We start from the raw sequence: 288,358 nt of genomic DNA on the forward strand, positions 1-288,358 counted from the left end.
ACTGTGATTCCTTAAAGAAGTGTCTGAGATTTGATCAAGATTTGTCCAAAATCCTAAATGAATCAGAAATTACCAGGGTCAACTATATACCATGTGGACTCCTTATTCATGTCCTCACAGTGAGATATCTGGAAGATAAAATCCTGAAAATTAGAAGGAAAAAAAGTACATTATTATTTTTTAAAGTTTTTTTTACTGTTGAATATATAGATTCTGTTTCCACCAAAGTTAGTACAAAAAAAATCTATTATCATTTATTTTCAGTCACCTCTCAATGGTACTATTGTTCCCTCCAAAACCTGAACAAAAAAACATTGCAATTAAGAGTTACTTTGACATAGACCTCAATTGAGTAAGGCCTCCTGGGGAGTTAATAGCAATGGGAAATATAATACATGCCTGTCCCTATGCAAATCGTTGTCACAATATTATTTCCCTGGTCTGTGAAATTAGATGATGGTATTCTGGAGTCTTCTTCCCTTCCTCTGCTCCTTCCTCGAGTGCTTTAATCTACATTTAGAAACCATACTTAATCTGCACAGAGAAAACCACATGTTGTTTACACATATGGTAATGTTGCAAATTACATTTACATAGAAGAGTAAAATATTCCGTTTCAAACAGCATGTTGTCAGCACAGTTGAGCTTACTTATCAGGTTTTCAGAGTCAAACATGGTCTTCTTTTGAATATATTTCTCTGATCCGATATATTTGTCAGTAAGCAGAAAGGATGGTTCAGGAGGTTAACAGATATTGCCATCTTCTAACTATTAAACCTAGAAGAAACATAATTCATTTGAATGTCATCTATATTCCTCCATGCACGCTACTCCTCTCCTTCTCTCCCTGTGTGTGTGTGTCAGCATTGTCTGTTTTGCCCAGCTGGAGCACTATCCATGACAAAAACATAGCCTTTGTCCTCAATCACCACCGCCATCTCCCTCCTGTTCCCTCCACACTGAATTTCCATAAAAAATGACAAGTCCTGCACGGAGGCTAAGACACACAGATCACATCATTAACGTTTTGATTAGCATTTCAATTCCACAAAAACATGCAGGATTGGTTATCATAAATTCATTCTGCTCGATGGCTTTGTCTTTGCGATGACAAGCCACCAGAACAAAGGGCTGAGGAGGTCAGTGGGAAGACACACTGAAAACTACTGATCAGTCAGTATTTTTGATTCACTTCGTTACCATAGAAAGTATAAACATAGTTCATGTTTATGAAATAGAGATTCAAATCTCTTGCCAACAAGAAAAAAAACTATGACACCAGCCAATCAAATTCAGTCTATGACCATTCTGGGAGATCAATATCTCATTGTTGAAAGACATGTTGCTAGGAAGTTGCAGTTCCCTAATTAAATCTCCCAATGAGATTTAGTAAATCACTTTCATCATAATGAATAACTGTGAATGGTAGCAACAATCCTTGTTTTTACAGTTTGATAAAGACAACCCTTTACAATTCTCAGAAGGCAATGATATGTACAGTTGAAGTCGGAAGTTTACATACACTTAGGTTGGAGTCATTAAAACTCGTTTGTCAACCACTCCACAAATTTCTTGTTAACAAACTATAGTTTTGGCAAACCGTTTAGGACATCTACTTTGTGCATGACACAATACATTTTTCCAACAATTGTTTACAGACAGATTAATTCACTTATAATTCACTGTTTCACAATTCCAGTGGGTCAGAAGTTTACATACACTAAGTTGACTGTGCCTTGAAACAGCTTGTAAAATTCCAGAAAATAATGTCATGGCTTTAGAAGCTTCTGATAGGCTAATTGACATGATTTGAGTCAATTGGAGGAGAACCTGTGGATGTATGTCAAGGCCTACCTTCAAACTCTGTCTCTTTACTTGACATCATGGGCAAATCAAAAGAAATCAGGCAAGACCTCAGGAAAAACAATTGTATACATACACAATTCTGGTTCATTCTTGGGATCAATTTCCAAACACCTGAAGGTACCATGTTCATCTGTATAAACAATAGTATGCAAGTATAAACACCATGGGACCACGCAGCCATCATACCACTCAGGAAGGAGACACATTCTGTTTCTTAGAGATGAACGTACTTTGGTGCGAAAAGTACAAATCAATCCCAGAACAACAGCAAAGGACCTTGTGAAGATGCTGGAGGAAAAAGGTGCAAGGTATCTATATCCACAGTAAAACGATTCCTATTTGGACATAACCTGAAAGGCTGCTCAGCAAGGAAGAAGCCACTGCTCCAAAACTGCCATAAAAATGCCAGACTACGGTTTGCAACTGCACATGGGGGCAAAGATTGTACTTTTTTGAGAAATGTCCTGTAGTCTGATAAAACAAAAATAGAACTGTTTGGCCATATTGACCATCGTTATGTTTGGAGGAAAAAGGGGGAGGCTTACAAGCCAGAAGACACCATCTCAACCGTGAAGCACGGGGGTGGCAGCATCATGTTGTGGGGGTGCTTTGCTGCAGGAGGAACTGGTACACTTTACAAAATAGATGGCAACATGAGGATGGAAAATTATGTGGATATATTGAAGCAACATCTCAAGACATCAGTCAGGAATTTAAAGTTTGGTCGCAAATGGGTCTTCCAATCCCATAGACAATTTGTGGGCAGAACTGAAAAAGCGTGTGCGAGCAAGGAGGCCTACAAACCTGACTCAGTTACACCAGCTCTGTCAGGAGGAATGGGCCAAAATTCACCCAACTTATTGTGGGAAGCTTGTGGAAGGCTAACTGAAACAGGGTAGCCTAGTGGTTAGAGCGTTGGACTAGTAACCGGAAGGTCCTAGGCCGTCATTGAAAATAAGAATTTGTTCTTTACTGATTTGCCTAGTTAAATAAAGGTTAAAAAAATGACCCAAGTTAAACAATTTAAAGGCAATGCTACCAAATACTAATTGAGTGAATGTAAACTTATGACCCACTGGGAATGTGATGAAAGAAATAAAAGCTTAAATAAATAATTCTCTCTACTATTATTCTGACATTTCACATTCTTAAAATAAATTGGTGATCCTAACTGACCTAAGACAGGGAATTTCTACTCTGATTAAATGTCAGAAATTGTGGAAAAACTGAGTTTAAATGTGGATGTAAACTTCCAACTTCAACTGTATTTAGGATTATTAATAATTTTTTACTTTACAACATCTCATCCACTCACACAAACACAATCTTTCTGATTATGGAGCCCTGCATTGTGTTTTGCCCCAAGATGGGCATCGTTCCATGATTGGCAGAGATATAACCACATTATTTGGTATCCTCGTGTGACAAGAGGACATTCAGAATAACTGCATCTCAAATGGCACCTTTCTCCCTATATAGTGCACTACTTTAGTCCTGGTCAAAATAAGTGCACTTTAAAGTGCCCTGTGTAGGGTGTCGTCTTTCAGATGGGACGTTAAACGGGTGTCCTGACTCTCCGAGGTCACTAAAGATCCCATGGCACTTATCGTAAGAGTAGGGGTGTTAACCCCAGTGTCCTGGCTAAATTCCCAATCTGGCCCTCAAACCATCACGGTCACCTAATAATCCCCAGTTTACAATTGGCTCATTCATCCCCTCCTCTCCCCTGTAACTATTCCCCAGGTCATTGTTCTCAGTCCACTTCCCTGGTAAAATAACAAATAAATAAAGAGAATAGGGTGCCATCTGGGACACAACATATAACGATAGAGGCCTGGCCAGCGACTTGTTTGGACGGTTTTAGAACAACAAGAAGCTGGGTTGTTTTGGACACTCTAATCAAATCAAATGTATTTATATAGCCCTTCGTACATCAGCTGATATCTCAAAGTGCTGTACAGAAACCCAGCCCAAAACCCCAAACAGCAAGCAATGCAGGTGTAGAAGCACCCTAGAAAGGCCAAAACCTAGGAAGAAACCTAGAGAAGAACCAGGCTATGTGGGGTGGCCAGTCCTCTTCTGGCTGTGCCAGGTGGAGATTATTTCAGAACATGGCCAAGATGTTCAAATGTTCATAAATGACCAGCATGGTCAAATAATAATAATCACAGGCAGAACAGTTGAAACTGGAGCAGCAGCACGGCCAGGTGGACTGGGGACAGCAAGGAGTCATCATGTCAGGTAGTCCTGAGGCATGGTCCTAGGGCTCAGGTCCTCCGAGAGAGACAAAGAAAGAAAGAATTAGAAAGAGTATACTTAAATTCACACAGGACATCGGATAGGACAGGAGACTGACCCTACCACCCTGACACATAAACTACTGCAGCATAAATACTGGAGGCTGAGACAGGAGGGGTCAGGAGACACTGTGGCCCCATCCGATGACACCCCCGGACAGGGCCAAACAGGAAGGATATAACCCCACCCACTTTGCCAAAGCACAGCCCCCACACCACTAGAGGGATATCTTCAACCACCAACTTACCATCCTATGACAAGGCCGAGTATAGCCCTCAAAGATCTCCGCCACAGCACAACCCAAGGGGGGGGCGCCAACCCAGACAGGAAGATCACATCAGTGACTCAACCCACTCAAGTGACGCACCCCTCCTAGGGACGGTATGAAAGAGCCCTAGTAAGCCAGTGACTCAGCCCCTGTAATAGGGTTAGAGGCAGAGAATCCCAGTGGAAAGAGGGGAACCAGCCAGGCAGAGACAGCAAGGGCGGTTCGTTGCTCCAGAGCCTTTCCGTTCACCTTCACACTCCTGAGCCAGACTACACTCAATCATATGACCCACTGAAGAGATGAGTCTTCAGTAAAGACGTAAAGGTTGAGACCGAGTTTGCGTCACTCACATGGGTAGGCAGACCATTCCATAAAAATGTAGCTCTATAGGAGAAAGCCTCTGCACCAGACCAAGCCACTTCCTGCACCAGACCATCGAGAGGCATTTACAGGTAACACAATAGAGAAGAGCTGTGGGCCTAATCATAGAGTAACATTATTCCGGCCACATGCTCTGTCCTGGAGCCACGAGCTGCTGCGACACCTCATTAAGTATGAACTAGGCACATTAAAGTTCTTGAGTAAGTCAATGAATGTTTATCTCTGACGTTATGTGATAAAGGTTATTTGAATTGAATAATACAGGTGCAATTGAATAATACAGGTGATACAGTACCTACCTCTCTTTTCCTTCTCGTTCAGTGCTCATAGGGTTTGGTTTTGTGCCAATTGCTTTTGGATTTCAGTTAAACCAGACAGATTACTTTTGGAAATGATGCTTATTCAAGTCTAGGATCAGATTCAATTTGGGGGTTTGATTTACCGTGGGCGTGTGTTTTCCCAATCCTCTAATAGTAATGGCTAAGATTTGGTGAGGGTATGATGATCCTGGATCTGAGAAAAAGGACAACTTCTACCCAGAGCTTTCCAGTCGATCACGAAGTAGAAAGACCAGTAGGATAGACAGAGGTAGAGCAACCATGACCACGCAGTTTACCATCTGTCGACTTCAGCTCTATCTGGTGGCCATACACAGGAAGTCCAGGGAAGAGTACATCTCTCACATCTCAAATCAAATTGTATTTGTCACATGCGCTGAACACAACAGGTGGAGGGAGACCTTACTGTGAAATACTTACTTACAAGCCCTTAACAAACAATGCAGTTCAAGAAATAGAGTTAATAAAATATTTATTAAATAAACTAGTTTAAAAAAATAGAATCAATCAAAAAGTAACACAATAAATGTACATAACAATAACGTGGCTATATACAGGGGGTACTGGCAGCGAGTCAATGCGCAGGGGAACGAAGTGACTATGCATCTCTCACTGACTTTAACTTATTTTTAGCCAGACTGAACATCTCAACCTGCAAGTTATTATGGCTGTCACTCTGCAATACAACCAAAAACAACACAATCATAAACATAAACACTAACATAAACACACGTGCAATATCTTCATGTTCTAATCAACAGACAACAAGTCAAGTATACATTAATTAAATATAAATCACCAACTTATTGAATTCACAGTCATCTATTTGTCCGTAACTGTACAATCATGACCTACATAAACACACTTGTCAGGGAAAAACAACAACATTTATTTACAAAGTAGAGGTGATAAAGTACCATGTTCAACACCAGAAAATGTTGATAGTTGTTTGCTACCATATTGTATAACCTTGTTCATACGAAATGTAAGCTATGACATTTTTATTGTGTCCGTTGATTTAATATTGCGGTCACCATTGCATTCCACGTGCTTTAGCATTGTCTTCCATGTGGTTTTGCCTGATGCCAGAAAGGGTTTAAACATATAAGACACTATGTTCTGAACATACTGGGCGAGATGTTAGGAAAACCACAACATTACTGTCGGGTGAATCAGGGCATCCCTTCGGGAATAGAAACAATGACAGAAAGCTTGGAAGCGCCACAATGCTTGTTGTATTCACAGACACCTCATCAACATGCTGTTACTGACATGGGCTTGGGTCAGATGTCAAGCATGTTGTATAATAGGTTTAGTGTTTCATTGTTTTTGTTTATTTACTTGCTTGTTTTTTCCATGTATGCTTATATAGTGGGGCAAAAAAGTATTTAGTCAGCCACCAATTGTGCAAGTTCTCCCACTTAAAAAGATGAGAGAGGCCTGTAATTTTCATCATAGGTACACTTCAACTATGACAGACACAATTAGAAAAAGAAATCCAGAAAATCACAATGTAGAATTTGTAATGAATTTATTTGCAAATTATGGTGGAAAATAAGTATTTGGTCAATAACAAAAGTTTATCTCAATACTTTGTTATATACCCTTTGTTGGCAATGACAGAGGTCAAACATTTTCTGTAAGTCTTCACAAGGTTTTCACACACTGTTGCTGGTATTTTGGCCCATTCCTCCATGCAGATCTTCTCTAGAGCAGTGATGTTTTGGGGCTGTTGCTGGGCAACACAGACTTTCAACTCCCTCCAAAGATTTTCTATGATGTTGAGATCTGGAGACTGGCTAGGCCACTCCAGGACCTTGAAATGCTTTTTACGAAGCCACTCCTTCGTTGCCCGGGCGGTGTGTTTGGGATCATTGTCATGCTGAAAGACCCAGCCACGTTTCATCTTCAATGCCCTTGCAGATGAAAGGAGGTTTTCACTCAAAATCTCACGATACATGGCCCCATTCATTCTTTCCTTTACACGGATCAGTCGTCCTGGTCCCTTTGCAGAAAAACAGCCCCAAAGCATGATGTTTCCACCCCCATGCTTCACAGTAGGTATGGTGTTCTTTGGATGCAACTCAGCATTCTTTGTCCTCCAAACACGACGAGTTGAGTTTTTACCAAAAAGTTATATTTTGGTTTCATCTGACCATATGACATTCTCCCAATCTTCTTCTGGATCATCCAAATGCTCTCTAGCAAACGGGCCTGGACATATACTTGCGTAAGCAGGGGGACACGTCTGGCACTGCAGGATTTGAGTCCCTGGTGGCGTAGTGTGTTACTGATGGTAGGCTTTGTTACTTTGGTCCCAGCTCTCTGCAGGTCATTCACTAGGTCCCCCCGTGTGGTTCTGGAATTTTTGCTCACGTCCTTGTGATCATTTTGACCCCACGGGTTGAGATCTTGCGTGGAGCCCCAGATCGAGGGAGATTATCAGTGGTCTTATATGTCTTCCATTTCCTAATAATTGCTCCCACAGTTGATTTCTTCAAACCAAGCTGCTTATATATTGCAGATGCAGTCTTCCCAGCCTGGTGCAGATCTACAATTTTGTTTCTGTTGTCCTTTGACAGCTCTTTGGTCTTGGCCATAGTGGAGTTTGGAATGTGACTGTTTGAGGTTGTGGACAGGTGTCTTTTATACTGATAACAAGTTCAAACAGGTGCCATTAATACAGGTAACGAGTGGAGGACAGAGGAGCCTCTTAAAGAAGAAGTTACATGTCTGTGAGAGCCAGATATCTTGCTTGTTTGTAGGTGACCAAATACTTATTTTCCACCATAATTTGCAAATCAATTCATTAAAAATCCTACAATGTGATTTTCTGGATTTTTTAAAATAATTTTGTCTGTCATAGTTAAAGTGTACCTATGATGAAAATTACAGGCCTCTCTCATCTTTTTAAGTGGGAGAACTTGCACAATTGGTGGCTGACTAAATATTTTTTTGCCCCACTACCTGAGATGGGGTTAAAGTCAGCTGACTGCTCCCAATGGCCAGGTAAGTAGGGCTCGGCCGCCTCTTTACCTTATCAGTCCTACAAACACAAGTATGAGAATCTCTGACATGGTATACTTTACCAAAGCATACTTTACCAGGATGAAATGTCAGTGTGCCTGCCAAAAGTATTCATACCCCTTGGATTTCTTCACATTTTTACAGAGTGGGATTAATAAAAAAGGTATACAGTGGAAGTCGGATGTTTACATACACTTAGGTTGTTTTTCAACCACTCTACAAATTTCTTGTTAACAAACTATAGTTTTGGCAAGTCAGTTAGGACATATACTTTGTGCATGACACAAGTAATTTTTCCAACAGTTGTTTACAGACAGATTATTTCACTTATAATTCCCTATATTACAATTCCAGTGGGTCAGAAGTTTACATACACTCAGTTGACTGTGCCTTTAAACAGCGTGGAAAATTCCAGAAAACAATGTCATGGCTTTAGACGCTTCTGATAGGCTAATTGACATAATTTGAGTCAATTGGAGAGGTACCTGTGGATAGTATTTCAAGGCCTACCTTCAAACTCAGTGCCTCTTTGGCCATAATGACCATCATTATGTTTGGAGGAAAAAGGGAGAGGCTTGCAAGCCGGGGAACACCATTCCAACTATGAAGAACGGGGGTGGCAGCATCATGTTGTGAGGGTGCTTTACTGCAGGAGGGACCATTGCACTTCACAAAATAGATGGCATCATGAGGATGGAAAATTACGTGGATATATTGAAGCAACATCAAGACATCAGTCAGGAAGTTAAAGCTTGGTTTTTATGAAAAAACAAAGTCACAGGTGGGTCTTCCAAATGGACAATGACCCCAAGCATACTTCCAAAGTTGTGGTAAAATGGCTTAAAGACAACAAAGTCAAGGTATTGGAGTGGCCATCACAAAGCCCTGACCTCAATCCTATACAAAATTTGTGGGCAGAACTGAAAAAGCGTGTGCGAGCAAGGAGACCTAGAAACCTGACTCAGTTACACCATGTAACGATTGTCCTCCTCCTCTTCTAATGAAGAGGAGTAGTAGGAAGGATCGGAGGACCAATGCACAGCGTGGTAAGTGTTCATCATGTTTATTTGCCTGTATACTAAAATACAAAATAACAATGTGAATAAACGAAACAGTCCCGTGTGGCACAAACACTGACACGGAAAATAATCACCCACAACTCAAAAGTGAAACCTGGCTACCTAAGTATGGTTCTCAATCAAGAACAACGATTGACAGCTGCCTCTGATTGAGAACCATACCAGGCCAAACACAGAAATCCCAAAACGTAGAAAAAGGAACATAGACAACCCACCCAACTCGCGTCCTGACCATACTAAAACAAAGACATAACAAAAGAACTAAAGTCAGAACGTGACATACCAACTATGTCAGGAGGAATGGGCCAAAATTTATTGTGGGAACCTTGTGGAAGGCTATCCGAAACGTTTGACCCAAGTCAAAACAATTTAAAGGCAATGCTACCAAATATTAATTAAATGTATGTAAACTTCTGACCCACTGGGAATGTGATGAAATAAATTCAATCTGAAATCAATTATTCTCTCTACTATTATTCTGACATTTCACATTCTTAAAATAGAGTGGTGATCCTAACCGACCTAATACAGGGAATTGTACTACTATTAAATGTCAGGAATTGTGAAAAACTGTGTTTAAATGTATTTGTCTAAGGTGTATGTAAACTTCCGACTTCAACTGTGTATATGTGTATATATATACAGTGCCTTGCGAAAGTATTCGGCCCCCTTGAACTTTTCGACCTTTTGCCACATTTCAGGCTTCAAACATAAAGATATAAAACTGTATTTTTTTGTGAAGAATCAACAACAAGTGGGACACAATCATGAAGTGGAACGACATTTATTGGATATTTGAAACTTTTTTAACAAATCAAAACTGAAAAATTGGGCGTGCAAAATTATTCAGCCACCTTAAGTTAATACTTTGTAACGCCACCTTTTGCTGCGATTACAGCTGTAAGTCGCTTGGGGTATGTCTCTATCAGTTTTGCACATCGAGAGACTGAAATTTTTTCCCATTCCTCCTTGCAAAACAGCTCGAGCTCAGTGAGGTTGGATGGAGAGCATTTGTGAACAGCAGTTTTCAGTTCTTTCCACAGATTCTCGATTGGATTCAGGTCTGGACTTTGACTTGGCCATTCTAACACCTGGATATGTTTATTTTTAACTTGAACATGCTTAAATATATTGTTACATATCTACCAATCACTGCCCTTATTTAAGAGGCTTTCGAAAAGCTCCCTGGTCTTTGTAGTTGAATCTGTGCTTGAAGTGAAATACTTGACTGAGGGACCTTACATATGTTGAATGTATGGGGGACAGGGGAACGGTTAGTTATAGACAAAAATCATGTCAACCCCTATATTATTTCCCACAGAGTGAGTCCATGTAACCTATTATATGATTTAAGCCAAATGTTTCTCCTGAACTAATTTAGGCTCATTTGAAGAAATTGGCTGAATACTTATGCATCGACTATTTTAGGTATCAAATTTGTATTCATATAAAAAAAAAAAATGTTTTTTATTTTTTATTCTTCCACTTTGATATTATAGAGTATTTTGAGTAGAATGTTGACCAAAAAAAAATCACAATTAAATGCATTTTAATCCCACTATGTAACACAATAAAATGTGAAGAAATCCAAGGGGTCTGAAATGACTGGGTGGTATTCTGAACGCCACTTTACCAGATAAAGCTGTAAAGCGGTATCCTATATCTCTCTGATCTGAGAGCCACTGACCGGGACTTGTTGACTTCCATAAAGCGGAGAACAGGGACGGCAGCGAACAGGATGTTGCTGGCGTTGATGGGGCACGGTGAAGGTGACAGGAAAGATGACCTTAGAGTGAGGGGGTTCTGGGTAGAGGTAGAGGTGGAGGTACAGGGCTGTCAGTCATCCTGACCTCTGACCTCCTGCCTGCCCTGGAAGGCTTATGCTCAGGATCCTTTCCACGCCTGCCCTATTCAGTGTCCTAAAACAAATAGCAGTCCATGTTCAATACGGTTGACTGGTATGGATCTTGTACAACCATTTCTATAGCGCAGTATATAGGCTTTGACTTGTATTTAAATAGTTGCTCTGCCCCTTTTATTGTACATACAGATGGTAAAATGCTCTTGGTAAGAATATGCTAAATGACTAAGGGTCCATGTAGTTTATACCTTCACTGGTTTTCTGTTACATGAGAATGGGACTACTGCTCCCAACTCCTCTGGTGCCTCCCACAAGCCACTATGGATCCTGTGCATGCTGTTGACCTTGGTATCTTTCAATATCAACACCTGTATCTTTGGTATGAATCTGGAGCAGGAACCAGCAATCATACCAGGTAAATGGCACTTCATCATGACATTATTACAACTACTTGACAGTATCTCATAAATGTTAAACAATTTCAAGGAAGGTTCAAGGCTAGACACACAAGACAAATCAACATGTGTGTGGCCAGATTATGACACTGTGACAATACAGTACCACACTCCCATTATTCTACAATGTAGAAAATAGTCAAAATAAAGAAAAACCCTTGAATGAGTAGGTGTGTACAAACTTTTGACTGGTACTGTATGTAAGCAGGTCAGCATGTAGGTCAAACGTCTCTCTCCACTCTCACTGGCTAATTGCTTCTCCAAGTCCACTCGACATGCAAGGTTGCCCTGACTCACCTTTCAGGGAACCCATCTTTGGAGAAGTATCGGTGAATGAGCAACATGGAGCACGTAGCCCTGTCAGCAGGATCGATCTATAGGCGTGTCTGAAAAAAAGGAGACCATCACTGTGAAAGTAAAAACAACCAACGCAAACCAAATGGTTAGGCCCAGGAGTTTTTCTAGACCTTGTGACCCGTCATGGAAATTTTTTCCTGGTGACGTAGTCAGGAAAACACTCCTGTCCCACTCCATACACATTCTTGACAATCTCTCTGCAGACTTACATCCACTATTTCAGCAGATAAGGGGTGGAGTTTGTTGTACTTCTTCCTGGGGTCCCTGAGGAGCTGCACCTAGCAGAGACTGGCCACGGCAAAGATAGGGTTCTGGAAGTACAGGTCCTGCTGATGGCGAGTCAAAGGCCCGATCAAGACAAAAACACGCAATTGTGTGTCAATTTACTGTACTTAGTTTTACCGTACACACACTTTAATGACAGTCAATAGGTGAACTGAAAGCAGCCATTACATAACAGAGAATAGAAGGGGAGCCCTCATTCCATAAGGTCCTCTCATTCCATAATCCAATTATGACCATCACACATTCAGGAGTAAAACAACATCACTATAATGAGATATTAGCTGTACAAACACATAGCTTCCCTTCTGATTAGCACTGATAGACAGTACATGGCACTGGTTACATCCCCTGCACTCAGCATGGTGGCAGCCATCACAGCACTATGGAGTGTAATGAATCATTAGGGTGTTGTAAATAGCTTTTTTAGTCTGCTGGGAGGACGAGTTCTGTCCACAGACAGCTGATGGAGACCTCTTCACGTCCCTACCTACCTGCCACTATGGCTATTGGCTTCCATCTTCACTGACACGCTGCCATTAGCGCCCTCCAGAGAGCCACTCTCAGCGGAGACAGAGAGGAACACACTGGGGCTGATTAGAGAGTCAAATAGCCTTAGTATCCCGTTCCACCACAGAGGTTTAATAAACCACAGATTGAACCTGATAAAAGACTAATATGGAGGGGACCACTTCTCTCTCTCTCACAGTACTAGGCCTGTGTATCTCCACCAGGTTAGTTATCCCAATGAAAGCACCGACGGAAAAAACAACAACAGTAATGTTCTCTCGATGCCCTTTATTTAGCTTGCGTTTATGTCCAGATCCAAAATGTCAAAAGGATCGTTGGGCTTTTCCTTGTGTAGGCATGGGTAAAAGACTGAATGGCACAGTTGAGTTCAGCGTTGGTTTGTTTGTCGCTGCTGGCCAGGGATTGAATCAAGTTTATTTATAGAGTGAAGCCAATTGTCCCTCTCTGCCCCCTTGATAAGCCACAAAGCCACATATGATGTAAATCTGTTGAGCATCATGAGATAAACTAATTCATCGGGGAGCCAGGAAAAAAAATGAGGATGCGTCCGAAATAGCACCTTTTTCTCTAGTGCACTACATTTGACCAGAACGGGCAAAAGAGAATAGGGTGCCATTTGGGATGCAGACTTACACTGCCTTTTTGTCTCTGCGTGACCTACTTTTCAACAATGGTGAAATCCTAGCAGGCTTGTTGCCCTATTGATATCTGAAAAGCTTTGGGTTATATGTGCTCCCTTGGAAGAATGGACAACAGTTTGATTAAGACAGTGTGGAGTCAGTTATTTGAAATAAATCCACAGCATTAGAGGCATCAGATGTTATCAAGTCCACATTTCCAAACATCGATGCCCACACATTTACATTTGAGTAATATTTTAGTAGCAGACAATATTTTTCAGATTAATTTACAGTTAGTGCAATCATCTAAAACTAGAATCCTTAAACCAAGAACTGATTTACCAAGCTAACTCAGTAAGTCAGAGACCAAAGGAATTTCCAGTTTGCCATCCCTTAACCCATTCCTATATGCTTACTGTTATGCAGGTGAATGAGGACCCAAAAGCGACTTGGCGAAAACAGAGTCTTTATTCCAGTAAATGGCAAAAGTAATACTCCTGGACAATTAAAGAAGAAAACAAAACATGAAAAAACTTAAATCCACTCGTAGTGACGAGGACAGACTGGAGACTCGACCATTGACTGCAGGTTGCCTCGGGAAGGCACCGACCGTAGCAGACTAAGACACCTGCTCACACGCAGCATCTGAAGGAGACAAGACACGACAGGGCGAGACAATGACACAGCACAGCGAACATCATACAAGGATCCGACAAGGACAGAAGCGGAAAACAAGGGGAGAAATAGGGACTCTAATCAGAGGACAAAATAGGGGACAGGTGTGAAAAGACTAAATGAGTGAGTTAGGAGAATGAGGAACAGCTGGGAGCAGGAACGGAATGATAGAGAGAGGAGAGAAAGGGAGGGGGAGAGAGAGGGATAGAAAAAGGGAACGAACCTAATAAGACCAGCAGAGGGAAACGAACAGAAGGGAAAGCATAACGACAAGACAATATAAGACAAAACATGACAGTACCCCCCCACTCACCGAGCGCCTCCTGGCGCACTCGAGGAGGAATCCTGGCGGCAACGGAGGAAATCATCAATCAGCGAACGGTCCAGCACGTCCCGAGATGGAACCCAACTCCTCTCCTCAGGACCGTAACCCTCCCAATCCACTAAGTACTGGTGACCACGTCCCCGAGAACGCATGTCCATGATCCTACGTACCTTGTAAATAGGTGCGCCCTCGACAAGGACGGGGGGAGACGAACGGGGGTGCGAAGAAAGGGCTTGACACAGGAGACATGGAAGACAGGATGGACGCGACGAAGATGTCGCGGAAGAAGCAGTCGCACGGCGACAGGATTGACGACCTGGGAGACACGGAACGGACCAATGAACCGCGGAGTCAACTTACGAGAAGCTGTCGTAAGGGGAAGGTTACGAGTGGAAAGCCACACTCTCTGGCCGCGACAATACCTAGGACTCTTAATCCTACGTTTATTGGCGGCTCTCACAGTCTGCGCCCTGTAACGGCAAAGTGCAGACCTCACCCTCCTCCAGGTGCGCTCACAACGTTGGACAAACGCCTGAGCGGAGGGAACGCTGGACTCGGCGAGCTGGGACGAGAACAGAGGAGGCTGGTAACCCAGACTACTCTGAAACGGAGATAGCCCGGTAGCAGACGAAGGAAGCGAGTTGTGAGCGTATTCTGCCCAGGGGAGCTGTTCTGCCCAAGACGCAGGGTTTCTAAAAGAAAGGCTGCGTAGTATGCGACCAATCGTCTGATTGGCCCTTTCTGCTTGACCGTTAGACTGGGGATGAAAACCGGAAGAGAGACTGACGGAAGCACCAATCAAACGACAGAACTCCCTCCAAAACTGTGACGTGAATTGCGGACCTCTGTCTGAAACGGCGTCTAACGGGAGGCCATGAATTCTGAACACATTCTCGATGATGATTTGTGCCGTCTCCTTAGCGGAAGGAAGCTTAGCGAGGGGAATGAAATGTGCCGCCTTAGAGAACCTATCGACAACCGTAAGAATCACAGTCTTCCCCGCAGACGAAGGCAGACCGGTAATGAAGTCTAAGGCGATGTGAGACCATGGTCGAGAAGGAATGGGAAGCGGTCTGAGATGACCGGCAGGAAGAGAGTTACCTGACTTAGTCTGCGCGCAGTCCGAACAAGCAGCCACGAAACGGCGCGTGTCACGCTCCTGAGTAGGCCACCAAAAGCGCTGGCGAATAGAAGCAAGAGTACCTCGAACGCCGGGATGGCCAGCTAACTTGGCAGAGTGAGCCCACTGAAGAACAGCCAGACGAGTAGAAACAGGAACGAAAAGAAGGTTACTAGGACAAGCGCGCGGCGACGCAGTGTGAGTGAGTGCTTGCTTAACCTGTCTCTCAATTCCCCAGACTGTCAACCCGACAACACGCCCATAAGGAAGAATCCCCTCGGGATCAGTAGAAGCCAAAGAAGAACTAAAGAGACGGGATAAGGCATCAGGCTTGGTGTTCTTATTACCCGGGCGATAAGAAATCACAAACTCGAAACGAGCGAAAAACAACGCCCAACGAACTTGACGTGCATTAAGTCGTTTGGCAGAACGGATGTACTCAAGGTTCTTATGGTCAGTCCAAACGACAAAAGGAACGGTCGCCCCCTCCAACCACTGTCGCCATTCGCCTAGGGCTAAGCAGATGGCGAGCAGTTCGCGGTTACCCACATCATAGTTGCGTTCCGATGGCGACAGGCGATGAGAAAAATAAGCGCAAGGATGAACCTTATCGTCAGACTGGAAGCGCTGGGATAGAATGGCTCCCACGCCCACCTCTGAAGCGTCAACCTCAACAATGAATTGTTTAGTGACGTCAGGAGTAACGAGGATAGGAGCGGACGTAAAACGCTTCTTGAGGAGATCAAAAGCTCCCTGGGCAGAACCGGACCACTTAACGCACGTCTTGACAGAAGTAAGAGCTGTGAGAGGGGCAGCAACTTGACCGAAATTACGAATGAAACGCCGATAGAAATTAGCGAAACCTAGAAAGCGCTGCAACTCGACACGTGACCTTGGAACGGGCCAATCACTGACAGCCTGGACCTTAGCGGGATCCATCTGAATGCCTTCAGCGGAAATAACAGAACCGAGAAAAGTGACGGAGGAGACATGAAAGGCGCACTTCTCAGCCTTCACGTAGAGACAATTCTCTAAAAGGCGCTGGAGTACACGTCGAACGTGCTGAACATGAATCTCGAGTGACGGTGAAAAAATCAGGATATCGTCAAGGTAGACAAAAACAAAGATGTTCAGCATGTCTCTCAGTACATCATTAACTAATGCCTGAAAAACAGCTGGAGCATTAGCGAGACCAAACGGCAGAACCCGGTACTCAAAATGCCCTAACGGAGTGTTAAACGCCGTTTTCCACTCGTCCCCCTCTCTGATGCGCACGAGATGGTAAGCATTACGAAGGTCCAACTTAGTAAAGAACCTGGCTCCCTGCAGAATCTCGAAGGCTGATGACATAAGGGGAAGCGGATAACGATTCTTAACCGTTATGTCATTCAGCCCTCGATAATCACGCAGGGGCGCAGAGTACCGTCTTTCTTCTTAACAAAAAAAAACCCCCCCGGCAGGAGAGGAAGAAGGCACTACGGTGCCGGCGTCAAGAGAAACAGACAAATAATCCTCGAGAGCCTTACGTTCGGGAGCCGACAGAGAGTATAGTCTACCCCGAGGGGGAGTGGTCCCCGGAAGGAGATCAATACTACAATCATACGACCGGTGAGGAGGAAGGGAGTTGGCTCTGGACCGACTGAAGACCGTGCGCAGATCATGATATTCCTCCGGCACTCCTGTCAAATCACCAGGTTCCTCCTGAGAAGAGGGGACAGAAGAAACAGGAGGGATAGCAGACATTAAACACTTCACATGACAAGAAACGTTCCAGGATAGGATAGAATTACTAGACCAATTAATAGAAGGATTATGACATACTAGCCAGGGATGACCCAAAACAACAGGTGTAAAAGGTGAACGAAAAATCAAAAAGGAAATAGTCTCACTGTGGTTACCAGATACTGTGAGGGTTAAAGGTAGTGTCTCATATCTGATACTGGGGAGATGACTACCATCTAAGGCAAACATAGGCGTGGGCTTCCCTAACTGTCTGAGAGGAATGTCATGTTTCCGAGCCCATGCTTCGTCCATAAAACAACCCTCAGCCCCAGAGTCTATCAAGGCACTGCATGAAGCAGCCGAACCGGTCCAGCGTAGATGGACCGACATAATAGTACAGGATCTTGATGGAGAGACCTGAGTAGTAGCGCTCACCAGTAGCCCTCCGCTTACTGATGAGCTCTGGCTTTTACTGGACATGAATTGACAAAATGTCCAGCAAATCCGCAATAGAGGCACAGGCGGTTGGTGATCCTCCGTTCCCTCTCCTTAGTCGAGATGCGAATACCTCCCAGCTGCATGGGCTCAGTCTCTGAGCCGGAGGAAGGAGATGGTTGCGATGCGGAGAGGGGAAACACCGTTAACGCGAGCTCTCTTCCACGAGCTCGGTGACGAAGATCTACCCGTCGTTCTATGCGGATGGCGAGTGCAATCAAAGAGTCCACACTGGAAGGAACCTCCCGGGAGAGAATCTCATCCTTAACCTCTGCGTGGAGTCCCTCCAGAAAACGAGCGAGCAGCGCCGGCTCGTTCCAGTCACTAGAGGCAGCAAGAGTGCAAAACTCTATAGAGTAATCCGTTATGGATCGATCACCTTGACATAGGGAAGCCAGGGCCCTAGAAGCCTCCCTACCAAAAACTGAACGATCAAAAACCCGTATCATCTCCTCTTTAAAGTTCAGGTAATTGTTAGAACAATCAGCCCTTGCCTCCCAGATAGCTGTGCCCCACTCTCGAGCCCAGCCAGTAAGGAGTGATATGACGTAAGCAACCTGAGCTCTCTCTCTTGAGTATGTGTTGGGTTGGAGAGAGAACACAATATCACACTGGGTGAGAAAGGAGCGGCACTCAGTGGGCTGCCCGGAGTAACAAGGTGGGTTATTAACCCTAGGTTCCGGAGACTCGGCAGACCAGGAAGTAGCTGGTGGCACGAGACGAAGACTCTGGAACTGTCCAGAGAGGTCGGAAACCTGAGCGGCCAGGGTCTCAACGGCATGTCGAGCAGCTGACAATTCCTGCTCGTGTCTGCCGAGCATAGCTCCCTGGATCTCGACGGCAGTGTTACGTGAATCCGTAGTCGCTGGGTCCATTCTTGGTCGGATCCTTCTGTTATGCAGGTGAATGAGGACCCAAAAGCGACTTGGCGAAAACAGTCTTTATTCCAGTAAATGGCAAAAGTAATACTCCTGGACAATTAAAGAAGAAAACAAAACATGAAAAAACTTAAATCCACTCGTAGTGACGAGGACAGACTGGAGACTCGACCATTGACTGCAGGTTGCCTCGGGAAGGCACCGACCGTAGCAGACTAAGACACCTGCTCACACGCAGCATCTGAAGGAGACAAGACACGACAGGGCGAGACAATGACACAGCACAGCGAACATCATACAAGGATCCGACAAGGACAGAAGCGGAAAACAAGGGGAGAAATAGGGACTCTAATCAGAGGACAAAATAGGGGACAGGTGTGAAAAGACTAAATGAGTGAGTTAGGAGAATGAGGAACAGCTGGGAGCAGGAACGGAACGATAGAGAGAGGAGAGAGAGGGAGGGGGAGAGAGAGGGATAGAAAAAGGGAACAAACCTAATAAGACCAGCAGGGGGAAACGAACAGAAGGGAAAGCATAATGACAAGACAATATAAGACAAAACATGACACTTACTATCTATAGTGCCCCTTGACAATTTCATTTTACCTTTATTTTACTAAAGGTTAAGAACAAATTCTTATTTTCAATGACAGCTTAGGAACAGTGGGTTAACTGCCTGTTCAGGGGTAGAATGACAGATTTTGTACCTTGCCAGCTTGGGGATTTGAACTTGCAACCTTTCGGTTACTAATCCAATGCTCTCACCACTAGGCTACCCTGCCTCCCCAATAGTATCTTCTGGCCAGTAAAACACATGGCTTGCATTATGGTTTTGGAACCATAAAGTATATTTCATAACAGTGAGAAATCATAAAAAACAGAAGTTTAAATTACTACACACCTTTATAGGTTTAGTTTGTTTTTTACATGTTACAGCGCTTGTTTACTGAAAACACAGTGGAATGTCTGTTATTTATCTATCATTGTCTCTTAACACCTGCGTGTAAACGCACGAAGGACGCCATACAAGTGTTATCGAAGAACACTGTTGGCTGTAACATTAAAACAGTGTACAGTAAGTGTATATACAGCATTTGTACTATTATTTTGATGTGATATGAAAGTAAAGGGCTTTACGTTTCTATAACCGGACCACAATTGAAAATCGATTTTTAGTTTACATGGATTATTTGGCTGTTTTGGCTTCCAGAACCAATTTGCCTCTGAACAGAACATGTAAGGTCCATGGACTATAAGGAGTAACATAGGCTCATTTGGCCATTTATTGGGCTAGACATCCCTGAGACCTGGTGTGACAACCCATAAGTCTAAAGGTTTGAATACTAACCAAGTTAAGGTGTCGTAGAAATTGCATGCAGTGTTTACATTTTGGGAAAAGTGCGTTCATTTGATGACATTTACACCACGCATCGAGAAAGTGCACTGTTCCAATCCAAAGTCCTTGCGGTTTCCCCCCTGTGGAGGTACATGACGTCACTGTAGTTGTGTCGAGAAGAAGAGAAAAGCACAGACGAAAGATTTACCCCTTAATAACACAGTTTCGATATATTTGCATGACCAAATTCTACGTTCTTACGTTTTGAATCATGTCTACTCCCGCTAGAAGACGACTTATGAGAGATTTCAAAAGGTAATGCAGTGTTTTAGCTCTGCGTTGTTTTGTATTTAGCTAGCTAACGTTATCTAACTACAGTAACGCTTGCTGGAAAGCTAGCTAGACACTTGGCTCTAGTTAGCTAACAGTACCGTTAATTTGAGGCGTGTACAGTGCAGAGTTGGCTGTAGCTAGCTAGCAATGAGCCAGTCATTAATTTAATACCTAGCCACGTTGTACTGTCTGGTACCTAGCTAGATATAACAATGTTGCTTCAGTTAGCCAGCATGCTAGAGCCATACAGATGTGCTACTAGCCAGTTAACTTGTTTTTATTCATCAACATGTGTAGCTAGCTAGCTAAATATACTTGTATTTAGCTAGCTATCTAAGTTAAAGGAGTAGTTACCAATTGTACAACATGATGTTATATGGTTCCTCACCCTGAAAGTAGTCTATGGGCCAGGATAAACTGTAGTCCATGATTTCGTTATTTAATAACTGAAGTTTGAAAGGGCATTTAACTTTGGCCACCACTAGCTGAAAGACTGAATCCTAGGAGTCGAGTGCAAGCTGAATCTTGACACTCAGAAATGTCCGTCGACACCGGGACTCTCCACGTATGTGTCATTGTTGTTAATAACAGTTGTTAATAACAGTAGGACAAATGGCAGAGAACGGGAAGCGACAACAGTGAAGTCCTGTATTGCAATACTTTGAGAAGGAAATACAAACTTTGCGAGGTCGAATTGAGGTACAGGTGCAATGCTTAACCATCTGAAAGGGACACCGTGAGACCCAAGCCGTTGCTGGCAGCATCGCAGGTGAATTGTGAATTCACATGGATGTTTTGCTATCGTTTTAACGGAAAACATATATTTTAAAATGGCAGTTTAAACTTTCAGAATTGTATCATTTGTCACATCTCTATTCCTACTCTACCTGGCTTCCTCTGCCATCAACTGTCCTTTGTGTGTAAAATAGACCAATGGAGCATTTCTTGATAAGCATTGTGACTTTGGTAAATGCTTAGTTTCAGTCTCAAACAACACCTATTTTAGACATACATTGTTCATAAGATATTTGATTAGTTAGTCTATTTGTAGTCTACGTCACACAGCAAGTATCTGGTTGGCAACATCAATATTTCCGAAGAAGAGTCGTACACTACGTATTAGAGGTCAACCGATTAATCGGAATGGCCGATTTAATTAGGGCCGATTTCAAGTCTTCATAACAATCGGAAATCGGTATTAAAAAAAAATCAACTTTATTTAATCTTTATTTAACTAGGCAAGTCAGTTAAAAACACATTCTTATTTTCAATGACGGCCTAGGAATGGTGGGTTAACTGCCTCGTTCGGGGCAGAATGACACATTTTCACCTTGTCAGCTCGGGGGATTCAATCTTGAATTATTTAAACCAAATTCAACATGTTTCATTATTTATTTGAGGCTGAAGTAATTTTATTGATGTATTATATTGAGTTAAAATAAGTGTTAATTCAGTATTGTTGTCATTTTTACAAAAAAATAAAAAATATCTGCCGATTTAATCGGTATCGGCTTTTTTGGTCCTCCAATAATCGTTATCGGCATTGAAAAATCATAATCGGTCGACCTCTACTCCATATAGACACTGCTCAAAAAAATAAAGGGAACACTTAAACAACACAATGTAACTCCAAGTCAATCACACTTCTGTGAAATCAAACTGTCCACTTAGGTTTCAACACTGATTGACAATAAATTTCACATGCTGTTGTGCAAATGGAATAGACAACAGGTGGAAATTATAGGCAATTAGCAAGACACCCCCAATAAAGGAGTGGTTCTGCAGGTGGTAACCACTTCTCAGTTCCTGTGCTTCCTGGCTGATGTTTTGGTCACTTTTGAATGCTGGCGGTACCCACACAAGTGGCTCAGGTAGTGCAGCTCATCCAGGATGGCACATCAATGCGAGCTGTGGCAAGAAGGTTTGCTGTGTGTCAGCGTAGTGTCCAGAGAATGGAGGCGCTACCAGGAGACAGGCCAGTACATCAGGAGATGTGTAGGAGGGCAACAACCCAGCAGCAGGACCGCTACCGCCGCTTTTGTGCAAGGAGGAGCAGGAGGAGCACTGCCAGAGCCCTGCAAAATGACCATCAGCAGGCCAGAAATGTGCATGTGTCTGTTCAAACTGTCAGATACAGACTCCATGAGGGGGGTATGAGGGCCCGATGTCCACAGGTGGGGGTTGTGCTTACACCTCAACACCGTGCAGGACGTTTGGCATTTGCCAGAGAACACCAAGATTGGCAAATTTGCCACTGGCGCCCTGTGCTCTTCACAGATGAAAGCAGGTTCACACTGAGCACATGTGACAGAGTCTGGAGACGCCGTGGAGAACGTTCTGCTGCCTGCAACATCCTCCAGCATGACCGGTTTGGCGGTGGGTCAGTCATGGTGTGGGGTGGCATTTCTTTGGGGGGCCGCACAGCTCTCCATGTGCTCGCCAGAGGTAGCCTGACTACCATTAGGTACCGAGATGAGATCCTCAGACCCCTTGTGAGACCATATGCTGGTGCGGCTGGCCCTGGGTTCCTCCTAATGCTAGACCTCGTGGCTGGAGTGTGTCAGCAGTTCCTGCAAGAGGAAGGCATTGATGCTATGGACTGGCCCGTCCGTTCCCCAGACCTGAATCCAATTGAGCACATCTGGGACATCATGTCTCGCTCCATCCACTAACGCCACGTTGCACCACAGACTGTCCAGGAGTTGGCGGATGCTTTAGTCCAGGTCTGGGAGGAGATCCCTCAGGAGACCATCCGCCATCTCATCAGGAGCATGCCCAGGCGTTGTAGAGAGGTCATACAGGCACATGGAGGCCACACACACTACTGAGCCTCATTTTGACTTGTTTTAAGGACATTACATCAAAGTTGGATCAGCCTGTAGTGTGGTTATCCACTTTAATTTTGAGTGTGACTCTAAATTCAGACCTCTATGGGTTGATAAATTTGATTTCCATTGATAATGTTTGCGTGATTTTTGTTATCAGCACATTCAACTATGTAAAGAAAAAAGTATTTAATAAGAATATTTCATTCATTCAGATCTAGGATGTTATTTTAGTGTTCCCTTTATTTTTTGGAGCAGTGTATATACCTTCAGTCATTTATTGGTTAAAAAACACCAATGTTTCATCATCACTAGCTTATGTAGACAAACAGTGCAATTAGTAGATTGTTTGTCTACATAACCTGGTTCAAGCATTCATGACATTACCCTGACGAAGGCACAGTGATGCCGAAACAAACGTTGGTGGTTTTTACCAAACAAATTACTTTGAGGTCATACATATGGAGTGTGCAGCTCTTTGTTTTTATAGCTTACAGTTTATTCGTAGTTAGTCAGAACATCTACAATAAATAATGTTCTCTGGGTGTGTGCCAGCTCTTGCTTTTTATTGGACTTGCAGGGAACGGTGACATGATTCAAATGGGGACTCACAATTGGTAACAGCACCATGTAGTAGCCTTTTTGTTGACACAATGATTACAGTAAATGGGGTCAGTGGTGTTCTCTGTGGAGACTTGTAGTTGGATCTACAAAAAACAGTCTCACCTGGTGCGTGAAGGTAAGCTGTTGAAGTTAGTTTTTTAAATTTATTGCGGTGCGCTTTGGAATGGTACTGTTGGATTTAGAGTTACCAGAGAACACTGGGGTTTGGTGATAATAAGCTGCAAGGAGGACCGATATTTAAGGTTGTAATAATGCCATTATGGTTTGGGTTGTTTTGTATGTTGAAGCCCACAATGGACTCTGGATTCTAGAGTGATTGTCATACATGGCTGTTGTTTTGCAAACAAGCAATACCACTTCTTTCAGTTTAATAGGATGCACACTGGTCGTTTCATTCTATTGTTTCCTCTTGGTTTTTCTGTCCTCAGACTTCAAGAAGACCCCCCAACTGGCGTGAGTGGTGCTCCATCAGAGAATAACATCATGATGTGGAATGCTGTTATTTTTGGGTGAGTGTTCTAAAGCCACCCTTGTTATTTTGCCAGCAGCATACCACTGCTGGCTTGCTTATGAAGCTAAGCAGGGTTGGTCCTGGTCAGTCCCTGGATGGGAGACCAGATGCTGCTGGAAGTGGTGTTGGAGGGCCAGTAGGAGGCACTCTTTCCTCTGGTCTAAAAAAGATGTCTCAATGCCCCAGGGCAGTGTTTGGGGACACTGCCCTGTGTAGGGTGTCGTCCTTCCGATTGGATGTTAAACTGGTGTCCTGACTTTCTGAGGTCACTAAAGATCCCATGGCACTTATCGTAAGAGTAAGGGTGTTAACCCCGGTGTCCTGGCTAAATTCCCAATCTGGCCCTCAAACCATCACGGTCACCTAATAATCCCCAGTTTACAATTGTCTCATTCATCCCACCCTCCTCTCCCCTGTAACTATTCCCCAGGTTGTTGCTGCAAATGAGAACGTGTTCTCAGTCAACTTACCTGGTAAAATAACGCATAAATATAACTATTTTAGTTATTGTGCCTGTGTGATCATCCTGGCATGGACCATGTGGATATGGGCAAATTGAGCTGTAGTTTTAGGCTACAGTCAGAGTGGGAGCCAGAGGTGTGTGTTGGCTGGGGGTTAGTTTAGATGGTGACATGTAATTGTTGAACTGTGGAGGCTATTTGCCACACAAATATTTCCAATTAACAAAATAAATGTACCTGGAATGTATTGCATAGTCATACTCATTATTTGTATTTATTAGGGTCCTTGGGGTCCAAACATGATTAAAACAACCATCACAACGTAACAGCCACATCACATATTAAACTTCTTTGTAATGCAATGTGCTATTTAATAGTCTGTATCAAAATTATATTTGTTATAAGGAGGGTGTAAAGAGCATCTCCTGGTGAACAAAAGTGAGAGCAGGTATTGATCATATCAATCAAAATAATTTAAAATGTATTACAATAATTCAGGGAGACCATCTCCAGAGCAGAGGCTAAGACAAATGTCTAATTTGCCTTCTTTAAAGGGATACTTTTGGCTTTTGGCAATGAGGCCTTTTAAGCTGACTCTGGGGAAGTGGATACTGTTATTTTGTGTCTGCTTGCAGTATGAAGGAAGCCCTTATATTCTAATATCACAGCACCAATGTTCTCTAAACAACAGCTGGGAGGGGGGGAATCTCTGCCTTTTTTTGTTGAGTGCTCCAACTCCTTTTAGCCTCAAATTAGTCCTTTTGGAAGTTTTTCTTGGTAAGCCATTCTCAACAGCCAGAGAGGCTTGTTCAAAGTCACAACAAAAGACAGACTTTTTGCCAGATGCTACAGAATCACACAATGTTCATACGGTCATCAATATCAGTGTACCACCAGTCTGAGGTACACTGTAAGTCGCTCTGGATAAGAGCGTCTGCTAAATGACTTAAATGTAAATGTCTGACGTCAATCACTATCAACAAATATGAGTTTAATACATAACATACAGCATCAAGTATGAGTTTAATAAACAAGCAAAGTGTCAATACAGGATTAAGATTGAATCATACTACACTGGCTCTGACACTTGTCGGATGTGGCAGGGCTTGAAAACTATTACGGACTACAAAGAGAAACCCAGACGTGAGCTGCCCAGTGACGTGAGCCTACCAGACGAGCTAAATGCCATTCATGCTAGCTTCGAGGCAAGCAACACTGAAGCATGCAGGAGAGCACCAGCTGTTCTGGATGACTGTGTGATAACGCTCTCGGTAGCCGATGTGAACAAAACCTTTAAACAGGTCAATATTCAGAAAGCCGCTGGGCCAGACGGATTACCAGGACGTGTACTCAAAGCATGCGCGGACCAACTGTCAAGTGTCTAAACTGACATTTTCAACCTCTTCCTGACTGAGTCTGTAATCCCTGCATGTTTCAAGTCGACCAACATAGTACCTGTGCCCAAGGAAGCGAAGGTAACCTGCCTGAACTGGCAGTGTGGTGCCAGAACAACAACCTCTCCCTCAGGTCCCCATTAACATCGACAGGGCTGTAGTGGAGCGGGTCGAGAGATTCAAGTAGAGGTCGACTGATTAATCGGCATAGCCGATTTTAATTAGGGCCGATTTTCAAGTTTTCATAACAATCGGTAATTGGCATTTTTGGACGCTGATTGTGACCAATTACATCACAATCCACGAGGAGACTGCGTGGCAGGCTGACCACCTGTTACGCGAGTGCAGCAAGGAGCCAAGGTAAGTTGCTAGGTAGCATTGTTTTTATAAGATAAGTTTAATCTTAACATAATCACTAGTTAACTTCTTGTGACTCTCAAACCCGGGAGCGTAATCATCGCCTGACACTAATTAGCATAACGCAACGGACATAAATCTTCCTAGAAAATCTTCCTATTCATGAAAATCCCAAGTGAAATATATTGGAACACCGCTTAGTCTTTTGTTAATCACCCTGTCATCTCAGATTTTATAAATATGCTTTACAGCCAAAGCTAGACAAGTATTTGTGTAAGTTTATCATAGACTAGCATAGCATTATGCCTTGCTAGCAGCAGGCAACCTTGTCACAAAAATCAGAAAAGCAATAAATTGTTTACCTTTGATGAACTTCGGATGTTTTCACTCACGAGACTCCCAGGTAGATAGCCAAAGTTCATTTTTTCCCAAAATATTATTTTTGTAGGCGAAATGGCTCCGTTTGTTCTTCACGTTTGGCTGAGAAATTGCCCGGAAATTGCAGTCACGAAAACGGCGAAATATATTCAAAATTAGCTCCATAATATCGACAGAAACATGGCAAACGTTGTTTATAATCAATCCTCAAGGTGTTTTTCTAATATCTATTCGTTTTTCCTTAGGAGCGATTGGAATAATGGCTACCTCTGTATTTTACGCGAGAATCTCTCTCGGAGCCACCATGTGACCACTTACGCAATGTGGCCGCCTACGGCTATTCTTCAACATAGATGCGTAAAACTATGTCACAATGCTGTAGACACCAAGGGGAATACGTAGAAAGCGTAAGCTCGTTGATGGCACATTCACAGCTCAATAGGGACTCATTAGAACACAGCGCTTTCAAAACCTGGGGCACTTCCGGATTGGATTTTTCTCAGGCTTTCCCTGCAACATCAGTTCTGTTATACTCACAGACAATATCTTTACAGTTTTGGAAACGTTAGTGTTTTCTATCCAAAGCTGTTAATTATATGCATATTGTAGCATCTTGTCCTGACCAAATATCCCGTTTAAAACGGGAACGTTTTCTTTCCAAAAATACTGCCCCTAGAGTCGCAACAGGTTAACTACACATGGTTGATATTACTAGTGTAACTAGCTTGTCCTGCGTTGCATATAATCAACGCAGTGCCAGTTAATTTATCATCGAATCACAGCCTACTTCGCCAAATGGGTGATGATTTAACAAAGGCGCATTTGTGAAAAAAGCACATTTGTTGCACCAATGAACATAACCATAAACATCAATGCCTTTCTTAAAATCAATACACAAGTATATATTTTTAACCCTGCATATTTAGTAAAAATAAATTCATATTAACTAGGGAAATTGTTTCTTCTCTTGCATTCAGTGCAAGCAGAGTCAGGGTATATGCAGCAGTTTGGGCCGCCTGGCTCATTGCGAACTGTGTGAAGACCATTTCTTCCTAACAAAGACCGTAATTAATTTGCCAGAATTTGACATAACATTGAAGGTTGTACAATGTAACAGCAAAATTTAGATTTAGGGTTGCCACCCATTCGATAAAATACTTAACCTCTCTGGGATCGTTCGGGACTCTAGCGTCCCACCACGCCAACAGCCAGTGAAATTACAGGGCGTCTGTGAGTATAACAGAACTCATATGGCAGGCGTAAACCTGAGACAAATCCAACCAGGAAGTGGGAAATCTGAGGTTTGTAGTTTCATTTCAGTGATTGCCTATCAAATATGACTCCAATCGCCCAAGTTATAGACTTTCCTCTGCTACCGGACGGCAAGTGGTACCGGAGCTCCAAGTCTAGGACCAAAAGTCTCCTCAACAGCTTTTACACCCAAGCCATTAGACTGCTGAACAATTCATCAAATCGCCACCGGACTATTTACATTGACCCCCCCCCTTTTGTACACTGCTGCTACTCGCTGTTCGTTTGTTACCTATGCATAGTCACTACGCCCCCACCTACATGTACAGGTTACCTCAACTAACCTGTACCCATGCGCACTGGCTCGGTACCGGTGCCCCCTGTATATAGCCTCATTATTCTTATTGTGTTACTTTTTATTTTAGTCTACTTGGTAAATAATTTATTATTTTTGAACTGCACTGTTGGTTAAGGGCTTGTAAGTAAGCATTTCGCGGCATAGTCTACACTTGTTGTATTCGGCACATGTGACATATAAAGTTCGATTTAATACATAACATATAGCATTAAGTATGAGCTTAATACATAACATACAGCATCAAGTATGCATAGTGACCAACTCTTGACGCAAATCGAACACTTGAAATCATATGTATTACATAAAAGGGAAACACATAAATATGCTAAGCATTGTGTTAATTACTCTTAACTGAAATGAACTTTATTTATCTTAAATATTCCCCATTGGGGCAATATATTTGTTTTGTTAGTCTGGGTCTAATTACTAGATATAAGCTTGTTACAGTACAAGTAATTGTTCATCTCTTTATTTGCAGGCCTGTGGGTACACCATTTGAGGATGGTAAGATAAAAAAAAATGTCTAATTCCGTTTGAGTTGGCTTACAGGAATGTAAATCATCAGTTTATCATAACACTACTGTAACCCATGAACTGGTTGAAAACAATGAACTTGGCTTTCTTACTTTTTCCAGTCATGCTAGCCAAGAGCAAAGAGAGTCTTGGTATTCCGAAGTGTGATCAGTTTGACCAGGTGCATGACTCCGCCTCCTTTAATTATGCTGTGTGGAATCTGGAGAAAGTGCTGAGTCAGCCTTCATATTCAGGCTTATATTAGTCATGTGACAGACTGTTAGCTGTGGGGTGGACCACTTTTCTTTCTCCCCTCTATAAAGGTTTAGTTTGATTAATGAGGAACGGATGTTTCTTTTTTAGTAACACTAATTGTCTTTCTCTCTCTGTAGGAACGTTTAAACTTGTGATAGAATTTTCAGAAGAGTACCCTAACAAGCCACCCACGGTTCGATTTATCTCCAAAATGTTTCACCCAAATGGTAAGAGAGTCTCTATGGACACATTCGAGATGTCCTAAATACTTGTCACGTGAACTTGGTATGAACTTTTCAGCATTTAGCTCTTTCAGCGAGTAAGCTATTCTGTGTCATGTGATTGTGTATACATCTTTCTTTGAAATTAAAACAATCCTTTTGATCTTGCAGTCTATGCAGATGGAAGTATATGTTTAGACATCCTTCAGAATCGTTGGAGCCCCACGTATGATGTGTCGTCCATTTTGACGTCTATCCAGGTAGGTTTGTAATCCTCTCCTCCATCAGTCTGACATCATGAGACTACTTTGTCTGTGTGCATTTTACAAATGCAACACAGGTTCTTTATGTAGTGTACTTAATTTATGTTTTGCAGTATGCTCTGTGTGACCTTTGTTGTAATGTAGCATTGTGTTATTTCTGCTCCTGGATATACTGTATGTAAGACTCAGACACCTCACTAAAAGTGTACTGTCGAAGAACTACACACGTTCATACCGGTACATTCAATCACAACTTCTTTTTTTTGTGTTCACAGTCCCTGTTGGATGAGCCGAATCCTAACAGTCCAGCCAACAGCCAGGCTGCACAGCTCTATCAAGAAAACAAGCGGGAGTACGAGAAGAGAGTTTCTGCCATCGTGGAGCAGAGCTGGGTCGACTCCTAACACATCTCCCCCACCCCACCCATCACTCCTATCAAATGCTTCAATCGGTCATTTACCTCATCAAGAAAATAAGCCGACATCAGAAGAACTTAAGTGCCACCAGAAAGAGAAAGTAGGGACTTTTACTTGCTTGCCAACACATTTGAAGAAAATCAATCTGATACTTGTGTTCTTGTTCCAATTTTTTATTTTTATTGCATGATGTGTAATAAGTTATTGCTAACAGAATTTGTAATATATATTTTTTGTTGGATTGATGCGGTTATTGTTTAGTTTCTACAGAATAGTTTATTTTTTAACATCTCTTGGTTTAAACCATTTGAGAGTATTTTGTCATATCGGCAAATTAGTAGAAATCCATAAAACATGACGACTTGGTTAAAATAATGTTTTTTCTGGGAAATTCTACAGTCTGTCGTGTAGCATAAATGTAAGATCAATTGACCAGCTATAAAGCAGACATCTTCTTTTGCACCCATCCTGGCAGTAGTTTCAAATTACCGCCCTGAATGGAGTCAGTATTATTGATGAGTGATCAAGGTAACTATGGCATTCTGCTTGTCGATGATTTTTTTTTTAAATAAGAAAAAAAAGACCTAAGTCAAACACAAAAGATGTCTCATGTAATGTGTTAATTGAATGAACTTTAAGTACAGTTGCACTTGTAATAAGAGGAGAATTTGTCTCATCTAGGAAAATGGACAGATAGTAGGCTGACTCCAACAAAAATCCTACTGTTTGGACCTGTAATTGAACAACACATCTGCTAAGCCTTTTTCAAATTTTGTTAGCCTTATTCTACAATTTTTACATTTATTTTTAAATTCCCTCCAATGCCCCATAATGACAAAGCGAAAACCGGTTTAGACATTTTAACAAATGTATTTAAAAGAAAACATACCTCTTTACATATGTAGTTCAGACCCTTTGCTATGAGACTCGTAATTGAGCTCAGGTGCATCCTGTTTCCATTGCTCATCCTTGAGATGTTTCTACAACTTGATTGGAGTCCACCTGTGGTAAATTCAATTGATTGGAAATTATTTGGAAAGGCACACCTGTCTGTGTAAGGTCCCACAGTTGACAGTGCATGTACGAGCAAAAAGGAATTATCCATAGAATTATCTATAGAGCTCCGAGACCGGATTGTGTCGAGGCACAGATCTGGGGCAATGGTACCAAAACATTTATGCAGCATTGAAGGTCCCCAAGAACATAGTGGCCTTGTTTGGAACCACCAAGACTCTTCCTATAAACTGAGCAACTAGGGGAGACGAGCCTTGGTCAGGGAGGTGACCAAGAACCCGATGGTCACTCTGACAGAGCTCCAGAGTTCCTATGTGGAGATGGAAGAACCTTCCAGAAGGACACCCATCTTTGCAGCACTCCACCAATCAGGCCTTTATGGTAGAGTGGCCAGACAGAAGCCACTCAGTAAAAGGCACATGACAACTCGCTTGGAGTTTGCCAAAAGGTACCTGAAGGACTCTCAGACCATGAAAAACAAGATTCTCTGGTCTGATGAAACCAAGATTCTTGGGCCTGAATGCCAAGCGCCACATCTGGAGGAAACCTGGCACATTCCCAACGGTGAGGCATGGTGGCGGCATCGTGCTGTGGGGATGTTTTTCAGTGGCAGGGACTGGGAGACTAGTCAGGATCGAGGCAAAGATGAACGAAGCAAAGTACAGAGAGATCCTTGATGAAAACCTGCTCAGGACCTCAGACTGGGGGCAAAGGTTCACCTTCCAAAAGGACAACGACCCTAAGCACACAGCCAAGACAACGCAGGAGTGGCTTTGGGACAAGTCTCTGAACGTCCTTGCGTGGCCCAGCCAGAGACGGGACTTGATCCCGATCGAACATCTCTGGAGAGACCAGAAAATAACTGCAGCGACGATCCCCATCCAACCTGACAGATCTTGAGAGGCTCTGTATCACCAAATACAGCTGTGCCAAGCTTGTTTCATACCCAATAAGACTCGAGTTTGTAATCTCTGCCAAAGGTACTTCATCAAAGTACTGAGTAAAGGGTCTGAATACTTGTAACTGTTTATTTATTTTTTATTTACAAATTTGCAAAAATGTAATCTGTTTTTGCTTTGTCATTATTGGGGTGTTGTGTGTAGATTGAGGTGGAAAAAGTCAAAGGGTCTGATTACTTTCCGAATGCACTGTATTAACGAGTACACTGTCCATATCCAACATTATTATGGAAGTAATTTTTCATATTTACTAGGGTAAATAACATCTGCTGAATATGTGTATGTGATAAATAACATTTGATTTGCAATATATATTTTTTTTACACGATGGGTCATATTGTGGCAAGTGGTTTATTTAACCTTATATGGAGAAGGGATATGTTATACATTTTTGTGAATTCACTCAATGTATACTTATATGCTGTGTAAACAAAATAAAACATTTTTCAGACTTTGAGATTTTGATTTCAGCTCTTATGTGAAGAGTGCAGCTGTGGCATGTATAATTGTTTTGTCTTTGATTGTATTATGGACTAGGGTAAATAATCCTCATCCGCTGCAACCTCTATGGGTAGTAGCAGGCAACTGGGGGAGAATCTCATTTGGGTGAAAAGACAGTCCTCTGTGACCCGGAAACCGGTAAGTGGTTGAAGAGTGTCAATAAGTTAGTAGGTAAACGGAGGAGTGTCCTCGTCTCCCCCTGAGAAAGCACGAGTATCCTACCGGAGTCCTTAGCTGAAGAATTTTGAGATCTGTCCACCCCTTTCAATGAGCGGTTTTCTCAAAGGAGAAAAGCATGCACACATTTAAAAAATGATACCCTACTTATCCTTTTATCTATAAAATGTATTGCACAACTATACTGAACAAAAATAAACACAAAACGCAACAATTTCCCAAGATCTTACTAAGTTAGTTCATATGAGGAAATCAGTCAATGAAATTAATTCATTAGGCCCTAATCTATGGATTTCACATGACTGGGAATACAGATGTTGATTAGATACCTTAAAAATGGGCCTCAGGATCTCGTCACGGTATTTCTGTGCATTCAAATTGCCATCAATAAAATGCAATTGTGTTTGTTGTCCGTAGCTTGTCTGCACATACCATAACCCCACTGTCACCATGGGGCACTGTTGACATTGGCAAACCGCTCGTCTACACAACGCCATACATGCTGTCGGCCATCTGCCCGTATCAGTTGAAACCGGGATTCATCCGTGAAGAGCACACTTCTCCAGCGTGCCAGTGGTCATGGAAGGTGAGCATTTGCCCACTGAAGTTGGTTACGACACCAAACAGCAGTCAGGTCAAGACCCTGTTAAGGACGACAAGCACCCAGATGTGCTTCCCTGAAACGGTTTCTGACAGTTTGTGCAGAGATATTTTGTGCAAACCCAGTTTCATCAGCTGTCCGGGTGGCTGGTCTCAGACGATCCAGCAGGTGAAGAAGCTGGATATGGAGGCTCTGGGCTGGCGTGGTTACACGTGGTCTGTGGTTGTGAGGCTGCTTGGACGTACTGCCAAATGATCTAAAACGACATTGGAGGCAGCTTATGGTAGAGAAAGTAACATTTAACTCTCAGGTAATAGCTCTGGTGGACATTCCTGCAGTCACAGCATGTCAATTTGCACGCTCCCTCAAAACTTGAGACATCTGTGGCATTGTGTGACAACTTCACATTTTAGAGTGGCCTTTTATTGTCCCCTGCATAAGACGCACCTATATAATGATTGTGCTGTTTAATCAGCTTCTTGATGACACACCTGTCAGGTGGATGGATTATCTTGGCAAAGGAGAAATGCTCGCTAACAGTGATGGAAACAAGTTTGAGAGAAATAAGCTGTATGTGCGTATGGAACATTTCTGGGATTTTCTATTTCAGCTCATGAAACATGGGACCAACACTTTACATGTTGTGTTTATATTTTATTAGTAGAGCAGACTGGTCTGGATCATCCCTGGCAGACAGGGGGCAGTGTTCCCCTTACTGCTCAGTGGGCAAGCACCAGCGCCATATACCAGCATAGACTTCAGAAAGCACATTGGAGCAGAAGATCTGAGGTTCTGAGAAGGAAGCAAGGCATGGAATCAAGGATAGTTCACTCTGGGATAATTAGCGAGAACTGAGGAATGTGTGAAGACCACGTGGAAAGCCCTTTTCTGTACCCCTCCCTTGATTTGAATGTGAAGTACATGGCTCTCAGAAGATTATGTAAAAATCGTTAATCATCACATGGCACATTTCTGGCCTTACAATGTTTATTCTTGCAACATGTTCTCAGCCATGGTATTCAGATAATGGCCATTGTCATGTACATTAGATATTGAACCAGGCCAATCAACTACAATTATTTTAATGTATAAAATGTTTCAGAAGTTATTGCTTATGTTACATTTGTTGTAATACCCAATTAAAAAACTATAAGTTTGCATGTTAAGAAAACAACATTTTAAAATCCTATGCATCTGGTAAAAGGAAAGTTGGACAGTAAGGTAATCCATCCATAACAGACCAGGCCCTCCAATCATCATTTCTGAAGGAGAGGGAGAGAGAGAATGGTTATTGTGCTGTGTCCTAACAGTGTTACCTTGCCTCTGTGTCTGTGATCACTGACCTGAATGAAGCGGATAGGAGAAAGTGATATGTTGGAAGGACTAGTCTAAGACATGACAAAAAGATGAGGAATTATTTTGGGATGAAATAGAATTGACCTGTTTTTTCATGATCTCATCTCTGGTTTTGAAAACAGGGGCATCCTCCACCACAATTCCTTCAGCCATTTCCTTCATTTTCTCCAGGAGGTTTGGACTGTATCTGAGAGAGCATGCAGAAACAAAAGTTAGTTACATTGCATTCCATACATTAGTTACATTGCATTCCATACATTAGATACATGATGCTATGCTAGAAGGCATTTTAGCTAAATAACATTTCAAGTACCGGTAGTCAATGTACATGAAGTGTATTATTGTTTACTCACCGACAGCCAAGAAACACGTTGTTGGCCCATACCATGGACAATGCTAGCAGCTGGTCAATGTGTGGGTCCTCAAAGTCGTTTATATTTCTGAATAGGAATTCCCTCCTGGCCTTCCATTGTTTTTCACTCTCTGAGATGCCACGATATGTATCTACAAGCGTGGCCAAATGCCTGTTTTGTTCAATGAATTCCTCGATTTCCACCTCCGCCATGTCGACAAGTAACGCACGCTTCCGTACTACAAAAATGCGTCTTGCAGAGAGGAAGGCAGGAAGCTCATGCGAAAGTCCCAGCAAAGACAGTACAGTATGAAGATCAGCTAAGACTTGTTTTTATTGTTTTTATTATTATTAAACAGTAACATGCAAAACACAAAAACCAGAACAGAGGGATTACACCGAGAAATAATATAGATATGTAGCGAATAATTTGTTTAGACGTTTTGTTTTCGTTTTAATGATTCAAAAAATAGTTTTCCAAATCAGTTTTCGGCCTTATTTTCATAAATGTTGGTTTGTGTATGAGAATGTTTCATAATAAAATAAATAGATTTATGACATACTGGAGTTCAATTGTGGAATCAGTGTAGTGAACTAATATGTCAAACTTTCAAAATTTCAATGGTGGTATGCATTTTGTTGCCAAGATATATTTTTTTACATCAGTCCAGAACACCTCACTATGTAAACAAATACACAATATGTGTTCAATAAATTCATTCACTTGTAACATCAGGTATATATTTAGAAATCAAGCTATTACATGGGTCGAGTCTATGGATAATCTTAAAGGAGAGCCAAGAGTGAGCCAAGCATGGCTCCAGTTCACATCAAATGATGAAGCCTAACTAAATATAGCATTTATAGAATATATATATATATATATATATATATATATATATATATATATATATGTGTGGAAAGAAACAACTTTAAGGTTTCAAGCAAGGAAAATGACACTGTTATAATTTAATCAATTTTGAATTTATTATCTAGTAAACCTATGCCATTCACCTCAATATCTCTTGCAATAGGAGATGTTACAAAATATGCATTATTCTTAAGTAAATATTTTATCCCCCTAGTTATAGCTTTTATAAGTGTCATTTTCCTTGCTTGAAACCTTAAAGTTGTATCTTTCCATAAATTCTCTAAGGGTAAATAGATTCCCACTAATACTAACTAATTGGCTGACAAGGATACTGTTTTTCAAGAACCAGTTACGGTAAAATAACATCTTGTTTCTATCGAATATCGACCCATTATTCCATATAAAACATTTATGAGGTGAAAAGTTGTGTTTATACAGCAAGGCCCAGCACGTCAAAGCCTGCTTGAAGATCGGCTAAAACTCCGTCTCCAGGAGAAATGCCCTTCTTCTACGGGTTTCATGGCAGATTACAACCCCAAAACGTGTATTACCGCCACCAACTGGACGGGGTTGAAAAAAACAAGGTACAAATAAAACCCATACGTGATAGAGAAAACTAACTTAATCCACCCAAAATAAAACTATCAAAAAAAACACATTGATAAAACCAAAACCTCCCACTTTTTCCTTCCTTCAAATCTCCATATCTCCCTTCTCAGGCTCCATGACCTGAGAGGGTGGTATGGTTTGTGACACGGTTTGTGACAATCCTCCATGCAACTCCACCACTGAGAAGTCAACCAGTCCCAGGAACCGTTCCGCCACATCCATAATTATATCTATTCCCCACATTGACAGTGCCATTCATCACCATAGCTATAAAGACCACCTTCTTAACCTTTAGCACATCTGGGTCCTGTGTTGAATGGCAACCCCTGTTAAAAGGGATGAAGGTTCGAATGGTGCTCATGACGAGTCACTGAAGGCCTATACACCACAATTGGACTCTTCAGGAGCACCATTCGAACCTTCATCCCTTTTAACATTCCCAAAGACATGGCTTCATGGTTCCCACCATAATTGCAACATGTCACATTTTCATCACTTTTAAAACACATGCTATGATCTTTTCCACAGGTTGAATATCTCAGCTTCTCCCTTCTGCAAACACTTGAAACATGTCTAAAAGCTTTACAATGATCAACACTGCATTGGTCTTGGAATAAATGCTCTGACTCTGTAGTTTGCACTTGAGAGACTCCACATAAAAAAAAACTAAAGAACAGATAGGCTCTTCACTTTTTATTTCTTCAACACACGATTCATCCGATGATCGTCAATCACTCCAGGAATATTTTTAATCTCTGCAACATCGACTTCCCACGAAACACCAGATATTACCCTCGAGGGGTGCCATGTTCCGAAGTGACACATCAAACTTCTCAAATCGGGTGAGACTCATCACAACCTCATACTGACCCACAGAAGAACAACAGCAAAAAGCCCACTTCTCGAAATCCTTGACCATCTCAAGCTGAACTTCGGCAAGACGGAGCTGCTCTTCCTCCCGGGGAAGGACTGCCCGTTCCATGATCTCGCCATCACGGTTGACAACTCCATTGTGTCCTCCTCCCAGAGCGCTAAGAACCTTGGCGTGATCCTGGACAACACCCTGTCGTTCTCAACTAACATCAAGGCGGTGGCCCGTTCCTGTAGGTTCATGCTCTACAACATCCGCAGAGTACAAACCTGCCTTACACAGGAAGCGGCGCAGGTCCTAATCCAGGCACTTGTCATCTCCCGTCTGGATTACTGCAACTCGCTGTTGGCTGGGCTCCCTGCCTGTGCCATTAAACCCCTTCAACTCATCCAGAACGCCGCAGCCCGTCTAGTGTTCAACCTTCCCAAGTTCTCTCACGTCACCCCGCTCCTCCGCTCTCTCCACTGGCTTCCAGTTGAAGCTCGCATCCGCTACAAGACCATGGTGCTTGCCTACGGAGCTGTGAGGGGAACGGCACCTCAGTACCTCCAGGCTCTGATCAGGCCCTACACCCAAATAAGGGCACTGCGTTCATCCACCTCTGGCCTGCTCGCCTCCCTACCACTGAGGAAGTACAGTTCCCGCTCAGCCCAGTCAAAACTGTTCGCTGCTCTGGCTCCCCAATGGTGGAACAAACTCCCTCACGACGCCAGGACAGCGGAGTCAATCACCACCTTCCGGAGACACCTGAAACCCCACCTCTTTAAGGAATACCTAGGATAGGATAAAGTAATCCTTCTCACCCCCCTTAAAATATGTAGATGCACTATTGTAAAGTGGCTGTTCCACTGGATGTCATAAGGTGAATGCACCAATTTGTAAGTCGCTCTGGATAAGAGCGTCTGCTAAATGACTTAAATGTAAATGTAAATGTAATACTTGTTGGCGATGTCATGGCGACGCAAAACTCATGCGTAGAACGGTCGTCTCGCACCAAACTGCGCATGTGCAAACGGTCAAATCAAAGGCACTCCTTCGATATAAAGTAGTTTTTTACAAAAATGAAAACGTGTCACTTTGTCACTTTTACGAGGTTGGAGTAATAATATATTTGAATAGTTAATAAATTGGCTCGAAACTAGGTTGTGCCTTTAGATTTCGAGGAAATTAACAACTAAGGAAGAATTTGTCACTTCTCTCATTGACTTCTCGACCCCGTTTAGTCTGTTTCGCAAGCGTCCCCGGAAGTTTCGCGATGTTGCGCCTCTGTGTTTAGAAACTCTTTGGTACCAGTATTTATTACAGCGCCATCCTGTGACGGAACAGAGAACAACATTTTCCAAATGTCTGCACTACTATTGATTACTGGATGATTTTGGGGGAAATAATTCAATTGACTCCCGACTCTGTGTACAAATATACCCTGCTTTATGTGCATCAGCCACCCTGTAGCCTCTGCTAATAAATATGGACCTTTTAAGCACATGATGTAACACCCTCGCCCTGACTTTGCCAAGTTGTTGGTTCAAACACAGCTTCAGCTGTTCTCACTCTATTTCAACAGATTTATCCAATTCAACTCTGCAATGCAATTAAGAAGATAATTGTGGGTTAGGGGGACACATAAGAATTGTGTGCCATTCTAATTCATAGCATTCCCAGAAAGCATGGATTTTTGAGTCATTCTTAGTTTAACACTTAAGACATGACTCTGCCATTGTGCTGTAGAATTTGTGAATTTTGTCTCTTGTATAATAAATTATAAACATTAGCATAGAATAAAGAATACATTGTTTCGGAGTACTTCTACATGAATGTGGATGCTACCATGATTATGGATAATCATGAATGAGTCGTGAATAATGACTAACCTCACACCATTACAGATGCTAACCTCACACCATTACAGATGCTAACCTCATATCATTACCAATAACAGGGGAGATTTGGCATTTTTTTGTGTGTGTGTATTTTTTGGGGGGGGGGTAGAATTGTATTGTGCTGTAAAATTTGTGAGTTTTCACTTGTATAATCAATTCTACCATGAGCATAGAATAAGAATACAATGTTTCTGAGTACTTCTACAGTAATGTGGATGCTATGGATAATCCTGAATGAGTCGTGAATAATGATGAGTAAAAAAGTTACAGCATTTGAACCGCATACCATTTTTTTTTTGCGAGGGGGTGATATTTATGCCTCTAACTTTCTCACTCACCATTATTCACAATTCATGAATGATTATCTATAATCATTGTAGCATCCACATTAATGTAGAAGTGTTCAGAAACATTAATTATATTCTTATTTACAGCAACACTGACTCCAAAATGACACAATAGATAATTGACCATTTCTATTTGGCACAACATAATCTGAAACACAAACAAAACAAACTGAAATACAGTTTTAGAAAAAAGGGTTCCAAAGGTTTTGTCGACCGACCCCATAGAGGAACCCATTTTGGTTCTAGGTAGAACTCCTTTGGGTTCCATGTAGAACCCTTTACACAGAGGGTCAGTCGACAAACTCAAAACGTTTCTTCAAAGGGTTCTCCTATGGGGACAGCCAAAGAACCCTTTTAGGTTCTAGAAAGCACCTTTTTTTTTCTAAGAGAGTTGGAATATAGGACAACATACAAAACATTTGTCTAGTTTAATACACTACAAATTAGTTTGTCCAAATACTTATGGGGGGGGGGGCAAGATACATAAAGTGCTTTAATTTCTAAACAGTCAAACAGATATGTACGGAAATACCCTCAAATAAAAGGCTGAAGTTCTGTACTGTCGCCTCGTACAATTAATTGATCTAAAATCCGAAACGCTGGAGTAGAGCACAGTTAAAAGTTTTAGTTTAACTGACCAAATAAATATGGGGGGGGGGGGGGATTGTAACTGGTATGACAATCTATACCACCTAAAGCATTTTGTTTGGACTGCGAGTCTGTGGCCTATATGCAGTATCACTCTTACATCACTCCTTTACCCATTTGCCAAAAAACATCTGATACAGTAAGAACTTATATTCTATTTTGTCACTTGACCTTAGAGAAAGAAAGCCTTTATAAATGAACATTGTGACATATCAAAAATAAATGATATCTTCCCAACCCCAAACTCAGGTTACAGGTTTACTACCAGGCTACAGGCCAAAATAAATAAAGGCCTTTTTTTTCAGAGGCAGGGTTGAATGGAAACCATCCAAGAACATACTGACACATCCTTGGCTGCCTCTTCATGTGACCAGGGCCCCCTTACAGACATGCCAGGAACAAGATCAGAGAGAAATACTTTACAATTCTGTCAGTTCTGAGGGAGACCACCCTACCTCACTCTGTCTATATGAACAGGTTGGGACAGCATCCTGACAGGTATGAATGAAACAAGACAGGGGATGAAGGTGTAATAGTGTAATAGAACATGTAGGTAGGTCTTCCCCTTCAATTGTTATGAGGAGGGTGTCACTTCACTTGACATCTTGAGAAGTCTCCCCTTCACAGTGTCAAATATTTGATATTAATTGGTCATTTTTGGTTATTCTCCGTGATCACGCTCTCCGTAGCCGACGGGAACAAGACGTTTAGACAGGTCAACATTCACAAGGCCGCAGGGGCAGACGGATTACCAGGACGTGTACTCAGAGCATGCGGGGACCAACTGGTAAGTGTCTTCACTGACATTTTCAACCTCTCCCTGACTGAGTCTGTAATACATACATATTTCAAGAAGACCACCAAAGTCCTTATGCCCAAGAAAGTGAAGGTAACCTGCCTAAATGTCTACCTCCCCGTAGCACTCACATCGGTAGCCATGAAGTGCTTTGAAAGGCTGGTCATGGCTCATATCAACATCATCATCCTGGAAACGCTAGACCCAATCCAATTCCCGTACCGCCCCAACAGATCCACAGATGACGCAATCTCAATCACACTGCCCTTTCCCACCTGGACAAAAGGAACCTATGTGAGAATGCTGTTCATTGACTAGAGCTCAGCGTTCAACACCATAGTGCCCAGAAAGCTCATCTCGAAGATAAGGACCCTGGGACTAAACACCATCTTCATCTGGATCCTGGACTTCCTGACAGGCAGCCCTCAGATGACAAGGGTAGGCAAAAACACATCTGCTGAGTTGATCCTCAACACTGGGGCCCCTCAGGGGTGCATTCTTAGTCCCCTCCTGTTCTCACTGTTCACCCATGACTGCGTGGCCAAGCACGACTCCAACACCATGATCACTGACAACGATGAGACAACCTATAGGGAGGAGGTCAGAGACCTGGCAGTTTGGTGCCATGACAACAACCTCTCCCTCAATGTGAGCAAGACAAAGGAGATGATCGTGGACTACAGGAAAAGGAGGGCCAAACACGCCCCCATTCACATCAACGGGGTGGAGCGGGTCGCCAGATCCTCAAAGAGTTCTACAGCTGCACCATCGAGAGCATCCTGACCCGTTGCATCACCACCTGGTATGGCAACTGCTCAGCATCCGATCGTAAAGCGTTCCTCTGCCACTTCTGCTTGTAGGTGTGTGTGCACTCATTAGAAGGGGGAATCCCAGTGGTTAAAATACAATGAGGTGCACACATTCCTATCTCAATCTCCATCAAACATATCTGCAATCTTGATTATGTTAAATATGGGCAGCTTACAACCCATTTGATCCCCATTCTGTTTATAGCCACATAGCACACCTTTTCACTCAGCATAAAATACACAATGATGCTGAAATAATACACTGTTCCAAGAGGCTTGGCAACACATATTTTTGATGAGTCATCTAATGTATGCTTGGTCAAGAGAAAACTGTAATTGGGAGACATGGAGACAACAGGTAGCCTTTTCAGCAGCACGCTGGGAATGAGCCAAGGAAGAAGTACCCCCACTCCAATATCACATGGGCCCTGGTCAAAAGTAGTGGAGCATATAAGGGAATAGGGAGCCATTTGGGACGCAGCCTGAGAAGGTCACTGCCTCGCAAATGGGACAAGTATGAGAGAAGTACAGGAAAACACATGATGACTTGAATTGAATACAGATGGAGATAGTAGATCTCAATCATCGGCTTCTGACTCAGGAGACAATGATTACATCTTCATACCTCGGTTTAAAACATTGCACCCTTTTAAATCACTGTTTTTTTTAAAGGCTGTACCATATCATTATACAATACTGCTGTGCTGATGATCTCTATAGGGATTTAAAGTATGAAAGGGCTGTAATGTAAAAAATCAACGGATGGCCTAGATAATTCTAGGAGTCTAAACCATAATGAAACAAATTTGAGGATCTGTCTTTCTTTCTGCAGGCGTTTCAGTCTGTCAGTCTCCCAGGTTTGTCAGGCTGCCCTAGAATAACCTCTGAACTATCAGAATTGGCATCAATTCTCCAGTCCCGACAAGCAGTTTGTTGTAATATTATCAATCAGGAGATACAGTGGCATTGATGTAGGTAGCTGACATTTGGATGCCCTGGCCTGGCCTAATCAAAAGCCTATTGGATGCCACAATCAAACCGAAAGGACATACAGTACCTTGAATGAATGAGAACCACAATTTACACTAACCACAGGCCCTTCTAATGAGAGGAGGGTTGCGTCCCATTTGGCACCATATTCCCTTTAAAATGTATATCGGGAATAGTCTGGCATTTGGGACAGACATGATATATGTTGCAGCACGGATGAATTTTCTGCTAAATAAACGATGAGTCCAGCAGACAGTAAATTAACGGTCAGTACAATCAAATACCCATGGAGAGGCATTGTGTGTTTCCTCAAGGGACTTAACCCACCTGTGGTGCGGGGCGGGCTGCTACAGCACGTTTGAATTGAATCTGTGCCAGAAAAAGCTAGTGTGTCTATCATTTCACTTGGGGGGGGGGGGTTATTGGTACACTAATACAGAACAATTAAATGCCCAGGACACTACTTATGTGAAAAAAATATTTATTTCCAAAATACCTGTTTTTTCCCCCCCAGATTTTTCAGAGGGTGCACCCTCACTTCCCGCGGTTATGTAAGATGGGTAAAGAAGAGCCTACAACGCTTGTATTTTTTTCCCTTCAGAAATGCGTGCCAAGGGTGCAAACATGTCAGAAACACAACAACAATCATTGATATAGAAAGAAATACTGCCATGCATCATTGGCTGGGTGGCCACGCGCAATTACATGAAGGTGCGTGCAATTACTACCAGATACACAGTAACCCTCACCGGAGACTAGCTGTAAAATATACTAAGGTTAAGACAATCCAATAATTCCATGCAGAGCGTTTGATGTCGAACTTTCTGTAATGGTATTCACTTCTATTCAATTTCGCTCCGGCCCAGGTCCAATGATTGTGTTTATTTTCGAACGCTTCTGCAAGGGAATTGTACAATGTCCCTTTTTGATCTTCAACCTAGACTGGTGGAGATCTGGCAAAATACAGATCACTCCTAATAGAAAGTAGTAAATGCTGTGGAATTGATGTGTGAACTAACACCATGGCTTGGAGTAGTTGAAATAGGCTATTAAAACGTTTGAAAGTAAGCCTAACGTTATTTCCACATTTCTTAAATGTCTTTCTTATTACGAAAGGAAATATGAATAGCCCATTTTTTTTTCTCGGTAAATGCCCAATTATTGAGCAGATATTACCCGATTTAACAAACCGCTTACACTAAACGGTGGGGTTCACTTTCAAACGAGTGATAGGTGAAGAATATAATTCCATTTGATTTCCATGTCAGGTTTGAGTTTTTTGGCGAAATGAACCCATCGGAAAGACATTTGAATCGGCTTTCAGTAACGGCAAAATGTAAAGTACGTCATTAATATGGCGCCAAAAGAGTTTAAAGTAGGAGCTTATTTTTGTTGTGAGGTTGCAGAACCCTCGCGCAAGAGGGAGAACATGAGCGGGCAAGAGGGGAAGCGAATGGGCAGGCGACTGGGTTTTTCCGGCAGAACGTCTCGAAACTAGCTTGCAACATTTCATTCCATGAAAATGAAGCACATATATATATTTTTTCTTCTCCCCTACTGGATCTGAAAACACACTCACGTGACAAATCGGGACCCGGGGGATATATCACATTGGACTATTTTCAAATGCGACATGGCTTTGAAAATGAGATTTGTTAGCTTACCTTGCTATACCCGGCATAGCTTTAGCTTACATTAGAACTGACTTGCTGGCTGCAGCTCGAGGCTGTCTTGCAAGCCGTTAGACAATTTTGATTTACGGATGATACTCCTAAAGTCTGCTAAAGGTAGCTAACAGTTAGCTACATTTAACTGTATTTAGCTGATAACTGCGAAGGCGGCCATCGCAGTTTTGTGTAATAATGTTATGCTGCCGGATAGACTTTTATAATGGATTAAATTAGTAAATTGCTACTTTTTATTTGGACTCTCTTGGGAGAGCATCTGATCGACGTGCTGTCACCACAGCCTCGCAGGCACGTCCTGTCACCAACGTGGATAGTCGGTGGGCTAACGTTAACTAGCTAACTAGCTAGGGTAGTTGCACTGGAATTTGACCACCGTGAAATTCACTGTCACTACATGTGGTTAACTTCAAATGATTTCGTGATTTCTCATCGTCCAGAGTCGAGGACGTTTTCGCCATCGGAAGCTGACTGCAATCAAGGTAAAAAGGTAGGTTCGATTTTGGTTTCTTCCCCCAAGAAGTACAGTAGTAGCATGTAACGTTAGCACAGGGAGAAAAAGCACACTTCCAGAGCTGGTAGTGAAATGTGTAACGTTAGTGCATGTGGGTCAGATGGTTGTGATAGCCACACAAATAGTTAACACGAGAACGTTCAACTGCAACTTATTTTCGAAAATATTAAAATGTCTGGTCCCAGTTCACAAGCAATGTTAGCAACGCCAACTACGCAGCGAGTATTATTTACAGGCGGGCGGTCATAGCTATGTTCACCGCTGTTATGAAATAATTTCGGTAGCGGGATTTTCCTGAGGTGCTCTTGCGTAACATGCTTCAGTGAAACAAATGGCTAATTAATTATTTTGTTGAATTCGAAGCAATCATTGACAACTTATGCATGAGTCGTGCAAGTGTGTGTGTCGCGAGGAGGGACCGCGTCTCGCCAACATATGGCGCTGAAAATGCACATGCTGGGCTAATGACGAGTGATCGGATATTATCTGCCCGTTGAAAAGATCAAATGAGCAGCATTTTTGGTAATAACGATTGCGCTATAAAACTGGATTTGTCTAAAGTTCCTGTCGCCATCCAGTGTCGCTCGCTTGTGGGTTTGAAATCGCACGTGAATGCCAATTGCGTTCCCAAGAAGTGGAGTGTGTATTTCGGAAGGCTAAGCACGCACCTATCTAAGAATTAGAACAAGCTTGTTAACTCTCCTCTCCCCTCCCTGGCTCTCGCGGTGCAGTTCTAACTGGAGGGGGAGTGGCTATTGTTTACCTTCAGAAACTCTGTGCTCATAGATCGGGGGGGGGGGTGCTGCACATGGCGAGTAGAGGGGACAGAGCAGAGCATCTTGACGTTCCCATTTTAAGAAACGAGAACTTGATGTTCATAATCAGATGTATTTGGGGTCAAGATATTTTCAGTGTTTTGAATTACACATTGAGACTCTCGTAAGTGCCACGCGCTGAAATCTTTGACAGTTGTGGGGGGGCTCACATTTATATTTTCAGTTCTTATTGGAAGAGGGGTTTTGGTTTGTTATGGGGGGTGCCAATGTATGTGAAGTTTACTTTACAGCACAACCTCGAATACATCCAAATGTTTATGAATTTATGGTCCTCTTTAAAAACAAACAAAAAAGTAAACATTCCTTACAAACTATTACCTCCAGTGATTTAGAGTAGTAAGACTGCACAATCCATCCTGCTCCTCTTATTGCACAAATGTAATTGAACTGGTCCCTTCATTGAATCAATTAAGTCTGAATCATGTTGGGACCCAGTTGTGACAGCTCTACCCCCACCCCCCCACCCTAAGAAACAGGAGATGAGTCATGGTGTGGGGGCATAAGAGCGCTCTCTCTCTCTCTCTCTCTCTCAATTAAATTTGCATTCAAAGGGCTTTATTTGCATGGGGAAACATGTTTACATTGCCAAAGCAATTGAAATAGATAATAAACAAAACGGAAATGAACAGTAAACATTACACTCACAAGTCTCAAAGTAATAGACATTTCAAATATTATATTATGGCTATGTACAGTGTTGTAACAATGTGAAAATAGTTGAAGTACAAAAGGGGAAATAAATAAACTGATAAATAAGTTCTATTTACAATGGAGTTTATTCTTCGATGGTTGCTCATTTGTTGTGGCAACATGTCACACATCTTGCTGCTGTGATGGCACACTGTGGTAGTAGATATGAGTTTATCAAAATTTGATTTGTGTTTCGAATTCTTTGTGGGTCTGTGTAATCTGAGGGAAATACTTTTGGTCATGTAGTGTATGTGGGCACCTGCTCGTCGAACATCTCATTCCAAATTATGGGTATTTAATATGGAGTTGGTCTCCCCCCATTTCGGCTATAACAGCCTCCACTATTCTGGGAAAGCTTTCCACTAGATATTGGAAAATTGCTTCCATTCAGCCACAAGCATTTGTTAGGTCGCACTGATGTTGGGCGATTAGGCCTGGCTCACAGTTGGCGTTCTAATTCATCCCAAATGTGTTCGATGGGGGTCAGGGCTCTGTGCAGGCCAGTCAAGTTCCTCCACATCGATCTTGAAAAACCAGTTCTGTATGGACCTTGCTTTGTCATGCTGAAACAGGGAAAGGTGGCATCCTATGATTGTGCCACGCTGAAGGTCATTGATCTCTTCAGTAAGGCAATTCTACTGCCAATGTTTGTCTATGGAGTTTGCATGGCTGTGTGCTTGATTTTTATACACCTGTAAGCAACAGGTGTGGCTGAAATAGCCGACTCCACTGATTTATACGGGGTGTCCACATACTTTTGTGTGTATATAATTTACGTGTCTAATATAGTCATACATTTGGCAGGAAGTGCATCTCTCTCTCTCGGTCAGATACTCTTACCTAGAAAAACACAGTTGATTACATGGAGGGGGGAGGTGGGGGTCGCTCGGGGGGAGTGTGTAGTAATCTATGTTACAGGTGCGTGTGTGGGCGGGCTCCTAATCTGCGTATGTGTGTGTTAGTAGCACTCTCTGATTGAAAAAAGGGGGCAAGTACCTCACATGATATGCAGTATGGTATTAGCAGCTACTCCACGGGGGTTTCATGAATGGAGTCACTGACTGCTGCTCATGTCATTTTAACATCTCTCCAACTGTACACACACACACACACACACACACACACACACACACACACACACACACACACACACACACACACACACACACACACACACACACACACACACACACACACACTCGCCTCAGTAACCTCCCCAAGCAGTGTGTGTGTGTTACTACTATGTGTCAAGGGAGGGAGATGACATCAACGCAGGGGGAAAGGAATAGGAAGGTTAAGAGTCTAGGTGGGCATTTGCACTTCAGCAAAGGAAGAGAAAGTGATTTATTTATGCTCCATTTAAAAAAACAACCCTTATTTAACCAGGCAAGTCAGTTAAGAACTCATTCTTATTTTCAATGAAGGCCTAGGAACAGTGGGTTAACTGCCTTGTTCAGTGGCAGAACGACAGATGTTTACCTTCTCAGCTCGGGGATTGGATCTTTCAACCTTTCAGTTACTAGTCAAACGCTAATCCATTGTATACGATGCGAACAGGTGACTGACGTTTCCACGACAAACTGCCGTCAACGCCAGTCACCTGTTCACCTTTTTGTTGTTGTGTGGTGCTCCAACTCCTTTTTACCTCAAATTGCTCCCTATTTTGTACATTTTTGTTCTCTCTTGGTAAGGCATTCTCGTGAATAGGGATGGTTGTCGGCTTGAACTCATTTCATCGTCCTTGGCTGTTTATCTCCTTACATGTGTAGCGGTGTGTGTGTGTTGTAGCCTGTGCGTGTGTGACCATGTACTTGCATGCTTGTTTGTGTGTAAGCGTGTGCATGCATCATGTTTATGTAAGAACGTTTGTGTGTGCTTTCATGTCTCTCTGTGTGTGTGTGTGTGTGTGTGTGTGTGTTCTCTGCTGCGGATGGCCCTGCTGTGGCCTGGAATGGATGCTCATTAACTGAGCCTGTCAAGGTCTCAGTGGGAGCCTGCTGTTCAGTGGGCAGAGGGCGGATGAAATCTCTGGAAACGCCAGGAGATGAATGTCTTTCACCCGGCCCGGTGACTCACGAATTGTTATTGAAATATAATTGCGGAGCAGGGTATGATGCAGGAGGAATGGAAAATGTAGTTTTTTCTTTTTTTTTCTCCCCTCGGCTGTGAGGCAGGACTGGAACACAAAACACACAAGCTAAACAAACCTACATGCAACACATTTCAAAAGGCTTTTTTTGGAATAACAGCTTTTCATACTTTCTTTGACACTGTGTCCTTCTGAACAAGGGAAATTATAAAGCCCAGCTCCTGTGGCAGTCAGTGGTACTGAACAAATGACACTTGTCAAACTACTGGTTCTGTCCCAAATGGTACCATATTCCCTACATAGTGCACTACTTTTGACCAGGGCCCTTTTTTATATATATATATATATATATATATAAAAGTAGTGCGCTATAAATTGATGCCATTGGGGACTCAAACTGTGTACCTGTTCAAGAAGGTAATCGGAGGCTTTGCTGATGGTGATACAGTCGGTGGTTGTCAGGTGACTTTTTCTCCCTGCCCTTTTCACCTTTCATCAAAGCCAGGTAGATTACCCAGCATCTCTAGTTTCCCGGCACATGAAAAGGCTTGAAAAACGGTCCATTTTTATGTCTGCCGGCAGTGCCTGATTACACCAGCCAGTCGCCTCTGTAAAGCAAGGCGTCTTTAAAAAGCACCAAGCTTTGGTTTGGTGTCTGTATTTACTGCTGTCCGCTAATAATCGACACAACACCAACCCTTGTACAAGGAGACACATCCAAAAAGCAGCGTTCATTCTCTGATGGAAACAAATGGTCAAGGCCACAATTTGGGAAAGAAAGGAAAACGATAAACAACAATCGGTCCCCTAGGTTTTAACTCTTTATTCACCTCAAGGTAACACAAGTGTCCAGCCAGGAAACTTAAATGGTTGGACATGCAGACATATGCTTGCTTGGGCCCCTGTTGTAAATGAGGGGTGTGTGGGGGGGGGGGGGGGGGTGAGGAGGAAGATAGACAGGGAGGTAGCCGGGCCCGTGTTAGTGTGAGTGAAGGGCAATGTGCACTCCTCCATCCCTCACTGGAGCTAATGAACTCCTGATGGCAGGGGAGGTGAGAGCAGGGGGATTAATCTCCTCTTTTCCTCCTCCAACAGCCCTCCCCTCCCTCTTCCCTTGTTTTGGCACTCAGGTCCCTTTCATTGTTTGTCAGCACTGTCGAGAGAGAGAGAGATTTGGTCCTGTCCTTCCTGTTTCCACCTCTTTATTTTTTTACCCCATAATGCAGCAGCGTCAATAAATATTGTCTTAATACCTGTGGCTGGACCAGAGCCGTGAAGGTGATGTTAAAGGAAATCCGTGATATCTTTTGTTGTTCATATAATAATAATAATAATATATGCCATTTAGCAGACGCTTTTATCCAAAGCGACTTACAGTCATGTGTGCATACATTCTACGTATGGGTGGTCCCGGGGATCGAACCCACTACCCTGGCGTTACAAGCACCATGCTCTACCAACTGAGCTACAGAAGGACATATGTTGGGCTGGTCCCCTGGGGTCACTGCTGAGGTCATTCAGTGAGGGTATGGTTGTGTCCCAACATGGCATCCTATTGGCTAGGGTCAAAATGAGTGCACCAAATAGTGATTAGTGTGCCATTTTGAAACAGCAGCAGAATCCTCATGGGAGAGTAGCCTACGACTATGCTACACAATGTAGCCATGGAAAGGCCACAGACCAAACGCACCCTCGGGAGCAGGCAGCAAGCAAAATGAGCAACAAACATATCATGGATTTAGAGGCTAAGTACACACTGCTGTGTCTCAATAGCAATAAACCACCGGTCTCATGACCAATATTTTAAGCACAAGCCCACATGCTAGTGAGTGACCAGCAAATTTTTATATTTGATATTTTATGTATGTGCTAACAAGGGAGAATATTTTGAACTGTTATGAATAGACCCTTCTGTCTTTCTACAACTGTTTGAACAGCTTGTTGGCCTGTCCAATTTGTTCAGATGTTGAAATCAAGAATGAGAATTAGTTGGCAATTCCCCAGATAATTGTTTCATGCTTATTGCACGTTTTATAATACACAGCCTAGATAGTTAGTTAGTATTAGAGGTCGACCGATTAATCGGAATGGCCGATTTAATTAGGGCCGATTTCAAGTTCTCGTAACAATCGGAAATCGGTATTTTGGGGCGCCGATTTCCGATTTATTATTATTATTTTTTTTTTTATTAAACTAGGCAAGTCAGTTAAGAACACGTTCTTATTTTCAATGACTGCCTAGGAACGGTGGGTTAACTGCCTTTTTCAGGGGCAGAACGACAGATTTTCACCTTGTCAGCTCAGGGGTTGCAATCTTGCAACCGCACAGTTAACTAGTCCAACGCTCTAACCATTGCACTCCACGAGTAGCCTGCCTGTTACGCGAATGCAGTAGAAGCCAAGGTAAATTGCTAGCTAGCATTAAACTTGAATTATAAAAAACAATCAATCATAATCACTAGTTATAACTACTGATCCAGTTTAGCAGGAAATATTAACCAGGTGAAATTGTGTAATTTCTCTAGTGTTCATTGCACGCAGAGTCAGGGTATATACAACCGTTTGGGCTGCCTGGCTCATTGCGAACTAATTTGCAAGAATTTTTAGTAATTATGACATACATTGAAGGTTGTGCAATGTAACAAGAATATTTAGACTTAGGGATGCCACCCGTTAGATAAAATACAGAACGGTTCCGTATTTCACTGAAATAATAAACATTTTGTTTTCTAAATGATAGTTTCCGGATTCGAACATTTTAATGACAAAAGGCTTGTATTTCTGTGTGTTATTATGTTATAATTAAGTCTCATTTGATAGAGCAGTCTGACTGAGCAGCAGCAGGCTCGTAAGCATTCATTCAAACAGCACTTTAGTGTGTTTTGCCAGCAGCTCTTCGCAAGCACAGCGATGTTTATTACTTCAAGCCTATCAGCCTAATGGCTGGTGTAACCAATGTGGAATGTCTAGCTAGTTAGCTGGGTGTGCGCTAATACTGTTTCAAACGTCACTCGCTTTTAGATTTGGAGTAGTTATTCCCCTTGCTCTGCAAGGGCCGCGGCTTTTGTGGAGCGATGGGTAACGATGCTTTGCGTGTGGCTGATGTGTTCCTGGTTTGAGCCCAGGTTGGGGCGAGGAGGGGAACGGAAGCCATACTGTTACACTGGCAATACTATAGTGCCTACAAGAACATCCAATAGTCAAAGCTATATGAAATACAAATGGTATAGAGAGAAATACTCCTATAAATACTATATTAATAGTATAATAATCGGTATCGGTGTTGAACAATCATAATATAAGTCGCTCTGGATAAGAGCGTCTGCTAAATGACTTAAATGTAAATGTAAATAATGGCCGACCTCTAGTTACTGTAACAGTATTTTGGCTAAAATGTAGCTAGCGGTAGAGCAGTGCTGCACGCAACAAACTGAGCAGACATTTTCCAGATTGATACTCCTGTTTTAGTAGTGTCTGCTCTGCACGCAGTTTGAGGAGTTGAGACATAAAAAGGGTAACTTCTCTATTTCAGTAAAATAATGTTTGTCTTTCAGTGTCCATATGATCGATTTCGGTGGACAGATTATCAAATACAAATGAGTTGAAACCGTGTGTGTGTGTGTGTGTGTGTGTGTGTGTGTGTGTGTGGAAAGGAAGGTGCACAATCGCAGCCGAAGGAGACGAGACCAAAAAGACAACATGACAAGAAGCAGACATAAACGCTCATGAAAATACCAACTTGATTCTGCCTCCCGAGTGGCGCAGTGGACTAAGGCACTGCATCGCAGTGTTAGCTGTACTACTAGAGAGCCTGGTTTGAGTCCAGGCTCCGTCGCAGCCAGCCGCGACCGGGAGACCCATGGGGCGGCGCACATTTGGCCCAGCGCAGTCCGGGTTAGGGGAGGGTTTGGCCGGCAGGGATGTTCCTGTCCCATCGCACACTCCTGTGGAGGGCCAGGCGCAATGCACGCTGACGAATACAACAGGCGTTGGTAGACCTTACAGTGAAATGCTTGCTCACGAGCCCCTAACCAACAGTGCAGTTAAAAAAAGAAATACAGACAAGGAGAAAGGTAATTTTAAAGAGCAACAGTAAAAAACAACTATATATATATATATATACAGGGGGATGCTGGTACAGAGTCGATGTGCTGCGGCACTGGTGAGTTGAGGTAGTATATGTACATGTAGGTAGAGTTATTAAAGTGACTATGCATAGATGACCACAGAACGTGTGTGTGTGTGTGTGTGGGGGGGGGGGGGGGGGAGAATGCAAATAGTCTGGATAGCCGTTTGACTAGATGGTCGCCAGGTGTACTGTGTTTCCTCCGACACATTGGTGCGGCTGGCTTCCGGGTTAAGTGGACGTTGTGTCAAGAAGCAGTGTGGCTTGGCCGGGTTGTGTTTCGGAGGACGCACGGCTCTCGACCTTCGCCTCTCCCGTAACGGGAGTTGCAGCGATGAGACAAGACTGTAACTACCAATTTGGATACCACGAGATTGGGGAGGAAAAATGATTTATAATAAAGTAACTTGATTCCTGCGATCTAGGCATTTGGAAAGTAATTCAGACCACTTTACTTTTTTCACATTTACATGTTACATTACAGCCTTATTCTAAAAAAGGATAAAATGCAAATCCCCAGCAATCTACACACTACCAAATAATGATGAAGCGAAAACAGGTATTTTGATTTTTTTTGTGCAAATGTGTTAAAAACAGATGCCTTATTTACATAAGCATTCCGACTCTTTGTTATGAGACTCGAAATTGAGCTCTGTTGCATCCTGTTTCCATTGGTCATCCTTAAGATGTTTCTACAACTTGATTGAAGTCCACCTGTGATAAATTCAATTGATTGGACATGATTTGGAAAGGCGCACACCTGTCTATACAAGGTCCCACCGTTGACAGTGCATGTACAAGCAAAAACTAAGGCATGAGGTCGAATGAATTGTCTCTAGAGCTTCGAGACAGAATTCTGTCGAGGCACAGATCTGGGGAAGGGTACCAAAAAATTTCTACAGCGTTGAATGTCCCCAAGAACAGTGGCCTCCATCATTCTTAAATGGAATAAGTTTGGAACCACCAAGACTCTTCCTAGAGCTGGCCGCCTGGCCAAACTGAGCAATCGGGGGGAAGGGCATTATTCCGGGAGGTGACCAAGAACCCGATGGTCACTCTGACTCAGCTCCAGAGTTCCTCTGTGGAGATGGGAGAACCTTCCAGAAAAACAACCTTCCAGAAGGACAACCATCTCAGCAGCACTCCACCAATCAGGCCTTTATGGTAGAGTGGCCAGACGGAAGCCACTCCTCAGTAAAAGCCACATGACAGCCCGCTTGGAGTTTGCCAAAAGGCACCTAAGGACTCTGACCATAAGAAACAAGATTCTGACAAGGTCTGATTGAACTCTTTGGCCTGAATGCCAAATATAACGTCTGTAGGAAACCTGGCACCATCCCTACGTTGAAACATGGTGGTGGCAGCATCATGCCTTGGGGATGTGTTTCAGTGGCATGGCCTGGGAGACTAGTCAGGATCGAGGGAAAGATGAACGGAGCAAAATACAGAGGGATCCTTGATGAAAACCTGCTCCAGAGCGCTCAAGACCTCAAACTGGGGGTGAACGTTCACCTTCCAACAGGACAACAACCCTAAGTACACAGCCAAGACAACGCAGGAGTGGCTTCGAGACAAGTCTCTGAATGTCCTTGAGTGGCCCAGCCAGAGCTTGGACTTGAACCCGATCGAACATCTCTGGAGAGACTAGAAAATAGCTGTGCAGCAACGCTCTCCATCCAACCTGACAGAATTTGAGAGGATCTGCAGAGAAGAAGGGGAGAAACTCCACAAATACAGGTGTGCCAAGCTTGTAGCGTCATACCCAAGAAGACTTGAGGCTGTAATCGCTGCCACAGATGCTTCAGCAAAGTACTGAGTAAAGGGTCTGAATACTTATGTAAATGTGATATTTTTATAAATTAGCTAAAGTTTTTGCTTTGTCTTTATGGGGTATTGTTTGTAGATCGATGGAGGTGGGGGGTGAAAAAAATGATTTAAGAAATGTTATGAGATGTAACGTAACAATGTGGTAAAAGTTCAGGGGTCTGAATACTTTCTGAAGGCACTGGATCGCGCAAAAACAAATTCAAATGAATATGCTGGCAGGGAGCTCTTGTACCGTCTCGGTTCCTCTTCTGCCGTGTGTACCAGTAATAGTTAGTGCATTTTCTTGTTCTAAGACTTCTTATTTTGTGTGTGTGTGTTCCCCCCCCATACGACAGGTGTGCTGGATGCTCTCTGAATGAGACCCTCATCCCCCTCTCCCTTAGGCTTTTTTTCCTCCTAGGTTTTTGTTGGTGTGTGGAGAGATGAGGGTTTTTAGATATGATCTAGAATTGATCTTTAATTCATATTCGTGTGCGCACCTTGAGCACTGTATGTGTGACTATATGCTTTTGTGTGTTATTTTTTTAGTTTGTTGCCTTTCTCTCTGTGTGTTCTAGCTGGGGTAAAGACTCCATGACTCCGCACAGCTGTGCCTATGATCATGTCATTCAGAGCCATAGCTGCCTCATTCAGAGGCTCGCACAGCATCACAACCCCTGCTGGGCTACAGGGTGGTTTACGCCACAACTACTACGAACACACGGCTCTCTTCCTCTCCTCTGACATGCACACGCTCTCTCTCTCTCTCTCTCTCAACCTCTGCCATCCCTCTCTCACACTCGCTTTCTCTCTGCTAGAACTCCCCATCTGTCCTCACTACACCCCTCTCCTTCTCCAAAAATAGCCGACTTGCCGTTTCGTTGCGTTCCGGGGAGGCAGAGGCGGGCGGGGGATCTGTCTCCCAGGGGTACTGCAGTGATGCACTGCTCCCTCTTCGCCTGCCTTGTTGCTGCCTTGTTTTGTACACACAGCATTAACACTGCACAATGCACCCAACACTCGTGTTGCATACACCCTCCTCTCCCCTCCCCTCTGCTTTTTCCATAGAGGGAGAGAGGAGGAAAAGGACTGTCAATAAAATAAGAACGAGGGAGAGTGGAGCTTGGTTGCCTGGCTCTCTGGCAGTTTTGCCAGTGGCTCTTTTTACACATTGGCATCTTGTTTAAACCAGCCTAATGACACTGCTGCATCTCCCCTTCATACACACACACACACACACACTGGCTGTCACAAACCAGCCTCAGAAACAGTCAGCCCCAGAGAGATGTTTATGAAGCAATTTAAATGCAGGGATTCTTCATCAAACAGCCTGACCTACTGGATTCTGAACAAATGCTTGGTCATTCTGTGCGTGTGTATGTGTGGTAATTGCAGATTGGTGCCTGTTATTAATGACCTATCAGCTGCCTGACTGTTAGTGCTGTAAATGCCAAGGCATCCTCTCCCTCTATCCTGGGACCTGAAAGTGGCTTGTTGATAGGCAGGCAGGGCAGGCAGACTGGGCAGGGCAGGCAGACTGGGCAGGGCAGGCAGACTGGGCAGGCAGGCAGACTGGGCAGACTGGGCAGGCAGGACAGGCGGGCAGTAACTGTATCCATTTCAGAGGGTCTGTGTCAGAATTAGCCATCTAATGGGCTTGGCAGTCAACTCTCAGCACTCTGAAAGACCACACACACACACACACACACACACACACACACACACACACACGGAAATGACCGGGCAGCCCCCTTTGGCACTGGCAGACAGTTTTGGGATGCAGCCTTTTTAGCCTGCGGCCTCTCCATCCATGCAGCGCAGTCATCACACAGCCCTCCCCAGTGAGTGAGTCAGAGGTGTGTGTGTGTGTGAGGGTCTGGAGAGTGGGCGGCTCTGTGCCACACACACCACCGGGGCAGCAGAGCTAAGGGCCACAGCCCTGTGTGGTGACTCCATGGAGGGACTCTGTGTCGTGGGAAGGACCCGGCGTTGTTTTGGCCCGTCTGCTCTCCTCTCTGTGTAGCAAGAGCAGGCATGAGTACACAATACTACCACTTCTACTCCCATTACCACTACGGATGGAGTGGCACTGCCAGTTTTGCTATGCCGTGCCGCCATTCAGAAGTTGGTGATTTGAGGCATGCGGGAAAAGGGGGGTGTTGTGGGGTCACAGGGCAGTAATGTAATCCATCTTGGCCACTGTGCAAGGCATGGTATGCCAACGAGTTCTCCAGCTGCACCATCGAGAGCATCCTGACCGGTTGCATCACCGCCTGGTATGGCAACTGCTCGACATCTGACCGTAAGGCGCTACAGAGGCTAGTGCGAACGGCCCAGTACATCACTGGGGCCAAGCTTCCTGCAATCTAGGACCTGTATAATAGGCGGTCTCAGAGGAAAGCCCATAAAATTCTCAGACTCCAGTCACCCAAGTCATGGACTGTTCTCCCTGCAACCACACAGCAAGCGGTACCTGAGCACTAAATCTAGGTCCATAACAGATTCTACCCCCAAGCCATAAGACTGCGGAACAATTAATCAAATTGCCACAGGACTATTACATTGCCCCCCCTCCATTTGTTTTTACACTGCTGCAACTCGCTGTTTATTATCTATGCATTGTCACTTCACCCTTACCTACATGTACAAATGACCTTTAACCTGTACCCCCGCACCCTGACTCGTTACCGGTACCCCCTGTAAATAGCCTATATACATTTTTAAAAATGTATTTGTTAAATATTTTCTTAACCAACAGTGCAGTTCAAGAAGAGTTAAGGGCTTGTTAAGTAAAGCATTTCACGGTAGTCTACACTTGTTGTAGTCGCAGTGTGTGACAAATACAGTTTGATTTAGATCTCTCTGTGCTGTGGAGCACTTCGTTTGTTTTATGGTGCGAAGTCGTCACCAAGGGGACTCCTCCTGCAGGACTGTTCCTCCATTCCTACAGTACAGCACCTCTGGGGGAATCCTGCTCTGCATTTTAAGAGTTTTAACTGAAAATGGATCTCACACTGGATAAAAAAAAAAAAAAAATGTTGAAGTGGAAAATGCATTCTTTATACATCTGTTATTCCTCTTTGGCACCTAGCACAGACTTCTTCCTCTCCATGGCCATGGAAATGTCTCAATCTTAACAAGGATTTTGTTTGATGGAGAAAAATATGGGGGGGGGGGGTGAGAGGGAAAATCACACAGGTTTTCTTCCCCGTTGAGGAGCTGTCGGTCAGACGCGCCAGTGTTTTCCCCCTCTGATGTGGAGGGGAGGCCATGAGTCGCTGTCTTCAACCTACAGAATGAAACATGACTCCCACCACCCACTTTTATTGCTTTCTCTAAGTCTTTGATATGGCACTGAGGGTAAAACAATAAAGGAAAAACGACACATCCCTGAGGGATACCTCGGTCACTGAACCTCCAGCGAAGCCAGACAGAGGAAGTCCGTTATGTACTCACCACTACGTAGCAAGTTATTCTAAAGCACAGGGAGTATGAGAGGCAGCTCTATTTGGAAGTCTAAATGTCACTAGTAAAGTTTACGGCAGGCTGAGCAAGGCAACAGGAAGAGCCCAATATAAGAGGGAAAAGCCCTGTTTTATGGCCACATAAATCTGCGCTCAGTCATTGAAGGCCATAACCCGCTTTTTCCTCTAGTAGTCTTTTGCTGGCTCACTGTACTCTTTCTGTGGATTGATGGGGGAATCAGACATGCATATCTACAGAGCAGATATCCTCATAAAGTCTCGCCCTTCCCCTGTGTTATAACCACCGCTCTGTCTCTCGCGTGCTCTCTCTCTCTGCTGCTTTCTCTCTGCTCATCTCTGCTTCTTTTTCTCTCTCTAGTTCAGCTTCTCACTCACTCACTCACTCACTCACTCACTCACTCACTCACTCACTCACTCACTCACTCACTCACTCACTCACTCACTCACTCACTCACTCTGTGGTCTAGTTTGACTCTAGCAGTATAGTAACTGTAGCCTGTACTGTGATTGCTGCTGTATACTGATGTCTCTGTATTTGATTCTTCTCTTCCCTAACAGATGGAGAGTGAGAAGAAGAGAAGAAAATACTCCACCAGCAGCAATGACTCGGACACCACTGACAGTGAGCTGAAACTTATGTAGTTAGAGATGATTAAAAAGGTCTGGAGAGTGGGGGGGATACCGGGGGGGGTACCGGGGGGAGGTTAATGGAGAGCTAGAAGGGTGGGATTGTCACCATTGGAGACAAATTAGTTAGGAGTGAGTCATGAAAGCTGTACTCTGACTAAACGGGAGAGTTTAGGACAGGGCCGACGCGCTCTGCAGCCAAACGCCAAACAAACAGGCGGAATAAACTACAGAGCAGCTTGGCAGAACATTCTCAGCGGCAGGACCCATCACTAGTCTGGCCTCGGTTCTGTCCCTAATGGCACCCTATGAGCCCTGGTCGAAAGTAGTGCTCTGTAGGGAATAAGATGCCATTTGCAACACTGCCGATGCCTGGAACAGTCAGTAGCCTGGCCTCCTCTCTACTACTCTGACAATCTGCTGCTTGTCATCTTGTTTTCTCCGCTCGCTGCATCCCTGACTCTTTGTAGTGGCCTGGGCTCCGATCGAAGACCCAGGCAGTGTCTAGATGTTTACACCTGCATCACCACAACGGCTACTTCCATTAACTGACTGACTGACTGACTGACTGATCACTGTGAGCCACAATGTTGGTGGCCAAGTGATGGACATATGTATGCTTGTGAAGAAGTAGGATGAAATTACCACAAGTCTCTGATCTAAGGTCAGATGAGCTTTTAAACATTTTTTTCTTCAATTTGATTAATTCATGATTGGGGGAGGAAATCTGATCTGAGATGTGTGCCTACGGGCAACTCCCACCGCTGGACCAGTGGCCTTAGCTCTGGGCCATGTGCCGGGGGCTACGCCGCTTGATGCTCCCTAAACCAGTGCTTATGAGTCCCGGTAACACGCCAGTGGTCCCGGGCTAGCCTGCATCTGTTCCACATGGGTTTGGGTTATCATGTTTCTAATTGAAGGATCCCAATGATCATTTTTGTCCCTGTGCTACACCCCTGGGGCTTGTCATTAAAACAGGCCTTGATGGGTAGCTCTGATTTGCGGTAGCTCTGCAATGTGTGGAGGTACCACATCACAGCCATATCATGTGGACTACTCATAGCCATCCCAACACACACACACACACACTGAGATTGCATCATGACGTGGCTCCGAAGTCCCTCCTGGTAGTTGGAACAGCACACATTTAAAATAACAACCTGTCACCGTGTACAAATGGAAATGTCAGTTATTGAGGAGATTAGTGTCTCTCCCTTCTCTCCTGTGTTGCTGCAAGGGACTTTGTGGCTGGCTGAGGTGTGATCTTGGTCTATAAATACAAGGACTTGATGACGACCACCTCTCGCCACCTGCCTGCTCGTCTTGACTCGTGGACACACACACGCCGTCACACAGTACAGCCGAGCGGAGGATTCATTCTAGGCTTTTGACTTAAACCCACTCATCACAGAGTGACTCTGAAGACTGGATTGACGAGGTCTGCCTCCAGCCCTGTTTAACACCATCCCTAGATATTGGCTGCTTTCCAAACGGCACCCTATCCCGTTATGCACTTGGGCCCTTAGGGCTCTGGTCAAAAGTAATGCACTATAGGGCATTTGGGACGTTACCCACCACTAGCATGTTGGCTATGGAGGGATTAGGAATATGTTTATCACAAATCAAGTTTCTTCTGATGGCTTAAATGTCTTCTGTTTGGTTAATTACCATTCGGTTCTGGGGTGATGTGGAGGGAAACAAGAATGGACTAGTTGGTGGGAACTGATTATCATTTCACCCGTAGGCTATCAAATGTAAATCATATATATGACCTAAAATACAGTAATATCAGTACTTCTATTCCTTCTAGTAAGTGATACTGACTCGTTGTTGAAAGGTTCTTCAACCCATTAGTGGCTACGACCTTGTGCCTCTCTGTTCTCAGTCTTCTCTGCTTGTATCACCATCTCTATCCATCCACCTGTCAGTTGTTACTGAACCTAATTATGATATCAAGGCAAGTCAGTCAGACTTTCGGAGCTCATAAGTTGTGCTCAGTGATTTGAAAATGGCAGCCTCCTGTCTCTTCTGACTGTAAGTCACTCTGGATAAGTTAAATGGATGCTCGATGACCAACATGTAAATCTGAACCGTAACTGTTACCGTGTCGTTGTTTGCAGGTCAAGTGACCTCCTGGTCCAGGTCCTCCAAGAACACTGGGACCAGCAGCACCTGGGTCAGACAGGAGCACAAGAAACCGTCTGAGGTAAGTCACTGCCAACTCAATGCTATACACAACTCACTGGTGAGTCTCAAATGGCACCTTATTTCCTTTATAGTGCACTTCTTCTTTTCTCCAGGGTCAGAAATAGTGCACTATATAGGGAATAATGAGCCCTGGTGAATAGTGTGCCACTTGGGATGCAGACACGGACTAATAATAAATAATACATGGGATTTAAAGTGCCTTTTTAAGAAATCCAAGGCGATTTGTACAGCAATAGAGTAAAAAACAAAACCAGGATAAAACTATAGAATTAAAAAGAAATAAAAGCTACAGGGTTTTTTTTCTGGATCAAAAATATGCTTAGGTGGTGTCTGGGGGCGTGGCAATGGGCGTGGTCGGCCTGTTTCATGGATGAATTTTCGAGGCCCTCATCTTGGCGGTGTGGAGTGTTGCATTTTTAAAGCACATTTTCTGCAATATCACGTATTCTGCGATGGAGCTGAGAATCTATTTCATGCATTTGTCTTATGCTGTGTTTTGCTCAAACGTAACAAAATCAATACTGCAAAATTAATTGTTTTTGATAATTTTTAAATCTCCCTGAGTATAGACAGACAGATATTTTACACCCTGAGGTGGCCCGCCCAAGGATTTCAATGGCAGAAAAATCCTTGGCTACTTAGCTTAAGCTAAAGCTGCGTAAGGGCTGAGGGGAAAGCCAGACTGAACTAGTCGGTTTTTAGTCAATCACTCAATCACACTTATTATCACACTTATTTATTAAGCCCTTTTTGCACCAGCGGTTGTCAAAATGCTTATATAAAAACCCAGGATGGGTCAAGGGATACTGTGGCCCTGTTCAGGGTTGCGACTGGCAGGGGGCAGAGAGTTGCAGAGTTTGGGGGCAGCAGCGCTGAAAGCCCAGACCCCATGGTGTGCAGTCTTGTTTTTTGGGGAGGGTGAGTAGTCCAGCAGGTCAGAGGTATGAGGGGCAAGGCCATGGAGTGCCTTGTAGGATCTTGTAGGTAATGTGGAATTTGACAGGGAGCCAGTGAAGGTGGTGGGGCTGATGTGTTCCCAGGGTTTGATGTATGTGTTGACCCTGGCAGTAGAGTTCTGGATTTACTGAAGCTTATATAGGGCTTTGCCCGGACACCCCGAATAGGACTCCAATGCAGTAGTCCAGACATGATGTAACAAAGGCATGTATGTGGGTCTCCACTACCTGGTCCGTGAGGGATGGCCAGAGTCGGGAGATGTTGATGAGGTGGTAGAAGGCTTATTTTGGTGATTGACTTGATGTGTGACTCGAAGGAGAGAGGGGTCCAGAATGACACCCATGTTTCAGACCTCTGTTGATGGGCAGATGGAGCAGCCGTCAATCGACATCATGACTCTCCTCAAGAAAGTGTGTCTTGGGAGCCATCAGCATGACCTCGGTTTTATTGCTGTTGAGTTTGAGTAGTTTGGATGTCATCCAGTTTTTGGTATCCTGGAGACTGGGGTGAGAGGTGGGTTTAGTTTGGGTGTCATCCACATAGCAGTGGAAGTTGAGAACATTGCAGCGGATGATGTGGCCCAGGGGAAGCATGTATATGATGAACAGCAGGGGTCCAAGCACAGAACCCTGAGGCAGGGGGTTTGGAGTCTCCAAAGGACAAGTACTGTTTCCGGTAGCCGGGTAGGACTGGAACCAGTTGAGTGGCGTTCGGACCATATCCATGCGGTTGTGGAGGATGCAGAAGCTGTCAAAAGCAGCAGAGGTAGAGTAGGATAAGGATATTGAAGTGGCGAGAGTCGGCTCTAATTAGGAGGTTGTTGGACATTTTTACCAGTGCAGTCTCTGTGCTGTGCTTGGACCGGAACCCTGAGTTGAAGAGGTTCATGCATGTCATGGCTGGTAATTGTTCAAGTTATCGGGGTCCAGTCCTTGTTTCTTTAGGGGGGGGGATATAACTGCAGCTGCTGGTAAATGGAATATATTTTTTGACTGAAAAAGGTCCAGAAACATATTGCACACCTCAAGAGAGCCATTGATGGAGGAGTAATCCAGGGGCTGGAGTAGTCTGATAGTTGAGAAAAGGGTTCCAGGATTGCCTTGGCCGTTATTGAAGAGGTTGTAATATCCTGATTTTGCCTGGGAGAGAGCATCCTTTTAGTCCTTGACATGCTCTCTGTAAGCCTCTAAGTGAACTGTGAGACCAGATTCTTTATAAACCCTCTCCAGTTGTCGGCCAGTGGACTTCAAACAACACAGCTCAGGGGTAAACCCTCGGGGGACAGATAAGGATAAGGAGACAGTCCTAGTTTCCAGATGGGCAACGGCGTCCAAGCTGGAGGAGAGGAGCGTGTCATAGTGAGACACGAGCTCCACGGCAGAGGACGGAAGAGGATCGGGGCTGTTGTGTTTTTGAGGCGTGTTTCCTAGGACTGATGTGCTGACAGTTTTATTGTTCCTGTATGTAATGTTCCGTTTTTGCCGCAACTTGGAAAGATACAGGCCACGCAGGTTGGAGGGTGTTAAAGCCTGTCGGTCCAGAACATGGCCTTTTGTCAATGTGTTGAAACCTGTACATGCTGTGTAATGTTGAAACGGTCCAGGAGAGACAGGAACTTGGCAGAAAAGCCACTATTGTTGGAGTTGACATGGATGTTGAAGTCACCCAACAGTAGGGTAGAAGGTGACATGGCGCAGACTGACATGAGGACCTCTGAGAGTAACACAGAGGAGTGTTTTGGGAGGGCTGGAGATGAGCACAACTTCCTGAGGTTGAGGACCAGCCATGCGAAATGCCAGACGTTCAAAAGATGTGGCATTCGGTATGGGAAGCACTTTGAAGTCTGTACGATGAATAACAGCAAGCTCCCCGCCCGACCGACCCACAGAGCGAGGTTTTTGTAGGTACACACAGCCTGGTGGAGTAGCTTGATTAAGCACCAGAAAGTAATTTGGCTGCTGCCAGGTTTTTGTTAAGCACATCACGTCGATATCTTTATCCATGATGGCATCATAAACCAACAGTCATTTGTTATTGGAGAGCGCGAATGTTGAACAGCGCAAACGAGTTGTATTGGGTAGGAGAGGAGGAGGCATGGTGAACAGAGCTGTCCACAGCTTAGATTTGCACCAGGGCAGTTCACGGTACAGTTCATTTGACTCACTGTGTGTATTTCCTGCGTGGTGTGTGTATTTCCTGCGTGGTGTGTGTATTTCCTGTGTGGTGTGTGTATTTCCTGCGTGGTGTGTGTATTTCCTGCGTGAGCACTATGGCAGTAGCCAGTAGCCATTTTTAAAAATATATTTTTTATTTATTTATTTTTTAACATTTAACTAGGCAAGTCAGTTAAGAACAAATTCTTATTTTCAATAAGAATTTGTGTTAACTGCCTGCAAAACAGTGGGTTTAACTGCCTGTTCAGGGGCAGAACGACAGAATTGTCCCACTGTTAACAGCTCGGGGATTTGAACTTGCAACCTTCCAGTTACTAGTCCAACGCTTTAGCCACTAGGCTACCCTGCCGTCCTAGGCATCCCGACGCACAATCCCTAGGTCGTGGCGCGCCCGTAGGGAAAACGGGGCTTTAATCCGGGTAGACAAAGTGGTAGAGTTCGGCAAGGAGTACCTTATCCGTGTCATGATGGCATCCCCATCCAGGCATGGGGCAGGCCAGTGAAAGGTCCTGGGGTACAGTAGATCCCCCCCCCCACAGCAGAGGAGCCAAGGCAGTAGTAGTAGAATCCACATCACTGTACAAAAACCCACCGATAGCTCCAGGCAAGCTAGTTAGCATCCAGTTGGCTAGTGTCCAAATAACTTGGTTAAGTGGTAGGAATGCAGAAAACGTGTGGGATCTACCTGTATAGTTATCCGAGGAAGGCAACTCTGCTGGTAGACAACGCGCAAAACAAAGGTTTAGTTGGTAGTAGTCAGGTAAACAGACCGGATGGCTTTTTACAAACTAACGCTCAGCAAGCAAGACTCCGCAGGCATCAAAAGGTGGAACTGGTAGGCAACAAATCCTGTTAAGCAAAAATCACAATGATCAACACTAAGTAGCAAACAATATCGCAGTTTCAAGAGGATAAGCGGTAGCCAAAGCATGTCAGCGTACTCTCCCGGAAATGGCTGACTGACCTACTGACTGACTGACTGGTGATTAGGTTGTTGGAGTCCCATGAGGTAATGATAATGTGACTGATTGATTGCTGATTTGTGTTGTGAGCCTGTTGCTGTAGTGGTGGTGGGATAATGGTTGATGATGTCCTCATGAGTTTACTGGTGTTTATGGTGTGGTGGGTCCATTAAGGTAATGATAATCCACTGAGGATAATGACCGTATGATAATGACAGTACAATAATGCAGTGTTTGTTCCTACAGTAGATGGCCTTGTGAGCTGTGCATTGTGGGATGTGTTGGAATCTGTACACCATGTGTGCATCCCAAATGGAACCATAAACCCTATATGGTGCGTTATGTTTCACCGAAGCCCGATGAGTGAAAAGGATGCCAGTTGGGATGTAAGCCCATGACGTACCTGGGTGGTCCTTTGCAGTAGGCCTTGCTTTTTTAGAAGAATGTCCGCCACTTCATATTTTGGTTTAAAAACTAACAATTTGACTAAACCAAGTGAATCCAGTGATGATGTGATTATGGGTTTGCTGGCTAATTATCAGGTTGGGTGCCCATAGGTCCATGGAAGGTAGGCACTTATGGGATTTTAAATGACCGGCCCACATAGGACTCCAGTCAGAAGTAGTGAACTATGTAGGGTATAGAGTGCCATTTGGGACTAAGCCCTCGATAGAAAGATGCGCAGGAACCTCCTAACAAGCAGTACCTACGTTTCCTTCCAGATGATATGTTAAGAAGCGCTCTCTCGCCACAGGGTAGGCTGCTGAAATGAAAACCACTCTCAGTAATTACAAGGTTCTCCTGCAGCCAAAGCTGAGCCCTTGTTAGCCTACTTTTTGCATCAGATGTTTGGCTTGGGAAGTGTGGAGGATGGTATGGGAAGTAGGCCCTAACTACACTTGCACTAGTCTGTTATAAGAAGGAAGGAGACTTTTGAGCTCCATAATTTTAAGTATATGAAAAATATACAAAACCTTTAAAAAAAAAAATCAAACTACAACAGTAGACTATATTTGTGCCATCTGTTATGCTGCCATGTTATTATGCAAGGATCTTGTCATTGTTTCGGAGGGATTTGATTTGAAGTGTCATTCCTTAGACTAGTCTGAGAGCAAGGACACTGTACCAGTCGTGTGTTCACTGGCTTTGACAATTCAAAATCAGGGCTTTAGCGAGATCCCTTTGTTGTGTCTCTGGAGGATGCTGTGACAGTTGTCAACACGTTACCAACATCGGCAAGGGCACATAGAGCCTTTCCTCGGGCTCTAACAGTTCTACAGACTGAACAAAAACAAATGTTTTTATTCATATGGCTCGTGTTCATTTGTGATTCTTTGGGGAACTTTGCTTGTTAACCGCTTGATAAATAGCTGCTGGCTAAAATATGGAAATGTAATGACAATGTTGTCCTCCTGTGTGTGTGTGTGTGTGTGTGTGTGTGTGTGTGTGTCATGATTGAGTACATTTAAATGACCAGGTTCTAATGTATTGTAATGCTAAATAAAGGATTGTTTGTCTTGAATGAGGTCCATAGGTGTGAATGTGTTTAGTTAGTTTAGCATTATGTAGATTTGATTAGCGCTCAGTTCAGTTTCCATGTGCTTCCTAGCCAGTATTTTCAATACCTACGTACTCAGTACTTTCAATACTAACATGCTCAAGAATGACTAATATTAGGAAACAAGATCTCTCCCACTCTACACCCAGAGGAAGGAAGTTGCCTTTGCAGAGCATGCAGGTGTGAAACTCGCTCACACAGGGGAAGGGATGGGTGGGGTGTCCGAGTCTCCGACAGTCGCCCAGCTGCTGGAGCTCATTAAGGCGGGTAGAAACAGCTGTGCAGATCCACGGCAACCAGATGCAAACAGCTGCAGGAATGCGTAGATAGGGGTGCCCTGTCCCGCCCCCGAGTGAGCGGCTGCCAGCGGCTGCCAGTGCCAGGCCCCAGTGAATGGCTGAGTGGCCTGCCTAGCTGGTTGGATGTCACTGGTCCGCATGTCGACACCAACCGGAAGAGAAACGGGCTCCAAGATCCCCGCCAGCCTCCCTATTAAAATATCAATGTAGGCACTGTGGTCTGGTGCCAGGTAGAGGAATCCTTGCTGCTGCATAGAAACCTTCTGAAATCATCAACCGATGCCAAGAAGACTAGAGATGGACGAGGAGCCTGGATTCTCTGTTCTCAGGCGCAGGCAAGCCAAGCCCCACTCACTGGTAAAATGGAGATGCTTATCCGAGTGCACGCATCCAATCGCGCAGTGTGTTTTGTTCTTCGGTCATGCGTAACACCTCTATTTTACTCTGCAGTTTTCCGTGATCTTCATGGCAACATATTTGATGGTTGGATACCTGGGTGGGGTAGGCAGCTCCGGCTGGGCTTTTTGGTGCTGGGAGGGAAATGGAGAAAGAGTTCTGGCACATTAAGTGTCACAAACAGCTTCTTCAAAAGCGGCAGTCTAGGTTTGACCCGGGACCTGGTATCTGTAGGGGAAAAGCGGCCTAATGTTTGCTCCCTCCTGGTACTGCTGGCTCTGCATGCCTAATTGATCCAGAAGAGGCTCAACTCTTTGTTTCTCTCTGATAAGTGCAAATCATTCTCCCTCAGCCAATTCTGCATTGTTGCTGCACTGGCCACTCTCAAGGACATTGTGGACATTCAAGGGGCCAGAGTTTTCCTTAATCTCTGTTTTATTGAAAGTTTATGGAAGGAACTTTTTGATAGAGCAACTGAATCTTAGCCAGAAAAGCAAAAAGGGAAGACATTTAAGTTGACATTGGATGTCTGCAGCATCTTGCCGTGTATTTTCATAGCTTACATTTAGGATACAGTCAACCCAACTATGGCCTCGTGTATTTGACATGCCAAACCTTCCTTTATGTCAGTGATGTTCTGTTTGTCTGCATCCCCTGGGTTTGTCCTCCGGGTTTGCCTTGTTAGCAGCACATTCACCACTCTCTCAAACGGCTAACTCTCGCTAGTAACGCCGTGGGCCAGCGACGCGTGAAAGGAACTAGCCCGGCTCGGAGTCGGGCACCGCAGACCGACGGCAAGTGGCTATACAAGAAGTGAACTATAGACTCCGCTGACAGACTATCGTGGGTTTGCGAGATGCCGGACATGGCCAACGAAAAACCAAACTCTCTGAGAATGTAACTGGTAAATAAGCACTTATAGGCTATGCCAGCCAGGTGGCTAGCTGCCAGCAGACCTCTATTAGCATTGCGGTAGCTAACACTAATGAAGTCTAAAGGCCCAGGGTAGGGTTTACTTAGCTAACATGGAATTGTTTTAAGATGGTTAATATCAAGGATCATTTAGCGATTTTTATTTTGAAATTGGGATTACTGCTATTAGACCATAGAAATGCATTGAATAACATATCGATCTGTTGAAAAATGGAATCAAAAGGAGGTAAGTTTTGAAGTGTCTGTCCTATATCTGAGAGAATGCTCAGAAAAAAGAGAATGTTTTGCCGTGGAATGATCCGTATACCTTTTTGACGTGGTAATGCCCCATACATTTTTCAGCCCGGTACATGGTTACCTTCAGACGAGTCCGGTGATAGTTGTGGGGTTTGCACAGCAAAAAACCATCGTGTTCGTGGAAGTCTGATCTTTCCATATTAGTTTGTAGACTAAACCTTTCAGACACTACAGACATTTTTGTGAGAATACCATTTAAACAAAACGTAATAACAAACATTTTTATTTATTTGGATGTCTTCTGGTCTGAGGCCGACGTGGTGGATTGAGAGGCAGCCACAACGTTCTCTAGCTTAAACAGATGTTCTGTTACCTTTTGTTGATGTACTGTTTTGTCATTTGTTTTATGTGCCTTAATGTGTTTGGACCCCAGGAAAAGTAGCTGCTACTGTGGCAGCAGCTGATGGGCATCCCTAATACATTCAAATAGATTTTGATGGGGATTTATAAAATGTATTATGCTAATTAGATTTCCACCGGGGCACGGACATCGAGTTTAGGGGGAGGGCTGTGGTTAGTGTGACGAAGTAAGAAGCTAACGTTAAATTGACACAGTCCTCCGCAGGAGCAAAATATAGGCTACTAAGTTCATCATAACTTTGCTTTACGGAGGGTACTAGTGAGACAAAGTGGTGTGGCAACTGAATCTTAGCCAGAAAAGCAAAAAGGGAAGACATTTAAGTTGACATTGGATGTCTGCAGCATCTTGCCGTGTATTTTCATAGCTTACATTTAGGATACAGTCAACCCAACTATGGCCTCGTGTATTTGACATGCCAAACTTTTCAGAACAGTTGAGTTGGCCGACCTTCACGTCACTGACGCTTGATATTGGGTTAAATGCAGGAGTTTTAGTAGAGGGTGAATGCCGTTTACACACCTTTTATTTGTGGTGAGGCTGAGGCAGGCTGCAATGCAGAGGAGACACGGAGGAAGCGGTTACAACTCAAGCAAGCAGATTAGAGGGGTTAGTACAGTGGTTCCCAAACCTGGGGTCAGGGACCCATGTGGGGTCCCTTGAGAAAATCTGTACAGTTCTAAAAATGTCATACGTTTTCGTTTATATCGATAGTTGTTCGTCTGCAGCATCTCACTGCTGGCTTGTCTATGAAGCTAAGTAGGCTTGGTCCTGGTCGGTTCCTGGATGAGAGCCCAGACACTGCTGGAAGTGGTGTTGGAGGGCCAGTATGAGGCACTCTTTTCCCACTGGTCAAAAAAAATGTAATAATAAAATATCCCAGGGCAATGATTGGGGACATTGCTCTGTGTAGGGTGCTGTCGTTCAGGTGGGATGTTAAACGGGAGTCCTGACTCTCTGGTCACTAAAGATCCCATGGCACTTATCATAAGAGTAGGGTGTTAACCCTGGGGTCCTGGCTAAATTCCCAATCTGGCCCCCATACCTAAACATCCCCAGCTTCCAATTGGCTAATTCACCCCCCCCCCCCCTCTCACTTAAAAGGTAGATTCAACTTGGTCCAACCATCTATAGGCAGAATAGTTTGTTTTTGTTCCATTTAAGTAGGTATTCTTCCCCTCATTTCAAGCAGGTTAGTGTTTTTTTTGGTTATGAATCTTGTTCTGGAGGCACAAAGTCATAAATTAGATTTTAAACCCAACCTTGATATTTGCATAAATGGGCTCATTTCAGAAGTGGATTGTTTTAGAAATGACACTGAAACTCAACCCCCCCCCCGAGTGCTTTTGGGGGATCGGCGACATGCCCACCCTCTCCACCATCGAATTTATTTTGAAAACAAATGTGAGCAGGTCAACTCTTACTTAAAAAGAAAAAAAATTATACTCCAAAATGCATGAAAATGTAAATGTGTTGACACCGTCTGAAATATAACTGATGCGATGTAGGGAGATGAGCAGCAAAGTGTTGGCTGTGTGCTCGTGGCTCTCGTTTGCTACAAATATACTTGTAATTTGTCACTCTGACTTTTAAATTATTATTATTTTTTTTTAGGGAGTGAGTGCATTTCATTACATTTACATTTAAGTCATTTAGCAGACATAAAAATGGTGACCCAGAATTAGAATAACTCCTGGATATGTTAGGGAGGCGAGCAGGCCAGAGGTGGATGAACGCAGTGCCCTTGTTTGGGTGCACGCAGACATAAAATGGTACCCAAGGTCTTAATTGCCAAAATCTCGCACTATCCCCTTAAAAGCGCAAAAAATAATAATAATAATAATTAAGTGAGGGTGCCGCTGCTAAATGAATATAGGGTAAACACTGGTGACTGGCTTTTCTGTCCGACAGTACATGCTCTTCTGTGGTTCTGTAAAGGATATAGCTATAGCCTAGCTGATCTCTCAGCTCACTCGCTCGCACACACACATCACATCCACCCTGAGCCAGGGGTTATCCAGTGAGCCAGAGGAAATCCTCCCTGCCTCTCCAGAGGGAATAACCTCACCTTGGGAACGGGAAAAGGCGGACTCTCCTCATCTCAGGGACGGTTCAGCGCACACCGCAACCCAACCTGGCGAACATGCTGTCCCAGCGGTCCCTTCTTTTTCTGACTGTCTGTCTCCCTGCCCCGGCATATACTATGTTCCATGTCCAAGAGCTTGCTGTGGTTCACACACAGAAGTGAAGTTATTGGAAGAACATCAGGCAGTGAAGCTTCCCAGTTGGAGTTTGTCTTGGGAAAGAGGGAATTTTATTTTCTCTTTTTTCGCTGTCTCACACTCTCTCTCTGGTTGTATATGACATGATCAAATGCTGGTTTTGCCGGCCATGTGTAGCAGAGGGTCCTGGCCTTGGTCTCTTCCTCTGTTGGGTACTGACACCAAGACGGCCCTGGTGCCTGGGCCTGCAGCTCCGTGATAAGGTCAGATGTGTCCAGCGACTGAGGATCAACTCTCAACCGCTGCTCTGGAACGGCAGGGCTCTAATCGTCTCTGGAATGGCCAGGGAGGGGGAGCTGGGGGGCTGGGTATGCTGCCTGCTCTGTGGCATGTGGAGCTTCCAGAGTTGTCAATTTTATTTGAAATCTGTTGATTCCAGGAAGGTAACAAATTCAAAACAGGGTTTTATATGGTTAGTGTTCCATTACAAAGATAACATATTTGTCTCTCTCTTTTTTGTTGTTGTTTTAAAACATGATACAGTAAACCCTCAGTAACTCTTCAACATCTCAAATGGCGAGACTGACTAGCTACCAAATGGACAGACATCATTAGTGTGTTTTTTGTCGGGAGCAACACGGTCTAATTAGTCAGGCAATGTCCACATTATTCTGACATATTTTAGAATGTAAAAATTATGTGAATGTCATTGTTTAATGCCATTGTATAGGCCTATATACATTTACATTACATTTAAGTCATTTAGCAGACGCTCTTATCCAGAGCGACTTACAAATTGGTGCATTCACCTTATGACATCCAGTGGAACAACCACTTTACAATAGTGCATCTAAATATTTTAAGGGGGGAGGGGGTGAGAAGGATTATTTTATCCTATCCTAGGTATTCCTTAAAGAGGTGGGGTTTCAGGTGTCTCTGGAATATATTCCTGTTGTGGTAATGCATACTTTATTGCATACATTTTGGAGGGGGGGGGGTGGTTTTCTTCTATAGGCTATTACAAGAATAAAATGTAGGTCCTTAGAAAATTCCTTGAAAGACCTTGAATTTGACTTGCCAATGTCGGTATGAACCATATTTAGGCTACTTGCTCGGCCCACAAAGGAAAGCGAGAATCACCTGCTGTTGAAATTATGCGTGCATAGTTTGATGTCCTGTCATATCTTGACCCGGGCCCGTATGTATTTTTTCCATTTGTGCCAGTAGCTTTAAGTTGTCACTGGCTAATTGACCTGAATATGGAGACCTGCGGTGCACGTAGGGCCTACTTGTCTACCGCTTTGTGTAGCTGTTAGGGATGGGGGGCACTTTTCCGCGAGAAGACAAACAACACACAAGCTCTGCCACCTTCCACCGCAGATGTGTAGGCCTACATAAAAGCCTCTTTCACTCACGCCGCCAAACTTACCCTAGTAAAACTGACTATCCTACCAATCCTCTACTTTGGTGACGTCATCTACAAAATGGCTTCCAATAATCTACTCAGCAAACTGGATGCAGTTTATCACAGTGCCATCCGTTTTGTTACTAAAGCACCTTATACCACCCACTACTGCGACCTGTATGCTCTAGTCGGCTGGTCCTCGCTACATATTCGGCGCCAGACCCACTGGCTCCAGGTCATCTACAAGTCCATGCTAGGTAAAGCTCCGCCTTATCTCAGCTCACTGGTCACCATAGCAGCACCCACCCGTAGCACGTGCTCCAGCAGGTGTATCTCACTGACCATCCCTAAAGCCAACACCTCATTTGGCCGCCTTTCCTTCCAGTTCTCTGCTGTCTGTGAATGGAAAGAATTGCAAAAATCGCTGAAGTTGGAGACTTTTATCTCCCTCACCAACTTCAAACATCTGCTATCTGAGCAGCTGACCGAACGCTGCAGCTGTACATAGTCCATCTGTAAATAGCCCACCCAATTTACCTAATCCCCATACTGTTTTATTTATTTACTTTTCTGCTCTTTTGCACACCAATATCTCTACCTGCACATGACCATTTGAGCATTTATCACTCCAGTGTTAATCTGCTAAATTGTAATTATTTGCCTACGTCCTCATGCCTTTTGCACACAATGTATATAGACTTTTTTTTCTTTTTTTTTTCTACTGTGTTATTGACTTGTTTATTGTTTACTCTATGTGTAACTTTGTTGTTGTCTGTTCACACTGCTATGCTTTATCTTGGCCAGGTTGCAGTTGTAAATGAAAACTTGTTCTCAACTAGCCTACCTGGTTAAATAAAGGTGAAATAAATAAAATAAATGTGGAAGTGCGACATCGGCGGATGCGATGGATTGAGACGCATCCAAAGCTAGATGTCTCACGTGCCCGCCCCACCACCGATATCACTAGAGCGACAAGGACATCCCGGCCCGCCACGGGAATCACTAGAGCGTGGGAGAAGGACATCCCGGCCCGCCACGGGAATCACTAGAGCGTGGGAGAAGGACATCCCGGCCCGCCACGGGAATCCCTAGAGCGCGGGACACTAGAGCGTGGGAATCACTAGAGTGTGGGACAAGGACATCCTGGCCGGCCAAACCCTCCCCTAAACCGGACAACGCTGGGCCAATTGTGCGCTGCTGCATGGGTGTCACGGTCGGCTGCGACAGCCCTGGATCGAACCCGGATCTGTAGTGACACTTCTAGCCCTGCGAACCAGTACCTTAGACCACTGCGCCACTCAGGAGGCAACGTCGTCTATTGATTTTGAGAATCTCAATTCTGTGTGTCAGCACAGCCGATGTCCCCTTATAGTGCGAGGGCACCGTGGCTGCTCCACTTACTCATTCCTAATGGCAACAATGTCCATTACAGGCTAGAACGCTTATGCAAGGAGATACTGGTAGTGTCCAGGTTTCCTTCATAGCTTACAGCTGAAGCTTACATCAATTCACTATGCTAGTAACTTGTTTGGGATAATAGGCAAACCATGATACAAAATATTGCTGATTTCAAAGTTGATTGTCACTAGAGTTGCAAAGGGTCGGAAACTTTATTCTGGAAATTTTCCGGAAGTTTTCCATGGGAAGTTGAGCCCTGGAATTTGGGGAATTTTGCTTAAAGTTAACCTTTTTTGTTGGTTACACACAAGGCAATTCTAGGTCTTGTGGCATATTTTGGTTAAACTATCCCCAATTCAATGGAATAGCAACCCTCTGCATGCACAGTGCATTCTTCCATCACATATGCAGTGCACTCTTCCATCATGTACAGCTGATTCTCAAGATCTTGCACACTAATGAGATGCTATTGAGCACTACTACACTGTCTGAGCCAAGGACTACATGCTTTCTGGTAAGGTTTGATTACAATACTGGGTGGGGCGAATATATTTTATGACATTATTATTTTTTGTTGACTAGTAAATAGTAGGCTACAGCAAAGTGTGTTTAAATAATTTCTAACTTGTTAACAATTTCTGCTAGTAGTTTTTGCTACCATGTGGGTTTAGCTTGCTTGAGCCTGCTAACTGAGTGTTAATTCCCCTGATTACGTGCATATTTCATTTTAAAACATTCATCTTACAAAGGAGTTGTTTAATCTAACTGCTTAACTATTTATCTGTACATGAAATTGTTTTTATTTGAATTAAAATAAAAAATCTTTACAGGAAATGCCACGGGCACTATCTGATATGTGGAGACATTTCACTGGAGCTAAAATGGGGAAAGAAAAGCTGTGTACATTTGCAAATACTGTGCCAAATCATATGTGAAGAATGCAACAAAGATACAGAATAATCTGGCCAAGTGCATAAAGTTCCCTCAGCGCTCACAACAACCAATTTCTGACAAAAGTCCCTCTACTTCTATTCAAGGTGAAAATGATGAATCTGACACGTTTTCGATAGCAACAGTTCATGGTCCTCGTGGAATCAGAAGTTTTTTTGAATCAATGGAGGAAATGCTGATTTAATGTCTTGCTCGAGCTGTGTATGTGACTGGTTCACCTCTGCTCACAGGAAGTGTGTATCAGAAGAGATTTCTGAATGTTCTTCGCCCAGCATACACCCCTCCAACCAGACATGTTTATCTACTCATTTGCTGGATGCGGAGTTCAAGTGGAGGTCAAGCAAATCATAGAGAAACCAGACTGTATTGCAATTATCTCTGATGGGTGGTTGAATGTTTGTGGACAAGGAATAATTAACTACATCACCCCTCAACCAGTATCCTACAAGAGCACAGATGCAGTGGACAACAGACACACTAGTCTACATTATAGATGAGCTGAAGGCAGTCATCAATGACCTTGTACCACAGAAGGTATTTACACTTGTGACAGACAATGCTGCGAACATGAAGGCTGTTTGGTGTAAAGTGGAGGGTCCTACCCTCACATCACACCCATTGGCTGTGCTGCTCATGCATTGAATCTGCTCCTCACGGACATCATGGCACTGAAAAGAATTGATACACTCTGCAAGAGAGCCAAGGAAATAGTTAGGTATTTGAAGGGTCAACAAGTTATAGCAGCAATCTATCTCACCAAGCAAAGTGAGAAGAATAAGAGCATCACATTGAAGCTGCCCAGCAACACCCGTTGGGGTGGTGTTGTCATCATGTTTGACAGTCTCCTGGAAGGGAAGGAGTCTCCAAGAAATGGCCATATCACAGTCTGCTGATGTGGACAGCCCCATCAAGAGGATCCTCCTGGATGATGTATTTTGGGAGAGAGTGGTAAGCAGCCTGAAACTCCTGAAACCTATAGCAGTAGCCATTGCACGGATTGGGGCAGACAATGACATCCAGTCTAAAGTTCAGACTCTGCTTGTAGATGTAAGAGAAGAAATCCGTACTGCCCTGCCCACTTCACTGTTGCTCCAAGCAGAGGAAACTGCAGTTCTGAAATGCATCTAAAAGCGTGAAGACTTCTGCCTGAAGCTCATACACGCTACAGTGTACATGTTGGACCCCAAATGTGCTGGCAAGCGCATCCTGTCTGGTGCAGAGATCAAGGCCTATGGTGTCATCACTACAGTGTCTCGCCACCTTGGCCTGGATGAGGGCAAGGTTCTTGGCAGTCTGGTGAAGTACACTTCCAAGCAAGGGCTTTGGGATGGAGATGCAATATGGCAGTCGTGCCAACATATCTCATCAGCCACCTGGTGGAAGGGACTTTGTGGATCTGAGGCTCTTACCCCTGTTGCCTCCATCATCCTCCAAATCCCATCAACATCAGTCGCCTCAGAGCGCAACTGGTCCTTGTTTGGGAACACACACCAAAGCACGCAACAGGCTGACCAATACAAGGGTTGAAAAGTTGGTGGCCAACCAGGCAAATTTGAGGCTTTTTGATCCTGCCAATGATCCATCCTCAAGGTTGGAAAGTGACAGTGCAGATGAGGCCTCAGTCTGATGTTCAAGAGGTGGACATTGAGGAGGTCCAGGGAGAAGACATGGAAGCCTGAGAGGAAGACAACCAAAGCTTTAGTTTCTAGACTGTCATTTTACAGATGTATGTTGAAAACGTTTTTGGGAGATTCGATGGATCATTGGGGTTAATGTAATATTCCTTTTTATTGTTCAGTGAAAACATCCCACGTGAAGATTCAACTCAATCATTTAAAGTTAAATTTGTAATAAATGTTTTTTTCTATTGGAAGGATTTAATCATTTGCAATTATGTCTGCTTATGATAAGGTAAAATGTTTATGTTTCTGGCTCTATATGATGTGGTAAATATATCCAATGCAAAAAAACAAACATTTTAAATGGTATTAATATTAATTAGCATATTTCAGTTAATTCCCATGGAAAGTTTCCACCTCTGAATATTCTCCAAAATGTGCAACTCTAATTGCCACCAAAAATATTATTCATTAATTTCATCTCCCCCGCCTCACGTCTCTCCCAGTCAAGATCATCTTTGCTCGAGCACCGAACTGTGTGTGTGTGAGAATGTCATTGGTCTTAAAGAGATTGCGCACACTTTAATATATACATATATATATAATGTGTGTGTGTGTGTGTTTCTTCTATGGAAATGTTGTTGAACAGTACAATAAAGTAGGGAATGTCTGTAGCCCCATGACATGAGCCAAAACAAGCTCAATAACTCAATACTCTTGAATATGCATTCACCTGTATTTGCCCCCCGGGGTATTCAGTATTGTCATACTAAACCTGGTTTCTGTATCAAAGTCCAAATTCTGGTATTTGTGGGGATGTGAAATAGTTTCAGGGAGGGTTGGACTGGACAGTGAACTACAACTGAAGTGATGGGCTGTTCAAATTAACATGGTATAGGCCAATATGGATCATCTATGGAAGCATCCATTCAAGACATTTGCTGCCATTTGAGTTTCTATCCAAACTTTATTTATTACATTTTCTAAATGGGTTTTGTTGCCCAATTAAAGGTCAATACACTCCATGTAAAATTATTCATAGGCTAACTATAAGCCTTTCACAACCATAAGACCCACTAATAATTTAATGATTTTTATCAAAATAAAACGTCCCTTTTTCAGGACCCTGTCTTTCAAAGGTAATTCGTAAAAATACGAAACTTCACATATCTTCATATGACAGATTTTGATGTATTTTTTATGACCGATTTGGAAAATAAATAAATATTTTCTTATATATACACACACACAGTGGGGCAAAAAAGTATTTAGTCAGCCACCAATTGTGCAAGTTCTCCCACTTAAAAATATGAGAGAGGCCTGTAATTTTAATCATAGGTACACTTCAACTATGACAGACAAAATGAGAAGGAAAAAAAATCCAGAAAATCACGTTGTAGGATTTTTTAATGAATTTATTGCAAATTATGGTGGAAAAATAAGTATTTGGTCAATAACAAAAGTTTATCTCAATACTTTGTTATATACCCTTTGTTGGCAATTCACAAGGTTTTCACACACTGTTGCTGGTATTTTGGCCTATTCATCCATGCAGATCTCCTCTAGAGCAGTGATGTTTTGGGGCTGTTGCTGGGCAACATGGACTTTCAACTCCCTCCAAAGATTTTCTATGGGGTTGAGATCTGGAGACTGGCTAGGCCACTCCAGGACCTTGAAATGCTTCTTACGAAGCCACTCCTTTGTTGTTTAGGATCATTGTCATGCTGAAAGACCCAGCCACGTTTCATTTTCAATGCCCTTGCTGATGGAAGGAGGTTTTCACTCAAAATGTCACGATACATGGCCCCATTCATTCTTTCCCTTACACGGATCAGTCGTCCTGGTCCCTTTGCAGAAAAACAGCCCCAAAGCATGATGTTTCCACCCCCATGGTTCACAGTAGGTATGGTGTTCTTTGGATGCAACTCAGCATTCTTTGTCCTCCAAACACGACAAGTTGAGTTTTTACCAAAAAGTTATATTTTGGTTTCATCTGACCATATGACATTCTCCCAATCTTCTTCTGGATCATCCAAATGCTCTCTAGCAAACTTCAGACGTGCCTGGACATGTACTGGCTTAAGCAGGGGGACACGTCTGGCACTGCAGGATTTGAGTCCCTGGCGGCGTAGTGTGTTACTGATGGTAGGCGTTGTTACTTTGGTCCCAGCTCTCTGCAGGTCATTCACTAGGTCCCCCCCGTGTGGTTCTGGGTTCCATTTCCTAATAATTACTCCCACAGTTGATTTCTTCAAACCAAGCTGCTTACCTATTGCAGATTCAGTCTTCCTAGCCTGGTGCAGGTCTACAATTTTGTTTTTGGTGTCCTTCGACAGCTCTTTACAGGCCTCTCATCTTTTTAAGTGGGAGAACTTGCACAAATGGTGGCTGACTAAATACTTTTTTGCCCCACTGTGTGTGTGTGTGTTTAATTTTTTTTCTTTATTTTCTGTTATTTTCAAATGCAAATAGCGATTCTCAACCTCTTCCCCAAAAACAAGCAGTTATATTTTGTTGTTGAGTGTCAGGGGGAGGGGCTTGGTGTCTGCGAGTGGGAAGGTGCATGCAGGACAGAAGGGGTGAAGGAGACTAAAAAGACGGCGCCTTGTCCACAACCATCCTATTCATGATCTCTCTTGGTCTCAAAGTAATGGCTTCATGTGTAGTTCCAGTGAAGAGAGGGGAGATGCCTGGTGCTGATGTGGTCTGTGGAGATGCTGCTGTGTCGTTTGATCTGAGTGGGCTGGGGAGTAGTGGCCAGCCGCTCACGGTTTGGACCCCATTGGATGCGTCCCAGATGGCAACCTCTTCTCTCTATAGTGCTCTACTTTTGATCAAAGCCCTATCGGCCCTGGTCAAATGTTTTGTACTACACGTGGGATAGGGGGCCATTTGGGAAGCAGGTTTCTGTCTGTAGACGGCCAGTCTGGTGTGTTTTGGCAGATGGCAGCAGCATTGTGCCAGCCTGGTTTAGACGGGTGTAGAGTTTGGCATTGAGACTGGTGTGGAGGTGAAGGTGACCAACCTTGTTGACAGACCTGTCTGGATTCAGCTGAGAGATGGGGGATGGAGGAACGCTCTTGAAGTGTGTGTGTGTGTGGGATAGAGGAAAGGGTGTGTGTGGTTGGTTGGGGAGGTGTTAAATTTATCTCCAGTGTGTTTCATGACCCCTGCTGTGCCTCTCCCTGCTGTGCCTCTCTCTCTCACTGGGCCGTGAGTCACTAGGCTAATGCGGTGAGTGTAAATGGTGAGACACACCCCCCACCCTAAACTCCTCCAGACCGTCAAAAACACCAATCATTAAAGCCACGCGGGCGCTAAAATTAGCCGCGGACATCTGTCATGACGCTGAAGGAGGTAGTCATGGCTCCTAGTGCTAATTTGTTGTTGTTGCTCGCTCGCTCGCCTCACTCACTCAATTGAAGGGCTTTTTTGGCATGGGAAACGTATGTTAACATTGTGAAGTTGATAATAAACAAAAGTGAAATAAACAAATGTACAGTAAACATTACACTCACAGAAGTTCCAAAATAATAAAGGCATTTCAAATGTCATGTCAAACAGTGTTTTTTTTTAAAAACGATGTGCGAATAGGTAAAGTGCAAAAGGGTGCCCTTGTGGCAACAGGGTCACACATCTTGCTGCTGTGATGGCACACTGTAGTATTTCACCCAGTAGATATGGAAGTTTATCGAAATTGGGTTTGTTTTTTAATTCTTTGTGAATCTGTGTAATCTGATGGAAATATGTGCCTCTATGGTCATACATTTTGGCAGGAAGTGCAGCTCAGTTTCCACCTCATTTTGTGGGCAGTGTGCACATAGCCTGTCTTCTCTTGAACTGTCTGTGTCTCTCTCTTTCTCTGCGTCTCCCTCGCTCTCCAGCCTCCTGTAGTGTAGCCTTAAGTCAACATGAGCCTTTTTGAAATGTACGACACTTTTCAGAATTCAGTTAAATCCGTTGAAGTTGTCAGTTTGTTTTTCGCTCTGCTTAAGTCATTTTTTTTTTCTCATCCTAAATGGCCTTGAGACTTGATGCGGGCAGCAGCACTGTAGCAGCAGCAGTTTCATGCTCATCACTTTCATTGGTGGTTGGTGACGTTTAAGATAAGGCAGGAGAATGTTTTTTTAAATGTATTTTTTAAATGAGCACGGCCTTCTATTACAGCATATTGGATGACTGTCATTCATATTCCATTCACCCAGTTCAATGTAACATCGATAGGTTTAGGCTACTACATGATACTCAAATGTTCCCTATCCCCATCATGAGGTTGCTACAACCTAGCCTATGAATGGACGTTTACAATGTAGGTGCACAGGTCGAGAGAACAATTCAAGTAATCAAGGTGACATGAGTATTTGTGTCTGCAATAGTCCTTTTGTGGGGGGAAAAAACAAGTTCTGATTGGCTGAGCCTGGCTCCCAGGTGGATGGGCCGATGAGGGCACAGTCATAGGCCCACCCATGACTGCGCCCCTTCCCAGGCATTTGAAATTAATAGATTTGGGCCTAATTAATTTATTTAGATTGACTGATTTCTGTAACTCAGTCAAATCTTTGAAATTGTTGCATGTTGAGTTCATTTTATTCTTCAGTATAATTGATCTAGGGTGTAATCATTAGTCCAACTGTTGAAAACGAGAGTTTTCTATTGGACAAATTCAGTATGTGAACACCTGTACGTCCAATGTCTCATTCCAAAATCATGGGCATTAATATGGAGTTGGTCTCCCTTTTGCTGCTATAACAGCCTCCTCTCTTCTGGGAAGGCTTTCCACTAGATGTTGGAGCATTGCTGCTGGGACTTGCTTCCATTCAACCACGAGCATTCGTGATGTCGGGCACTGATGCTGGGCGATTAAGCTTGGCTCGCAGTCGGCGTTCCAATTAATCCCAAAGGTGTTCGATGGGGTTGAGGTCAGAGCTCTATGCAGGCCAGTCAAGTTCTTCCACACCGATCTCGACAAACCATTTCTGTATGGACCTCTCTTTGTGCCCAAGGGTATAGTCATGCTGAAACAGGAAAGGGTCTTCCCCAAACTGTTTCCACAAAGTTGAACACACATAATCATCTAGAATGTATGCTGTAGTGTTAAAATATCCTTTTACTGGAACTAAGGGGGTTAGCCCAGAGCATTATTTATCCTCCACCAAACTTTACAGCAGGCACTATGCATTGGAGGAGGTAGTGTTCTGGCATTTACCAAACCCAGATTTGTATATCGGACAGCCAGATGGTGAAACGTGATTCATCACTCCAGAGAATGCGTTTCCACTGCTCCAGAGTCCAATGGCGGCAAGTTTTACACCACTCCAGCCGACGCTTGACATTGTGCATTGTGATCTTAGGCTTGGCTGCTCTGCCATGAAAACTCATTTCGTGAAGCTCCCGACTAACAGTTCTTGTGCTGATGTTGGTTCCAGTGGCAGTTTGGCATTCTGTAGTGAGTGTTGCAACTGAGGAGAGACGATTTTTACACGCTACATGCTTCAGCACTCGGCGGTCCCGCTCTGTGAGCTTGTGTGGCCTACCACTTCGAGGCTGAGCCGTTGTTGTTCCAAGACGTTTCTACTTCACAATAACAGCACTTACAGTTGACCGGGGCAGCTCTAATAGGGCAGACATTTTATAAACTGACTTGTTGGAAAGGTGGCATCCTATGTTGGTGCCACGTTGAAAGTCACTGAGCTCTTCAGTAAGTCCATTGTACTGCCAATGTGTGTCTGTGGAGATTGCATGACTGTGTGCTCTATTTCATACACCTGTCCGCAACGGCTGTGGCTGAAATAGCCAAATCCACTTATTTGAAGGGGTGTCCACTAGAAGTCGACCGATTAATCGTAATGGCCGATTTAATTCGGGCCGGTTTACATAATTGGAAATCGGTCATATTGGACGCAGATAAAAAAAAATATATATTTATATACATTTTATATATTTTTTACACCTTTTATTTAATCTTTATTTAACTAGGCAAGTCAGTTATGAACACATTCTTATTTTCAATGACGGCCTAGGAACAGTGGGTTAACTGCCTCGTTCAGGGGCAGAATTACAGATTTTCACCTTGTCAGCTCAGTGACTCAATTTTGCAACCTTACGGTTAACTAGCCCAAAGCTCTAACCACCTGCCTCACAAGGAGCCCGCCTGTTACACGAATGCAGTAAGAAGCCAAGGTAAATTGTTAGCTAGCATTCAATTTATTCAATCCTAATCCCTAGTTATAACAACACATGGTTGATGATATTCCTAGATTATCTAGCGTGTCCTGCGTTGCATATAATCGATGCATTTGCGAAAAAGGACTGTCGTTGCTCCAACGTGTACCTAACCATAAACACCAATGCCTTTCTTAAAATCAATACACAGAAGTATATATTTTTAAACCTGCATATTTAGCCAAAAGAAATCCAGGTTAGCAGGCAATATTAACCAGGTGAAATTGTGTCACTTCTCTTGCTTTCATTGCTCGCAGATTCAGGGTATATACAACAGTTTGGGCTGCCTGGCTCATTGCGAACTAATTTGCAAGAATTTTACGTAATTATGACATACATTGAAGGTTGTGCAATGTAACAAGAATATTTAGACTTAGGGATGCCACCGGTTAGATAAAATACTGAACGGTTCCGTATTTCACTGAAAGAATAAACGTTTTGTTTTCAAGATGATAGTTTCCGGATTTGACCACGTTAATGACCTAAGGCTCTCATTTCTGTGTGTTTATGTTATAATTAAGTCTATGATTTGATAGAGCAGTCTGACTGAGCGACGGTAGGCACCAGCAGGCTCATAAGCATTCATTCAAACAGCACTTTCATGCGTTTTGCCAGCAGCTCTGCTGTTCAAGCCTATCAACTCCCAAGATTAGGCTGGTGTAATGATGTGATGTTAGCGGGGTGCGTACTAATAGCGTTTCAAACGTCACTCGCTCTGAGACTTGGAGTGGTTGTTCCCCTTGCTCTGCATGGGTAACGCTGCTTCGAGGGTGGCTGTTGTCGCTGTGTTCCTGGTTTGAGCCCAGGTAGGAGCGAGGAGAGGGTCTGAAGCTATACTGTTACACTGGCAATACTAAAGTGCCTATAAGAACATCCAATAGTCAAAGGTATATGAAATACAAATGGTATAGAGAGAAATAGTCCTATAATTACTACAACCTAAAACTTCTTAAGTGGGAATATTGAAGACTCATGTTAAAAGGAACCACCAGCTTTCATATGTTCTCATGTTCTGAGCAAGGAACTTAAACGCTAGCTTTCTTACATAGCACATACTGCACTTTTAATTTCTTAGTTTTTGCATTATTTAAACCAAATTGAACATGTTTCATTATTTATTTGAGGCTAAATTGATTTTATTGATGTATTATGTTATGTTAAAATAAGTGTTCATTCAGTATTGTTATAATGACAATTACCACAAATACATGCGGAAAATATCGGCCGATTTTTAATCGGTATCGGCTTTTTTGGTCCCCAATAATCATAATCGGTCGACCTCTAGTGTCCACATACACTATATATACAAAAGTATGTTTCTCCCTGTTACGTTTGCTTCTGTTTTTAAGAAACATTTTAACACAATTGGCAGAATGAATACACCCCTGATCACATGCAAACACAGTTCACTTTCATAGCATGATAATTTTGCTTGTTGTATAATTTCTTCTCGCATCTACACGCTCTCCTCCTCTCACCTTTTTCCCTTCGCTTGTGGACTTCAGTGCACAACACATCAGCTGTCTGTGACCAGGTGAAAAACCTTTCCAAGCCAAACCTTCATTTCATATCCACTAACTGCTACATACACAGCCTACATCGTTGCCACCATATTCACTAATGTCATAGCAGACATAACTACTAGAACAAACTAGTTTGTAAACGCATTACAATCATGCAGTACAGTGTACAGTCAGCAAGCAGTTTAGCAGTTACACCGTCGGGCCCCGGTGGCAATAAATTAATACATCCGAAAGCTTAGCTTGACTTGTAAGAGTTTGTGTTGGATAGCCTTAGCCAGCTAGCTAACATAGCGTCCCTGTCTGTTTGAGCCAGGTGTTTTAAGTAGGCTAAACTAGCGAATAATTTTGCATGCCCAATTTTTCAGTTTTTGATTTGTTAAAAAAGTTTGAAATATCCAATAAATGTCATTCCACTTCATGATTGTGTCCCACTTGTTGTTGATTCTTCACAAAAAAAATACAGTTTTATATCTTTATGTTTGAAGCCTGAAATGTGGCAAAAGGTCGCAAAGTTCAAGGGGGCCGAATACTTTCGCAAGGCACTGTGTATATATATAAAAAAAATTATACTTATTCTTTTACCGCAAATGCAAATTTCCTCAAAACAATAACAAAATGCGCCTGGGAATGGCCAGTCACCTTTTGCGGATCTCCGCTTCGAGAGAGGCCAGTTTGTGTGTCGCTTTTCATTCAAGTATGCGTATGTTTCTGCAGATGGTGTTCTCCAGTCTGTTTCTGCAGTTGGTGTTCTCCAGTCTGTTTCTGCTCTCTTGACCACTCCTTATGGACTTGTCATGCAAAAAAAATGGTTTGGCTTGACAATGACTATGGAGTAGGTAAAAGCACACACCGATATGGGACCAGGCTACAAAAGTAGTGCATTACATAGGGTGCCATTGGGGACACGGCCTTCCATCTTGGTGCGGCTTGGTCAGGTGTGCATTTAGCCACTTTCCCATTCCATACCGTCTCTATTCTCAATTCACATCTACCTTCTTAATGTAGATGATTATAAAGGTGAGCGAGACCAGGTGAGTCAGTCAAACCTGCACACATTCCTGTTGCAGTGAGGCAGATTTACATTAGTGAGGTGAACAGTGTTCTGCTCTGCAGATCTCTTTCTCTCTCTCTGTCTCTCTGTCTCTCTCTGTGTGTGTAGTGTGATTTGTAATCCCTCTCGGCCTGTCATCCCCTCCTTCCCCATGTCATCACTTAAGCACTAGATTGGAGGTAATGAGAACCCTGCTCGCTACAAAACATAACTCATATCCATCCTGGGTTTACATCCTCACTCCGCTACAGAGAGGTGTGTGTGTTTTTACCTGATGATGCTGACGTAAGTAGCTGTGGGTCATTGAGGTGCCCTATCCCTGACTGTTACTGCTGTGTACAGGACGAGTGCTGGGAACGACACTGTCCTCCTGTCATCATTATCATAGCCGCTTGACAAGCCCCTGCCTGGGAGTCGCTCATCCTCAACACTAAACACACATACATCATCTCATATGTATATACTGTATTCTATACTATTCTACTGTATCTTAGTCCGCTCCGCCCTGACACCGCTCATCCATATGTATATACTGTATTCTATACTATTCTACTGTATCTTAGTCCGCTCCGCCCTGACACCGCTCATCCATATGTATATACTGTATTCTATACTATTCTACTGTATCTTAGTCCGCTCCGCCCTGACACCGCTCATCCATATGTATATACTGTATTCTATACTATTCTACTGTATCTTAGTCCGCTCCGCCCTGACACCGCTCATCCATATGTGTATAGTCTTAATTCATTCCTACTTTATGTGTGTATTGGGGATATGTTGTACTTTGTTAGATATTACTTGTTAGATATTACTGCACTAGGAACACAAGCATTTCGCTACACCCGCAATAACATCTGCTAGTCACGTATGTGACCAATAACACTTTATTTGATTTCCACAACACACTGTTTGATATAAGAAAGGGGAATAAAGGGAGAGGGGAAAGCGAGGAAACGGGTGGAAGTAGAGATTTGGGGCAAATGGGGAGGGAGGGCGAGGGGTGGGGTGAAATAAGAGATGGATGGGGTAAAGGGGGAGGGAGAGGAGTGGACATTAAAACCAGGGACCTTGTAATTCTGTTTCCCTGACATTAATTAGCTGTGGTTGGGTTGTATAAACACGGCAGTAAAAATGAATCACTGACACACCCTCTCCTCTCCTGCTGGGTGTTGGAGAGCGAACAGGAGATCATCCTGACTGTCCTCCCCCAGTTCTGCTCTGTTGAAGGGGAGGAGGGTTCATCTTGGCCTCGGCTCACTGTCACACACACACACACACACACACACACACACACACACACACACACACACACACACACACACACACACACACACACACACACACACACACACACTTTCTCTTTGCTCTCTCTGTCCCACACACACACTTTCCGTCCCCCACACACTGTCTCACACACACTTGCTACATTGCATTATTTATTTGCGCTGGCAGACACCCTGGTCGACCAAGGCGACTTTCACCCGGCTGTCTGCCTGGGTTTTACATATGGCCTTTTCATATACAGCCTAGCACTTACTGGGGCTGCTGCGTTCGCTTTCTCAGCTTCTCCACATTAATCTCAGGAAGAGAGAGCGCTCTTCTAGATAAAGGCTTGCATCCCAAATGGCACCTTTTTCCCCGTATAGTGCACTACCTTTTGACTAGAGCCCTATGGGCCCCGATCAAAAGCTGTGCACTAAAAAGGGAATAGGGGGCCATTTGGGACTCAACCAGAGAAATGTATCTTTCCTGCCCTCTGGTCATAAAGGTCAACTCCCCTGTGACCTAACCATTACTCCCTCTCTATCTACTCCCTTCCTCTTCATTTTGCTTTCTCCAGTCTCTCTTTCAGCTGTCTTTCAACTCTCTCGCTCCCGCTCTGAGACACTTATCCTCCCTCCTCCTGTTTATCAACTCCCAGTATCCCTCCCCCTGTTTCTGAAGTAAGAAGAAAATACCTATGCATGTTATATCTATGTGCTAGTGAGAGCATCAGCAGAGGAATGGAGGATAACGGAGAGGGGGAGGGAAGATGGAGGGAGGGAAGTAAGGATGTAGGAAGGGATAGGTACAGGCAGCTAACAAGTAAAGCAGGGGATAAGCAGGGGCTTCTTAAGGAATGATAACGCGTATAATGAAGTGGGTGTCAGAGCTCATCTGCCAGCCTGGTTGGATAATGCTCTGCATGGCATGGTGGGCCCGTGCCTGATGTCCTCGAGGAAGGTTGGTGTAGGTTTGGGGATCAGTGCCTCTTATGGGACTGATCACACCAGTGTTGCTCCGCAGGCCCCCGCCAGGGCACAGGCTTGAGACCCACTGGGTTCATCCCAAATGGGACCTTATTCTCTTTTTGTAGCACTACTTTAGCACTACTTTTGACCAGGGCCCTATGGGTAGTGCACTGTAAAGGGAATATGGTGCCATTTGGGACACTGCCCTCACCTCACACTGGGCTCTGAGGCACAGAGCATCCTGAGGCCCAGCTCTTTCTTTTCTTTCATGTTTCCTATGAAATCTGACAAAGTTGTTGGTCTGCCGGTGGCCTTTTGTCAATGTTGAAATTGAAATCGCCCGTTTTATGTAGGCTTTTCATACACAGACTGTAGTGTTAGTTGTAGCGGTTATTTGACCTGGGCTACCGGATATCAACACCACTGCCACCTGCAACAGTACAACAGTGATTGCCATGTGACTTCGGCTTGCTTTGTTCTGACAATATAAGTCTCTAAAGGACTGCCCTTTCATACAACGTGAAGCTTTTTCCTCAAATGGCACCCTATTCCCTTTATAGTGCACTACCCATAGGGCCCTGGTCAAAAGTAGTGCACTATAAAGAGAATAGGGTGCCATTTGGGATGCACCCAGCGACACACTTACAATGGAGATTCCCCGTTGACGATGCATTTTGAGTTTGAGATCTGCTGTACCGACGCAAATGATTGGTATGATGATAATTTGACTGTGACTGAAACTCTTTCTGTTGTGTTTTTCCACGTGTCAATTTGAGTGAAATCCTGTTTCTCTGGCCGTCTTCTTTCAGGTGTTCTTTATAGCGTTCGTTGTAAAGTAGTGCTGAGCGATTAACTGAATGAAATAATCGTTTTTTTGTTATTAAACAACTAATTGACTGATGTCGATTCAGTTACTTAAACCGTTTCTCTCTAGAGCGAAATCGAATCCTTCATGAGAGAAATTAAGTCTAGAACTATGTGGGATACTGGTTTGAAGGGAAATGTCATTTTCATTAAGCAACTAATCAACCTAGTTCAGAGCAGAAACGTGATAATTAACTACAATTACAATCCATCGTGCCTCTTCTCTTTCCGGCTCGGACAGAGATGGACACACTTACACCCTGCTACGTTAGGTTACATATAGACCGCATGAAAGAGGAATGTACACAACACAATGAGGAGAGGGCTTAGAGAAGGTTTGTGAAAGTATGCCGTATCTACTTTGAAGAACTAATAAAATGATTCAGACAGATCTGCAGCGTAGGCTATTTAGGCAGACGAGCTAAATAGGATGACTAAAGACAGTACAGTATGGGGAGCACAGAGATGACGTTAGATGGTCTGGCTGGCAGACTCCTACTGACTGAGCAGAGATGAGATAATGAAAGATAATACAGTAAGTGATATTCACAAATATTTGATTTCATAGTCATTTCCAATTTTCTATTGATGTCTACCCAATGTGAACCTGACAGAGACAATGGAATATTTTCAATGTTTTGGCAATTGACTGTTCACTATTTTTGGCTTTGGAATTTCCATTAAAAAGCTGTAAAATATTTTCTATAATTTCCTTTAAAAATATTTTTTAAACAAACCGAAACAGAACCAATCTCAAACACTAATCACTCAGTACTATTTTAAAGGCTCTTTCACCTGTGCTACTTTACACCCCCTTCGACAATACTTAGTTTGCCAAGTGATGTCAATGCGTCTTCTTTTTTTTTTGTGCTCACAATATCACCCTAAATGGGCTGCCCCCCCCCCCCCCCCCCCCCCCCCCCAGCCTGAGTGATGGTAATGTTTAGGTTGCAATGTTTTTAGCCTGAAACCTGTCATGTTTTCTCAAATTCAAACTGCTATACAGATGCAAATGATTGTCATCATAATCATTTGACTCAAACGCTCTCGCTTTGCGTTGTGAATGGTGTCCGTATGACTCCTCTGTCTGTGTGTGTTTCTGGTCAGGTGTTCCGGACGGACTTCATCACGGCCATGAAGCTGCCAGACTCAGCCCAGCTGGGCCCTGATGACTTCTACGTGCTGTCTGACCCCTGGAGACAGGAGTGGGAGAAGGGGGTCCAGGTCCCCGCCAGCGTAGACGCCATCCCAGAACCTGTTGTCAGGTAGGGAGGATGCTGACTGTTTGAGGGCTCTATTAAAATCACCTGATTCTATTATGTTTTTCTAGGGTTCTGATTTGTTAGGTTTTCGCATTCAAACCCCCCCCCAACAAATTTCAATAGATTAACAATGCTTTATACACATCAGGAGACTACTTTTGAGCTTTAGGGAAAATGTGAGACGAATTCCATTGCACACCTAGCAAGAGGCTGTTGTTTAGTGATTTGTTTTTGTAACGCACATGTGATGTTAGAGTTTGCAAAACAAAACTAGCCACTGGATGCAAATAATCATATCATTCTGCAAGGTAAGCTCAGGCTACTTTGTATGTCACATTTAATTGAGAAGGTTTTTGGGAACACCTTTCCATCTACCAGAATATTTTTCATGAGCCTCATTGCTGATGATGACACAAAGTGCCAGCTGCCCGTTTGCCTATTCAGAAAGTTGCAGGAATCACGAATCGCATTCTGTTCGTGTCTTATGATAGACCAGGGCAAATTTTAAAGAAATATTCACTTCATTTAGTTTATTCCCCACTAAGTTCAATACATGTTTTGAATATTGTTGAATTCCATTCTTGTGATTCTGTCCACGTTTTTAGGGCCCTACTGTTTGAATGCTTTCACTGCTCTGAGAGGACACACACACACACACACAGACCTGTGTGGTTAGCTTCACCATCTCCCACAGACAGACCACACACACACAGACCTGTGTGCTTAGCTTCACCATCTCCCACAGACAGACCACACACACAGACCTGTGTGCTTAGCTTCACCATCTCCCACAGACAGACCACACACACAGACCTGTGTGCTTAGCTTCACCATCTCCCACAGACAGACCACACACACAGACCTGTGTGCTTAGCTTCACCATCTCCTACAGACAGACAGACCCCCCCCCCCCCCCCACGCACACACACACACACCCCATCCTCCACCTCACACATTTGACAGGTTTTACTGGAAGTGATCACAGCAGCACCATGTAGGGTCACACACCAACCAGGGTTCATAGGGTCACACACCAACCAGGGTTCATAGGGTCACACACCAACCAGGGTTCATAGGGTCACACACCAACCAGGGTTCATAGGATCACACACCAACCAGGGTTCATAGGATCACACACCAACCAGGGATCATAGGATCTGGGAACACGGAGATGTTGGTCGGAGTTCGTCAGATGGGGGGGGGGGGGACTACACAGACTGGGTTGTAGGCTTATTCATCTCCCAGAGGGAGGATGGGGCGCACACACACACACATGCGGAGACACGCACCTACACAGAGACTCACGGAGTGAGGCAGAGGTAAAGTGGGGGGTAGAGAAGGTACACCAAAGGGACTGGGTCACAGGGAAACACCAACAAACCTCAGTGCTTTACTCTCTGTCTGCCCATGCAGGAAACACAATGTGCAAAGATGGATTGGATAGATAAGCTGTGTGTAGAGCTGGATAGATAGCCTAGTGGTTAGAGCGTTGGGCCAGTAACCGAAAGGATCAAATCCCCGAGCTGACAAGGTAAAAAACGGTCTTTCTGCCCCTGAACAAGGCAGTTAACCCACTGTTCCCATCATTGTAAATAAGAATTTGTTCTAAACGGACTTACTTTGTTAAATAAAAATGAATTAAAAAAGGTACAAATTAGGAGAGAAACAGATAAGGCTAACTAGATAAATGGATGGATAGATTCACAAATGAGCATGTGCTTGCATTGATTGATTTAGAATGTGGGAAGATGCAGGGCTAGAGGGTTGAAGGTAGATAATAAGTTAGTTGACTGCACTTAAAAATAATGACCTCTTCCAAACATTGTGGAAAGGAAAAGCTGCAGGGCCTGTCGGTCTCAGCTAGCCTCTCTCGGGCTCGCAGTCCCCCTCTTCTCGTCCACTGTGCGGCCCTCGCTCGGTCTGTACGAGCTCACTGTGCCGTCGTGGTTTCCGAGAAACACTTAATGGTCGAAGAGAAAGACAGAGATGGCTCGGTCCCTGTGTTTGTGCTCCTTTTCAAAGAGCGAGAGAGACCCCCCCCCCCCCCCCCACTCCCTTGGCCAAGTGGAAGTAATTAGCCGTTGCATAACAGTCTCATTCGGCAGACAGAGAATGACGAATTGGCACGGTATCTTTAGCCTCAGTCCCCATTGAAACGCAGGGGAAGAAATCATTACATGTACAAGAACCTTCTTTTCTCCTAATAAGAAAAGGCTTGACGCAGCAGCAGCAAAGGCAAAAATGGTTTTAATCTGTTGACTGTGGTGGCGGCGAACTGGAAACCATCATACTTCGAAAGACTTTTGGTTTGGCCTGAGGGGAAGAGGAGAGGAAAACCAAACAGTAGCTGAGAAAAAGGGCGAGCGAGTGCATGACTTGGTGGCTCAGTGGGGAGATAAAATACGTTTGGGGTTCAGAGGTCAAGAGAGCCGAGGAGCAGGGCCTTGGCCTAGGAAACGAGCATTGCTTCCCCAGGGAACAACCTCCTCTCAGTCCTAGGCTACATCCCAAATGGCACCATATTCGGTGTAGTGCACTAACTGTGGCCAGAGCCTTTGATCAGCTCAAGGCAGCATCCTTTCCCAGCAGACCAGGCTTAAAGTCACAGTACACTATTTTATGTCCACTTCAACAACTGGAAACTCCCCAAACTCCTTCAATGATGATGATTGACATTATAAAGAGACAGGCTTTCTGCCAAGGATGAGCATGGGTCAAGGAGGTTTTAAGAACCCACTATGCTGTACCACATCATTACCAAACTGACTGGTTCTGCCTGGCCTGGGTCACTGGGTTCAGGATTGACTGAGCTTGGCTTGTTGCTCTCTGTCCTGGCTCTGCTTGGCTTGGTAATGGTAACTCTGACCGCAGTCTGCCTGCTGTCTGTCTAATCCCAGTGCCTGGGCCGGCAGGCCTGCAGTTTCCAGAGCAAACCTGGGTTCAATACTATTTGAAAACATGAAAAATAGTTTGTTTGCTTTAGTCAGCCTGGAGTGCCGGGGGTGGGGTCCATATGCGTCAGGAAGTTCAATCAAGCCCCGCTAAAGTATTAGAAGTAGTTTTGAATAGTATTTGTCCTCTTCTCCAGAGCTGCTGTGCAGACCAGGCTTTGTTAGAGTCCAGTCATGCTGTTGTAAGCTCTCTCACCAGGGTGGCTGGATGGAGGGGCGCCATCACTTCTAGGCCTATACTCTCCTGTTAACAATGTCACAGGGATGCCCTCTCCTTTCATTTTCTTATCTATGGCTTGGAGAACTCTGGCTCAATCCCACATCCACCCCTTGCCCCTACCCCCTATGCACTGAAAATAAGGGATCATTTTAAGCAATACGAAGGTAAATATGCTCAGGTTTGGATTCTCTGGTCACCTTTTCTATGCGCCAGTAACCCATCAGTGGATTGGTAGACCTCGCTGAAGTGGTACACCACCTATTGAGTTGAAGACTGGTTTAGTAAAACGGGAGATGAAATCCATGCGAGCTGGGCTTGGAATCGTAAGCACATAGATCACTGAAAGTAGGAAATTAAGTCATTTGTATTACATCCTAAAGCACAACATTCTCCAAATGATGTATGTGTGTGTATAAACTGTCCCCAGTTTATGTGTGTGTGGGGAGGGTGCTTGTGTGTGTGTCTTACAGTAGTGATCTCTTGGGTTGTATGCGTTTGTGCGTTCAGTTGCGTGTGCGGGTGTGTGTGTTATTTCTCCCTTGGGTGGTGCAGCTGGATCTCTTTGCAAGGAAACGCAGTCTTCCCACCAAAAGCAGTGTGCATGCCACAGCTATGAATCCACCCTACAGACATACACACTCACCCTCCACACCAGTACTTGTGGTTGGACCCGTGTGACGGATTAAAGCTGTGTGCTATGCATCGTGGGCTGAGCAACATCTGGGGCATTAAAGGGTTCCCTACGAACTCCCATCTGCCTGCCCTCTCTCCTGTGCCTGCATGTGTGTTTCTATGGGAGCTCATTGTGCCTCTGTGTACATGTATGTATCGCGTATTGTGCACCCTGCCACCTCAGACATACAGACCGCTTTAGGGGGAAAGCTCTAGTTGTTGATCATCCCACATGAAACAACAGGCAGCTCCGTTGTTATCAGTTCCGCTGCTGCCCTGTGGTACATGTCTCTGTGGTGTTTTTCTTTGTGGTTTGGTGAGGGGCCCCTCATGCCAATAGCTGTGGCCACTGCGGGCTGTGCAGGTGGCAGCAGGACCTTCTGAGTCTGTGTCCCAATTATCAACCTATTCCATATATAGTGCACTGCTTTTGACTAGACCCTTGTGGGCCCTATAAAGGGAATAGGATACTCTTTGGGACACAATCTCTGCTCTGTTTCGCCTGGGTGACTCATCCTCACTCACTTCCCACTCCTTCTCACAAATGACGCTATTTCCTGCTCATCAGGGACCAGGAGACTGTTGGTTCAGCAGCATCTCTGGTAGGGAGAAGGAGACTAGAAGACACATGCTCAGAAGTACACACGACACACATGCTAGCTAGCAAGCCAAACAATCCACAGCGGGTGTTAGCAAAACGGACAAAGCCTATACAACTGTCTCACCTAGGGATCCCCCGATATCGATATCCAATATTTTCCTAGCCCCCCCCAAAAAATGATATTTACATTTGTTGATGCTTTTTAAGCATTCTAGTACAGTTAAATAGTCACACATGGACGCAGCGGTCTAAGGCACTGCATCTCAGTGCAAGAGGCGTCACTACAGTCCCTGGTTCGAATCCAGGCTGTATCACATCCGTTCGTGATTGGGAGTCCCATATGGCGGTGCACAATTAGCCTAGCGTTGTCAGAGTTTGGCTGGGGTAGGCGGTCATTGTAATAAAGAATTTGTTCTGAACTGACTTGCCTAGTTAAATAAAGGTGTCACACACACACATACCACACCACCGACCCCCAAAACTTTTTGTTTTTGTTTCCATTAACGTGTGTCCCCATTACCAGTAAAACATCATCTAAACCTATTTCTTTCACCTACTTGCTGTGCTGTTTCGTTGTTCATTTGTTCAGTCGTTTCATTCTCAACCAGGATTACATCACACATGTCAAGCAGTAAAGTTTCAGCTCTGTCTGTCCGTGGCCTTTCTTCCTCGGCGCGCACTGTTGCCGTGTCCGTTTCCATCTTGTCCAGCTGCGTATGTAACATTTCACGTTAACCTTGTTTCGTGTCTGCATTGAAGTAGCGGTCCTTGTACCTAGCATCGAGCCTGGTGGCGACACAGTAAAGAGGCTCAGAGAGAATGTCACCAGCTCACTTGTTCACAGCCTCAAGTACTTTTGTAAGTTTTAATCCCGCGGTCTGTGTCGGCAGTTTTGTTGAGCAGGCGTTTCAATTCCACGACGGAGGATATCACATCCAGCCTGTTGTTCAAACGGCGCCAGGAGTGTGTTCAAGTTTCCACGTTTCAAACATGTTCTCAAAAGCCTTTTGAAATGGCAGCGGTATGAGAACCAGCACATTCTGGAACAATAGGGCTTTCCTCAGTACGAAATCCTCGTCCACCCACTGTGTGGTCAGACTCGGCATGCTCATGGGGCTGACGTCGCTGGTCCAAATGTCAGTCGTGACATTAATAGCAGTGACGCCCATAGCTAGTAGCTCATAGATGTACGTTTCAACAATACTGTGTAACTCCAGTAGGGCAACATCTGAAAAATTGTGTGTACCGGGGCTCGACCAGCTCCAAGCAATTTTTAAAATTTATTTGAACCCCCTATTCACCCCATTTTCGTGGTAGCCGGCGCCAAGTGATTTAAAATGTTGTACATCTGTTCCAAAGTATTCCCACACATAACAAAGAGATATACAGTACCAGTCAAGTTTGGACACACCTACTCATTCCAGGGTTTTTCTTTATTTTTTACTATTTTCTACATTGTAGAATAATAGTGACGACATCAAAACTATGAAATAACACACATGGAATCATGTAGTAACCAAAAAAGTATTAAACAAATCAAAATATATTTTATATTTGAGATTCTTCAAAGTATCCACCCTTTGCCTTGATGACAGCTTTGCACACTCTTGGCATTCTTTGTGGGAACTCCTTCTAGACTGTTGGAAAAGCATTCCAGGTGAAGCTGGTTGAGAGAATGCCAAGAGTGTGCAAAGCTGTCATCAAGGCAAAGGGTTATTACGTTTGTAGAAATACAAAACTTTCAATCATTCAATAGTATGTCACCACTATACTTCCCATTCCGACCTTACATGTATCCATCGCAGTGCTGTTCTATACCTTTGATGTACAGTTCTAGGTCATTGTGCATATACCATATGTAGGTCATATGAACTTCATCCACAACGATTCTGACCATTTTTGATTTGTTTAGGATTGTGGCCAACACATCTCTCCCAGGCTTCTCCAACACATCTCTCCCAGGCTTCCCCAACACATCTCTCCCAGGCTTCAGAAGACGTGGTCGCATGCACCCTCCCGTATAGGGCGCTTGTCTTCCACCACACACTGCTCTGGGACCCTGTTGCTTTGCGGGTTTTGTCATCTGTCCACTAAAGTCTTTAGCCGGAAGACGACTGTCAGAAATTGAGGTTGTTTTCCGAGCTTTTTGAAGACTAGAACTAGCTAGCTGGTAAATTAGACTTTTCCCCAGAGCCCGTTGGCGAGACCGCCAATCCATCTTCCTCTCGCACGAAGGCTCGAAAATGCTCCAATTTAGTCCTGTTTGAATTAAATCTCTAAGCTGGTCATTACTATGTGGCAGTGTCGTCTCTCCATCTCCTTTTCAGAAAGCTCCATCGGAGAATTTCTCCCCACAGTTTTAGTCTAGGTGGGCAAGCTAGCTATCTATCTTTAGCTTGGCTTATTTACAAGGAAGCGTGGGGGGGTGTTGCACATGCACATATCGTGCATATGAGAAACAATCAAAGTTTGCTCAAATTCTGAGCGAATATCGAATTTTACACAGTGGGTCACAGCTCCTTTCGTTGTGTAGTCTCATCAACTAAACTTGTTCTGTGTGCGATTTTTAAATAATCGGTTCAAGAACATTCATCTGGTGTAATAGAAGCAATTATTGTTACCATCATGATTGTCTTAAAAAAAGTTTGATTTACATGAAGATTGCCATTTTCCTTTTCACTATAATGGGGGATCCTACAGTGCCTGCAGTACCGCGGTCGGCCTTGAACTGATTGGCTTCAGTAAGAGGGTGCAGTCCTTCTCCCCTGGTTTAGACTTAGGCATACTGGAAATATAACACTTACAGTGGGAGGAAAAAGTATGTGAACCCGTTGGAATTACCTGGATTTCTACATAAATTAATCATAAAATTTGAAGACATTAAGTCACAACAATAGACACACACTTAAACTAAACTAATAACACACAAACAATTGTGATTTTTCATGTCTTTATTGAACACACTGTATTCACAGTGCAGGTTGGAAAAAGTATGTGAACCTTTGGATTTATTAACAGGTTGACCCTCCTTTGGTAGCAGAAACCTCAACCAAATGTTTTCTTTAGTTGTGGATCAGACCTGCATAACGGTCAGGAGGAATTTTGGACCATTACTCTTTACAAAACTGTTTCGTTCCACAATATTCTTGGGATGTCTGGTGCGAACCGCTCTCTTGAGATCCTGTGGCATGACCTCAATCCGGTTGAGGTCAGGACTGACTGGGCCACTCCAAAGGCATATTTTCTTCTATTGAAGCCATTCTGTTGTTGATTTACTTCTGTCTTTTGGGTTGTTGTCCTGTTGCATCACCTGGCTTCAATTGACAGACCGATAGGCTTACATTCTCCTGCAAAATGTCTTGATAAACTTGGGAATTCATTTTTCTGTCTGAGAGAGCAGCTGTCTAGGACCTGAGGCAGCAAAGCAGCCCCAAACCATGATGCTCCCTCCACCATACTTTACAGTTGGGATGAGGTTTTGATCTTGGTGTGCTGTGCCTTTTTTTCCTCCACATATAGTGTTGTGTGTTCCTTCCAAACAACTAGACTTTAGTTTCATCTATCCACAGAATATTTTTACAGTAGCGGTGTGGAACATCCAGGTGCTCTTTTGCAAACTTCAGACGTGCAGCAATGTTTTTCTTGGACAGCAGTGGCTTCTTCCATGTCCTCCAAATGAACACCATTCTTCTTGTTTAGTGTTTTACGTATTGTAGACTCGTCAACAGAGATGTTCGCAAGTCTTTTGCTGACACTCTAGGATTCTTCTTAACCTCATTGAGCATTCTGCGCTGTGCTCTTGCAGTCATCTTTGCAGGACGGCCACTCCCAGGGAGAGTAGCAACAGGGCTGAACTTTCTCCATTTATAGACAATTTGTCTTACTGTGGACTTTATCTTAGAAATACTTTTGTAACCTTTTCCAGATTTATGCAAGGCAACAATTCTTAATCTTGGGTCTTCTGAGAACTATTTTGTTTGAGGCATGGTTCACATTAGACAATGCTTCTTGTGAATAGCAAACTCACATTTTGTGAGGGATCTTTTATAGGGCAAGGCAGCTCTAACCAACATCTCCAATCTTGTCTCATTGATTGGACTCCAGGTTAGCTGACTCCTGACTTCAATGGAGAAGTCAGTAGCCTAGGGGTTCATGTACTTTTCCCAACCTACACTGTGAATGTTTAAATAATGTATTCAATAGACAAGAAAAATACAATTATTTGTGTTATTAGTTAACACTGAGTTTTTCTATTGTTGTGACTTAGATGAAGATCAGATCAAATTTGATGTCACATTTATGCAGACATCCAGGTAATTCCAAAGGGTTCACATACTTTTTCTATACTGAAAAAATCTCACTCACTCCCTACACTTCCTCATCCAGCAAAACATAGCTGGCAACGGGAAGCCATTCTCTTTAATGACCTCATCAGGGATGCCAAAGCACCCTGGCCAGTCACTCTTGCCTCCCCGCTTTAAGGAGAGTAAATGCTGTTTACGAGGGCTGTGTTACCCAGCAGACCCCAACGTCTCAGCTCTCTTTTAAAGAACCAGCCACCCAACACTACCATGCTCTGCTTTCCAGTGTTTCGTTTAGCCTCGCCTTCTCTTCTCTTTATTCTCTCCTCCATCCTCCCATTCTCCTCTCCTCCTTCACTCAAGGTTTGGTGTTGTTTTTTGGCGTAGTCGTGTTTCTTCGTTTTGCTGTGTTGTCCACTAGTTTGTTTTGGATGACCTTGTTCTAAGCGACCGACCCGCCTCGCTGTGTCTTTGGATAGAGGGAGATAGATTAGAGGGCGAGGGATGACAGAGGAAAGGCAATTACACCTTCCTCTCAGAGAAATGAAGTGAAGGACTGAACCACATCCCAGACAGACAAAACGAGTGCCACACAGCAGCCTTCCTTGAGTTGTTGCAGCTCTATGGTCTGAAAGTGGCATCAATTCCTCTTCCTTGTCTCCCTTCACCTTGCGTCACTCGCTGTTGAATGCGGAACAAGGGAGAGTTTGTTGTTTTGAAAGTCTATTGAAAAAGTTTGGTTACTTGCAAGCTACCTAGTTTGGTTACTTGCTAGCTAACAACCGCAAAGCGGTTGGCATCAGTTGCTGGGACCGCCACTATCTGTCCAGTGATCCTGCCGATCTGAGGAGCTGCTTGGCGTAGCAGCTAGCCTCGCTGCCTATCAAGCTAGCAGGGTTTTTTTTTTGAGGGCTTAAACACAGCCCACGACGCCTGGCTGGGACCGCAGATTGCCCTGGGCTTGTGGCTCTCTAGATGTCTTCTGTTGTTTCCAGTCTACCCTGCGACGTGCCCTGTCTGGAACTATGAGGAGTAACAGCGTAACCTATGTTGCTACCATGACAAAGCTCAAAGCCGACGGGAATAACGTTGGCGACAATGGTGTCTCTTTCACAGGTGAGGGATCTTTTAAACTAACAAAGATAGTTATACAAGCAGTTGTTAAAAACAAGAATATAGCTTCAAGCGTTGTCCAAATACGGATGGAGTCAACTAATAACAGAACGGACGACTTGACCAGAGACCTGAAGAACAGTTTGCAGTTCTCCCAGGCTCAGCTTGACTAGTTTAATTGCGTACTTTCGCTACGACGGGCTTGTAAATTCGCTCTGGCTTTCTACGCCAATTTCAGTGCACTCTCGTCTGAGTGTGCCAGAGCTCATAATACCTGACGGATTTACGAACGCTAAACACGTTTTGAATATGGCCGGTGTCAGTAAACGCTGGCAAAAGAGAGTAAATTGTTGCCAGCAGCACAGTCGCAGTCACCAACACTCTGGATAACATAGCATCCTAACCAGCTCTGCTAGGGCAAGTAAAATGGTCAGTGAGCTGTACTCTAATTTGTGTATGGAAGTAGCTCGCAAGGTAGCCAACATTAGCCAGTTTGCTTGGCTGCTTGACTGTTGTTTTTAGAACAAAACGCTCAGATCATCCCTTAAAGAATTGGATGGGGCTTAAGCGGGTGTGAACGATGCTGAATGGAAGTAGACAGAGCTCTCCTATAGGTACCAAAACATTCAAAGGCCATTTTTCTCAAAAGTGAGGTTACAAGTTTATCAACTAACTTTCAAAGCAGAATTACTTTCCCATTGTTCCTCAAATATAGTATATGATATACCGTTTTGTCGCTCTGTGTTTCTAATTTTATCCAATGTAAAAATAAAAATAAAATGTCAAATTCTGCGACATAAGACCGAAATCAAGGCGGTCGGTCATAAATGACTTGGTGTTACCTTCGATTGTGAACTGTCATGGTCAAAACATATAGATTCAATGGTTGTAAAGATGGGGGAGATGTCTGTCCGTAATAAAGATGTGTCAAAACAGCAGAGCATAACACTCCACAAAGCAAGGCCTGCTGCAGGCTCTAGTTTTATATTCTCCTGATTATTGTCCAGTCATAAGGTCAAGTGCTGCAAAGAAAGACCTAGTTAAGCTGCAGCTGCCTAGAATAGTGCGGCACGTTTTGCTCTTCATTTGTAATCAGAGGGCTAATATTAATACCATGCATGCCAGTCTCTCTTGGCGTCACTTCTTGTTTTCAAAAGAAACATTGTGTTGGAAATTCGAAATAGTTTGCATAGTCAACTTACACACCGATTTACACCACCAGACTTGCCACCAGGGGTCTTTTCAGTCCCCAGGTCCAGAACAAAGTCCAGGAATTATAGAGCCATGAGTGCATGGAACTCCCATCTTTTATATAGCGCAAGTGAACAGCAAACCTGGTTTCAAAAACAAATAAAGCAACACCTCATGGCACAATGTCTCTCCCCCATGTGACCTACTTGTTGTGTGTATGTATTGACATGTATGCAGTGACGACCCCGTCATTCAGAGCCCCACCTGTTTTGAGCCACACGTAGCTAACAAACGTGTCACATATCGGTTTGAAAACAATGTAAAAAAAATATATATATATATATTTTTTTTACATTGTTTTCAAACCGATATGTGACACGTTTGTTAGCTACGTGTGGCCCAAAATGCAGGTGTTTCAGCCAAGCTCAGCGCTTTCTGTGGTGGTGGGGCAGCCAGCGGAAAATACAGAGAGTAGGGGTTGGTAATGTTCTTTTAGTTGCGCCGTGATTGGCTCAGTGTTCTGTCACTCATGGGGACATTACGTCACTGCCAAATCTAAAGGTAGAGCTCAAAAATTCAACACCCTTGGGTGCTGCCATAGAGTTACATTAGAAGTGCCCACCCAAGAAGGCTCAAGGTTATTGGCCACAGATAAAATTACGCCAAATCACGTTATATCTATCCAGTAGCTTTGATTGGACTGATTAATGTCAACATCATGCTTTCAAAATCTTAGCTAGCAGTCATCATCGTGAATCAAGTCGACAATCTACTGGCAAATCCTTTTTAATCCTTGTCATTTGAAGAGAAATAATGAAGAGAAATTTATAGATAAAATGTATCGGTGCTCATTGGACATCAACATTACCCAACAAGTTGGAAATTGCAAATTCAACATGAATGGTTTGGAAGGAATCCGTGGCGAACTGCAAGCATTGCAAAGCAATCACTAGGTTGCTATTCAGTGTAGTGTGTTCTGGGGACCACAAAAGGGTCTCTTTTTTTTCTTCTCCCCCAATCTTAAAATGATAAACATTCAACATGGTCCATGCTGTCAATCCACCATGATTTCTGCCGCACTCAAAACAACTGTTAACTCGGAACTTGGAAATCTGACTTCACTGAGTTCAAGACAACTGGGAACTCGGTAGAAAACGAGCTCAGTCTGGCAAAATACATTTTGAACGGTCATCAAACTCGGAATTGTAAGTCGGGAACTCGGGCCACTTTCTTGAGCTACGACCTGAAGATCACTGACGTCGTGATTCAACGTTGTTTTTTCCCCGAGTTCCTAGCAGTGGTAAGGTGTTGGGACTCTGCTGTTGGGACGTGCTAATGTTTTTACATTTATGTCAATTGTAAAGTATTTTGTTTGTAATGCATTTTTTGTTATATGTCGGACCCCAGTAAGACTAGCTGTCGCCATTGGCATCGGCCAATGGGGATCCTAATAAATCAACCTGCATTGATGACTATTCTCCTTCATTGATGACTTCTGCTTCATTGATGACTAATTCTACTTCATTGATGACTTCTGCTTCATTGATGACTTCTACTTCATTGATGACTTCTGCTTCATTGATGACTTCTGCTTCATTGATGACTTCTGCTTCATTGATGACTTCTGCTTATTCAATGTAAAAAAAAAAGAAAAGAAAAAGATAAATGCTCATCTGTTATTCACTATTGACAACATCACTAACTTTTGAATTACATTTTCATTTTTTTTGTGAGCTCAATGCGCTGTTTCTCAAGAGATCGATCAAGTGTGAACTGTGCGACGAGGTTTGGCGTTGAAAACATGGTAATTAACTACAGTGACCAATACCCGTTGTGAGCCTACGGACAATGAGAGAGACCGAAGATGCGCGATTGAGAGGGATAGAGAGCTGTACCTTCAAGTTACAGTATCTCTTCCTGAAAAACGCAATTAATAGTTGGTATTCAGCAGTTATAAAAGTATGCTTTTACTTTGAACTACAAAAATAGTGATTTTGTCAGACCGCATAGGAAGCAGCTCTATAGAGATGGGATGACAACTTGGGATGAAATAGTTAAGTCATCAAATAAAATAAATGTTGTATACAGAACTGAAGTAATGTGAATAAATTGTTTAAGATGGCTTTGCAGAAATCGATCTGCCATTTCCTGGTTGCTAAAATTCAGTTAGTGACAAAGGAAGCAAGTATAGTGTAGAGAATCATTGTACCATCTAAACCGCTGTGAAACATATTTTCCATAATCAAAAAATATTGTATTTTCAGCTGTTTGAAGCTAATGCACATAGAACAGATATACAGCTCCTTAAACTTGGTTTCAATGACCGACATATCTATAACTCACATTTCTATGTAAATTTGGTCAGGTTGCTAAAAAAGTTACATATCTCTTTAATAAGTGATAAGCAGTAAGGGCATGTATTCAATGTTTTATTCTGTTACAGCATTCATCCCACATAATGCATAGTGCATTTAATGAAAAAAAAAGAAATAATCTAAATCGGAAACCATGATCATTTTATGTCATCGAACTGAAAACGAACCGACCTCAAACAGCACTAATCGCTCAGCATTATTGTTCATACAGTACCGTAGCCTAGATCCTCAAAATAGAAAAGTACTTCTGCACTGAGTAAGGTCTTTTTGTTAATCTCAAAGGGTTCAGTTGCTGAACCCCCAAAACAACACATTTTAAACCGGTGTGGTGGGCTGGCTGGATGCTGGTGGGCTGGCTGCCTGGAAGTGTCTCAGACAGGGAGAGGAATGCAGGAAGAGGGGGCAGAGACTGCTGGTGGGACCCCCCCCCCCCTCCACCCCAACCCCTCTTACTACAGGCCAGGTGTTGGTTAGCACTTTACTGTATTGCAGAGTGGCGTGCGTGTGTGCGCGTTCACACGCTACAGAGTGCTGTGCCACAGCTGCATAGGAAGAGGTTAGGGTGGGGGAACCAAAAACACATACCAAGCAACGTGACGACGCTGCATGTGGGTTAGTTACTGTGCCCCATTATAAGTGGGGTATTGAGAACGTCTGACTGTGACTGAACCCCAGGCAGCTCATGAGATGAGGCTAATAGAGAAAGCAGTGAGGAGAGGGGCAGACCTGGGTTCAAATACAATTTAAAATCTTTCAAATACTTCCATTTTGCTCTTGCCTGCCTGGACTGCCAGATTGGCAGGGATTGCAGTTTTGGGATTATTCTAAGAGTCCATTAAACCAGGCAAGCTCAATCAAGCACTGAGAAAGTATTATAAATGATTTCCAGCAGTATTTGAACCCAGGTCTAGAAAGGGGTCATGCTGCTACAGTGTGCTCTACTGTATCATTATACTGAATAACTAAACAAACCAGATTCATAGAAATGGATGATAAGGCAGTTGGAAACGTGGCGGATCGGATGACACAGTTGGGTCTGTGACCACCTGCTCCGCCATGCTGCTTCTGACCGCTGTGTTATGAGCAGTGTGGGGTAACGAAAGTATTCACACCACTTGACTTTTTCCGCATTTGGTTGTGTTACAAATTGAGATTAAAATGTATACTTTTTTTAATCGACACAAAATACGAAAATATCAAAGTAGAATTTGTTTTAAAAATGTTTTTTTTATTTTTATTATGAAAAATAAAACCCTAATCTTCTTAAGTATTAAACCGCCTGAGTCAATACATGGTAGAATCACCTTTGGCAGCGTTTACAGCGGTGCGTCTTTCTGGGTAAATCTCTAAGATCTTTGCATACCTGGATTGTACAACATTTGGCCATTTTATTATTTTGAAACTCTTCAAGCTCATTGCTAGACAGTCATTTTCAAGTCTTGCCATATATTTTCAAGCTGATTTTAAGTCCGAACTGTAATTGGGCCACCTAGGAACATTCAATGTCGTCTTGGTAAGCAACTCCAATGTATATGTGGCCTTGTGTTTTAGGTTATTGACCTGCTGAAAAGTGAATTCATCTCCCAGTGTCTGTTAGAAAGCAGACTGAAACAGGTTTTCCTCTAGGATTTTGCCTGTGCTGAGCTCTATTCCATTTCTTTTCATCCTAAAAAAAACTCCCTTGTCCTTGCTGATGACAAGCATACCATAATATGATGCAGCCACCACCATGCTTGAAAATATGAAGAGTGATGCTCAGTGTTGTTGGATTTGCCCCAAACATAATGCTTTATTTTCAAGACAAAAAGTCAATTTCTTTGCCACATTTTATTGCTGTTACTTTCCTTATTGCAAACAGGATGCATGTTTCTGAATATATTTTATTCTGTACAGATTTCCTTCTTTTCACTCTGTCATGTAGGCTAGTATTGTGGAGTAACTATAATGTTGTTGATCCATCCTCAGTTTTCTCCTATCACAGCCATTAAACTGTAACTGTTTTAAAATCACCATTTGCCTCATCGTGAAATCCCTGAGCGGTTTCCTTCCTCTCCGTCAACTGCGTTAGGAAGGACACCTGTCTTCGTAGTGACCGGGTGTATTAATACACCATCCAAATTGTAATGAATAACTTCACCATGCTCTAAGGGATATTCAGTGTCTGTTGCTTTTTATTTTTACCCATCTACCAATAGGTGTCCTTCTTTGCGAGGCGTTGGAAAACCTCCCTGGTCTTTGTGGTTGAATCTTTGCGTGAAACTCGCTACTTAACTGAGGGACCTTACAGATAATTGTATGTTTGGGGTTCAGAGTTCGGGTTGTCATTTAAAAATCATCTTAACCCCTATTATTTCACAGTGAGTCCATGCAACTTAATATGTGACTTGTTAAGCCATTTTTACTCCTGAACATATTTAGCCTCGATAAAACAAAGGTGTTGAATACTTATTGACTCAAGACATTTCAGCTTTTAATTTCTTATTCATTTGTAAACATTTCTGAAAACAAAACTCTGCTTTGACACACGTGGGAAAGGGGGGGTGAATACTCTCTGAAGACATTGTATGTGCATCACATTTGATTTCTGCCTGCCCCCCTCTCTCCCTTGTGCTGGCTCGCTGGTGGTGTATTCATTACACTGATTCTGAATTTGTCCAATAGAAACTCACGTTTCAGTTGCAAATCATTCTAGTTTTGCAACTGTTTGGACTAATGATTATGCCCCTGCTCTTTCTCTTCGCTAATGATGCGAGTGTGTGTTCAGTCTTCGGTCTGTAGAATATCCTAGCCTATTCATTGATGGTGGGCCCTACTTAACTGAAGTTGCGAGACATTGCAAAGCCAAGACATTGCGAGATGCAGCTTAAGATTGCCGATAGATAGGCCTAGTGCACTCTTCTGACTGTCTGGTGGCCGACCTGTGCCCCTCCCCTCTCTCTCCGTCCCTCGCTAGCTCACTATGAAAGATACAAGTGTTTGGTCTCAGAAGTATGGCAACTCATCAGTCTTCTCCGTTCCCAAAATAGTCGATTTCCTAGTGGACACGGGGAGTCGACGTGCAAGGAGTCGGGGAGTCGACGTGCAAGGAGTCGAGGAATCAATTATTTTGGAGTCGAGGAATCAATTATTTTGGAGTCGAGGAATCAATTATTTTGGAGTCGAGGAATCAATTATTTTGGAGTCGAGGAATCAATTATTTTGGAGTCGAGGAATCAATTATTTTGGAGTCGAGGAATCAATTATTTTGGAGTCGAGGAATCAATTATTTTGGAGTCGACTCTCCACCACTTCGTCACCATCCATTAAAAGTTGGGAAAATGGCAGAGAACGGCAAGCGACAGCAGCGAAGTCCTGCATGGTAATAGTTTGAAAAGTTAAATGAGAAGGAAATGCAGACCTTGAGAGGTGGAATTGAGGTACAGGTGCAATGCTTAACCATCTGAAAGGGACACCGTGAGACCCAAGCTGTTTCTGGCAGCAGCACAGCTGCATTGTAAATTCACATGGAATTGAATGAATTTTTCTTATTTGTTTTAACGGAAAAGCGAGTAAAAAGAAATGGCAGTTTAAACGTCAACACGTCTCTTCAGTCCTCACCACCTGTGCTCCCCAGGGATTTGACCAGTTGTTAACGTGTTCACAATGACGCAATTAAGGAGGACAGCCTCTTGCGAGTTTAGATATTCCCACCAGAAACTCCCATGCAAAGGCCCTTTACTATGACGAAATGAAAAGAGCTCAGTGTATTTGGTGCTCCCTGTTAGTTAACATTCACGATCGGCATATGTTTTCCAGCACCGACTGAGATACTTTTCTCTCCTTCTAAACCCGGAGCCTAAAGCATTATTGACAGGACCTCCACTGGTTCAAGACGCTCACAAATGGCACCTTATTCCCCTTCTAGTGTCGTACTTTTGACCAGGGAACATAGGGGCCCGGTACTCATTTTGAGTGCCTGTATTTAACCAATATTCTATATGAGGTGCCAGTACTCAAACGGTAGAAAATTCCAGGTTGCAGTACTTTTGTACCCGGCCCAATTCAATAACTCCACTCTTTTATGCCATACATTTTCATCAACTTTCTGCTTGTGTGGAGATGATTGATGGAGACTGGTGGATGAATGCAATGCCTGGCTGTTGTTATGGTGCTTTACCTGGGAGAGAGCAATAATGGGGAAACGGCTTCTTGAGAACTGCTCTTTCTTTGTTAGATCACCATCTCTACCAGGAAGCTGTAACATGTAGCCTAATCACTTATACAAACAGGCAGGCGCGTGCACACACACACATGGAAACACAGCACACACACACACTCCAATTTGTGAATAATGTCCATACATGTAATGAGGACTCGGGCTCTCAGAACATGAGCAATAGCTTGCTTTCTCTTGCTATCACTAGACAACTACACGCAAATGTGCAGGTGCATTGACTAGAAACTTGTGGTACATAAGTACTGACACACTTTCATTTTCATAAACACCCTGTACACACACACACACACACACACACACACACACACACACACACACACACACACACACACACACACACACACACACACACACACACACACACACACACACACACACACACACACACACACACACACACACACACACACACACACACACACACACACACACACACACCATGCAGTGCTGATAGATAAAACCACTCAACATGCTTTTCAACGCCTTGCATTCCCTTATTTTCTTCCACCTGTTTGATTGAATATGAATGGTGGAAAATATATAAATGAGCTGTACAGCTGCTGTACACAGAAATGAATGTGTGTCCTGCAATATGGATTTGGAACTGGCAGAAAACAATGGAGGCGTTTCCCCTTTCTCTCTCTCTCTCCCTCGCTCCATCCTTCTCTTTCTCACTTCTCTTGCTCTCTTGCGGACTGATGTTGCATAATCATTTATGTAAAGAGGTATTCGTTCTTCCTCTAGAGGGTTTGTGTCTTCAACACACACTAACCTGCGCTAGCTAGCTAGCAGCCTGACTGTTAGCATACGTGTAGCCTGTTTAGCAGCTAGCTTGACGCTTCCCTCCCTCCTCTTTAGCCTCCTAATCAAGGGGACAAACACAGGGACGCTAGCTCTCTGCTGAATTTCTTCACACTGCAGTGTTTTAGCAACAAAAAAGGAGGGGGGGCGGACTAAAGGGAGGAGGTGGATGCAAACACTGAGGGAGCTGTGAGACCTGAAGCAAGGTCCTGGCGCGGTGCCAGTCCTGCTCTGGGCAGCAGCAGCCTCTCAGCCTTCCCTTCCCTGTCTCCTGGCTCGCAACTGACTCAGTGGAAAATGTGAATGAAAACATTCCCCAAGCCCCTAACACAAATCACTTTTCTCCCTACCCCACTCCACCCCTCAAAACCCCCCCAAGCGGGATTATTATGTTCCTTTTTTTGGGGAGTGGGAAGGGGGCTTGCGATTTAGTGTTTTTCTGTGTAGGGTAACTGCCAGAGTTTTGGGAAGAAGAAGAGAAAACAAATGGGGACAAAAACAGATAAAAGGCTAGTAGGAGGCGCAGTAAAACGTAAAACCCTAGCCGGCTAGACTGATTCTTCTTGTTGTGAGAGTGACTCTGTAGTAAGGAGGCACAGGAATATGGCTCTTAAGGCTCAGCCATATCCATGACAACACGCTTGGCATTCCTGGGCAGACCGCATTGGCATCTGAAGGAATCACAAAATGGCAGCACACAAAAAGACTCAGTCGGGGCTCCGGTTAACCCTCTGTGTGCCACGCCTGACGACTTCGGAGAAAGAGACACTGTTATCTGCTTTTGTCTAGTGCTTGATTTAAAATAAAAAATGATCCCCACATTCTGATTCGGTTTAGGCTAGTTGTCATTTTGCGAGAGGCTAAATTGTTTGTTCTCAAAGTGACTATCCAGCAATAACATCTAAAGTGCAGAGTCATTTTTATACATATCCTGGTTCCTCATAGAATGAATAAAATTACAAATTTCTCTTGACCCCCTCAATTCATTCTGTTATCAGTGCAAGCTATTTCACTAGAGGTATGAGTGCCAAATGGCACCCTACTCCCTACATACTGCACTACAGTTGACCAGAGCCCTATGGGTCTAGGGCTTTCATCCATTGTGTCACTGGAACATTTGAAAGTCATATCTGACTGCGAGGGTTGCTATGACTCGCGTTAAACACTGTGCCGTTTGTCTATCTCGACGGGGACTTTACTCTCCCGGGGGAAGATGCTGATGCATAACAGTATCTTTCTGATGATTTCAGTTTCTCTGTCTCTATCTGTCTGGGTCTTCCGTCTCTATCTTCCTCTCCTGCATAGGTCAGGTCAATGTTGCGGATAGTTTAAAAAACACACACACACACTAGTGATGCGCGGGTTGAATCATAACCGTGGTCCCAGCGGTTACATCTGCTGGAGGGACGGGTTTATGGTCATTAAATATCGTGTGGCTGAAGGACAGGTGAGTGGTGGTCTGATTGTATAAAGAGAAGCAAAATCTTAAATTCCTTAATGTATAATTGTGCAATTTTATATAGGCTACATTGAGGTTTTTATTTTTGGCTGTCTGGTATGACTGCGTAAGCCTTGTAGATGTTTTTGCAAAGGTAAAAATAATAATACAAATTTAAAAAATCACATTTACGTAAGTATTCAGACCCTTTTACTCAGTACTTTGTTGAAGCACCTTTGGCAGCGATTACAGCCTTGAGTCTTCTTGGGTATGACGCTATTAGCTTGGCACACCTGTATTTGGGGAGTTTCTCCCATTCTTCTCTGCAGATCCTCTGAAGCTCTGTCAGGTTGGATGGGGACCGTCACTGTACAGCTATTTGCAGGTCTCTCCAGAGATGTTAGATCTGGATCAAGTCCGGGCTCTGGCCCTGCCACTCAAGGACATTCGGAGACACCAGAACAGAGAATCTTGTTTCTCATGATCTGAGAGTTCTTTAGGTGCCGTTTGGCAAACTCAAAGCTGGCTTTCATGTGCTTTTTACTGAGGAGTGGCTTCTGTCTGGCCACTCTACCATAAAGGCTTGATTGGTGGAGTGCTGCAGAGAGGGTTTTCCTTCTGGAAGGTTCTCCCATCTCCACAGAGAAACTCGAGCTCTGTCAGAGTGACCATCGGGTTCTTGGTCACCTCCCTGACCAAGGCCCTTCTCCCATGTATGTATGAAGTGCCTACATGTATCGACTTTCACATTGAGTGCTTTCGTTTATACGCTTTCTGCAAATGAATTGAATATCGCCAAATGCATCATTAAAAACATATAACGTACATTCTGGGGTAAAAATGATGTGAACCCTTTGGCGTTACCTGGATTTCTGCATAAATTGGTCATCAAATTCGATCTGATCTTCATCCAAGTCACAACAATAGACAAACAGTACGCTTAAACTAATAACACACAAATTATTGTATTTTCTTTGTCTATATTGAATACATCATTTAAACATTCACAGTGTATGTTGGGAAAAGTACGTGAACCCTTAATGACTTGGAGTCAGGAGTCAGCTAACCTGGAGTCGAATCAATGAGATGAGATTGGAGATGTTGGTTAGAGCTGCCATGCCCTATTAAAAACCTTCACAAAAAAAGAAGCATTGCCTGATGTGAACCATGCCTTGAACAAAATAGTTCTCAGAAGACCCAAGATTAAGAATTGTTGCCTTGCATAAATCTGGAAAAGGTTACAAAAGTATTTCTAAGATAAAGTCCACAGTAAGACAAATTGTCTATAAATGGACAAGTTCAGCACTGTTGTTACTCTCCCTGGGAGTGGCCATCCTGCAAAGATGACTGCAAGAGCACAGAGCAGAATGCTCAAGGAGGTTAAGAAGAATCCTATAGTGCCAGCTAAATACTTACAGAAATCTCTGGAACATGCGAACATCTCTTGACGAGTCTACAATGCCTAAAACACTAAACAAGAAGAATGGTGTTCATGGGAGGACACCACGGAAGAAGCCACTGCTGTCCAAAAGAAACCCCATTGCGGCACGTCTGAAGTTTGCAGAAGTGCACCTGGGTTTTCCACAGCGCTACTGGCAAATTCTGTGGACAAATGAAACTACAGTTGTTGTTTGGAAGGAACACATAACACTGTGTCGAGGGGGGAAAACGGCACAGCACACCAACATCAAAACCTCATCCCAACTGTAAAGTATGGTGGAGGGAACATCATGATGTGGGGCTGCTTTGCTGCATCAGGGCCTTGACAGCTTGCTATCATTGACAGAAAAACTTGGGAATTCATTTATCAAGATATTTTGCAGGAGAATATTAGACTATCTGTCTGCCAATTGAAGCTCAACAGATGTTGGGTGATGCAACAGGGCAACAACCCGAAACGCATAAGTAAATCAACAACAGAATGGCTTGAACAGAAGAAAATACGCCTTCTGAAGTGGCCCAGTCAGTCCTGACCTCAACACAGTTGAGAGGTCATGCCACAGCATCAAGAGCAGTTTACACCAGACATCCCAAGAATATTGCTGAACTGGAACAGTTTTGTAAAGAGGAATGAGGAATTCCTTCTGACTGTTGTGCAGGTCTGATCCACAACTACAGAAAACGTTTGGTTGAGGTTATTGCTGCCAAAGGAGGGTCAACCTGTTATTAAATCCAAGGGTTCCCACATTTTTTCCCCACCATGCACTGTGAATGTTTACACGGTGTGTTCAAAAAAAAGACATGAAAACATATAATTGCTTGTGTGTGTTTTTAGTTTAAGCAGACTGTGTTTTGTCTATTGTTGTGACCTAGATGAAGATCAGATAAAATATATTGACCAATTTATGCAGAAATCCAGGTATTTCCAAAGGGTTCACATACTTTTTCTTGCCACTGTAGATGACCAATGTTCCCTGGTAGTGCGACGAATAGGGCTACAGCCTTAACCCCTGCAGAATGAAGCATTCACACCAGATGTAGGACAAATGTGGACTTTGGAACAGAAGTGGATACATTCTAATTGATTTCTTTCTGCTTCTTGAGAGAATGCAATGCTCAGTTAGATACCATCTGTAGAGGTGCTGTCTTCATCATAAAAGCTGATCATATTTCAAGCACATAAAATATGCATCGAAGCCGAACTGAAATCTTATCAGAAACACGTTGGGTCGTTTTCACACATTTCTTTACTTACAACCAGTCAAACTAATGTCATTTAGACATTTTCCACAGAAAATCTTTCCTTTTTTTTGTGTTGCTTTGTTGTATTTTCTCGCCAATACCGAAGTGTCTTTCCTCCGTGAACTGGGTTGAAGCATTCATTCTATCCATCTTTTACATTATTCTGTTGTGTAAGGGTTTATTCAGTCTTCTAGGGCAACATGTCATGACAGAGAAGAAGCTACCTAATAATATACATGTTGACTTAACACACAGCCGACCAAAATGTCTGAAATTATAAACAGAAACGTATCTACATCAGGCACCCTCTGTCAATAAATTGGTCTGCCATCTTTGACTGTAGCCGACAACACATTTTCTATATTTGCAGGTTGGAGTCTGGTGCGGGCCTCAGATTTTCACTTCATCACATATAGTCGGGTGGTTGCTGGTTGTGGATGGGTTATTAGCAATTGCAAACAGTTGACCCTTGCACCAGAAACACACACACAGACATCTAAGCCAGTCCCAGACATGGGTGCCCCTGCCTTTGTCACTCCAGGGTAGGAAGCCCCGCAGAAGCCTGGCCTGATTGTTCCGGTTGGCTGCTCTGTGGATGTAGGTGGGGGTGGGAATGGGGTCATCTGAGGATGAGGGGCAGGGGTGGGCACAGTGGAACACCTCATACGTCCTGGCAGAGTTGGCACAAGAGATTGGGAAAGAGGCATGAAAAGATGGAGATGGGGGGCTGTATTATGAGACCGAAGCAGAGATTCCCCACAGTGTTTTACTGCAACATTTCAATGTACCATTGTGCTGTTGTAGTTCAGTCTCTTAACATTGTCTAGCACTAGGGTGAAAACTGTGAGTGGGAGTCTCCACTTTTTCCATTTCCTAACAAACACCAACGCGCACCTGTAAATGACTAGCTTAAGATAGATCTACTGTGTTTTCCCTTCCTCTGACAGAACAGAAACAGAACAGAAACGGAACAGAAACATGAGCCGGTGTTCCCATGCCTGCTGGTGGCCTTGTCTGTCCATCTCTGCCCCCACCGGGTGGAATAAAGCACTGTGTTGTTTCTGTCCCTCTGGGAAATGTCATCCACATCAGAGGTGGGGGGGAGAACATGTTATCCAGGAAGATGATAAATCAGTGGGTGGTGTTTTGGTCTGAGTCCCAAATGGCACCCTATTCCCTACTTAGCGCCGTTTGGGACGTGGTCCTTTTGCACTTGCTGTGGTGTGAAGTACATTTACTGTCTGTTAAACGCGGCGACACGCTTGCAACCTTCTGGTCATGACATTAGCTCTCCTCATGTCTTCAACCCACATCCCACCCCTGGTGAAGGTTGCTGCTCTCACTGTGCTGAGAACTGCCCTCACTGTGCTGAGAACTGCCCTCGAGGTAGACGTCTAGGATCAGGTTACCCAACACCGAAACTAAACCACAACCATGAGGGGATGATCACATACATACAGTTTGGACACATCTACTCATTCCATGGTTTTAATTGTATTTTTAGTGTTTTCTACATTGTAGAATAATAGTGAAGACATCAAAATGATGAAATAACACATGCAATCATGTATTAACCAAAAGAGTGTTAAACAAATCAAAATGTATTTGAGATTCTTAAAAGTAGCCACCCTTTGCCTTGATGACAGCTTTGCCCACTCTTGGCATTCTCTCAACCTGCTTCACCTGGAATGCTTTTCCAACAGTCTTGAAGGAGTTCCCACATCTGCTGAGCACTTCTTGGCTGCTTTTCCTTCACTCTGCAGTCCAACTCATCTCAAACCATCTCAATTGGGTTGAGGTCGGGTGATTATGAAGGCCAGGTCATCTGATGCAGCACTCCATCGCTCTCCTTCTTGGTCAAATAGCCCTGTGTTGGGTCATTGTCCTGTTGAGAAAAAAATTATAGTCCCAGTAAGTCCAAACCAGATGGGATGGCATATCGCTGCAGAATGCTGTGGTAGACATGCTGGTTAAGTGTGCCTTGAATTCTAAATAAATCACAGATGGTGTCACCAGCAAAGCACCATCACACTACCTCCTCCATGCTTCACGGTGGGAACCACACATGCAGAGATCATCTGTTCAGCTACTCTGCTTCTCACAAAGACACAGCGGAAGGAACCAAAAATGTCAAATTTGAACTCATCAGACCAAAGGACAGATTTCCACCGTTCTAATGTCCATTGCTCGTGTTTCTTGGCCCAAGCAAGTCTCTTCTACTTATTGGTGTCCTTTTAGTAGTTATTTCTTTGCAACAATTTGACAATGAAGGCTAGATTAACACATTCTCCTCTGAACAGTTGAAGTTGAGATGTCTGTTACATGAACTCTGTGAAGCATTTATTTGGGCTGCAATTTCTGAGGTTGGTAACTAATGAACTGATCCTCTGCAGCACAGTCTACTCTGGGTCATCCTATCCTGTGGTGGTCGTCATGAGAGCCAGTTTCATCATAGCGCTTGATGGTTTTTGCAACTGCACTTGAAGAAACTTTCAAAGTTCTTGAAATTTTCCACATTGACTGGCCTTCATGTCTTAAAGTAATGTTGGACTGTCGTTTCTCTGCTTATTTGAGCTGTTCTTGCCATAATGTGGACTTGGTCTATTACCAAATAGGGCTATCTTCTGTATACCACGCCTACCTTGTCACAACACAACTGATTGGTTCAAACACATTAAGAAGGAAAGAAATTCCACAACTTAACTTTTTAAAAAGGCACACCTGTTATTTGAAATGCATTCCAGGTGACGACTCCATGAAGCTGGTTGAGAGAATGCCAAGAGTGTGCAAATCTGTCAAGGCAAATCTGTCAAGGCTACTTTGAACAATCTCAAGTATAAAATATATTTTGATTTGTTTAAAGCTTTTGGTTACTACATGATTCCATATGTGTTATTTCATAGTTTTGATGTCTTCACTATTGTTCTACAATGTAGAAAGTAGTAAAAATAAGGAGAAACCCTTGAATGAGTAGGTGTGTCCAAACTTTTGACTGGTACTGTACATTATAAATATCAAACCCTGTATCACTGGTTAGGGGAGACTTCTATCTCCCTGAAGTTTGAACCAAAGCCCTGTCCAAACACGTTTTAAAATATGCCATTCCTTCCTTTTAGAAATCTTCTCATCTGTTATGACATTGGTTAAGAGTTGTGGAAGCTATGCTGTGTGAGAACCTATCCAATCCTTTCTACATCAGTGATCATCTCAAGGAAGGATGCAACTTCAGAAGTTTTCCAAACAAGGCCGTAGTTGTGTGGGGCAGGAAGAGAAAATGAGAGCTGACAGTGTAGCACCCGAAATGTTCCTGTGGGTTGCAGACCGGCTGATGGAGTCAGCTCTCTCTGCTCTGGCCCGGCAACATGCTCGCCCACTTTCTCGTCCCCGGCCAGACCCAGCCATGACTGGGCAGGTTCGGCTCCCGGGCCCGACGCGTCTGCCACCTGATTGGCTTAGTGGGGGTGCTGGCCAGAGGGGGTCACAAAGGTCTGCTTTGTGCGCCTGCTGCCTGAGATGCTGCGGCCCCTCTATTTTCTCTCCACACTAGCCCTCTCTGATTCTATCTCCCGTTCTCCCTCTTCACTCACTAGCACTCCTAACACACTGCCCCTCTTTTGTACAGTAGCTTGCTCTCTCTCTCGGAGCCTCGCACAGTAGCCGCAAGATACACACACACACACACACACACACACACACACACACACACACACACACACACACACACACACACACACACACACACACACACACACACACACACACACACACACACACACACACACACACACACACACACACACACACACTCCAGATCCCCCAAGGCCAGTCAGTGTGCAATAAAACCCAAAGCCACATCCCCTCTGGGTCTGGGGTGGCGTGAAGGGAAGCATGTACTGGTGTTCGGTTGGAGGAGTTGAGAGTCTGAAGCCCTTTTGTTGTGTAAGTCAGGCCCCCCCGCTCCAGATACATATTCCACAGGGCAAAGAAGGATCAAAGCTGCCTCTGCTGTAAAGCCAGGACTCAAAGGAGAGCGAGGGAATATCCAAATATTTTTAGTTTCCCCACTTCTGTCTTGGGCACTTACCTTCCTTAGACAGGAGTGATGGTAACTTGGAACCTAGGATTTAGTCAATAATATAGCAATGATAGAGCTCTGATAGCCTTAGGCCATAATAATGTATAATATATGCTACTTAGCAAAAACTCTTATCCTTACGTGACTTCCATTTACAGTGAGGGCATACATTTCAGTACATGTGATCACTGCGGGAGTTGAACCCACAACCTTGTTGTTGCTAGCGCCACACTCTTACCAACTAGACCATTGTTTCCCAACCCTGGTCCTTGAGTACCTTCAACGGTATACATTTCTATTGCAACCCTGGACAGACGCACCTGATTCAACTTGCCCACTAAATCGTCAAGCCCTCAATGAGCTGAATGAAGTGTGTTTCGTTCAGGGCTACAACAACAAACCAAAAAAACGTGTACTGTTGGGAAACGCTGAACTCGACCACGTGACCCCAGGCCAGCATGCATTTGTCTGCCAGTGACCCCATGTAAGGATTGCGCAACAACAAAATAACAACCGTCACTACAGCTCCCTTCGTAGTCAGCTTTATTGAAGACTGATTTCCAGTTAACTGAAGATGGGTAGCTAGGACACATTTGCCCCTCTAATTTTACTGTCTGTCCCCTCATATCTAGAGTTAGATCTGTCTGGATTTGTTGTTTCATCATCTCTGTTGACCTGAGTCATCTCGCCCTCCTGCCCACATCGCTGTGACTCCACCCAGTCTGGCAGCCCAGAACAATTCTTCCCTCCTCTTCTCTTTCGCTCTGTCCTCTCTTACTGTCTCGCTGTTTTCGCTCTGGCCTCTCTTACTGTCTCGCTGTTTTCTCTCTGGCCTCTCTTACTGTCTCGCTGTTTTCTCTCTGGCCTCTCTTACTGTCTCGCTGTTTTCTCTCTGGCCTCTCTTACTGTCTCGCTGTTTTCTCTCTGGCCTCTCTTACTGTCTCGCTGTTTTCTCTCTGGCCTCTCTTACTGTCTCGCTGTTTTCTCTCTGGCCTCTCTTACTGTCTCGCTGTTTAATCTCTCTGGCCTCTCTTACTGTCTCGCTGTTTAATCTCTCTTTGTTATCTCTTACTGTCTGTCTCTATTTTCTATGTACTCTCCCATCCCTCCCTCCCTCTCGTTCGCTCATTGTTTATGTAGCCTGTGTTCAGGACATGTGACCCTGGCCAGAGAGAACACACCGTTCTCTCACCTCGCCCCTGTGGTTTCCCTCCACTTTCACAAGATATCTACAGTCAGTCACTGTACATACAGTGGGGCAAAAAAGTATTTAGTCAGCCACCAATTGTGCAAGTTCTCCCACTTAAAAAGATGAGTGGCCTGTAATCTTCATCATAGATACACTTCAACTATGACAGACAAAATGAGAAATTCCAGAAAATCACATTGTAGGATTTTTAATGAATTTATTTGCAAATTATGGTGGTAAATAAGTATTTGGTCACCTACAAACAAGCAAGATTCCTGGCTCTCACAGACCTGTAACTTCTTCTTTAAGAGGCTCCTCTGTCCACCACTCGTTACCTGTATTAATGGCACCTGTTTGAACTTGTTATCAGTATAAAAGACACATGTCCACAACCTCAAACAGCCACACTCCAAACTCCACTATGGCCAAGAACAAAGAGCTGTCAAAGGACACTAGAAACAAAATTGTAGACCTGCACCGGCTGGGAAGACTGAATCTGCAATAGGTAAGCAGCTTGGTTTGGAGAAATCAACTGTGGGAGCAATTATTAGGAAATGGAAGACATACAAGACCACTGATAATCTCCCTCGATCTGGGACTCCACACAAGATCTCACCCCGTGGGGTCAAAATGATCACAAGAACGGTGAGCAAAAATCCCAGAACCACACGGGGGGACCTAGTGAATGACCTGCAGAGAGCTGGGACCAAAGTAACAAAGCCTACCATCAGTAACACACTACGCCCGCCAGGGACTCAAATCCTGCAGTGCCAGACGTGTCCCCCTGCTTAAGCCAGTACATGTCCAGGCACATCTGAAGTTTGCTAGAGAGCATTTGGATGATCCAGAAGAAGATTGGGAGAATGTCATATGGTCAGATGAAACCAAAATAGAACTTTTTGGTAAAAACTCAACTTGTCGTGTTTGGAGGACAAAGAATGATGAGTTGCATCCAAAGAACACCATACCTACACCATACCCATGTGGAGCATGGGGGTGGAAACATCATGCTTTGGGGCTGTTTTTCTGCAAAGGGACCAGGATGACTGATCCGTGTAAAGGAAAGAATGAATGGGGACATGTATCGTGAGATTTTGAGGGAACCTCCTTCCATCAGCAAGGGCATTGAAGATGAAACGTGGCTGGGTCTTTCAGCATGACAATGATTCCAAACACACCACCTGGGCAACGGAGGAGTGGCTTCGTAAGAAGCATTTCAAGGTCCTGGAGTGGCCTAGCCAGTCTCCAGATCTCAACCCCATAGAAAATCTTTGGAGGGAGTTGAAAGTCCATGTTGCCCAGCAACAGCCCCAAAACATCACTGCTCTAGAGTAGATCTGCATGGTGGAATTGGCCAAAATACCAGCAACAGTGTGTGAAAACCTTGTGAAGACTTACAGAAAACGTTTGACCTCTGTCATTGCCAACAAAGAGTATTTAACAAAGTATTGAGAAACTTTTGTTATTGACCAAATACTTATTTTTCCACCATAATTTGCAAATAAATACATTAAAAATCCTACAATGTGATTTTCTGGATTTTTTTCCCTTCTCATTTTGTCTGTAATAGTTGAAGTGTACCTATGATGAAAATGTCAGGCCTCATCTTTTTAAGTGGGAGAACTTGCACAATTGTTGGCTGACTAAATACCTTTTTTGCCCCACTGTAGATACACTACGCTGGAAATGATAGACAGAGGAGCATTAGGTTAGCCACCTTCTGTCTGCGTCTCTGCAAACTCCACGATGTGAATCTCTCTGATCACCACTTCAGACAATCCACTCTTCCTGTAGCTCTGAACACCTTTTAGGCTCGCTCATCTTGCCTGGGGAGTTAATTACAGTTATTGAAGCTGGGGGGGTGCAACGGACAGTAGAAGGGGATTATCTAATGAAAAGATAACCAATGTAATAAGGCACAACAACTCTGTATGAAAATGTACGGAATGATTCTCTTCCCCCGCGTGCGAATGTAAGCCACTCACATTTGATATTTTCCTGTTTTTTAAAAATATTTTTAGATGGAGATCATAGTGTCTGTGGTGGCGGAGGGATGGAGGCAACAGGCTGCTAGCAGCAGTAAGGCAGCTGTAGGGGGATTTCTCAGGCCTCGCACTATTTGCATGATTTTTACATCAGATGTGTCGGCCAGGGAAGTGGAGGAAGTGTTGGGAGCGAAGTGTCTGTGCGTCCCAAATGGCAACCTATTCCCTATAATGTGCACCACTTTTGACTTAGCACCGCGAGGAATACGATGCCATTTTGGGACACGCAGCGTGCCTGTGTATAAACAGCCTGTACGCTACCCACCCTCCGACGCAGTGAGGCAGGAGCCATGGTGATGTTGAGGATATGACCTGTTTCAGATTAGAGACCGACTCTGTCATTATCACATCGCTTCCCACTCACTCAAAGGTCACGATTTGAGTGCAGGTGGAGGAGATGACGAGGTGCGAGTGTGTGTATCCATCCGTGTGTGTTTTTGTTTCTTTGCGCACTGATAGGACTGGAAAACCCTAAGTTGTGTACCGGTCTGGGAACAAGCGGTGATGTGTGTGGTAACTGGGCGGGAAAAAATAGTCCGGCCCAGGAAATAATTCAAGTAAACCCATTTGACCCCAGTCTTGCAATGTTGATAAGTAAAGCGCTGCGTGTGTACAGCCATTCCCAAAATCAGAATGCAATGTTCCCATTCCACACAAGCATACTAATGATTAGCATTCACAATATATTAGTCCCCAACAACTCGTGTTAAAACCAAACAAACCCGAAGTAGATCACAGTGACAACAAATGTAAATCATTTGTTCAGTTAGTTGTCAATTAATTCCCTCCATTGAACTCCAGTGGAGAAAAACATAGATTTGACTCTGTGTGTGAGAGCGAGAGATCCTTACAGAAATGTTTACGCTTATGGGCTCCCCTCCCAGTGGGTCAAGTGGCGTTCCCTGACCCCATTTCCCATGGCATAGTAAGAAGGGCATGAGGCGCCGTGGGGAGGGAGGAGAGTGACACGCTGCTCAGACAGAGAAGATGATGACTCCAGCTATGCCCCTCCCCAATGGCCTAGGGCTGCCTGTGCGCTGCTGACATACCCCCATGTCTGGGCAGACCGACACAACACAGGGCCTGTGTATGGAACAGAGGGCTGTACTGTAGGAATGTCAGGATGACACGCTATGCTCCCAAAGAACACCCTGTTCCCTGTGTAGTGCACTACTTTTGACCAGAACCCTGGTGGGGCCCTGATCAAACGATTCCTTGACTGGCTCATAAGTCCAAAAGGAAATGTTTATTTCCTTCACTGTACGTGTTTCAGTCAGTTAATGAAATAGAAATGGAGTAAAAGTTAAAACGGTGTGTTTTCTCTCTCTCTCTCTCTCTCTCTCTCTCTCTCTCTCTCTCTCTCTCTCTCTCTCTCTGTCTCTCTCTGTCTCTCTGTCTCTCTGTCTCTCTGTCTCTCTGTCTCTCTGTCTCTCTGTGTGTGTGTGTTGACAGGATGCTACCGGAGGTGGGGCGTATCCCGTTCTACTGGCCTGTGCAGGGCCAAGGCCGGGGATGTGTACTGGGCCTGGGGCTGAGCCAGAGGGACATGAAGACCACCGATGAGCCCCACAGTCGCTATGACCTGGATGACATGGACGTGTCCTGGCTGGAGCTGGTCAACCAGGAGTTTAGGGAACTGGGTGAGAGACTTCTTCGGAGTCCTATCCCGGCACCCTTTATAGTTGCACTACTTTTGAGCAGGGTCCATAGGGCTCTGGTCAAATGTAGGGCACTATGTAAGGGAATAGGGTTCCATTTGGAATGAGAACCTTCAAATCAACCTCAACAGGACTTCATTAGCCTATCGATTTTGTTGCGTCTGTTTAGTTTGAGCATTTAGTCTAGAATGTGATGCAAAAGCTCGTAAAACAACTCACTCACACACTGACTGGGCTACTGTGGATAAGCATTTTACCAGCTATTGTATGACCATCCTGCAGTATGACCGTACTATTGTACCTCTACTCCATTGTGAAAACTTGCGTCCTCAAAAATATCAACTGCAGACACATTTTAAAGGAGAAAACGCATCTCATAGAGTGATGGTCTGCCATTCACCATTTCGGACGCAAGCCAGGGCCTGTGGCCAGGGAGGGTTGGTAGTGCTGGTCAGAGAGGTTTGTTCTTTCAATGTTCGGTCGGCGCCGTATGTTTCATTGCTTGACTGCCGACATTTTCTCCCGTTTCTCGATGTAGAATCGAGGTTTTGCAAATTACGGGCTGGCACTCTGTTCAGAGGTGCTAAGTACTCTCGGCTGTTCAACGCTACCGGTGTGTCCATGCCTTAACACTTCACCCTAACACACACAGTCCTCCTCTCCACAACTCCACTACTCCTCATCACTCTTTTATTGTGGAGTAGTGACATTGGAGAGAGGAGTTTTGGGGGTCAGAAGTGTGCGCCTCCCTGCACTCTGTCCACACAGAGGGATATTCCCACTGTTGAGCCCAGTCTCTATCAACTGCTCTCTGGCTGGCTACTGTAGCTGACCCTGAAGCTCGCTCTCTCTCTACATCACAGACCCAGTTTATTTACAATCTGATCTTGTGCTCATAGATAAGAAATATAATTGCATTTTTAAATCCCTCAGGCCCGGGGTTATTTACTCTGCTTTTTAAATAGTTTTTCCTCAAATGGGTTGCTTCTCATAACCCCAATGTCTAGACCAAACAAGCACTTGCTTGTTGCCGGGTTACAGTATAATGCCATATCGCAACACCGATAGGCTGATACAGCATGCTCCATCTTTTATTTTGATCTCTCTCTCGCTTTACCAACATGCCTCACTCCATTTCTCTTTCTCTCGCTCTCTCTCTTTTCCCCACATGAAGTTATGTACTTACACGCCCGCGTTCCCACTGAAACGTTTGTTCCTCGAGCCTCTCCCTATTTACAAGATGTAAATGTCACTGGCTCCGAAGTGAATGGTTAACTAAACTCCGCTTCTTCCTGGTTTGCTTTTAAAAACAACTCTTTAATCACTGATCACTGAACACTGTACAGTATGTAACCCATGGGAGGCCTTTTCCCAGTACTTATAAAACATGGTCTGACACATGGCCGTTTGCTTTCGGGCTGTGGCTGTTGGAATTTGGCAAGAATCCGAAGAAGTACAAGACCAATTTATAGCCGGGGTTTAATAGTACAAAATGTTCTGCAAATGAAAGACAAACACAGTTGAGTTAAACACAAAGCACGTGCCAATCCAGTTACTTGAGTCCGATATGAATTCCCATAGGTGACGGCCGAGCCTGAGCCATGTGACTAACTGTGACCCTCTGCTCCATCTCTCCCAAACGTATGACTCCTTCCCCTCCCTCAGCGCTGCCGGAGCTGGACGAGCTGACCATGGAGCGTGTTCTGGTGGAGCTGGAGAGCCAGTGTGAGGAGAACATGCAGCAGGCCATAGAGACGGAGGAGGGTCTGGGCATCGAGTACGATGAGGACGTGGTGTGCGACGTGTGCCGGTCCCCCGAAGGAGAAGACGGCAACGAGATGGTCTTCTGTGACAAGTGCAACATCTGCGTACATCAGGTGCAGATCAGGGTTGGGTGGAGGTGGGATAGAGGAGGGGACAATTAAAAGTTGTAGGGATATTAAGATTTGTCTTTTGAAAGAGGGTGTACGTGTTTAGTGAGCGTTAAGTCTGTTTGGGCAGTGTTACGGGTGTTTTTGGGGGTCAGGATGCGATTGGGGGGGGGGGGGGGGGGGGTTGTAGTTCTTTTGGATCATGGAAAGATTTACATAAAGATCAAAGGTGGTCATTTAGGTTTGTTTATAGTTGTGGGGAGAAACTGGATACTCTACTCGTTTCTTTCTTTGACTACTTACCTCCAACTGTCAGATCATACAGAAACTCTCCCTGTTAATGGAATTCTGGGTATTTGACGACTATAAACAGCAAGAAAAACACATCCCAGAAATAGAAACATCAACTTCATGTTTTTAGTTTTTTAGACTGGAGTTTTTTGTTTGTTTGGGTGGAATGGTGTTAATTGGTTTGACAATCCCCTGACAGTTATACAGCTGATACAGCTCTATCAACCTCCTCCTTTCACCACTGTTTTGACATGTTTGAAAATAGTCCCTCTCCATCTCCTCCCAATCCCTCTCTCTCCATCTCATCTTTCCCTCTCCTCTCCCTCTCCTCCATCTCCACCACCGCCTCCCTCCCTCTCTCACTCTCCTCCCCCATCCCTTTCCCTTTCTCCATCTCATCTTTCCCTCTCCTCTCCCTCTCCTCCATCTCCACCACCGTCTTTCCCTTTCCCCCACCCCTCCTCGCCTCCCTCCCTCTCTCACTCTCCTCCCCCATCCCTCTGTCTCTCCCCAGGCGTGTTATGGGATCCTGAAGGTCCCACAGGGGAACTGGCTGTGCCGAACCTGCGCCCTGGGGGTGCAACCCAAATGTCTGCTGTGCCCCAAAAGAGGCGGAGCCCTGAAGCCCACCCGCAGTGGAACCAAGTGGGTCCACGTCAGCTGTGCCTTATGGATCCCCGAGGTGAGCCCACTGGGCACACACACCTGCACAGACCCACACACACATACACACATGCACATACGCATACATATTCATACTCACCTCCACATTATACACATGTACACACACATTTATAGACCTTCAATATATGCAATCATATTAATGATTAATATATATGCAAATGCACACGCTCCCACTCCTAAACAAGACAAGCACACACACCTTGAGCATCAACATTACTGGGACAGTAAGACAAACATGTGGTTATGCTAAGGCCCGCTGCTCAAAGCGGCGTGAAGCACTTAGGTCCCTGTTAATGAAGTGCCTTTTGGTGTCCTGAACCCTTTTAGCAATAATTGTATTCTGTCACATTGATTGGACTAATTCTTATCGTTGTTCTTGTTTGTTTTACTTCCCTCACCAACGTCTTTGAATGGAAATGAATTTGCGTCCTGCTCTCTTTTCTCTCTCTCTCTCTCTCTCTCTCTCTCTCTCTCTCTCTTCTCTCTCTCTCTCTCTGCACTAAAGACACAGGCAGGGAGGGGTAGTTAATAAGAAGCTGTGGCGGAGATGGGAATTTCACGGGCGTCAGGGGGCTTTCAGCTTTGAGAGGGTCCGGCATCAGCTGAGGGTGTATCTCTCTCACTTAGTCTTCAAATGCAACCCTCCAAACCCCCTCCGCCCCGTTCTATACCTCTCTCCAAACCCCCTCCGCCCCGTTCTATACCTCTCTCCAAACCCCCTCCGCCCCGTTCTATACCTCTCTCCAAACCCCCTCCGCCCGTTCTATACCTCTCTCCAAACCCCTCCGCCCCGTTCTATACCTCTCTCCAAACCCCTCCGCCCGTTCTATACCTCTCTCCAAACCCCCTCCGCCCCGTTCTATACCTCTCTCCAAACCCCCTCCGCCCCGTTCTATACCTCTCTCCAAACCCCTCCGCCCCGTTCTATACCTCTCTCCAAACCCCCTCCCCCTCCGCCCCGTTCTATACCTCTCTCTGCAACACTCCCCCTCCGCCCCGTTCTATACCTCTCTCTGCAACACTCCAAACCCCTCCGCCCCGTTCTATACCTCTCTGCAACACTCCAAACCCCCTCCGCCCCTATTCCAAAATAAGGCCAACCTCAATTTTCCACCTTTTCCTTCAGGCTTTTGATTTCCTCCTCATTTCCAGTTGTCACTTTTAAATGAAAGCTTTTAATTTCCTTTTGGTAATGTGAACTAATTGGAGCCGGAATAAGGGGAAGGAGCGATTTTTGAAAAGTAACAAGCGCGTGCGCACACACACACACACACACACACACACACCGAGAGAAAGACACTTGGAAAGAGACCCAGTCCTCCATCTTGAGAGTTGAAGACTCTTGGATATCCTAATCAAGAGAGGACAAAAGCTAGGGAGGGGAAGGAAGATGGTGATGCCTGCATAGAGCGAGAGCATAGCCCTCCACTCTGTGTGAAAGGCCTGGTTCAATGGCTGCAATCAGAATGGGGGAGGATTCACGCAGCATTTCATGGACTATCAGGGAGAGGAGGGGATGGAGGAAGTCCGGATTGTCTGCCAGTTATTAGGGCCTGGGCATGAAGGATGAGGCCTTTACAGAAATACTCTTTTCAGAGAGAGGAATATGAATGTGGGGGAATGAATGTCGGAAGCTGGGCGGAAGGAAAGATCCTTTCAAGGGATGACACTGGGCTCTAGGAATATAGACTTCGCAGAGAATGTGACATTCGGTGAAAGAACTACTTACAATCTCAGTCTGTATTAATGTCTGTGAAGCAAAGTGCTTGATGAGCATCTGTCAAAACTGTTCTGTGTGTATTCATGTCTTGTAAGACACATCTGTTTTGACTGTGTGTGTGTGTGTGTGTTATCTAGGTGAGTATAGGCTGCCCGGAGAAGATGGAGCCCATTACCAAGGTGTCCCACATCCCCTCCAGCCGCTGGGCCCTGTTCTGCAGCCTGTGTCGAGAACACACAGGCACCTGCATACAGGTGAGCCACACACATTAACAGAAAACACCACTTTACTGCACCCAGTACACACAATCGTATCACCAGACCGATGCATTTCTACACAACATTCTATGCGCGCACACACGCAGTAAGCCCCCCTTTTCATATTAGCATTTCCGTGCACCTGCGGGTGTTAAAGATGCCATGAAGGTGTGATAAGGAGTTCTTCATTTGAATTTAATTTAAGTTTCTCTTTAGCAGCACATACTTGACCCACCATCTATTTTCGGTCTTATGTTTAAAAAACAAACATGTAAATGGTGTTTTTTTGCATTGGATAAAAGTACAGACTCAGAGCTTCAAAATGGCATATCAGATACTGTAGTTAGAGGAAACATGGGGATGTAATACGGTTTTAAAAGTCGATACATTTATAATCCCATTTAGGAGAAAAAAGCATTCAAACATTTTGCTGTGGCTTTCACACTTGCGCTACATGAGTCCTTGGGAAATGTAGGTTTTTAGAAACGTAACACTTTAACCAAATTCCCCAAAATGATTTTTGTTCTCACCCCTTTAGGCAAACCATTTACAGTATTAAATTGCCTGTTCTTGTATAATAAAGATCACCTTTCACATTGAACAGCTACAGTGCTGCTCTTTGTTTACACCCATGTAGCATCGTTCTGAGGCTCTAGACCCACCCATCTCTTAAAGAATTCACAATAGAACACATGTGATTGTGGCCATGTGCTGAAGCAGTGAGGTAATGCTTAAAAAACAAATGAAGAAAAGTGCTAAAGGCGGTAGCCTAAATTTAGGAAAACGTCAAACACCACAAGGTAAAAACAATATTTAGACCTAGGCCTATATCATAAGATTCTTTCAGTAACTTTGGTTCAGGTTAAGATATGAACAAACAAATCTAGCCTGAAAGCATACTGTACATTCAGAAAGTATTCATACCCCTTGACTTTTTCCACGTTTTGTTACGTTACAGCCTTATTCTAAAATGGATTAAATAAATAAAAATAAGCCCTCCTCAATCTACACACAATACCCCATAATGACAAAGTGAAAAACTGTTTTTTAGAAAGGTTTGCAAATGTATTAAAAATAAAAAGGCATTCAGAGCCTTTGATATGAGACTTGAAATTGAGCTCAGGTGCATCCTGTTCCCATTGATCATCCTTGAGATGTTTCTACAACTTGATTGGAGACCACCTGTGGTAATTCAATTAATTAGACATGATTTGGAAAGGCACACACCTGCCTATATAAGGTCCCACAGTTGACAGTGAATGTCAGAGCACAAACCAAGCCATGAGGTCGAAGGAATTGTCTGTAGAGCTGTGAGACAGGATTGTGTCTAAGCACAGATCTGGGGAAGGGTACCAAAACATTTCTTCTGCAGCATTGAAGGTCCCCAAGAACACAGTGGCCTCCATCATTCTTAAATGGAAGAATTTTGGAAGCACCAAGACTCTTCCTAGAGCTGGCCAAACTGAGCAATCGGGGGAGAAGTGCCTTGGTCAAGGAGGTGACCAAAAACCCAATGGTCACTCTCACAGAGCTCCAGAGTTCTTCTGTGGAGATGATTGTACTTCTGGAAGGTTCTCCCATCTCAGCAGCACTCCACCAATCAGGCCTTTATGGTAGATTGGCCAGACAGAAACCACTCCTCAGTAAAAGGGACATTACAGCCTGCTTGGAGTTTGCCAAAAGGCCCTAACGGACTCGGACCATGTGAAACAAGATTCTCTGGTCTGATGAAACCAAGATTCTTTGGCCTGAATGCCAAGCGTCAAGTCTGGAGGAAACCTGGCACCATCCCTACAGCGAAGCATGGTGGTAGCAGCAGAATGCTGTGGGGATGTTTATCAGTGGCAGGGACTGGGAGACTAGTCAGGATCGAGGGAGAGATGAACGGAGCAAAGTCCAAAGAGATCCTTGATGAAAACCTGCTCCAGAGTGCTCAGGTCCTCAGACTGGGGCAAAGGTTCACCTTCCAAGAGGGCAACAACCCTAAGCACACAGCCAAGACAATGCAGGAGTGGCTTCGGGACAAGTCTCTGAATGTCCTTGGGTGGCCCGGCCAGAGCCCGGACTTGAACCCGATCAAACGGCTCTGGAGAGGCCTGAAAATAGCTGTGCAGCGACGCTCCCCATCCAACCTGACAGAGCTTGAGAGGATCTGCAGAGAAGAATAGGAGCAACTCCCCAAATCCAGGTGTGCCAAGCTTGTAGCGTCATACCCGAGAAGACTCGAGGCTGTAATCGCTGCCAAAGGTGCTTCAACAAAGTACAGCGTAAAGGGTCTGAATACTTATATAAATGTAATATTTCAGTTTATTTAGAATACATTTGCAAAAATAAAATAAAAATCAGTTTTTGCTTTGTCTTTATGGGGTATTGTGTGTAGATTGATTTTTTTCATTTGTAGAATAAGGCTGTAACGTAATGTGGGAAAAGTCAATGAGTTTGAATACTTTCAGAATGTACTGTATCTGTCCTGCCCTTTGACAGGACAAGGAGGAAGGACATCAACAGTGCACAGCAGCTGAAACCTAGTGACATCTGAGTGAAAGCTCCTTGGCCACAACAACACCAGGCTCCAGACAATTAAAGCTATAAAGGAGGAAAGCAGATAAAAATAGACAGGAGATTAAAACCTTGCATACCAGCAATAGTATTCATTGACTCCCAAACAATAAGCTCGCAGTACAAAGACTCTTATGGTCCTTCTGTAGCTCAGTTGGTAGAGCACTAACGCCAGGGTAATCCCGGGACAATAACGTAGAATGTATGCACACATGACTGTAAGTCGCTTTGGATAAAAGCGTCTGCTAAATGGCATATATTATTATTATTATATTATTATGGGTTTAAACATGATTTAATTAATGCCCATACAGCTTGTTATTTCCTGTTGACTGCTACAGCTGTATTAAAATGCCCTGTGCTTAATCTGCTTCCATTCCAATAATGGCAATGAAGACAACTAGCTAGATTTAGCAAACATTTAGCTTCGTAGTTACCAACTGGATAGATGTAAATGGTATTAATCTAGCTATCTAGTTGAACATGCAAAAAAAAACAGTAGCTAGCTATTTAGCTATCATTTCATCGTGGCTATCTAGCTAGCCAACTTAACATGTCCCTATAACGCAACATGCGGTTTGATTAGCTTGCTAATTGCGTTCGCACCGCAGTGGCTATTTTTCAGTAGCTAGCTAGTTAAACATGAATGACAAACTGGCAAAATGAAAAAGATTATCATAATCCTCAATTAAAATTAACAGCAGAATGCAACTGGCCAGCTCAGCTAGCCATGTAAACAATGGCTCGTTGCGGGACGAAGCAAACTAGAATGGTCCCTGTATGCAACCGTCTAGCTAACTAGCTAGCCATGTAGCGAACAATATCTAGCAACGAAAACAACGTTTTGATACAATTGAGATACGTTATTATCTTGCCATTTTAATTGTAGACTATTACTGGTGTATGGATTATGATGGTTCGCGGAAGACAAATCCCCAGATAGCAAGCTGGGCCCGTTTTGACGCCAAACAGCTGTAATGGCTACACTAACTAACCACACGTGTGTGTGTGTATTCAATGAACTGCTGTCTGACAAATTATGAATGATGTTTTATTGGAGGATTATTATCTTCAAATACTCACTTAAAAAAAGTAGCTCATCAAAAATGACTTGGTCCCAAATGGCACCCTATCCCCTACATAACACACTATATAGTGCACTATATATGTCCAGGAAGGGTACAGTGAAGCAGCAGAGCTCGTACTGTATCTTTATCCACTATCCACCAGACTGTGTGATATATTTGGACCGAAAATAACTACTTCCATTTAATGTTTAGCGGACTGACAATGGGAGTCAGTGTGGGGAGCTGGTATTGAGGGCATAACCAAGCAGCAGGGTAAAGAGATGAGGAATAGTGGTTTCCAGTTCTGGCTTATCTCTCTCGCCTCATCATGGCAGACAAAGCCGTATGGGCTCTCAACCCTCAGGAGGGAGACAGCCACTGAGACAAGTGGAATACTCTACTGTGATGAAGAGGGAAAGCATGGAAAGGGAGAGTCAGAGCCACAAGTTCTCTGCTTCAGTGATGGGAGTGCGTTGGGCCTCTGGAGAACAGCGAGGGAGAGGGAGGGATAAAGAGAGAGAATGGGCACAGGAGAGGGCCAGAGTGACAAGTGGGCTGTGATATCTTCTGTGCGTTGGGCCTCTGTAGACAGAGCGAAAGAAAGGGAGGGAGGGAGAAGAGCCAGTTCCCAGGCAGCCACAGGGACACCCTGGCTTTGTCCCACATGGCACCCTATTCCCTACATAGTGCAGTATTTTACCAGAGCCGTATGGGTGTCCCTGTGGGCCCCGGTCAAAAGTAGTGCACTAGATAGGGAATAGGGTACCGTTCGGGACGCAGACCCTGAGCTGAGCAGGCCTGTCATTGTCATCCCAGGCCCTTAGAGAATGTGGGCCTCTTGTTCTGCTGCTCTCTGATGGCATGGAAAACACTGCTATAACCCATCCTCCCCTCGTCCCCACATGAGACCTCTCCCAGAGGCAGTCTTTGGTGAGGTCTGAAATGGATAGGCCTGAGGAAAGGCAACAACAGAGGTTTGATTTTTAGACTGCGGTTGTAATGTAGGGAGGCACGGACAGATCTGGGTTCCCTTGTTGTTCTCTGTGGCTTCTGATACTTATAGGAACCAAGATTTTATGTTGATCGTGTTGCCCACAGGCCAGGAGATAGCGGAGCTCCTGCTTGTCTGGGGTAGACAGTATAGAGGCAGGCCGAGGAAATTTAGCTGAACACTAATTTCTCTGAACACTATCTCTGTCACACATATTTCTCTTTGTGGTGGCAGAGGAAGGAGTTGTGACAGTATTGTGAAGCAGTCATTACCATGTTTGTGTGAAGATGACATCGTCAAACTATATTGTTTCCCCTACAGATTGCGGGACTGTGTACCCGTCTTCTGTATGCGTGTTTAACAACTCTGAAGCGGTGTTTGACGTGACACTCATATTGAAACGTATCTTTCCTTTACTCCCTTGTGCTTCCTCTCCTCCTCACCTCCCTCCCCAGTGCTCCATGCCGTCCTGCATTGTGGCCTTCCATGTGACCTGCGCCTTTGACCATGGCCTTGAGATGCGCACCATCCTGGCAGAGAACGATGAAGTGCGCTTCAAATCCTACTGCCTGGAGCACAGTAGCACTACCGCCCCCGGCAACAGTAACAACGCCATGGCCGGCAACAGTAACCACACCAACAGCGCTGGTGCCAGCAGCAAACCAGACTGGGCTGGACACGGCAACGACCACAGAGTCTCCGTAACTGCGCCGGACCACCACCAAGTGACCAGCGAGCGGCCGCCGGCAGAGCGTCCAGACCGGGACCAGATAGAGCGGGAGAAGGCTAGCCAGCGCAAACAGAAGCTACAGGAGCTGGAGGACGAGTTCTACCGCCTGGTGGACCCCAAAGACGTGGCGGAGAGCCTGGGCCTGCCGGACGCCCACGTGGATTTTCTGTACCAGTTCTGGAAGCTGAGGAGGAAGTCCAACTTCAACCGTCCTCTGGTGACGTTGAAGAGAGACGAGGTCGATAACCTGGCGCAGCAGGAGCAGGACGTGCTGTACCGACGTCTCAAACTGTTCACACACCTACGCCAGGACCTGGAGAGGGTGAGTGGCTGGCACAGGGAAGGTGGGGACAATGTGTGCGTAATGTGAGTGCGTGTGTGTCGTTTGTTGTTATAATGACGTGTATGTGTGTTGGTCTGTCTGTCTGTCCAGCTATATGGCTTACACAAGCCTGCGTCATCCATTGGGCAGATGGTGAAAGGGCTACATTTGCAATGTAGTCATTTAGCAGACAATCTTATCCAGAGCAACTTACAGTTGTGCGTCCATCTTAGGATAGCTAGGTGAGACAATCACTTGTCACAGTTATAGTAAGTCCATTTTACCTCAGTAAAATAGCAATCAGCAAAGTCTGCTTGTAATAAAAACAATATTTTCCGTAGAGATACTTTACATCTGTGGTCTGTTAGGCTTTCTGAACGATGTTTCAGTAACACTCACACCAACTCTGTCCATAATGTAGTTTGAATGAGACCAGGGGTAGCCTGCCCTGTGCTATCTGCTCAGGATGCCCCGTGCAGCCTCCCCGAGGAAAACAATCAGGGGCTACGTCAGACAAGGCTCCAGTAAAGTATGTTGTATAGAGTGGAGAGAGGTAGGCAGCTAACTAGGTCCAAATGGCCGATTTAATTACCAGGATGGAGAGGGAGGCTGAGCAGAGCAGACAGACTCAGTGGTCCCCTGAGACACAAACGGGCACATACACGTACACATACAACACACACACCGTGCGCACAGACACACCACAAACGCACGCACATACACACACACCGCGCGCACACCCTCTGTGGTAAAGGCCCACTAATAACCTCAAACGGCAGATCGATGTGTCCAGAGCTCCTCTTTCATTTGGGCCCGCCACTTAGCCACGGGGCCTTTAGATTAAGTGATGTCCGTGTTTGTCACGCAGTTGCTGCCGATCCCATTTCCCTTCTATAGACCTCCCCCCTGAGTCCTGCCACTGCAGGAACATGCGTGGGCCGGGACTTATCGGGTTATCGCAGCTCTCTATGTGCTGCAATACACAACGCTGTCAATGTGCTTGAGTCCCCCCCCCCCCACGCCACAGTACAGAGAATAACAAAAACATGCGAAGGTACTATTTTATTTATCCATTAGTCTTAATTGAGTGGTGTTGGTGGTTATAATTAAGTTTGGGGACAAGGGTCGGGTCCATAGGGGAATTGTGCGGGTGGCTCTGTCAAGGGAGGGTTAACAGGCTATTGGAAATACATTTCTATCCTCTTAACCTGAATCATTGGAGTAGTGGAGGATTGGGTTTCTGGGTTGCAAATCCCAATTGGAACTCCTATTCCCTTAATCATGAGCTACTTTTGATTGACCGTATGAGCCCTGGTCAAAAGTAGTGCACTATCAAGGGAATTGGATGCCATTTGGGATTCTTCCCTGCTGCTGCTAATCGGACGGCCACCCCTCCAACTGTTCTCTATCCCCTGATCACCCTGTTTGTTGTCCCCCACGATGAAATCGGTGAGAAGACTGTGGATCTGTTTCCGTACGCTCATACGTTAGATATCGCAGACGGCACTGGCTCGGTTTTGACGAAGCTTGGGTGAATGACGCGTCTTGCCATATGCAGCCTCGGCACTCGGCAGTCCCGTTCTGTGAACTTGTGTGGCCTACCACTTCGCGGCTGAGCCGTTGTTGCTCCTAGACGTTTCCTTTTCTCCATCACAGCACTTAGTTGACTGGGGCAGCTTTCGCAGGACAAATATTTGATGCCCTGAGTTGTTGGAAAGATGGCGTCCTATGACGTTGCCACGTTGAATGTCACTGAGCTCTTCATTAAGACCAGTGTTTACCGCCGATGTTTGTCTATGGAGATTGCATGGCTGTGTGCTTGATTTATACACCTGTCATCAGCGGGTGTGGCTGAAATAGCTGAATCCACTAATTTGAAGGGGTGTCCACATACTTTTTTGTAGACAAAGGTCTCTCAACACAATATTTTCCAGGCAAGTACCTTAAACAACATGGCCGCTATTGTCAAATAAACATTCACGTGGGCATGGTCTTGCATATAAATCCGTCAAGGTTATTCATTTGGTATACATGATGAAAACACTGTCAAGACTCAACAAATCCATGAACATTCATATCGACCATACAGTGGCGCTATTACAAACTCATTTTTATATCTCTTGATCTGTTTGACTCAGAGTAATGAAATTTGGCACACATGCTCAGGGATATGAGTATTTAACCCACACAATATCCCAGACACAACTCGCCTAATGTTGATGAAACTTGGGTGAATGGTGCGTCTTGCCATATAGATCTGACATTTGCAAAATGACACTGATTGGCCCAAGGGGGGCGCTGCGTCATTCGTGGGGGGGGGGGTGACATGTTGACTGTTACCTTGTTTTAACAGTGGTGGCTTGAGGGCTGGGGAAGGCCGAGTTAATAATACACCCCTCAGCAAGAGACGATGGTTGAGCTGAGCAGGGAGTGGGGAGTGTTTAAGTAGACCGGTTTCCTCCCTGCCTTCCCAGTGGCGTGGCAGCCGGGCGGACGCTTGGCAAGGAGCTCTTTTTTTTAATTTGCCACGCTCACTGGTTAAATGAGCCAGCCAAGGAGAGGTGAGAGTTGAGTGACTTCAGGGGCTGTGATTTCTGTGTTTGCTGTCTGGATTAAACAGCCATGCTGTTACTACTGCTGAGTGGTCCTCCAGGCAGGTTCATTGATTCTGTAAGCCCAAGAATTCAAACATTCAGAGCATTGTGTCTTGATAATGAGCTGATTTTTAAATAGAGATTAAAAGGTGTTTTCAGGTGAATGCGGAGCTGTCTACCTTAGTGTTCAGTTCTCCCATAGTGAAATATCTGATGTAGGCCTAGTACCTAGTGTAATAGGCCAGCTTTAATCAAATTTGCAGAGCGATATTTAGGCTATGTTGTGTATTTCATAGTCAGCTAACTAGTCTGCACTCACGTCTTCGTATACCTAGTTCCAATTCATTTGAACGTAGGTAAAAAATAATATGAATTTAATTGAGCCCTTCAGTCCTATATTGTGCTTTTTGGTTGCTGTTATCACCAACTGAATTTTGCTCTGTCCGGACTACCAGATGTTGTCTGCCCACTGACTCAACATGGCACTTGTACCTATTACCTTATGGTGCATCTGGGACGGCAGGTAGCCTAGTGGTTAGAGCGTTAGGCCAGTAACCCGAAAAGGTTGCTGGATCGAATCCCCGAGCTGACAAGGTAAAAAATCTGTCGTTCTGCCCGAGCAAGGCAGTTAACCCACTGTTCCCCGGGCCCTGAGCAAGGCAGTTAACCCACTGTTCCCCGGGCCCTGAGCAAGGCAGTTAACCCACTGTTCCCCGGGCCCTGAGCAAGGCAGTTAACCCACTGTTCCCCGGGCGCCAAAGACTTGGATGTTGATTAAGGCAGACCCCTGCACCTCTCTGATTCAGAGGGGTTGGGTTAAATGCGGAAGACAGTTGAATGCATTCAGTTGTACAACTGACTAAGTATCCCCCTTTCCTGTTCCTTTCCTTCCCCATAGGGGCACTTCTCAGTGGGTTCCTATAGAGTAGATTGCCTGTGGACAGGTGTTTGTCCCCTTCGATCAAAGAAGTATGAATTGTGACTGCGAGTTAAAGGAAAATTCCACCCAATAACGATTTGTTTCATTAGTCCATTGTTGACATAGTCCCAAAGTGTTTTGCTTGTCAGCAATCAAGTTTAAGATGCCTCACTTTAACAATACAGAAATCATTCCCATATGATGCATTTTGATTAATATGATGCAAAATGCGACTTTTGTGTTTTTAAAGTTGGGTATCTTGAAAACGTGATTGCTGACAAGCAAAACATTTTGGGACTATGTCAACAATGGGCTAATGAAAGAAATACCGAAAGATAGAATTTGGGTGGAATTTTCCTTTTTTAAGGGCTAATTAGCAAATTTCTGGTCTGTTTCTGTCATGTTACACTCCCACAATATGTTATGAAAGGGACCACTCATTCGTTAGCAACGTGCATAGCAACAAGACCCGCTGGAGACAGAGCAGTAGAAAAGAACATCAACGTGAACACCGTTTTTATAGATTGATGTCTGTCTCTAGTGATGAGGATGTATTTCATTTAGCACCTACACTTAGAACAGCCTCAATTTGTTGGGGTATGGACTACAAGGTATCGAGCGTTACACGGGGATGCTGGCCATTGTTGATACCAATGCTTCCTACAGTTCTGTCAAGTTGGCTGGATGTCCTTTGGGTGGTGGACCATTCTTGATAAACAAGGGAAATTGTTGAGCGTGAAAACCTCAGCAGCGTTGCAGTTCTTGACACTCAAGCCGGGGCACCTACTGCCATACCCTGTTCAAAGGCACTTAAATATTTTGTCTTGCCCATTTACCCTCTGAATGGCACACATACACAATCCATGTCTCAATTGTGTCAAGGCCAGGGCTCTGGCAGTCATGAAACTTGGTCAGCCGGTCATTGTCAAGCAAATAACTGTCGGTCTCACGGTAATTTACTGTTAATTAACATGAACAAATGTAGCATCTCCTTGCTTCCACGCATAGCCTACAAGCCACGTCTACATTTGAAAAAGTCTAATAAATCCATGTAATATAGCCTACACCTAATTTTAGCCTGTAGCCTAAATCCATTATGTATTTTGGACAGGTCTAAAGAAGCATGATATGAAGAAAATGTAGTCTATTTCAGAAGAACAGAATTGCATACTCTGAGTTGTCTTTATGTTAGGCCCTGATATGGCCATGCCATATTGCTGTTGTCTACACTTGTTTATTTAGCAGAAAACATTTGCTTAGAATTCCATGGCATTATTTTTTATTATTTTATAGACAAAATTGAACATAGCTTAATTAAATGGCAAGGTTATTTTCTCCAAACGATTTCAAAGGAAGTGCACACACGTGGCTATTCTGTGTTGAGTGTTTGACAAAGATACTGGTCCTCCTATATGCTTAATTTAGCATTATTTATGCAACGTTAGTTGTGATACAAACTTGCATGAAAGGCATGAGCTCTGCTTTGTTTCTTGTGCAAGCCGCACGCACACACTTCATCAGTCTCTCATTCACAATTTAACAAGCACTTGATAATATTACCACCAGGCCTCAAATTTCCCGCTGGCATCCCCCTTGTGTGGCTGTATTGCACCCTAAAAATCCATTCCTTTTGCGGCGAAATCCGCCGTTGTGCCCTTGGGCTGAATATAATCATTATAATTCCCTTCTCCGAAGCACCTCTCACTCACATAGATCTCTCAGATATCTCAATTCTTATTAGCCAATGCCCGTCATGTGATCGGGTCCTTCTCACAGGCATTTCAGCTTAGAAGTAGGCCAGAAGTGTATAACGACAGACACATCGGGGATGCAACCGTGTGCTTCCCTCTTATTGAATTCCAAGGCGCATATTTCAAATGTTAGAACTGTTCACATTTAGCCTACTTTTTGACAACTCTAGTCAAGGCTTAAAAATCCTTCTTTAACACTACAACCGCTGGGCCTCGATGGACTGCAACATTCTGAATCCCCCCTACAAACGAATGAGCAGTCATTCTGACTGCAACATTCTGAATCCCCCCTACAAACGAATGAGCAGTCATTCTGACTGCAACATTCTGAATCACCCCTACAAATGAATGAGCAGTCATTCTGACTGCAACATTCTAACCGTGTAATTGATATATTTAATATATGCTGTTGCAAAACTAATAATTTGTTTGTCTGTTTGAAGGCCTTGGGTAACATTAGAATACGATTTGTATTTTATTTCAAATAACACAATAGCACTTTTAGTAACAGCCTTATTCTGAAATGGATTAAATAAAACAAATGTTTCTTCAATCTACACACACTACCCATAATGACAAAGCAAAAACAGGTTTTTAGACATTTTGGCATATGTACAATATTACAAATAAACTGAAATACCTTATTTACATACAGTTGAAGTCAGAAGTTTACATACATCTTAGCCAAATACATTGAAACTCTGTTTTTCACAGTTCCTGACATTTAATCCTCGTAACAATTCCCTGTTTTAGGTCAGTTAGGATCACCCTTTTATTTTAAGAATGTGAAATGTCAATTATAGTAGTTATTTATTTCAGCTTTTATTTCTTCCATCACATTCCCAGTGGGTCAAAGTTTACATACACTCAATTAGTATTTGGTAGCATTGCTTTTACATTGTTTAACTTGTGTCAAATGTTTTGGGTAGCCTTCCACAAGTTTCCCACAATAAGTTGGGTGAATTTTGGCCCATTCCTCCTGACAGAGCTGGTGTAACTGAGTTAGGTTTTATAGGCCTCCTTGCTGGGCTTTGATGGCCACTCCAATACCTTGACTTTGTTGTCCTTAAGCCATTTTGCCACAGCGTTGGAAGTATGCTTGGGGTCATTGTCCATTTGGAAGACCTGTTTGCGGGAAGCTTTAAATTCCTGACTGATTGAGATGTTGTTTCAATATATCCACATCCCCCCCCCCCACCATCCATTTTGAAGTGCACCAGTCCCTCCTCCAGCAAAGCAAACCCACAACATGATGCTGCCACCCCTGTGCTTCACGTTTGGGATGGTGTTCACCGGCTTGCAAGCCTCCCCCTTTTTCCTCCAAACATGACGATGGTCATTATGGCCAAACAGTTCTATTTTTGTTTCATCAGACCAGAGGACATTTCCCCAAAAAGTACGATCTTTGTCTCCATGTGCAGTTGCAAATCGTAGTCTGGCTTTTTTATGGCGGTTTTGGAGCAGTGGCTTTTTCCTTGCTGAGTGGCCTTTCAGGTTATGTCGATATTGGACTCGTTTTACTGTGGATATAGATAATTTTGTACCCGTTTCCTCCAGCATCTTCACAAGGTCCTTTGCTGTTGTTCTGGGATTGATTTGCACTTTTCACATCAAAGTACGTTCATCTCTAGGAGACAGAACGCGTCTCCTTCCTGAGTGGTATGATGGCTGCGTGGTCCCATGGTGGTTATACTTGTGTACTATTGTTTGTACAGATGAATGTGGTACATTCAGGTGTTTGTAAATTGCTCCCAGGGCATGTGGAGGTCTACTATTTTTTTTGAGATCTTAATTTCTTTTAATTTTTCCCATGATGTCAAGCAAAGAGGCACCGAGTTTGAAGGTAGGCCTTGAAATACATCCACAGTTACACCTCAAATTGACTCAAATTATGTCAATTAGCCTATCAGAAAGACATGACATCATTTCTTGGAATTTGTAAATTTATGACCCACTGGAATTGTGATACAGTGCATTATAAGTGAAATAATCTGTCTGTAAACAATTGTTGGAGAAATGACTTGTCATGCACAAAGTAGATGTCCTATTCGACTTTCCACAGATTTCTTGTTAACAAACGATAGTTTTGGCGTGGTTGAAAAAACACGTTTTAATGACTCCAACCTAAGTGTATGTAAACTTCCGACTTCAAGTGTAGGTATTCAGACCCTTTGCATTGAGACTCGAATTTGAGCTCAGATGCATCCTGTTTCCATTGATAATCCTTTGTTTTTACAACTTGAACTCCACCTGTGGTAAATTCGATTGATTGGACACGATTTGGGAAGGCACAAACTGATCTATTTATAAGGTCCCACAGTTGACAGTGCATGTCGGAGAGAAAAAACAAACGATGATGTCGAAGGATTTGTCTGTAGACAGGATTGTGTCGTGGCATACAGTGGGGAGAACAAGTATTTGATACACTGCCAATTTTGCAGGTTTTCCTACTTACAAAGCATTTAGAGGTCTGTAATTTTTATCATATGTACACTTCAACTGTGAGACAGAATCTACAACAAAAATCCCAAAAATCACATTGTATGATTTTTCAGTAATTCATTTGCATTTTATTGCATGACATAAATATTTGATCACCTACCAACCAGTAAGAATTCCGGCTCTCACAGACCTGTTAGTTTTTCTTTAAGAAGCCCTCCTGTTCTCCACTCATTACCTGTATTAACTGCACCTGTTTGAACTCGTTACCTGTATAAAAGACACCTGTCCACACACTCAATCAAACAGACTCCAACCTCTCCACAATGGCCAAGACCAGAGAGCTGTGTAAGGACATCAGAAATAAAATTGTAGACCTGCATAAGGCTGGGATGGGCTACAGGACAATAGGCAAGCAGCTTGGTGAGAAGGCAACAACTGTTGGTGCAATTATTAGAAAATGGAAGAAGTTCAAGATGACGGTCAATCACCCTCGGTCTGGGGCTCCATGCAAGATCTCACCTCGTGGGGCATCAATGATCATGAGGAAGGTGAGGTATCAGCCCAGAACTACACGGCAGGACCTGGTCAATGACCTGAAGAGAGCTGGGACCACAGTCTCAAAGAAAACTATTAGTAATACACTACGCCGTCATGGATTAAAATCTTGCAGCGAAACGCAATGTCCCCCTGCTCAAGCCAGCGCCTGTCCAGGCCCGTCTGAAGTTTGCCAATCTGGATGATCCAGAGGAAGAATGGGAGAAGGTCATGTGGTCTAATGAGACAAAAATAGAGCTTTTTGGTCTAAACTCCACTCGCTGTGTTTGGAGGAAGAAGCAGGATGAGTACAACCCCAAGAACACCATCCCAACCGTGAAGCATGGAGGTGGAATCATAATTCTTTGGGGATGCTTTTCTGCAAAGGGGACAGGACGACTGCACCGTATTGAGGGGAGGATGGATGGGGCCATGTATCACGAGATCTTGGCCAACAACCTCCTTCCCTCAGTAAGAGCATTGAAGATGGATCGTGGCTGGGTCTTCCACAGTCAGGGCACCTAAGGAGTGGCTCCGTAAGAAGCATCTCAAGGTCCTGGAGTGGCCTAGCCAGTCTCCAGACCTGAACCCAATAGAAAATCTTTGGAGGGAGCTGAAAGTCCGTATTGCCCAGCGACAGCCCTGAAACCTGAAGGATCTGGGGAAGGTCTGTAATGGAGGAGTGGGCCAAAATCCCTGCTGCAGTGTGTGCAACCCTGGTCAAGAACTTCAGGAAACGTATGATTTCAATATTTGGTACAGAATCCTGTTTGCAATTACAAAGTTCTGCTTTTCTGAAATATCAAATACTTATGTCATGCAATAAAATGCAAATGAAATGCTAATTAATTACTTAAGAATCATACAATGTGATTTTCTGGATTTTTGTTTTAGATTCCATCTCTCACAGTTGAAGTGTACCTACGAGAAAAATGACAGACTTCTACATGCTTTGTAAGTCGGAAACACTGGCGATTTTGCAGGTTATCAAATACTTGTTCTCCCCACTGGTATATATATATATATATATTTGTATGTATGTATAAACAGACCGTCATGACCGTGTTATTATGGATGTAGTACATTACATTGCAAATGACCTCCACTCAAGTTGCACAGGCAATTTTAATCTGCGTGCTGGACTGTAGCCTTATGGCGTATTTGTACTGTACTAGTTTATAGGCTTAACGCATTGATTGCCTGGATAACCTTCTACTGATCTCCTCCAGCCTCTCTCTCTGTTGTCTGGCTTTGTTCTCTCTTGGTGGACGTCAAACATATCACTTGTTGTTCCATCAGAAAGTCCCAGTGACAGCCCCAAAGGCTCTATTTATCTTACCGCTAAGGCCAGTGAGTCCTGGGAAACTGATAGTGGGGGGGAAATCATTGAGTTTGAAGTGTCAGCCAGGCACTGATCAGGTGTATTGATTCTTTGATCTTCTATTGGCACCTTATTGGTAGGAGGGTTTATAGTATACATCCCATCTCGGTGATATTTACTGTCATGAAGGAGGAGGACATTCAATCCAGAATATTATATGTTGTTTGATTTGAGACTCTTTCTCTGACTAGAAGTGTATTTTTAGCTTGTCAGTATGGTAGATATCAAGGGAAGCTGTTGACATGTCAGTGTGTTTCAGTGAACTGGCACTGGCTTCTTGTTTCTTCTCTATTTGTTGCTACCATTCTAGCCTGGTCCCAGATCTGTTTGTGCTTTTGCCTACTTCATTGTCAAGCCAAACATGTTTGCATGACAATTCCATAAGGGGTTGACGAGAGAGCAGAAGCAGACTGGCACCCAGGCTACCACACCTCCACTTTCATTGATATTTACTATCAAGGAGATACTATGCTGAAGATCATTTGTGGTTCATTTGAGACCTTTTCTCTTACTTGAAATGTTTAGCCTATGAATGGGTACCATAAACGGAAGACAGTTTATGGTGGTACAGTAGGTATCTCTCTCTGCTGCCAGGGAGACGGGCGCATTCCAATCATCTCTGATTTACTGGCGCAAAAAAAAATCCCTCCATCTCCCAACCCCAGCCTTTTCCCTTCCTCCTCTCCCTCCACCACCTCCCAGTCGTTGTTCAGAGGAACCTCTGCGGACGGAAGATTCCGGGCTAATGTTGGGGCGGATTATCTCTCCCTCTCCTTTGAAGTTCTCTTGAGTGGAACGAATCGTACTGCGATGTCCCTAATGCACTGTTGAGCTTTTGCCGCTGCTCTCCAATCCCCCACCCAGCCCCCGTTGCTCCAACTCTCCTTCCCTGGCCCACTCCCGAAACCTCAGCCCCTATCCCCGCCCCGCCCCCCTGACGTCCCATCACCCCCATCCCTCTACCAATCAGGGTCGCTTATGTCGGAGATATGTGTGGCATGATGATTGGGTAGCGAATTCTCGCTGTTGTTTTTTTTGTTGCTTCAGAACAGGATGTCTAACGCTGGTGCTGCGTCCATCCCTGTGTGTGTGGCTGGAGAGGTGAAGTGATGGGTGAGGGATTGTGAAAGCGAGGCCGTTGAGACTATGTTGAGGGAGATGGCCCAAAGCTGAGCCTAAGACTCAGGGAGTGTCCATGCAGGGCTGTGGTCGGGGTTCCAGTCGATTAGCCACGCAGGCTTTGGGTCTGCAGCTGGGCTATACTGCTGGGCTATACTGCCGGGTTAGGTTCAGTACATACACTGGGGCTGCATGAGAGAGAGGGCTTGTTAGGATTACCCCAGCGCACAGAAAGAGAAAGAGATGGCTAGAGAATCGGAGGGGGGGGGGGGTGTAGTAGAGGGGGTGGCTTACCAGACACACAGACTGTCCGCGGGGAGGGAGAAGTCCTCCTCCTTTTCCATGAGAAAAGTACAGAGAGAATGAGGGTGTACAACTTGATATGATAATGGACATAGATGCCTCGATGCACCAGCCATTCCAGAACACCTTCTGACACACATTCCCTCTGGATACTCCATGCAAGGTTCCCTCCCTCTCTTCCTCCCTTGTGTTCCATTGCTGGGTGGCACTGAGCCCTCTCTGCTCTGCCGTGTCCTCTCTCTGCCTTGGCATTCTTGACTGTACACCCAGCCCAGCAGGTCACCTGCCCCGGCCATAGAGGAGCCAATCGGAAAGAACACTTGTGAAATGTTTGCGAGAGAGGAACAGGGTGTGTCGCGGCAAAAAGTACAGCCAGGGCAGCACAGGGGCTCAGGGAAAGCAGAGCAGAGCAGGACTAGGGGTTCGGCCGGTACGGTCAGGTACACTGTGTGCCATGGTGAGGAGCGTCAGCAGAGTTGTTCTTGGCTGCACTTTACAATTTCACAGAGCCAGTCTGTCCTGCCCCCCCCCCTCCCCGTCTACAGTACTTTGCAGAGGAAAGGAAGCTTGTGTTGCTACGGCGGGGGGGGGGGGGAGAGAGCTAGGGCTATTGGAAAAGTGAGAGAGGATATGAATGAAATGTGACTTGACTCGCCCTCGCTATGTATTTTCCCCCACCATGATTCTACAGAATTTGTCGATTTTTGTTTTTGATGTGCGTACCCACCCCCACCCCACCACCACTGTCGCACAATGTTCCTGGTGTTGCGCAATTAGAGAGGGGTTCACCGGGAGGACAGAGGCACAGAAAGAACGAGTTGTGCTTTTACCCCTGAGAGGGGGACAGAAGTTGGCTCTGGCTGCTCTCTGTGCCGGCTCCGCCTCTAACACACACATACACTGTCTGTAGCTGCAGGGGGGTCTCTTGCTGCGGGCCAGACAGGCCGGGTCACACAGCAGACAGGCCCGCCCTACTGAACGGGTTTCAAACTGGCTCCCTCTACTGCCTCCCAGGCCTACTGTACTACAGACTCTCACTTTTCCTTCCAGGCCTCTACAAGCCTGACTCACTCAGCCTCACTGCCTCATTTATCAATCATGCGTAGGCACAAATCTGTGTGTAAACCATGCGTGGGATCATTTCCATGCGAAGTGTGAGATTTATCAATATCAATGTTTGCTTGAGTGTGTAAATGTACACACAGCCATGACCATGGGTATGCACAGTGCCAAGTGGTGGAATAAGGGAATTGCTTGTCAAGCATATAATGGGGAAAAAATAAACACAACATTAGGAACACTTTCCTAATATTGAGTTTACACCCCCTTTTGCCCTCCGAAACAGCCTCAATTCGTTGAGGTGTCGAAAGTGTTCGACAGGAATGCTGGCCCATGTTGACTCCAAAGCTTCCCACAGTTGTGTCAAGTTGGTTGGATGTCCTTTGGGCGGTGGACCATTCTTGATACACATGGGAAACTGTTGAGCGTGAAAAACCCAGCAGCGTTGCAGTTCTTGACACAAACCGGTGCACCTGTCACCTACTACTAATAGAATATACGTACACTCCTTTTAGATGGCAACCCCCCCCCCGGTTGCTAAATTAACAATTGCGTGAAGCGCGTGCACAACATTTGGTGAAGAGGCTGGTTCTGACTGGGGACAACATTTGGTGAAGAGGCTGGTTCTGACTGGGGACAACATTTGGTGAAGAGGCTGGTTCTGACTGGGGACAACATTTGATGAAGAGTCTGGAGCTGACTGGGGACAACATTTGGTGAAGAGGCTGGTTCGGACTGGGGACAACATTTGGTGAAGAGGCTGGTTCTGACTGGGGACAACATTTGGTGAAGAGGCTGGTTCTGACTGGGGACAACATTTGGTGAAGAGGCTGGTTCTGACTGGGGACAACATTTGGTGAAGAGGCTGGTTCTGCAAACAAGTTGCTTGTTACTCCTCGGCCTGAAGTCCTGGAATAAAACTATCAGGATCTGCTTGAAGCTCATTGTCTCTTTTGTACTTGTACACGATTTGTGTTGGTAAAAGGCATGAACTTGGCATTGCTTTGCCTGCTTCTGACTTATTCACCCTACTTTACTAGCAATTGGCAAGCTGTATTTAAATGAAAAGGGAAAACGAATAGCTGAGCTTATCCGTCTGATTTATAAAAAATGCCATGAGCTAGCAAACGAGCTAGATTGAAACTGCTGGGGGAAAAGTTAGGTAACGTTACTTAACCCCCAACATCAGTCTGAGTTCAACACCTTAGCTAGCTAAGTGGACTGTAGCTAGTTGTCTAGAAAATAACAACTATATATTTACTAGCTATAATAAACTACTTCGTTCCCCTGCCTGTTTATTGATGCGAAGGTGACTGAAAAGTTGGCAGATACATGCCCCTCTTTATTTCACTGCAGGTTGGCTGTTGTTTTTGGTATAATTTGGCTGAATAGGCTTGTGCACATTTACATGAGTGTTTCATTAGTTAACTAAGTTACTGACTGACTAGGATCATAGTTATTCATTATTTTGGTGGTGTTGCATTTCATATGAAGAGAGGGGCCCCAGGCCTCTACAAGACTGGCTTACTGTACTGCTTCATTCTGTCTTCCAGGTCTCAATAAGACTGGCTTACTGTACTGCTTCATTCTCTCTTCCAGGTCTCTAAGACTGGCTTACTGTACTGCTTCATTCTGTCTTTCAGGTCTCTATAAGACTGGCTTACTGTACTGCTTCATTCTGTCTTTCGGGTCTCTATAAGACTGGCTTACTGTACTGCTTCATTCTGTCTTCTAGGTCTCTATAAGACTGGCTTACTGTACTGCTTCATTCTGTCTTCTAGGTCTCTATAAGACTGGCTTACTGTACTGCTTCATTCTGTCTTCCAGGTCTCTATAAGACTGGCTTACTGTACTGCTTCATTCTCTCTTCCAGGTCTCTATAAGACTGGCTTACTGTACTGCTTCATTCTGTCTTCCAGGTCTCTAAGACTGGCTTACTGTACTGCTTCATTCTGTCTTCTAGGTCTCTATAAGACTGGCTTACTGTACTGCTTCATTCTCTCTTCCAAGTCTCTATAAGACTGACTTGACTCTCTTTACAGAGACCTCTCTAAGACTGGCTTGCTGTGTTACAGAGTACTATGCATCTGCCTCCCAGTCTAAGGCTGTGTTCAAATACCCATACTAACATACTGTACACTGGAAACAGACGGTATCCTTTCAGTTGAGCTTACTAGCGCTACGCCTGTCTACAGGAAGTTGATTCTGTAGCTAGCTTGTTAGTATAACAAATTACTATCTAGGCAGTTTGTTGTTTGTAAATTCAATCTGGAGTGCTAGAGTGTGCTCTGGGTGTTCTTAAATTGAGAGTGTTGTCAGATTGACCATTTGTAAATTCTGAGCGTTTTCCCCTCTTGGAGCGTTCAGAGAGTAGGTTGAGCGTTCTGACAATCACAACGCCAGTGCAGTCAAGCACCCAAGCTTACTGGCTAGTGAATTTATGTCCATTGTGAACTCACAATGACTATACCACTTAGCTAAGACTGATGTGACTATCAAGTCAATAAACATTGGGTAATTAGTTAGATAGCATATAGTTAATATACTGGCAAGTTTAATGTATTTGTAGCCAACTAATGAGGTAGCTAGCTAACATACCGGTAGTACCTACTGCTGTAATGATATGCGGTTTGTAAGCATACCATAGCCAACACATTGTCAGCCAACATAATGTGTAGAGTAAATAATTGAAAGTCATTACTTAATTACATTGCTCAACATTTTCTTTACATTTGTCATAATTAGTTTAAGCAATTAATTTGTATCACCTCTCGTGGGACATTGGCTGCATATTTTCCGCCATTTTCTTCAAATCTGAAAACTTTGAAGTCATGCCCATTTCCTGACGAATTGCATTACAGAAATAGTTTCCACTGCGTGTACACTTTGTATTTTGGCAAATGTAGTACGACATCTGGGAACTTTTGGCATACTAACTGTATCCATACTATTACCAATAAGCATACTACATACTCAATTTACGTCACAAATAGCACTGTTAGTGCTGTTAGTATGATTATTCGAACACCGCTTAAGTCTGGAGTAGGCCTAGCCTATATTCAGGACAATCATCCAGCAGCCCAAACCAACTTCCCTTTAGTCCCAGTCCTTATAAGACCCTCTCTTCCCACACCTATGCCTTACATGGCACACTACATAATAGGGCTGCACAATTCATCCAAATTGCATGTGCAATATCCATATCGCAAGAGAGAAACAAGCACGTTTAGCATACATTTTTTAAATACTGAACAAAAAATATAAAAACTCATTCTGCGCCCTTTCCCAATCATGTGAGGTGCATAGATTAGGGCCAAGTTTATTTATTTCAATTGACCGGTTTCCTTCTATGGACTAAATCAGTCGAACTTTTGAAATTGTTGCATGTTTCGTTTATATTTTTGTTCTCCCTCTCTCCTCTTGCGACTGCTTCCCACACACACCCTCTCTCACTCGGGCAGCGCAGTTCCTCCTCCTTGCTGTTACATCCACTATAAGTTTACATGCTGTTCTGTTAGGTCAAATGCTGTTAATACATCGGTCAAAACAACAACGATGCTGCTTTCCACTTTACTTCTTAATATAAATCATTCTATTTTTATGATTCCAGAAGTTCACTTAACTGTTTTGAACTACAGGTAACTGCCAAAATAAAGAAAACGCCACCATAAAGTGTCTTAATTAATAGTGTGTTATGAGCTGGCAGAACAGCTTCAATGCAACATGGCATAGATTCTACAAGTGTCTAGAACTCTATTGGAGGGATGGGACACCATTCTTCTACAAGAAATTCCACCATTTGGTATTTTGTAAATGTGGCTGGAACTCTGTCTCAGGCGTCACTCCAGAATCTCCCATAAGTGTTGAATTGGGTTGAGATCTGGTGACTGAGACACACACACACACACACACACACACACACACACACACACACACACACACACACACACACACACACACACACACACACACACACACACACACACACACACACACACACAACCTACTATGCCCCTTTGAGACCAAAGCATGTCAAAGTCACTGAGATCTCTTCTAGCCATGGTAGCCAAAATAATGGCAACTGGGCATTTTTGTACCCTAAGCATGATGGGATGCTAATTGTTTAATTAACTTAGGACCAACACCTTTGTGGAAGCACCTGCTTCCAATATACTTTCTATCCCTCATCTACTGACGTGTTTCTTTTATTTTGGCATTTACCTGTATATCGCAATAGCAATATTTTTGGTAACAAAATGTTTTTGTGGGCCGTATTGTGCATCCCTACTACATAGTACGGCTTAAATGGCATATACCATACTACGAGTGAAGGGGAACTTTCATGGCCCACCCACAGCCCCAACGACACCTTGGTACGCACCATCTCATCTTCACAGCCCCCGTGTTGTCTAACCTACCTAGCCCAGTCCATTCTGCGTCTGCCACACTGAGTCTGTCTCTCTCTGATGCATACGAGTCTGACTCGCCAGTCTGAACTGTGCAGTGCTTTATTTTCCCTGACTTTCTGCCATAGTCCTGAGCTGAACGCCGAAGGCCAGGCGACAGACCGCGGCGGGGCCCTTTATCTCAGTTAAGTGTCTCATCGTCCTGAATCCCATTGTGTTTCAATGCCAGCTGGTCAGCCTATTCAATGACACCCACCGATCCCGAGTGGCTTCTGCCTCCCTCTTTCTGCCTCGCAGGCTGCATCCCAAATAGCACCATATTCCCTATATCAGTGCACTACTTTTGATGCAGTAGCCTCAGTCTCCCTCGTTCTTCCTTTCTCTTTCCCTCTTCAGAGTGGCAGCAGTGTGAGCAGCTCACATCACACAAAGACCCCTCTGATATCAGCCTGCTTGATGGATGAAAAAAATATGAGGCGGGGGGAGACATCAATATTTATACCTGCTGGCCCAATGTATAATTTTGCGTGCCGTATATTCTTTCACACCCGGCGAAAGCGTGGCCGGGGATTCCAGGGTGGTCAGATAAATAATTCAAGTTGCAAAACCTTGAATTCAAAATTACTTTGATAAGACAGTGAGACCAGAGCTGAGACGTTGTCGAAACTTCACCCGGAATGGCTCCCTTGACTCACACATACGTACACACACAACGTGTGAGGCCTGTAAAGCAGCTCATCTTCTCTGAAGCTTTGTGACTGTGTATGGATGACCCACGTTGTCTCCGCACTACAGGACGTTCCCCATTCCTGAGGTTTGTGCACAGTGTCTATCGGTCCACCGCCTGAGGCAGCCCAAGGTTGGCCGTGTTTGCCCGGGCCCTCCTACAAACACTAACTCAGTTACACTTGAATGGGGGGGTACATGAATAAGTAATGAGAGCGATGTAAGCGCCCCGAAGTTGACCCAGCCGTTTAATATTTTACAGTGTGGGTTCTGAGACAATGCTTGCACGCCACTAAACGAGCTCAACTGTGAAATGGGACTGCACTGCACTCAACACAAATGGTAGTCCACTCCTCCCCACGCTTAAGTTGAATTGAATAATTTCTCTGGGGGGGGGGTGTTGAGGTACTTGGATCAGACTTAAAAAGCTAGTCCGCTTAACGTTCAGCTATGTCCTGAATATGAAATGGTACTTAATTTGCCCCTCTCTTCTTGGCTTGGCACATAATGTCTTGTGAGGTTTAGGACTTTTAAAAGCCTGTATGTCAGAGTTCCCCGACTGGAACCCTGCTGCACGCAGAGATTCCTGGGTAAGTAGGGTAAAAGGCTTACCTGCCTAAATCCCAAAATATCCCTTTAAAGAAAGAACATGTAGCTTTGTAATTCTTGGAAACTGGAGGATCTGAAACATGTATGTTATATCATGTTCATATCCATGTCTTCTCTAAGTCGACGTAACTGAACACGCTCCTCCATAACTTTGCTGTTAGCGTGGCAACGTGTTGTTTACCTCCCTGCATTGTCTCCTAGTCAGGTTGGATAACATCTAAACCTCCATCACAAAATACTCTACTGACAGAGCACACAGCAAACCCACACATTAGCAGCCTTGGAGAGATAAGAGCCTATTAGCTTTTGTCTGAAATATAAACAGACTTGAGCCAGCATTCCAAATGGTTCCCTATTTAGTGCACTACCAGAGTGCCATTTGGGATGTGTCCATTAACTAAAGCAGCCGCAGGTGTGTGTGTGTGTGTGTGTGTGTGCGCGCGTGCGTGCGTGCCTGTGTCTTCATTTTTCTTCTGGGACCTAATTGTGGAATCACTGTCCGCACTGTATGAAGACAGGGTTTGGTTGAAGAAAAGGTGGGATAAATAATTTGGTACCTGTGTGTAGAAATGGAGAGATCTAATGGGGGAGTGTGATCCAGGGATAAGCTTTTACATAAACAGTCTTGCTTGGTTTGTTTGATGAAATGATTGCAACAGTTTCATGTCTTATCTTCACTCTGTTTGGATTAAGTTTAGGAAGGTTGCTAACAAACATTTCTCACAGCATAACTAGTACAGTAATCGCATTCTGAAACATGTATGTTATATCATGTTCATATCCATGTCTTCTCTAAGTCGACGCAACTGAACACGCTCCTCCATAAATTGGCTGTTAGCGTGGCAACGTGTTGTCTACCTCCCTGCATCGTCTCCCAGTCAGGTTGGATAGCATCTAAACCTCCATCACAAAATACTCTATCTTAACTTGGGATTTAGAGCAAAACACATGGGTTAACTGTTGGAATCATTGAAATAGAATGTATATTCTAATTATATAGTTAGAATATAATAGTGGACACTTTTAATACAGTGTTGTTTGACAACGACTGAAAATGCCAGGGAGGAATTATTGTGACATGGTAGGAACTGAAGTGTTGATAGGTGTTTCCTAGGGGATCCTATAATCTTTGCCAACATTGAATGTTTTCTCTTAGCTACTTCATGTAGCTAACATGTTCTTGCTTTGCGTATTCCTCTTTCATTTAGAAGATACTGTTGCACAAACAACATGCTGATTTAGGTCTACACCATCACTGGTGTTATCAGGCTGTATAGCTAATTACGCTTGCTCTGACTCAGTACATGTATTAGCTAGCGATTAGCATTAGCGGCTAACAATCAGCAGCTAACAAGATTTAGGAACCACTTGCTAAGAAAAGACAAACTAGCTGTTTGCAGACGTAAGAAACACAAGCTAATAATAGAATGCTGGTAGATGTATATAAGAAGCGAAGTGACAACGGCATCGTTATCATCAAAATGGTTGCATATTTGACCATGCAGACTGAACGCAAGTGTCTCGTGGTCGAGGAACAACAAATGCGCTCCTTGATTGACAGGAGCCGGGGCTCGGTCTGCGTGGAAAGCGGCATGGAGAGATATTACTCAAGAGGCGAAGTAAACTATACAAATGGACGTTACACACTGCGTATCACATCAAACAAACCAAACATTCAAATAGCATTATAGAAAGTAAAGTAAAAACACAAACCGGTCCGTGCATCAATACCGATATATAGTCAAATACGGTATATCGCCCAGGCCAAGTAGCGCTGCCTTTGCAAAGAGTAAGCCACACACAGTTCAGCCCATAGGTAGCTTACTTTGCAGATGACCAATTTGGACAACAGTAATGGTAACAAGCATTATCCCAGAGATATGAGCTACTATCATTATTATTCTCATTGGGACTGATTATTTAGATATTGCCGCCAGCCACTCGCTCATGATTCTATTCATTTAAACAGCTAACCACCGTATATGGACTTCTCACTTACCCCCTGACTAGTAGCAATAAAAATGCTCAATTCAACTTTAACACGTAGCTGTGTGAAGCCTCTCTCCTGCTGGATTATTGCTTTCTACTATAAGAGTATTGCTGATTTTTAGCTTCATCTTTGGTCAAGGGAGTGTGGAGCAGAACCTCCTTGCTGTGCTCTCAAAGGGAAGGATGCTAACAGGCTTACAGAGATGCTGACGGGCTGTGCTCCTATTGTGGAGGATGCTAACAGGCTAATGGGCTGTGCTCCTATTGTGGAGGATGCTAACAGGCTAATGGGCTGTGCTCCAATAGTGGAGGATGCTAACAGGCTAATGGGTTGTGCTCCTATTGTGGAGGATGCTAACAGGCTAATGGGCTGTGCTCCAATAGTGGAGGATGCTAACAGGCTGATTGATGGGCTGTGCTCCCATTGTGGAGGATGCTAACAGGCTAATGGGCTGTGCTCCAATAGTGGAAGATGCTAACAGGCTGATGGGCTGTGCTCCCATTGTGGAGGATGCTAACAGGCTAATGGGCTGTGCTCCAATAGTGTAGGATGCTAATGGGCTGTGCTCCAATAGTGGAGGATGCTAATGGGCTGTGCTCCTATTGTGGAGGATGCTAACAGGCTGATGGGCTGTGCTCCTATTGTGGAGGATGCTAACAGGCTAATGGGCTGTGCTCCAATAGTGGAGGATGCTAACAGGCTGATTGATGGGCTGTGCTCCCATTGTGGAGGATGCTAACAGGCTAATGGGCTGTGCTCCAATAGTGGAGGATGCTAACAGGCTGATGGGCTGTGCTCCCATTGTGGAGGATGCTAACAGGCTAATGGGCTGTGCTCCAATAGTGTAGGATGCTAATGGGCTGTGCTCCAATAGTGGAGGATGCTAATGGGCTGTGCTCCTATTGTGGAGGATGCTAACAGGCTGATGGGCTGTGCTCCTATTGTGGAGGATGCTAACAGGCTAATGGGCTGTGCTCCAATAGTGGAGGATGCTAATGGGCTGTGCTCCAATAGTGGAGGATGCTAACAGGCTAATGGGCTGTGCTCCAATAGTGGAGGATGCTAATGGGCTGTGCTCCTATTGTGGAGGATGCTAACAGGCTGATGGGCCGTACACTCCACAGAGCTGGGCTTTACAGAAGAGTGTCTAGAAAAAAACCATTGCTTAAAGAAAGAAATAAGCAAACACGTTTGGCATTTGCCCAAAGGCATGTGGGAGACACCCCAAACATATGGAAGAAGGTACTCTGGTCAGATGAGACTAAAACATAGCTTTTTGGCCAATCAGGAAAGTGTTATGTCTGGCGCAAACCCAACACCTCTCATCACCCCGAGAATACTATGTTTTTCATAGGCAGGGACTGGGAAACTGGTCAGAATTGAAAGAATGATGGACGGCGCTAAATACAGGGAAGTTCTTGAGGGAAACCTGTTTCAGTCTTCCAGAGATTTGAGACTGGTACGGAGGTTCACCTTCCAGCAGGACAATGACCCTAAGCATTCTGCTAAAGCAACACTTGAGTGGTTTAAGGGGAAACATTTACATGTCTTGGAATGGCCTAGTCAAAGCCCAGATCTCAATCCAATTGAGAATCTGTGGTATGACTTAAAGATTGTTGTCCCCCAGCAGAACCCATCCAACTTGAAGGATCTAGAGCAGTTTTGCCTTGAAGAATGGACAAAAATCCCAGTGGCTAGATGTGCCAAGCTGATGGAGATATTCCCCAAGAGACTTGCAGCTGTAATTGCTGCAAAAGGTGGCTCTACAAAGTATTGACTTTGGGGGGTGAATAGTTATGCACGCTCAAGTTTTCCATTTTTTTTGTCTTATTTCTTGCTTGTTTCACAATAAAAAAAAAGTGGTAGGCATGTTGTGTAAATCAAATTATACAACCCCCCCCCCCCCAAAAAAACAATTCTAGTTTGTAAGGCAACAACATAGGAAAAATGCCATGGGGGTGAATACTTTCGCAAGCCACTATACATCGAATACATGGTTTCCAGGTGTTTTATGCCATTCCATTTGCTCCGTTCCAGCCATTATTACAAGCCGGCCTCCCCTGGTGAAGCGGTACCCACCCCCCGCCACATCATGTGTCTGGTATTTTCTCAACTTCCCACAGTCTCTGATACTGTAGAAGCATGATGCAATAGCCTGAAAAACACATGCTCAATACATCATCAAAATGGGAGAGGAGTCACAACTTTAATCTCCCACTCCTGTTTTTGTTTGTGCACACAAAGCATTTTGACTGAGTAATATCAACTCTCCACTCCTGAGAGGCTTAACAAAACAGTTAGCTAGTTTCATAGCCAGAGTTTTTTGTAAATTTTCACATCTGTCATGACATATGTGCTTTGCTGCTGCTTTCACTTTAATTAATTCCAAAAACGACCTTGGTGAGTGCTTAGAAAAGCAGTCTGTTGATGATCAAATTGCACCCTATTCCCTATATGGTGCACTATATAGGGGATAGGGTTAAATTTGGGACTGTCTGTGACTAGGTCAACCAATCAGAAGAGAACAGAGCAGAACAGTATTACTCTGTTTATTAAATGGATACTTGGGGATTTTGGCATTTCTCAGGGAGATCTCCAGACATATACCGGCCCTGTGGGTCTTCTCTGACACAGCAGTCAAAAAGTTCTGAGCCCTGATTGCATGAGGATGTCTCCCTGGGCTTGGGTGTAGTGTCAGTGCGTGATTAACAGGAGCTAATAAATTCTCCTCCTGGCTTGACTCTCTTCAGGGAGGAGGAATCTGGTAGGGAGGATCTCCTGATGGCTGTAAGCAGCATGGCACACTACAGAGTTGGCCTCTCTCACAAAATCTGCTCACCCACTACCGTATCCAGCTGCAACAGCTTGGGCTGTCTGTCTGACCCACTTTTAAGCTCGCCCTCCCTCGTTCTCTCTGTCCCTCTCCCTCCCTCTTTCCTACCCTGTGTGTTGTGTGTCTTTTGATATGCGGTGCTTTGGTTTTTGGCAGGTGTTGACGAGTCACAGTATCTCTCTCGCTGTATAATATAATATATATTAGATGCCTTTTGCGGGTCCAAGAAGTTGGACCTGGGGCTTTCCCATCAGGACCCGATATGCATAAATACATTTTAGAAACCAAGAATCGCGCTCAGAACGGACCCGTGGACAACTGCACCAGTTCCTTATAGACCTTGTCAGCAGCAGGAAAGTCAATTGTCAAGCTACTTTCTTAACCGGAGCTGATAAAGAGCCGAGGTAGAGAGAGGTGGGAGGGAGAGGCCGCAACCAACCAAGCTGGCTTGCGCTATAGTAGACATATAGCTGCCATAGCGTTGCCATAGCTAGGTTATATACCATCCAATATGATTACTTACAATCTGTCTTGACTGCATCAAACTGGGAGAAGCTAGTTAAGTTGGCTAGCTGGCTGGCTAGGATAATTGAGGCTGGATGCGCATTCTCGTCCTACACAATTACAAACAACTGCATTCAGAATATATAGTAGCCTATCCCTTTAACTTTAAATTCCATCATTTTAATTCCATCTCCCATTGATGAGATACTTTTGGTCATGTAGTGTATGTGGACACGAGCTCGTCGAACATCTCATTCCAAATTATGGGTATTTAATATGGAGCTGGGTCCCCCTTTGCTGCGATAACAGCCTCCAGTCTTCTGGTAAGGCTTGAACATGTGGGGACTTGCTTCCATTCAACCACGAGAATTAGTGAGGTCAGGCACTGATGGGCAGTTAGGCCTGGCTCGCAGTCGACGTTTCAATTCATCCCAAAGGTGTTCGATGAGGTTGAGGTCTGGGCTCTGTGCAGGCCATTCAAGTTCTTTCACACCAATCTCAACAAACCTTTTCTATATGGAACTCGCTTTGTGCACGGGGGCATTAAAAGGCCTTCCCCAAACTGTTGCCACAAAGTTGGAAGCACAGAATCATCTAGAATGTCATTGTAGCGTTTTAAGATGCCCCTTCGCTGGAACTAAGGGGCCTAGCCTGAACCATGACTAACAGCCATAGTCCATTATTCCCCTTCCTCCTCCACTTGGGGCAGGTAGCGTTCTCCTGGCATCCGCCAAACCCAGATTCGTCTGTCGGACTGCCAGATGGTGAAGTGCGATTCATCATTCCAGAGAACGTGTTTCCACTGCTCCAAACACCAACTGCAGCGAGCTTTACACCACTCCAGCAGACTCTTGGCATTGCGCATGGTGATCTTAGGCTTGTATGCGGCTGCTTGGCCATGGAAATCCATTTCATGAAGCTCCCGATGAACAGTTCTTGTGCTGACGTTGCTACCAGAGGCAGTTTGTAACTCGGTCGTGAGTGTTGCAACCGAGGACAGATTATTTTTTACGTGCTTCAGCACTCTGCCAATACCATTCTGTGAGCTTGTTTGGCCTACCACTTTGTGGCTGAGCTGTTGTTGCTCCTAGACGTTTCCACTTCATAATAACAGCATTTACAGTTGACTAGGGCAGCTCTAGCAGGGAAGAAATTTGATGTACTGACTTGTTGGAAAAGTGGCATCCTATGACCGTGCCACATTGAAAGTCACTGAGCTCTTCAGTAAGGCCATTCGACAGCCAATGTTTGTCTATGGAGATTGCATGGCTCTGTGCTCAATTTTATACACCTGTCAGCAACGGGTGGGGCTGAAATAGCCAAATCCAGTCATTTGAAGGGGTGTCCACATTCTTTTGTATATATAGTTTTAATCCTAACTTTAGCCACATTGGGGAGGCTCTATGATGACTTCTGATTGACCGACAACAACAAGCTACACACGCCACTCTCGTTGAAAAGCAAAGACCAGCAGCACAAACTACACAATTTCTCTCTCTCTACTTCAACAGGTGCTTTCAAATATGAATGGGTCCTTCCAAACAAGTCTGTTTTAAAATTACACATACCCGTGACAATCAGATCTGACCCAGACCGTGACATTATTTTGAATTCTGGATCTGGACCCACTCTGGTCCCAGATAGAGTCTTGGGTATTCGGGTACAGGTGGATCCTTAAAGACTTCTTTTTTAAATATTTTACGCCATTTAGCAGACACTTTTATCCAAAGCGACTTAACAGTGATAAGGGCATACATTTTACGTGTTGGTAGCCCCGGCAATCAAACCCACAATCCTGGGGGTGAAAGCGCCATGCTCTACCAACTGAGCCATACAGGATCTCTCTCCCTCCCTCTCTGTCTGTTTGTCTTTCTCTCTCCCACTGCGTCTTTCTCCTGTCCTGTTCAGAGAACTAGCAGCAGAGTAGGTTGAGTGTGAGCGGGAGAGCTTGTCCGTCTGTCTGTCTATGCCAGAGACCCACGTTGCGACGCTGTACTCGCCTCTGTCTGCTTTAGCACTCGGGCTCAGTAGCGCAATGGACTGGGCCGAACCAGAACGTGCTATTGTCTAGTGAATGAGCTTCTATTTCATATGAATGTCAGCTAGTGTTTTGCCGTCGGACCTGAACGGATAATGAAGTCCTCCACGTCCCCACATTCACCTAGTTTGCACTGACACTCTGCTCTAGCCCCTTTTGACACGCTTTCCTGAGAGGGATATGTCACACTAATTAAAGTAGTCTGCTATATCCATGTAGTCTGCCGGTGGGGAGATGCTGTTGCTCTCCCTCTCCAGGGTGTTGCTCAGTGATATTGTTACAGTCACCAATGTACCCGTGTATCCCTCTACTCATTAGTTGTGTATCAGCTTCACTCTTTTATTAACTGTAAAGCCCTACAGAGAGTCAGTGGTGAGGGCTGCATCCCATATCGCAATATTATTTTGGATTGTATTATATCTGTACTTTGATTCCAAGCGTCGATTTGTTTTGTTTTTTAAATGTCAGAATTTCTTCCTAGGTAGCGTCAGCTCGCACTAATCGGCTGTATCTGCGGCAAAACTCTGGTATTTTTTCATCCAATAGCATGTTCTCCATCTATTTAACCCTTGTGTAGTCTTAACATTCTGTATACTCCCCTTGTCCAAAGGGTCAAAAATAACCCACCTTCACTAAACCCCTGAAATGAAGCAGCTTCATTGAATTTTAAACCCCAAATCTATTTTGCATGAAGAAACATCACACACCTTGAATATCTGGGTTTTCCCTCTTCACAGTGCAGAAAGACTGCGTTTAATTAGTGGACACCACTCGTTTTTATTACAACATACCTGTCAGAATAGTTTTCTTTACTCAAGTAGAGGTTTATTATTATTATGGATAAAGGTACTGCATAGGTGTAAACATCTATTATTTTAGCATGAGATAGCTAAGAAAGTAGCAGAAATGTGCAGAAAGTAGTTATGAATGCATTTTATTGAAGGAAAACGATAACAGTCTTGAACTTTCTTGGAAACATAGTGATATATTCTTATACTGTACAATGAGGGATTCAACTACAAAATACTGGTCTTCTCCCATGCACGGACTTTGCAGATGTATTTCTCACATGTGCAGCACATAGCATTTGTTTTGCAGTCCTTCTTTGGGAGGCAGAATTGGCATCTCCTCCTCTTGCCTGCCCCAGCTGCAGCCTCCGGTGTATCAGGACAAGATTCAGCCCCCTGTACAGCTTTCACAAGCGCTGCAGAGGCTGCTGTGTGGACGAGGCGCTCCCTTCTTTGAATGTGTGAGGTTACAAGTGCTTTTCCCAGCTGCTCCAGGAACACCCTCCTCTTGCATCAGGCATCCAGGTTGGGTTGATCTTGTTCCCTATCACCAAAGCATTGTATGAGGACACATCAATGATGTTATGGAAGATGACCAGGGGTCAGCGGACAGCGTTAAATTCCAGTCACCTTGTCCAGGTCGTCCACACCTCCTTTGTTGTAGTTGTAGTACAGGATGATGGCTGGCTTCCTGTCCTCATGATCACTTTTCTCAGCCATTTTGTGCAGTGTGCTCAGGAGGACCATGTTCTTGTTCCTCTTTAGGAGGTAGAGTGGGGGTGAAGGCAAACTTTGATGAGAAAGCCTCCCAAGGCTTGTTATTTCTAACTGTGCCAACCATGGTGATCTTCCTCTTCGGGAGCTGCTGGCTGAGTTCATAAAAGGTGAAGAAATTGTCACACGTGACATTGTTCCCCCTCAGTCCATCTGTCACATCAAGCTCAACCCGCATCCCCTGGTTCTTCTCTGGGCCTCCACTGGTCGGCTTGCTTGTATAGACCTGCATCTTCCAAAAGGTAGCTGGATTGTGCGTCACAGGCCACCCATATATTGATGCCGTACTTTGCTGGCTTGCTGGGCATATAATGCCGGAAAGGACAGCGACGTTTTGACAAAAAGAGATTGCTATCAGTAATTAGTATCAGTGTCACAGAAAACAATCACATAAATCAATGATATTACAGTAACACATAATACAATTAACAGTGAAAATCACTTACATTACAGATATTAAAATAAAAACCAGTTTCTCATCCACTGTTAATTCAGGCCCAGGGTTGTAGAGGTATGGCTCCACCCACTTCTCCCAGACCTCAGTTATGGTCTCTGAATGGAACCAGTTGCTCATCCACAGTTACTTCAGGCCCAGGGTTGTAGAGGTATGACAGACGCTCCACCCACTGTTCCTTCAGGCCCAGGGTTGTAGAGGTATGACAGACGCTCCACCCACTGTTCCTTCAGGCCCAGGGTTGTAGAGGTATGACAGACGCTCCACCCACTGTTCCTTCTGGCCTAGGGTTGTAGAGGTATGACAGACGCTCCACCCACTGTTCCTTCTGGCCCAGGGTTGTAGAGGTACGGTAGACGCTCCATCCACTCTTCCTTCAGGCCCAGGGTTGTAGAGGTATGACAGACGCTCCACCCACTGTTCCTTCAGGCCCAGGGTTGTAGAGGTATGACAGACGCTCCATCCACTCTTCCTTCAGGCCCAGGGTTGTAGAGGTACGGTAGACGCTCCACCCACTGTTCCTTCAGGCCCAGGGTTGTAGAGGTATGACAGACGCTCCACCCACTGTTCCTTCTGGCCCAGGGTTGTAGAGGTACGGTAGACGATGATTCATCGTGCTCTGGGTTGTAATTTTTCCCCATCTTCTTCCATCCACTTGTTTTATCTGGAAAGAATCAGGCCCAGGGTTGCTTAGAGGTGGGGGGGACTGACAGCACCTTTAACCTCCGACTACGTTCCCCATTAGTAAACAATGCATTCAATAAATGGTGGTTTTGTCCGTTTTTTGTCTCTGAACTTGAGTCATGTGTGGGGTCGAGGAGGGGAGATGCTGCGTTCTGAGTTCAAACCGTAGTTTGCTATTTTAATTTCTCATTGTGTGTGTGTGTGTGTGTGTGGTTTTTGTGGTGTGTAAATGATTTTATAACTGCCCGGGTCAAAAATGTCCCTCCGACAATCTTTGTACCCTGGTGGTGTACAGCTTACATGGAAATATGAACACGTTTCACTTCTTCTAATGTTAGGGTCACTCTAGCAAAAGTCATCCAATTTCAAGTTGGAAATATATACTTTAGGGGGTTTTCTCTGTTAAACATATCAGCAGGTCATTTTTGACCCTTAAGACAACACAAGGGTTAAATAGTGAGTCCACATTTGTTCCGCACTTTTATTTCCATGACTGATCAGAACACATGTTCTCATCTTCCTTTGCCTCTGCAGCAGACATGTAGTGAGCAATATATCAGGACCTCAAATACCAATACAATCGCAGTATAGAATCGCAATCCAGATCGTATCTGCACTTAATTATCATGGTAAAATCCCTGGAACTTCCCAGCACCTGTTCCTTACGTAGTGCACTACTTTTGACAATACACTATACAGGGAATAAGGTGCCATTTGGGATGCAGCCGAGGTGTTCTCGCCTCTCCCTCTCTGGGGCTCTGGCCAGCTCTTCTAGTCACTGTCTGTAACTCTAGGATCAGTGGTGGGAGTGTCTGATGCACACGGTGCACCTTCAGCCTGGGGCAGCCGCATTTCCACGCCACGGCCCATGCCTGGTTGTCAGGGGAGTGGCGTCGGTGCCGTGCATGTGAGCACGCAGACCCGTTTCACGCCGCGGTCCCCGAGACCTGGACCGCGAGCGGTCACCCGACGCATCTGCTGTCATCGTGCCCTAATTAAGTCAACAGGTGTCTGGGAGAGGAGTGGAGCGGCTGGGCCCTGTTCAGTCCACTTATTACACCACCAATACTCACTCTATCCTCGCTGTCTCTCTGTGCTACAGAGTCGGGGAGGAGGGGAGATGGTGTGTGTGTGTGTGTGTGTGTGTGTGTGTGTGTGTGTGTGTGTGTGTGTGTGTGTGTGTGTGTGTGTGTGTGTGTGTGTGTGTGTGTGTGTGTGTGTGTGTGTGTGTGTGTGTGTGTGTGTGTGTGTGTGTGTGTGTGTGTGTGTGTGTGTGTGTGTGTGTGTGTGTGTGTGTGTGCGATTGGGGAAGTGATCAGAGCGAGAGGGAAGAAACTGAGAGACATCTGTTTACTATGGTATGGGAGCAGTTGGCCCTGCTCGGCACAGTAAATACACCACTAAGGCCTCTGTGTACGGAGGGAGAGAGGGAGCGAGGGGGATGGATAGAGGAGGGAACAGATAAGGATGTAGAGAGGGAGAAAGAGGAGAATAGAAAGTAGGTGAAAAGCTGTTTGCTCTGCGTGTGCTATGGAAGAGGAGTGGCCCCTTAGCAGTTATCTGTACTCCTATCCCGGAGCCGAAGGACAACATGAGGGAGGGAGGTAGAGATAGGGGATAGTATGGATTGGAGAAATTGCTAAAGATGCGAGAGGTTAATAGGGTGTGTCCCAACTGGCCCCCTGTTCCCTATATTGTGCACTCTGGTCCCAGGTCAAAAGTAGTGCACTATAAAGGGAATAAGGTTCCATCTGGGACGCAGGCACAGATTAAAGCGGGAGGGAAGTGCCTGCCCCCCCCAACCCCATTTGAAGGTCTTCCGTTCCTCATCCCCCCTCAACTTGTTGTTGAAAACAGCCCTCCCACCACCACTCGTAATCTAACACAGATACTGAACATTGTGTCCCACACGAAAATCTATTTTTATCCTACTTAGAAGTAATAGAATACTTAGGATAGCTGGCCACCAGACAACTTAATAAGCAAACTAGCAGCAAGCGATACCAAACATTAGGCCTTTGGTTATCTCCTCCCACACAGCGGCAGTGTGCTGGCCGTGTCTCCTCTGTTAACCGTTTGTTAACGTAATATCTCCATCAGCCGGAATACATTGGGACACTATTAATGTTTTGTTCCTGCTGAACAGTAATGTTTGTTCTCCAGTGTGTGTGTGTTTCTCAACAGAAATGGATGCTGTAGTAGTGCTGCTATTCTATTGTTCTTCATGGACACTGTTTGCACTCTCCTGTTGGCTGGTGTGATATACCGTGTCATTGAGAGATGCCAGTTGAGTCCTTGGTGATGCCAGATCAGATGTGTGCCCTTTTTTGTTGTGCGCTGTTGTGTGCGCGTTCATGCGTTGTCTATGCGCGTGTGCTGTCTGCGTCCGTGTGCGAGACAGGCGGGCGGGACGGCGAGAACAGATCTGTCCTTTGTGGCGTGTCTCGGCTCCTCAGCGCCCGTCGTGCTGTACCATCTGAGTGACAGAGCGGACGCCTCGCACAGCCTGGCTGGCAGACAAAGACGGCATTTTCTTTCTAACTGCGCAGTACTTTTCATCCTCTGTCATTACGCTCCGTCCGTCTGTCGGTGTCCCTCCGTCTTGTCTGTGTCTTTTTCTCTCACTCCCTCACACTCCCTCACACTCTCTCTTTCTCTCTTTTTCTGTCTCTGTCTCTCTGTCTCTCTGTGTCTCTCTCTGTGTCTCTCTCTGTGTCTCTCTCTGTGTCTCTCTCTGTGTCTCTCTCTGTGTCTCTCTCTGTGTCTCTCTCTGTGTCTCTCTCTGTGTCTCTCTCTGTGTCTCTCTCTGTGTCTCTCTCTGTGTCTCTCTCTGTGTCTCTCTCTGTGTCTCTCTCTGTGTCTCTCTCTGTGTCTCTCTCTGTGTCTCTCTCTGTGTCTCTCTCTGTCTCTCTCTGTGTCTCTCTCTGTGTCTCTCTCTGTGTCTCTCTCTGTGTCTCTCTCTCTGTCTCTCTCTGTGTCTCTCTCTGTGTCTCTCTCTCTGTCTCTCTGTCTCTCTCTGTGTCTCTCTCTGTGTCTCTCTCTGTGTCTCTCTCTGTGTCTCTCTCTGTGTCTCTCTCTGTGTCTCTCTCTGTGTCTCTCTCTGTGTCTCTCTCTCTGTCTCTCTCTCTGTCTCTCTCTCTGTCTCTCTCTCTGTCTCTCTCTCTGTCTCTGTCTCTGTCTCTCTCTCTGTCTCTCTCTCTCTCTCTGTCTCTCTCTCTATGTCTCTCTCTCTGTGTCTCTCTATGTCTCTCTGTCTCTCTATGTCTCTCTCTCTGTGTCTCTCTGTCTGTGTCTCTCTGTCTCTCTCTCTCTCTCTGTCTCTCTGTCTGTGTCTCTGTCTCTCTCTCTGTCTCTGTCTCTGTCTCTCTATCTCTGTCTCTGTCTCTCTGTCTCTCTATCTCTGTCTCTCTATCTCTGTCTCTCTATCTCTGTCTCTCTATCTCTGTCTCTCTATCTCTGTCTCTCTATCTCTGTCTCTCTATCTCTGTCTCTCTATCTCTGTCTCTCTATCTCTGTCTCTCTCTCTCTCCCCTCTTGCCCCTCTTGCCATCATCACTGTGACTAATCCTTAGTCACACACTCTCATTGATAAAGATGCACACTTAAATGTGCTGGAGAAGGGGGAAAAACACTCTCACACAGATGTGCTTTGACACAGGACACACTGGGAGCCCTCAGATGTGTGTGTGTGTGTATCCTGTTCCTGGCTGTGAGCCAGCCTCTCTCTGTTTTACTGGGGACTACTCCAGAGTGGGTTGGCTATGACCTAACCCGGCAGCTTCCCGAGGGGCTAGTCGCTCCAGCTCTCCACACAACACACACACACACACCGCTACTCCTTCGACAGCCACATTGTCTCACTGCCAAACCAGAGCCCCATAAACACACATGAAAACATATGAAAGTGATTGGGGGGTGATGATGCTGCTAAGAGAATTAGTCTAGCTGGAGTTCCTATCCCTGACTGCTGTCTGGTTACACCTCGACCCTTCTACCCCGCGTCTGGGAGGTTGAGACGGAGAGAGACGGAGAGAGGGAAGCTGGGTGGTTTCAATGGGGCCTTTCTCTCTGCTATAGATCCAACCTGGTTATTATAATGGATTCAGAGGACTGTTTGACGTGTGTCTCGGTCTCTGGGTGTGACGTGTGTCTCTCTGTCTCTGGGTGTGACGTGTGTCTCTCTGTCTCTGGGTGTGACGTGTGTCTCTCTGTCTCTGGGTGTGACGTGTGTGTCTCTCTGTCTCTGGGTGAGACGTGTGTCTCTCTGTCTCTGGGTGAGACGTGTGTCTCTCTGTCTCTGGGTGAGACGTGTGTCTCTCTGTCTCTGGGTGAGACGTGTGACTCTCTGTCTCTGGGTGTGAGACGTGTGACTCTCTGTCTCTGGGTGTGACGTGTGTCTCTCTGTCTCTGGGTGTGACGTGTGTCTCTCTGTCTCTGGGTGTGACGTGTGTCTCTCTGTCTCTGGGTGTGACGTGTGTCTCGGTCTCTGGTTGTGACGTGTGTCTCTCTGTCTCTGGGTGAGACGTGTGTCTCTCTGTCTCTGGGTGAGACGTGTGTCTCTCTGTCTCTGGGTGTGAGACGTGTGTCTCTCTGTCTCTGGGTGTGACGTGTGTCTCTCTGTCTCTGGGTGTGACGTGTGTCTCTCTGTCTCTGGGTGTGACCTGTGTGTCTCTCTGTCTCTGGGTGTGACCTGTGTGTCTCTCTGTCTCTGGGTGTGACCTGTGTGTCTCTCTGTCTCTGGGTGTGACCTGTGTGTCTCTCTGTCTCTGGGTGTGACCTGTGTGTCTCTCTGTCTCTGGGTGTGACCTGTGTGTCTCTCTGTCTCTGGGTGAGACGTGTGTCTCTCTGTCTCTGGGTGTGAGACGTGTGTCTCTCTGTCTCTGGGTGTGACCTGTGTGTCTCTCTGTCTCTGGGTGAGACGTGTGTCTCTCTGTCTCTGGGGGTGAGACGTGTGTCTCTCTGTCTCTGGGTGTGACCTGTGTGTCTCTCTGTCTCTGGGTGTGACCTGTGTGTCTCTCTGTCTCTGGGTGTGACCTGTGTGTCTCTCTGTCTCTGGGTGTGACCTGTGTGTCTCTCTGTCTCTGGGTGTGACCTGTGTGTCTCTCTGTCTCTGGGTGTGACCTGTGTGTCTCTCTGTCTCTGGGTGTGACCTGTGTGTCTCTCTGTCTCTGGGTGTGACGTGTGTCTCTCTGTCTCTGGGTGTGACCTGTGTGTCTCTCTGTCTCTGGGTGTGACCTGTGTGTCTCTCTGTCTCTGGGTGTGACCTGTGTGTCTCTCTGTCTCTGGGTGTGACCTGTGTGTCTCTCTGTCTCTGGGTGTGACCTGTGTGTCTCTCTGTCTCTGGGTGTGACCTGTGTGTCTCTCTGTCTCTGGGTGTGACCTGTGTGTCTCTCTGTCTCTGGGTGTGTCTCTGTGTCTCTCTGTCTCTGGGTGAGACGTGTGTCTCTCTGTCTCTGGGTGAGACGTGTGTCTCTCTGTCTCTGGGTGTGACGTGTGTCTCTCTGTCTCTGGGTGTGACGTGTGTCTCTCTGTCTCTGGGTGTGACGTGTGTCTCTCTGTCTCTGGGTGTGACGTGTGTCTCTCTGTCTCTGGGTGTGACGTGTGTCTCTCTGTCTCTGGGTGTGACGTGTCTCTCTGTCTCTGGGTGTGACCTGTGTCCCTGTGTCTCTCTGTCTCTGGGTGAGACGTGTGTCTCTCTGTCTCTGGGTGTGACGTGTGTCTCTCTGTCTCTGGGTGTGACGTGTGTCTCTCTGTCTCTGGGTGTGACCTGTGTGTCTCTCTGTCTCTGGGTGTGACCTGTGTGTCTCTCTGTCTCTGGGTGTGACCTGTGTGTCTCTCTGTCTCTGGGTGTGACGTGTGTCTCTCTGTCTCTGGGTGTGACGTGTGTCTCTCTGTCTCTGGGTGTGACGTGTGTCTCTCTGTCTCTGGGTGTGACTGTGTGTCTCTCTGTCTCTGGGTGTGACCTGTGTGTCTCTCTGTCTCTGGGTGTGACGTGTGTCTCTCTGTCTCTGGGTGTGACGTGTGTCTCTCTGTCTCTGGGTGTGACGTGTGTCTCTCTGTCTCTGGGTGTGACGTGTGTCTCTCTGTCTCTGGGTGAGACGTGTGTCTCTCTGTCTCTGGGTGAGACGTGTGTCTCTCTGTCTCTGGGTGAGACGTGTGTCTCTCTGTCTCTGGGTGAGACGTGTGTCTCTCTGTCTCTGGGTGAGACGTGTGTCTCTCTGTCTCTGGGTGAGACGTGTGTCTCTCTGTCTCTGGGTGAGACGTGTGTCTCTCTGTCTCTGGGTGTGAGACGTGTGTCTCTCTGTCTCTGGGTGTGAGACGTGTGTCTCTCTGTCTCTGGGTGTGAGACGTGTGTCTCTCTGTCTCTGGGGGTGAGACGTGTGTCTCTCTGTCTCTGGGGGTGAGACGTGTGTCTCTCTGTCTCTGGGGGTGAGACGTGTGTGTCTCTGTCTCTGGGTGTGAGACGTGTGTCTCTCTGTCTCTGGGTGTGACCTGTGTGTCTCTCTGTCTCTGGGTGTGACCTGTGTGTCTCTCTGTCTCTGGGTGTGGCAGGTGAGGAACCTGTGCTACATGGTCACGCGGCGGGAGAAGATGAAGAGTTCCCTGTGTGACCTCCAGGAGAAGATTTTCCACCTGCAGATCCAGCTGCTGGAGGAGGACCTAGCTGGAGGTGAGTGGCACAAACACACCCGCACACATACGATCAGAGAGACCAAACACAAGCCACCAGCTGCAGTGTAGAGTTGTGTTTGACAGAAGCAGACATACATACAGTATTACACTGCTGTGACTTCCTTCCTGTTATAACCTCAGCGGGTGAATTCAGGACAGCAGTATGTGGCCCTGTTCTAATACTTTCAAAATGCACCCTTATCTCCTTGTTCAATATTTTAAACATGCATCCTTCCCTCCTTGAGGTAATATGGGAATGGGATGAAGCCCGTGGTCATGATTTAGGGAAAACTTCAGGTTTCCATTCCATTCCCATGTGACTTCAAGGAGGGAGGGAGGGAGGGAGGGAGGGAGGGAGGGAGGGAGGGAGGGAGGGAGGGTGGGAGGGAGGGAGGGAGGGAGGGATGCACGTGTAAAGTATTTGAACCGAGCCCGTCCCAGCTTTGCAGAGGCAGATGGGCAGGGCCCTCCCTGAGTTAGTGCCTGCATGGACTGCTGCTCTTCAGCTTAGGCTGCGTTCAGCCCTCAAAGCCCAGTGACTCTGTCTCGTGGATTCACTCTAAGGACGAGATGGTAGACACAAAGCAATATGCCATCACTGTGGAAGCTGAGATCATCCAGACACTGGCCTGCGTCCCCATTGGCACCCTATTCCCCACATAGTATACTACTTTTGACCAGGGCCCATAGGGCTCTGGGCAAAAGTAGTGCACTACCTAGGGCATAAGGGTGCCATTTGGGACGCGAGCAGTGTTATGCGCTCTAGCTATACTCGGCGTTGGTTGGCTGTCCGTCTGCTGTGCGTGTGGAACATGGGAATAGCCCCGTGTTCTGTGTTGGGAGTCTAGCCGTGACGTGGGGAACATGGGAATAGCCCCGTGTTCTGTGTTGGGAGTCTAGCCGTGACGTGGGGAACATGGGAATAGCCCCGTGTTCTGTGTTGGGAGTCTAGCCGTGACGTGGGGAAAGAGAACCAGTCTTCTCTCCCTTCGTGGCAGGCTAACTGATGGTTATTGTGAGCTGGCAGGGGAGGGAGGGAGAGAGATTCATAGAGAAGAAGAGGGAGAGAGTACCTGACCACTGTGACAGACCCAGACTTAAGGAAAGCTTCTGACTACGTACAGACTCAGTGAGCAGAGCCTTGCTATTGAGAAAGGCCGTCGTAGGCAGACCTGGCTCTCAAGAGAAGACCGGCTATGTGCACACTGCCCACAAAATGAGGTGGGAACTGAGCTGCACTTCCTGCTGAATGTATGACCATATTAGTGATACATATTTCCCTCAGATTACACAGATCCACAAGGAATTCAAAAAACAAACCCAATTTTGATAAACTCCCATATCTATTGGGTGAAATACCAGTGTGCATCACAGCAGCAAGATGTGTGACCTGTTGGCACAACAAAAGGGCAACCAGTGAAGAACAAACACCATTGTAAATACAACCTGTATTTGTTTATTTATTTTCCCTTTTGTACTTCAACTATTTGCACATCGTTACAACACTGTACATTGACATAATATGACATGCTGTCTTTTATTCTTTTGGAACTTCTGTGAGTGTGATGTTTACTGTTCATTTTTGTTTATTTCACTTTTGTTTATTATCTACTTCAATTGCTTTGGCAACGTTACCATGTTTCCCCATGCAAATAAAGCCCTGAAATTGAAATTGAATTGAGAGAGCGAGACGTGGAGGCAAAGAGAGGGATACGAGAGAGGTCGCCCAGTCATTATGATACTGACAGCCCCATCTTTCTCCATCTGAGCGAGCAGGGTGCAGGCAGAGGGCCCGGTCTTCTGCGTCCCAAATGGCGCCCTACTCCCTTCCTAGTGTGTGCAACTTTTGACCAGGGCCCACGGGTGCCCTGGTGAAAAGTAGTGCTCCACATAGGGTGCCATTTGGGCCGCAAGCCACTGAAAGCAGTGTGTTCTATCTGTCCCCTCCCCCGGCTGTGTGTCGGACCCTCATTTCCATGTGTGAATAGATATGGCTGCTTAGCGCCGGGCAGCCAACACAGGCCCCTGATAGCGCTGAGAAGTGCAGTTGGGAGGTCCTACTACACATCAGTGGGCTTTGGAGGCTCAGGAATGATGAACACTGCAAATTGAGTACCGGCTGGAGAGACTCTCAAAACTACCCAGGCTAACACACACACACACACACACACACACACACACACACACACACACACACACACACACACACACACACACACACACACACACACACACACACACACACACACACACACACACACACACGGCCAAGCGTGCCACACGGACATAGGTTAAAAGGACACACACGAGCAAGGACTCTCACAACCGCACACACATACACGCTTCCTTTTCCACACACAGACAGATCCCACTCCAACACACACCTGAACTAACATAGCCAATTCCTCTTTCAAATGTTAATATGCACATAAATTCCCACCCAAACCCCACCCCTCCCCTTTTCCAAGACACACACACTTCTTTCTCTGGTTTCTCCTTAAGACTCTAGAGAATCCTGGCTAGTTATTCTGTAACAGGGTGGCTCGTTTCCCATTCCTTCAGACACACAGGGGAAACCCTCAGACTCTTTGCCCTGGGCCCTTTACTTGGCCAAGTTGAGTAGTGTGTAAAGACTATTGTCACGCCTGTGAGGGGTTACTATGGGACCAGTACTGGGGCCAGAGGGAGGACATGGACACTGCAGGTTGACTACCACTACACCACAACTACTCACATGACTGGGGGCTGTGATGGAGTCAGGGAAAGTCCCAAATGGCACCCTGTTCCCTATGGGCCCTGGTCAAAACTGTTGCGTTATAGAGAGCATAGGGTGCATATTTGGAATGCAGATTTTTTATCTGTCTAGGGATATCCTACATTCAAGTCTAGCCTTAAAGGTTCCTTTCTACTGGCTTACCTTCCTGTAGACGTGTGTGGAGGGGACTCTGGACTGAGCTCTTTGTCTTCTAGAGAGAGAAGGGGAGGAAGTTGTAGAGGGAGCAGGAGAGGAAGTTGTAGAGGGAGCAGGAGAGCGAAGGAGAGGAAGTTGTAGAGGGAGCAGGAGAGGGAGCAGGAGAGGAAGCGGTAGAGGGAGCGGTAGAGGGAGCGGTAGAGGGAGCGGTAGAGGGAGCGGTAGAGGGAGCGGTAGAGGGAGCGGTAGAGGGAGCAGGAGAGGAAGCGGTAGAGGGAGCAGGAGAGGAAGCGGTAGAGGGCGCAGGAGAGGAAGCGGTAGAGGGCGCAGGAGAGGAAGCGGTAGAGGGCGCAGGAGAGGAAGCGGTAGAGGGCGCAGGAGAGGAAGCGGTAGAGGGCGCAGGAGAGGAAGCGGTAGAGGGCGCAGGAGAGGAAGCGGTAGAGGGCGCAGGAGAGGAAGCGGTAGAGGGCGCAGGAGAGGAAGCGGTAGAGGGCGCAGGAGAGGAAGCGGTAGAGGGCGCAGGAGAGGAAGCTTTCTCCAGAGCGAGGAGAGGAGAGGGTAGAGGGCGCAGGGAGGAAGCGGTAGGCGCAGGAGAGGAAGCGGTAGAGGGCGCAGGAGAGGAAGCGGTAGAGGGCGCAGGAGAGGAAGCGGTAGAGGGCGCAGGAGAGGAAGCGGTAGAGGGCGCAGGAGAGGAAGCGGAAGGGCAGGAGAGGAAGCGGTCAGAGGGCGCAGGGAGAGGAAGCGGTAGAGGGCGCAGGAGAGGAAGCGGTAGAGGGCACAGGAGAGGAAGCGGTAGAGGGCACAGGAGAGGAAGCGGTAGAGGGCACAGGAGAGAGAAGGAGAGGAAGCGGTAGAGGGAGCATGAGAGAGAAGGAGAGGAGGCGGTAGAGGGAGCATGAGAGAGAAGGAGAGGAAGCGGTAGAGGGAGCATGAGAGAGAAGGAGAGGAAGCTGTAGAGGGAGCGGTAGAGGGAGCATGAGAGAGAAGGAGAGGAAGCGGTAGAGGGAGCATGAGAGAGAAGGTAGAGGAAGCGGTAGAGGGAGCAGGAGAGGAAGCGGTAGAGGGAGCAGGAGAGGAAGCGGTAGAGGGCGCAGGAGAGGAAGCGGTAGAGGGCGCAGGAGAGGAAGCGGTAGAGGGCGCAGGAGAGGAAGCGGTAGAGGGCGCAGGAGAGGAAGCGGTAGAGGGCGCAGGAGAGAGAAGGAGAGGAAGCTGTAGAGGGAGCAGGAGAGAGAAGGAGAGGAAGCGGTAGAGGGAGCATGAGAGAGAAGGAGAGGAAGCGGTAGAGGGAGCATGAGAGAGAAGGAGAGGAAGCGGTAGAGGGAGCATGAGAGAGAAGGAGAGGAGGCGGTAGAGGGAGCATGAGAGAGAAGGAGAGGAAGCGGTAGAGGGAGCATGAGAGAGAAGGAGAGGAAGCTGTAGAGGGAGCGGTAGAGGGAGCATGAGAGAGAAGGAGAGGAAGCGGTAGAGGGAGCATGAGAGAGAAGGTAGAGGAAGCGGTAGAGGAAGCGGTAGAGGGAGCAGGAGAGGAAGCGGTAGAGGGCGCAGGAGAGGAAGCGGTAGAGGGCGCAGGAGAGGAAGCGGTAGAGGGCGCAGGAGAGGAAGCGGTAGAGGGCGCAGGAGAGGAAGCGGTAGAGGGCGCAGGAGAGGAAGCGGTAGAGGGCGCAGGAGAGAGAAGGAGAGGAAGCTGTAGAGGGAGCAGGAGAGAGAAGGAGAGGAAGCGGTAGAGGGAGCATGAGAGAGAAGGAGAGGAAGCGGTAGAGGGAGCATGAGAGAGAAGGAGAGGAAGCGGTAGAGGGAGCATGAGAGAGAAGGAGAGGAAGCGGTAGAGGGCGCAGGAGAGGAAGTGGTAGAGGGAGCAGGGGAGAGAAGGAGAGGAAGTGGTAGAGGGAGCAGGAGAGGAAGTGGTAGAGGGAGCAGGAGAGGAAGTGGTAGAGGGAGCAGGAGAGGAAGTGGTAGAGGGAGCAGGAGAGGAAGTGGTAGAGGGCGCGGTAGAGGAAGTGGTAGAGGGCGCGGTAGAGGGAGCAGGAGAGGAAGCGGTAGAGGGAGCGGTAGAGGGCGCAGGAGAGGAAGCGGTAGAGGGCGCAGGAGAGGAAGCGGTAGAGGGCGCAGGAGAGGAAGCGGTAGAGGGCGCAGGAGAGGAAGCGGTAGAGGGCGCAGGAGAGAGAAGGAGAGGAAGCGGTAGAGGGAGCATGAGAGAGAAGGAGAGGAAGCGGTAGAGGGAGCGGTAGAGGGTGCAGGAGAGGAAGCGGTAGAGGGTGCAGGAGAGGAAGCGGTAGAGGGCGCAGGAGAGGAAAGGAGAGGAAGCGGTAGAGGGAGCATGAGAGGAAGCGGTAGAGGGCGCAGGAGAGGAAGCGGTAGAGGGCGCAGGAGAGGAAGCGGTAGAGGGCGCAGGAGAGGAAAGGAGAGGAAGCGGTAGAGGGAGCATGAGAGGAAGCGGTAGAGGGCGCAGGAGAGGAAGCGGTAGAGGGCGCAGGAGAGGAAGCGGTAGAGGGCGCAGGAGAGGAAGCGGTAGAGGGCGCAGGAGGAAGCGGTAGAGGGCGGAGAGGAAGCGGTAGAGGGCGCAGGAGAGGAAGCGGTAGAGGGCGCAGGAGAGGAAGCGGTAGAGGGCGCAGGAGAGGAAGCGGTAGAGGGCGCAGGAGAGGAAGCGGTAGAGGGCGCAGGAGAGGAAGCGGTAGAGGGCGCAGGAGAGGAAGCGGTAGAGGGCGCAGGAGAGGAAGCGGTAGAGGGCGCAGGAGAGGAAGCGGTAGAGGGCGCAGGAGAGGAAGCGGTAGAGGGCGCAGGAGAGGAAGCGGTAGAGGGAGCAGGAGAGAGAAGCGGTAGAGGGAGCATGAGAGAGAAGGAGAGGAAGCGGTAGAGGGAGCATGAGAGAGAAGGAGAGGAAGCGGTAGAGGGAGCATGAGAGGAAGTGGTAGAGGGAGCAGGGGAGAGAAGGAGAGGAAGTGGTAGAGGGAGCAGGAGAGGAAGTGGTAGAGGGAGCAGGAGAGGAAGTGGTAGAGGGAGCAGGAGAGGAAGTGGTAGAGGGAGCAGGAGAGGGAGCGGGAGAGGGAGCGGGAGAGGGAGCGGGAGAGGAAGCGGTAGAGGGAGCAGGAGAGGAAGCGGTAGAGGGCGCAGGAGAGGAAGCGGTAGAGGGCGCAGGAGAGGAAGCGGTAGAGGGCGCAGGAGAGAGAAGGAGGGGAAGCGGTAGAGGGCGCAGGAGAGAGAAGGAGAGGAAGCGGTAGAGGGAGCATGAGAGAGAAGGAGAGGAAGCGGTAGAGGGAGCATGAGAGAGAAGGAGAGGAAGCGGTAGAGGGAGCATGAGAGAGAAGGAGAGGAAGCGGTAGAGGGAGCATGAGAGAGAAGGAGAGGAAGCGGTAGAGGGAGCATGAGAGAGAAGGAGAGGAAGCGGTAGAGGGAGCGGGAGAGAGAAGGAGAGGAAGCGGTAGAGGGCGCGGGAGAGGAAGCGGTAGAGGGCGCGGGAGAGGAAGCGGTAGAGGAAGCGGTAGAGGGCGCAGGAGAGGAAGCGGTAGAGGGCGCAGGAGAGGAAGCGGTAGAGGGCGCAGGAGAGGAAGCGGTAGAGGGCGCAGGAGAGGAAGCGGTAGAGGGCGCAGGAGAGGAAGCGGTAGAGGGCGCAGGAGAGGAAGCGGTAGAGGGCGCAGGAGAGGAAGCGGTAGAGGGCGCAGGAGAGGAAGCGGTAGAGGGCGCAGGAGAGGAAGCGGTAGAGGGCGCAGGAGAGGAAGCGGTAGAGGGCGCAGGAGAGGAAGCGGTAGAGGGCGCAGGAGAGGAAGCGGTAGAGGGCGCAGGAGAGGAAGCGGTAGAGGGAGCATGAGAGGGAAGGAGAGGAAGCGGTAGAGGGAGCATGAGAGAGAAGGAGAGGAAGCGGTAGAGGGAGCATGAGAGAGAAGGAGAGGAAGCGGTAGAGGGAGCATGCGAGAGGAAGCGGTAGAGGGAGCATGCGAGAGGAAGCGGTAGAGGGAGTGTAAAGAAACTCTGGTGTTGTGCTAATGAGCGCAGGTAAGAAGTGGGGCACGGTGCAACAAAGACAGGAGAGGAAGCGGTAGAGGGCGCTTACACACTCTCTATTTCACACACACACACACACACACACACACACACACACACACACACACACACACACACACACACACACACACACACACACACACACACACACACACACACACACACACACACACACACACACACACACACACACCGCAGCTGAGTGCTCCCAGAAAGAGGAAATTGACCACACACTTCAAAAAGATGAATCCCTTGGAGTCACTGCACCTAACTGACAACGCCTGAAAATGTAAGTGAGAGGGGGAGTGAGAGGGGGAAAGAGGGAGAAGTGTGAGAGGGGGGAAAGAGGGAGAAGTGTGAGAGGGGGGAAAGAGGGAGAAGTGTGAGAGGGGGAAAGAGGGAGAAGTGTGAGAGGGGGGAAAGAGGGAGAAGTGGGAGATGTGAGGGGGAAAGAGGGAGAAGTGGGAGGGGGGAAGAGGGAGAAGTGGGAGGGGGGAAGAGGGAGAAGTGAGAGGGGGAAGAGGGAGAAGTGAGAGGGGGGAAGAGGGAGAAGTGAGAGGGGGGGAAGAGGGAGAAGTGAGAGGGAGGGAAGAGGGAGAAGTGAGAGAGGGGAGGGAGTGAGAGGGAGAAGAGGGAGAGTGAGAGGGGAGGGAAGAGGGAGAAGTGAGAGGGGAGGGAAGAGGGAGAAGTGAGAGGGGAGGGAAGAGGGAGAAGTGAGAGGGGAGGGAAGAGGGAGAAGTGAGAGGGGAGGGAAGAGGGAGAAGTGAGAGGGGAGGGAAGAGGGAGAAGTGTGAGAGGGGAGGGAAGAGGGAGAAGTGTGAGAGGGGGGGAGAGGGAGAAGTGTGAGAGGGGGGGAGAGGAGAGGGGAGGGAAGAGGGAGAAGTGAGAGGGGGGGAAGAGGGAGAAGTGAGAGGGGAGGGAAGGGGAGAAGGAGAGGGGAGGGAAGAGGGAGAAGTGAGAGGGAGGGAAGAGGGAGAAGTGAGAGGGGAGGGAAGAGGGAGAAGTGAGAGGGGAGGGAAGAGGGAGAAGTGAGGGAGGGAAGAGGGAGGTGAGAGGGGAGGGAAGAGGGAGGAGGGAGAGGGGAGGGAGGGGAGAGGGAGAAGTGTGAGAGGGGGGGAGAGGGAGAAGTGAGAGGGGGAGAGGGAAGGGGAGGGAAGAGAGAGAAGTGAGAGGGAGGGAAGAGGGAGAAGTGATTGGGGGAAGAGGGAGAAGTGAGAGGGGAGGGAAGAGGGAGAAGTGAGAGGGGGAGGGAAGAGGGAGAAGTGTGAGAGGGGGGGAAAGAGGGAGAAGTGTGAGGGGGGAAAAGAGGGAGAAGTGTGATTGGGGGAAGAGGGAGAAGTGTGAGGGGGGAAGAGGGAGAAGTGTGAGGGGGGGGAAGAGGGAGAAGTGTGAGGGGGGAAAGAGGGAGAAGTGTGAGGGGGGAAAGAGGGAGAAGTGTGAGGGGGGAAAGAGGGAGAAGTGTGAGAGGGGGGGGGAAGAGGGAGAAGTGTGAGGGGGGAAAGAGGGAGAAGTGTGAGGGGGAAAGAGGGAGAAGTGAAGAGGGGGAGAAGTGTGAGGGGTGAAGAGGGGGAGAAGTGTGAGGGGTGAAGAGAGGGAGAAGTGTGAGGGGTGAAGAGAGGGAGAAGTGTGAGGGGTGAAGAGAGGGAGAAGTGTGAGGGGTGAAGAGAGGGAGAAGTGTGAGGGGTGAAGAGAGGGAGAAGTGTGAGGGGTGAAGAGAGGGAGAAGTGAGAGGGGGAGGAAGAAGTGTGAGGGGTGAAGAGAGGGAGAAGTGTGAGGGGGGGAAAGAGGGAGAAGTGTGAGGGGGGAGAGGGAAAGGGAGGGGGGGAAAGAGAAAAAAACAACTGATCTGACTACAACGTTTCCAAATGTCTCTCCAAGTTGGTCCGTTGCAGAAAATTAGTTTTTTTTTTTTTTCGACAGCACACATATTCACAAAAATAGCTAACACATCACTCATACATATGACCTTCTATCCTACACACACTTACCGGCAGTGTTCAGGCACGCACACACCCACACAACAGATTTGTTGAAAACCACATGTATACTCACACACACACACACACCCAGGGTAGCCTCCGTGTGAAACACAACCCTCCTCCATCAAGGGGAAGCGTGATGGAGGGAGACCCTCACTGCCCCCACAACTCGGCCTCTATTATAACCAGCATGAGAGGAAGTCAGGCGTGCACACCACCCGCTCCACTGTTGGTCTAAGCAGCGGGAGCGTGTTAAAACATGTCCCCCAACAATAAGTGTGGAAGGGGGGCGCCAACCCAACCGCACAGCTCATGGGCCGGTTCCTCAGCGTTGTCTCTCCCTCTGTGTTATGCGTCTCTCTGTGTGGGTCCAAAGAGATGCTGGCGCAGATGTACAGTACCAGTCAACAGTTTTGACACACCTACTTGAACAAGGGTTTTTCTTTGTTTTCTACGTTGTGGAATAATAGCGACATATGGAACCATGTAGTAACCAACAGAAACAAAAAACGTTAAACAAATCTAAATATATTTTATATTTGAGATTCTTCAAAGTAGCCACCTTTTGCCTTGATGACAGCTTTGCACAGTCTTGGCATTCTCTCAACCAGCTTCATGAGGTAGTCGCCTGGAATGCATTTCAATTAATGGGGAATTTGTTTTGTGTATTTCATTTCCTCTACATTATTGTATGACTCCTTTGAGCCAATTAGTTATGTTGTAACAAGGTAAGGGTGGTAATACAGAAGACAGCCCTATTTGGTAAAATACCACATCCACATTATGGCAATAACAGCTCAAATAAGCAAAGAGAAACAACAGTCCATCATTACTTTAAGACATGAAGGTCAGTCAAACCGGAAAATGGCAAGAACTTTGGAAGTTTCTTCTAAGTGCAGTCGAAAAACCATCAAGCGCTATGATGAAACTGGCTCTCATGACGACCACCACAGGAAAGGATGACCCAGAGTTACTGTGCTGCAGAGGATCAGTTCATTAGTTACCAACCTCAGAAATCGCAGGTCAAATAAATGCGACACAGATTTCAAGTAACAGACATATCGCAACATCATTGTTCAGAGGAGACTGTGTGAATCAGCCTCCATGGTCAAATTGCTGCAAAGAAACCACTTACTAAAGGACACCAATAAGAAGACGACTTGCTTGAGCCAAGAAACACAAGCAATATACATTAGACCAGTGGAGATCTGTCCTTTTTGTCTGATGAGTCCAAATGTTAGATGTTTGGTTCCAGCCGCCATGTCTTTGTGAGACACAGAGTGGCTACTTTGAAGAATACAGTATAACATTTGTTTAACACTTTTTTTGGTTACTACATGATTCCATATGTGTTATGTCATAGTTTTGATGTATTCACTATTATTCTACAATCTAGAAAATAGTAAAAATAAAGAAATTATTGAATGAGTAGCTGTCTAATTATTTTAACTGGTACTGTGTATTTACTGTAAGTGTGCTTGTTTGTGAGCGTATTTGTAGTTGTGAGTGTGGGTGGGTGGGTTTCCTGTGCCTCATGGTCCCCAATGACTATATTCAAGAGCTGTGAATAGAGGATGGTGAAGGTTTTGACTGTGAGGGAGTTCTTTGGTCTGAGCTTTTTTGAGAAGTGGGACAGTTTCTCAGTTTGGTCATGGTTCATTTCTCTCATCACAACGATTAGTCCAGCTGGTGGGGTAAAAGGTGACATTCTGGGGTCAGATTGCTCAGTTTCTCAGTGTAAGGTTCACTCTGACTGGGGGAGAGGGAAACTTAACCAGGAGGGAGACAAGGAGCCTCTGTGTACTGTTCACTGCTTAGTACTGACCCCGAATTTAGTTTAGGATAATGAAATCAAACATTGACTGCTACAGAGCCTCCTCAGTATTTGACTGTGTTTACATTATGCATATGTATTTAACTGCTACACAGCATGTGTTCCAAATGGCACCCTATTCCCTATATAGTGCACTACCTTTGACTGCAGCCCTGCAGAATATAGGGAATAGGCTGCCATTTGGGGCACACACGGTATGTCCCCAAGGGCGCACACGGTATGTCCCCAAGGGCGCACACGGTATGTCCCCAAGGGCGCACACGGTATGTCCCCAAGGGCGCACACACGGTATGTCCCCAAGGGCGCACACACGGTATGTCTCCAAGGGCGCACACACGGTATGTCTCCAAGGGCGCACACACGGTATGTCTCCAAGGGCGCACACACGGTATGTCTCCAAGGGCGCACACACGGTATGTCTCCAAGGGCGCACACACGGTATGTCTCCAAGGGCGCACACACGGTATGTCTCCAAGGGCGCACACACGGTATGTCTCCAAGGGCGCACACACGGTATGTCCCCAAGGGCGCACACACGGTATGTCCCCAAGGGCGCACACGGTATGTCCCCAAGGGCGCACACGGTATGTCCCCAAGGGCGCACACGGTATGTCCCCAAGGGCGCACACGGTATGTCCCCAAGGGCGCACACACGGTATGTCCCCAAGGGCGCACACACGGTATGTCCCCAAGGGCGCACACACGGTATGTCCCCAAGGGCGCACACACGGTATGTCCCCAAGGGCGCACACACGGTATGTCCCCAAGGGCGCACACACGGTATGTCCCCAAGGGCGCACACACGGTATGTCCCCAAGGGCGCACACGGTATGTCCCCAAGGGCGCACACGGTATGTCCCCAAGGGCGCACACGGTATGTCCCCAAGGGCGCACACGGTATGTCCCCAAGGGCGCACACGGTATGTCCCCAAGGGCGCACACGGTATGTCCCCAAGGGCGGTATGCAGGGCGCACACGGTATGTCCCCAAGGGCGCACACACGGTATGTCCCCAAGGGCGCACACACGGTATGTCCCAAGGGCGCACACACGGTATGTCTCCAAGGGCGCACACACGGTATGTCTCCAAGGGCACAGCCAATCAGTTTAAAAACACCAGTAGTTCATCCAGCACATGGGAAAAAATATCCCGGTCTTGACCTGCCTCTCCCTGACTTCATGCTTGGCTGGCCCCACTGCAATGTTGCTCTCTTTCCTCTGCAGAGAAAACCATGAAGGGCCATAAGGGGAGACAGAACGGGGTGAAGGAGAAGGGGAAGGAGCGGAGGAAAAGCAGCCCGGAGAAGAAGAAAGAGAGGTGGAAGCCTGACAACGGCTCCCTCCTCAAACAGCTAGGTAGGTCTGACACACCACGGGGGTTTGTGTTTGCGCTGCGAGTTTCCAGTCGAGTCGATGACGTGTATGACACCCACTCCCCCCTGAGTTGCTATCACACTTCCCCCGACTTGTCCAGGCTCGCACCATCTAGATCTGGGTGCTGATTCTACACCCTTCTTCTGAAGTGTGCACTTGCACACACTCCCTGTCATGGATTTAACAATGTTGGAGAGCCAATGCCTACACCAATCCAAAGCATTGAAATCCATTACTGGGAGTGTGCAAGTGCACACTTTGGGCGAAGTGTGGTGAATCAGGATGCAGCCTCGGTCTCCTCTGTGGATACCATCTCTGGAGAATGTGTCTGTGCTGAGCGATTAGTACATTTTGAGGTTGTTTCGAACAGAATAAAATCATTTTAATGTAAGTCCCATGATGTTAGTGATGCCCATTATTGCTTATCACATATTAACCATCATTTATTCACATGACTTTATTACATCAAATATTTCATTTATGTATATATCTTTTATTTTTTGGTGACTTTATTATTTAATTCTAAGTCATTTGATCTCATCTCTACAGAGCTGCTGCCTGGGGAAAAAAACACTATTTTAGTAGTTCTTCAAAGTAAATAAGGCATACTTTTATGCCTGCTGAATACCAACTATCAATCACTAAGTTAATGTATTTTCAGGTAGAGATACCTCCCGACGCAACAGCTGCTCTCTATATCACCTCACGATCGCATGTTCTTCTGTTTCCTGAGTAGCAGACCTAAAAGAAACAAAGCCCGGACAAGTAGATGCGCAATGGATTGTGGTCATTGTAGTTAGTTTAGCACATAAACTGTTGTAATTGTGTCAAATATTATCCTGTTGGAAACTACAACTCCCTACTTACTACATTGCACAGTTCAGGCTGGATCGGATTTATATCTAAGGAAACTGCAATGTGCACATTAAGCTTAGAAGAAAAACCAAATTAAATGGAATACAAATAATTGAATCGACGTCGGTCAATTAGTAAAAACATAAAATAATAATAACCGACATTTCGGTTAATCGCTCGGCACTAATCAGTATCCAAACTCTCCAGATCATGATGAAGATGCTTACATTATCAACATTCAGGAGGAAACGTCTTCCCGCGGTTACACATACTCAACTAGAAGCATCCTTCATCCCCAGACAATCTGTAGAACCATTAACAGGGAATCGACTAGGAAACTGTTAGCCACTGTTGACATCTGTGGTTGTCCTGCAATATTTCACTTTCTGTGTCAATACCGATCTTTTAGCGGACAGGACTACGACGGTGATGTGAGGCGAGTGGCTTGGCCCCTTTATTGGAGCTGAGAAGCGACATATGGACAGGGCTGGAGGAGCCTTCATGTCCCCGGCCTTGGTGACGGTACCAAAGCAGAATCGTATCCCACGTGTGTCCACAGAGCCCTCGGCTCTCTTCAGAGCTCCCGTAGGACCGGTGCCTCCCAATGCCCGTCCTTATACTCCACTCTCATCTTTTCGTTGTGTTACCCACTCCAAAACCAGTGAGCAGGTGGACCTGGTGGTGAACTTGCACGTGGGAATCTATTGTTTACATTATAAGCAGTGCAGTATAGCACTACGGTGGTGCAGACACACACTTCAGGGTCCACCTATAGTACGCCACACAGCCACGATAGACAGTTTTGTGTGTGACGGGCCTTTTTGCGGGCGACTGAGGACGGTGTGTGTTTTGAGTCCATCTGCTCTCTGTCAGACTGCTCAGTAGTGCTCTGACGACTCACAGGGCTGACTGCATGTTGGTATACACTCCAACTCTACCTTTAAGCACTTAACCCCAAGCGTGTGTGTGTTTCTCAACAGAAATGGATGCTGTAGTAGTGCTGCTATTCTATTGTTCTTCTTGGACACTGTTTGCACTCTCCTGTTGGCTGGTGTGATATACCGTGTCATTGAGAGATGCCAGTTGAGTCCTTGGTGATGCCAGATCAGATTTGGCCAGGCAGAGAGTTACTGAGAGGAGTTGCAACTATAGCCATGGAAATGCATCTGTTTGCATGGCTTGGTGCAGGTGTAGCTTCTCAGGTGTACATAAAAAAAAAAAAAACGTCAATATTATTTTCCGGGTAGAAGGGGTAGAGGTTAATCCTCATGGTGTGGGCCCAGTGTCCCTGTCCGCCACCTTGCTTTTCTGAGCGCTGTGGGTGAGGTGCGTGGTGTTGCGTGCCCCCCTACTAAGGCAGAGCTGCTCTCTTAAATCCCCAGGCTTTAGCGTGTGTGACCTTCCCTCAAGGAACAGGATAACCCGGGGGGTCAGAGGGTAAGGGAGAGCATCTCCAGATAAGGCAGTGGGACAGAGGCTGGTAGAGGTGCAAATAGCACCCCTTTCTCTATATAGTGCACTAGTTTTGACCAGAGCCCTTTGGGAATAGGGTGCCCATTGGGACGTGGACGGATACGGGCATCTGGCCCACGTGATAAGCATGTTGTAACGTGACCCCTGGGTGGCAGACAGAGTGGAGTAGAGTACCTCTGAGTGTTGCCGTGGTGAAATAGACTGCAAGACCTTCTGGGTGTTGATATTGAGAGGGCTGGATAATTACTAACTCAGACTGATACTTTGGGCATCATTTTAACACTTCATTTGTGTTTCCGCCTCTAAGTTCTTCAGGCATGGAGTTTACAGTGCTCTCCGTCGCTGACTAGCACTGCTCACTCCCCTCTCTTTCCCTCGCTCCGTGCGTATGCGGGGTTGTCAGGGCGACAGTTGGCACCTGAGAACAATTGGCACACTGTAGCGGGGCCTGCACAAACACAAGTCTGGCTCTGCCCCAGCCAGCGCATTCCTGGCTCTTTCTAGCCTAGCTCAGCCTCCCTCCCTCCTGTCTATCCTGCCTATCCTATCCTAGCCTTGCTTAGCCTCCCTCCCTCATGTCTAGTCTAGCTTAGCCTACCTCCCTCCCTGGCCCTACTTAGCGTAGCTTAGCCTGGTCTGGCCCTGTCCCAGCCAGTGCATTCCTAGCCCTACCGGGCCTCACCTAGCCTAGCGTGGGCTGCTACCATACCGCAGCAGCCTAGGCCCCGGGGCTGCTTTCACCGGGTCCACGGAACAGAGCCAGGAGAAGGGCTGCAGCCAGCAGACATGCGCAGCGGGGTGGGTTGGAGATGAAGAGGAGAGGTGGAGCAGAGTGGGTCACGACCAGCCCCCGCCCTCCCTTCTCTTTTCCAACTCTGCTCCCTCCCTCCCTTTCTGTTCCCCCCTCCCTGCCTTCTCCCTTCTCTCTGTTCCACCACCTCTCATTCCCTCCTCCCCTCTCGAGTCTCCTGTCTCCAGCAGAGGCGCTGGTGCTGTTGCTGCGTCATGGAAACGTCTGGCCAGGGGATGCTGATCCAATCACAGCAGCTCCTCCTGACCTCCTGGTGGGCACAGTGCCTTATGGACTGAAGGGGGAGGGGGGGGGGGTGACTGGGTAGAGGATGCATCCCAAATAGCACCCTAGTACCTATTTAGTGCACTACTGTGCCATTTCGGATGGACCCAGTGCCTTTCCAATAGGATTAATCCGTTGCCGGATGAATGACGACGCCGATGCATTGTCCAACAAAAACACCCAAACCGTCTGTCTTTTTACATAAGCAACTCGTCGGAGAATACTTGACTTTAGTTGTACTTTTGATGGACAAAAAAAAAGGACAATGATGTCGATCATAGACGCATGAACACAGATGAAATCGTTGGAGTGTGGCCATAGCCTTAGAGAGGGGAGGGGCTAACAGGAAGATTTACCAGGTGATGACTCGGTCAGGAATGTTGAGGGTTGTGTTGGTGTGACCGCCTGGGCCCTATGTGGTCTAGAGGAATCCGGTGCAGTTGAAGGTAGTGGGGAGGTAAGATGTGCTGACGAGCATCTCCGTTTGCGGGGAGAAGTACACTTGTTTTCCAATCTTCTCTCCCTCCGTCCCCACACCCCTACCTCGTGTCTCTGTGGTAAGATGTTGACATGCCCAGCAGAGAGCGTCTCTCAAGTTGATCCTCCCTGCCTCCTCTCCTCCCTCCCTGCCTCCTCTCCTCCCTCCCTGCCTCCTCTCCTCGGTTGTGTTCCTCCCATACTTCAATGGGGGCTGTGGTGGAATTAGCCCTCTGTTAATGACTGTGATTTAAAAATGCTATTCTAAGTAGGAGCTTCATCTCATTAAACAGGCAGGATGGGTGTGTGGAGCTGGAGCCAATTGCACCACTGCTAATACTCTGTCCCTATGCCAGCCAGCACCTTACTCATCACCTGAGGAGATAGACACCACTCCACACCAGACAGAGAGACACACATTTAAGGAGGTTATTGTAGCTCATTGAAACAACACCACACCTATAGGGTTTAACTGTATTTTCAGCAGGTCTACCTTTTTTAAAAGAGGTGTGTGTGAACAGTGGCTCATGATGTTTTGGGTTGACAGGAACCCAGTGTGTTCCTGGTTTAGGGGCAGGGTTCGGGGGAGTGGAGAGTGTTACCCAGCGTACTGTCCCCTGATGCATCTCCCAGACCGTGGGAGAGGGACTTCATGGGATTGGAATACGGGTGGTGGATGGAGTTCTGTCTCTAGGTGTGTTCTGAATAACGCCCTATCCCCGGCCTATGTAATGCAACCCTACGGGCCCTGGTCAAAAGTAGTGCACTACTTAAGGAATAGGGTCCCATTTGCGACACCGCCTGGCACCAGTGTGTTTCCCTCCCCCTCTCCGCCTCCTCTCTATTTCCTGTGAGAATCGGTGTTCCCGAGCTGCAGCGCGGCTCTGGCAGCCAACTCTGGACCTTAATGACAGACAAGGAGCCATGCAAATCTCCTAATTATATACACACACAGCATGCATTGTCTCTAAAAGCTGCGTTTGACAGTGAACGTCCCTGTTGGTGGTGGTGACAAAGCACAGACAGACCGACGCAGAACGGGGCTAATGCATTGTTTAAAGTCGCACAGGAAGTGGGGTAGATAGGGGGTTTGAGTCCCAAATGTGCCCTTTTCCCTATGTACTGCCCTACTTTTGACCTGGGCCCATAGGGGGCTGGTTAAAAGTAGTGCACCATATAGGGAATATGTTGATATTTGGGACGCACACCCTACCGCCTGTTAAATGATTGATTCGTTGAAGGAAAGTCTGGTCAGGTTTAGCATCACGACTCCGACCACAAATCCCCCGTACTGTACTTTGTCACCCAGACCTACGCTGTGTCTTCCTATGTTTTACAGGTTTGTTCCAGACTTCCTCCCGGAAGGCTTTATGTTTTGGACGGAACAGTTGATCCTACTATCCATCCGCAGACATGCATGAGATTTCAGAATCGTCTGTATAACAAGGGCGTCAAACTCTATTCCTGGGAGTGCCGTGTGCCTGCAGGTTTTCAGTCCTCCCTTGTTACTTAAGTGATTATTTAAGGTCAAGGATTCCTCAAGAACTCCCATTTACCTGGTTCTCTAGGTCTTCATTGGGCACGAATTGAAAGGAAATAACATGGCCCTCCTGGAGTTGAGTTTGACGCTCTAGACTGGTCCTCTATGGTCCTCTCACCTGTCCATCTCTTCCCCCCAGGTTTCCCCAAGACCTTCCCTCTGGACAACTCGCTGTTTGACAGCTGGCTGGCCCAGTCGGTGCAGATCACAGCTGACGACATGCTGAGCCAGTGGGCCCTGGATGCCGGGCAGCACCGTGACAAGACGGCCAGCTTGCTGTCTGACCAGCTGCTGCAGGGAGAGGAGAGCCTGCTCAGCCTTATGATGGACCACTCCATGAAGTCCACCTGGAAAACGCCTCAGCTGGGCCGCAAGACCCGGGGCAAGCCCAGAGCCCGGGCCCAACACTCCCCCGCCGCAGCAACCACCCCGCCTTCTGCCACCGCGGTCAGTCCCACTGCTGCTGCCACCGCCTCCTCCACAGCCACAGCCAAGGGGACTCTGCTGGCAGATGACAGGCCAGGCCACGGGGCCCGTAGAGGGGAGAGGTCCCGGGGCTCCAAGGCCCTCCACCACCACCACCACCACCCCCAGACCAGGAGCACTGAGGCACCACTGGACCCGCCGCCGCAGCCGCCCACCTCCAAAATGGACTCCTGTCACATCTCGGAGGAGCGCGGCCCCTGGGACAGCCTCACTGGTACAGGGGCAGCGTCTGCCCCCACACCGCCCCCTCTGGCCTCCTGCTCCCCCCCACAGCCCTGCATTAGTCCCGGGACAGTGCCTGAGGGGAGGTCAGGGGGGGGTCTCGGTCACCGCACGGCCCTGCGCCTCCGTCTGCCCCGGCAGGGTAAGTCCCGGGGGAAGGGCGGGGGTGGAGGGGGGAAGGAGGTGGCAGAGCGTCCCCTGGATAGGGAGAGAGAGAGAGACCCCCACCCAGTGAAGGAGACGTTGTCGCTGCTGGACCCCGAGACGGATGGCTACTTCTCTGACGTCGAGCAGAGCGACTCGGACACGCACTCCAGCGGCCGCAAGCTCCGCCTGGCCCAGTTGCATTCTGGGAGCGAGGACCTGCTGAGGAGGAGCGTGCTAGCGTTGTAGAAAAAAAAACTGAGACGCTCTCACACACACACACACACCATCGTCCAGAAGACACAGTGATTTCTCAGACTGACCGGAGCGCCATCCCAGCTCCCGCTACCACGGCTACTGTCTGTCTGTCTGTCTGTCCGTCTGTGCTTTTGATATTATACATGCCGTTATTTTCTCTCTAGATCGCTTTAATGAACCAAATCTCTGTACTTCACTAGTCCTAAATCAGTCTCTCTGCTCTGTTCTGGGGATTTGAACGTAGCTGTTAGTCAGATAGCTACATACACAACGAGACCCTAGATGTTAGTAGTGCTTGTTAAAGTAACAAATGCTGTATGATGACGTAAGAAGACAAAGAGGAAATGGATTTTGGACAATGTTACATTTGAGGTTTTATTTTGAAGTATAGCATGGCGGTGACCCATGTCATCAACCCTTCCTAGTGGTGTGGTCAGTGGTGACTAGCCGCTAGCATTGGGGCGAATACTTTGTGGGCATTATAAGCTGGTTCAGACGAATCTCTTCCTTTCTCTTGCCGTAAGATGGATCCCGCGAGGCGATTCCTGGGATCTGATGTTTTTAAAAAGCCTTTCAGTTCAGCATCATTCTGAGAAATGTACAGAAAATATCAAACGAATATTAGCCTTTTTAAAGCACAAATAGCTAACGGGAACTGTAACACAAACATTGCGGCATAAACACGCACACTCTTTCAGACATGCACACCAGACACATTACACACACACACGCACACGCACACGCATACTCACACACGCACACACACACACGCATACTCACACATACTCTAAACGACTCTGTCTGCATCCAGCCGTTGTAGAAACACACTGGTTGATAATTACGTCAGCTCTTCACTGACTCCTCCCTCATCTTCCGTTTGGGCCTGAATCATTGGAGAAACAGTATTTTATCGTGTGCCTTCTGTCGCTCCCCCAAAATAAGTTTATCAATCACTTCTAGAATCAGATTTGTAACAATCAAAAAAGGAACATCTGTTGTATTGTCCATCAAGCGTACTGAAACAGAGGGCTTCTCGGACCTTAATTGTAGTGCCTAAAAAAGACATGTAAATGCAGCTCTTGCCATTTAATCAACCCAACCGCATGCAAAGCCACACAGTTCTACCATATTTGTGCAAAGTGCTGCCCCAACAAAGCAACTTCTGGAGTCGTTGTTGCTCCAGTCAGACGAATCGTATAGTCAGCTACATCACAGAGTTCTGGATTCTGACTACTTTTTTGAGTTCTTTGTAAATTTATGTTTTTTTTTTTTTTCCGTCTCAGAGAGTTGTATTTTGTACTAAAAGCGGTCCACAGTATTTTCTCAGGGTTTAAAAAAAAATATATTAAAAAAAAAATGTTTTTGAAGGCGACTAAGAAGGGTTGAAAATGTATTGAAATCAAAGTTAATCCGTAAATATATAATACCATATACAGCCTTTTCTACATATGATGGGTATGTCTAGAAAAGGTTCCTTTGGCAATGCTCACTGTTTAAACTCTGACTACTACTGTGCTGAGAGCTTTTCTCATGTCTCAGTCAGTACACTACTACTAACCCACCTGGCTGTCTCCTGAGTTGATAATGCCAAAGAACAGTGTGTATAACAGATAGGGCACCATGCACTTACTCTGACTGCGTCCCAAAATGGCACCCTATTCCCTGCTTAGTGCATAAGGTGTCATTTGTGACGCAGCCTCACCTGGGAGTTGTGCATTGCTCAGGCCTGCGCTGGCATGGTGTGACTCTGCCTTTTTAAAGGGGGGGTGGCGGCGTCCTGACACCCACCACCACTATTCCACCCTGGACTCTCCCATTGTGTTACAGGTGTGTTACTTACTGGCCCTCTGTGCCACTGACCTACTCTGGATGGAGTTGAATGCTGCTGAACCGTGTGTGGATGGGCGGCTGATGGCTGAGCCCGCTGACAACCCCCAGCGCTGGTATAACAGGGTCGTAATGTAGAAGATGACTCGTTTTGTATGTTTGTTTTCCTGTCCCAGAGGGGACACAAGGATTCAGGATGAAACTTCCTAAAGCAGCGTATTGGTCAGGTGACACTGTCTGTCTACAGCCAGTCTGGCTCCTTCCTTTCCATCCACCGCAGACCATTACAACCATAGAAACAGAATGAGTAGCACATTCTATTCATTCCTATTCTACAATCACATCATAATACCAGAAGAGCAACAATGCTCATCGTTGTCTGCAGATAGGTCGTTGGGGTGGGTGAGTGTGGTTAGCAGTGTAGCAAACCCTCAGAATCCACCCCACCACCTAACCCTTTATGTGTTGCTAAGACAATGAAATGGAAACTTGGTTTCAATATTCAATATATACACAGATTTAGACTAGGCTGTGTTTTAGATGGGACCCTTCATATACGGCCCCCAACGTAGTAGAAAACAGGTTGTTATTATTATTATTGGAGAGGGGCGTCTATGCCCTCTTCCTCCGCTTTTCAGAAACCGTAGGCTGGAATTCTAGTGAGGTATTTCGGTCCAGCAGGCAGCAGGTGACAGCACTTTTCATGCAGACGTATGGATGGATGGTATTATCCTACAGAGTGCGGATGGATGGTATTATCCTACAGAGTGCGGATGGGTGGTATTATCCTACAGAGTGCAGATGGGTGGTATTATCCTACAGAGTGCGGATGGGGGGTATTATCCTACAGAGTGCGGATGGGGGTATTATCCTACAGAGTGCGGATGGGGGTATTATCCTACAGAGTGCGGATGGGGGTATTATCCTACAGAGTGCGGATGGGGGTATTATCCTACAGAGTGCGGATGGGGGTATTATCCTACAGAGTGCGGATGGGGGTATTATCCTACAGAGTGCGGATGGGGGTATTATCCTACAGAGTGCGGATGGGGGTATTATCCTACAGAGTGCGGATGGGGGTATTATCCTACAGAGTGCGGATGGGTGGTATTATCCTACAGAGTGCGGATGGGGGGTATTATCCTACAGAGTGCGGATGGGGGTATTATCCTACAGAGTGCGGATGGGGGTATTATCCTACAGAGTGCGGATGGGGGTATTATCCTACAGAGTGCGGATGGGGGTATTATCCTACAGAGTGCGGATGGGGGTATTATCCTACAGAGTGCGGATGGGGGTATTATCCTACAGAGTGCGGATGGGGGGTATTATCCTACAGAGTGCGGATGGGGGGTATTATCCTACAGAGTGCGGATGGGGGGTATTATCCTACAGAGTGCGGATGGATGGATGGTATTATGATTATCCTCCCCAAGCAGGGTTTCTTTGTCCCATTCCTGACGACCCACCTGGTTTGCATGTTTTATTCCAGCCCTACACTAACGGCCATTATTCTGCTAATCAAATTGATGATCAGTTGAATAGGTTGCGTTAGTGCTGGGCTGGAACAGAACGTGCATGCAGACGGCGGGTTCCCCTGGAATTGGGTTGAGAAATGCTGCTTTGGCGTTTGCTGTGGATGAATGTCCTCGTGCTGTCACCGTACCACCCAGCTGCTGCGCGACAAAGCCGTCGGCACACTAACAGAACACAACGGCGACGTCATGGGAAAGGATCTCCTCCTCTGTGTTAGTTGCAGTTCCCTTAGGGAACTGGTTCACGGCTGTAGTCGTTTGACTGCCGTTTACCGATGTTTGTTTATTTTTATGCACCAACAACAATGTAGAATACTGTACTAGAAACCCTTTTTGTTTCCGTGTTAAAAGCCTTCGCAAGCTGTTTTTGTAACGCTTCAGCCGCGGCTCATATAACTAGAATGCTGACTCATAATCAGACCGACTGCTTCCTTACTAGCGCTTCTCCGACCGTCGACTGACTGCTTCCATACTGGGAAGTAATGGTTCCAATCCAACACCCGCCCCGCAGACCAGTGCTCTGTCTCACTTCCCTCCCCTTCTTCAGTGTTTCCGACGGCCCGCCTCAGCTCCTTCAGAGTTTTGAAGCACGGGCGGGTCAAAGGAAGAAGCTTTAAGGACAAATAATGACGTGCATGTGTTGTGTAATGGAGAGAGCGTTTGTCACTGCTGCCTCTCTGGGCAGAAGAGGGAGAGAGGGAAACACTGGTGGAGGGAGAGAGAGAGAGAGAGAGAGGGAAACACTGGTGGAGGGAGAGAGAGAGAGGACAGTTTGTTCTTTCCTCTTAGTGTTTGCACCCTGTCCACAGTGAACTTAACAGACAGGGAATCTAAACAACAACCCTCCCTCTCTCTCCCTCACTCTCTCTGTCCCTCCCTCTCTCTCTCTGTCCCTCCCTCTCTCTCTCCCTCCCTCTCTCTCTCTGTCCCTCCATCCCTCTCTCTGTCCCTCCATCCCTCTCTGTCCCTCCATCCCTCTCTCTGTCCCTCCCCCTCTCTCTGTCCCTCCCCTCTCTCTGTCCCTCCCCTCTCTCTGTCCCTCCCCCTCTCTCTGTCCCTCCCCCTCTCTCTGTCCCTCCCTCTCTCTCTGTCCCTCCCTCTCTCTCTGTCCCTCCCTCTCTCTCTCTGTGTCCCTCCCTCTCTCTCTCTCTCTCTGTCCCTCCCTCTCTGTCTTCACCCCTCTCTGTCCCTCTCTCTCTGTCCCTTTCTCTCTCTCCCCCTCTCTGTCCCTCCCTCTCTCTCTGTCCCTCCCTCTCTGTCCCTCCCTCTCTCTCTGTCCCTTTCTCTCTGTCCCTCCCTCTCTCTCTGTCCCTCCCTCTCTGTCTTCACCCCTCTCTGTCCCTCTCTCTCTGTCCCTTTCTCTCTCTCCCTCTCTCTGTCCCTCCCTCTCTCTCTGTCCCTCCCTCTCTGTCCCTCCCTCTCTGTCCCTCCCTCTCTCTCTGTCCCTCCCTCTCTCTCTGTCCCTCTCTCTCTGTCCCTCCCTCTCTCTCTGTCCCTCCCTCTCTCTCCGTCTCCCTCTCTCTCCGTCTCCCTCTCTCTGTCCCTCCCTCTGTGGGGCTCACAAACATAAAGAGCAAACACTTCTCTGTTTTCACTGGAGCTGGGATTATTTACTTTCTCTGGTTTTGTTTTATATGCAGAACCAGAGAGAAGTTTATTTGATAGGTGGGAACTGCATAGCCAGTAGTGAGTGTGTTTGTTTTAGTGTCTGTCCGAGTCGATGCTTGTGTGTGCGTGCATGTTTGTCTGTGTCTGTCGAGTCACGAGTGTGTGTGTGTGTGTGTTGGCTAATTGAAGTTAAAATGGTCAGGCCGGCTCCCCAGTGGGCTGATCAGTGTGCAGCTGAAGCCTGGGAGAGACCTTTTGTTCTCTCACTTCCTCCATGGAGAACACTCACAGAAACTAACCGCTGCTCTCTGGCAACACAGCGTCTGTATCTCAAATGGCATCCTATTCCCTATTATAGTACCTACGGCCCTGGTCAAAGGTAGTGCACTATGAAGGGAAAAGGGTGCCATTTAGGATGTACTCGAGCTATTTATGACCAGCAGGGTCACAGAATGTGTTCCTCTCATTAAATTCAATAGCATTTCAAAATGTTCAAGTTCCACAGTTCAAACAACTTGCTCCCATGTTTGTTTGCGACTTTCGTTCCGTGACTTGTATGAATCCACTTCCAGGAGAGAAGGTTTATCCATGACCATCGCTGCTTCTCCTAAGGTCGGACTAATTTACCGGTTGTGTCTCTGCAACAGAGCCGAGCTCTGATGCTTAGCAGGTTTTGTTTTTTGTAGTTGATCTGGCATCACTTTGCTGCCTCCAAATTCAGGCTACATCACAAACGGTGCCCACTTCCCTATATAGTGCGCTACTTTTGACCAGGGCCCCATAGGGCTGTGGTCAAAAGTAGTGCACTATGTAGGGAATGGGGTGCCTTTTCTGACGTTGACTTACACCGGCACTAATTGGTCTTTTGACCAATCACATCAGATCTTTTTTCAGATCTGATTGGTCAGAAGACCAATTAGTGAAAAAAATATATCAGAATCGGGCTGCCTGTAAACGCAGCCAATATGCCTGTCCTGTATCTCCTAATGGTCACATGCATCATTTTGATAGGAGTACGTGATCTCTCTGATCAAAGCAGACTCTGACATGGTTCCTCCTCCCTCTACCACTTGGCTGTCTTATTTGTTCTTAAAAGGCGCTGAAATCTCTGCTGCCGTATTCAATTCAATTCCACACCCAATTAGGCTCGATCTGCATCAGTTCTACAATACGATAATATGAATGTTGCAGGAGTTTATCCTTCTGTATTCTTTGTTTCAAAGAATGTTGTGCCATTTGTTAATAGCAAAGAGAAATATTGAACATATATTAAAAAGAAGAGCTATTTTAAATTATTTTTTGGCTTTTTTTGCAATATTTATTTTCTTGTATTAGAGTCTTTGTAGGAAGAAAAACAAAAAATGTATTTTTCATTAGTGCAAAAAACTATTTTTTTCCTTTTTGTACACTTTCAATGTTAAGCAAAACGTTAAAAAGCAATATGATGATGTTCCATGTGACTGTATCTGCATGCTGTTTGTGTTGCCTTAAAGACGGCTGCGTCCACTATGACCCCCCCTCCTCCCCTCCTCCCCCCGGCACTATGGTGTGGTTGACCAGTGTAGTCAATAAAGCAGTGCTTTCTGTGTACCCATGCTCTGGACGTCTCTCTGTTCAGTTCACCATCCCAGGAGCTCATTTTTGAGGGGTGATCTGGGATTCAAATGACAACAAATCTACTCCGCCACTTGTTTTGGTGAACAGTTGAGGGATGGGGTACCACAGTTGAGGGATGGGGTACGACAGTTGAGGGATGAGGTACGACAGTTGAGGGATGGGGTACGACAGTTGAGGGATGGGGTACGACAGTTGAGGGATGGGGTACGACAGTTGAGGGATGGGGTACGACAGTTGAGGGATGGGGTACGACAGTTGAGGGATGGGGTACGACAGTTGAGGGATGGGGTACGACAGTTGAGGGATGGGGTACGACAGTTGAGGGATGGGGTACCACAGTTGAGGGATGGGGTACCACAGTTGAGGGATGGGGTACCACAGTTGAGGGATGGGGTACCACAGTTGAGGGATGGGGTACGACAGTTGAACTAAGCTCATTTCTAAGTGATGTTCTTAAAGAATCAATGGCTGTTAATCATTGAATTAAAAGTTTTAAAAAATGGATGTACTAATCCCAGATTGCCTCTTTCGATTCAGTTAGACGGTGTTGAATCAATCTGGGTCTCTACAGACGGACCCAGAGGTAACTAGGCTAGATACTCCTTTTTACATGTACTGTAGGTTGAGAGATAAAGGGACAGTAAAAGGTGACGCTTGTGCCATCAAACCCTTGAAAGTTATCCAGAAGGTCGCAGCCTGGATTTAAACCTCCCCAAGTTCTCCCATGTCACCCTGCTCCTCCGCCTACTCCATCAGCTTCCAGCCTGGATTTAAACCTCCCCAAGTTCTCCCATGTCACCCTGCTCCTCCGCCTACTCCATCAGCTTCCAGCCTGGATTTAAACCTCCCCAAGTTATCCCATGTCACCTCGCTCCTCCGCCTACTCCATCAGCTTCCAGCCTGGATTTAAACCTCCCCAAGTTCTCCCATGTCACCCTGCTCCTCCGCCTACTCCATCAGCTTCCAGCCTGGATTTAAACCTCCCCAAGTTCTCCCATGTCACCTCGCTCCTCCGCCTACTCCATCAGCTTCCAGCCTGGATTTAAACCTCCCCAAGTTCTCCCATGTCACCCTGCTCCTCCGCCTACTCCATCAGCTTCCAGCCTGGATTTAAACCTCCCCAAGTTATCCCATGTCACCTCGCTCCTCCGCCTACTCCATCAGCTTCCAGCCTGGATTTAAACCTCCCCAAGTTCTCCCATGTCACCCTGCTCCTCCGCCTACTCCATCAGCTTCCAGCCTGGATTTAAACCTCCCCAAGTTCTCCCATGTCACCTCGCTCCTCCGCCTACTCCATCAGCTTCCAGCCTGGATTTAAACCTCCCCAAGTTCTCCCATGTCACCCTGCTCCTCCGCCTACTCCATCAGCTTCCAGCCTGGATTTAAACCTCCCAAAGTTCTCCCATGTCACCCTGCTCCTCCGCCTACTCCATCAGCTTCCAGCCTGGATTTAAACCTCCCCAAGTTCTCCCATGTCACCTCGCTCCTCCGCCTACTCAATCAGCTTCCAGCCTGGATTTAAACCTCCCCAAGTTCTCCCATGTCACCTCGCTCCTCCGCCTACTCCATCAGCTTCCAGTTGAAGCTCGCATCCCCTGGTGTTTGCCTGCGGACCTGCAAGGGGAATGCCCCTCCCTACCTTCAGGCTAAGCTCAATCCCTACTCCCCAAGCCGGGCACAATCCACACAACTCTGGTTTTGTGGCCCTCCAACCTCTACAGGGGTCACCTCTGCCCAGTTAAAGCTTTTCTCTGTCCTAGCTGCCCCCCTTCCCCCAGTGGTGGAACAAGCTTCCCCTTAGCATCAGGACAGCAGGGTCTCTGCCAACCTTCCTAAAACTTCTGAAACCTCTTCAAAAACGATCTTAAACCCCAAGTCACCCCTTCCCCCTTCACCTAGCTATCTTAAGAGGAATGTACTAATTGTAAAACGCTCTATTATATATGAAACATCCCAAGTTGTAGCTGAAGGTGATGAACAAGTTGCTATTAACACATTCATCTTCAGGCGAACAACCATAGTATCCTTATACAGCTAGTTCCTCTGTGTTTGATAGGCACATGGTACAGTATTGAGCTATGTCAACCGTTAACATTTCCAGGTAACATCAAAACCAAAAACATTGGGTCCTTTTAAAGACTTGACGAAGCAGAGAGAATCTTTCTAACAAAATGTTCATGGACTGCTGCCGTGTTCCTGTCTAATGTGCACCACTTATAGACACTTTTACAACTCATTTCCCAGGACATCCAGTAAGCAGAATAACTGGGTAGGAAACATTTTCATCCCAAATGGCACCCTATTCCCTGTGCACTCCTTTTAACCAGACCCCTATGTGCCACTGCACTATATAGGGAATAGGGTGCCATTTGGGACGGACCCAAAGGGTAGTTTATCCAAATCATCCTTAAAGTATCCGAAATCGTCTGTTCCCCTCCTCAAATGCCGAATGTTAAGAGCGTGACCTTCAGTGTTCTCTGGGAAGAATTAGGGTCTCCCGCTGCTCTTAAAAGAAGCAAGCGTTGACTTTGTGGAGGACTTGTTTAAAGTGTCCTACCCACCAGCCCGCAGGAAATGAAAGCGAGTTTATTGTTGTTCATGGCTTTGGGTCCAGGGCACTTTGCTGTGAGTGACGTACTGTATTACTTCCCCAGTGAATATCCACCGGCAGGACAGTGCTGTCCATCAAATCTACATTTAGAAAACTAGTAGTAGAGCAGCTATATTGGGGGTAAACTTGTGTGTGAATTGAAAAGACCAATTTAAAAGTTGGTTGATTTTAAAAAGTAGTGGTATCTTGATAGTCGCACAAAAGCGTAAGGCCACCATTTAAATATTTTTTTGATTTTTAAATAATTATTTGATACCATCACTGCTGGACTCATTGCTACCTCTTAGCTATGTCTGTCTATATGAAGAAACAGTTGGTAAATGTGATATGATTATGTCACTGTAATGTGGACAGTTGCCATGTTGGTGAATAATCCCCCATGACCTCTTCTGACTGGTCTGTAACTTTCTGTCCAATACAGAAACAGATTGCAGTTGAGTCATCCTGCCACACGAGGGGGCAGCTGTCATTTTGTCTCCTGCAGGTGGACAGCTGGGAAAAAAACTCACTTCTGAGGGGCATTAGTTGCCAATTTATGTCAATGCTACGGCTGGGCATCCCTTAACATGGCGGTGAGGGAGGGAGGGAGGGGCTGCTACCATGATGTCCACATCAACCGGCCTGACTTTATGGCCCAGCATATTAAACCGTTTTGGAGGAGATGAGGCAACTAGAGAACACTGTTCTGCCAGAGCGGATCTGCAGAGTGGAAGCCGGACAGGAGGAGTTGACAGTGAAACACTCAACGAGTGACCTCTTGTGGCCATATTAAATTACATCAAAATTGATTACTCACTAGGCTACAGTAACAGTACACGATTGAGGACAATTACAATCTTGTCCTAATTTTGAGTGGAGCTCTATTGACGATCACAAATCCGATACTGGATCTATATTGTTAACCCAAACTAACACTTTCAAAGATGGCTGTCCCTGTAGACTTAAGTCAGTGTTTATTAAGCTGTAGAGTAGTAGATTAACAGGTCGTTCCACAAAGAGTGCCTTTTGAGTCCATTTTATATTTACGGGTTCAAGCAGTTGAAACACTACTTGTTGGCGTTCATTATTCTGGTTCTCCACACATTCTGTGGGGGGAAAAAATGCTACTTCCTGTGAGATGGCAAGGCCTAGAAGGGTGCAACTTGGCATGATGGTAAAGGCCCACGAGCCTCAGCCTCTCATGTGATGCCGTTTGGCCAGATGGTGATGCTATAACAAGCAATTTAAAGCAAACTTTGAAAGGTCATGTCCCTCACCCCGTCATGAAATTCGGTACATAGATCCCTCTCCTCACAGGAAACAAATTTGCCTCATGAACCCATAAGGTCTGCCAAGATGGATCTTCTGCTATTAAACATTTTGTGAAAAGCACTTAAAACAGTACTATTCTGTCACTGAATGACCGATCTACACAAAACTTAACATAGAGCATCTGTGGACCAAGGTCTCTAACCACATAATTTTCCAGGTTAGCATCTCAAACAACATGGCCACTACATATGAATAACCACTCACGTGGGCGTGGTCGAGCACACAAACGCATATAAATCACACACAGATATAACAACAGTAGATACACGTGTTCCAAACGGTGTCAAGACTCAACATATGCAAGTACTTTCAGATCGATCACACGCTGGCGCTATAACTGGCGCTATAACTGGCACATGTTTATATCTCTTGATCGGTTTGACTCCGAGTGATTACATTTGGCACACATGTTCGATGATGTGTCGAGCTAACCTGGAGAGTGTCTTTCATTTTGGCCTTTTGGTGGCGATGTTAGACATAAAAATAAATCCTACATTGGTTTGTAGCGGCCATCTTGGTTGAGCAAGAACATTGGAAGATATTGTGTTTAAAGACATGCATCGGTAGGTTAAACATACCTAATTAGGTCCAGCGGTTCTGAAAAAGACGTTTAAAGTAGTCCACATCATAACATATTTAATGAAGTGCCCTTTAATATAGACCACATAGAGGATTCTGTTTTTTTGTACAGGAATAAAGACTTGCTTCAGTGCCAAAATTCAGCATTCTGATTTGTCCCTCCATGACATCTAGGAAAATGTTAATCCACTTAACCCAAAGAAGCCCTAGTTATTTTTGGGCTTTGACAAAGTCATTTCTGAAGATGATCATTTATGTTATGAGCGATTCATTTACGTCTGTCCCTCATTTTAAGGTCCAACCCTGTTACGTGAACTGAACTCTCATTTTATTATGGTGACCCTATTCCTTTTTACATACGAAATAAATATTGAACATTAATAGTAAAATCAATGTCAGTAAAATCAGTTTGAAGGAAACAGGAAACCACACACTGCTCTTGACAGTATCACTGATCTTTAATTAGCTTATGTATCGGCCTCACGGCCTCCGTCAGAGCTTTTGTGAGTAAAACCAGTGGAAAAGCAGGTTTAACTAGTTCTACTCTTTTTGGCTATTTTCTGGTGTTTTGCGAAGATGGAGCCGGAGGGTAGGGCTGGATGGAGCCGGAGGGTAGGGCTGGATGGAGCCGGAGGGTAGGGCTGGATGGAGCCGGAGGGTAGGGCTGGATGGAGCCGGAGGGTAGGGCTGGATGGAGCCGCAGGGTAGGGCTGCCATCTTATCGGCTCTTAACCAACTGTGCTACTTGTTTGTTTTCTCGCATTGTTTGTAACTTGTTTTGTACATAATGTTGCTGCTACCGTCTCTTGTGATCGAAAAGAGCTTCTGGACATCAGAACTGGGATTACTCACCTCAAATTAGACAGAGTTTTTCGTCAACAAGTTGGGCGCGCAAAGGATATACTACGGATACCCGACCAGGCCCAGATCCCCTTGATTTGCTGGAAAAGGAAGCGTAGGTGTTGCGGAAAGAGATCAGGATGCCTTGTGAGGATCAGGCGAAGAGTGGCGATCTGCCCTTGCCTTCCGTTCTGCTAGCTAACGTTCAATCACTGGTAAGTAATTGGGACGAACTGAAAGCACTTATATCCTACCAATTGGACATTTGAAAACTGTAATATCTTATGTTTCACAGAGTCATGGCTGAACGACGACATTAAGAACATACAGCTGGCGGGTTATACACTATCGGCAGGATAGAACAGCAGCCTCTGGTAAGACACAGGTGGGGCCCTATGTATATTTGTAAACAATAGCTGGTGCACAATATCTAAGGAAGTCTCAGGGTAGTGTGGTCTATAGAGATAGAGATACTCTTATCTACCTAGAGAGTTTTGATCTGTATTTTTCGTAGCTGTCTACATACTACCACAGACTGAGGCTGGCATTAAAACCACACAGCTGTATTCCACCACACGCAAACAGGAAAACGTTCATCCAGAGGCGGCGCTCCTAGTGGCCGGGGACTTTAATGCAGGGAAACTTAAATCAGTTTTACCTCATTTCTATCAACATGTTAAATGTGCAACCAGAGGGAAAACAATTCTAGACCACCTTTACTCCACACACAGAGACCCGTGCAAAGCTCTCTCTCGCCCTCCATTTGGCAAATCTGACCATAACTCTATTCTCCCGATTCCTGTTTACAAGCAAAAATGAGAGCAGGAAGCACCAGTGACACGGTCCAAAAAAAATGTGGTCAGATGACGCAGATGCTAAACTACAGGACTGTTTTGCTAATACAGACTGGAACAAGTTCCGGGATTCATTGTTCATCTCAGTCATGTCTGAGTTACTCAGTTACAACACATCAGTCACTGGCTTTATCAATAAGTGCATCGAGGACATCGTCCCCACAGTGACTGTACGTACATACAGTTGAAGTTGGAAGTTTACATGCACTTAGGTTGTCATTAAAACTCATTTTTCAACCACTCCACAGATTTCTTGTTAACAAACTATAGTTTTGACAAGTCATATAGGACATCTACATTGTGCATGACACAAGTAATTTATCCAAAAATTGTTTACAGACAGATTATTTCACTTATAATTCACAATTCCAGTGGGTCAGAAATGTACATACACTAAGTTGAATGTGCCTTTTAAACAGCTTGGAAAAATTCCAGAAAATGATGTCATGGCGTTAGAAGCTTCTGATAGTCTAATTGACATAATTTGAGTCAATTGGAGGTGGACCTGTGGATGTATTTCAAGGCCTACCTTTCAAACTCAGTGCCTCTTTGCTTGACATCATTGGAAAATCAAAAGAAATCAGCCAAGACCTTAGGGAAAAAAATGGTTCAACCTTGGGAGCAATTTCCAAAAGCCTGAACCACATTCATCTGTACAAACAATAGTATGCAAGTATTAACATCATGGGACCACACAACCGTCATACCGCTCAGGAAGGAGACGCGTTCTGTCTCCTAGAGATGAACGTACTTTGGTGCGAAAAGTCCAAATCAAATCATCAAATTGTATTTGTCACATACACATGGTTAGCAGATGTTAATGCAAGTGTAGCGAAATGCTTGTGCTTCTAGTTCCGACAATGCCGTAATAACCAACAAGTAATCTAACTACAATTCCAAAACTACTACCTTATACACACAAGTGTAAGGGGATAAAGAATATGTACATAAAGATATATGAATGGGTGATGGTACAGAGCGGCATAGGCAAGATACAGTAGATGGTATCGAGTACAGTATATACATATGAGATGAGTATGTAAACAAAGTGGCATAGTTAAATTGGCTAGTGATACATGTATTACATAAGGATGCAGTAGATGATATAGAGTACAGTATATACGTATACATATGAGATTAAAAATGTAGGGTATGTAACAATTATATTAGGTAGCATTGTTTAAAGTGGCTAGTGATATATTTTACATCATTTTCCATCAATTCCCATTATTAAAGTGGCTGGAGTTGAGTCAGTGTGTTGGCAGCAGCCACTCAATGTTAGTGGTGGCTGTTTAACAGTCTGATGGCCTTGATAGAAGCTGTTTTTCAGTCTCTCGGTCCCAGCTTTGATGCACCTGTACTGACCTCGCCTTCTGGATGATAGCGGGGTGAACAGGCAGTGGCTCGGGTGGTTGTTGTCCTTGATGATCTTTATGGCCTTCCTGTGACATCGGGTGGTGGTAGGTGTCCTGGAGGGCAGGTAGTTTGCCCCCGGTGATGCGTTGTGCAGACCTCACTACCCTCTGGAGAGCCTTACGGTTGTGGGCGGAGAAGTTGCCGTACCAGGCGGTGATACAGTCCGCCAGGATGCTCTCGATTGTGCATCTGTAGAAGTTTGTGAGTGCTTTTGGTGACAAGCTGAATTTCTTCAGCCTCCTGAGTTTGAAGAGGCGCTGCAGCGCCTTCTTCACGATGCTGTCTGTGTGGGTGGACCAATTCAGTTTGTCTGTGATGTGTACGCCGAGGAACTTAAAACTTACTACCCTCTCCACTACTGATCCATCGATGTGGATAGGGGGGGTGTTCCCTCTGCTGTTTCCTGAAGTCCACAATCATCTCTTTAGTTTTGTTGACGTTGAGTGTGAGGTTATTTTCCTGACACCACACTCCAAGGGCCCTCACCTCCTCCCTGTAGGCCGTCTCGTCGTTGTTGGTAATCAAGCCTACCACTGTTGTGTCGTCCGCAAACTTGATGATTGAGTTGGAGGCGTGCGTGGCCACACAGTCGTGGGTGAACGGGGAGTACAGGAGAGGGCTCAGAACGCACCCTTGTGGGGCCCCAGTGTTGAGGATCAGCGGGGTGGAGATGTTGTTGCCTACCCTCACCACCTGGGGGCGGCCCGTCAGGAAGTCCAGTACCCAGTTGCACAGGGCGGGGTCGAGACCCAGGGTCTCGAGCTTGATGACGAGCTTGGAGGGTACTATGGTGTTAAATGCCGAGCTGTAGTCGATGAACAGCATTCTCACATAGGTATTCCTCTTGTCCAGATGGGTTAGGGCAGTGTGCAGTGTGGTTGAGATTGCATCGTCTGTGGACCTATTCGGGCGGTAAACAAATTGGAGTGGGTCTAGGGTGTCAGGTAGGGTGGAGGTGATATGGTCCTTGACTAGTCTCTCAAAGTATTTCATGATGACGGAAGTGAGTGCTACGGGGCGGTAGTCGTTTAGCTCAGTTACCTTAGCTGTCTTGGGAACAGGAACAATGGTGGCCCTCTTGAAGCATGTGGGAACAGCAGACTGGGATAGGGATTGATTGAATATGTCCGTAAACACACCAGCCAGCTGGTCTGCGCATGCTCTGAGGGCGTGGCTGGGGATGCTGTCTGGGCCTGCAGCCTTGCGAGGGTTAACACGTTTAAATGTTTTCCTCACGTCGGCTGCAGTGAAGGAGAGTCCGCATGTTTTGGTTGTGGGCCGTGTCAGTGACACTGTATTGTCCTCAAAGCGGGCAAAAAAGTTATTTAGTCTGCCTGGGAGCAAGACATCCTGGTCCGTGACGGGGCTGGTTTTCTTTTTGTAATCCGTGATTGACTGTAGACCCTGCCACATACCTTTTGTGTCTCGTTAACCATGAAGCATACGCCCCTGCCCTTCTTCTTACCAGAAAGATGTTTGTTTCTGTCGGCGCGATGCGTGGAGAAACCAGCTGGCTGCACCGACTCCGATAGCGTCTCTCCAGTGAGCCATGTTTCCGTGAAGCAAAGAACGTTAGTCTCTGATGTCCCTCTGGAATGCTACCCTTGCTCGGATTTCATCAACCTTGTTGTCAAGAGACTGAACTTTGGCGAGAAGTATGCTAGGGAGTGGTGCACGATGTGCCCGTCTCCGGAGTCTGACCAGAAGACCGCTTCGTTTCCCTCTTTTACGAAGTCGTTTTTTTGGGTTGCCGGCTGGGATCCAATTCCGTTGTCCTGGGTGAAAGGCAGAACACAGGATCCGCTTCGCGAAAGTCATATTCTTGGTCGTACTGATGGTGAGTTGACGCTGCTCTTATATTCAGTAGTTCTTCTCGACTGTATGTAATGAAACCTAAGATGACCTGGGGTAAATCAGGGTAAATCAATCCCAGAACAACAGCAAAGGACCTTATGAAGATGCTGGAGAAAACTGGTGCAAAAGCATCTATATCCACAGTAAAACGAGTCCTATATCGACATAACCTGAAAGGCCGCTCAGCAAGGACGAAGCCACTGCTCCAAAACCTCCATAAAAAAAGCCAGACTACAGTTTGCAACTGCACATGGGGACAAATATTGTATTTTTTGGAGAAATGTTCTCTGGTCTGATGAAACAAAAATAGAACTACTTGCAAGCCGAAGAACACTATCCCAACCGTGAAGCACAGGGGTGGCAGCATCATGTTGTGGGGTTGCTTTGCTGCAGGAGGGACTGGTGCACTTCACAAAATAGATGGCATCATGAGACAGGACAATTATGTTGATATATTGAAGCGAAATCAGTCGGGAGATAAAGCTTGGTCGCAAATGGTTCTTCCAAATGGACCCCAAGCATACATCCAAAGTTGTGGCAAAATGGCTTAAGAACAACAAAGTCAAGGTATTGGAGTGACCATCACAAAGCCCTGACCTCAATCCTATAGACAATTTGTGGGCAGAACTGAAAAAGTGCGTGCGAGCAAGGAGGCCTACAAACCTGACTCAGTTACACCAACTCTGTCAGGGTGATGGGCCAAAATTCACCCAACTTATTGTGGGAAGCTTGTGGAAGGCTATCCGAAACGTTTGACCCAAGTTAAACTATTTTGAAGGCAATGCTACCAAATACTAATTGAGTGTATGTAAACTTCTGACCCACTGGGAATGTGATGAAATTGAATAAAATCTGAAATTAATAATTCTCTCTGGTATTATTCTGACATTTCACATTCTTGAAATAAAGTGGTGATCCTAATTTTTACTAGGATTAAATGTCAGGTATTGTGAAAAACAGAGTTTAAATGTATTTGGCTAAGGTGTATGTAAACTTCTGACTTCAACTGTACATTCATATTATTAAGTTGTTTTGTGACAGAATGTTATTAGGTGAAATTAAGTTAACATTTTTACACTTGTAAAAGTTAATGAATTGGTGGAAAGACCTTTAACAATGAACAACAGTGTCTCTTCTTCTCAGGTTATTATCAGGGGAGGGTGTTTCAGCCGGTTGCATTATCCTCTGCCATAGCCGGGGGGCTTTCTCCTTCTTTTTGGCTCGTTTTGAAGTGTGTCTGGGCTGACAGAGCTCCGAGTCCCCCTCCACGATCACTGACTCCACTGTTTAAGTTTGTATATTTAGGGGCTGTGTCCTCTGGGAGTGCGTGCGTGTGTGTTGTGTGAAAGAGAGAAAAAGCAGGCAGCATTGTTCCCGAGCACCATCGCAGCTCTAAGTTCCCTTCTCTCTTATTACATTTTTTAAAAGTCATTCTCTCCCGCTCCAGTCAGACAGCATTGCTCCAAGTCTGTAAACATTTCATGTCTAGTTTTTGTTACTGTGGGGCAAAATCAGTGCCGCCCCTGGAGTGAATTAAGTTTTGTCTCTCTGGTTACGGCTCCCAGTTTTCAAATGGGTCCTGGCTTCAGCACATACTTCAGCACAAGGTGTACAAAACCTAGGAAGTGGAAGATTGGATCCCAGCCAAAAGGGTCCACTGTTGTTTTTCTACACAGAAAATAGGTGCTGTGTTTTGTGTGCGTGCACGCATGTACTTTTCACCTAATGTAAAGTTGTAAAAGTCTGAACTTGATTCTATCATTATGTTTCATTGCTAGGCAAGAAGACGTGTCTTTATGTGCGTCGTAAAGACTTGGTCCGGCCTCTGTCTTTGTAGTGTTGGCCCCTTATGCCAACATTCACTGCCAGCCTTCACTGAAATACAGGGAAGCACAGTAGCCTTTCCCATCAAGAAATAAGTATAGTATGTGCAAACTCACAAATCTCTTGAAATACAGGTTATAGTTATGATTATCAGTTATTCAAGACAATAGGCTTTTTGATCCAATATGTTCTCCTACTTTTGCCTCAGCAAATGGTTAGGCTCAAGTCAAATCAAAGGTATTTGATAATGCCACAAAATGAAAGTCATACCCACACTGTCAAATGTATCAATTGTTTTGGGACAATGCAGCACTTAATTTCGCTCAATAAACCACAAGCTCATCATTACATTCCCAAACAGAATTGACTTGTCATCATTCACACGAGTGTCATCTTCACGTTTGGACACCATTTAATGCACTTCCTCTAACATTCCAGTCACTTGTGTTTGTGTCTGGTTTGTTGAACTGGGAACAAGGGACACATGCCAGAATTGCCTGTTATCTTCTCACCCATCAACTAGAACCAGATCAATCAGCTACTGAAACTGTGTGTGTGTGTGTGTGTGTGTGTGTGTGTGTGTGTGTGTGTGTGTGTGTGTGTGTGTGTGTGTGTGTGTGCACAGACTGAATCCAAACTCAAGAGTACAGTATAGAGGCACACATGAGATCAATCAAATGATTCCCCAGACAGCAAAGCATGTCTGGCACTAAATGGTCATCATCTCACTGGTGAGGTCATCCTACGTTATACATTACATTACATTTAAGTCATTTAGCAGACGCTCTTATCCAGAGCGACTTACACTTATATAACATATAGAAGTAAAGTTGTAAGTAGGTACATATATACAGCATTCGTCAGCACAAGGAAAAAGAGGAAAACATTTCAAAGGTGTATTAAAGAAATATAGCTAATGTGTCTTTTACGTTCAACCATTAATGATGAGTCATGTATTCATGGGTTTCAAAAACTGTCATGGACAGTTTTTCGTAAGTTCATTAGAGATGACCTTTTATCCAATATAATTTGGTAATAAAACAGAGTGAATTGTGGAGGACAGATGGTGCTCTCTTCTCATTGTTGTTAGTATGAAAGTTGTTTTAATGCTGATTTGATCAGAAATGGGACAGAGGTAATGCCATCAGCAATTGGAAATCACTTTATATCCTGTGCTGTCACCGTGAAGACAGCATCACAACAGCCACACTACGCTCCACAACAGAGCAGAGGTCGGTGGGAATGCTTTTGGTCTTTGTATAATGATTTATCACATTTTAAATCATCCATTCCTATCCAGTTAACATTTAACATTTAAGTAATTTAGCAGACGCTCTTATCCAGAGCGACTTACAAATTGGTGCATTCACCTTATGACATCCAGTAGAACAGTCACTTTACAATAGTGCATCTAAATCTTAAAGGGGGGGGGGGGGTGAGAAGGATTACTTATCCTATCCTAGGTCCTTTACATGTCATTCTGTAATAATGACAGAAACATTGTAATCACTAGTTTGCACACATACAAGGTTATGTACACAAAGTCATGTGTATAGAGATGGTAGAGCTGGTTTGTGAAGACAATGAAGTTATAATTGTGTTCTGTTTAATCTTCAAATCAAACCTTTCAACATCATTTAACCATCGACAGCTGAGCCATTCTCAGTTGGTTCTGGAAGTGGACAACATTGCCCACAGTCTTGCCTGGCCAGAGGAAGCAACTGATCCATTCCCAGACCAGAGATCATCCTCTCTGCGTACAGGTGGGACCGAGGCCAGCCACACACTTGAGCGGTGTAACACAGAAGTAGACCATCAGGGGATTCTGCATCAGACCAGCCAAAGGAGGAAAGACCACCAGGGTTCCCATTAAGGAGAGCCAGAAGTGTGGAGGACTTCCATCTCCCAGCCCCAAAACTGTCCAACCCTGTGAGGGGGCAGTGGGGTTGTGGTGGTGCCGCTGTGAGTGGAACTGTGGAGGGGGCAGGGCTGAGAGGGACAGATGTGCCCAGAATCAAATCCAATTTTATTGGTCACATACACATGGTTAGCAGATGTTATTGCGAGTGTTGCGAAATGCTTGTGCCTCTTAGTTCCGAAAGTGCAGCAATATCTAACATGTAATCTAACAATTCCACAACAACTACCTAATACACACAAATCTAAGTAAAGGAATGGAATAAGAATATATACTGTACATATAAATATATGGATGAGCAATGACAGAGCGACATAGGCAAGATGCAGTACATGGTATTTAAAATACAGTATATACATATGAGATGAGTGATGCAAGATATGTAAACATTAACAAAGGCCAGAGGCGATGTGGGAAGTGTGGCCTCATGGTCCTGATGCTAGTCCTGGCTGTTTTCTCCTGTCAGTGGGAGTCTGCATGGTCAACATTGTTAAAGGGGAATGTTGTAAGCTGGATGAGAAGGACACATACTCGATTGATGAATTCATTTGAAAAGAAAATGGAAATCACTGTGTACTGCATATGTTTAAAGAGTGAGATTATGGGACAATATACTCTTCTCAGTCAATACAGTTCCTCGGGGTAAAAAAAAAAACAACTGATCTGAACCACATATTATTGAGTGTCTCAAATGTCACAATGGCTCTGGTCAAATGTTGTGCACTATATAAGGAATAAGGGTGCTATTTGGGACGGATACATCAAGTCAGTAGAAAAATAATATGTCCTGGTCTGGTGGTATACATTGGAAATATTGGAGACATATTTGCGAACATTACAAACAATTTAAATGTAATCTGTTTCTCCTTCTCAAAGTCCGCATCCGCCAATTAAAATTGTTGACGTATTTGCACGTGATAGAACGCTATGTTCCATATCCTGGCGTACTTAGTGGTTGTCACTAGTTTACCACCGCCACAAAGTCTAAATTATCGTAAAAATGCATACTTTTTGTTGTTGCTTTTTGGTCGCAATGTAAGGTTGGGCATAAGGTTAGCAGTGTGGTTACCATTAAGGTTCGGTGGTTTAAAATCTGATTTAAAAAATATATAAATTGTAGAAATAGGCACGGGGTTTAGCCATAATTATGACTTTGTGGCTGTGGTAACTAGCGACAACTATACTCAGACCAATGCTAAAAAAGACAGCTGAATGTGATTATTTTAGTGATAATGCTCGAGAAGACTGTGTTTGGAGGATATATTGGCACGGGTGTTGTTAGGCCCAAGACGAAGTCGACACACTCCGGTTTCGAGGGCATTATCACTTTACATATTTTCATTAAACACGTTATTTTGATTAATTTATTCATACTATATTTCATCCTTCCACAAGATATAGTCCCGACACAACTATAGGGTTGCTACCCAAGCTGGCTGGTCGTTCTATCGGTTCGGTTGCCAGAGACCCAGGCTAAGTGTTTTTGTTCTGTATCTATAGACGCGACCCAGTCATTCCTTTTAAATGTTATATTGCCATACCGGCTGGCAACGTTCTTATCCTTTGCTTGCCAACCTCGGCGAATTTACAGTCAAGTCAAACAGAATAACCAGAATAGCCAGAATAACAACAAATTAGCTTAGTTTACATTTGTTTAAGATGTTTTCTTGTGACATTTGAGATCAAGTCTAGGTTCAGATGCTTTTCATAGTGGAGATCAAGTTTATCAATTGCCTGGCTGGGCTGACGACAATGTATTGCCAGTCAGACAGAACAGAGGAAACATGCAAATTTGGAATAGATACCGATTGGAATGCGGTTTTGACCAATCAGGATTAAGACCCACCCAGTTTATAATGCCAATTATGGTAATAGCTAGAAGGGATACCGATACTGTCAAATTGACGTCATATTCTCGTTCACTACCAGAGTTTGCGTCATGGATAGAAGGGATACCGATTTTGTCATAGTCCTGTTCACTACGAGTTTGCGTTTTACACATCGTCGAGTTCTACAGCAGACTGGACTTGATTTCTACAGGATCGCTAGCTAGCAGAACTATTGGGGTACTTTCTACGGAGCACATTTACATTACTACATGGGCTCCAGAGTGATGGAGTGGTCTAAGGCACTCCATCTCAAATGCAAGTCGTCACTACAGTACCTAATTCGAATCCAGGTTGTATCGTATCCGGTCGTGATTGGGAGTCCCATAGGGCGGCGCACAATTGGCCCAGCGTCGTCCAAGTTTCGCCGGGATAGGCTGTCATTGTAAAGAATAATTTGTTCGTAATTGACTTGCCTAGTTAAATAAAGGTTCAATAAAAAAATATATTTATTTGTGTTATCAGCTAGTAATTTTGCCCTTGTGGAACTTAAGAGGACAGTGGTTAGAGGTCCATGTAGAGTTTGAGTAGTTTTTCTGTTCTACTTGATTATTATTGCACCAACCTGGTGTCCCAGCTCTACCAGTCCGTGATGTAAAGAATGGAAAATTGTCTTATTCTTTCTTTTCATATACTAACTGGCCACCAGACTACAGAAACTACAGCAATGGAACTGAAGTAAAGGAATAGCAATAACTATAACGCTAGCAATAGGAATATGGCATGAGAGATGCCAAAAAGAAAGTCATTGGTTGCTTAGATTTCATTTATTCTTATTTTTTCTATTAAAAACACAAAATACAGCAAATATGGGGAATTTTAAAAAGAGTGGAACCCTCACTCTCCTAACATAAAGTTGAACCCTATCCTCTCCCTTCCACTGTCTCCTCTCCCTTTTTTCTCTGTCTCCTCTCCTCTCCTTTTTTTCTCTGTCTCCTCTCCCTTTTTTTCTCTGTCTCCTCTCCCTTTTTTTCTCTGTCTCCTCTCCCTTTTTTTCTCTGTCTTCTCTCCCTTTTTTTCTCTGTCTCCTCTCCCTTTTTTTCTCTGTCTCCTCTCCCTTTTTTTCTCTGTCTCCTCTCCCTTTTTTTCTCTGTCTCCTTTTTCTCTGTCTCCTCTCCCTTTTTCTCTGTCTTCTCTCCTGTCTTTTTTTTCTCTGTCTTCTCTCCCTTTTTTTCTCTGTCTTCTCTCCCTTTTTTTCTCTGTCTTCTCTCCCTTTTTTTCTGTCTCCTCTCCCTTTTTTTCTCTGTCTCCTCTCCCTTTTTTCTCTACCGTCTCCTCTCCCTTTTTTCTCTACCGTCTCCTCTCCCTTTTTTCTCTACCGTCTCCTCTCCCTTTTTTCTCTACCGTCTCCTCTCCCTTTTTTTCTCCACTGTCTCCTCTCCTCTCCCTTTTTTTATCTTCCGTCTAACCTTCCTCCCTACTGTCTCCTTTCCATTTTCTCTTCTGTCTACTGTCTCCTCTCCTAGATGTGTTTGCCATTGTTTTGTATGTTCGGATGTGTTTTGATATTTAGATGCGTGTGTGTGTTAATGCTCACTGATGTTCCTTTGTTTGAGTTTTTAAAAACTTTACCTTGTTCCCAGTGTCTGGGTTTTTGTGAGTTTTTTCTCCTCTGCCTCATGTTCTGTGAGAGACGAACCACACCAAAAAATGCAATTTTGAGAAAAATATTGTAGAACGGAAATGTTAAATGTACCGTAGATAACCACAGAAAACAATCTTCATTATGATTGTATTCTGGAATAATCTCAATCTCATTAGGGGTAGGCAGACCCAGTGGAGGGGGGAGGAGCTAGGGCTAGACACACCCAGGGGACAAGCTAGGGGTCCTCAGCCACAGTCCAGGATCAGCAGCATGTCCAGGTAGGTGTAGGGCCAGGCATGTCCAGGAGTTATTAGATGTAGAAAAGGACAAAAGAAGGGGGCTACTGGGAGCATACTTATGTACATCAGATAAGACACAGTACAGTACACCAGATGAGACAAGCTGACCATGGACCCTAGGCAAATAAAAACTATTGCAGCATAAACACTAGAGACTGGGACAGGGGGATCGAGAGATGATGTGGCCCGCCCAATGCCACCACTGAGTGCTACAAGCCAGGGCCTCCCCCATAATAGTCAGTGGTATGGTTCATCAGTCCAGTGCAATGGGACCTGATGCTTCTCTGCTTGGCTCTCAGCTTTAAGGAATTAGGGAACTAGCGTCCTGTCCAGGGGGGTGGGGGACAGGCTACTTGTACATCAAGTTGCCTTATACGTGACAGAAAGAGGAGATATACTTCTGTCCATATGGGCCGTTCATGCTCAGACGAGGATTATTTGTCGAAGGCGTAGGTACATAACGTCACTTACAAGACTGAAACCAAGTCTGACTCTCTCACATAAGAGGAACTCTGTAGGAGAAAGCCCTGTATCTGTCTGTTTTCTTGGATATTTGGGGAACAAGGAGTCCTGCATCTTGTGGTTCTCTTCCCTTTCTAACACATACCCTCCTCAACCTCTCACCTCTCCCTTCCTGAACGACATCCCCTCCTCACAACATCAGTCAATCATAATCACCTTTACTGTGCCTCTTTGTAAAACATTAGCAAACGTACCATTTGTGTTTCCCTCTTACTATCACTCGCGTGTTTATCCTTGCCATGGTGGCAGGCGTACAGTACGTTCTCCTACCGAACACCAGGAAGGTTGTTCCATCATGGGGAACATGACTTCCCGATGCAAGTTTTCACGATGCGAGATCTGAGGTGTTAAACAAATGACAAGTTAGAATAGCAGTTACTCTATAGCTAATCTAAATTTGATGAATAACACACACGTCTGTCTACTATCTAACGTTAGTCAACGGAGTTAGCTATTTTACTAGGTAACGACCTAGATTAATATCACTTCTTGATTAAATTCGAACTCAGCCTTCTGTCCAGATGCTGTATCCTTTTTGTTTAAAATACATGTGGTCCTTGTCTTCTGTTTATAATGGTTTAGATGGTCTTCAAAAGCTTGTAGGCTAGTAAAATACTGAAGACCAGCAGTGTTAACCACCATCATTGTAAATGAGTCATTACAAAATTCCTGAGACAACTCAAGCTACGAGTGGAGCAGACGGGACTATGACGCCATTTTAACACAATCGGTACCCTTTCTAGCCCAGACCGAAAGGTCTATTTCCGGCAATAAATTATGTTTCAGCCAATTACAACTGTTGACGTGGCAGAAACCTTTTTCATAAACCACACCGCAGCGGAATAACGTTCAACTCGATTATATCGAGGCGGAGTTGAGTTTGGACGCTGAAGTTGCTAGCAACAACGAGCCACCATCAGTCGGTTTTTGTACAAATAAAAAAATAAACATACATGTACCTCTTTGTCATATACAAGTGCCCTCTTCCGCGTGCTTCTGAAATGTATACTTTTAATAACATATTTTAGCGAATACAACGTAAAGTGAGATTCAATTAGTTCCGGGATCCTTGGGACAGCCCCACCGTAAACCCTTACCTACCCTAACCATTTAAATTGTCAACTTCCATTATGACAGCCCAGAAAACGAAGGTGTCATTTCTAGTGACAGTCAAGCGACCGAGCCACTCCAAAATAACTGTTGGTTACGGACCACTGTTATCCTGTTATTCATTGCAAACATTTATTACAATTTATGATGCAAACAGAGTCTCTCTCTTATCGGAACAGCTCATGGAATACGAGAGATTAAAGAGACGCAAAGGGACAGAACAAAAAAAAGTATTATGCGCCATTCAATTATGGTTCTGAAGAAAAACAACACGTTTTGAGAAAAGCACTTAATTTTAACATTGTAATTTGGCATTTCCCCCCTCGTGTTGTACTTCTGTAGATGGTCATTCAAAATCAAAGAACAAGGCATGCATAAGTTTTTTTTCTATAAAGCACATTGATCAAGGAAACCGCGTATAAAATAAAAAAAAATCTATGGTGGGCATGTACATTCTTTCTTATAGGTTTTCATATGCCTATCCATTCCCACTCATGGACTATTCCTCATATCTTACTTGGTCAATATATTCATCCTGTTCGTATCTGCTCAGGGAACTCATCAGTAAAATGGCTTTATAACATTGACAACTACTAGATGTTACATGAAACCAACCACTTTTTACTGCATGTTATTTTCAATCATTTAATTCAGTTAAATATCTTTCTGATCTTGTCTGCTAGCTAACAATTTCAACTTCGAACCTCAGACTCAAAGAGATGGTTATATAGCCAATAGTTACTTTCCTTTTCCTTCTTCTGAATTAAAATGTACCTTCCCATTGTGGTCCATGGTCCTTTCTACCATCTTGTCACACCATGCCTGAGGACCACGAGAGGTCCATGCTACATACAACCCGTTGGCCTACCTACACTCATGTCCTGGAGCCTGGGAATAGTCATTGCAGTGTTGATGAAATGTGATCTGCCATTAAGTGACATCTTAAGGAATGTAACTTTTCCCCCAATACATTAATGTAGATCAATGCAGGGCTCTGTATTATAAGAGTATGACAGAGCCACAGAAGGGCGAGTACGGTGGTCTACATTTCTTTCTATGTTTACTGAAATAATGTAAAAAAATATAGGATAAAGAAACAAATGAACAAAACATGATTAAACACGAGTCACATCTGCATGTTTTCTTTCAAGTTTAAAAAAATATGTATTGCGACGTGTACAACTACTCAGCTCTGTCTCACTGCTCAAAATGTGACGGAAGGGTACGGTGGGCCTATACCATTAGATGAATTTACAGATTTAGAGTTAGAATGCATTTACCACACCAACAGATGTCACGGGGGGAGGCAAAAAGATTGAAACAAAATAGAAAAGATTCATCAGTTAGAATTTTTTTTCAACGGTTCTGCAGAATCAATGCTATGTTAATTCTCTTAGAAAAAGAGAGTAAAGGAAGAAAAAAAAGCCACAAAAAATGTTCCGGAGACCAATAAAAGTCTATTGGGTTCAAGTTGTACTGTTTTTTTTCTGATAGTGGAGGCAGACTTTATAAACCAAACATGGGACTGAGTGTGGTGGCGGTGGTGGTAGAAGTGGGGAGTCTCCCTGTCGCGCCTCCTCCTGCCGGGGTTCTAGTCGATGTACTGGGAGAGCCAGCGGAAGCCCTCCCCGTAGCCCTGCCTCTTCAGCACGCTGCACATGAACAACTCCAGTGGTCTCGTGTTCAACTCCTTCATGGGAATGTTGCCCTGGAGACCAGACAAACAACATCAGGGAACATCATTCCAATGCATGGTTGTTCTAACCACCTGTGGCTCTGCTTTTGTTCTTCCTTTGTTTTAAAAATCATATCTATGTTAGAGGTAGGCTGTTCAACAGGATATTGCTTTGGTTACTGCTAGGGCCAAGAGTTCCCCAACATGACCTAACAGGGTGAAACTCTTGTGATTTGTTGGCGTCGCACAGTAGTATCAGTAGATGTGGGTTAGTGCAGTGATCTCCTCACCTTGCCCGTTGTCTGTCCATACAATCCAAACAGCTCACGCAGTCTCTCCTCGCTGATGGCTTCGTGTCTGTCAATCTTGTTGCCAAGGACCAGGATCGGCACGTTTCCAATGGTCTCATCTGTCATTAGTGCCTGTGTGTACCACAGGGCGGAGATGTCTGGTTAGTTATCACATTAATCCACACCAAACATGTCATGATGTAAGACATGATCTACCCATGAAACTTTTAGCAGGTACGACTTTGGAAACGGTAAAGAAACCATTCTTTCGTCGCACATATCCAAAGAAATGAGTACAAAACTGATGAACTGCTTATGAAAAGGCCATTTGTTTGGATAGAACATGTACGGTGGGTTTTTAAGTTGAAATCGCTTTCAGCCCCATTTATCTTATTCATGGGACCTTTTCAATGTCGTTGTGAAATTCATGATTACGCACATCAAGTTCTGTTTTGGACTCGGCCAATCTCGGGATGTCCAAGCAATCCACGAGGAAGACGATGCCGTTGATGGCGGGGAGGTAGTTTTTCCACACTCTGCGAGCTGTTTGAAAACGTGCACAAAGCAAAATAAATTAGTGCAGTACAGTTTTGCAGATCGACGTTCTCTCACACAGACAGTCAGGCACACATACATACCTTGTGCATGGCCTCCAAGGTCAAAGGTGGTGAAGGTCATGCCAGCAATCGTCAGCTCTTCCGAGGCTGGTGGGTAAAATGGGTCATAGTTACATTGGAAAACTACTACACAAGCTCAGTCAACTGGGTAACCATCAAATAGGTAGGACAAGAGAAAGTAGCCAGCGCTAGCTTTTTATGAACATCTGAGGGGCAGTGTTCATTTTGTCACTCTTGGATTTAGTCGTCTTAGTCATTTTTGTCACATTTTTGTCATTTGAATTATGATTTGGTGTTCGTTGTCAAAATGACGAAAACAGCGCGCCATTTTAGTAAACTCAATGCCCTTTCATTTTGGTCACATTACATGTGTATTGCCTCAATGACCGAGAGTAAACATAAATCACTGACTTCCATAGCCTTGTCCTAACAATATTTTTCTGCATAACATCAGATTCTCTTCCCAACAGCAGAAATATGACAAACATAAGAAAAATCTGGCCATGTAAATTCCTATTTTAGCCTACATAGATATTGCACATTACATACAAAACACACAGACAGACAAGAGAGAGGAGCAATCACCAGATGGCAAAGTATTGTGTGACTGGTTAGCTATGGGGAAGCAAGAGAGTCGCCTACGTAATGTGTCTAATCGGAGGCTGAGTGGAGCATGTCTGCCCATATTCATCGCTTGCTCCCCAGCCGATGTAGGCTGTGGAACAGCTGAACAGAACTGCGAAGCACATCTGTGCTGCTAAAATCAAAATAATTGTACTCATCACTGAAAAGCTCTTAATCTCTCAGAAAAACTCTTGTCCAGTCCACTTAGTAGTCAGATTTTAGTCACAGAGAAGTTAGTCTCGTCTCAGTCAACTGATAGGAAAAAATCATTTTAATTTATATTTTTGTCAGTCTATTTATTTAGTCAGTTAGTCTAGTCAATTAGCACAAATTATATTTTTTTTAAATTGGCGTCGAACAAATATTTTAGTCACTATTTTTGTTGATGAAATTATCACTGAGGAGAAGATCATACTTGGGATTGATTGTTGAACTTTTAGGCATGTTCATAAGCAACTGTCTGTTTCCTTAGCTCTCGATGGGTACGTTTATAGGAAAATTACACAAATGTGACTATAAAAGATTTACTCACTTGGATGTAAAGTTGGCACATGCTGTCCCAATCTGTCATCTTTGAGCATGTGCAGTAGCGTTGTCTTGCCAGCATTGTCCAGTCCAAGAAATACTAACTTGCCCGATTTCTTGTACAGTCCTAAAATATAATAAATGTATCAAACAAATATTTCAGAAATGTCTTTGTACATTGAAAGTGAAGCTGCGACTTCCTATCACCTTGCCCTGTCAATAATTGTTGACTTTCCTTTGCCTAACAATGTATTCACAATGAAACCAAATCATTGGAAACTCTTCTCAGCAACAAAATAAGTCAAACTTGAAAGTGTTGAAGTAACAAGTTTAGACTTGCTGTCAGGTATGCATAACCTATAGTGAACAAGCTTTGTCATTTCTATCCGAGTGAGCTGAGGCCTAGCCGTCATCATTACTCCACACCATTGGAACATCAGCACTACCTGTTTAACAAGTTAAGCAGGAGTGTCACCACGCCTCTCAGGGATGAGAGCTAGCTAGTGTCACAGAAACTAGAGGGCTCTGGAGAGGGAGGCTAAAGCGAGCTGTAGCAGCAGCCTCTTGTTTGTGTTTCACTGTAGCTTGGCAGTGGGCACGCACACTGTCAAACACCTAGGCCTTGTCCTATACTACTCAAAATCAGTTACCACGTTCAACCACAAGAGGGACAAGATGGATTTACAGGAACGACAGACAGTACCACACTCGTTGGCATTCTTTAGAACAGGTGGCGATTGGGAAAACCAAGAAATAAACAGAAAAGGTATCAGTACTGAGTAGCTTAAGAACCATCTTCCTATACAAGCCATTCAGAGGACAGTATTGAAAGTGTAATAGGTGAATTTTAGATAGTACTTACCTAGAAACTGCAGTACGCTACTGAAACCACTATAAATCCAATCAAATATGAAGGACATATCCGGAGCTGGTGAATCCTGTAAGACCGCAAGAACAGAGGCTATGAACAACAGGCATGTAAGAACAGAGGCTATAAACAACAGGCATGCAAGAACAGAGGCTACGAACAACAGGCATGCAAGAACAGAGGCTACGATCAACAGGCATGCAAGAACAGAGGCTACGAACAACAGGCATGCAAGAACAGAGGCTACGAACAACAGGCATGCAAGAACAGAGGCTACGAACAACAGGCATGCAAGAACAGAGGCTACGAACAACAGGCATGCAAGAACAGAGGCTACGAACAACAGGCATGCAAGAACAGAGGCTACGAACAACAGGCATGCAAGAACAGAGGCTACGAACAACAGGCATGCAAGAACAGAGGCTACGAACAACAGGCATGCAAGAACAGAGGCTACGAACAACAGGCATGCAAGAACAGAGGCTATAAACAACAGGCATGCAAGAACAGAGGCTATAAACAACAGGCATGCAAGAACAGAGGCTATGAACAACAGGCATGCAAGAACAGAGGCTATGAACAACAGGCATGCAAGAACAGAGGCTATGAACAACAGGCATGCAAGAACAGAGGCTATGAACAACAGGCATGCAAGAACAGAGGCTATGAACAACAGGCATGCAAGAACAGAGGCTATGAACAACAGGCATGTGAGAACAGTACATGTTAAAACGTTTGATTATTTACTTGGCCCTGATCTTCCTTAGACACAAAAAATATTAAGATCTAGGCCTACTGGAAGCTAGAACACAAGAGCAGTTTCCCCAATCAACCCCAAATAAGGAGCCATTTTAGATCAACAATAAAAAAATAGTTGGTGCTTTCAAGACAACTGGGAACTCTGGAAAAATACAAGGTCAAATCATGACATCAGTGATCTTGGTCGGAAAGCTCCACAGAGGCTTGAGTTCCCAAGTTGGAATTCCGAGTTAGATAACCGTTAACTACTTTCCCCCCCCAGTCTGAGCTTGTTTTATTCAGAGTTCCCAGTTGTCTTGAAAGCACTGAAGTTGGAAACCTCAGAGTTGTTTTGAATGCGGCATGACCCAACAGTGAAGAGATAAGGCTATTAGTTATCCCGGATTCCAAAACTGTTGATCAACAATCTATCAGTCATGGGCACCTTCCTAATATTGAGTTGCGCCCCTTTTGCCCTCAGAACAGCCTCGAGTCATTGAGCATTGACACTACAAGGTGTCGAAAGCGTTACACAGAGGCATGCTGGCCCATGTTGACTCCAATGTGTCCCATAGTTGTCAAGTTTGGATGGTGAACCATTCTTGATACACATGGAAAACTGTTGAGCTTGAAACCCAGCAGTGGTTCAGTTCATGATACACACAAACCGGTGCGCCTGGCACCTACCACCATACCACGTTCAAAAAGCACTTTAATCCGTCTTGCCCATTCAGTCTCTGAATGGCACACATACACAATCCATATCTCAATTGTAACACAACTTAAAAATCCTTTAATCATCTGCTCCCCTTTATCTACACTGACTGAAGTGGATTTAACATGTGAAATTAATAAGCGATGATATCGTTCACCTTGTCAATCTGTCATGGAAAGAGCATGTCTTCCTAATGTTTCGTATACTCAGTGTATAAGACACCATTATTATAATGCATTTAAACGTAACATATTACAGAAAGGGGGAGTGGCCATATACAGTTGAAGTCGGAAGTTTACATATACCTTAGCCAAATACATTTAAACTCAGTTTAAACTCTAGTAAAAATTCCCTGTCTAGGTAAGTTAGGAGCACCACTTTATTTTAAGAATGTGACATGTCAAAATAATAGGAGAGAATATAATTTATTTCAGCTTTTATTTCTTTAATCACATTCCCAGTGGGTCAGAAGTTTACAGATTTAATTAGTATTTGGTAGCATTGCCTTTAAATGGTTTAACTTAGGTCAAATGTTTTGTGTTGCCTTCCACAAGCTTACCACAATAAGTGGGGTGAATTTTGGCCCATTCCTCCTGACAGAGCTGGTGTAACTGAGTCAGGTTTGTAGGCCTCCTTGCTCGCACACACTTTTTCAGTTCTGCCCACAAATTTTCTATAGGATTGAGGTCAGGGCTTTGTGATGGCCACTCCAATACCTTGACTTTGTTGTCCTTAAGCCATTTTGCCACAACTTTGGAAGTCTGCTTGGGGTCATTGTCCATCTTGAAGACCCATTTGCGACCAAGCTTTAACTGATTTCTTGAGATGTTGCTTCAATATATCCACATAATTTTCCTGCCTCTTGATGCCATCTATTTTGTGAAGTGCACCAAATCCTCCTGCAGCAAAGCACCCCCACAACATGATGCTGCCACCCCTGTGCTTCCCGGTTGGGATGGTGTTCTTCGGTTTGCAAGCCTCCCCCTTTCTCCTCCAAACATAACAATGGTCATTATGGCCAAACAGTTCCATTTTATGTTTCATCAGACCAGAGGACATTTCTCCAAAAAGTATGTATCTTTGTCCCCATGTGTAGTTGCAAACCGTAGTCTGGCTTTTTTAAATGGCGGTTGTGGAGCAGTGGCCTCTTCCTTGATGAGCGGCCTTTCAGGTTATGTCGATATAAGACTTGTTTTACTGTGTATATAGATACTTTTGTACCGGTTTCCTCCAGCATCTTCACAAGGTCCTTTGCTGTTGTTCTGGGATTGATTTGCACTTTTCACATCAAAGTACGTTCATCTCTAGGAGACCGAACACGTCTCCTTCCTGGGTGGTATGACAGCTGCGTGGTCCCATGATGTTTATACTTGCGTACTATTGTTTGTACAGATGAATGTGGTACCTTCAGACACTTTGAAATTGCTCCCAAGGATGAACCAGACTACTGGAGGTCTACATTGTTTTTTCTGATGTCTTGGCTGATTTCTTTTTATTTTCCCATGATGTCAAGCAAAGAGGCACTGAGTTTGAAGGTAGGCCTTGAAATACATCCACAGGTACACCTCCAATTGACTCAAATTATGTCAATTAGCCTATCAGATGAAATGTTCATTTCTCTACCATAAGATGCCTCTGTCAGTTTAGAGAATTTGTCAATACGATCAACTGGCCTCAGACCACGCAAACCCAGGCACTTTTGCAGGGAAAAACTCATTCTGATTGTCCGGGCCTGGCTCCCAAGTGGGTGGGTCTACGCCCTCTCATGCCCCTGCCCAGTCATGTAAAATCCATAGATTAATTGTAAATTGTGTTTATATTTTTGTTCAGTATATAACTTGTATATTTAAAAAAATAAAGTATGTGGACACCTGCTCATCCAACATCTCATTCCAAAACCATGGCATTATTATGGGGTTTGGCTTTCCACTAGATGTTGGAACATTGCTGCAGGGACTTGCTTCCATTCAGCCACAAGAGCATTATTGAGGTTGGGCTAGTCGGCCTGGATCGCAGTCGGTGTTCCAATTCATCCAAAAGGTGTTCGATGGGAATGAGCTCAGGGCTCTGTGCTGGCCAGTCAAGTTATTCCACATAGATCGACAAACCATTTCTGTATGGACCTTGCTTTGTGCACGGGGCATTGTCATGCTGAAACAGCAAAGGACATTCCCCAAACGGTTGCCACAAAGTGTCACATTAAGATTTCTCGTCACTGGAACTAAGGGGCCTAGACCGAACCATGGAAAACATCCCCAGATCATTATTCCTCCGCCACCAAACTTTACAGTTGGCACTATGGATTGGGACAGGTAGCTTTCTTCTGGCATCCGAACAAACCCAGATTTGTCAGTCAGACTGCCAGATAGCGGATGGCCATTGTTGCTCCTTGACGTTCCCACTCCACAATAATAGCACTTACATTTGACGGTGACAGCTCTAGCAGGGCACAAATTTGATGAACTGACTTTTTGGAAAGGTGGCATCCTATGCCACGTTGATAGTCACTGAACTCTTCAGTAAGGCCATTCTACTGTCAGCAACAGGTTTCATTCAAATAGCCAAATCCACTACTTTGAAGGGGTGTCCACAAAAATGAAAACATACTTGCGTATAAAGGCCTTTTACAAAAAGTCCCACGGTTACCTAACATAATTAAAAACTTTAAGCATACAAGTTACCACACCCGGTCTTAGGGATTGCCAACTATGGAAATTCCTCCATCGAGTTAGGTAAATCAGCTTTTAATTTCCTTCACCTTATTTAAAATGTTCTTAAATTTGATGTTTCGGTGCAATTCAAAAAGATAATTGAGGACTTTATTATTGATGAATGTGTTTATGACCATGTTGTTCTTTCTACTTGCATTTTGTATTTACATTTTGATGTGTGTATTTTCTGTCATTTATGTCATTCAGGACTCATCCACAAGAGACCGTAGTGTCAGTATGACTCCCTGATAAACTAAAGGTGAAATAAAATATGGTATCTGAGTGAGTAACAAAATCTAAATCTGGAACCAGGGGAAGCATCAGTGACAGAGGCAAAGTAATTTGGCATAATTAGTCTATTAGCCTATATTTGTGTTTCCAAAAGTAGACCAACAACCATCCTAGAATCAAGGTCCTACAAGACTTTAGAATCCCTGCAATCCGAGTTCAGCATGTGGAACGCGGTGCGTGTCACATCGTCGCAAGGAGAGTCTCATCTGAAGGATTTAGCAACATGTGATAAGAACAATTACAATCAATGGCAACCCTCAGGAAGTATAATCTTGTTCCAGTGAGATTCAATGGACAGAAGTACAGGCAGTTCAGACCAATGTTCACAGTCTCTTTCCTAACAGCCAAGACACGTGCTCATGAACATGGCCTCAACGACACTGACTCAGAGCCTGATGATGTGGACCATGGGCCTTGTAAATGGATAATCCCAATCAGGTTTAGTTAGCTAACATTAGCCTATTGTACTTTCCATTAAAAAAATACATGCAAGATACAAACCTAATGTTCTGCCATAATCATTCTAGCATGGAAAGGCTGCACAGGGAACCTTTTAAACTTTGACTAAACTAACAAACCAATGGCCATCTATGTGCATGCAGCTTCAGTAATGCAAAATAAAATGCCATTCAGTCAAAAAGGTAGGCTCCCAACACCTCTACATAAATACCTCCAGTGAGCACTGAGCAGGAGATTTATATATATATTTTTTAAAGGTCAAAATGGACACGCCTACTCAAGGGTTTTTATTTTTTAAACTAATTTTCCACATTGTACAATAATAGTGAAGACACCCTAACTATATAATAACATTGAATCACGTAGTCAGCAAAAAAAGAGGAAGAGTTAAATCAAAATATATTTGAGATTCTACAAAGTAGCCACCCTTTGCCTTGATGACAGCTTTGCACACTCTTGCCAATTTCTCAACCAGCTTCATGAGGTAGTCACCTGGAATGCATTTAAATTAACAGGTGTGCCTTGTTAAAAGTACATTTGTGGAATTTATTTACTTCTTAATGCGTTTGAGCCCTTCAGTTGTGTTGTGACACGGTAGGTAGGGGTGGTATACAGAACTGTTGGCTCAAACGAATAGTTTTGAAGTCGTCACTATTATTCCACAATGTAGAAAACAGTCAAAAATAAAGAAAAACCCTTGAATGAGTAGGTGTCCAAACGTTTGACTGGTACTGTATATTTGAAATAAAAAGAGGCCTGAGCTGGTAATTTTACTGTGACTTTTGTCTCAGACTCAACTGTCTCCCCGTCTAGCGTGCACCACAATGCGCCCGGCAGGCTGCCTGACCTGTGACCAGTTATACAACGTGCAAACAGCTCCAGGGCTAAAGTATATGGGAGCCAAAGGTCAAGACCATGCAAATACAACTGAACTACACATCAGCAGGAGCTCTCCCCTTTGCCCTGGCTGCTGCTGACACACTGTGGGTTGGAGGATGTGTGTGTGACGTGATCCAGTGGAAGCAAAAGATCTACTGGCAATTTCTGAACTGGAGTGCCTGTGTAAACACAGTCAAGTAAATACCCTACTCTAGAACAGTTTAGCAGGGAAGCCAGGATATTTGGTAGAGATGTACCACACCGGCTTCTAGTATTTTCCAACTATCAAAGCAAGAGAGCAGAGCCCTACGCTAAACAACCTCTGATTTATCATACCAGTCTGATTTTACATGATTACGTCAATGGATGCTCAAAAAAGTCACAGCAGTAGTCGTCATGGAGATAGTATTCTATGGTGTTATATATTCAACTTCATTCTGTTAATTCCCCTGAACATCAATCCTTTTAAACATGTGATTGATCAATATAGGCCCAAAACTAATATTTACAGCATCTAGCCTAGCCAAAAGAAAAATCAGAAGTAGTGACACCTCTGCAAAATGTTTTATGATATTTCAATATTAAGGCCAGAGGGCATTGAGGTGCAGGAACAGAAGTGTACTAAGATTATAGAAAAAAATATACTTCCAGTAGGACATCAGACTACCTGACAGATCTATTTGCCAGGCCAGCTGGCTCGTGTTCTCACCTTTTTCCTAGAGACTCTTAAATAGGAGAACGTGTATTCAACTCAAACATAACCTACAGGTTATGACAGCTAGAGATAACTTACAAACACTGATCAATCAAGTCACTGTTTTCAGCTCAAAGCTTTCTATCCCTAACAGAAGTTGAGGTGAGAGCAGATTGCTCTAGAAAAGCCATAGCTACTATATACGTGGGGGAAAGAAAGTACAATCAATAAATCCAGATTATGAAACAGGTTTTTGGGATGCTGATTGCCATAACTCCAGCACAGGGTTATGGCACCACAATCTCAGCATTCTCCAGGTTCCATTTATCAATGCACACCCAATGTCCCAATTCCCAGCCAGTCAATTTATAAACTTCATCTCCCCTGGAAAAAAAGCATTGAGACAATATTTCTCTATGCTACTAGGCTAACACGTGGGTTGTCTTAACCTTGCTGTCTGCTTCTCTGACCTGTGGAACAAAGTTGCAGTTTTTTTTGACAGCTTCTCTGGCCAGGCGAATTCATTTAGCAGGATAATTTTTTAAAACTTTTATTTTACTAAGGCAAGTCAGTTAAGAACAAATTCTTACTTACAATGACAGCCTACCGGGGAACAGTGGGTTAAGTGCCTTGTTCAGGGACAGAACGACAGATCCTTACCTTGTCAGCTCAGGGATTCGATCTAGCAGCCTTTCGGGTTACTGGCCCAACGCTCAAACCACTAGGCTACCTGCCGCCCCAGACATATTTCATTATAAATAAACTAAAGCGCACATATCTTGCCGTCATTTCGGCTGCTTGAGGTGATTGTGTTAGCTTTAGTTGGCAAGCTAGCAAAGGAGAAGTAGCTAGCCTGCATAGCTACATGTTAATGATTTGTTTACTATAACAACAATTGCAAATACAATGGATAGAATGAACGACCAGCCCATAGATAATTTTCCTGACATAGTCAGCTAATGTGCGTGAGCGCATCCATGGGGCAGAAGTCAGGGTGTTGTGATTCTCAGTGGCTAGATTGCTAGCAAGAATGACAAGAAACTGCCATTTGGGGAATCATAAGTGGCTCGTTTCATCTCTTTCTTGATGCCATGTCTTGTTTTGACAGATTATGTCAATGCTAATAGGGCCCCAAATTCACTAGCTAGCCAACCATCTACTGTAAGTATTTATTTGAGAGGAAACAAGTGCTCATTGTGCAAATGTATTTATATTTTATTGAAACTATTGGAGACAAAATATAGCTTACACGTGGTAAACAATCTAAGCCAACCCTGTCTGTTTTGCACCATAGTTGTGGACGAGTTAGTTGTTGATAAACAACCAACCCATCTATTTGGCTAGCAACTTGAGAATCTGTAAACTAACGACTGGCTTTTGCCCAGACTATTTTGTATGGTGGAAGGATAAAATAAAATGAATTTACTAAATATAATAATCTTTTTCATATTAACGATTTTCACCCTCCAGACATTATTTCCTAACGGACTTAATGATGAAATGCCTATGTATGTAATGTTGTGAATTTCAACATGAATGATGTACCTATTGAAGATTACTCTGTTTTTCGTACGATGACTCAATGACTCAATGGCCGCTGCCACCCTAATCTGGTGGTCCCAGCGCGCACGACCCACGTGGAGTTCCAGGTCTCCGGTAGCCTCTGGAACTGCCGATCTGCAGCCAACAAGGCAGAGTTCATCTCAGCCTATGCCTCCCTCCAGTCCCTCGACTTCTTGGCACTGACAGAAACATGGATCACCACAGATAACACTGCTACTCCTACTGCTCTCTCTTCGTCCGCCCACGTGTTCTCGCACACCCCGAGAGCTTCTGGTCAGCGGGGTGGTGGCATAGGGATCCTTATCTCTCCCATGTGGTCATTCTCTCTTTCTCCCCTTACCCATCTGTCTATCGCCTCCTTTGAATTTCATGCTGTCACAGTTACCAGCCCTTTCAAGCTTAACATCCTTATCATTTATCGCCCTCCAGGTCCCCTCGGAGAGTTCATCAATGAGCTTGATGCCTTGATAAGCTCCTTTCCTGAGGACGGCTCACCTCTCACAGTTCTGGGCGACTTTAACCTCCCCACGTCTACCTTTGACTCATTCCTCTCTGCCTCCTTTCCACTCCTCTCCTCTTTTGACCTCACCCTCTCACCTTCCCCCCTACTCACAAGGCAGGCAATACGCCGACCTCATCTTTACTAGATGCTGTTCTTCCACTAACCTCATTGCAACTCCCCTCCAAGTCTCCGACCACTACCTTGTATCCTTTTCCCTCTCGCTCTCATCCAACACTTCCCACACTGCCCCTACTCGGATGGTATCGCGCCGTCCCAACCTTCGCTCTCTCTCCCCGCTACTCTCTCCTCTTCCATCCTATCATCTCTTCCCTCTGCTCAAACCTTCTCCAACCTATCTCCTGATTCTGCCTCCTCAACCCTCCTCTCCTCCCTTTCTGCATCCTTTGACTCTCTATGTCCCCTATCTTCCAGGCCGGCTCGGTCCTCCCCTCCCGCTCCGTGGCTTGACGACTCAATGCGAGCTCACAGAACAGGGCTCCGGAAGGCCGAGCGGAAATGGAGGAAAACTCGCCTCCCTGCGGACCTGGCATCCTTTCACTCCCTCCTCTCTACATTTTCCTCCTCTGTCTCTGCTGCTAAAGCCACTTTCTACCACTCTTAATTCCAAGCATCTGCCTCTAACCCTAGGAAGCTCTTTGCCACATTCTCCTCCCTCCTGAATCCTCCTCCCCCCCCCCTCCTCCCTCTCTGCAGATGACTTCGTCAACCATTTTGAAAAGAAGATCGACGACATCCGATCCTCGTTTGCTAAGTCAAACAACACCGCTGGTTCTGCTCACACTGCCCTACCCTGTGCTCTGACCTCTTTCTCCCCTCTCTCTCCAGATGAAATCTCGCGTCTTGTGACGGCCGGCCGCCCAACAACCTGCCCGCTCGACCCTATCCCCTCCTCTCTTCTCCAGACCATTTCCGGAGACCTTCTCCCTTACCTCACCTCGCTCATCAACTTATCCCTGACCGCTGGCTACGTCCCTTCCGTCTTCAAGAGAGCGAGAGTTGCACCCCTTCTGAAAAAACCTACACTCGATCCCTCCGATGTCAACAACTACAGACCAGTATCCCTTCTTTCTTTTCTCTCCAAAACTCTTGAACGTGCCGTCCTTGGTCAGCTCTCCCGCTATCTCTCTCAGAATGACCTTCTTGATCCAAATCAGTCAGGTTTCAAGACTAGTCATTCAACTGAGACTGCTCTTCTCTGTATCACGGAGGCGCTCCGCACCGCTAAAGCTAACTCTCTCTCCTCTGCTCTCATCCTTCTAGACCTATCGGCTGCCTTCGATACTGTGAACCATCAGATCCTCCTCTCCACCCTCTCCGAGTTGGGCATCTCCGGCGCGGCCCACGCTTGGATTGCGTCCTACCTGACAGGTCGCTCCTACCAGGTGGCGTGGCGAGAATCTGTCTCCTCACCACGCGCTCTCACCACTGGTGTCCCCCAGGGCTCTGTTCTAGGCCCTCTCCTATTCTCGCTATACACCAAGTCACTTGGCTCTGTCATAACCTCACATGGTCTCTCCTATCATTGCTATGCAGACGACACACAATTAATCTTCTCCTTTCCCCCTTCTGATGACCAGGTGGCGAATCGCATCTCTGCATGTCTGGCAGACATATCAGTGTGGATGACGGATCACCACCTCAAGCTGAACTTCGGCAAGACGGAGCTGCTCTTCCTCCCGGGGAAGGACTGCCCGTTCCATGATCTCGCCATCACGGTTGACAACTCCATTGTGTCCTCCTCCCAGAGCGCTAAGAACCTTGGCGTGATCCTGGACAACAAACTGTCGTTCTCAACTAATATCAAGGCGGTGGCCCGTTCCTGTAGGTTCATGCTCTACAACATCCGCAGAGTACGACCCTGCCTCACACAGGAAGCGGCGCAGGTCCTAATCCAGGCACTTGTCATCTCCCGTCTGGATTACTGCAACTCGCTGTTGGCTGGGCTCCCTGCCTGTGCCATTAAACCCTACAACTCATCCAGAACGCCGCAGCCCGTCTAGTGTTCAACCTTCCCAAGTTCTCTCACGTCACCCCGCTCCTCCGCTCTCTCCACTGGCTTCCAGTTGAAGCTCGCATCCGCTACAAGACCATGGTGCTTGCCTACGGAGCTGTGAGGGGAACGGCACCTCAGTACCTCCAGGCTCTGATCAGGCCCTACACCCAAATAAGGGCACTGCGTTCATCCACCTCTGGCCTGCTCGCCTCCCTACCACTGAGGAAGTACAGTTCCCGCTCAGCTCAGTCAAAACTGTTCGCTGCTCTGGCTCCCCAATGGTGGAACAAACTCCCTCACGACGCCAGGACAGCGGAGTCAATCACCACCTTCCGGAGACACCTGAAACCCCACCTCTTTAAGGAATACCTAGGATAGGATAAAGTAATCCTTCTCACCCCCCCCCCTTAAAATATTTAGATGCACTATTGTAAAGTGGTTGTTCCACTGGATGTCATAAGGTGAATGCACCAATTTGTAAGTCGCTCTGGATAAGAGCGTCTGCTAAATGACTTAAATGTAAATGAAATGTAATGTAATGACTTGTGAAAACTTGCGATGTCCTCATTGTGGTTTTACAGACGTGTTTCATACACCTTATTTATACACTTCTGTAATATAAATGAAATGCATATTGTTATATTTGGTAGCACTTATTCGTTTTTCCTTTGCCTCCAACCCCCTTCGATGTGTGGAACGGATGTGGGTGGGACTAGGTCTACATAAGGGTACAAATTACAAAAAAATTCACAAAAGCTCATCGTATGGTGGAAGGATAAAATAAAACTAATGTTTTTCATATAAACATTAAATCTTTGAACATGTTGGCAAGCGTTTTATAAAAGCAATAAGGCCCTCGAACACAGGAATTATCAAAAATAACACCCCCTAAGGGCTCTTTACACGGCCCTTGGCTTCACCTCAGGCCTAAAAACAGCCTTTAGTCAGGAGTTATTCACACGATAATTCCCATATTCTCATGCCTTAATGCTTAAATATAATCTGTATCAATATAATCTGAAATGCTTAACAGTCATGGTTATAATCAGAAGACAAAAGACAATTGCACAGTGTCAGACACTAAATATATTAATCTCAAATGCCCACTAATCAATAGTAGTTGTCATAACATTGTTGATCTCACTCCTATCTAATCAATTAAATCATGTACTGTAATTTCCGGACTATAAGCCGCTACTTTATTCCCACGCTTTGAACCTCGCGGTTTATACAATGACGCGGATAATTTATGGATTTTTCCCGCTTTCACAAGATTCACGCCACCAAAAAAACTGAGCACCGTCACATAATGTGACGTAAATCGAGCGCGCTGAAACTTCCCATCATTCTGATTACGGTAGTAATTTTGTCACCCTCTTTATGGCAAAGACACGGAGAAATGCATATGATGCAGCTTTCAAGTTGAAGGCGATCGATCTGGCTGTTGGAAAAGGAAATAGAGCTGCTGCACGGGAGCTTGGCCTTAATGAGTCGATGATAAGACGTTGGAAAGCAGCGTGAGGAACTGACTCAGTGCAAAAAGACAACAGCTTTCAGAGGGAAGAAAAGCAGATGGCCCAAAGTATTTGCAGCCACTCCACATCAGTGTAAATCGTGCATTTAAGGTGGCGCCCCTTGTTCAGTGGGAGGCTTGGATGACAAGTGGGGAGAAATCCTTCACTAAAACGGGCCGCATGTGAAGAGCAACTTATGGTCAAGTCTGCCAGAGGGTCCTGACAGCGTGGAGCATTTTCAAAAAATCCACTATCATCAACGGGTTTCGAAAGGCTGGACTGCTGCATGTTGAAGGGGCAGCATGAGCTCAGCGGGGTATTTGCCTCCGGATGAAAGTGACGAGAGCAACAATGAAAACGATCCAACATCGGATGAAGCAATTCTGAGGCTATTCAACTCAGACACCGAAGGAGATGGCTTCAGTGGTTTCAGTGCACAGGAGGAGGAAGATAGTGACCAATTACTTTCTTGGTAGGCCACTGTTTAATTTTTGTTACAAGCCGTGTTTCGTTTAAAGGCTGTGTAAAGTTCATTTGTTTCAATGTACAGGTAGGCACCTGCGGCTTATAGACATGTGCGGCTTATTTATGCACAAAATACATATTTTTTAATAATTCAGTGGGTGCGGTTTATATTCAGGAGCGCTTAATAGTCCAGCAATTACGGTAATCAATCATCATTTAGAAGTAGGGGGGGGGGGGTCAATATATGGCCAATAGAATTCAACATGGAGGAGAATCTGGGGTTATTTGACTGATTTAGTTATTTATAGTTTGGTGACTAACATTACTAGGAGAGGATATTTGTTAAGGTATCAACGTGTCAGACTTCAAATTAAAATACACATTTTGGCTAAAGGGAATTGGGTTCAACATTGCATAGGTACCGCACACCTCACAAGAATTCACCAACTCGCACACCTCACAAGAATTCACCAACTCACACACCTCAAAGGAATCTTATGTCACCAATACATATAGAGTTTGATTGTATTGACTCCAAAAAAAATTACATTTCAGCTCGAAGGTGATCATAGCTATCAGATTTTTACGGCCTCTTGTGATGCTCCATTATCCGCTACTGGATATGTCCTGTTTGAATGTAGGAAATGTTTTATTATGAAAACGAATCCCTTTTTTGTTCAATGAAGTAAGGCAACAATGTGTATACACCACCAGGTGTAGACACGTTTAGCCGAATCGAGAACGAAGATACTGTAGTATAGCCAAGTTAAGGTTGGTCGAAAGTTGTGTTATGCCGAACAGTAACCTACTTACCAATGCTGTAACAGCATCACATTATCCCGTTACAATCCGCTAACTACCTGACATTAAGGCATGTGTTTAATTGATGGTGCAAAATCACCATGATGAATAATATAGCAACGACCACTATGACCAGTTGGCTAGCTAACGTTTGGAAGCAAAGCTAAACGGATAGCGAGCTGTGAAAGTCACAAATTTTATTATTACGTTTAGCTGGCAGCGGAGGAGGAGTTGGTTTTATTCTCATTTAGCTAACTGGTTAACATTAAAATCAAGCTAACGACAACGTTGACATACACACGTAAGTTGCCATAGCGATTGGTTGGCCCTCCAGCTAGCTAAGTGGATTTGAATTCATAGATACGTGTCATTTTCAAAGTTAGCTACAGACATTAGCATCGAGCTAGTAGTGGGAGGGAGAAAACTAAAGTTAGCTGTATTGCGTTAACAGTGAAGCGGTTTGTTACAACTAGAGAACATTTCTCAAGATAGTAAATCACATACTACTAATGGGCCTAATTTAAGGTTACCACATATTTCAAATTAAGACAAAACGTTAGCTAACTAACGTTAGCCGTAAACTACACACTTTGTTTTAGGCTTCCTGCTCAAATGACGTTAGCGTAAAGCTAACGTTAACAAGCAGTGTTGCCGTACGTTCAAATAAACTCACTGGCGCAAACGACATATTTGAAATAATTAATGCGAAACACTTACCCGTTAGCTATCTAAGTGTATATCAATTGACTAAATATGTTTTCTCTTAAAATCATGAAAATCGGCCTTCTGGTGAAATGAGAGTCCGCAATTCGCGTCTTCCTCTATACCTTCGTGTTTTGTTACAGAGCCACGACACAGCAATGGCTGTCCTCAGACCTTGCCGCTTCCTGTTTATGTTTCACAATCATCTTTCCGGTAGGAGAACAACAATATTAATAAAGTTCGTGCTCTCCTGTAATGAGGTGTTAACATTTCAATACTCATGTTCATCAGGCCATATTGTACAAACAATCTGACGGGGCAGTTTGTATGTCCACATTTCTGATCTGAACAAGAACGACTTCCAGTCCAAAATCTTAATCTCCAGCAAAAATCGCGCTGGAGATAAGTATTTATTAAAACGTTAAGCATTAGTCTGGTTTTATATAAACTCATTTTATTTGTAAAAGCCAGTCTGTCGCCGTGTATTGAACTGATCCCATGTTTTTGGACTCAAACATCAAAGGAAGCGAAGGCAGTACAAAATTGTGAGCGTTTCACTGTTTCCAGTACTGTCGAAATCAACTATGCACAGGAAGTGCCACGTGTACCAACTGCGCATGCTTGAAGAGATTTGACGTTGTGCCTGCTGGGTGGGACTAGAATGGGTACAGTTTATGTCATAATTGACTTTTAATATAATTTACACTGCAGGTTTGGATAATTAATCGTAACAGGTTCTGAGAATTAGGTTAAGGTTATGTTAAGGGTTGGCTAAAATGCAACACAAATTATTTTGGACATAATCTGTACCCCATCTAGCCAATATCTACTGGGTGATCCCAACTTCCTGTGCAAGAAGATAAGTGATTTCAGTGGCCTCACATGATTGTCTTGACAAGTCCTACACCCGTAGTTGAACGGGGAACGGCCCAATCATGGGCCTGTGATAGCTAACAAGTGGGCTAGCTAATTAACTTTTTGTTTTACTTGAAAGCCTGTGTGGTGAAGTCGCTCCGTTACCCAAACATCTAACGTTACCCTGCTAGCTAAACAGCCAACTTAACCAAGTAAGACGCAGTTAGCTATTCGTCAACCAAGCATTTCTGCAGTATATTTGATTACGGTTGGTGTCTATTTCATAATGTCAAGTACAGATTTTAGTTCTCAGAATGGGGCAGGAGGACCGCCCTACGCAAACGGTGAGTACTTTCTCCACGGGTTAACTATCTTTTGGCTTTCTACCTAGCTAAAATAACGTTAACTAGCTAATAAGATAAGATTTTATCCGACCTTATCTGACTTGGCTTGTTAGCAAGATGGCCAGATTACAACATTAGCTTGCTGCCTTGGTAATAATGCTAGCCATGAATGATGGCTGCTAGTAGTGGGTTAATTTAATGTTGCTCTTATCGAGACACAACCATATGTTCATATAGATAGCGACGTTATTTGGATAGCTTTAAGTTAGCGTTTTGATTCCCCAACTACGACCGGTAGCTAACATTTATCTGGCTCAGAATAGTTGAGACAAGTCAGATATATTTGCTAACTAGCTAACGTTAGCTAGCTTAACTTGGTTGTCCTCTAGAGACACATTTCAGTTAGTTGGCAATTCGAGATCAAATTGTATTTTTCACATGCTTCGTAAACATACCTGTGTATACCAATGGTGTATATAGACCCTCGATTGCTTGTACTACGTATTGGCCAATAAGAGGCTTTGAAGCCACCTGTCGGCCATATTGGCACTCCTCAGAAAAGCAGTCCTCCATACGAATGAATAGACTTCTACAGTATTTCGTTTAAATGTTTGTAGATGTATCTTTTAACTTATCGTAGCGAAATTAATGTTCCATTTTCAACCATAAACTGCCTCCAATGTCGTTTTAGATTTAATCCATAGCTTATGGCTTATAAAATGTATTTCAGTTGACTGATTTCCTTATCAACTGTAGCTCAGTAAAAATGTTGCATTTGTCATTATTCAATATACAATGTTGATCCATCCTCAGTTTTCTCCTGTCACGGCCATTCAACTCTAACTTACTATTAGCCTCATGGTGAAATTCTTGAGTGTTTTCCTTCCTCTCCGGCAACTGAGTTCGGAGGGATGCTTGTGTCTTTGTAGTGACTGTATTGAAACAAAATCCAAAGTGTAATTAACTTAACCATGCTCAAACCTCACTGGTCTTTGTGGTTGAATCTGTGTTTGAAATTCACTGCTCTGAGTGACCTTACAGATAAATGTATATGTGGGGTACAGAGATGAGTTAGTTATTCAACACTTGTTGCACATAGACTGAGTCCATGCAACTTAAGTGACTTGTTACACATTTTCACTCCTGAATTTATTTAGGCTTGCCATAAAGGGTTGAACACTTATTAAGACATTTTAGATTTACATTTTAAATTGTAAAATTAAACACAATTCCACTGAATTGGGTGTTATGTGTAGGCCAGTGACAGCACATCTCAATTTAATCCATTTTCAATTTAGGCTGCAACAAAATGAAAAGTCAGTGTGTGAACTTAATGAACTTAATGAAAGCACTTTGTTGTGCTAGCTAAACATTTGACTATGAGCTAGCACTGGCATTCTGGAGACTGGATTAAATTAAGTAATCTTGCTGGGTAGTCAGCTAGCTGTGGCCATCTGGCAAGTATCAACAAGGGCTTTCTGCAAAATGGCAACATTAGCACAGCTAGCTAGAGAATATCAGAATCTAGACCATAGACTAAGCAACCCACATGGGCATGCATTGCCAAACAATGCTACTGCCACCTTCTGGCTTGGAGTATTTAACAAGTCTGAGTGGCTGACGACTTTAAGGTCTTTGCTGTGTGAACATGCAATTCTGATTTCTGACGCTGTTCAGAGGTGCTAAGTGTTGTCGAATGTTTGACAATCCTACTGGTGTATGAGCTATTACGATTAAACTCCCTAGGCTAATCTGGCTTTGTTTTTTCCTTATCTCTGCATTTTGTTGGTGTAATTTCATTATTCCAATATGTTTTCATTAATTGTATTCACTTAATCTATTATGAGAGTTTGCAAGATTCTTATTTGCATAAAAGACAGAGACCAGTCTTATCAAAAATAGGTAATAGTATTTATTCTCGGAGGGTGCTGCCATGTAACCACGAACAACAGTTTATATACAAAATATGACGTCACAGGTCATAAAATATTCTTTCTCCCAACGGTTCAAAAGTTCATTTGAGAACTTAAGGTTTTCATCCATCACCCTTCAGCAGACAGTTCCAGCTATTGGAAAACCTAAGAAAATCCACAATGCCTCATCTGGACATTCCAGTGCTAAATTGAGTCGGTTCAACCATAGGTTAAATACCCTTTATGCTTACTTTTAAAAAAACACTTCCAATCTTCTCCAACCTGGCTGGAATTATATTGATTTAATGCCATTACCCCAGTGTTATATGCTCCACAATCCCTCACTAATGAATTTATATTCTTAATCAGATATAATAAAAGAGTATAAGTTTACTTAGTTAGTTCTATTTGAAATGGAGATATTGTTTAGTCATTTATTAATAAAATTCCTAACAGCATACGAGGCAATTAAATGGCTGAACTCCAACATTGGTCTTTCAACTCTGATCAAACCAAGATGCTTCAAACATCCATCTTACCAAAAGAAGGCATTCCGCATGTTCACTAAATTCCTGTCCTATGTTGGTAGCAAAAGCTAGCACTCAAGTGTTAAAGTTCATGCCAAAGTGGATTTAATCTCTGCTTAATTCATCTAACTTTGCTTACTGTTTCCACTTTAAAACGATAGACCTTCGTTGCTGTACAGGATCTACTTCCTGTGACTCCTATTCTTTCCCGTTGTGCTCATTTGCCTGGTCTTACTCTTTAATTGGTTGAGCAGTTGTACTCTGCCCATGCCAGGTTCACTGTTATTGGAGGAAGCCCTCAACATGACAGCTGTGGCCTGCCGTTAGCTTCATTTTGGCCATTTCCCCAGAGCTGCTTAGAAATGCTGGGATTATGGGTTTATGGGTGTTCACAACTGTTTTCCTTATTTTGGAGGCCTGGAGTCTATTTAAATCCTAGTTTCCCTTGCTGAATTTAGCCTAATACTAATGCTGCTGTTCCCAAAGTTATCTAGCCTATATCTTCAGAGAAACAAACGGTTGTAGGCAATCAGTAGTGCCATGCAGTTCATAGTGTAGTAATGAAACATTGGTTGTAGAGTGAGATTTTCTTCATCAGCGTTAACTGGCATGCAAATGGGGCAGTGGGCTATTATTGATGTAGTTTGTTTTTGCATGTCCTGAGGGTGGAGATTTCACTTAAGGACCAATGGAATAGTCTATAATGTGCAGACTCTGCCCACCCTAAGCACTGTGCCATGCAAAATTAACCTCCATGGTTTGAATGCAGATTATAGGGACATTCACATGGGATGTCAGAGTATGGTGCTTGTCTATAAGTGAAACTGGCTTGGAGTCATCTAACCTCATAATTTTCCTCTCTTCCAGGTCCCTCTCAGAATCCAGTAGCGCTGCAGCCACCGGGACCGGGTTACATGGCCCACCAGACTCCATACAACCCAATGCAAGCCAAGGGCCCTATGCCGCCCGGCCCTGGACTCTATAACTCCGGTCCCTACCAGCCCATCCCACCAGTCAGCTCTAACCAGGCCCTTCCAAGTCAACCCATGTTAAAAAGGCCTCCTATGGGACCTCAACATTCCATGACCCCACCTCAGTCTGCCAGCCCTAACCCAGGCTCCAGGATTCCCCCAGCGCATGCCACCCCTCCACCTGTGTCTGCTAACAACTACCAGCACACCCCAGCCTGGCAGTATGGGGGGACTCCACCGATGGGAGCTCCTCCATCAATGGGGGCACCGCCTCCTATGGCCATGCCTCCCCTTCGTCCTGTGGGTAATCACATGACCTCCTCGACCAGCCTGGCAACCCCCCAGGCCTCCTCGGCAGAGTACCGCGCAACGCCTCCTGTCTTCCATAATGCCATGCAACCCCTGGGTCCTCCCACCTCGCTCCAGGGATACACCCAGCAAGGTAAACCAGTGCTGGAGGGAGCATTACAAAGGCTGCATGATTAAGTGTTAGATATTCCACAGCTGTTTGTTTCCACAATGAAGAACACTTTGTTGAAAACATGAGATATCATTATGATCTTATGAAATGTTATCGTTGTTTTGTCTGTGTAATGACACTCCCCGGTGGTGGTTCAGCCAAAGATTTTTTTAGAACTAACCCAAGACAGACCACGGCATGTCGTTTCCAGTGGGGGAAAAAACGCAATCATAGTGGCAGAACAAGTAAGGAGTTGGGCGGAGCCAAGCACGAGCTAGCAAGATCCTATTGGCACTTTCTAGCATGGCATGTCCAGTAACTATTTACCCTTGCACTCCTAAACCACATTTTTAAAAAATATTTAAAAAATGGCAAAGGGTGAAGTCTACAAAACTTAGTTCACTCCGTTCGTAACAGATTCTAGTTTGGTGAATAGCGCTCTATTGAGATGAAATGTTCTATCGATGAGCAGAATGTCGCCTGAAGTCAATCTCACTCCATCTTCTCCCACTGTCGGCCACTGGGCTTCCCCTCAGCCATATTTTGTGGGTAGTGGAAATGCCTGCCCGGATGCTTCAGATTTGCACATCCGGTGAAACATCTGGCTCCTTGTTCTGTGGTCGAGCTAACTGATGTTGAAAGTGGACATTGCCCCCTCCTGCTCCCGTTCCCACACGAACAGATCAGTTTGGCAACACCTATCTCCTTGGCAGACACTCTACTCAGAAATACTTGTTCACAGGCCAAATTAGTTTTAGTAACTTCTGGTGAAGTTATTTGAAATCTATCATTTCCAGAGTTCTGAGTTTAGTCACCACTTACCCCCACCACTGTAGCGGTATTTGTGGTGTGTGGCTTATTTTTGGTCAGAAGCCATCAGTGATTCATGAGCAAAGCCATTATTGCATTATACAACATTGTGGTCTAAGAAATATCACATTATCTGGCTGACATAACAGCCTTCCTGACTTCTGATTTAACAATAACTCTAATCTGTCCAGTTTACTGTTTTCATTCAAGTTGATTTGATTGAGTATTTATTCATACTTGCCATCTCTGAATGACAGATCTTTGATATTGGAAGCAACATCAGATTGCTCTTATTTGGAATGCCCCAGTGTAGTCTCTGTAGTCACCTAGCGGTGTCTTCCAGTTCATTGACATTAGCTAGCTCTGGGTCAGCCTCATCAGCTGTCGTCAGACCTGATACCTCCAGTGAAGGGTTATAATTAGAGGTTGACTGATTAATCGGAATGGCCACTTTAATTAGGGCCGATTTCAATATATCAATCATAATCACTAGTTGATGATATTACTAGTTTATCTAGCGTGTCCTGCGTTGCATATAATCGATGCGGCACGTATTCACAAAAAAGGACTGTCGTTGCTCCAACGTGTGTACCCAACCATAAACCTCAATGCCTTTCTTAAAATCAATACACAGAATTATATATTTTTAACCCTGCATATTTAGCTAAAATAAATCCAGGTTAGCAGGCAATATTAACCAGGTGAAATAATCACTTCTCTTGCATGCAATGAACGCAGTCAGGGTATATGCAACAGTTTGGACTGCCTAATTTGCCAGAATTTTCCGTAATTATGTCATAACATTGAAGGTTGTGCAATGTAACAGAAATATTTAGACTTAAGGATGCCACCCGTTAGATAAAATACGGAACGGTTCCGTATTTCACTAAAATAATAAACGTCTTGTTTTCGAGATGATAGTTTCCGGATTCGACCATATTAATGACCTAAGGCTCGTATTTCTGTGTCAGGTTATAACTAAGTCTATGATTTGATAGAGCAGTCTGACTGAGCGATGGTAGGCACCAGCAGGCTCGTAAGCATTCATTCAAACAGCACTTTCGTGCGTTTTGCCAGCAGCGCTTCGCAATGCTTCAAGCATTGAGCTGTTTATGACTTCAAGCCTATCAACTCCCGAGATTAGGCTGGTGTAACCGATGTGAAATGGCTAGCTAGTTAGCAGGGTGCGTGCTAATAGGGTTTCAAATGTCACTCGCTCTGAGACTTGGGAGTGGTTGTTCCCCTTGCTCTGCATAGGTAATGCTGCTTCGATGGTGGCTGTTGTCGATGTGTTCCTGGTTTGAGCCCAGGTAGGGGAGAGGGAAGGAAGCTATACTGTTACACTGGCAATACAAAAGTGCCTATAAGAACATCCAATAGTCAAAGGTATATGAAATACAAATGGTATAGAGCGAAATAGTCCTATAATAACTACAACCTAAAACTTCTTAAGTGGGAATATTGAAGACTCATGTTAAAAGGAACCACCAGCTTTCATATGTTCTCATGTTCTGAGCAAGGAACTTAAACGTTAGCTTTCTTACATGACACATATTGAACTTCTGTAGCTCAGTTGGTAGAGTATGGCGCTTGTAACGCCAGGGTAGTGGGTTCGATTCCCAGGACCACCCATACGTAGAATGTATGCACACATGACTGTAAGTCGCTTTGGATAAAAGCGTCCGCTAAATGGCATATATATATATTTTTTTTAACTTTTACTTTCTTCTCTAACACTTTGTTTTTGCATTATTTAAACCAAATTGAATGTGTTTCATTGTTTGATGATAAATTGAGATTATTTATGTATTATATTGAGTTAAAATAAGTGTTCATTCAGTATTGTTGTAATTGTCATTATCACAAATGCATGTAAAAGAAAAATCGTCCGATTTAATCGGTATCGGCTTTTTTGGTCCCCCAATAATCGGTATCGGCTTTTTTGGTCCTCCAATAATCGGTACCGGCGTTGAAAATCATAATTGGTCGACCTCTAGTTACAATGCTACTTGTCACGGGACGTTTTCCCTCTTATGCACGGTAGTTCTCATATACCCCCATGTCTTATAGGTTACATTGTCATGATGTATAGTTGCCAATTTTGTCTAAGGGTATGTAATAGGTTAGCCTTGACATTTACATTACATTTAAGTCATTTAGCAGACGCTCTTATCCAGAGTGACTTACAAATTGGTGCATTCACCTTATGACATCCAGTGGGACAGTCACTTAACAATAGTGCATCTAAAACTTAGGGGGGGTGGGGTGAGAGGGATTACTTAACCTATCCTAGGTATTCCTTAAAGAGGTGGGGTTTCAGGTGTCTCCGGAAGGTGGTGATTGACTCCGCTGTCCTGGCGTCGTGAGGGAGTTTGTTCCACCATTGGGGGGCCAGGGCAGCGAACAGTTTTGACTGGGCTGAGCGGGAGCTGTACTTCCTCAGTGGTAGGGAGGCGAGCAGGCCAGAGGTGGATGAACGCAGTGCCCTTGTTTGGGTGTAGGGCCTGATCAGAGCCTGGAGGTACTGAGGTGCCGTTCCCCTCACAGCTCCGTAGGCAAGCACCATGGTCTTGTAGCGGATGCGAGCTTCAACTGGAAGCCAGTGGAGAGAACGGAGGAGCGGGGTGACGTGAGAGAACTTGGGAAGGTTGAACACCAGACGGGCTGCGGCGTTCTGGATGAGTTGAAGGGGTTTAATGGCACAGGCAGGGAGCCCAGCCAACAGCGAGTTGCAGTAATCCAGACGGGAGATGACAAGTGCCTGGATTAGGACCTGCGCCGCTTCCTGTGTGAGGCAGGGTCGTACTCTGCGGATGTTGTAGAGCATGAACCTACAGGAACGGGCCACCGCCTTGATGTTAGTTGAGAACGACAGGGTGTTGTCCAGGATCACGCCAAGGTTCTTGGCGCTCTGGGAGGAGGACACAATGGAGTTGTCAACCGTGATGGCGAGATCATGGAACGGGCAGTCCTTCCCCGGGAGGAAGAGCAGCTCCGTCTTGCCGAGGTTCAGCTTGAGGTGGTGATCCGTCATCCACACTGATATGTCTGCCAGACATGCAGAGATGCGATTCGCCACCTGGTCATCAGAAGGGGGAAAGGAGAAGATTAATTGTGTGTCGTCTGCATAGCAATGATAAGAGAGACCATGTGAGGTTATGACAGAGCCAAGTGACTTGGTGTATAGCGAGAATAGGAGAGGGCCAAGAACAGAGCCCTGGGGACACCAGTGGTGAGAGCGCGTGGTGAGGAGACAGATTCTCGCCACGCCACCTGGTAGGAGCGACCTGTCAGGTAGGACGCAATCCAAGCGTGGGCCGCGCCGGAGATGCCCAACTCGGAGAGGGTGGAGAGGAGGATCTGATGGTTCACAGTATCGAAGGCAGCCGATAGATCTAGAAGGATGAGAGCAGAGGAGAGAGAGTTAGCTTTAGCAGTGCGGAGCGCCTCCGTGATACAGAGGAGAGCAGTCTCAGTTGAATGACTAGTCTTGAAACCTGACTGATTTGGATCAAGAAGGTCATTCAGAGAGAGATAGCGGGAGAGCTGGCCAAGGACGGCACGTTCAAGAGTTTTGGAGAGAAAAGAAAGAAGGGATACTGGTCTGTAATTGTTGACATCGGAGGGATCGAGTGTAGGTTTTAACCACAGCCATTGTGCCACAGCCAGGTTGATGTCTGGGTTGGCAGCACAATACTATGTAGGTGCCATTGATGTAATATCCCAAAATGTCAACCAAACAATTGTACAAGGTTTTAGTTGATGGGTGTTGTGATAGGATACTGTGTAAGAGATATGTGTAGCTAAATGTTGTTGTCCAGGCTCTGCCCCTCTTCTGATGAACCCCATGGCGGCTCCTCACTCATACCAGCCAGGTATGAGAACACCTTACGGCGGCCCCCCACCCTCTGTGAGACCCACCCCACCCACTACTGGACCCCCCATGGGCAATGCCACCCCTCCCCTTGGCCCCAAAACTGATGGTAAGGAAATATCAGTTTTGATACTGCATGAAAGGTCTGAGTAGGAGTGCTCATCTGTGATCAGTTTAGCCTTTTAATGAATAAGAGGGGAACCTGATCCTAGTTTGTTTACCTTACTTGTTGAATTATCCACATATGTACTGTAGTTTGTTGTTCAGTAGTTGTACAATAATTGTATAAATATTTATTTTTTTCCTCTGGGGTGGTGGGGTCTAATGTGGGGTTTCTCAGTAGTGGAACTAGCTCCCAACAGCCACCCCCTTTGGGTCTCATTGCCTTCTCTGTCTTCCCACCATGCCAGCTCAGTGTGGGAGTGATGCTAGTTATGCTTCCCACACTGAGTACGAGAACCAGGAGAATGACTTTGAGTGTCCAGGTGTGGTTCCGTCGCTGTCCGTGTGTTGTGTACCCTGTGCAGTTTTGATGACTATCACATTTGATCCATTGTCTTCTATCAGATTTGTTAACATGGTTTCGTAAGGAACAGAAGGCCTCGAACTTCCATGGTTATTTCAGATATCACCTGTTTACATCTGACACTATTTCCAAGTTTGTCTGTCTGTCTGTCCGTCCGCCCCCCCCCCCTCCCATGTGTCCAATTTATCACGTTGTCTTACTGTCTGTTATTTTGACTGTGAATCGGGTACCTTGAATGCATAATTCATATGTTCTCAACCCTTTGGCAATGAAACAAAGTACAACTGACCTGAAACATAACACAAACATGTATGCTAAATTACTAAGTTTTTGCAAATGTACAGATTGTGGCTTTTAAGTGCTTACACAAGTATTAGTGTTTTGTTTGTTTTAATGCATCTTTATTCTGACCCCTAAATGTTATGTTTGCATTGTAACAGGACACATGCCCACACCTGGTAATGGTGCTCAAGTCCCCAACAGCTTTGATCACTTGGAGATGGGCCCTAAAATGGGTCAGTCCTCCACTACATTATAGAAAATCAGAAATGAATAACTAATGTAACTTTATAGTCCCCTAGATTTACTGCTAGCAACACTAAGAACTGACAAGAGTACTGTTTTGGTGCTTGTCCCTATAGCTGGCCCACTCCCACCCCAGCAGCCAGGCCCCCCTACTCGACACATGGGTCTATCCTACCCCTCTCTACCCCCGGGGTACCAGAACACCTCGGCACTCCCTACTGCCGCCACCATGCAACATCCTGTGCAGCCCTCAACACAGCCTTACAGCCATCCTCAGCCATACCAGCAGGTAAGTGACCAGACTCCCATCTCTATGCTTTGCCAAGTCTTGGATTTTGTTTGACAGTGTTTGAACTACTTTGCAGATATGAAACAGACAATCACAATATCAGTAATAAAAAAATACCAAAATCCCAGTTTATGCCTCAACCAACTTTAAGTGATGTTAAAAATAGAACTTATCTATTTCATGATGTACGTACTGTAAGGCATTGTTGGGAGAATAGGTGGATGCAGTTATAGCAATAATTTGTGTACTACTATCCATCTATTGTTGTAAATTATAGCTGGCCTGGCATTCAACCCCACTGGTGATCCATGCAATGCAAAAACTGAAACTTGTTTAAATGTTGCATTAAACCTATAGTGACGATTTGATTGTTTGGAGTTACTAAATACCTTTTTGATTAGGGCCGCAGAGTATTATGTACATCTGCAAGCATAGCAGCAACGGCTGGACATATCTCTTTAGTTTCAATATATTAAAGTGCTGTATACAGTATCCAATAAGTGGACATTACAAAGGGCTGTATTTCCAATAAAACAATGGGCAGTTTGGGACAGTTGCTCTTTCTTTTAACAAATAGGCTATGTCTAACCTGCAAATTCACTTTATTTTTATTTTTATGTCTGCCCTGATTGAGTTTGACTCACCTGAGCTAGTGTATCTTTTTAGTAAGCTGAAAACCCTGCGCCTAACACTAGCTGCTGGGAGGATGTCATGTCATTGGAGGTGTGACTGACCTTTTCCCCTCACCTTTTTTCAGTGGCTACAGCTAGAGGCAGGTGTCATTTGGTTAGCTAGAAAGAAATGTACATGGCTTTACCAGGTAGCTATGCTGAGCTTGAATGAATGTGAACTGTGGATAACAGATCTCTTAGTTGTCAATCAAATGTATTCGACATCAATTAAATGAGAGGGCAAGCAAGTTTCCCATTCAGTTGTCAAAAGGTGGGTTGGTACAAGCATGCATTGGCAGGCAAGCTGCAGAAGGACGAGCATGATTTTATTCCACAATGTTTAAGTGCAATTTGAACAGCCAACTATTTTATTTAGGATTTTTTTTTTTTAAGTTTGAGAGGGTTTATCTTATGTTCCTTATCTCGCTCTGGCTAGCATTAGTTGTTGATCTTGTTGATGTGCATAGGCAACTGAGGGGAGGAGAGCTTAACTTTTCATGGTGGTTTGATCAATAGGACTGTGAGGACTCCTGTGGTATTTACATATGTGCAGAAATCCATTCTGGTGTATTTTGTGGCTTTTGACAAATGCGTTCTGATCTAAAATTGCGTTGTTGCTACTGCCTGTAATCACAGTCCAGTTCAAAATGATTGATGGAAGGCACGGGTTGCAAATGGCTTATTTGCATATATGCCTATTGAATCTCTGATTGGCTATGGCGCACCGGTCCGCGTCGACTCCAGTTCTGATCAAGACGGATGGTTTCATTAGGTTTATTTACTGCAGTGTCTATTAATTGTCCAAATGCACAGCTGCTTTCCCACTCTATTGCTATTTTCACAAATGCCTTACTTACTATATGTCATTCCCAAACATTCTATACATTTGTGAAAATGACCATATCGAAGTGCTAAGATTTAAATAAATAAAAAATGTAAAAAATTATCCTTGGGGTATATGAATTTATTTTAATATTTCATTTACATTACATTTACATTTAAGTCATTTAGCAGACGCTCTTATCCAGAGCGACTTACAAATTGGTGCATTCACCTTATGACATCCAGTGGAACAGCCACTTTACAATAGTGCATCTAAATCTTTTAAGGGGGGGGGGTGAGAAGGATTACTTTATCCTATCCTAGGTATTCCTTAAAGAGGTGGGGTTTCAGGTGTCTCCGGAAGGTGGTGATTGACTCCGCTGTCCTGGCGTCGTGAGGGAGTTTGTTCCACCATTGGGGAGCCAGGGCAGCGAACAGTTTTGACTGGGCTGAGCGGGAACTGTACTTCCTCAGTGGTAGGGAGGCGAGCAGGCCAGAGGTGGATGAACGCAGTGCCCTTATTTGGGTGTAGGGCCTGATCAGAGCCTGGAGGTACTGAGGTGCCGTTCCCCTCACAGCTCCGTAGGCAAGCACCATGGTCTTGTAGCGGATGCGAGCTTCAACTGGAAGCCAGTGGAGAGAGCGGAGGAGCGGGGTGACGTGAGAGAACTTGGGAAGGTTGAACACTAGACGGGCTGCGGCGTTCTGGATGAGTTGTAGGGGTTTAATGGCACAGGCAGGGAGCCCAGCCAACAGCGAGTTGCAGTAATCCAGACGGGAGATGACAAGTGCCTGGATTAGGACCTGCGCCGCTTCCTGTGTGAGGCAGGGTCGTACTCTGCGGATGTTGTAAAGCATGAACCTACAGGAACGGGCCACCGCCTTGATGTTAGTTGAGAACGACAGGGTGTTGTCCAGGATCACGCCAAGGTTCTTGGCGCTCTGGGAGGAGGACACAATGGAGTTGTCAACCGTGATGGCGAGATCATGGAACGGGCAGTCCTTCCCCGGGAGGAAGAGCAGCTCCGTCTTGCCGAAGTTCAGCTTGAGGTGGTGATCCGTCATCCACACTGATATGTCTGCCAGAGATGCGATTCGCCACCTGGTCATCAGAAGGGGGAAAGGAGAAGATTAATTGTGTGTCGTCTGCATAGCAATGATAGGAGAGACCATGTGAGGTTATGACAGAGCCAAGTAACTTGGTGTATAGCGAGAATAGGAGAGGGCCTAGAACAGAGCCCTGGGGGACACCAGTGGTGAGAGCGCGTATTTCATGATGCTAAAATGCTGTCAGTTCCACAGTTCATAGCTGAGCCTTCTGTATGATATTCAGTCAGAGCTTAGCGTATGTCTGACTATTGAACACATTTTTAAAATTAACTCTGTTGAAAAAAGACATGCATAGATTTAAATATTGAAACTGACCAGGGATGCACCACAAGTGCACTAATTTTTGATCAGACCTTCAAGCGTGCACCCAAGTTAAGTGCTGCCCTCGTTCATTGTATTCACCGGTTAACTGTCCTAATTTCCCTCCCCAGCACTCTGCAGGTCCAGCCCAACTGAGCCCCTCCTTGTCTTGTTTGAGTCTGCAGTCTCAGACCCCAGAGTCCCTGAGGGTTGTCAACCTGCTGCAGGAGAGGAACCTGCTCCCTCTGGGCCCAGTCACCCCTCCTACGCCCTGCCTGCCCCAGGACCTGCAGAAAATCAACTGCCACCCAGAGTGCGTAGTAGTTTGTCTGGCTTTGTTTCTCAACATCAACCCTCCCACCACAATGTTGAATATTTTGTGTTAATGTGCTTGAACTTGGCCCTATATGTAAATAATATGTACTGGTTGTGCATCTCCCTCTCACTACAGGGTCTTCCGCAGTACCCTGACCAGCATCCCCCAGACCCAGTCGCTGTTAAACAAAGCCAAGCTCCCACTCGGCTTGCTCCTCCACCCCTTCAAAGATCTCTCGGTAAGACGTTGCCCAATCACTCCATGCAAAACATGCCCAACCTTCAGTATAATCAATCCTACTTCTGGTGAAAGATCAAAGGATACATATAGCCTAGAATAATTGTCTTCAATCTACACATCTGTGATCATGTCTGAATTGTAATTAGATTTTTTTTTTTTTTTTTAGATTAGTGTGGAACTTGGCATTGATGATAAGTCTATGACAATCTTGTTGTTTCTCTGTGCACTGCAGCAACTAGTTGTATTATAAGTTAAATTATTCAAGAGCCGATGGGTGCATATACAGTATTTCATTTAAATGTATGTACTAATCCCAGATTGCCCCTTAATTGTTTTGTTTTGTCTGTGCACTGCAGCAACTGCCTGTGGTCACCTCCAGCACTATAGTGAGGTGTCGCTCCTGCAGGACGTACATCAACCCCTTTGTGACCTTCCTGGACCAGAGGAGATGGAAGTGTAACCTGTGTTACCGGGTCAACGACGGTGAGGACCACAGCCACCAAGCTCCTCTCAAATGACACCCTATACCCCATATATGGCACTTCCTTTGACCAGATCCAATGTTCATTATTTAAAAACTAAAATTAGGTTCCAAGTGAAGTTGGGTTGGTCTGAAGCTGAAAAAAGGAAGGGAAATTCACACGAGCACCACAAGGACTAACTTCACCCATGCTCTATCAAGGTTTTCAAGCACACCGCTTTGACCTAAATGTCCAGGATATCGTTAACCTGCCGATATTAGTGCTGATGGACAAGCCTGGTGCTGCTCTTTTCTGACTGAAGATAACCTTTGTCTTTGTTTGGTTTAGTTCCAGAGGAGTTCATGTACAACCCAGTCAGCAGATCGTATGGCGAGCCACACAAAAGACCTGAGGTCCAGAATGCTACCCTCGAGTTCATTGCACCATCAGAATACATGGTAAATTCACATGTGTAGTCTTTCAAGATTGTCTATATTCTGCCTGAAAATATTTCTTATCTATGTGGAATGTTGCCCCCTTTAATCTGCTAATAAAATGCAGATGTGAGCTAGGTGCTGCTGTGTTCGTGAAGTGATTCCATCAGACTTTATGATGCTCTTAAGTTTTAAATCATTTGCTGCAGTTTTTCTAGGAAACGTTTACGTGTTTTTGTCTGCGTGTTTGTCTATGTATTGACGTGGTGAAACCTGTCATACTCAGCTGAGACCCCCCCAGCCTGCTGTTTACCTCATCGTGCTGGATGTATCCCACAATGCCGTGGAAACAGGATACCTAGATGTCGTCTGTCAGTCACTGCTAGAGAACATCAATGCGTATGTATGATCAACGTCACCACTGAGACACTAACAAAAAAGCTGATGAGGCCTTTGCAGCATGGTCCATTTTCTTATGTTCTGGGCTTCATAAACTAACATTGTCCGGAAGTTTTAGTCAACTTGCTAGCTTTAGTGTTTCGTCTCCAATAACCCCAAAACAATGTAGCTTTAACAAAAAAAATTGTGTCCTGTGACTGTCTGCTGAACATGTCCTTCTGAATGCCTGTGTGTTCCAGGCTCCCTGGGGACTCGAGGACAAAGATTGGCTTCATCACATTTGACAGCACCATCCACTTCTACAACCTCCAGGAGGGCCTGTCCCAACCACAGATGCTCATAGTCTCTGACATCGAAGGTGAGAGAGAAAAATAGAGAAGTTTGTGAACATGGGCCGGAGCTCTTTAAATTGCGTTGTGTGGGGTCTGTTCAATTTTTGCTCAGTCTTGTAAGAAAAAAACTGAGGCGCAAGCGTTTACAAGCTTCATCTGTAGAATAATTCACCGTCTAGAAGTGATCAAATACTGAAAAAATAGTCTAATGGACTTCTGTGCTGTCTTTCCTCCAGATATATTTTTACCGACACCAGACAGCCTTTTAGTGAACCTCAATGAATGCAAGGAGGTAAGGAGCTAATATTCCCCAGAGACTGGCTAATGTAAAACGAAAAGGTTGTGACTCAAATCTGTCTAACAACTCACCACATTGCCTGAATTAATCAAGACACACTCGCATTGGGTAACTTAGTTTTGCCTAAGCCTCTCTTTAGCTCTGTTTTGCATTTCAAAACTTTATGTAAATGTGTTATTTATTTTTGCAGCTGGTGCAGGATTTGTTGAGGAGCTTGCCCCAGATGTTTGGCAAGACCATGGAGACCCAGTGTGCTCTGGGCCCGGCCCTGCAGGCAGCGTTCAAGCTGCTATCGGCCACCGGAGGGCGTGTGTCCGTCTTCCAGACACAGCTGCCCAGTCTGGGTGTGGGGGCCCTCAAGTCCAGAGAGGACCCCAACCAGAGGGCTTCTGCCAAGGTAGAGACTAGAGAGACCGGTTCACACTGGTTTATTCATTCTGTATCTGAAATGGCACCCTAAAATGTCCCATATGTAGGGAATACTGTGCCATTTGGGATGCACACACATTTCTAGTTGTATAACATGTTGTATGCCTGTTGTCCAGTGATGGTTGAAACATGATAGGTTTTAAGGAACGTGTTCTGCATACTATACCCACTTATTTTTTTATTTTTTTTAAACTACTGTCTGTGATGCTCGTTGTGTGGTGATTCCCCAGGATATCCAGCACCTTTCTCCTGCCACAGACTTCTATAAGAAGCTGGCCCTGGACTGTTCAGGACAGCAGGTGGCTGTGGATCTGTTCCTACTGAGCTCCCAGTACTGTGACCTGGCCTCTTTAGGTGAGTGGCGCCTTCAGCCGCATACACCTGCACTACAATGTGTGATTGTTTACGAAGTCACCTTATTCCACAAGCAAGCAGTGCCCTGTGCAGGTCTCTGTATGTTACAGTATGCGTATGTTACTGTATGTGTCTTGTTGGTGGCAAATCAAATTTCCCCTTGTGTATAGAACATCATACCTTGGCTGGATTCATGTGTAATCTCTCAATCTTCCCTCTCCTCCCGTCAGGTTGCATATCCAGGTACTCAGCGGGAAGTGTGTACTACTACCCCTCCTACCACCAGCAGCACAATCCAGCCGGAGTAGAGTGCTTCCAGAAGGATCTCAAGAGGTACCTCACCCGCAAGATCGGCTTCGAGGCTGTCATGAGGATACGCTGCTCTAAAGGTGACTTTTTTTTTCACTGTTGTGGTTTTATTGTATTATGTGAAAGCTTTAATTGTCTGAAACAAATTTCTCTTCGGGGAAAATGCATCTTATTTCATCTGAAATCTGTGTAAATTATTTGCTGATCATCTCAATGCTCATTGATGGAGGATAATATTAACCCTGTGAACTTGAGTCTGTCCCTGCTCCAGTAGATTACTTTATCTGGGAGGATGAACTTGGAATGAATTCAACTCAAAGCCCTTAACCTCCATGTAGGCTTGTCCATCCACACGTTCCATGGGAACTTCTTTGTGCGCTCCACGGACCTGCTGTCTCTGCCCAACGTGAACCCGGATGCAGGCTTCGCTGTGCAGATGTCCATTGAAGAGAACCTGGTGGACATGCAGTCTGTCTCCTTCCAGGCTGCTTTGCTCTACACGTCCAGCAAAGGTATACTGTCTGGAGCTGCTGGGGTTTACCAAAAAGTTTCATTTTTCTGTGGGATTTACTTGGTTGAGACTCATTGTATATGTCCCAAATATCACACTATTCCATGCATAGTTCCCTACTTTTTACCAGGACTTAAAAGGCTCTGGCTATAAAATAAAAATAAGTGCACTATATAGAGAAGTTCCATTTGGGACTCGGATTCCATGTTTGTAAACGTGAGCCATGAAAGGGTGAGATGGAACACTTTTTAAACTGAATACCAAATTGTAAACATGCTCTTTCTGAAGTGCAATTGAGTTAATACTTTTTGTTTCCATTGTAATGCTGAAACAGTAACTTGTTGCTTGGTGTTGTATTTCTACAGGAGAGCGACGAATCCGAGTCCACACCATGTGTTTGCCTGTTGTAAACTCCCTATCCGACATCTTTGCTGGGGCTGATGTCCAGGCCATCACTTGCTTGCTGGCTAGCATGGGTAGGTAGTTTGTTGGTATTTGTGTGGTTATTAAAGCATGTTTATTACCATCACGGTGATGTCCTTAGTGTGTTCCATCATCCTGTGATCGTTAATGTCTCATAGTGAGAGCAGGATTGTCATCCTCACCCTACCATAGCTGCCTAATTTGCATGGACAGATGGTTGTAAGTGATATCAGATAGTTGCCTGGTTACCGTGACCTTTGTGGGATCCAAGTGGCTACATGAAACTGACTGGACTAATCTTCATATAGTGTGTTGATGGCGGTTTTACCCAGGTCTATTCCTTCACTGATGAAATGTTAGTCTTCTAAAGAGAACCTACTGTAATAATATTATACCATTATTATTGATTGTTTACCCTAATATAAAGTAACAAATTATTTAACCCAACGGTTTCTCTTTTGTAAATGAAGGCCATGACTACAAACATGTACTGTACTTTCATGTAACTTGTGAATCACAATCCCTGAGACAAAAACGTAGCTGAGGTTTGAATTTGGTTCTTTTTTCCTGATGTGTGTCCTCTCGCTCTCCAGCTGTGGATCGCTCTGTGACGGCCAGTTTGAGTGACGCCAGGGACGCGATGACCAACGCATCCATCGACTCTCTGACGTCCTTCCGCACCTCTGTACTCACCATCCAGCAGCCTGGTCTCCTGGCCCCCGCCTGTCTCAGACTGTTCCCCCTCTACATCCTCGCCCTGCTCAAACAGGTATGCTATCCACCCACTCCCTCCCTGGCTAGTCCCCTGGCAGTCTACAGCTTCGTCTCAAATGGTACCCTGTTCCCATGGGCACTAGTCAAAAGCAGTGCACCATTGGCCTCCCGAGTGGCGCAGTGGTCTAAGGCACTGCATTGCATGTAGTGCTGCAGCCTTTACTCCAGACCCGGGTTCATTTCCCAGGCTGTGCCTCAACCGGCCTGAGTCGGTAGGACGGTCATAGGACGGTGCAGAGTTGGCCCAGTGTTGTCCGGGTTTGGCCGGTGGATCTTTACTTGGCTCTAGCGACTCATTGTGGCGGGCCGGGTGCCTGCGTGCTGACCCCGGTCGCCAGTTGAACAGTGTTTCCTCCGACACAGTGCAGCTGGCTTCCGGGATAAGCTGGCGGGTGTTAAGGAACGCGGTTGGGTGGGTTATGTTTTGGAGGACTCATGATGCTACCTTCGCCTTTGACGAGTTGCAGCGATGAGACGATTGAAAAAGGAGGTGAAATGCCCCCAAAAAGCAGTGCACCTTTTAAGAGGATATGATGCCATTTGGGACGGAACCTACCTCTCACCAAACAGGCTATGGAACATAAACCAGCTTCAAGACACCATAAGAAATCTAGTCATATCAACTGATAATGTAAGACCCAGCTACTGCGATTTGTTTCTCCTTCATGCTTTGCTCATATGTCGTTTTTGTTGTCTGATCCACAGAAAGCCTTCCGAACGGGTACAAGCACCAGGCTGGACGACCGTGTGTTTGCCATGTGTCAGCTGAAGTACCAGCCCCTGGCCTACGTCATGCTGATGATCCACCCAGCGCTGTACCGTGTGGACGATCTGACTGACGAGGTCAGGGCTAGGGGAAACCCAGATTTTCACTCAGATAGATAATGCCAATAATGAGAAGCTATATTTTCTATAGTTTATACAATGTTATATTTTGAGCATGTCTTAAATTATATAATGCATACACTACATGGCCAAAAGTATGTGGACACGTGCTCGTTGAGCATCTCATTCCAAAATCATTGGCATTAATAGGGAGTTGTTCCCCCCCCCCCCCCCTATAACAGATGTTGGGACATTGCTGCAGGTGCTTGCTTCCATTCTGAGGTCAGGGCCCTGTGCAGGCCAGTGAAGTTCTTCCACATCGATCTCGACAAACAATTTGTATATGAACCTCACTTTGTGCATGGGGGCATTGTCATGCTGAAACAGGAAAGGGCCTTCCCCAAACTGTTGTCACAAAGTTGGAAGCACATATTCATCTACAATGTCATTGTATGCTACAGCAGGGTTAATATTTCCTATCCATTAAACTAAACAGCCTGAACCATGAAACAGCTCTAGACCGTTATTCCTCCTCCACCAAACTTGACAGTTGGCACTGCATTGGGGCAGGTAGCGTTCCTCTGGCATCCGTCAAACCCAGATTAGTCCGTTGGACTGCCAGACAGTGAAGCGTGATTTGTCACTCCAGGGAACTCCGCTCCAGAATCCAATGGCGGTGAGATTTACACCACTCCAGCCGGCACTTGGCATTGTGCATAGTCATATTAGGTTTGTATGCAGCTGCTCTGCCATGGAAACCCATTTCATGAAGCTCCTGACAAGCAGTTAATGTGCTGATGTTGCTTCCAGAGGCAGTTTGGAACTCGTAGTGAGTGTTGCAACCAAGGACAGGTTTTACAAGCTTCAGTACTCTGCGATCCCGTTCTGTGAGCTTGTGGCCTTAAATGCTGACCAGACCGGACACGTCGCATGCGTGAGCGTCGCAAATTACATTAAGAAAGCCATGTTATTCAATTATTGCACCGACACTGCTAGCGCCCACCAACAAGCGTCTGCGACACCAAGGGCTAAAATTGAACTCATTCCTATATCTGATGCAGATCGCGCTGAAAGTCCTGCCTCTCCCATCTCATTGGTTTATAGAAGCAGGTACCCACTTGCCATCTCATTGGTTATACCCACGTGGGTGACTGAAAGACAAACTGTTTTGCCTGTAGTTGTGGTAATACAATGAAAGTTTAGATGCGATCACCATATAAGTTAAACGATGAAAAAGCCTGGAAGGAGGAGAGATGACTAGAAACAAAGAGCGTCTGCTAAATGACTTCAATGTAATGTAAATGTATGCACGAAGGCTCACGCGCAGCTGGTTTGGGTTCTGTGTCACGCTTCGCGGCTGAGCCTCTTGTTGCTCTTAGACGTTTCCAATTCACAATAACAGCACCTAGTTGACCGGGGCAGCTTTAGCAAGGCATAAATTTGACGAACTGACTTGTTGGAAGGGTGGCATCCTATGATGGTGCCACGTTAAGTCACTGACCTCTTCATTAAGGTCATTCTACTGCCAATGTTAGTCTATGGAGATTGTCTGGCTGTGTGCTGGATTTTTATACAGCCGACTCCACTATTTGAAGGGGTGTCCACATTTGTTTGTCTATCCATGGTTCTGCTTCCATCTGACATGTGGATATATTGTACGTTTCCCCTTTAAACTTTTATTTTATTAGCTTCTCCCCTCTTCTTCTCCCACCACAGGGAGCCCTGAACGTCAGTGAGCGCACCATCCCCCAGCCCAGAGTCCAGCAGTTGTCTGTGGAGAAGCTGAGCAGAGATGGGGCCTTCCTCATGGACGCTGGCTCGGTTAGTATGACCATGATGCATTTATTTGTTATGGACAGGTGCAATTCAAACATTGACATATGAATAATCCAGTCTGCATCACACCATCATGCTTTAGCTTGCCCTCATTTACATTTTTATTTTTTAGGAATGTCATTTGAACAACCTAAAATAGACATGCAACCATATCTACAGTGGATTTTTCTGGAGAAACGGACCGATGGATAAAATAAACACAATCTTGACTGACTTCTCCTTTGTCCTAACAGGTGATCTATCTCTGGATTGGAAGAAACTGCAACCCCAACTTCCTCACGCAAGTCCTGGGGCTCCCAAACTACGCTGCTGTGCCCCTGAACATGGTAAGGAACCCAAACACCTGCTCCCATTTTTCACTCTCTTAGCCCAGCTCTGCTCCTGTCAAGGTTCTGTAGCTCAGTTGGTAGAGCATGGCGCTTGTAACGCCAGGGTAGTGGGTTCGATTCCCGGGACCACCCATACGTAGAATGTATCCACACATGACTGTAAGTCGCTTTGGATAAAAGCGTCCGCTAAATGGCATATATTAAAGGTTCTGTATCGCTCACCAGGACCTCTGTGTATTTACATGTGGTAGTATCATATATATATTAGTAGTGCATCTCATTTAAAACGGCACAACAGATTTCCTGAAAGGGGTGCCATAAAGATATTTCATTATAATGGTGTTGAATCTCCCAGAACATGCTCCCAGAGTTGGACACTGCAGAGTCCCAGAGAACCAGAGCGTTCGTTGGCTGGCTGAGGGAACAGAGGCCCTTCTTCCCCATCCTGCATGTCATCAGGTAGGCATTAGGAACAGTACCAGTGCTCTGGTCTAGTAAAGCCACACCAGAGTTCAGAGGCCATGGCTGCATTCCAAATTGCACCCTATTCCACTTAGAGTTCACTACTTTTGACCAGGGCTGTTGAGCTCTAGTCAAAAGTAGTGCACACTATGGGGAATAAGGGTGAAATTTGGTTGCATACAATGTCTGATTTCCTTGGGTAAACAAAGGTCAAAATAGAATGCGTAGTATTTAGATCTGGTTGAACTTATTGACATGGTTGACAGCCTACGGAGTTTTGCGCTGTCAACCGGCTCAGGTCAATTCTGCAAGAGACGGTGTGTTATTGTTGCGGATCCAATCTTCCTTTTCTGTTCCCGTTCAGGGATGAGAGTCCACTGAAAGCCAGCTTCTTGCAGAACATGATAGAGGACCGGACAGAGTCTGCCTTGTCTTACTATGAGTTTTTACTCCACATCCAACAGCAAGTCTCCAAGTAAACCCAGCATATTGAGTCAGTTCTGGGAACATCATTGTGGGAAACTGTCAGGGACTGCTTGCTGCCTCTCACAGGATCTTCGGTTGTGGCTCACCATTTTTGTGTGTATCATTGCCTTTCCTGAAGATTTCCCCCAGCTGCAGACTTTCAAACGAATCAAACTTTGTGTGGTAAACAGAACAAGGACAGAGGTGACTAAGCGAGGTCTGATTTCGCTGCTGGTTTGACTATTTTCAAGCTGGGACAACTTGTCGAAACCAGGGAACTCATGATACGGTATGTACGTCAATGATTGAGGACATCAGTGTTTATTCTCGAAGAACAAGGTTTTCTTAGATCTTTTCATATACAGTTCTGGCTATGGATGTCAAGTCTTTTGATCAAAAGCATAGTTGTATTTGCTAATAAAATAATAGAAGTATCATGCTAAAGGCAATGTTGGAGTATCGCCTGCCCTTAAGGACTTATTATTGGATGTCACCTTGATTGAGCGTAAGAATAATATCTCAGCTACAATAATAATGATCTACTGATTTTAGTTGTGAAGGACAGATGTGTACTTTATTTTGGTTCTTGTGTCGAACAAATCTAGGATTAATGCAAAGGCAGAAATGTAGACGTTTGAAGGCGAACTAACCTTGTTATAATTTGCTGCCTTTTGAATGTTGATGAAACAATGCAATGCTGTCATCTCTTGGGTCTGGTCTGTCCTTCTCTCAACCTTTATTTCCTGTCTATCTTCTCTCTCACTTGTCATGGACATGCGACACCTCTGAAGACGTTGCTTTGTTAAATATGAGAATCCAGATCTGATTAAATCCTCTAATTGCCTTCGATGGGACATTTTTATTATTAAACCTCTGTTTAAATACAAACGCTATATATGAAATATTTTAATATAATAGGATATGGGACATTCTTGAATACAGACATAAAGCCATTGTGATCTTTTAATCATGCTTATTGATACTTGTGTATTGAAAAGACTACATTATGGTAAAGAATTGTTGATTTTAGTATGAACATATTAAAGTGACATGACGCTAATAAAATGTTCGGAACTTTTTAAACTTAATTGTGGTTTGTCATGAATGAGCAGAGTACGATTAACATGGATGTTGTCTCAAATGGTATACCTTTTCAAATTCCACTGTCGTAACATAGTTAGTGTGAAAAGGAATACGAACATATCAGAATGTTTTCTGATACAAAGAGAATATATCTTAGAAGTAATGACGAATAAATAGTGACTGTAAAGGTGTCACTCTTATTGTACTTAACTGCAGGAAAGGTATGAATTGTTGACGTTTATACATTTGACAATGCCAGAGGATGTTGCTGTTCTGGTCTCTCGTTCTATGGTTTTAAGATATTATTTGTTCTTGTGGAAGTTTCCAGAATTAAACAATAGTCATATAAAATGTTTGCGTGTTTTATTCCTAATAGATGTTGAAGTAGTTTGCCTGAGAAACGGCAGGTAGACTAGTGGTTAAGAACGTAAAGGTTGCGAGATCGGGTCTGACGAGGTAACATTCTGTCTTTCTGTCCCTGAACAAGGCAGTTAACCCACAGTTCCTAGGCCTTCATTATAAATAAGAATTTGTATTAACTGACTTGCCTAGTGAAATAAAAGAGGGATCAATTGATAGAGTACCTACTTAAAATATTTCCTTTTGACTGACTGATTGCATGAGTTCGAATTGATTGATTTTCACTTGAAGGGGAATCATGGATCTCGATACTGGAATACTTTTATAACCAACCATTGATTTGGCCGCCATCCCCGGCAGCCGTGATTATTTGGCTAAACTGACCTCAACAATTTACCATGCATTGTCAATGGGGTTTCTAAACCAACCCGGCTGTAATAATTCTGGAAACTGGTTAATTTTGTGGCTAGTCGGATTTCCCCATGGAACACTGTAAACCGAAAGGTGTGTGTTTCCTCGCCCAGCACCGGTCACTGAGTTAGCAAGCTGAAGTTGGCTAGTGAGTCACAAATGTACGTTCAGCCTATTCATTATGATTGGCCTTAAAGTAAATTAATCAGCATGGCTTAACATAGCACTGTTGGCGGTATAAACACAACTATTTCGCTACACCCGCTAAACATGTGTATGTAACATTTATTTGATTTCGTTTTTGACCTCGACATTCTTGCTGGATAGACACTTTGATAGCTAACATGCTAGCGCTGCTAACTAGCTAATGGCGCTAGCTAAACTCCTATGTTAGGCTGGACACATTGCATTTTAAATGTTTTTTTTTCTAATAAAACGTGTTTCATTGCATCCGCGGTGGAGCCAAGTTTCATATTTCCCAGCTGCCTGTCGTAGTTAAAGTAATCACGAAAAAGCAGGCCTTAATTTAGGGCATTTTATCACCCTGCCAGCTCCTATTAGTTCTACTGAGCACTGTGGTACCAACTCGCCTTCCGAACGTTCGTGTAATGTGTCCAGCCTAACAGGAGTTCAGCTAGCGCCGTTAGCATTAGCTAGTTAGCAGCGCTAGCTATCAGTGTCTCCAGCAAGAAAGTACAACAAATGGAACAATGGTAGTTTCGCTATAGTTGGCAATTGAGACCTTCTCACGTTAAGTTAAAATGTAAACAACGAATTACTCATGTTACTCTTGAGGTCGTCCCATTGTTTACTATAGGGAAATATAGGTATGGCTGTCTTTGCCATATCTCGCGATGTGTGCGTTTTTTTGTCTTTTCGGACACCATATTAATCATTATCTTTCTAATTATGTAAGGCTGGGTATTGTATCTCGTCAAACGCTAGACCAGAAATAGTCAGTTGTCATTTTTTCCCCTACTTCCTCGCTATGCAGACAAGCACAATTGGTTCCACTGGGGTGCAGATGTTTCCTTTATACACGAGTTATTTTTCAGTTTCGTCCTAAGAACAGATTGTAGTGTTAAAATAAAAATGGATACTTTTTTGGTGCCATTTAGGCTAAATGGGAATCTAAGCTTCACTCCAGTCAAAACGGGCTCTGCGAACGCTCGATTCCATTCGTTTGATATGGGCTCGTGCTAGTTTTAGCTTTAGCCAACGTTCTAAAGCCGTTTTCAGCCTTGGGTGAATTTTGACTCGTTGTTTTGTCCAGCCGACCTATGCGGATGTTTATCTAAATCCCAAGAGCAGCAGACCGGTGAGTCAACTTTTCTTTCCAACTTTAATCATCTGTAAAGTTGTTTTACATGCAATCATGCTCGCTAGCTATATTTTGACACGTCTACACCTGCTTCACCGGCAATGACGGGTGATGCAGGTAATTATCACATGCATACTCTCCCTCAATTGGGGCTCTATTCAATCACATCCGCATAGCGGTTGTTTTGGTTGTGTCTGAGGTGGAACTGTATTAAAGCTGTCAAATTAACAAGCGGCTCCTGGCGTTATACCTAAAACGCACATTGCCGTTGGCGTCAGGGAGTCGCATGAACAGAAATCTCATGCAGCCCTGTTTACAAGTTAGAACAGTGGAATTTGAGATGTAATCTACACCTCGATTAGGCTGATATAAATCCTCATTTAGTTTAATTTTTTATTTGAGCGTCATATTTATATATAACCTACACTTTCGTTTACGGTGTAGATTCGTGACAATGATCAAGAGCCGCTGCTTGCCGATTTGATAGATCCAACATCCGACACCGATAAAACATAAGCAATGTTGGTGTCAGTTAACGCTTGATCTGATTGAATCTAGGCCTTATACTCATTCACTCTGTTTACTTGTATGATTATTGTCAGTTAAGAAAAGTATGCCTCTTTTAGATCTGCCACCCCCAGTAGTTCAGCTGTAGTCACAGCAGTCCTCAGCTGTGGTATTTAATTTACCGGCTGCACCAATTCTTACTTCACTGGCCTTGAAGGGAGAAACTTTTGAGGATTCCCAACTGGATACAGGTAATTCAGAATCGTATTACATGCTTATATGCTCAATCCCACCAACCGATGTGCACACAAACATGTTGAGCTGTATACTTACTGCCACTTTCTGCGTCCTTTTCAGATCTGCAATGCACTCCACTGCAAGACAGCCTCACCCAGAAGTGCATACACTGGGCCTATCAAGACTGACAAAGCAGAGATGGGTGGGTGACAAGGAAACTTAAAACGCAACATGCACACATAATCCCCAATGTAAATACATTGTAGTTTATTTTATGTATGCTCCATTTTATTTGAGGAAAATGTCTGCAATAAAGTTTGTTCAGTTAAGCAATGTCTTTGGTTTATTGTATATTTCTCCGTATTAAATGTGACCAATAGAAAGTCTGCAGACCTGCAACCCTCGAATGTGTGCAGGTTTTGCCATCTGAGCCTGAAACTTAGAGATGGGAAGAGTCCAGTTTAAAGGTTTATCGTTAACTGACACAATTTATAATGAATACATATGTGACCAACAGTTACTGTATCATGATTTAGTGTTTTAATTACTCAGCAAGTAGTGCCTCAAGGTAGGATTGAACCGTTTCTCAAAAGAAGCAGAACAGGCCAAATAAGGTGACCGAAAAACCGCAAGAGGTGCATATTACTTCGCCCAGCAGCATTCATTGAGCGAGCAAGCTAAAGTTAGCAAGTCACAGAAATGTACGTTCCAGTGGCAGTCAGTGCCGTTTTTAAGATGAGGGAGGACAAATGTTCTTGTTTTTTTTAAGCATGGCGTTATTTCTATTACAGGATATTGGACTGTCATTCATATTCCATTCACCCAGTTCAATGTAATGGCAATAGGTTTAGGCTACTACATGATACTCAAATGTTCCTATACTCATGTCCTATACCCATCAACCTAACCTATAAATGACAGTTTATAACAGGTGCACACAGGTCGAGAGACATTTAAGGTGACAGACGGTGACATTCAATAATGCTTTGCACACACATACCTGTATCTAGCTGAAATAGGGTGTAATCATTAGTCCAACAGTTGCAAACAGTAGTTTTTATTGGACAAATTCGGGTATATTTATCCCTGTTTTGTTACATTTGATTATTTTTAAGAAATGTTTTCAACAGAATCGGCAGAGTGAATACTACACTGATCACGCGTAAACACAGTTCACTTTCATAGCAGCCACATTGTATTCCTTTTCGCATCTATGCGCTCACCTCTTCCCTTGTGGATTTCAATGCACAACACATCAGCTGTATGTGACCAGGCAAAAAACACCTTTCCAAGCCAAACCGCTACACACAGCCTACATCGTTGTCACCATATTAGCAACATCATAGTCAGCATAGCTAATAGAACTAACGCGTTTGAAAACCCGCTACAATCCTGTATTAATGGTGGCCCCGGTGGCAATAAATTAGTAAAACCGAAAGCTTACCTTGACTTGGAAGAGTTCCAGACTTGTGTTGGAAAGTCAGTCAGCTAGCTAACAGCATGTTTCCGGTTTCAAATACTAAATGTTAAGTGAATGTGAATATTTAGGTGGTTTAAATTAGGCTAAGGTTCCTACTAACCTAATTTGACAGTGACAAATTCTTGCCTGTCCATTTATTCTAGAACTAAGGATGACTGAGTATGAGGAATGTTTTCGATAATGTACATTTCATGCATATACATTTAAACAAAGAACATCACATTTATTATCTCCATTTATTGAGTATGGAGACAAATGGCAAAGGTTTCTCAGGCAGTGTCTCAGGCATTATTTGATCAATATAAATAGTGTGTAACCTACCAATGAATGTATATAGAGGAGTGCCGGGTGGGAGGCACAATGTTAGTCCAGAAATTTCAGTTTTACCTTATATGCCAAAAGCCTGAGCCTCTGATGGAGACAGAACTGTCATCAACGTATGCTTCAGTATTCCCCCTCTCTCTAGGAGCATTCCTGTGCCCTGGTTACCAATGTAGCCAACCGTAGAGAAATAGAAATGCCTAAGCAGTATGCAATCTTAAAATTGTGCGGTCCAGTGAAACTATACGGCAAAAGCCTGGGCTCCTGACCTGGACAATATAATTCTAATCACTGCATGCTATAATAGAAAAAACAATCAGTTTTTCACCTTGTCAAACTGATTTATATATTGTATTCAGTCTTCGAGATGCTTTAACAAGCATGTGTATCTGTACTTGGTGCTCTTCAGCTCTAAAATGCATTTGGCAAAACCACAAAGAAAAAACAGGTCTCAATGTCTAAGAGTGAGTGAGTGAATTAGCTGAGCCTATGCATGCTGTATAGCACTTAGTTGATCTCTGGAAAAAAGGAGAGGAGAGCTGAATTACATCTTGGGAGACAAAAAGTTAGGCAATAATTCATCACAGCAAAGGATTGTAGCATATGCGCTCGGAATGAACATCCTGACAGTCTAAAAAAAATGACGGCTACTAGTAGAATGAGAGGCATGGTAATCTGCATCCTGCTCCAACTATGCCTATTGACAGGGATAGTGTAGCATTTATTTGTCAGCATGAATCAAAATAGTAAATCTTTTATTTAACCTTTATTTAACTTGGCAAGTCGGTTAAGAATAAATTCTTATTTACAATGACGGCCTACCAAAAATCAAAAGGCTTCCTGCAGTGACGGGGGCTGGGATTAAGAATACAAATAAATGAAATAAAAAATATAATGACAAGAGACAACACTACATAAAGCGAGACCTAAGATAACAAAGCATGGCAGCAACACATGACAACATGGCAGCAGCACAAAATATGGTACAAACATTATTGGGCACAGATAACAGCACAAAGGGCAAGGTAGAGACAATAATACATCATGCAAAGAAGCCACAACTGTCAGTAAGAGTGTCCATGATTGAGTCTTTGAATGAAGAGAATGAGATAAAACTGTCCATTTTGAGTCTGTTGCAGCTCGTTCCAGTCGCTAGCTGCAGTGAACCTAAAAAAGGAGCGTCCCAGGGATATGTGTGCTTTGGGGACCTTTAACAGAATGTGACTGGCAGAACGGGTGTTGTATGTGGAGGATGAGGGCTGCAGTCGATCTCAGATAGATAGGGAGGGCGGGGGGGGCTAAGAGGGTTTTATAAATAAGCATCAACCAGTGTGTCTTGCGACGGGTATGCAGAGATGACCAGTTTACTGAGGATATAGAGTGCAGTGATGTGTCCTATAAGGAACATTGATGGCAAATCTTATGGCCGAATGGTAAAGAACATCTAGCCGCTCCAGTGCACCCTTACCTGACGATCTATAATTTATGTCTCCGTAATCTAGCATGTGTTGGATGATCATCTGAATCAGGGTTAGTTTGGCAGCTGGGGTGAAAGAGGAACGATTACGATAGAGGAAACTAAGCCTAGATTTAACTTTAGCCTGCAGCTTTGATATGAGCTGAGTGAAGGACAGTGTACCGTCTAGCCATACTCCCAAGTACTTGTATGAGATGATTACCTTGAGCTCTAAACCCTCAGAGGCTGTAATCACACTGGTGGGGATAGGGGCATTCTTCTTACAAGAGTTTGTTCACAGTTAAAGCAAGAGGAAGCTTGTTGGACACTAATAAAGCTTTGGTGTAGAAGATTTAACACAAAATCTGGGGAGGGGCCAGATGAGTATAAGACTGTGTCATCTGCATATACATGGATGAGAGAGCTTCCTACAGCCTGAGCAATGTTGTTGATGTAAATTGAGAAGAGTGTGGGGCCTAGGATCGTGCCTTGCGGTACACCCTTGGTGACAGGCAGTGGCTGAGACGGCAGATGTTCTGACTTTATACACTGCACCTTTGAGAGAGGTAGTTAGCAAACCCCTCAGAGACACCAATACTCCTTAGCCAGCCCACAAGAATGGAATGGTCTACCGTATCAAAAGCTTTGGCAAAGTCAATAAAAATAGCAGCACAACATTGTTTAGAATCAAGGGTAATGGTGACATCGTTGAGGACCTTCAAGGTTGCAGTGACACATCCATAACCTGAGCGGAAAACAGATTGCATACCGAGAGAATACTATAGACATCAAGAAAGCCAGTCAGTTGATTATTTTGAAGTTATTCCAACACTTGATAAACAGGGCAAAATAGAAATAGGCTTATAACAGTTAGGATCAGCTTGATCTCCCCTTTAAATAAAGGACAAACCGTGGCTGCCTTCCAAGCAATGGGAACCTCCCCAGAGAGGAGAGACAGGTTAAAAAGGTCAGCGATAGGCTTGGTGATTATAGGGGCAGTAACCTTAAAGAAGAAAGGGTCTAAACCATCTAACCCAGATGTTTTTTGGGGGTCAAGTTTAAGAGGCTCCTTTAGCACCTCTGACTCAGTGACCACCTGCAGGAAGAAACTTTGTAGCGGGGCAGGGGAAAAAGAGGTTTGGAGCATTGGGGCTAGTCGCATTAGAAGGGGTGGGAGATGTGGAAATGTTGGACGGGCAATGAGGCATGGCTGAATCAAATAGGAATCCTGACTTAATGAAGTGGTGATTTAAAAGCTCAGCCATGTGCTTCTTGTCAGTAACAACTACATCAACTTTAAGGGACATGGGCAGCTGAGAGCAGGGTTTATTCTCTTCTCACAAAACATTACTGATGAAAAAAAGTAAGAAGTTTCTTCGTAATATCTTATGTGGCATTGACATTAGGGACGTGCTTGAAACCAATAAATAAGCAGGGATGTGACGGGGATGATAGGATTTGGTTATGTTGTTATTGTTCACACATTACAGCCATCAGACTAACTATATGAAAACCAACAATGGATAACCAAGGAAAGTGCAATAAAAACTTAAGAAAACAAGAGCTTGAAGTGATGGTGGAGGAAATAGCAACCAGGAAAAGGTTGCTGTTGGGGACACTCCAACTGTGGGGTCACTGCAGAGACCAAAAAGAGCGGATTGGTGAGAGTGGCCGAGTCTGTCTCTGCCGTCGGGGGTACGGCAAGGGACAGTGACACCGTAAAAAAAGTGGTCCGGCATCAAGTCGGTTGCTAAGAAGAAGGAAGCTGATAGACCATTCATGTGGACCAGCTGGAGGAGAAGGTGTCATTCATGATAGGTGAGACTGGTGGGGACTGTGCGACCGGTAAGTTAGGTAGCTACGTTAGCTAGCTAATGCGTAACGACATTATAGCCAACATAGCTAACGACCTTAACGTTAGCCAAGTTCTTCTTTGCAAATTGACGAGATAGAGCTAGCTATTTAACACAAATATTTCAATATATTTTTAATTACTAGCTATCTAGATAATGCGTGTTTAATTTGTTTTCTTGCTGTATATAAGTATCTGGTAGCCAACTGTGTATGTGGCGCAAGAAAACATTCATGGTTACAAAGGTATCCATTCGGCTCAAGACAAAGGTTTAGCTGTCCTAAAGTTAAGTGCATTTCCAATAAGAAATCCTAAAACATTATTTTCAAGAATTCCATTTCATCTTACCTTTTTTCTTAGGAATATTTTTTTTGTTTAAATTAAGAACATATCCAAGGGCTTTATTGTGGAATAGCAACTTGGCTTAACTTTCTTCATAAGTCTATAGTTAAGGAAAAAATGGCAGTTAAGGTTTTGTGAATCCGGCCCCAGGTCTTTAACCATTTTCCAGAACTTCTTGGGGTTAGACCCACAGAGAGAGAACTGCTCCTTACAGTAACTAACATGGGCCTTCCGGTTAGCCTGAGGGCACTTATTTCTCATTTGCCTGAACCAGAGCCAGTCAGCCTGAGTATGCATGTGCCAAGCCTTTCGCCAAATGCAATTCTTGAGGTGGAGTAACCAGGGGCTGAACCTCTTTTTAATTGCCATTTTCTTTATGGGGGCGTGTTGGTTAACATCACTGAGAATATCAAATAAGAAGTTCCAAGCGTCTTCGACAGAGGGGATCAAGCTGATTCTATACCAATTTACAGAGGCCAGATCATGAAGGAAGTCTTGCTCATTAAAGTTTTTCAGCAAGCGTTTATGACAAATCAGGACAGGTCGTTTCACTGAGCAGCCATTACGAACACAGGCTGTAACACAGAGATCATTAAGGTCATTACAGAAAACACTAGACTATTACCCATCAGGATTATTTGTGAGGATAATATCAAGGAGAGTAGCCTTTTCTGGGTGTTTGGAGTCATACCTTGTGGGATTGGTAATCCCATTGTATTAGGACTTGGTTAGGTAGTTTAAGCATGTTCCAGTTTAGGTCACATAGCAGGACAAATTCAGACTTATTGTAAGGAGCCAGGAGAGAGCTTAGGCCAGGTAGGGTACAGGCCGTGCTGATGGAAGACGATAACACCCAGCAACAGCCGACGAAGAGCTATTTGAAAGTTTAATGCTTAAAACCAGAAATCAAATTGTTTGGGGACAGACTTGGTGGAGACAACTGAGCACTGAAGGTGATCCTTGTTAATGATTGCCACTCCCCCACCTTTGTAAGATCTGTCTTGCCGAAAAAGGTTATAACCAGAAAGGTTAACAACAGTATTCAAAACACTCTTTCTTAACCACATCTCAGTAATAACCAACACATTTGGATTGGAGCTGTGAACCCACACTTTCAATTAATCAATTTTAGGTAATAAGCTTCTAGTGTTAACTTGCAGAAAACCCAGGCTTTTACAAGAGCAGAAATCAGTGAAACCGATATCAGAGCACAACTCAGAATTGGGGCCAGCAACGGTAGATGGGCCAGGGTGCACATGCACTTTTCCAGATATCATCAACAGTAATCAAGGCACGGCATATGATGGGGTGTTGATTTATGACATTTAAATGTGCATTAGATGACAACAAGATCATATTATACAGCAATTTCATCAGGTGACAACTATACAAAGTCGGTGAGAGGTGGTTAGAATAGGATGGGAGGCCAAAAGTCTGTGTAACCAATAGAGAGTCAGAGTCCCGAGTGTGGAACAAACCTAGTCTGTCCCACGGTTGGGTAAACAAGAACGTTCATAGTCAACAAAGCATGCAGGAGTCATGAGGCAAATAGCAAAATGCACAAGAAAAAATATATAACTACTTGGGGCTAGCCATTGTAAGTCACTCGCCCCAACAGTGCCTGTGTGTTGGAGGTGAGTGAAAGCTCGGGAGACAGGGGGAGTGTGGTGGGGGTACCTGAACCAGACATGGGGAGACAACCAGGGCAGACGGTAAACAGATTGCCGGATGAAATCCAAGCAGCAGTGCAGCAGGCAATAGCAGTAGGTGTCACCCACTTGGGAGAAGCTTTTATTTTTGGAGGCAGATTTCTTGTAGAAAATCAGATTGTCTCTGAACAGCAGGAGGGGGCTTCAAGGCCTCTGGATTTGGGTGGGATAGCCTGCCATTTGCTGGGCTCAAAGACTTATAAACCTTCACATCTGAGTGCTAATTGAAGTTATATCTGGTCTGTCTCAGTTCCAGGTTGGATGGTGTCCTTGGTAGTATTAATCCTTCCAGGTAATTCTGTCCAAAATTAGGTCGTAGGTTTCGAGTTTTGATCTGGAGTGAAGGTTATGCTGTGGAGGGTAGCATCCTGTATTTGTCCCTGCTGAAAAATCCAAGTTTATCTAATTCCAAATCTATCTTTTTGTATAAAAAAACACGTTGAAAAATGTGAGAGCTCACATGCATCTGTCTCTCGCTCTCTCTCCCATGAGGAAGGGAGAGAGAAGGGAGAGAGAGAGATGGCTGTACAGTATTAGCTGATGACTGTATTAGCTTTACAATACTTGGCCTATAGATTTTTTAAATGTTTTAAATTATTACTTGGAATAATGATAGCTAAAGCTCCATGTCCCAGAATTACATGCTAGTACTAGTGATAAAGCTGTCTGCTGTTAGATACTGTTAGATATATTGTTAGATACTACTGCGTTGTTAGATACTACTGCACTGTTGGAGCTAGGAACACAAGCATTTCGCTACACCCGCAATAACATCTGCTAAATTTGTGTATGTGACCAATAAAATTAGATTTGCTCCTGCTAGCAAGCAACAGGTCTAATTGTTGTAGCTAGCTACATTGCTAACGTTTCTGCGTTCTAAGTTGGGAGTTATTTTACAGCTTGCATTGATGGTATCAAATTTCTATAACTAAATAGATTACAAATATAAAAAGACAGAAATCACCAGGTGTGTTTATATACCTTAGGCACAGAGAACATGATTGGCAGATGTGATATGGAGATGATAGTAATCTGGATAGCACACACATTTTGATTGGTTTACTATTTAGTACTTCATAGAGTTTGCCTGTCCAGCTAGCGAGTGTCTCTAGCACAAATGCAAGCGGAGCAATCAAGGAGGGAATGAGAGTTTTCATGCGAGGCAAACTGGTTGCGGACTTCTAGGGGTTCAATGCGAGTGGTTTTCTCCATTGGTTTGAATGGGTAGTTGAGTAGGGCGAGACTTCAAAGAGTCAAGCCCTTCAAAACAGACAAACTGATGCGTAAAAAAACGCAGAAACTCAGTCAACCAATTGAAAACATAGAACTGCGTTTTTACCTTATAATTTCTACTCACCACACCACTGTATTTGACATGTGTTTTAGTTTGAGCGCACCCTTGTAGGCCTATTGAGGTCTGGTGTAGTCCAGGGTCAAACATTTATCGGTCACTGTTAGCCCAGTGAATGTATTGAAAGAGGACCCAGTGAATGTAGAGAAAGAGGCCATGGATGGCCACGGAGAGAAGAAAGAGCTATGAACCCATACTGTATTTGACTTATTATTATTTTTTAAATGCATGTCTTAGCATCAACATTTTGTGTGTGTTGTTTTTTGGGGTCAGAGCAAGATGAATGCTGTTTTGAGTAAAATATAACATGTTGAATGGGTCCTTATGGTTGTAACGTTAGTTGTATTGACAAAACACAATATGGGTTAAGGTTATGACCAAACCCTAACATTATCCTAAAAGTATTGAGGAATCATCTTAGGTAATTGCAGATTTTGGCCAATAGGTGTCCTCCTAAGTGAATATATTGTATGTGATGGGAACAAGACCTGGGTTTTGAAATGTTATCCAGGGTTGCATACAATTCATGTGTATGTAAATCACACCTGGGTCCAAATTGTATTGTTTTCTTTGAAATACATTAGGTGGACTTGATCTACAGATGTGAATGTTTTATAGTTCCTGTGTTAGTGTTTTTTTTTTTTTGGAAAGGTAGGTGGCCACTTAACTAACAGTTTAGCAGTTGAGTCAGTTGTCTGTATGTGAGTGAAAAGAAATGCTAATCTCAATGATATTGTTTTAGAGTTGATATAACATATGTGCACAGTGATTCTGAATTATAATGTAAAACGCCGACAAAACCAAAGCTAAAAGGAATAGATGATGCAAATGGCTGATTTTGTTTTCAAAATCCATCAACCAATTGCACATTTCTGAAATTCCTGTTTATTCAATTTGGGAGATTTTTTAAGAATGTCTCATGTTTATTGTGTTGTGAACTGATTAGGTAACACACTGTACGAACATTGTCTGGATGATGGCTTGTCTCTCTGCGATAATCAAAGTGTGAGGGTGTCAGTCAAGGACCTCAAAATCATTTCACTTTGCTATAATACAAGGATCCGTGAACATCTTGATATGAATTGACTTTAGTGTTTGCTAGACTTATGTAGTCAACTTCCCTAAAAGTGCATTCCTCAATTGAAAATTAGGTTGAAACTTCTCACCGAACCTGAGATTGAATGATGAAGATACATCTGTTATTGGTTTGACATGTGCAAAGTCTACACTGGGAAAAAAGCAAGAACTTACAGACATTTTGCCATTTTTCATTACATTCTTGAATTGATTAAGTATTCTAAATGTGACATTAACTACATTCCATTAAGGTTGCACAATTCATGGTCATATGGCAAAGTAACAGGATTTTTCAAAAACCATGGTAATTCATTATCCTGGAAATCGATTAAAAAATTGGGAATTTATACTTGTAAAAGTATGTATTTTTGTTGATTCTTTATCTTTTTGTCCATGTTGTCGATGAGTTTCTAGTGGATAGACCATGATGAAAAAACATAAAATCATCAATGTTGTGATGCAACTCTTCAAATTTTACAATTACCACACTCAGCCCCAAAACACAGATACAGTGGGGTCTGGAATTATTGACACCTTTGATAAAGATGGCAACAGTAGATGGGCCAGAGTGTACATGCACATTTCCAGATATCATCAGCAGTAATACAATCAGGGCATGGCAGAGGACCAGGAGAGCTCTGCAGTGTTGATTTTTTATGACATTCAAATGTGCATCAGATGGCAACAAGATCATATTGTACAGAAATTTAATCAGGTAACATGAATACAAAGCCAGCAAGAGGTGGTTAGAATAGGATGGGAGGCCAAGAGTTTGTGTAATCAATAGAGAGTCAGAGTCCTGAGTGTGGGAACAACAGTCTGTCCCACGGTTGGGAAAAAAAGAAAGTTCATAGTCAACAAAGCATGCGAGAGTCATGAGGCAAATAGCATAAAGCACAAGAAAAATATATAACGACTTGGGGCTAGCCATTGTAAGTTCAAAAAGTCACTCGCCCCAACAAAATAACTTGAGAGAGGAGCTCTCTGAGTCCAGTAGGCTATAAAGGTATGAGATAAAATAAATAAATAGTAGGCCTATACTAGTTAATTAAAGAATTTCTGAGTAAGCTCACATAATAAGCTTCACAAGTTAATTAGCCTACCTAAAATTCAGATCAGTCCAAAGTCTTTGCTGTGTGTATAAGTGCGTGTGTACTGGAGGGGAGAGAAAGCCCGGGAGAGAGGGGGGAGTGTGGCGGGGGTACCTGTCCCAGACAGGGGGAGACAGGCCAGGGCAGGTGGTGAACAGATCGCCAGATGGAATCCTAGCAGAGGTCAACGATAGTAGGTGTCACACCCGTTCGGGAGAAGCTTTTTTTTCGAGGCAGATTCCTTGTAGAAAATCCCAGCCATCTAGCTATCAAGTGTCTGTCGACTGTTTGTTTTTTTCACGTGCAAAAGGTGGTTGTTAGCTATCTATATCTCTTCAGTTATGGCAAATGTTCCTTTACGATGTCCTCTTATTGAGGTAATTTACAATGATCAGTTCTAGCACGTTGTCGCTGTTATATCAGTTCTAGCGCTTTGTCGCTGTTATATCAGTTCTAGCGCCGTTGTTGTTGTTATATCAGTTCTAGCGCGTTAATATGTTTTATATGGGGGAAAAGTATGACGTAGGTTACCTTCAGCATTTGTACAAATTATGCCACTGACAGGTGACGATTGCTGGCCGGATACTTGCCAACATGTGTCTGACTGTTCCATTCATAGGAATGCTCACAGAGAGGGCATGTCTGCATGATGCTGATGAGAGCTCCCTTGCTGGTCTTCACTATGTTGCATGTTCGGCTGCAAATCTCTCGAACAACTGCAGCAGGTCATTTTATGAGGTGGTGTTGACTGGGAAAGGCCTTTGACAGGGTGTTATAATAGACAGCCAAGTGGTAAATTGCAATAAGGAGTCATCATGCCAGGTAGTCCTGAGGCATGGTCCTAGGGTGGGTAGAGAGAGAGAGAGAACTTTAAAAAATACTCCAGATATAGCAGACTGACCCTAGCCCCCCGACACATAAACTACTGCAGCATAAATACTGAGGCTGAGAGAGGAGGGGTCAGGAGTCATTGTGGCCCCATCCAATGATACCACCAGACAGGGCCAAACAGGCAGGATATAACCCCACCCACTTTGCCAAAGCACAGCCCCCACACCACTAGAGACAAGGCTGAGTATAGCCCACAAAGATCTCCGCCACGGCACAACCCAAGGGGGCGCCAACCCAGGCAGGAAGACCACGTCAGTGACACGACCCACTCAAGTGACGCACCCCTCCTATGGACGGCATGGAAGAGCAACAGTAAGCCAGTGACTCAGCCCCTGTAATAGGGTTAGAGGCAGAGAATCCCAGTGGAGAGAGGGGAACCGGCCAGGCAGAGACAGCAAGGGTGGTTCGTCGCTCTAGTTCCTTTCCGTTCACCTTCACACCCCTGGGTCAGACTACACTCAATCATAGGACCTACTGAAGAGATGATTCTTCAATAAAGACTTAAAGGTCGAGACCGAGTCAGCGTCTCTCACATGGATAGGCAGACCATTCCATAAAAATGGAGCTCTGTAGACAAAAGCCCTGCCTCCAGCTGTTTGCTTAGAAATTCTAGGGACAATAAGGAGGCATGCGTCTTGTGACCATAGGTATGTACGGCAGGACCAAATCAGAAAGATGGGTAGGAGCAAGCCCATGTAATGCTTCGTAGGTTAGCAGTAAAACCTTGAAATCAGCCCTAGCCTTAACAGAAAGCCAGTGAAGAGAGTCTTGCAGTGGAGTAAAATGATCAAAGTTTTTGTTTCAAGTCAAGATTCTAGCAGTTAGTGCTTTGTCCGGGTACTTTGTATGTTCTTCAAAAGAAAGATCATGGTCCAGAGTAACGCCGATGTCCTTCAGTTTTATTTGAGACGACTGTACAACCATCAAGATGAATTGTCAGATCCAACAGAATATCTTTGTTTCTTGGGACCTAGAACTAGAATCTCTTTTGTCCGAGTTTAAAAGCGCCACTCCACATTTCATTCTAAATGCCTAATACTTGCAAAATAATAAATGCAAACTCTTTGCAGGACAAGGATTGCCCTGACTTTCAAGAATGCCTTAATAGCTTTGCCTTGCTTTTCTGGTTGGCTAGCAAGTTTCACCATCCAATTTCAGATCTTGAGCTCACCAGTTTGAAGTCTTAAACCGGGAAATTAGTGACCTCTGGTTGGTTCAGCCATCCCATCGAAAAAATGTACATGAAAATAATGCTTAAAATAAGTGATAAAGCTAACACAGGCTTAATCTGGTTAATACATTTAGCTCTATTAGATTGTAACAGTAATTTAACATTACGATTATGAATTATGAAGCCTTTGTGCTTTTTACAAATGACATACATTCTTCAAAATTCACAAAAAGTGATGTTAGCTGATGAAGATTATCTCAGAGAACAAAATTTATAAAATATAAACCCGTGTTTCCTTCATACCTTATTTTTGGCGTTTATCCAAACACCCTACAAAAAATGCCATTCATTTTCCCAATAAGTTTTTTCCAACGAACCATGATAGGAGTTAGTGCCTACAATAAACCGCCATCACTATTTCTCTATATTTGAGTGCAAGTTTCACCATAGCAAAATGATGGCACATGAGAATGATTAAAATATGGCTAAAAAAACTTGGGCACAGGAACGCGCCCTCAATGTGCCTGGACAGATTCTGGGTGGAGTTGACCCTACTGCTTCACCGCTTCTTTCTGATAGGCTATAGCCCGCCCCTGGAGGATTCAGACCCGCCATTTTCCTGCAAGCCTCCAGTCCATTGGAGCCAGCAGGGGGAGGTGAAGTAGAAAAGAGCACAGACTTATTCAGTGGGAACTAAAGAGAGAGGGGGGAGTCAGTTAGTGCGAGAGAACGAGAGAGAAGGGGAGTTAGTTAGTGCGAGAGAACGAGAGAGGGGGAGTCAGTTAGTGCGAGAGAAAGCGAGAGAGGGGGAGTCAGTTAGTGCGAGAGAAAGACTTTGTTAGGAGAGAGAGCTCATTCGGAATTGGCAAGAGGTAAAAACTCTTAAGTTTGTATCCAATATAATATACAACCAAACTTCAATTTTACGCTCACTTATCGTGGATGTGGGCTACATATCACCCTGGGATTTAGCTACAAGAGTAACGTTCCTGCCGTCTCATTTTTCTCGTCTTTATTTTGTGTCATGTGGCAGAACTGTGGAAGCTACAGAGGACAATAGCGATTCCACAGAGGATTTGAAACATTTGTTCTATATCTTAATACAGAAGTGCGAAGATGTCTGGGCAAAGCATTACGGACAGGATAACCGCAGCTCAACACAGTGTTACCGGATCTGCGGTGGCAAAAACTGTGTGCAAGGCGACTACGCATGAAATTATGGGGCCGAAAAAGAAACATTTAGATTGTAAGTATCAATATGTCGGCGAGTTGCCACAATGTTGCGTTTGATCAAGCGTATGTATTCGTTAGAAATTGTTTGGACTGGCTGAGGCCTACGAACAAAAACTGACCCGTAGGCTATAATCAAGTAGTTCTTGTCTGATGTTCGCCTACCTATGAAACGATGCGAGATCATCTAGAAATGTTCTACAATTACCCTAAATTCGAGTCAGATGTCATGTTGTCAATTTTCAATTGAAATTAGCCTTGGCACGTGCTTGCCATGTAAACAATGAGATTAACTGGATTACAATCACGTCATAGCCTATAGGCTACCATTTATTGTAACGTTTTAAACTTATCAAGAAATGGTTTGACTTCCAAGGATGATGGTTCTAATTTTAATTATATATATAATGCAATTATTTAATATAAATATGAACTGCTCTAATTTGTTTATGCTGGCTTCTATCTCTTTCCAATAGCGATTTTACTTGCTTACAGGCAATTTACTGTCCACTGAGTGTGCCTACATGATCGTATGCTCTGCGAACCTAGACGTTATCAGAGGGTTTCTCCTCCCAGTTTTTTTTGGCTGACTCTGTTCTTTAATCGTTCAATGGGGAACCTCGACAGAAACGTAACTTTTAGTGTCATTACCCGCAAGATGGTCTGACTAGGCATGTAAAATAATACCCTATTCACTTCCTGACATTTGACCATAGTTGAGTCAGTTTTTCATTCAGTCAGTTTTTACCCTTTTTGGGCCTATGGATAAGACCCAGCTATCACAGTGAGGAGTGATGTTTGCCTATTAGGGATCAGGGGACCATTAGACCATGATGTTGGGAATAAAGCGGGGACACAGGTTCACACCTCCTACTCTTGTGATAAGTACCATGGGATCTTTGTGACCAGACCACAGTGCGCCACGCCTTATACCACACCCATGTTATATGGTTCATGATCATTGTGAAATCAACGTGCATGCACATAATACACAATAAAATAAACACTGAATCAGGAAAGTAACTTGGGAAGCAATTACTGAAATTAGATATCAATACAACCATGTGTTGGTATATTTTATGAGCAATGTATGTGTCGGAGAACGATCTACATAAAGGCATGGAAGTGATTTCTCATTAAATATTTTCTATTGAAGCATGTCATGAGTGTGCTCAGAGTACTGCAGTGATGTTTTTGCTCTATTTAAATTCCTTAATACAACAGGCTATCTACTCAGGTTTTTCAGGTTCATCCTTCTGAATCCAACCAAAATTTGACTTTGCTTTATGCAAACCCCTCCAAGACACACTTATACAGTGCATTCACTAAGTATTCAGACCCCTTGACATTTTCCAAATTGTTACATTACAGCTTTGTTCTAAAATGGATTATATAAACATGTTTCCTCATCAATCTACACACAATAGCCCATAATGACAAAGCAAAAACAGGGTTTTAGAAATGTAATACATTTTAGAATAAGTCTAATGTATCAAAATGTGGAAAAGGGGAAGGGGTCTGAATACACTCAGTGTACAAAACAGGAGCACCTACCTAATATTGAGTTGCTCCCCCTTTTGCCTTCAGAATAGCATCTAGGATTTGATACCAGCAACCCTCCAGTTGCCAGCTCACTTCCTGTCAGATTTCTCCTGTTAGACCTAGGATTTGAACTGGCAACCCTACCTGCCGCCCCATAAATCCATGGCTCCCCAAATACACCAGAGCAGACCCAGTTAGACTGCTGAACAACTAGTCAAATGGCCTTCTGGATTGTTTACATTGACCCCCACCACCAACTCACCTGATTTTTACACTGCTGATATTCGCTGTTTATTATTTATGCATAGTTACTTTTTAAAATTTTTACAAATGACCTCGACTAACATGTATCCCCTCACATTGACTTGGTACTGGTAGCCCCTGTGCATAGCCTCATTATTGTTGTGTACATTTGTTACTTTTTTATTAGATTTTTTAAAAATGGAAGAAAAATAATAACTTTTGTTTATTTAATAGTTAATACAATTTCTTGAACTGCATTGTTGGTTAAGGGCTTTAAGTAAGAATTTCACGGTAAGGTCTCCACCTGTTGTATTCAGAGCATGTGACAAATGAAAAAGTATTTGATTCGAGATAAAAACCAGGATCAGACCCACCTCCAGACCAGGATTCGAAAGCGCAGGGTCTTATAACCCGTAATTACCCTAATTCACAGTGGCGGTGGTGCATAAATATGGCGTCCTCCATGCACTTACCAGAATTTCCTCCTTTACTAATTTCGCTGTATTGTTCATGGCTCTCTCTTACTCTATACATAAAAAATAAAAATAAAATTAAGTTGCTAATAGCACAGTATACATGATCCCAATTTCAGCCATAACATGCTGGCAATTTGAAAAACTGAAAGTAGACTGCTGATATATTGATGCATTGAACCATGTTGCACACCTAAGCGTCATAACTCTGTGGATTGTGCTAAAACAATCACGTCATATCTGAATCCCGACATCTCCATGTACCTTCGCCATTGAAAAATCAAGTGAACTTCATCTTAAAGGTCCTCATCCTGTCCACACCTTTTACTGTGTTAAAACAATATGGGTCCTCAACGTACCACCGCTGCATGTGCTTTGCAGACATACCTAGGTTCTGGTCTGTCTTTTTTGGGGGGGATACCTGGGAAGTTGGTGGGCTGCTGTTATATGTTGCAGATCTATGTGATAAGTATTTTCCAAGGAGAACTAGTTCATCAGAACACAACCACTTGTAATGTTGCAAGGAGTGTAGCTGGTGAAAGAAAAGGCACAAGCAGGTCCCAATGCAGTGAAGTCTTTTCCTTTCCAACAAACTGACGTTGTGACACACAAAAATAACACCTACAAAAGAGTGCATCAAGTCTTGTTCGTGAAAAACTGAAGGTATCAAGTATTTATGGCCAGCCGATTTTAGTCGGCAGCAGAACAGTTTTCTGTTACAGTGACTATTTGCAATTACAATAGCAAGCCTTCTCAATGGCTGAACAGGTTTTAAGTTGGCATTAGCATTACCCATTTCGACTGTATCCTGGTTTATGGTGGTGGTAAAATTTGTTCACTCAGTCTAGGGTGGTTTTTCATCTAGTCTATTCCGTTTCTTCCTGGTGTTTGCCCTTGCCGTGTCGGGTTACTCCCGTTTAATGGGTTTTAATTCTGGGTCATTCTCAGCACCCTAGCATCAGTGCTGAAGCAGATTGACTGCAGGCATCGCCACATCAATATCTGTTCACACCATGCTGCTTATTTGCATACGTTTCGGTGACTAGAGACTGAAACCAATTTCCTGCTGGGCACTATTTTTAGCATTGGCTCTGTAATAAGAAATGTCATGTGTGGTGTTTGACGGGGGTTTTTGAAGGGCATGTCTGAAACTCGAAGCTAAGAGTGTGTAGAGGCCATCATACCTCACTGACTTCTGTCCCTAGAAGGCTTCTTGATTGGCTTCTTGATAAGGAGGCTGCTGGGGAGGGCCTCAAGGCTCCTTTTGTAGTCTGGGGGTGGCAGGAGCGGAGCAGGAATGTCACAAAGGTTGGAGGTACTTCAGGAGGGCCGGCAGCACTTGGAGTTGGCGTTTTCTCAGACCGAAATAGCAGTGGTGTCTAGCTCCCCTCCGGTCTGATTTGTACGCTAGATATGGCCCCTTTCTCTTTGCTCCTTTGATTTGGGTTGGGTTTCCTGACCAGTGTCCGCATTCTTTAACAAGGCCCGTTAAATAAACTCCACCAAACAACTTTGAGACTTAACAGTTACCAGAGAGGGGGGAAAAATGGTGTCAAACTGTAGTCTTTTCCACATTATGAGCCTGCTCTTGTTTTCTGATCTGCTTTGGTTAAGAGCAGGTGCAAAATTTGCTCCAAGATGACTGCTCTTGCAATTTTAGAAATATAGAGCTATCACTTTAGTATCCAGTTTGTTGTTATGGGTGCAACTTACCCAACTCAATACTGCACCCATCTATTTACAGAGAGCGGAAAAGACTGCCATTTTATTGCATGTTAGTGACTTTATGGTTAAATTGCTTTCACGCTAACCCATTTCTGCCCAACCCAAAGTGCAAGGGTCAATCGCGAGTGTAGTCTATTTGATGCTTTCGGGACTTTTCAACCACTGTAAATGGAACATTTTATCTTGTCATTGTGTCACTAAATTTTTTTTGCATCCCAAAACAGGATGTGTGATCATAATGAGGTATTGAAGTATAGTTCTCAACTTCCCACATCACCTGCCACGTGATATGATGGCTACATTTGGTGAACAATAAAGTCATTATTTTATTTTTTAAAGTCTGCGATGAGGACCTTTGTACTTGACTATAACGTCACCTTCCTTCATTGAGTCAGCATGTCTGGACTTCCATTTGGAATTGTTCCCCTTTTGATTGCATCCTTTGTATTTGTTTGTGCAAAGGTCTTTACAATTAGGCAAACATGATGGATGAGAGTTGCACCTTGTTTATTTCCAGAAGGAATTTACTTTGAAGTCTTAATTTCTTATTCGAGCTCAGGCATACAACTCTCAATACATGCCCTAAACCAAAGTAATCACACAGGAGGGAGTAGATAATGATAGTCCCTCAGCGACAGTAGCTGGGTGGGTGGCGTGGTCACCTGACAGTACCTCAGTTGTCCAAATGATCTGGACACAGATCTAGGGTCAGCACACCTCCTTTTGTGAAGGAAACCTCAACACTGACTTTCCTTTTTTCACTGACTTTCCTTTCCATTTCTCTCATATGAAAATGCAAATACCAGGTATCCATGTTGTATTGTAGCTACATTACTAAAAAAGGTTGTCCGATTATTGTGTGTGTAGGTGAGACTGAGACTAGGAAGCTTGAGTTTACCTGATCTTGTTACTTTGATTATAATGTAAGCCTACAATATCTGTTGTACAAAACACTTGTATATTTTTTTCCTGGACCTATTTGCATCACAATAGAGGTTAGCTGCATGGGACACAGTGTTATGTCACTTGAACACTCAACCATCTCCTACTTAAAGCCCTGAGCAGGAGTGTATTTCAGTTAGATAATTAACCAGAAATGTAAAAGGTAATTTTAGAACGATGTTAAGTTGAGGACATCTCTCCTCTCTGTGCATGTAGTAATACTGATTACTGAGCAAGCATGTTCTATAGGATCCAAACTTAATCTGGGAGTTTGACTTGTGAGTCAATCCTGCAACATGATGCTCCCTAGAATCTGCTGAGGGTTTAGGGGCATGATTCATGTAGGTTTAAAACCTCAGCAGTGTGTAGAGTGGAACCCTCTCACTTCAGTGCCCCATAGCTCTTTTTCTTGTTTGTGGTCTGTATATGAAATGGATACAATCAACTGGTGACCATAATATTCTCCCTGCTGAGCAAGGAAGCACGTTTAGAATTCTATGCGTTTTGAGTTGACATTGCATGTTGAGTAAGCCTACATGGATTCAAAATGTGGACAAGGAGGATTGGTACTGGTTGAATTGGGCCCACTTTTAGCTTAGCTAGTAACTGTGTGAAGGTGCCATGAAGCATTGCTGCGGGAAGATGTTTTGGTGGGAAGCCGCTACAGACGGCTATATTGGTCCGCTAATACAGGACTAGTAAAGGCCCAGAGCACAACTATTTTTATTTTTTTAAAGACTGCCATGAGGACTCCATTTATTTTGCTTGTGTTATAGATAGGAAACCTTCATTGGGTGTATGAATTGTCCTCTGAAGCACTGAATGTGAACCAACTTTTTTTTTTTCTTAACCTACGTATTGCACAGTGTGTTAGTGGGGTTTTAGGACCTACTAGGCTGCCTACAGCTTGAATTATTACTTAATGCCTACTGTCCTGTCCAGTAACCACTGCGGTAGCAGTCAGTTGGGTCAGACCAGAGGACACGGTAGCACATGCAGCATGAGAGGCTCTGCCACAGGTTCAACCTTACCCCCCCCCCCCCCCCCCACTCAGAGCATGTGACTGCAGTGGCATCGAATGACAGTCTCGCAAAAAGAGTGCTGACACCGCCTGCCCCAGTGAATGGAGCCCACTGTAATTTTGAAAAGCCTTTGCGATTCAGTGTCATGATTCAAAGCTGCAAACCAGGCACTACCATCAAATACTCATTCTTTAACCTCCATATTCTGAGATTTTTTTTCTCTATTGGCCAATCTCATAGATTAACCTCATTAGCCATTTGTCTACAATGAAGTGAAGTGGGCAGTTTGCCTTCGGTTCAGGGTCTTTTGCAAGATTTTTAAAGATTGGCCCACTCTGGTTTTACTATACCTGTGTTGTGATCACTGAATACTTTTAGCATGGTCAACTCTATCAGTATAAAATGATTGGATCATATCATCCATATGCTGTGTAGAGCTGGTCCCTAATATAGAGGAAAAAAAGGAAACTGGTAACTAATTCCACTGATGCAAACGTAGACCTTTGAAAGTGCCACTGACTATTCTAGCTGAGAATATCGATGCACTGTAATCGTCTTGCATCTGTCCACTGCAAGATCACGTAGTGAACTAACCTAATTGTACTCTCCTGGAACATATCCCTCAACAATTTCAGAAACTGAATTGAAATGAATATCCTGAAAGGGGGGGAATCCTCCGGGATATTGACTACTAGTGTTAACTGCTACTGTTCTACTTGATAAATATGTACTGGAGGAGGTAGAGCCTTAATTCAAAGCTGTATGCTACATCAATGTTTAGGGAAGTGCAAATAACATTTTTGTGGGTTAACACTGATCGCCGTTTGCAGTGAATAAAGTAACGCCCAACATTTTCAATGCATATATTCACAATGGATGGGTAAAATAAAGGTACGTAGACATTGGTTGTGTTCACCCTCCACTACACCGCAGGCTTGGGAAATAAACTCACTTCCTGACTGTCAACAGCCGGGCAGGATGTTGATTTATATGCATGTGTATTCCAAATATGTCAGGAAGATGATTGTTTGGGAGGGTAGGAAAAGAGTAATACCCTTTTGATCGGCTTCCTGTCATTTATGAATGCGTATCGTCTGTCCACTGTCTCCCCACTAGGGCTGGGCGGCATAACGTATTTTACAATGTACTGGTATTGATGCAGGGACCGGTTTGGGTTTTTACTTTACCTTCTATAACGGTATTTGAATGTTTGGTTTGTTAAATGTGATATGCCGTGTGTAACGTCCGTTTATAGTTTACTCTGCTACTTGAGTCATCCCTCTTCTCTCTCTCTCCACACCGCTTTCCACACAGACCTAGTCCCACCCAGTCACTCAAGGAGCACATTTGTTGCTTGACCAGTAGACACTTTTGTTCAGTCTGCATGGTCAACGCAACATTGTTTCCAATTTGATCTTAATATAAATCCACAAGTGTTTTATAGTTGCAATATTAGTTTGTTTCTTACATCTGCAAATGGCTAGTTTGTCTTTTCTTAGCAAGTTAAGCCAAATCGTGTTTGCTAATAAAAGTACTGAGTCAGAGCAATAACTCATCCATGGCATTTTCATTCGTTGTCATGTCAAACACTGTATTCAAAGTGCCCACTATTTATATTCTATTTCCATGATTCCAAAAGTTCATCCAAGTGTTTTGATCTAAATCTCAATTGCAACATTTGGTTAAAAATGAGGCCTAGTATTTAAGCCCATATCGTGGCAGTGTGGAAATGATCTCAAATGTGCAGGAAATGCAGAAATTGATGGAAATACAGCAAATGATTTAGGTTGAATTGAACAGTATAAAACAATCCGAATGGAAAAGACCCATTTGAAATAATTTAGAATATATATGTTGCCACCCTAGGGCACACTACTCTTAAAGCAAATTTTAGAACTTTTATTAATCAAAATCATAAAATACTGTCATAGTGTCAAAAATGTGAAAAATACAATGATGTGATATTTCGCCCCAGCCTTACTGCCCACACACCATTTTGAATATTTATTTTATTTATTTTACCTTTATTTAACTAGGCAAGTCAGTTAAGAACAAATTCTTATTTTCAATGACTGCCTAGGAACAGTGGGTTCACTGCCTGTTCAGGGGCAGAACGACAGATTTGTACCTTGTCAGCTCGGGGGTTTGAACTTGCAACCTTCCGGTTACTAGTCCAACTCTCTAACCACTAGGCAACCCTGCCGCCCCACAGAGCGCTGTGACGATTTGACAAATTAGTCTTTGGCTTATGGCATTTCAAGTAAGCACAGTTTTTGTCATTTTGAAAATGTCTTCCACAAAATGATTCAACTCAACTTTCTAAATTAACTCGTCTACCCTCCCAACCAAAAGAAATCTACTTCTGGGGACATTTTCTTAACTCAAGCATAGTTTTTGTAACTCAGTCATCAAAGGTATTAGTTGTATCACAAATTACTCTTTATTTAGATGTTGAACCCTTGTAGGCCTATAGCTTCACTATGGTGTCCTCCCAAGCTCATGTTTATGGTTGGCACCCGTCTCTTCAAAATGAATAGTCATTGGCAAGGCCCATAACTCGATACTGTACACTTCATGTGTTTTTTTTCTTCTGTCAAACAGATGCCGGAGGCAGGAAGTGTTTTGGGGTAATTAATGCTAACCACTTTTTTTTTCTTCCAATAAGTGTAAAAAAGGACTTCATTATAATCTCCCCCCTGTAAACCTTGTGTTCTGCTGAGCTTATTGGAACTGTTTGCCGAAGCCATCAGTCTGTTCCTTGCATATTTGGCCCTTAATCTTGTTAATTAAGGAACTCAAGGGAATGTGAGGGAAATGCCTCGGCCATTGCATTCCAATCATTGCTAACTTGTCCAGAGTTCCGCATGGGGGGGCTTCTACTTTTTATTGGACTGTTTAATTAATTTTAATGCTTTTAATTCACGTCAGCTGCCCTGACCATGTCAACACTAACATGTAATGGCTATTAAATACCCTTATCTACAGTATGTTTCCCCTATGTACAAGCCCTTGACCCTTGCAATTGGAATAAATGTGTGTAGACTCAATGACCGAGGACTGAGAAAATGGTGCGGGAAGAAAGACTTACAACGGGAGGTCCAGGTCAACCACTGCATAAGCATTCCATAGCACTTAATGTCATCACACTAAATCTGGACTCATGAATTCCATGTATTAATGCATGTATTACAATTATTTATAAATTGATTGCAAATAAATGATATCCAGTAGCTTATGAAAGTGACCTAGCTTTTATTTTCTAGGATGGTTTAGTAATCATTTTCACTTTATTTCATATTTTAATTGTGACTTGACATGTGGCTACAGCTACTGATGCAGGCTCTTTTGCAGACATTGGCAATGCACTCTCTCTACCCAAAATATCATGGTTTGCCATTACTGGAATCCTTTTGTCATGCTTTTCATTTTTAAACTTTCCACACAACCCTCCCAAACCACAAAGTATTCAGAATAGAGCCTTGTCTGATTCCCACCAGCGTGTTCTTTGCACTCCCTTACTTTTTCATGCTTTGGATTCGAGACCTTTGCAGTTTCAGCTGTGACATCCTTTCCAAAATCAGTTCTGATGTGAAAAGCTCCATTTGCACACTGTTGATATGGCACTTGCTGCCATTGTTTTAGTTATTTTTGTCTGGTCTGCCCCAGGTCCATAGTGGCTCACCAAGACTGACTTGTCTTATCTGTACTCTTTCATTGTGACGATTTAGCACTAGACTAAAGTCTGTAGGCCTTCTAGGATTTTCAGGCTGGTGGTTTACAAAGAGACCGGTGGTTTAAACTTGGTTGGGTAACTAAAGTAACGGACAAGTCATCAACTGTGTTATTTTGGTTAGAGGCTGGTCTCATGAGACCCTATATCTGTGAGATTTATGATCGTTATGTACATGATTGCAGTGCTTACTGAACATGTGCAAAATCTCAATTCAAGCGTGATACTTTTTTGGGGGGAAGTTTCAAAGAATCAGACCGACTGCCTGGAATACATGGGTCAGATGAGAGAACATGCAAATTGGTCTTGGTTTGCTTTATGGAGTGAAACTGCAATTTAGGTTGCTGGACTTGCTACGCCTGGCTCTCTTTTTGAACCAATGTGTCAGGCATTTTGCCCAATTCAGCCTGTTTAAATCGGACTCTGGCAAGCTTATTTAACAAAAATTTGGTCTAATTTTAAACACTTTAAAAAAAATGTTTTACTAGAACCAATAGTTTGGTAGATGTTGAATCAGAATCAAAGGGTTTCAGAAACGCTACATCAACTAGAATGGTGATAAAGTATATGTTTGCTAGTAGTTCCAAGAGCAATCCCAGCCATTTTAGTAGGCTCTAGTTTTTGTCCTCTTCCTCTGCTGTGGCCGAAGCCAACTTTCTGACGGTAGTGTCTCCAGATGTTAACAGAGACTCAATTAACATCTGTATTTTGTCTACCACAAGGTGCTATGCTCAGGTTGACTAACATCTTCTGAATTCTGCCCTTAAATGGATTTTTATGGCTTTTAATACTTTATGTGAATAGATGGTCAGTTTCCTCTCTCCTAGACTTAGGGGTGTGCCAGTCAAATCAAATTTATATCAAATTGTATTGGTCACATACACAGGGTTGGCAGATGTTAATGCGAGTGTAGCGAAATGTTTTTGCTTCTAGTTCCGACTGCAGTAATGTCTAACAATTTCACAACTACCTTATACACACAAATGTAAAGGGTTGAATAAGAATATGTACATATAAATATATGGACGAGCGATGGCTGTGCGGCATTGGCAAGATGCAATAGATCGTATAGAGTACAGTATATACATATGAGATGAGTTATGTAGGGTATGTAAACATTTTATAAAGTGGCATTGTTTAAAGTGACTAGTGATACATTTATTACATCCAATGTTTTATTATTAAAGTGGCTAGAGATTTGAGTGTTGGCAGTAGCCACTCAATGTTAGTGATGGCTGCTTAACAGTCTGATGGCCTTGAGAAGCTGTTTTTCAGTCTCTTGGTCCTAGCTTTGATGCACCTGTACTGACCTATCCTTCTGGATGATAGTGGGGTGAACAGGCAGTGGCTCGGGTGGTTGTCGTCCTTGATGATCTTTTCGGCCTTTCTGTGACATCGGGTGGTGTAGGTGTCCTGGAGGGCGGGTAGTTTGACCCCGGTGATGCGTTGTGCCGCTGTCACTACCCTATGGAGAGCCTTGTGGTTGTGGGCGGAGCAGCTGCCGTACTAGGCGGCAATACAGCCTGACTCTCGGTTGTGCATCTGTAAAAGTTTGTTTTAGATGACAATAACAAATATCTTCAGCCTCCTGAGGTTGAAAAGGCACTATTGCGCCGCCTTCACCACGCTGTCTGAATGGGTGGACCATTTCAGTTTGTCCGTAATGTGTACACCGATTAATCTTCTCCACTACTGTCCCATTGTGGATAGGGGGGTGCTCTCTCTGCTGTTTCCTGGAGTCCACGATCATCTTTTTGTTTTGTTGAGTGTGCGGTTATTTTCCTGACACCACACTCAAAGGGCCCTCTCCACCTCCCTGTAGGCTGTCTCGTCGTTGTTGGTATAATCAAGCCTACCACTGTAGTGTAGTCTGCAATCTTGATGATTGAGTAGGTGTGCATGGCCACGCAGTCATGGGTGAACAGGGAGTACAGGAGAGAGCTCAGAACGCACCCTTGTTGGGCCCCAGTGTTGAGGATCAGCGGAGTGGAGATTGTTGTTTCCTACCCTCACCTCCTAGGGGCGGCCCGTCAAAGTTCAGGACCCAGTTGCAGAGAGCGGGGTTGAGAACCAAGGTCTCAAGCTTAATGACGAGTTTGGAGGGTACTATGGTATTAAATGCTGAGCTGTAATCGATGAACAGCTTTCTTACATGGGTATTCCTCTTGTCCAGATGGGTTAGGGCAGTGTGATTGCGTTGTCTGTGGACCTATTGGGGCAACTTGGAGTGTGTCTAGGGAGTCGGGTAGGGTGGAGGTGATATGGTCCTTGACTAGTCTCTCAAAGCACTTCATGAAGACAAGTGTTTGCTATGGGGCAATATAGTCATTAAGCTCAGTTACCTTAGCTTTCTTGGGAACAGGAACAATGGTGGCCCTCTTGAAGCATGTGGGAACAGCAGACTGGGATAGGGATTGATTGAATATGTCAGACATCGATATGAATATATAGTTAAAGTCAGAAGTTTGCATACCCTTGGGTTGAAGTCATTAACTCATTTTTCAACCACTCCACAAATAGCTTGTTAACAAACTAGTTTTTGCAAGTTGGTTAGGACATCTACTTTGTGCATGACATGTAATTTTTCCAATTGTTTACAGGTGTATTATTTCACTTATAATTCACTATCACAATTCCAGTGGGTCAGAAGTTTACATGCACTAATTTGACTGTGCCTTTGAAGAGCTTGGAAAATGTCATGGCTTTAGAAGCTTCTGACTCAAATGATGTCAATTAACCTATTGAAGGTGGACCTGTGGATGTATTTGAAGGCTTACCTTTCAAACTCAGTGCCTCTTTTCTTGACATCATGGGAAAATCAAAAGAAATCAACCAATACCTCAGAAAAAAATGGTAGTCCTCCACAAGTTTGGTACATCCTTTGGAGAAATGTTCAAACCTATGAAGGTACCAAGTTCATCTGTACAAACAATAGTACGCAAGTATAAACACCATGGGACCACGCAGCCGTCATACCGCTCAGGAAGGAGACTCGTTCTGTCTCCTAGAGATTAACGTACTTTGGTGCGAGAAGTGCAAATCAATCTCAGAACAGCAAAGGACCTTGTGAAGATGCTGGAGGAAACTGGTATAAAAGTAACAATATCCTATATTGACATAACCTGAAAGGCTGCTCATCCAGGAAGAAGCCACTACTCAAACTGCTTGTTGTGGGAAGCTGGTGGAAGGCTGCCTGAAACAACTTAAAGGCAATGCTGCCAAATACTAATTGAGTGTATGTAAACTTCTGACCCACTGGGAATGTGATGAAAGAAATAAAAGCTGAAATAAATAATTCTCTCTCCTATTATTCTGACATTTCACATTCTTAAAATAAAGTGGTGATCCTAACTGACCTAAAACAGGGCATATTTACTAGGATTAAATGTCAGGAAATGTGAAACTATTTGGCTAAGGTGTATGTAAACTTCCGACTTAAACTGTAGGTCAACATGGTAGCACTTAGTAATAACTAGCCTGCATTTCACTGTAACACAATTTTTTTGTGATGTGTATAAATTCCACATTTTGTTAATGGATATTTAGTTTGATCTGTTAAATGATTTGCTTTGTACAACAAATCATTTCTAAAATATGTTGACGTTATTTGCCAAGCAACCATTTGGCAAGTGATCATTTTGAATATTCTATTGCGGGAACACCCCTAAAGTCATAAGTGTTGGTTGAAACGGGGAAGGAAAATCAGAGAACAGGGTCTCAATGGGTTTTAATCAGCCTGTTTAATCAGCCTTTTGCACTTGCACGCTCTCATGGTGCATTGTATGTGCAAACTCCTGTATACCACTTTTGATTGAATAACCCCCAAGCTGTGAAGGTTGAATTATATTCTATGTCTTGGCTGACAACTGTCTGAACTGAAATCTTCTCAAGTGATTGTGTTACAAATAGTGTCATCAGATTATCTGCCTGGTACACTTGAAACTGGGATTAATCTGAAGGGCACACTTCTCCAGCATGCCAGTGGCCATTGAATGTGAACATTTGCCCATCTGAAGTTGGTTATGACGCCAAACTGCAGTCAGTTCCAGACCCTGGTGAGGACGATGAGCACAATGAGCTTCCCTGTGACTGTTTCTGTGCAGAAATCCTTCGGTTGTGCAAACCCGCAGTTTCATCAGTTGTCCGGGTGGCTGGTCTAAGACAAGCACTCCAGGTGAAGAGGCCAGATGTGGGGGTCCTGGGCCGGCATGGTTACACGTGGTCTGCAGTTGTGAGGCCGGTTGGATGTATTGGCAAATTCTCTAAGATGACATTTCAGGCGGCTTATGGTTGAGAAATGATCATTCAATCTTCTGGCAACAGCTCTGGTGGACATTCCTGGAGTCAGCATGCCAATTGCACGCTCCCTCAACTTAAGACATGTGGCATTGTGTTGTGACAACTCACATTTTAGTGGCCTTTTATTGTCCCCGGCACAAGTTGCACCTGTGTCATAATCAGATTCTTGATTTGTGCACAGAATTTGAGAGATATGTTTTTCATGCGTATGGAACATTTCTGGAGTTTTCTATTTCAGCTCATGAAACATGGGACCAACACTTCACGTGTTGCGTTAATTTTTTGTTCAGTGTATTTCAATGTTTGATCAGCCACCTACTGTGTTGTCATAGAACGGTACATGATTGGTGAAATCTTATCAGTGCTAGCAGCTGATTTCCTCGAGCTTTCAGTGATGGACCATCTGTGTGTGAGAGGGAGAAATCTCTGTTTGTTTAAGGCCTGTATTAGAGGGTGTATGAATGACCTGATGAGATCTGGCATGAGAGACCAGTCTCATGGCACTGATGGAAAGGTGCCAGAAGGCATCGGCTTTCACTACAGGCCAGATGGCATGGGAGCCCTGCCAAAGGCTAAATAATGCCCAGGATGCGCTATCCTCAGACGTTTGTGACAACAGCCTGAATATAAACACTGGGTGCAACCTATCCTGGGCTGTGCTAAACAGCACCATAAGGACTTGGTGCTCTGTCAAACCTGGTGGGTCCAACTGACGAGAGCCTGTACCAAGAAGTTTGTCGTTAGCTCACCACAACGGTTTGATTCGGTGGAACTGGTGGTTCAAAATAACATTTGCCAACGCTTTCGCTTACTCACTCGCATGCAGTCAAACACACTCTTTGACTATCACACACACAATACTATTCCATTAAGACCCTACAGTGACTGTTTACCCTTCTCTCTCCCCCAGACTTGATCCACTGCACCAATGAGATGAACGTGAACATCCCCCAGCTGGCAGACACGTTGTTTGAGAGGACGGCCAGCACCAGCTGGGTGGTGGTCTTCAAGTCTCTCACCGCCACCCACCACACCATGGTCTACGGCAACGAGGTGAGTGGAAACTGTCTAGGGACACATGGTTAAGGTTGGGTGAGGGAATTCTGTACCTGGGGATTTTTGTCACTCCAGAGCTCTGCAACTCAACACTTCCAGTAGAGCCGTAGATAATGGATCTGACTCCTTGGTGATCAGAGAGGCATGTCATGCCAGACACACTCTGAATTCCAACTCAACCCCTATCCCTCCATACATATGGCAATTATACCATTGTAACATGCTCTACTCCTGGTGATTCCTTTCTCTCTTAAATATGATGTCATGAAAGATTTCACGTGTATGAAAATAAATTCAGTGTCAGAAGTGACACTAATACTGTGGTGTTAAGGTCTTTTGAAATCCTTTTAACACTAGTGGTTTGAAAAGTGTCAGCAATATCCAGTCCACAGAATTGTCATTTTGTATTATACTTCTTTGAGGGGGCTCTCTTATGTAACATTTTCAAAAGTGGTTGTCTTTTATTGCTGTTAGTCAATCATTTGCATTCACCATCTATGAAGGTTTGCACACATGTTTCTGTGTTGCAGAGATTTATACAGTACATGGCTTCAAGGAATACGCTTTTCAACCTCAGTAACTTTTTGGATAAAAGTGGCCTGCAAGGTGAGTAATGTCAGCTCTGCACAAACTTTGCTGCAGCACTCTATTTTATCAGGGGTTCAGTATCGTCTGAACTGGATGAGATGACACGCTCCAATATTTTAAAGGTGCTACACATTTGAATTTTTGCGTTGTAATTTCAGAAAATGTCCTTAATATATCTACTGTGTTTTGCAATATTACTTACCCGCCCAGTGTTTTGATTGGCTGTGATATTCACCTATTGATTTCTCCCACCGGAGCAGCATCTGTTGTTTAACTAAGAAAGCTGTTCTGACTTTACAGCTTCAAACAGCTGTAAAATGATATTTGTTAATGGAAATATATTTCTCAGGGATTTAGATGGTACAATGATTCCCTACACTTCAGTTTAGGGAATCATTGAGGGAACGTTGTAGAATGACAGAGCGATTTCCACTAGATAACACAGCCACAGTCAGAACAGCTTTCCCAGTTTGACAACAGATGCCGCTCCAGCAGACGAAATCAATCACAGCCAATCACAACACTGGCAGATAAGTAATACTGTGAAACAATATCATTCCACTGTTGGCAGCAAATATATTATGGACGGTTTCTAAAGTTACAATGCAAACATTGAAAAAAAATCCTGTGTACTGTAGCACCTTTTTTTGAGGCATTCAGATATAAATATATTTTCCAGAACAAGCATCTGACATGTAGAATAAGGAAACGTCAGCTCTATTCAAAACCTGCAGCGTACCATAACTTTTACCTACTGTGTGTGTGTGTACACACAACAGGCGATATTGAAACCTGCCAAACTATGTTAGAAGCGGAGAACTGTTATTTTAGACAGTCCTACCCTTTACCCTTTTGCTCTATTCCCAATGAAATGGCAACACTCTGCTCACATCAGGCCCAGAAAAATGTATTTACTTAGTTGTTTCCCATGTTAACAAGATGCCTGGCAGTCCAGACCAGTGGGACTTTCAAGGGGGAGTGTAAAGGCAGATTAAGCGCCCCTAATAATAACCCAATGGCTTTTGTCAAGTTGTTACTTATAAATTAGGGGGATAGGGAGCTATCAGTTTTAATGACGACTGGATTTAGGTTGGAGTGCTCATGACAGAAATCCACTAGATGGTGGGCCTTTGCTTTAGGAGAAATATGGGACTATATTTACGATACGTACAGTATTTATGATAGTTCATGGTCATTTTCATACATTGTTTTGAAGTTGTTTTGGCACAATTCTCAGTATTGCAGTTGCGGAAAAGAAATCAGAAAACTGACTGCATGTCCAATAGCTTGGAAAATAAATGTGACGCCCTTATGAGTCCCAATTGTTTATTTTTCAAGCTATTGCACATACTATTTCACATAACAGGTGTTCCTCAAAGGGCCATACAATTCAATCGGTTTTCTTTTTCCATGTAAAGCTTTCACAAGTATTATGATAGTGTGACACTGGTATCATGGCAACACTGGAACACACACTTGAAGTGTCCTAAAGTTTGCCTGTGTATTTGTCCAACGGGAAGTAGCTCTTAAATCGATGAAAAAAATCAGCCGTAACTTTCATAAATCAATGGTATGTGCCTTGGCTTATTCAAGCTCAAGTGCATCCCTTATTTTCCCTAATAAACAGTTAAGAGTATAGGCTAGTTGCCACCCTTGATGCCACGTGTGCAAAGCTGTCAAGGCAAAGAAAGGGTGGCTACTTTGAAAAATATAGTTATTTGTTTAACTCTTTTATTTTGGTTACTACATGATTTCATATGTTACTTAGTTTTTGATGTCTTCACTATTACTCTACAATGCAGAACATAGTACACATAAAGAAACCCTTGAATGAGTAAGTGTCCAAATGTTTGACTAGTACTGTATACCAAGATGCTCAGTAATTCCCCTATTGTCTTTTTTCAGGCTATGACATGTCAACGTTCATAAGGAGATATAGTCGCTACCTGAATGAGAAGGCTGTGTCGTATCGACAAGTCGCTTTTGACTTTACAAAAGTTAAACGAGGGTAAGGACTTTAATTCTCTATTCACATTTCCTTATACCGTCAGGCTCAGCTAGCATCTATATTGTATAAATACTGTACAGTCGAGTCCTGAGAAGTGTTTTGGATATTTTTTTGGCATCGTGCTTATTCTTCCACAAGTGCATATATTTTATCGGCTAGGGGTTGATTTGGCATCAAAGTGCATTTTAAATTGCATGCTTCAGCTTAGTACACACATTCATGACAGTCCAAAGCCATTAGGATTGGGCCCTTAATGATTGGAATATTATCTTTACCCCAGGGCGGATGGCGTTATGAGAACCATGAACACAGAAAAGTTACTGAAGACCATACCGATTATCCAAAACCAGATGGATGCGCTACTTGACTTCAACGTGAGTTTTCAATGCTTGACGTTTTGTACGTGGTATTGCTATGGCCTCAACTGCAAGAAACATAGTCGACGATTGAGTAATCGATATCCTTTACCTCTGTCCTGTGGATTGAGAGCTCTGGGAGTCAGACCAATGAGTGCTCGATAGGTTGACTGTCCATTCATCTGCTTTGGACCCCTCCATCTCCAGGTCAACGCCAACGAGCTCACCAATGGAGTGATCAACGCGTCCTTCATGCTTCTGTTTAAAGATTCCATTCGACTGTTTGCGGCCTACAATGAAGGCATTATCAATCTGTTGGGTAAGTGCTTCCGCCTTCCAGCTCTCAAGAGTCTCTGTCCTGCCAAAACCAAGTCCTTATTGCTGTCATCATTACCATTGAGTACTGATGCAAAGACACCTTTGATGCATAGACACCTTTGCACCATGTCGTACTTAGTTCATACTGTATCCCTGGGCTCAAATGTTGGCCACCACTCACTATCAGCCTGCTGCCATGCTAGCCTGGCTGACTTAACGGGGGACGACGAAGGACATGTGTTGTGCTACTACTCTGTTTTGCTCTCGTGTTCTAGTTGTGCTGGGTGACATTTGGTCT

The 288,358-nt window shown here is 44.6% G+C and overlaps 6 protein-coding genes and 1 long non-coding RNA gene across 32 annotated transcripts in view; 5 read left to right on the plus strand and 2 right to left on the minus strand.

Moving 5' to 3' along the window:
- Positions 1 to 20,068: 20,068 nt before the first annotated feature.
- Positions 20,069 to 30,075, plus strand: LOC123999323 (ubiquitin-conjugating enzyme E2 B). 2 transcript variants are annotated; one of them, XM_046304966.1, is made up of 6 exons: positions 20,069 to 20,229; positions 24,125 to 24,205; positions 28,885 to 28,910; positions 29,312 to 29,401; positions 29,567 to 29,655; positions 29,934 to 30,075. In XM_046304966.1, the coding sequence occupies exons 1-6, from the start codon at positions 20,186 to 20,188 to the stop codon at positions 30,060 to 30,062; spliced, it is 459 nt and encodes a 152-aa protein (XP_046160922.1). In that variant the 5' UTR covers positions 20,069 to 20,185; the 3' UTR covers positions 30,063 to 30,075. The 2 variants fall into 2 exon arrangements, with proteins under 2 accessions (XP_046160922.1, XP_046160923.1); XM_046304967.1 differs by lacking the exon at positions 24,125 to 24,205.
- A 3,892-nt stretch (positions 30,076 to 33,967) lies between these two features.
- Positions 33,968 to 35,300, minus strand: LOC124000286 (CDKN2AIP N-terminal-like protein). The gene is made up of 3 exons (XM_046306549.1): positions 35,036 to 35,300; positions 34,767 to 34,869; positions 33,968 to 34,588 (listed from the first exon to the last, which is right to left on the minus strand). The coding sequence occupies exons 1-3, from the start codon at positions 35,245 to 35,247 to the stop codon at positions 34,583 to 34,585; spliced, it is 321 nt and encodes a 106-aa protein (XP_046162505.1). The 5' UTR covers positions 35,248 to 35,300; the 3' UTR covers positions 33,968 to 34,582.
- Positions 35,301 to 44,093: 8,793 nt separating this feature from the next.
- Positions 44,094 to 185,492, plus strand: LOC123999213 (protein Jade-1-like). The gene is made up of 12 exons (XM_046304758.1): positions 44,094 to 45,030; positions 58,644 to 58,707; positions 60,833 to 60,918; positions 89,451 to 89,608; positions 120,928 to 121,115; positions 122,799 to 123,010; positions 123,810 to 123,977; positions 125,837 to 125,953; positions 131,029 to 131,625; positions 166,086 to 166,203; positions 178,152 to 178,283; positions 183,861 to 185,492. Exons 1-12 carry the CDS (start codon positions 44,938 to 44,940, stop codon positions 184,820 to 184,822), a joined length of 2,895 nt encoding a protein of 964 aa, XP_046160714.1. The 5' UTR covers positions 44,094 to 44,937; the 3' UTR covers positions 184,823 to 185,492.
- A 24,645-nt stretch (positions 185,493 to 210,137) lies between these two features.
- LOC123999253 (GTP-binding protein SAR1b) lies at positions 210,138 to 228,878 on the minus strand. Its single transcript, XM_046304823.1, has 7 exons — positions 228,690 to 228,878; positions 214,621 to 214,696; positions 213,766 to 213,885; positions 212,631 to 212,696; positions 212,432 to 212,535; positions 211,993 to 212,124; positions 210,138 to 211,735 (listed from the first exon to the last, which is right to left on the minus strand). The coding sequence occupies exons 2-7, from the start codon at positions 214,676 to 214,678 to the stop codon at positions 211,619 to 211,621; spliced, it is 597 nt and encodes a 198-aa protein (XP_046160779.1). The 5' UTR covers positions 214,679 to 214,696; positions 228,690 to 228,878; the 3' UTR covers positions 210,138 to 211,618.
- A 533-nt stretch (positions 228,879 to 229,411) lies between these two features.
- On the plus strand, positions 229,412 to 252,956 carry LOC123999359 (protein transport protein Sec24A-like). 3 transcript variants are annotated; one of them, XM_046305027.1, is made up of 23 exons: positions 229,412 to 229,741; positions 233,181 to 233,726; positions 238,376 to 238,537; positions 239,395 to 239,469; positions 239,596 to 239,768; positions 242,803 to 242,984; positions 243,123 to 243,225; positions 243,584 to 243,710; positions 244,037 to 244,146; positions 244,409 to 244,521; positions 244,761 to 244,879; positions 245,090 to 245,145; positions 245,342 to 245,548; positions 245,811 to 245,934; positions 246,165 to 246,323; positions 246,582 to 246,755; positions 247,120 to 247,230; positions 247,771 to 247,946; positions 248,657 to 248,794; positions 250,493 to 250,597; positions 250,846 to 250,938; positions 251,297 to 251,400; positions 251,768 to 252,956. In XM_046305027.1, exons 2-23 carry the CDS (start codon positions 233,228 to 233,230, stop codon positions 251,880 to 251,882), a joined length of 3,225 nt encoding a protein of 1,074 aa, XP_046160983.1. In that variant the 5' UTR covers positions 229,412 to 229,741; positions 233,181 to 233,227; the 3' UTR covers positions 251,883 to 252,956. The 3 variants fall into 3 exon arrangements, with proteins under 3 accessions (XP_046160983.1, XP_046160982.1, XP_046160984.1); XM_046305026.1 differs by having other exon boundaries at positions 229,413 to 229,873; XM_046305028.1 differs by lacking the exons at positions 229,412 to 229,741; positions 233,181 to 233,726; positions 238,376 to 238,537 and adding an exon at positions 238,817 to 238,913.
- Positions 252,957 to 253,797: 841 nt separating this feature from the next.
- LOC124000545 lies at positions 253,798 to 256,120 on the plus strand. Its single transcript, XR_006832627.1, has 3 exons — positions 253,798 to 255,040; positions 255,670 to 255,801; positions 255,908 to 256,120. It is a non-coding gene; the product is annotated as an uncharacterized LOC124000545 (long non-coding RNA).
- Positions 256,121 to 269,203: 13,083 nt separating this feature from the next.
- The window catches only part of LOC123999380 (phosphatidylinositol-binding clathrin assembly protein-like), a 54,651-nt gene continuing 35,496 nt past the window's right edge, over positions 269,204 to 288,358 (plus strand). For 3 of the 23 annotated variants that reach the window (XM_046305104.1, XM_046305105.1, XM_046305106.1), the window contains exons 1-6: positions 269,211 to 269,774; positions 284,645 to 284,787; positions 285,321 to 285,396; positions 287,284 to 287,386; positions 287,667 to 287,760; positions 287,950 to 288,061. In XM_046305104.1, the coding sequence (XP_046161060.1) occupies positions 269,645 to 269,774; positions 284,645 to 284,787; positions 285,321 to 285,396; positions 287,284 to 287,386; positions 287,667 to 287,760; positions 287,950 to 288,061 (658 nt within the window). In that variant the 5' untranslated portion in view covers positions 269,211 to 269,644. Of the gene's footprint in view, positions 269,775 to 284,644; positions 284,788 to 285,320; positions 285,397 to 287,283; positions 287,387 to 287,666; positions 287,761 to 287,949; positions 288,062 to 288,358 lie in introns of all 23 variants that reach the window. The other 20 variants (XM_046305096.1, XM_046305098.1, XM_046305100.1 and 17 more) reach the window with 15 other exon arrangements.

This window comes from Oncorhynchus gorbuscha, linkage group LG16, assembly GCF_021184085.1.
Source record: "Oncorhynchus gorbuscha isolate QuinsamMale2020 ecotype Even-year linkage group LG16, OgorEven_v1.0, whole genome shotgun sequence".
Lineage (NCBI taxonomy): Eukaryota > Metazoa > Chordata > Actinopteri > Salmoniformes > Salmonidae > Oncorhynchus > Oncorhynchus gorbuscha.

Bases quoted from the DNA above. Each gene is read 5' to 3' on its own strand.
- LOC123999323 (XM_046304966.1), top strand. From the start codon at position 20,186: ATGTCTACTCCCGCTAGAAGACGACTTATGAGAGATTTCAAAAG. The intron at 29,402-29,566 runs GTAAGAGAGTCT...TTGATCTTGCAG, and splicing joins CAAAATGTTTCACCCAAATG to TCTATGCAGATGGAAGTATA. The intron at 29,656-29,933 runs GTAGGTTTGTAA...TTGTGTTCACAG, and splicing joins CCATTTTGACGTCTATCCAG to TCCCTGTTGGATGAGCCGAA.
- LOC124000286 (XM_046306549.1), bottom strand. From the start codon at position 35,247: ATGGCGGAGGTGGAAATCGAGGAATTCATTGAACAAAACAGGCATTTG. The intron at 34,870-35,035 runs GTGAGTAAACAA...ATGCTCTCTCAG, and splicing joins AACGTGTTTCTTGGCTGTCG to ATACAGTCCAAACCTCCTGG.
- LOC123999213 (XM_046304758.1), top strand. From the start codon at position 44,938: ATGTGGTTAACTTCAAATGATTTCGTGATTTCTCATCGTCCAGAGTCG. The intron at 89,609-120,927 runs GTAGGGAGGATG...GTGTGTTGACAG, and splicing joins ATCCCAGAACCTGTTGTCAG to GATGCTACCGGAGGTGGGGC. The intron at 121,116-122,798 runs GTGAGAGACTTC...CCCCTCCCTCAG, and splicing joins CCAGGAGTTTAGGGAACTGG to CGCTGCCGGAGCTGGACGAG.
- LOC123999253 (XM_046304823.1), bottom strand. From the start codon at position 214,678: ATGTCCTTCATATTTGATTGGATTTATAGTGGTTTCAGTAGCGTACTG. The intron at 212,536-212,630 runs GTATGTATGTGT...GTTTTCAAACAG, and splicing joins CCTTGGAGGCCATGCACAAG to CTCGCAGAGTGTGGAAAAAC. The intron at 211,736-211,992 runs GTGAGGAGATCA...TCTGGTCTCCAG, and splicing joins ATGGACAGACAACGGGCAAG to GGCAACATTCCCATGAAGGA.
- LOC123999359 (XM_046305026.1), top strand. From the start codon at position 229,816: ATGTCAAGTACAGATTTTAGTTCTCAGAATGGGGCAGGAGGACCGCCC. The intron at 247,231-247,770 runs GTAGGTAGTTTG...CTCGCTCTCCAG, and splicing joins TTGCTTGCTGGCTAGCATGG to CTGTGGATCGCTCTGTGACG. The intron at 250,598-250,845 runs GTTAGTATGACC...TTGTCCTAACAG, and splicing joins TCCTCATGGACGCTGGCTCG to GTGATCTATCTCTGGATTGG.